This window comes from Bos indicus x Bos taurus, chromosome 3 (assembly GCF_003369695.1).
Source record: "Bos indicus x Bos taurus breed Angus x Brahman F1 hybrid chromosome 3, Bos_hybrid_MaternalHap_v2.0, whole genome shotgun sequence".
NCBI classification, from domain to species: Eukaryota; Metazoa; Chordata; class Mammalia; order Artiodactyla; family Bovidae; genus Bos; species Bos indicus x Bos taurus.
Genome location: NC_040078.1, coordinates 80,915,776 through 81,204,133, shown reverse-complemented (window position 1 = coordinate 81,204,133; position 288,358 = coordinate 80,915,776). Strand labels below are relative to the sequence as shown.

General features: G+C 40.7%; 1 protein-coding gene across 1 annotated transcript; it reads left to right on the top strand.

Moving 5' to 3' along the window:
* Positions 1-52,274: 52,274 nt before the first annotated feature.
* On the top strand, positions 52,275-284,437 carry CACHD1 (cache domain containing 1). Its single transcript, XM_027537021.1, has 27 exons — positions 52,275-53,114; positions 145,077-145,139; positions 179,589-179,737; positions 204,931-205,037; positions 222,035-222,161; positions 224,886-225,030; positions 226,565-226,781; positions 232,837-232,986; positions 237,369-237,602; positions 241,867-242,016; positions 242,645-242,768; positions 243,569-243,686; positions 248,731-248,899; positions 254,858-255,000; positions 255,716-255,897; positions 256,790-256,900; positions 264,572-264,694; positions 265,834-265,933; positions 266,021-266,137; positions 268,371-268,531; positions 268,854-268,940; positions 269,750-269,866; positions 271,301-271,452; positions 272,758-272,919; positions 274,290-274,367; positions 274,977-275,078; positions 282,666-284,437. Exons 1-27 carry the CDS (start codon positions 52,875-52,877, stop codon positions 282,902-282,904), a joined length of 3,867 nt encoding a protein of 1,288 aa, XP_027392822.1. The 5' UTR covers positions 52,275-52,874; the 3' UTR covers positions 282,905-284,437.
* Positions 284,438-288,358: the final 3,921 nt, after the last annotated feature.

The following is a 288,358-nucleotide window of genomic DNA, read 5'->3' as shown; positions in this document are numbered from 1 at the left end:
TCTTTTCATGCCCAGGAGACTTATTAACTAAAGCCCTAAGTTGACTTTTTTCAGAGAAAGGTGGTCGGGGATAGCTCCCTGTTAATGACAGAAGAGTTGGTGAAAGGCACAAAATAATAAGACAGACAGATTCTGGTTTTGGGGTGGATGCTCGAGCAGATTCAGGGGATCCCTTGAGGCCTGATCCGCCTTTGCCTGTCAGGTCTCTTCCACATGACCTTTGTCATGGGTGGGATCTCCCGTGGTGGCTCCCAGCATGATATAGCTCCATTTTTTCACATGGATATCCAGTTTCTAAACGTTTATTGAGAAAAGTGTCCTTTCTTCATTGTGTGTTCTTTACTCATTTGTTGTAAATTAATTATTCATATATCTGTGGGAATATTTCTGGGCTCTTATTCTGTTTCTTTAATCTATGTGCCTGTTTTGTGCCAGTACCATACTGTTTTGCTTACTATTGCTTTGTAGTATGGTTGGAAATTAGGAAGTGTGATCTTTCTGGCGTTGTTCTTTTTCCTCAGGGTTGTTTTGATTGTTCAGGATCTTTTGTAATCCCATATAAAATTTCAGAATTATTTCTTTCATTTCTAAGAAATAGGGGTTGCATTAAATCCATCAATAGCTTTGGATAATAAATATATTTTAGCAAGATTAATTCTTCTAAACCATGAACATTTATTAGTGTCTTCTTTAATTTCCTTCATAATTTCTTACAGTTTTCATTGTTCAGTTCAGTCACTCAGTCATGTCCGACTCTTTGCGACCCCATGAATTGCAGCATGCCAGGCCTCCCTGTCCATCACCAACTCCCGGAGTTCACTCAGACTCATGTCCATCGAGTGAGTGATGCCATCCAGCCATCTCCCCCCAATCCCTCCCAGCATCAGAGACTTTTCCAATGAGTCAACTCTTCACATGAGGTGGCCAGAGTACTGGAGTTTCAGCCTTAGCATCATTCCTTCCAAAGAACACTCAGGACTGATCTCCTTCAGAATGGACTGGTTGGATCTCCTTGCAGTCCAAGGGACTCTCAAGAGTCTTCTCCAACACCACAGTTCAAAAGCATCAATTCTTCAGCGCTCAGCTTTCTTCACAGTCCAACTCTCACATCCGTACATGACCACTGGAAAAACCATAGCCTTGATTAGATGGACCTTTGTTGGCAAAGTAATGTCTCTGCTTTTCAATATGCTATCTAGGTTGGTCATAACTTTCCTTCCAAGGAGTAAGCGTCTTTTAATTTCATGGCTGCAATCACCATCTGCAGCGATTTTGGAGCCCAAAAAATAAAGTCTGACACTGTTTCCACTGTTTCCCCATCTGTTTCCCAGTATACAGGTCTTTAAATTCCTTGGTCAAATTTATGCCTCGATATTATATTCTTTTTGATGCAGTTATAGGGGAGTTTCATTATTTTATCTTTCAGCTCACTGACCCATTCTTCTACCTCATCCAGTCTGTTGCTGAATTCCTCTAGTGTATTTTTCAGTTGAGTTATAACGTCTGTTTGGTATATTCTTATATTTTCTATCTCTTCTTTGAAGTTCTCACTATTTTCATCCATTCTTCTCCTGAGTTCTGTGAACATGTTTATGACAATTACTTTTTAAAAAATTTTTATTGGAGTATAGTCACTTTACAGTGTTGTGTTAGTTTCTACTGTATAGCCAAGTGAATCAGTTATGCACACATATATATTTATTTCCTCTTTTTTGGATTTCCTTCCCATGTAGGTCACCACAGAGAACTGAGTGGAGTTCCCTGTGCTATATGTTAGGTTTTTATTAGTTATCTATTTTATACATAATATAAATCATGTGCATATGTTAATCCCAATTTCTCAATTCATATGATAATTGCTTTAGACTCTTTATTAAGTTGATTTTTACCTCCACTTTGTTAGTTCTTTTTTGAGGTATTGTCTTGTTCTTTTGATTGAAATGTATTCTCTGTGTCCTCATTTTACCTAAACCTCTGTGTTTATTTCTATGTATTGAGTAAATCACCATCTCTTCCAGTCTTAAAGGAGTGACCTTATTTAGGAAATGTTCTGTGGGGCTCAAAAGTGCAATTATTATGTCTGGCCACTAGAGCCAGGCATTTCCGATGTCCCTTGCTTGGGCTGGATTCACCCTTCATCTGTGGTGACCACAGCTGATACTGCAGTACCCTGGTAGACAGGCCTGGCCCCTGGACTGACTGTGGGACCTCGTCACAGCAGGCGTTGTGCAGTAGTGGGTGGGGCTATTCTGTGAACCAGCTGAAGGTCCTGGATGTGTCTGTGCCATACTGGTGAGTGGTATTGGTTCCAAGCCAAGCTTCAAGGCATGTCAGTTCAGTTCAGTTCAGTCTCTCAGTCCTCTCTGACTCTGCGACCCTGTGAACTGCAGCGTGCCAGGCCTCCCTGTCCATCACCCTGTCCATCACTCCCAGAGTTTACTCAAACTCATGTCCATTGAGTCGGTAATGCCATCCAACCATCTCATCCTCTGTTGTCCCCTTCTCCTCCTGCCTTCAATCTTTCCTAGCATCAGGGTCTTTTCAAATGAGTCAGTTCTTCACATCAGGTGGCCAAAGTATTAGAGTTTCAGCGTCAGCATCAGTCCTTCCAATGAATATTCAGGGCAGATATCTTTTAGGATGGACTGGTTGGATCTCCTTGCAGTCCAAGGAACTCTCAAGAGTCTTCTCCAATAGCACAGTTCAACAGCATCAGTTCTTTGGCACTCAGCTTTCTTTATAGTCCAACTCTCACATTCATACATGATTACTGGAAAAACCATTGCTTTGACTAGACAGACCTTTGTTGGCAAAGTAATGTCTCTGGTTTTTAATATGCTGTCTAGGTTGGTCATAACTTTTCTTCCAAGGAGCAAGCATCTTTTGATTTCATGGCTTCAGTCACCATATGCAGTGATTTTGGAGGTCCCCAAAATAAAGTCTGTCACTGTTTCCATTGTTTCCCCATCTATTTGCCATGAAGTGATGGCACCAGATGCCATGATCTTAGTTTTCTGAATGTTGAGCTTTAAACCAACTTTTTCACTCTCCTCTTTCACTTTTATCAAGAGACTCTTTAGTTCTTCACTTTCTGCCATTGGTGGTGTCATCTGCATATCTAAGGTTATTGATATTTCTCCTGGCAATCTTGATTCCAACTTGTGCTTCATCCAGCCCAGCATTTCTCATGATGTATTCTGCATATAAGTTGAATAAGCAGGGTGACAATGTACAACCTTGATGTATTCCTTTCCCAGTTTAGAACTAGTCTGTTATTTCATGTCCAGTTCTAACTGTTGCTTCTTGATCTGTATACAGATTTCTCAGGAGGCAGGTCAGGTGGTCTGGCATTTCCATCTCTTTCAGAATTTTCCACAGTTTGTTGTGATCCACACAATCAAAGGCTTTGACATAGTCAATAAAGCAGAAGTAGATGTTTTTCTGGAACACTCTTGCTTTTTTGGTGATCCAGCAGATGTTGGCAATTTGATCTCTGGTTCCTCTGCCTTTTCTAAATCCAGTTTGAACATCTGGAAGTTCACAGTTCATGTACTGTTGAAGCCTGGCTTGGAGAATTTTGAGCATTACTTTGCTAGCGTGTGAGATGAGTGCAGTTGTGTGGTAGTTTGAGTATTCTTTGGCATTGCCTTTCTTTGGGATTGCAATGAAAACTGACCTCAGTGACTACTGCGGTGCACTGGTAGCTGCCCTATTGCTCCAGACTGCGACACTTGGTCAAGGATCAGGGTTGGGTAGGGCTCTCTGGAGGGCAGGCCTACAGGCACTAATAGTGTATCGGTCACCAGGGGGCATCCCACTTGGTTTCTGCCTCTCTGGCAGGTGCTTCAAGGTTAGTAAGTGGGTGCCCTTCACCTAGGTTTCATGCATCTTTTAATCTGGTGTTTTTACACTGGTTTCAGGTCAAATGAATCTGCACAAGACCTTTAAGAAGGGGTTTTTCATTTCCTGCGGTTCTATAGCTTCACTGGATGTATTCCCCACTGGTTTTCAAAGTCAAGTGTTTTGGGATTCATCTTTTCTGTACAGGATTTAGGGCTTGAGATGCCTGATGTGGAGCTCAAATCTGTCACTCATTAGGGAAAAGATCCATACCTTTGTGATCCTCCTATATGTGGATCTCTGTGGCTGGAATGTGCCTTTTCCCTTGGAAGATTGTAGCTCCATCTCTGTCTCTCTGGATGCTGTCCTTCTACCCTTTGCTGTGGAGACTCTGTTCATCCATTTTTGGGAATTATTTCATAAGTAGTTATAGATTTATTGCATCTGTGGGAGGAGGGAAAATTGAACTTCCTATTCTACCATCTTATACTCTCTATCTCAGTGGTTTTTAAAATAATTAAACTTAGTTTCAGTTTAATTTATTTTAATACATAACATGTAGTAGGAATATCAGTTTTTTTTTTTTTCAGAGTATTCAATTTCTATAACACCCTTAGCTTCCTATTGGGCTTCCCTCATGGCTCAGATGGTAAAGAATCCACCTGCAATGCAGGAGACCTGAGTTTCTTTATATATTAAGTTTTTATATATACCTATGTTGGCTTCCGGGCTTTAAATCTATTCAATTGATTTTATATCTATTTTGAATCAGTACTCTACTGCTTTTACTTATTTCACCTTAATTGTTAGTGAGCAGTTTTCACAAACAGCTTTATTTTTCAGCAACTGCTTAGTTATTCTTGTCACTTCCCTTTTCCAGAACTTTTCTAGAATTATTTGGATAAGTTCTTTAAGAGTACAGTTTTTGTTAAAATTTTATAAAATCCACAAGATCATTTGGTTAAAAAAAACATTGCTGAAATGCTTTATCTGTCAAGGAGAGAAATCTAAGTAAATGAGTAAGATTTTCCAAAATCCGAAACATTTGCTATGACATTTTCTCCCTCTTCAAATTCTCTATTAAGCACTTATTTCTAAACTTCATTTGCAAACAGTCTCCAAAATGGACATGACTGGCAGGCAGAGTTCACTGTCGTATAACTGAGGAAACAAGAAATCTGTGCTGCTTCAGTCCCATGGGCCAGTTCTCACTATCTCTACAGACTTGTGTTAGTAAACATTAAATGCAATCATTCTTCCCTTAGTCAGAGAGGATAAGGTTTTCTCTTTGGCCAGCTTATGTTTATAAGTTGGAATAAGAAGATTTTATCATGAGGATTCAGCCTTTTAAATACAGTTTGAAAGAGGAATAAATCTTAAAGCCATTAACTCATAAACAAATACCAGACATAAGTAACACACTGAAATAACATAAAAAACAAGTGAAATTAGTGTGGTTTCAAAACCCAGGACCTAAGTAAGAAAATAAGTGAAAGATTGTGGAGAAACTAAAACATGTAATCAACTTTTAGCCCAGTGACAAAGAACTAACTTTTTCTTTTAACATGGCACTATCCTTTCCAACTTCCCAGGGGAAGCACATTGCTTTGGTTTACCTCTCTGATACAGAGTAGGACCTCCAATATCTTCCACTTGCTTCTTCCTCCCATGATTGCTATCATTTCATGGGACAGGGATCCAATGAAGGGGTGAAATGCCAGATATATTCATTTGAGACCAAGGACTAAGTTAAAGCTGGAATTAAGATTGCCAGGAGAAATACAAGCAACACCAGATATGCAGATGATACCACTCTAATAGCAGAAAGCAAAGCGGAACTAAAGAGCCTCTTGTTGAGGGTGAAAGAGGAGAGTGAAAAAGTTGATTTAAAACTCAGTATTTAAAAAAAATAAGATCATGGCATCTGGTCCCATCACTTCATTGCAAATAGAAGGGGAAAAGGTAGAAGCAGTGACAGGTTTCCTCTTCTTGAGCTCTAAAATCACTGCATTTGAAATTAGAAGACAGTGCTTCTTAGAAGGAAAGCTGTGACAAACCTAGTCAGCATATTAAAAAGCAAAGACATCACTTTGCCAACAAAGGTTCATATAGTCAAAGCTATGGTTTTTCCAGTAGTCATGTATGGATGTGAGAGTTGGACTATCAAGAAAGCTGAGTGCCGAAGAATTAATACTTTCTTATAGTGGTGTTGGAGAAGACGCTTGAAAGTCCCTTGGACAGCAAGGAGATCAAACCAGTCAATCCTAAAGGAAATCAACCCTGAACATTCATTGGAAGGACTGATTTTGAAGCTGAAGCTCCAATACTTTGGCCACTTGATGTAAAGAGCTGACTCATTGGAAAAGACCTTGATGCTGGGAAAAACTGAAGGCAGAAGAAGAGGGCAAGAGAGGGTGAGATGGTTAGATGGCATCATCGATTCGGTGGACATGAACTTGGGCAAATTCTGGGAGATGGTGAGGGACAGGGAGGCCTGGCATGCTGCAGCCCATGGAGTCACAAAGAGTCAGACAGGACTTGGCAGCTGAACAACAACAATACTAAGGAAATGGCCATAGAAATGAATTCAGGTTCCATTGGACCTTCTATGAGGTGAATTCAGATTGGAATTCAGCTTCAGACCATCTGTTCCCATAACAGTGGTATGATTTATAGGCAGCCATGAACAGGGTAGGTTTGAAGCCCAAATCTGATAGTGCTCCATCCTACCATCCAAGATACTCAATTTGGATATTTCTTTCCTGAGTTAATAGTCACAAAGACTGCAAGTCCTTTTGGGGGAAAGAGATGCACAGTAGGCACATGCTATGTTATAGTAGGATCCTTACCTATTTCTTCTTACTTTAGTCTGATTCTCTTTGTTCAAGGGTTCTGGGTCTCAAAGATCACTGAGGTGTAAATGGATAAGAGGACATGACCCTATAGCACAATGGCTCATATAAAGCCTCTGTTTACCAGATCTAATATATTTGGGGTTATACAAATCAAGACTTTGGTGGGTCACCTGGTAAAATTGTTTATGTGAACCTATGATTAATTAAAGAGCTTCTTGATGAGGGTGAAGGAGGAGAGTGAAAGAGCCGGCTTAAAATTAAATATTAAAAACACTAAGATCACGGCATCTGGCTCATTACTTCATGACAAATAGAGGGGGGAAAAGTGGAAGGAGTGACAGATTTCCTCTTCTTGGGTTCTAAAATGACTGCAGATGGTGACTGCAGCCATGAAATCAGAAGACGTTTGCTTCTTGGTAGGAAAGCTATGACAAACTTTGATAGCGTGTTGAAAAGCAGAGACATTACTGCCGACAAAAGTCCATATAGTCAAGGCTACGGTCTTCCCAGTGGTCACGTATGGTTGTGAGAGATGGACTGTAAAGAAGGCAGAGCACCAAACAATTGATGCCTTTGAACTGTGGTGTTGGAGAAGACTTCTGAGAGTTCCTTAGCTGGGTGACTGAACAACAACAGCAATGATTAATTAACCTTATCTGAGCTGTTCTTTTAACAGTTTCTCTAAAAGGGACTACTGAGCCCACATCACTCTCTATTTTAATGACCATGTTTCCTTTGCCATATGAGCTTGGGTAATCTGGGTTCTATTTTCTCTCATAGTCAGAACTCTTTTAGTTGCAACACACTGACACAAAGTTTGAAAAAGCATAAGCAAAACAGTGTACTGATGTACTTCATGTTCTCAAGAAACTGAGAAAGGCTGAAAGCAACTAGAAGTTGTGTCTTAATGTTTCTATGAACCAGTCAAGCAACTCTGCTTGTCTCCAACTGTTACATACATTCTCTCCCATGGCAGACTCATGGTGAGGAACATGCCTCACTCATGGTTGTCAATGCCTCTAGATTCACTTCTTAACATCTTGGGGATGTAACAGTATTACCTTTCTCACCACAATTTGGAAAAAGTCCTAGGAAAGGGCTCTGAATGTTTCAGCTCGAAACACTGAAGCTGAGAAGAATTGAGAACCAAGCTGCCTGGTTTTGGACCCTAAAACAACCATTCACTTACTAGTTGTAACACGTTGGGGGAAGACACTTAATCTCTCTATACGGAAGTACATTTATCTTCAGAAGAGTAGCTATCTCCTAGGGTTATTGTGAAGATTAAATGAGTTAATTTGTGTAAAGCACCTAGGACAGTGCCCAGTGTCCAAGCATGAGTTGTGTGCCCACCCCATTGGCCAGGGAGAACGTCTGTTGCCAGAGTGCCCCGGTAGAACACTTGTGACTGCTGAGGCAGTCTGGACACAGAAAGCCTGTCTTCCTTCACCCATTTGTAAGTGTCTGCACAGCTGCCTAACCATCAGGACAGAGCCTTAGCTTTCAGGTGGGAAAAGAAAGGGCAGAAAAGATGTAGCTATTTGTTGCTATTCAGTCCAGTCGTGTCCAACTGTTTATGACCCCAGGGACTGCAGCACACCAGGTTTCCCTGTCCTTCTATGTAGCCATAGTTCCTAAGCAAAAGGAAAAAAAGTTCATGTATCCCATACAATCTTGGAAGCAGGAAGAAATGGAGGGAAATGGCTAGACTTGCCACTAAGGACCAGGCTCTGCCACAATGTGCCAGGAACAGTATGAGAGCGAAAGATTAACATATAGATACAGCAAGCTGGAGGAGAAATACATGGTGTGTACAGCAAAGATAGGCCTCCTATAACATAAATGACATATAACATTTATGCTGTGCTGTGCTTAGTTGCTCAGTCATGTCTGACTCTTTATGACCCTATGGACCACAGCCCACCAGGCTCCTCTGTCCATGGGATTCTCCAGGCATGAATTCTGGAATGGGTTGCCATGTTCTTCTTCAGGGATCAAACCCACATCTCTTACCTCTCCTGCATTGGCAGAGGAGTTCTTTACCACTAGCGCAGCCTGGGAAGACATATATATATGCACACACATACATACATACATACATACATGAATGACATATAAAATAAAATGGGGCTGGAAGCAAGTGCTGGAAGTATTAATATGACTGCAGGTATACACAGTAGCCTCATCGAATGATCAACATGGCTCATTGCCTGTCCTGAAATCTAATGGAGTAGCAACTCTTCCACCATTGGAGAGGATTTTATAGGTGGGTGGATAAAGGCTGAGGACATTTTTTTGCACAAATGTTTAAAATACATGTATGTTCAAATCCATCTTTTCTCTGATCACATGCATCAATCTCTCTTCAACATTTGGGATTAATGTATAGCTTCCTTTTCTTCTAGTAATTTTTAAATAATTATTACTTTTAAAATTTAAATTTCAACATTTTAGAGCACTTGTAGGTTTACAGAAAAATTTGGCAGAAGGTACATAGCTTTCCCATATGCCCCCACTTCTACACCCACAACTTCCTCTTAATCAGTGTCCCCTACAAGAGTGGTACAGTTGTTACAGTTAATAAACCTACCTCAACTCATGATTATCAGGTAAAATCTATAGTTTGTGTTAGGATTCACTCTTGATATTGCATGTTCTCTGAGTTTGCATGAATTTACAATGACATGTACCCATCATTATAAAATTTTACAGGGTAGTTTCACTGCCCTAAAAAATCCTCTTCCTATCCATGAACAGGGACTTTCTCTACATCTACTTAGTTCTTTCTTGATATCTCTCATCAGAGTTTTGTAGTTTTCCTCACATTTGTCTTGTACATATTTTGTTAATTTTTTATCTATTTCATTTTTCCTAATGTAAATGCTATTGTGTTTTTTTCAAATTCCACTTGTTCATTGCTGATATATAGGAAAGTAATTTTTTTATATATATAATAGCATTATGTCCTATAACTTTGTTTCATTTGCTTATTAGTTCCAGAAGTTTTTTTGATCAATTCTTTTGGGTTTTCTACTTAGATGATCCTATTATTTGCAGGAAAAAACAGTTCTATTTCTTCCTTTGCAACCAGCATGTCTCTTCTTGTCTTGTGGCACTAGCCAGCATTTCCAGTGTGATTCTGAAAAGTAGTGGTGAGAAGGAACATCCTTTTCTTGTTTCTGATCTTAGTGGGAAAGCTTTATCTTACCAATAAGTATGATGTTAACTGGGTTTTTGTAGCTATTGTTTATCAAGTTGATGAAATTATTCTCTATTCCTAGTTTACTGAGAGTTTTTATCATGAATGATGTTGAATTTTTTCAAAAACTTTTTCTGTATCTATTGCTATGATCAGACTTCCCAAGTGGTGCAGTAGTAAAGAATCTGCCTGGCAACACAGGAGATGCAAGAGACATGGGTTTGACCCCTGCATTTGAACCCTGCATCAGGAAGATCCCCTGGAGTAAGAAATGGCAACCCACATCAGTATTCGTGCCTGGAAAATTCCATGGACAGAGACGCCTGGCAGGCTACAGCCCATGGGGTCACAAAGAGTCAGACATGACTGAGTACAAGCACATTTGATATGATCATGTGGTTCTTTTTCTTTAGTCTGTTAATATGATGGATTACTTTATTTGGTTGAATGTTAGATCAGCTCTGTATACCCGGCATAACTTTCACTTGGTCATGGTATATAATTCTTATTATATATTGTTGGAGTTGATTTGCTAATATTTTGGTGAGAATTTCTGCATCTATATTCATGATGGAAAGTGAAAGTGAAAGTCTCTCAGTTGTATTCGGCTCTTTGTGACCCCATGAAATATATAGTCCATGGAATTCTCCAGGTCAGAATACTGTGGTGGGTAGCTTTTCCCTTCTCCAGGGGATCTTCCCAACCCAGTAGTCGAACCTGGGTCTACTGCATTACAGGCAGATTCTTTACCAGCTGAAATACAAGGGAAGCCCAAGAATACTGGTGTGGGTAGTCTATCCCTTCTCCAGGGGATTTTCCCGATCCAGGAATCAAACCGGGTACTCCTGCATTGCAGGCAGATTCTTTACCAACTGAAGTATGAGGGAAGCCCATAGCTCAGGATATCTTCCCCTGGTTGCTCAGTTGGTAAAGAATCTGCCTGCAGTTCAGGAGACCCAGGTTCGATCCCTGGGTTGGGAAGATTCCCTGGAGAAGGAAATGGCAAACTATTCCGGTGTCCTTGCCTGGAAAATCCCATGGACAGAGGAGCCTGATGGGTTGCACCGCATGGGGTCACAAAGAGTCGGGCAGTACTGAGTGACTAACACTTTCACTTTCAAATTCATGATGGATGTTGGTTTATAGTTTTTTTGTAATGTTTTTGTCTGGTTTTAATACTACGGTAATGCTGGCCTCACAGAAGGAATTAGTAAGTATTTCCTCTGCTTTTATCTTCTGAAAAAGATTTTATAGAATTGGTTTAATTTCTTCTGTAAAAATTTTGGTAGAATTCACCTGTGAACCCATCTGGGCCTCTAAATTATGTTTTAGATGTCATTCAACTACTAAATATTTATTGAGCACCTACTATGAACCAACCTACTTCTTTAGTTTTCCTAGAAATTTTTTGTGATATTGAGTGTGAAATATGGATGAGTGAGTTAATTTTCAATACTGTATTATTACTGAATATCCCAACATAATATATCTAATTATTATCTCCTAATTATTATACTTTAAAAAATTTGGAATGTATTAATTCATTTACTTCATTCATTTTTAAGATTCTTCCCTTACATTCTTCCCACTTCTCAAAACAATTTGAAGTAATTTCATAAGACATAAACACACAGGACTGTGCCACATTCTTAAAATAGTTTAATTTGTTTCTGGAATCTATTCCATTCCATTAAATTTTTTCTGCCTTTAAATTAAATTCATTGATTCATTGTCATTTCATAACAGAAGACAGTGACGTTTAGTGAGAAAAACAGGTTCTGGAGGCAAAATGCCAGGATGGAAGTCCCAATATCCCTTTAACTGGGAGCTCTCCAACCTTCAGACTTCTCAACTGTGACATGCAGCATCTCAAGCCTGTTTTGGAAGGAGCCCATATATAACTAAATCCAAAAAGTAAATAGTCTTTAAAGTACATATAACTCTAGTCCATCTCTAATCAATCTAACAGTGTTATTGTGATGAATAAATGAGAAATGTATGTGAAAATACATTACAAGCTCTAAAACAACAAAAATTATTTTATCATTATACTGACATGTGGGTTTAAATTTAATTGATTTTATCACCACTTATATAAATACTAATATATATTGCTGACTTTTCATTTTTCCAATGGCATTTTCACACTCAGTTAATCTTGCAACATAAAGTACCCCATGGGAAGTTGTGAAGTGGTATTCCATTAAATACATATTACCATAGAAAGAAATCTTAAAAATATAGCATTTTCCCAAGGTCCCAAATAAGAGCATAGCTTATATATCTATTTATTATTTCTTCATTTACTTCTCCCAGAATGTTTTCATTTCATTTAGATTAATTTACCTTAGATAAAATAATATTTAGTTATTATTTTGAAAGAAATTTATTTTTCATTCTCTTTTCCAGTCAGGTCACCAGCATATAGTAATGTAATTTATTTGTGAGCAAACATAAACTTTGACAGGGTCCTCCATGAAGCAGAGCCTTAAATAAGAATAAAATGCTTAAGTGTGGGGAGGCATAAGAACAGAAATTGAAGAAGAAAAGGGTCAATGAAGCAAGGAAAGAGATAATGCAATCCAATGAGCCCCACTTCACAACTGGCCACCGTGGGTGGTTCTTTCAAGAAAGGCGAGGAGAAACCATACCTCTGGATGGTCTCCAAGGGGATAAAGAGAGAAAGTTACTCGCACAGATCTCTTCAGTCTCCCTTTCCCTATTTGTCAAGAATTACTCCACAGGAAAATAGTTCTCCTGCACTTCTACTTTTTTTTAAAAACATTTACCTATTTATTTGGGTGTGCCAGGTCTAAGTTGTGGCATGAAGGATCTTTAGTTGCAACATGTGAACTCTTAGTTGTAACATGTGAGATCTAGTTCCCTGACCAGGGATCAAACTTCCTGCACTGGGAGTGCGTTCTCTTAGCCTCTGGACCACTAGGGAAGTCCCCCTCTTGCACTTCTGAGTTGTATCATCCAGCCCTGAGATAGGAGCCCAGGAAGTTAAAATGCACACTACAGAGCATTACTTCCGAGTCTGGAAGTGGTGACTAGAGGCACTAACACATTGTATGGATGTGAGCGCAGGTAGGCCAGTGCTACCACTTAATTCTGGTAAGCTTAGGGAGTTCAGTAAGGGTGGCTCAGTCTAGGAAGCCATTCAGGGAATCTGAAGAGGTATACAAGATTTGATCTGACACAGATGTGTAGTTCATACTCTAAAGTATGATGAGATGATTTGTGAATTATTTCTAATGTATCATAATTTTGTTTGATGTCCAAGGACTTTTAAAATATGTCATCCATAGATGTCAATGCTTCTGTGTTTTCTTTTGCTTCTTAAATAATTATTATCAGTATCTCATAGTAGGTTGATGGGGACTAAGAATAGAATTTGTTCTTGTAACCATTCCAGAGGAAATGACTCTGTCAGGTCTCCACTCACTATAAATGTTGACCTCAGTTTTAAATACATATCATGTAAACATCTATGTTTTGAATATTTTTATATCATATATCTTATTAAATATAATAAGAAGCTCAATGGCATAGACTTTCTAAATCAGTTTCCTTTTCTTGGTGCCATTTAGCTGATTTAAATTTCAGTTTGTTCATCTGGATAATAATGCCTACCCTGTAAGTTTTTTGTAAGTTTTAAACAAAATATTATATGTGTAATACCTGATATGTGTGCATGCTAAGTTGCTTCAGTTGTATCCAACTCTTTGCAACCCTCTGGACTGTAACCCGCCAGGCTCCTCTGTCCATGGAATTCTCCAGGCAAGAATACTAGAGTAGGCTGCCATTTCCTTCTCCAGAGGATCTTCCTGACCCAGGGATTGAAGCTGCATCTCCTGTGTCTCCTGCATTGGCAAGCAGGTTCCTTACCCCTAGGGCCACCTAGTATAAAGAACCGTAATAAATTATAGTTATAATCATTACTCTTAACTTGACCATAATTAATCCCCCCTCACTTGAGCCCTTTTTAAGCTTGGGAATGTGTATGCATGGAGAAGATATCTCTAGTATTGCTTCAAAACAACCAATCAGTATTCTGCTCCCTCTGATGTGACTCTGTTTACCCTTAGAACAGGTGTTCAAAATCTGAAATCATTTCTTGCTCATTGTAGCCCATTGACTTTATAAGCTGCCTGAAATTTTGTGTGAATTTTTAAACCTGTTAAATTTGTATGTGCAGTATTTTCTGGAAATATATTTCCTTGGGAGAAGGATTCATAGCTTCCAAAGATTCTTAAAGGTATCTCCATCCAAAAAATATTAAGAATTTCTGCCTTAGGTTCAACAACTCATCACTTTTCTAACCCACCACTTCCCCAACTCTGAACTTTACAATACGAGCTATTTGCCCCGGAAATGAAATCAAATCAGATTTTTTGGTAGCATCTGTATGCCAATTTGACATTTCGTAAAGAGTCGGACATGACTGAGAGACGGAAATGAACTGTTGGCCGATATTCCCTTCCATTTGCCATTCTGTCTTTCCCTGACATCTCAAAACTCTTTTACTTTCATCCTCCATCTACTTTTTTTTTTTTTTTTTTTACTATCCTTCTGTCTCTGTATCTGGTCTTGTTTTCTCCAGATAGCCTCTGAAAGTGACTAACATTAAAATCTTTTTACTCCAACTACTTTTTCCCCTGACCATCTCTCCCTTCAGCAAGTTCATCTGCGTTTACAGCTCCTAATCTCACCTCTTTGAAGATGACTTCTGAACCTGCCCTGCAGAAATAGTCTCTCTTCCAGCTCTAATCCCCTCTAACAGTTGCCTGTTAAACCCTTTCATGTGACTTTTCTGCTGACACTTTACCTGAACAAGTCCCGGACCAGACTCTTCAATAATCCACAACCCAGTTCTTTCTTCCGTCTTCCTTGACTCTATTAACAGCATCACTTTTCCCTCTGACACTTAGGATTACAACTTTAGAGGCACCTTTTTGTCTTCACTCTAATTCCTCCATTATATCAGTCAATCGCCAAATTCTATAAAGTCTAATTCCACACTCTCTCTTGAATTCGTTCCCTCATTCCAAGAGGAGACACATTTATTCTCATCTTTACCATTTGAATAGCAGACACTCTAGTTCTGACACACATTTTGGTCTTACTTTGACCATTATATGAGTTTCTGTGCTGGCGCCACCCCCATCTAGCCTTTCCCTCACCAGTCTATCCCGTTGCACCTCCTAAAGCATAACTGTTTTTTTCATTTTCCTACTGGAAACCTATCAATGGCAGTTTATTACCTTTCTAAATTACACAAAAACTCATCACCTTGTCCATCACATTAGACTGAGTCACATAGCTACTACATACCTTTTCAGCTTGGGCTCTACACTCTATTCTGGCTTTGACATTTCTTAAATAAATATGTGGAAGACACTTTGTGCTGTTTATGAGCTTTAGCCTCAAGTGGCCTTGACTACTCCATTCTTTGTGCTTGAAAACCAAAGGTTCTCTTGAGAATAAACTCAAGCTAGCCTTCTGGAGCGGCCATGTGGAGGAGAACCATAATTCCCCACCTTATCCACAACTGACTAGACGTGTAATTGATGCCATCGTGGACCATCAAGCTCCAGCTCATCCACCAGTGACTATAAGTTACAGGAGTGAGTCCAGGCAAGACTGGCCAAAGAACACCACCCCATCTCCCATCCTACCAAGTTGAACCCAATCCAGAATGCCAACCCACAGAACTGGGAGCTAATTGAAACCACTGTGTTTTGGGGTGGTGTGTTAAGCAGAAAAATTAACTGATATCTCACAGGGTTGCTAGGAGTGTTGAATGAGACTCTTTACATGAAATGATGTCTCATGTAATAAAAGACAATTATTACTGTATTATTAGCCCATTCCACATAATCCATGAGCCAGTCTAACTTGACCATTTATTGTTACCTAAATTCATCCTATTTCTTGTCTCTGTGCTTTGCTTATGAATTTTAAGTGTGGAGGAATGTACAGGCATACTTCACAGACACTGTGGATTTGGTTCCAGATCACCACAACACAGCAAATATCAAAATAAAGTGAGTTACATGAGTTTTTCGGTTTCCCAGAGCATATAAAAAATTATGTTTTCACTATACTGTAGTCTCTTCAGTTCAGTTCAGTCACTCAGTCGTGTCCAACTCTTTGCGACCCCATGAATTGCAGCACGCCAGGCCTCCCTGTCCATCACCAACTCCCAGAGTTCACCCAGACTCACGTCCATCAAGTAAGCGATGCCATCCAGCCATCTCATCCTCTGTCATCCCCTTCTCCTCCTGCCCCCAATCCCTCCCAGCATCAGAGTCTTTTCCAATGAGTCAACTCTTTGCATGAGGTGGCCAAAGTACTGAAGTTTCAGCTTTAGCATCATTCCTTTCAAAGAAATCCCAGGGCTGATGTCCTTCAGAATGGACTGGTTGGATCTCCTTGCAGTCCAAGGGACTCTCAAGAGTCTTCTCCAACACCACAGTTCAAAAGCATCAATTCTTCGGCGCTCAGCCTTCTTCACAGTCCAACTCTCACATCCATACATGACCACAGGAAAAACCATAGCCTTGACTAGACGAACCTTTGTTGGCAAAGTAATGTCTCTGCTTTTGAATATGCTATCTAGGTTGGTCATAACTTTCCTTCCAAGGAGTAAGTGTCTTTTAATTTCATGGCTGCAATCACCATCTGCAGTGATTTGGAGCCCAAAAAGATAAAGTCTGACACTGTTTCCACTGTTTCCCCATCTATTTCCCATGAAGTGATAGGACCGGATGCCATGATCTTCATTTTCTGAATATTGAGCTTTAAGCCAATTTTTTCACTCTCCACTTTCACTTTCATCAAGAGGCTTTTTAGTTCCTCTTCACTTTCTGCCATAAGGGTGGTGTCATCTGCATATCTGAGGTTATTGATATTTCTCCCGGCAATCTTGATTCCAGCTTGTGTTTCTTCCAGTCCAGCCTTTCTCATGATAGGTGTGCAACATATGTATGTTTTAAAAAAGTAATATACATACCTAAATTTTAAAATAGTTTATTGCTAAAACAAAAAAGAAGCACACTAACAGATACACAGAACAAACTAGTGATTACCAGTAGGGAGAGGGAAGGGGAAAGTTAGGGGTGGGGGGAAGGGCTATTATGGGATTGTATGAAATCATGTGTGTGAAACGTCACAAAATTTTAAAGCACTCTAGAATTTAAAGACTTGTTCATTCAATTAAAACTCAATTAAAAAGATAAAAATACCTTATTGCTAAAAAATTCTAACCATCATTTGAGCCTTCAGCAAGTCATAGTATTGATATCACCATAATGATGATAATAATGAAAAAGTTAAAAAAATATTGCAAGACAATACATTGTAAGCAGTTATACTGTAATAAGCACCAAGAATTGATACTTTTGAACTGTGGTGTTGGAGAAGACTCTTGAGAGTCCCTTGGACTGCAAGGAGATCCAACCAGTCCATCCTAAAGGAAATCAGTCCAGAATATTCATTGGAAGCACTGATGCTGAAGCTGAAACTCCAATACTTTGGCCACCTGATGTGAAAAACTGACTCATTTGAAAAGACCCTGATGCTGGGAAAGATTGAAGGAGGGAGGAGAAGGGGACGACACACAGGATGAGATGGTTGGATGGCATCACTGACTCAATGCACATGAGTTTGAGTAGGCTCTGGGAGTTGGTGATGGACAGGGAAGCCTGGTGTGCAGCAGTCCATGGGGTCACAAAGAGTAGGACATGACAGAGCAATTGAACTGAATTGAACTGAAAAATTAATTTTAAAAATATTATAAGAATTACCAAAATGTGACACAGAGACATGAATTGAAGAAATGCTCTTGGAAAGAATGGTGCCAATAGACTTGTTTAACTCAGAGTTGCCACAGATCTTAAATTTATAAAGAACACATTTATCTGCAGAGTGCGATAAAGTGAAACTTGCCTGTATTCTCCCTTCTCTAATGTATTTCATTCTGATCATGATTCAGGCCTCATCTCAAATGCCTCCTACTTCATGAATACTTTCTTTAATTTCTAACTAGATAAGAGAAGTAGAAAGAATGGGACTTTGAAGCCAAACAGACCTAGATTTAAATTCTACACTACTACTTAATCTGGGATGTGATCTTGATTACTTTTTTTTTAACTTTTTTGAAACCTATCTTCCACCCTTATAAAAAGAGTTGTTATGAGGGTTAAATGATGATATAAAACATTCAGCATTTTCAATCTAACCTATAATGTCCATCCCATAAATGTTAGCTCCTTTCTCCTCTTCCTTCTCCAAACCCCTACAGCTCTGTCTACCACACCTCCTAGTACATAGCATGTTCTGCATTTGGTTATAATTTTGAGTACTTACTTTATACTCTACTTAGGTTAAAAGTATTTTATTTATCTTGGAGTACCGTAGATGGTAATTTGCACATGGTAAACACTCAATAAATATTTATTGCATTGAAAATTTGTAACTGCCAAATTGTACAAAAAATATGAGTGGAGGAAGAGCTCATTTTCACTGGGTGGTCAGGGTTGAATTTGTAGAGGACTTGGATTCAAATAAGTTTTTAAAAACATAAAGCATTTAGAGAGATGGGAAAGGGAATTTCAGGAAGCCATGAGTAAAAACCTACAGTCAGAACATGCATGACTATTCAGGAGATAGTGGCTGCAGCAGAGGACTGATAGCAAGATAGAAATATTTTTCATTCCATTATAAAAACTGAAGTAAAGAACTCAAGAGTCTACCCATGGGATATTGATCCTGTTACTGAGCCTAAGCTCACTAGCTCTGCTCACCACACAACAGGCGAATGAATCCAAGAGAAGAGGTGTTGAGGCAAGGAATACAGCTTTATTTGGAAAGCTGGCTGACCAATAAGATAATCGTCTTGTCGGGGTCTGGATGCTGTGCTTAGTCACTCAGTCATGCCTGACTCTCCGAGACCCCAGGAATGTAGCCTGCCAGGCTCCTCTGTCGGAGAAGGCAATGGCACCCCACTCCAGTACTGTTGCCTGGAAAATCCCATGGACGGAGGAGCCTGGTGGGCTGCCATCTCTAGGGTCGCACAGAGTCAGACACGACTGAAGCGACTTAGCAGTAGCAGCAGCAGGCTCCTCTGTCCATGGGGATTCTCCAGGCAAGAATACTGGAGTGGGTAGCCTATCCCTTCTCCAGGGGATCTTCCCAACCCAGGAATCAAACCAGGGTTCTCCTGCATTGCAGGCAGATTCTTTACCATCTGAGCTACCAGGGAAACCCGGGGTCTGGCTGCCAGGTTCTTTTATAGATCCAGAAAGTGTTCGTTGCTCAGTTGTGTCCAACTCTTTGAGACCCCATGAACTGTGGCCCTCCAGGCTCCTCTGTCCATGGGATTTTCCAGGCAAGAATACTGGAGTGGGTTGCCATTTCCTTCTCCAGGGTATCTTCCTGACCCAGGGATTAAACTCGGGTCTCCTGCATTGCAGGCAGATTTTTTTACCATCTGAGCCACCAGGGAAGCCCTAGAATCAGAGAGAGAAGCAATGAGGAGCTAAAGTCAAAAGACAGAATAGAGAGGGAGAGGCAATAAGGAAGTAAAGTAAAAAGAATCTTCAGTCTTGCAAAACATCTCTGGGAAGGGCCAACCTTTGGAAGGGATGTGTTAATCTCTTCTTTTTTTCTGTAGCCATTCACAGGTGGGCAGGGTCAGATTATCTCTCTATGAGCTGAGAAGTTCAGTTCAGTTCAGTTAAACTGAACAATGGCACTGTAATCTAACAGGCAGGCAGAAGGGCAAGGTCCTGTGAGGCAGGCCATTATGTATGACTATAATAACAGTAACAAAAAGTAAGTCAGAGAAACAGTTCCAACATGGAGTCAGAATTGGTTCTTCTCTACAACAATCCTAGGATGACTGGGAAGTTGGGATGAGGAGACCTAAAGGCAGCGGACTGTTAACAGTTCAAATAGGTGAATGCCATCCACCTGCTATCACTATCTTTCAAGGTTTATTTTCTTCTAATTATTTTTCTTTTTAACTTTCTCAAACTGACAATCAAATACATCTGAGGGAAGTGGGTCTCTAAGTCAGCCTTTTCACTTTTCTAGAGGAAAAGTAGATACCCCTATTTAAGTTAAACTCATACCCCACTGGGTCAGTCCTGGCCTGAAGTAAGAATAAGTAATGCACATTGAAGCCGATCAGATCAGATCAGATCAGTTGCTCAGTCATGTCTGATTCTTTGTGACCCCATGAATCGCAGCACGCCAGGCCTCCCTGTCCATCACCAACTCCCGGAGTTCACTCAGACTCACGGCCATCGAGTCAGTGATGCCATCCATCCATCTCATCCTTTGTCGTCCCCTTCTCCTCCTGCCCCCAATCCCTCCCAGCATCAGAATCTTTTCCAATGAGTCAACTCTTTGCATGAGGTGGCCAAAGTACTGGAGTTTCAGCTTTAGCATCATTCCTTCTAAAGAAATCCCAGGGCTAATCTCCTTCAGAATGGACTGGTTGGATCTCCTTTCAGTCCAAGGGACTCTCAAGAGTCTTCTCCAACACCACAATTCAAAAGCATCAATTCTTCAGCGCTCAGCCTTCTTCACAGTCCAACTCTCACATCCATACATGACCACAGGGAAAAACATAGCCTTGACTAGATGAACCTTTGTTGGCAAAGTAATGTCTCTGCTTTTGAATATGCTATCTAGGTTGGTCATAACTTTCCTTCCAAGGAGTAAGCGTCTTTTAATTTCATGGCTGCAGTCACCATCTGCAGTGATTTTGGAGCCCCCCAAAATAAAGTCTGACACTGTTTCCACTGTTTCCCCATCTATTTTCCATGAAGTGATGGGACCAGATGCCATGATCTTCATTTTCTGAATGTTGAGCTTTAAGCCAATTTTTTCACTCTCCACTTTCACTTTCATCAAGAGGCTTTTGAGTTCCTCTTCACTTTCTGCCATAAGGGTGGTGTCATCTGCATATCTGAGGTTATTGATATTTCTCCCGGCAATCTTGATTCTAGCTTGTGTTTCTTCCAGTCCAGCGTTTCTCATGATGTACTCTGCATATAAGTTAACTAAACAGGGTGACAATATGCAGCCTTGACATACTCCTTTTCCTATTTGGAACCAGTCTGTTGTTCCATGTCCAGTTCTAACTGTTGCTTCCTGACCTGCATACAAATTTCTCAAGAGGCAGATCAGGTGGTCTGGTATTCCCATCTCTTTCAGAAGTTTCCACAGTTTATTGTGATCCACAGAGTCAAAGTCTTTGGCATAGTCAATAAAGCAGAACTAGATGTTTTTCTGGAACTCTCTTGCTTTTTCTGTGGTCCAGCGGATGTTGGCAATTTGATCTCTGGTTCCTCTGCCTTTTCTAAAACCAGCTTGAACATCAGGAAGTTCACAGTTCACATATTGCTGAAGCCTGGCTTGGAGAATTTTGAGCATTACTTTACTAGCGTGTGAGATGAGTGCAATTGTGCAGTAGTTTGAACATTCTTTGGCATTGCCTTTCTTTGGGATTGGAATGAAAACTGACATTTTCCAGTCTTGTGGCCACTGCTGAGTTTTCCAAATGTGCTGGCATATTGAGTGCAGCACTTTCACAGCATCATCTTTTAGGATTTGAAACAGCTCAACTGGAATTCCATCACCTCCACTAGCTTTGTTCGTAGTGATGCTTTCTAAGGCCCACTTGACTTCACATTCCAGGATGTCTGGCTCTAGGTAAGTGATCACACCATCGTGATTATCTGGGTCGTGAAGATCTTTTTTGTACAGTTCTGTGTATTCTTGAAACCAATAGATATGTAAATTCCTTATAGGGGCCTGGTTTAGGGTAAGTGAAGCCAGGAAAGAAGCTGGGAAGGGAGGAGGGATTCAAGAACAAAACCTGTGTGAGGCAGGTTATAGGAGGAAGACAATTAAGTCCAGGATCATTACTGTCAGGGGTAGAGGAGCTGGACTGAAGGGAGTGATGAAGACAGGAGAACAAGAAAGAGTGATGAGCGTGGAGAAGCCTGAATGTGTGCCGGCTGCTAGTGTATGATTGCAGGTACATGTACAGAAGCAACGTAGCAGATATCTACAACTCAAAGAAAGGTCAGGCCCTAAAGCATGTGCCAAAATGCTGAGAACAGGGTCTGCTACTCAGATCCAGGACAGAAAATTTAAATCTATTTGCTATTTTTGCTTACATTTTCTTTCTCCCGAAAATTAGAATTTGCTACCTCAGTTGAGTTCTCCATTTGACCTGATGGCACCCCACTCCAGTACTCTTGCTTAGAAAATCCCATGGATGGAGGAGCCTGTTAGGCTGCAATCCATGGGGTCACTAACAGTCGGACACAACTGAGCGACTTCACTTTCACTTTTTACTTTCATGCATTGGAGAAGGAAATGGCAGCCACTCCAGTATTCTTGCCTGGAGAATCCCAGGGATGGGGGAGCCTGGTGGGATGCTGTATATGGGGTCGCACAGACTCGGACACGACTGAAAGTGACTTGGACTTAGCATAGAGTATTGTGATAACCTTAGAGCTAGGGTAAATCAGAAGGTTGAACTGATTCAATCAATTGGTTGAACTGCTGGTGAATGCAAAACTACTACTCAGAGCATTTTATGTTATTTCTGTTGTTATAAGTCAGTTTTGCCATTGAAAACACATTTTTTTTTTCAGATTTCTGAAAAGCTTGGTGTGCGCCACAGTTCTCTCAGTAGCAGACTGTGCCGAAAACACTCCTTTGATGCTGTCTCTCTAGTCCCAAGGCACTCCTAGGAAATACAGAAATCTATTTTTAATACCACATTTGTTGACAACTGTGCGTATCCATCAGAAATAAATGAATCCAGGAGGAAACTTGTGAAGGCAGGAGGCTAAGAGCACAGGGAAACAATACAGGCAGAGATTATGCTTATGAGAACATTTGCTTCCTTCTTGGCTGGATGTGACTGGAATATTTCTTTAGTGGATGCTAGAATAATGACAGTTTCTTCGACAACATTGTGTTCTAGGGTATAAGGACAAGGAGAAAATAAATACAGCTAAAACATTCACTAAAAAACACCCTAAAATCTCATAAATAAAAATTAGTGGAAAAAAGAAAAAAGGCTGGATTCTAAACCAGACACTGGAATCACTGAAGTAGGTGGAGGAGAAGAGGCTCTTTGCGGAATACTAAGTAGTCCTGCCTCCCACAGTACATCATTAGCCACATCTCTAGGGCCAGGGGAATGCATCTCTAGATTTGTCTGCTGCTTTCTGCCCCTCAGCCAGAACTGTGGTTGTTTAGTGCCTTGGCCAGCTGGCTTGCCCAAATCAGTTGTCCTGCTCTGATCACCCTGGCCAAAACTTCCTTGGTATTCAAGACCGAACTTCAGTGTCACTTCTCTGACTGCGCCAGCCAGAGTGATCTCTGCAGGTTAGAAATCCCTTTAGTATAGGATGCACATAGAAATCACTGGGAGTCATGTTATGGTCTGTTCACCACAGATGATGTTCACAGACATAATGATTAGCAATCAAATACAGCCGCAGAGACTACAGACGGTATGATTCCCTTTATGTGAAGTTCAAAAGCAGGCAAAACTAAGTTATGTGATAGAAGTCAGAATTGCTACTACTGGGAAGGAGTAGAAACTGGGAAAGAACACAAGGGCATTGGGAATGTTTTAGACGTTGAATTGAATGGTGGCTGCCTGAGTGTTAGTATTTGTAAAAATTAATTGAGATTTTCCCATTTTGATTTTCACATACAGTTACGATTTTCACACTGTGTATGAAGGTTCCTCAAAAAATTAAAAAATAGAACTACCGAATGATGCAGCAATTCTGCTTCTGGGAATGTATCCAAAGGAAACTAAAAAGATTATGTCAAAGAGACATCTGTACCCTCATGTTTAGAATGGCATTATTTATAATTTCCAAGACATGAAAACAACCTGAGTGTTCAATGACAGATGAATAGAAAAAGTTGTGGTATGTGTACACAGTGGAATATTATTCAGCCACAATAAAGGAGGAAATCCTCCATTTGTGACAACATGGCTGGACCTTGAGGGCATTATGATAAATAAAATAAATCAGACTGAGAAAGACAAATACCGTATGATCTCACTTATATGTGGAATCTAAAACAAAACAAAACAGAACCACATAAAAAAAGAGGTCACATTTACATTTACCAGAAGGAAATTGAATGAAGGTGGTCAAAAGGTACAGACTTCCAGTTATAAAATAAGTAAGTACTAGGGATGTAGTGTATAACATGATAATTATAGCTAATTCTGCTGTATGATTTATATGAAATTTATTTGGAGAGTAAATCCTAAGGGTCCTAATCTCAAAGAAAAATTATTTTTTCTTTTTCTTTAGTATCCAAACAAGCTGATGGATGATAGATGTTAACTAATGTGTAATCATTTCACAATACATATAAGGTCAAATCCTTATGCTGCATATCTTAAATCTGTATAATGATGTGTGTCAATTATATTTCAATAAAAGAAGGAGTGGGGAGATTAGGGCAATATGGATACGTTGCTGTTGTTGCTCAGTCGTTAAGTTGTATCCAACTCTTTGTGACCCTATGGGCTGCAGAACCCCTCCTCTGTCTTCTATTATCTCCTGGAATTCACTCAAATTCGTGTCTATTGAGTTGGTGATGTTATCTAAACATCTTATCCTCTACCGCCCACTTCTCTTTTTCCCTTCAGTTTTTTCCAGCATCGGGATCTTTTCCAATGAGTCAGCTCTTCACGTCAGGTGGCCAAAGTATTACAGCTTCAGCTTCAGTGTCAGTACTTTCAATGAATATTCAAGGTTGATTTCCTTTAGATTGACTGGTTGATCTCCTTGCTGTCCAAGGGACTTTCAAGAGTTTTCTCTAGTACCATAATTTGAAAGCATCAATTCTTTGACATTCAGCCTTCTTTATGGTCCATCTCTCACATCTGTATATAACTACCTGGAAAAACCATGGCTTTGACTATGCAGACCTTTATTGGCAAGTGACATCTCTGATTTTTAATATCCTGTCCAGGTTTGTCATAGGTTTCCTTCCAAGGAGCAAGCATCTTTTAATTTCATGACTGCAGTCACCATCTGCAGTGATTTTGGAACCCAAGAAATAAAATCTGTCATGGCTTCTACTTTTCCCGTTATATTTGCCATAAAGTGGTCGGACTGGATGCCATGATCTTAGTTTTTTGAAAGTTGAGTTTTAAGCCAGCTTTTTCACTCTCCTTTTCACCCTTATCAAGAGGCTCTTTCATTCATCTTCATTCCAGTCTGCCATTAGACTGGTATCAACTGCATATCTGAGATTGTTGATATTTTTCCTAGCAATCTTGATTCCAGCTTGTGATTCATTCAGCCCGGCATTTCACATGAGGTACTCTGCATAGAAGTTAAATAAACAGGATGACAATATACAACCTTGACATACTCCTTTCCCAATTTTGAACCAGACCATTGTTCTATGTCTCGTCCTAACTGTTGCTTCTTGACCCACATACAGGTTTCTCAGGAGACAGGTAAGGTGGTCTGACATTCCCATCTCTTTAAGAATTTTCCACAGTTTGTTGTAATTCACACAGTCAAAGGCTTTAGCATAGTCAATGAAACAAAAGTAGATGTTTGTCTGGAATTCCCTTGTTTTCTCTATGATCCAATGAATGTTGGCAATTTGATCTCTTGTTCCTCTGCCTTTTCTAAATCCAGCTTATATATCTGGAAGTTCTTGATTCATATACTACTAAAGCCTATCTTGAAGGATTTTGAGTATAACCTTACAAGCATGTGAAATGAGCCCAGTTGTAATATAGTTTAGGAATTCCCAGGTGGCACCAGTGGTAAAGAACCCAACTGCCAATGCAGAAGACATAAAAGACACAGGTTCAGACCCTAGGTCGGGAGAATCCACTGAAGAAGGGCATGGCAACCCACTCCAGTATTCTTGCCTGGAGAATCCCATGGACAGAGGGTCTATAGGGTCGCAAAGAGTTGGACATGACTGAAGCAATTTAGCATACAAGTACAGTAGTTTGAACCTTTTTTGGCATTGCTCTTTGGGATTGGAATGAACACTGACCTTTTCCAGTTCTGTGACCACTGCTAAGTTTTCCAAATTTGCTGGCATATTGAATGCAGCACTTTAACAGCAATTTAACTTCAAATCTTTTAGGATTTGAAATAGCTCAACTGGAATTCCATCACCTCCACTAGCTTTGTTTGCAGTAATGCTTCCTAAGGCCCACTTGACTTCACCCTCCAGGATGTCTGGCTCTAGGTGAGTGACCATACCATAGTGATTATCTGGGTCATTAGACTTTTTTCCTATAGTTCTATGTATTCTTATGACTTCTTCTTAATTTCTTGTACTTTATGTATGCTACTTATCAAATTCTTAAAACTTTTTTAAACAAATGTCTTATTAACAGTATAGCAACGTCTTTAAGAGCATGACTTTGGAGGCAGATAAATTTTGGTTTGAATAATTCTACCATTTACTAGTGAAGAGAACTTGTAGCCATTGTTTTATATCTCTAAGTCTTGGTTTCTTTATGTGTGAGAAGAGAAAATAGTAATGCTCACAAGGTAATTGTAAGGATTAAATGACTTAGTTGAGAAAAATTTTTTTATTATGTGTATTATTTATATAATCTTTGTATAATATCTTATTGGGCAAAATGAAGTAAACTAAAATGATATCTATTATTAGCAGGTTATTGCCTCTACTATATTAATAAATTATTAATGAACTATTATTAAATGAACTATTAATGAACTATTATTAAATTTGTTTTGTTTATAATTGTTAATGAAGTATTAATTGTATTAATGAGTTTTTTTTTGGTATATGACAGTAAAAGAATTTGAGAGAGAATAATGTCTTAGATTATATACATGGGTGCAAGTGCATAGAAGAAGGTTCCCCTGTGCAGTGAGATGGCAAGCATTATCATTTGATCATAGCATTTTGTCAAAATTCTTCCAAAAAGCACTCCAGGCAGCTAATACCAATCAACTGGGATTGGTAATGGAGACGAACCTCTTAGTCAATTCTGATGATAATCACCTAAAAGCCAGAACAAGGCAGCGTGCAATTGAATGCTTAATAAGTCTTGTCTGATGATGCTCTTATGATGTGTACTCTATAGGCCATGTGTGTACTCTATACAGCCTTTGTTAAAGAAGAAGTTCAAGGAGACAGGATTTACTGGTTATTAAAAAGCAGTAGATTTTCATTAAAAGTAAGCTGTCAGGTAGATAGTAACACCAGAATCATGGGCAACTAGAGTCTTGGATATAAGACAGAGATGCTATTGTTGAGGAAAGCTGGAGCTGCTGCTGCTGCTGCTGCTAAGTCGCTTCAGTCGTGTCCAACTCTGTGCAACCCTATAGACAACAGCCCACCAGGCTCCCCTATCCCTGGGATCCTCCAGGCAAGAATACTGGAGTGGGTTGCCATTTCCTTCTCCAATTCATGAAAGTGAAAACTGAAATGATGTCGCTCAGTCGTGTCCGACTCCTAGCCACCCCATGGACTGCAGCCTACTTACCATGAAAAAGGAGCAAGTAGAAGTAGAACCTGAAAATCAATGGACAAAACAAACTACAGGCCTAGAGCAGGGTGAAGTGAAGACATGCCTGTAGTGGAGGTCAATTTAAGGTTAGAGTCAAACATGTAGTTAAGCTACAATGAGGGCATATAAAAGAAGTAGACTTAGGTAGTCATTGACAGGTGGGGACCAGAAAAACATGCGTTTGGGAGGGCTGGCTAAGGCAGACATACTAAGTTTGTGATGCCTCTTGAACACACAAGCAGAAATGCCAAGTAGACTGGGATATTCAAGACTAAACAGAGCTGGAGAAATGAATTTAGAACTCATCAACACAGTATCAAAGGGCATAGAGCTAAGATCCCATCAGATCAGATCAGATCAGATCAGTTGCTCAGTCGTGTCTGATTCTTTGCGACCCCATGAATCGCAGCACGCCAGGCCTCCCTGTCCATCACCAACTCCCGGAGTTCACTCAGACTCACAGCCATCGAGTCAGTGATGCCATCCAGCCATCTCATCCTCTGTCGTCCCCTTCTCCTCCTGCCCCCAATCCCTCCCAGCATCAGAGTCTTTTCCAATGAGTCAACTCTTCACATGAGGTGGCCAAAGTACTGGAGTTTCAGCTTTAGCATCATTCCTTCCAAAGAAATCCCAGGGCTGAAGTCCTTCAGAATGGACTGGTTGGATCTCTTTGCAGTCCAAGGGACTCTCAAGAGTCTTCTCCAACACCACAGTTCAAAAGCATCAATTCTTCGGCGCTCAGCCTTCTTCACAGTCCAACTCTCACATCCATACATGACCACAGGAAAAACCATAGCCTTGACTAGACAAACCTTTGTTGGCAAAGTAATGTCTCTGCTTTTGAATATGCTATCTAGGTTGGTCATAACTTTCCTTCCAAGGAGTAAGTGTCTTTTAATTTCATGGCTGCAGTCACTATCTGCAGTGATTTTGGAGCCCAAAAAAATAAAGTCTGACACTGTTTCCACTGTTTCCCCATCTATTTCCTATGAAGTGGTGGGACTGGGTGCCATGATCTTTGTTTTCTGAATGTTGAGCTTTAAGCCAACTTTTTCACTCTCCACTTTCACTTTCATCAAGAGGCTTTTGAGTTCCTCTTCACTTTCTGCCATAAGGGTGGTGTCATCTGCATATCTGAGGTTATTGATATTTCTCCCGGCAATCTTGATTCCAGCTTGTGTTTCTTCCAGTCCAGTGTTTCTCATGATGTACTCTGCATATAAGTTAAATAAACAAGGTGACAATATACAGCCTTGACAAACTCCTTTTCCTATTTGGAACCAGCCTGTTGTTCCATGTCCAGTTCTAATTGTTGCTTCCTGACCTGCATCCCATAGAATGTAAAAATAAGGAGAAGCCAAGGACTGAAATGTGAGGCCCTTCTACATTTCTTTTCATAGGAAGAGAATAAGAGAAGACACTAAATTTTACAAATGTAAACAGCAGATGACACAAAACAAAGTGAAGAAAATGCTTTCAGAAACCATTTTGAGTGGTGTTGAGAGGTCGGAAAGATAAGGACTCGATGTTCACCCCTGGATTTTGCAAGAGAAGGTCACTGACAACCTTGACAAGAGCCATTATCAGTGGAGTAGTAACTACAAAGGCTTGATTAGAATGGGTTATAGAGAGATTCAGAGTTGTTAAAATTAGATGAGATGAAATGTTAGAAGAGTTCTATGAACTATAAAGTGGCATACATACAAGAATTTTGTTACAATTAACCATTGTGGTAAAAAGTACTTAACCTTAATTTTTAAGTCTTGTGGGTATAGATAACTGAATGGGTGGTAGATAAAAATAGACAGGTGATGACAGGCAGATAGAGGCAATTCTTAAGAACACACTAAGGCTGCATAAACAATTTGTTTTTTTCCCTCTGGTCCAAGTCTCTGTGCCTTATTAGGAAGTAGCTGAGTGTGGTTGAGAAGTGCAATAAGCACAAGTACGGCAGATCTTTGGAATGGAATTGATGCATCAGTAAATGCAGAATTTGTACACTTGTAAGTTAAAGCATAAACTTAAGCAATAATCACTATCTTCTGACATTTAATTTTGGTTAATTAGAAAGCCATGGAATCTTCCATCAGCTGTGGATAGTCAATTTGATAATCCATCTAGCAATTACTTGGGCAAATTGAATAATAGATTCCTACTTATTCATTCAAATTATTTATTAAAATATTGTTTCAGGTCTACTACTACTATTACTAAAAATATTGTTTCCTCTGAGCCAATTGCTATTAGTAAATATAGACCAGTCAAATATTTTATAGTATAAAATTCAGAATATGTGAGAAACTTGTAACTTTATTTTTTCCAATGAATTTAAAGTTCCTAAATAGGCTCCAGTCCATTGGGTAAAAGGAAAAATATGCTTAAGTGCCTCTGTCAACAATATCTTTTTTAGTTCAATCTGTTTCTTTAGTTTAAACTTGCTCTCTTTAGGGTAATGACTCCCTCCTTTTCCCTTTCTCTCAAGGTTATGTTACAGGTAAGAACTGACTCCATGTTGGATATGTTTGTTTTACTTTAACCTTTGCTTCCCATTGCTTTTTTTCCCACTAAAACATACTGTTTATACATAATGGCCTGCCTTTAGGAACCCTGCCCCTCTGCCTGAATATTAGACCAAAGCACCTTTGTTCAGGCCTCTGTCCACCTGTGGATGGCTACAGAAAGGTAGAAATTAATGCATCCCTTCCCCAAGGCTAGCCATTTCAGGAGATATTTGTAAGATTAGTGGCCTTTTTGTTTCCTCACCCCCGCTTCTGTGTTCTGTAAAAGAACCTGGCATCCAGACCCTGATAAGATGACTAGTTTGAGACATTAGTCTGCCATCTTCTCCATATGTTGTTTTTCTGAATAAAGTTGTATTTCTTGCCTCAACATATCATCTCCAATTCATTGACTTGTCATGGGGCAAGCAGAGTAGGCTTGGACTGGTAACAGTTAGTCTTAGAGGATTACTTGCCTATTCTCCTGGTGATAAAAGGGCCCTTGGACCCATCCTGTCTTCTGGGTCCTTGTCAACCTCTGATGCAGTGCAGCTGTTCTGTCTCATTCCTAGCATCTGGCTAGCACCCACTGCTATGCTTTTCAGCCAAAGAAACCTATGATCTATTTAGTGATGGCTTTACTGCTGGTACCCTCATATGTTCATGTCTCTCTCGTACTGGTGGCTTTCTTTTTTTTTGGCCACACAAACTGGCATGTGGGATCCTAGTTTCCTGAGCAGGGAATCACTCCTGCACCTCCTGCAGTGGAAGCATGGATTCTAAATCAGTGGACTGTTGGGGAAGTCCTCTGGTGCCATCTTGCTGCCAACCCTATCAGGTGGCCCATTTTCAGTGCCCTCTTTGGACTTTCCTCCCCAACTTGCAGGCATTAGGACTTTTATGCAAGTAGAAACTTGGGCCCTCTGATTCCTAGTGGCAGGTTCGTACCACAGCCAACAGGGAACTGATGGGCGTGGTTCATGCTCCTACTGTCTTCCACAGCCTTCTCTAGGTAGACAGCAAACCTAGGAATCTTCTTGCCAACCTGGGCTCCTTGAGAAAGAGGGGGAGATCTGTCTTCTACTGTGCTATGCCCCTCTGCCATCTCTGAATCACAGTGTAGTGGCCCTGTGATTACTGTATGGCTACCTGGATCAAACATACCTGCTTGTTTTCAAGTTTCTCCTCGACCATCACCCACTGGAGTTTCAGGCCAGAGAAGACAGCCTGGCACATGTCTTCCCTCCCTGCCTTAGTCTTCTCTCCTTTCCTCTGAGGCCCTACTTCTTGGTGTTAAAAAGAATGAAGAAACAGACATAGAGAATAGACTTATGGACATGGGGAGAGGGGATGAAAGGGTGAGATGTATGGAAAGAGTAATGTGGAAACTTACATTACCATTTGTAAAACAGATAGCCAACAGAAATTTGCTATATGGCTCAGGAAACTCAAACAGGGGCTCTGTATCAACCTAGAGGGGTGGGTTGGGGAGGGAGAGGGGAGGGAGGTTCAAAAGGGAGGGAATATATGTATACCTATGACTAATTTATGTTGAGGTTCGACAGAAAACAACAAAATTCTGTAATTATCCGTCATTTAAAGATTTCCTTTACATCATTTTCTCCTCCTCCCCAAGGTGATTTATATGTTCCCTTTTCTGAGGCCAGAATGGCCAAAGAAAACTGGAAAACGAAGTAGGGAAACCCATTGGGAGATTTTTTTTAGAAAAGAATATAGTTGTTCCAAAGAACCTAGCATATGAAAGATTACTTGTCCTCAGGGACTCTACATGCTCATTGGAGAGGTAAGACAATATGTAAAACATGAAGCAATACAAAAGCTACCCCTTCCTGCCAATGTTATAATCCATCCAGAGGTGGGTTCACCTGGTAGATCTGAGGTGGAAGGCAATTTAGGAAGTCCTCATCCCCAAATACTGATATAATGGGTGACCTGGAGAACATTGGGTGGGGATTTAGTAGGTTAGCAGAGGTTCTCAGAGAATTTGGGACAGCAATTATTCCTTTTTTCTCCCAGAGTCATACTGCCCTGAGCAAGAGGAATTTTGGACAGATTGCCATTTTGCAAACTGATAAAGGTGAACTAATTCCAGCCTAGTGGAAAATATCCTTTATTATTCACATCTTACTTCCAGCTGAAACATAACAAAGCAGGGCACATTAATAGTTTTCCAGAAAGGAACTTGAGCCTGCAAGATCCTTTTAGGCTTTCCCCTATGAGGGAATGTCCTTGTATAAAGCTATGTGTCTATGGATTATGTTTCAATCATTTTTCCCTGGGTATTTGTTAGTGTGGTGAATACAGTCACAGATACACTCCTGGCATTTAGATTTTCTTACTTTAATAACACATTAATTCTTCTGTACATTTTATTCTTTTGTTCAGTAAGTTATAGCAATATAATGTCAAAAAGGAAAATAAAAAACTAAAGATATATATATCATATGCATCTAACATTATATATAATATACATATATTAATATTTATGTATATGTATACATATCTGTGGAGAAGGAAATGGCAACCCACTCCAGTGTTCTTGCCTGGAGAATCCCAGGGATAGAGGAGCCTGGTGGGCTGCCATCTCTGGGGTCACACAGAGTCGGACACGACTGAAGTGATGCAGCAGCAGCAGCAGCATACCTATTTGTGTATTTGTTGTTGTTGTTTGATCGCTAAGTTGTGTCCAACTCTTTTGTGACCCCATGGACTGTACAGCCTGCCAGGCTCCTCTGTCCATGGTATTTCTTAGGCAAGAATACTGAAGTGGGTTGCCATTTCCTTTGCCAGGGGATCTTTCCAATCCAGGGATCAAACACATGCCTCCTGCATTGGCAGGCAGATATTTTTTACCACTGAACCACAGGGAAGCCCATATTTGTGTATATTTATATGCAAATGCATAGTATATATAATGTCTATATAAAATATAGGTATGTAGTTAAAGTTATCTGTATGTATATGTGTGCTCTGCTGTGCTGTGTTTAGTCGCTCAGTTGTGTCCAACTTTTTGCGACCCTATGGACTGTAGCCCACCAGGCTCCTCTGTCCATGGGGATTCTTAAGGCAAGAATACTGAAGTGGGTTGCCATGCCCTTCTCCAGGGGATCTTCCCAACCCAGGGATTGAACCCAGGTCTTCCACATTGTAGGCAGATTCTTTACCATCTGAGCCACCAGAGAAGCCCATGTATTTGTAAAGTACATATAACAATAAATATATATGTATATATTATGTATGCATGCGTGCTAAGTCACTTCAGTTATATCTGACTGTTTGCAACTGCATGGACTATAGTCCTACAGGCTCTTCTGTCCATGGGATTCTCCAGACAAGAATACTGGAGTGGGTTGCCATGCCCTCCCCAGAGATTTCCTGACCAAGGGATCAAACCTGTGTCTCCATCACAGGTGGATTCTTTACAGTTGAGCCACTGGAAATACACATATACATGCATATCTACATAGTCTTGGGTAAATATAAATATACTGAGGTTCGCTTTGGTGTGTAAGCTCCATACCCACATTTGATGCAAATGAAATGGTTTGTTTTTGATTCTTTGCATATGTTGCTTCCTTCCATTTGTTTCCTCCGATTCCCTTCGCATCCCAAGCTCCTACCTATTCTTCAAGAACCAGTTCAAGATCCACACCTCCACTGTGATGCAATTGTGCTGGATTTCACCAAAGAATGTCTTCTCTGTGTGCTTTCATTATTTTATATACTAGTCTCTCCTCCTGGACAATGAGCTCTTTTAGTGCAGGAGCTGAGTCACATTCATGTTTGCTCAGCCCCAGACCCTAGCCCTTGGGCACATACTAAGCACTCAATAAACATTTTATGAATGAGCAAATGCAGCCCTGGAAGAATAATTAAGACTTTGATGTAAAGAGACAGAAAGCACTCCCTCACCCAGGGTGGGAAGGGACTGGAAACTTTTTTAAAGGCAGAAGTTAAAGGACATTAGCCTGCTTTGGGGAGGTACTTGGAGGATGGAGACCACCTACTTGGGTAACATGTCATACCAATAGCTTTTGTGTCTAGACCTTTGCACAGTAACACGGTTTAAAAAAAAAAAAAAAAGATTACTTTTTGAAAAAAAAAAATCCTAAAAAATAAGGTCATGCTCTCTGAAAGTTAGGCTGCTGGTAGTCACTTTGGAGTTGGATACCCCTCCACTCACCATGTGACCAGGGAAGGTCATAATGTTTCTGGGTCTCAGTTTCATCAATTGTAAGGGAAGGGAGGGCAGCAGAGAATAGTGCCTATCATACAGGATGAGGAGGAAATGAGAAATTTTACATAAAGCACTTTCTATGATATTTTAGTGTGAGGCAGGGGCTCTTTTTCTTTTAGAAGATTGATTTATTTTTATTTTTGACTGTGCTGGGTCTTGGTTGTTGTGCATGGGCTTTCTCTAGTTGGGGTGTGCAGGTTTCTTACTGCCGTGGCTTCTCTTATTACAGAGCACTGGCTCTAGGCATGTGGCATCAGTAGTTGAGGCACATGGGCCCAGCAGTTGTGGCTCATGGGCTCTAGAGCCCAGGCTCAGTAGTTGCGGCACACAGGATTAGTTGGTCATGTGGGATCTTCCTGGACCAGGGATTGAACCAGCATTTCCTGTATTGCGGGCAGATTCTTAACCACTGGACCACTAGGGAAACAGATCGAATATTTTAAGTATTTAGCATGGAGGAAATTTAATGTGGGGACTTAATTAAATGGAGAATCAAAGAACTGAGAGCCAGAAAGGGAAGGTGAGGAGACCCAGAGGTCAGCCACAGCAGGAAGCTACGAGCACCCCTATGCAGCAGAGATCAAGGGAGAGGCTAACGTTACGAGACCAAGAGCTAAAATCGCCCAACAGAAGACGAAACCGTGTCCATTGGGGACTGGAGCCATGGAGGAGACACAGCTGCTGTTGATGAAGTTGCCACTAAAGCAGATGAGAAATACCTTGGCTTTCTTTTCCTCTGTCCTCCTGTCTTGCACCAGCCCTCCCCACTGACTGAATACAAGGCTCAGCCCCTTTATAATAAAAGCAAAGCAGGAAAGCAGAGAGAAATGGATCAGGAAGCAAGCACATAATAAGTTTGCACAACTAATTAGGGTTCGTTTAGGCCATGAGGGACAGAAAATTCAAAATAACAGTGGCTTAAATTAGATAAGAACTTGTGTCTCTCTCATGTAAAAGCCCAGGTAGGTAATGTAGAGCTATTATGTTTTATAACAACAGAGACCCAGATGGCTTCCATCTTGAATCTCCTTTGTGTGTGGCCTTGATCTCATGGTCCAAAGTGGAGGCATTTGTTTCAGAATCAAGACAGTAGTGTGGACAAATTAAAAAGAGAAAGAAGTACATATAATGTTTCTGGTAGAGCAATGTTTTTGAATTGTGAGTCATGACCCACTAGTGTGTCATAAAATCAATATAATGGATAACTTTTTAAAATGAAATAGAATCAAATAGATAAAATCTAAGCGTTTACCACACAGTAAAGCTGAGTATTTCTACATAAAACTTCTGTTTTGGAAATATATGTGTGACTGTAATATACATGACATAATATAAAATGCATTTCTTATGTAGGATGCTTCCCAAAAGTTCAAAGCAACTATTATAAAGGAAGTTTCTGGACATGCTCCACTTCTGTGTCATCCAACTGGCCAGAATGACATCTTCCCCTGGTTATAGAGAACTTTAAGAAGGGCTGGAAAAGGTACTCATTTTTATAGGCAGCCATTTGTCTGGCTAAACTAGGAATTTTATTATAAAATAAAGGGAGCAACAAGGACAACAAGAGTCCCTACTATATACAGAATCATGGTTATTATTTTTTTTACCATTGAACTGTTATCTTTGACTGAAAAAGACATCTCATTCAGAGGGTGATTCTTGGTAGTCTAACAGCAATGACAAGGTTGGTGCCAGAATCCACACAGTCTGGGTGTGAATCTTGCTTTCTCATTTAATTTCCTCATCTATAAAATGAGAAAAACAACAGTGTCTCTCTCATCGAGTTTTTGGAAGGACTGAATGAGGATGAGAGCCCATTGTTTAGCAGAGCAGAGTACCTACAAAGAGCTTAGGGATATTGGGTGTGAACATCACCACTGGAGTCCAGAGGCAGAGTGTGTGGCCAGGCACCTGTGTGATGGGACCCACCCATTGTCCATTCTGAGGCTGAAGCAGTTGCTAAATTCATAGGAAATGACCTTTGATTCATAGCAACAGATGAATTTGGGCCAGGAATGGGGTATCAACCAGCAGTGAGGTACACTGGAGAACATAACTATATGGAACTATCTTGAGACTTGACCTTGGACTCTTCACTGACCGGCAGCAGATTGTTACCTATAAAAAAGGACTCCAGTTTTCTTATGTGGAATCTTCCAGGAAGGGCTTCAAGACCTGGTTAGGAAAGCCCTTCATCAAGATCTTGTTTTTCCGCAGCTATGCACCTTTGTCCTCCTTACTCCAAGCCATGTTCTGGCAGACAGCTATCATTTGGCTGTCTCAGAAGAAAATTGAAGTGTAAACAAAAAAAAAAAAGGGTTTAAATAGAATTGGAGTAATAAGCACAGTGCCTGGCCCCTAGTAGGCCTAGATTATCTATTGTATGCACGAATGAGTGAATGACCAAAATAGATAAGGTGAGAGCTAACTAGCTTGTTGACTATGACACAAACTTAATTTTTTTTTCTCCTGTTGTTGATATAGCATGGAAAAGACAAGGTCATATAAACAAGAAATGACATTTAGGTTGAATGCATTTTCAGAAGCAAAATAATTGTCATACTCTTTTATTAAAAATACCCAACATTTTCTTTCACCTTCCATATATTATGGTTACTCTTTTAACACTAATTAAACACCCACCATGTGCTAAGTGGTAAACAGAACATGTGAGGAATAGTGTTCCTGCTCTCATAGTGACGGGCAGAGAAACTTGGCAGAAAACTCAGTGGAAAGGATGAAGGGGAATTTGATGTTTAATAGTAAGCTTATTGGCATAGTACTTTCAGAGAAAGTTGGAAACCTCTTTATGTGTTGTGGGGGAAAGATAAGTCTTCATCTACTGGCTGAAGGAGAAAGTAGATGATTTTCCCAGGTTCCTACTTCAGCTCTGAAGAATATCACATACCCAAACCAAAGGCCTCTCTAGATGGACTAATGTCCCCTCTGGCCAGCTAATGCCTTTACATTACTGCCTGGTCCTTGTAAACCTCTGAATGTGTTACTTCTACAAATACCAAATAGTCTCCCAATCAGTAAGAAAGCTAAACAGGAAGTGGTAGATTCAAGTGTTCATTAACTGAATGCCCTGACCAGTAATGCTAAAGAAGCTGAAGTTGAAGGGTTCTATAAAGACCTGCAAGACTTTCTAGAACTAACACCCAAAAAAGATGTCCTTTTCATTATAGGGGACTGGAATGCAAAAGTAGGAAGTCAAGAAACACCTGGAGTAACAGGCAAATTTGGCCTTGGAGTACAGAATGAAGCAGGGCAAAGGCTAATAACGTTTTGCCAAGAGAATGCACTGGTCATAGCAAACACCCTCTTCCAACAACACAAGAGAAGACTCTACACATGGACATCATCAGATGGTCAATACCGAAATCAGATTGATTATATTCTTTGCAACCAAAGATGGAAAAGCCACAGTCAGCAAAAGCAAGACTGGGCGCTGACTGTGGCTCAGATCATGAACTTCTTATTGCCAAAATCAGACTTAAATTGAAGAAAGTAGGGAAAACCAGTAGACCATTCAGATATGACTTAAATCCCTTACAGTTATACAGTGGAAGTGAGAAATAAATTTAAGGGAGTAGATCTGATAAAGTGCCTGACGAACTATGGACAGAGGTTCATGACATTGTACAGGATACAGAGACCAAGACCATCCCCAAGAAAAAGAAATGCAAAAGGCAAAATGGCTGAGGAGGCCTTACAAATAGCTGTGAAAAGAAGAGAAGCAAAAAGCAAAGGAGAAAAGGAAAGATATACCCATTTGAATGCAGAGTTCCAAAGAACAGCAAGGAGAGATAAGAAAGACTTCCTCAGTGATCGTGCAAAGAAATAGAGGAAAACAATAGAATGGGAAAGACTAGAGATCTCTTCAAGAAAATTAGAGATACCAAGGAAACATTTCATGCAAAGATGGGCTCAATAAAGGACAGAAATGGGATGAACCTAACAGAAGCAGAAGATATTAAGGTGGCAGAAATACACAGAAGAACTATACAAAAAAGATCTTCATGGTCCAGATAATCACAATGGTACGCTCACTCAACTAGAGCCAGACATCCTGGAATGCAAAGTCAAGTGGGCCTTAGGAAGCATCACTATGAACAAAGCTAGTGGAGGTGATGGAATTCCAGGTGAGCTATTTCAAATCCTAAAAGATAATGCTATGAAAGTGCTGCACTCAATATGCCAGCAAATTTGGAAAAGTCAGCAGTGGCCACAGGACTGGAAAAGGTCAGTTTTCATTCCAATCCCAAAGAAAGGCAATACCAAAGAATGCTCAAACTACCACACAATTGCACTCATCTCACACACTAGTAAAGGAATGCTCAAAATTCTCCAAGCCAGGCTTCAACAGTACATGAACTGTGAACTTCCAGATGTTCAAGCTGGTTTTAGAAAAGGCAGAGGAACCAGAGATCAAATTGCCAATATCCATTGGATTATCAAAGAAGCAAGAGAGTTTCAGAAAAAACATCTATTTCTGCTTTATTGACTATGCCAAAGACTTTGACTGTGTGGATCACAAAAGTGTGGAAAATTCTTCAAGAGATGGGAATACCAGACCACCTGACCTGCCTCTTGGGAAACCTGTATGCAGGTCAAGAAGCAACAGTTAGAACTGGACATGGAACAACAGACTGGTTCCAAATAGGGAAAGCAATACTTTGAGGCTGTATATTGTCACCCTGCTTATTTAATTTATATGCAGAGTACATCATGAGAAACCTTGGGCTGGATGAAGCACAAGCTGGAATCAAAATTGCCAGGAGAAATATCAATAACCTCAGATATGCAGATGACACCACCCTTATGGCAGAAAGCAAAGAACTAAAGAGCCTCCTGATGAAAGTGAAAGAGGAGAGTGAAAAAGTTCGCTTAAAGCTCAACATTCAGAAAACGAAGATCATGGCATCTGGTCCCATCACTTCATGGGAAATAGATGGGGGAACAGTGGAAACAGTGACAGACTTTATTTTGGGGGGCTCCAAAATCATTGCAGATGGTGATTGCAGTCATGAAATTAAAAGACGCTTACTCCTTGGAAGAAAAGTTATGACCAACCTAGATAGCACATTAAAAACCAGAGATATTACTTTGCCAACAAAGGTCCATCTAGTCAAGGCTATGGTTTTTCCAGTGGTCATGTATGAATGTGAGAGTTGGACTATAAAGAAAGCTGAGTGCTGAGGAATTGGTGCTTTTGAATTGTGGTGTTGGAGAAGACTCTTGAGAGTCCCTTGGACTACAAGGAGATCCAACCAGTCCATCCTAAAGGAGATCAGTGCTGAATATTCATTGGAAGGACTGATGTTGAAGTGAAACTTCAATACTTTGGCCACCTGGTGGGAAGAGTTGACTCATTTGAAAAGACCCTGATGCTGGGAGGGATTGAGGGCAGGAGAAGGGGACAACAGAGGATGGATGGTTGGATGGCATCACTGACTCGATGGATGTGAGTCTGAGTGAACTCCGGGAGTTGGTGATGGACAGGGAGGCCTGGCGTGCTGCAGTCCATTGGGTCACAAAGAGTTGGACACTACACAGTGACTGAACTGAACTGAACTGACTGACTGTCATCTGCTACTGAGAAGTAAGGTGTTAAATTGGTGTTCTCCTAAAGGAAGTGACTGTTCTGTGATAAAAACAAGAGGTAACAGTTGCAATGCAGAGTGATAAAGGTGGTGCCTGTAACAGGCTGAGGGAGCATGGAGAAGAGGCACCACCTCTCCATGGGAGGTGGCGGGGGGGAGGGGTCAGGAAAGATTTTCCTAGAGGGAGATGATTCTACATGAATGTCCAAAAATAAGAATGCGTTAGCCAGGTGGAAAGGTGAGGGAAGACTTTCCAAGCAGATGAATCAAAAGAGCAAAGACAGGGAAGGAATGAGATAGAGCAATGAGGAACTGTAATCAGAGATTCAGGTGGCTTGTTTGGGGGTACTTTTAAACATTTTTTTTCCTTCTTAAAATTTTTATTTATGGCTGCGGTGGGTCTTTGTTGCCATGTGTGGTCTTTCTCTTGTTGCAGCAAGCAAGAGCTACTCTATTTGCAGTGGGTGGGCTTCTCATTGCAGTGGCTTCTCTTATTGCAGAGCACAGGCTCTAACACACAGGCTCTAGGGTGCAGGCTTGGGACTTGTGCATGGGCTTAGCTGCTCCATAGCATGTGGGATTGAACCCACATCCCCTGCATTGGCAGGTAGATTCTTAACAAGTGGCTGGTTGGCAGGTGATGTAGATGTGTGCTGGGAGGAGCGGGGTGTGGGGAGTAGAGAGATGTGTTTAGGTCCACAGCCTGCAGGTCCTTGTGTCCTAAGAATTTCCATTTCATTTTGAAGCTTATATGTGATCCTTGATAAATAAATGTTGGAGACTGATTTAGCCAGATTTTTTTTTTTTTAAATGGGACTTCAAAGACAACTCTTTCATTTCAATCTTTATGCCTTCAGGTTGCACTTGTGTGATGCTCTTCCCTGACGTTAGGCAGGAAGCAAGTTTGCCCAATCTGTGCTATGAGTTGAGGGCAAGAACACTCAACATTAAGATGCCTAGTGCCAGAGAGTGAGTAATCCAAATGGGTCCAGTGTGGCTCATCAAACTCAGGGGTGCTAAAGGTGGAAATCTGGGTTTAAGAGTGAACTTCCCTGGTGACCCAGTGGTTAAGAATCTTCCTTCCAATGCATGGGACACGGGTTCGATCGCTGGTCAGGGAACTAAGATCCTGTGTCCTGCAGGGCAACTAAACCTGTGTGCTACAACTGCTGAGCCAGCGTACCACAACCAGAGAAGCCTGTGCACTGCAGCAAAGACCAAAGGCAGCCAAAAATTTTAAACAAAAAGTGAACTTATTGGGCCAGGGAAATCTAGAGAGATGAATGGCAGGTGAAATATGAGGTGAAATAAGCCTTGTTTTAGAGGCTTTTTGGCAGGTATTTAGTATAACATTAGCAAGGTTTGCTTGGGCATTTTAGAGTTGGTGGGTCGGGTGGGGGTGGGGATAAAAATAGAAAATACAAATAAGTATATTCCTTTTTTTTTCCTTTTCTTGACCCCTCGAGCCACAGGGTGAGATTGTAATGCTAAGGAAACATAGCTGCTTCAGTAGGAATTGCAGAATTCTCTAGCATCATGGAATCATCAGAACAAAAGAGCACTGATTGAATTTGTCCGTCTTTTGTAAAATTCCTCACTTCCAGTTACTTGTTTTCACAGTTACTAGATCAGGATCTGTCCTTGCTCCCAAGTGTACGCAGTCTGCCTGCTACAACGTTGTTCCCTAGCATATGGCCAAGTCCCTCGTGTAAGTAAATGATAAAGATTTTTAAAATCTGAATCGTGTTTGCTCCATTTACCACTAATACTCAACTTTAACTCAGTTCAAGTCTGCTGGATGACATTGATAAAATATAAAATATATGCCACTTATATTTCTGATGCTTTGGGATGTTTTGTGGTTAGGATCCTATGTTTTGGCTTTTATACAGACACGTGTTCATGACCTCAGTTTTCTGAGCAGTAGTTTTCTCCATTGGAAAATAGATTTTATAACAATACCTGCTTGTTGTTATAGAGCGAGAGAGCACTGTAATTAAGAGTGGATTTAAATAATGACACCATCACATGTTACTTGTGAAAACTTGGGCAAAGAACTCAGTCTTACTGAAGCCTCAGTTTCCTATTCTGTGCAAGGAGATGATTGTACCTACTAAAAAGGGTCTTTGCAAGGATAAAGTAAAGTAATCTCTAATCCATTTAAAACATTTAGCATGCTGTCTGGAACCTAGTGAGACCTAAATAAATAGCTATTATGATTGTGACTCATAGAATTTTAGGGATTAAAGGAGATAATTCCATATAAAACATAGCATCATTCCTAGTACCAAGTAAGCATTCAGACAGTGTTGGCTATCCATATTATTTCCATATATAGTCAACTTTTCACTATGCAAACCAATGTTTGTGTAATTCATTTACTCTGTTCCCTCTCCTATCGCAGCCTTGATTTCTCATTGCTATTTTACTTTGTATATTTCTAGTCTTGCCTCCCTAGCCAGAGTAAAAACTCAGAGCAAGCAGTACAATTTCTGGCACATAGTAGATGCTGACCCTGTAGTTATTTTGGTTTATTGATAATTCTATTACTCTTAAATAGTTTTTAGATAAACATATGGTAAGACAAAAAGGACTGTACCACTTACTATGTCCAGTCAAGGGATCACCAAGCCCACAGACAGAAAGTATCATCTGATTTCAGAATAACTGGCTGAGAGGATGAGATGGTTAGCTAACATCACTGACTCAATGGACATGAATTTCAGCAAACTCTGGGAGAGAGAGAGAGAAGGACAGGGATGCCTGGCATACTGTATAGTCCGTGGGGTCACAAAGAGTCACAAGACTTATCAACTGAACAACAAGCTGAGAGTCAATTCTGGCTCTTTGCTTTCCAAGACTCCCTAAGTTATGCCTAATTTATTACTATTATGTTTATTAAAAAATCATGAAGGATCTTGCTAAAGTTCCATTTTATATTTTGTCTTTTTTTTTTTAAGCTGAAATCCTACGTCATACTTTCCCTTAGAAATTTCAACATCCTAATTAGAAATATTTAGATATTTTGAGCTGCTATTTAGTTCAGCTATTTAGTTGCTTATTTAGTCAATAAGCTCAGATATGCAGATGATACCACCCTTATGGCAGAAAGTGAAGAGGAACTAAAGAGCTTCTTGATGAGATGAAAGAGGAGAGTAAAAGAGCTGGCTTAAAATTCAACATTCAAAAAGCTAAGATCATGGCATCCAGTCCCATCACTTCATGGCAAATAGACGGGGAAAAAGTGGAAACAGTGTCAGACTTTATTTTTGGGGGTTCCAAAATCACTGCAGATGGTGTCTGCAGCCCTGAAATTAAAAGATGCTTGCTCCTTGGAAGAAAAACTATGACAAACCTAGACAGCATATTAAAAAGCAGAGACATTACTTTGCCAACAAAGATCTGTATAGTCAAAGCTATGGTTTTTCCAGTAGTCATGTGTGGATGTGAGAGTTGGACCGTAAAGAACTCTGAGCTCCGAAGAATTGATGCTTTTTAACTGTGCTGTTGGAGAAGACTCTTGGGAGTCCCTTGGACTCCAAGGAGATCAAACCAGTCAATCCTAAAGGAAATCAGTCCTGAATATTGGAAGGACTAATGCTGAAGCTGAAGCTCTAATATTTTGGCTACCTGATATGAAGAGCCGACTCATTAGAAAAGACCCTGATGTTGGGAAAGATTGAAGGCAGGAGGAGAAGGGGACAAAAGAGGATGAAATGGTTGGATAGCATCACCAACTCAATGGACATGAGTTTGAGCAAGTTCCAGGAGATGGTGAAGGACAAGGGAAGGGAAGCCTGGTGTGCTGCAGTCCATGGGGTCGCAAAGAGTCACACATGACTGAGTGACTGAATAACAACAAATTTAGTTCAGTCAATGTGTTTGAGTCAAGAGTCCTTGTCTTAAATCAATCCCCCAAAGAATTATACCTGTGTGCTAAGTCACTTTAGTTGAGTCTGACTCTTTGTTACCCTGTGGACTGTAGCTCAAGAGGCTCCTCTGTCTACGGGATTCTCCAGGCAAGAATACTGGAGTGGGTTGCCACGCCCTCCTCCAGAGTATTGTTCTGACCCATGGATCTAACCCATGTCTCTTAAGTCTCCTGCATTGGCAGGTGGGTTCTTTACCACTAGCGCTACCTGGGAAGCCCAAAGAACTGTATATAGTCTGATCTTTCTAAAATGTCATTCCTCCACTTAAAATTCTCTGTGACCCCCCATCCCTCATGGAAGAAGCTCCAAGTCTCTTGGCCAAGGACCAAGGCTTGTGTCCTCACCAATGACCTTGGCCACTGCTCCTTCCCACTTAATGCCATAGAAATCTGAAACTTACAGATCCTTTCTTCACATTGTTTTGGTCTTTCTACACTTATAATGCTTTTCTTTACCAGGGATACTTTCTTTATGCCTGAGTGACCCCTTTTCTCCTTGGTGACACTTGTCAGATGCCTTCTCCTCTAGAAAATTTCTCTGACCTCCCTCCTGGCTTAGATTAACTGTCCCTCTCATTGTACCTGATGTAAAACCTCCTTCTTTAGAGCATTCCATATTATATCCATTCATTCAACAACAATTTCTCAAACACTCTGTGTCAGGTACTATTTTAGACACTGAGAATATATTGACAAAACGCATAAAAATAATTTACTCAATGAAGTTTCCAATAAACAAAATAAGTAAATATATATGATGCTAAATGGTATAAGTACAATATAGAGAGATAGGTTATAGAGAATTTCCAGAGAGGGGTTTATAGGGGTTATAATCTTAAATGGAATGGTGACAGAAGGCCCCTTCCACCTCATATTCAAGTCCAGACTAGAGAAAAAGTAATGTGGGGAGATAACTCTCTGTGAAGTTCCTGTACTTTTGCCTGCCTGTGGGCAAGGTACTATCTGTCCTGTTTTTCTACACAAAAATTTCAAGGATGTTTAGTGAACATCCTTGATAGGTAGAGATAGTGTCTTTTCTTCAGAGCCTAGGGAAAAGTTGCTTTCTGTCAAGTATATTAAAGATATCTTCCTTTGGGACAAAGGGCAGTTTTATTTGCAATTTATTATAATAAAGTTTGGGTTATAAGGCTTGGGGTTCCTCCTCTTCATGGTACTTGATGTGTGCAGGTGTTACAGGCCCTCTTCATGTCACAGGAGAGAATTAGGGGTTGGAGAACTAGCTCAGGCTACTGCTATTGCTGTGAGTAACAAAGTCCTTTTTCTCTAACCCCAGAGGCGTGTGTCTTCTGCCAGCAGAGGTGAGGCTATGGCTGATTTGTTGGCTTGCAAGTAGTGGAAAGTCTCATACTTCACAGTTCTTGACAGTGAGATACAGATATCTGGAAGAAGAGCATTCAAGACACAGGGACCAGCAAGTGCAAAGGCCCTGAGGCACCTGCTGTGTGTGGTATTACCTCTTAAATTCTCCAACTTTCCCAATAATGATAAAGTTTTTGAGGACAACCAATCTCATTCATCTGTGTAGCCCTTGCACCCAGTAAAATCGCTGATGCCTAGCAAATGCTCAATAGATGCTAGCTGAAATTGATGGGATAAAAATTGTTGCTTTAGAAATAAGGATGTTTCTTAGGCCGAAATCTATGGATTTCAATTATTTTTATTTCCTGTCTTTTTTTCACTCAGAGAGGCATATAACAGAGCAGCAAGAGAGTTTGGAATCATACAAACCTGGATTTCCAGCCCAGCTTTACTGCTTACTGGCCTATAACCCTGGGTCAATTGTTTCGCTTTCAAGCCTCAGTTTTCCTGTGTATGAAATCATACTCACCTTCTCTGTTTTGAAGATTAAATGACAGAACATAAGAAACACACTAAGAGTTCAAGAAATGTTATGTTGTATGCCATAGACAGTATCCTACCTTTGGGAGGGTCTCGGTTACTTATATCTATTACTGTTATTCTTTCATGGCTAGCTCCCAGTTTGAAGGGGAATGGGAAATCTGATGACTTTTAAAATCAACAAGAGGAGTATGGAAACCAGGGAGGCTCTGTGTCCCAGGATCCATGCTCTTAATTCTTACAGAAGTTAATGTGTGAGTGCTAATTTCTGCCCTTGAAGTTACTGATTCTATTCTCCCGGGCTCCCTAAGTTCACAGATTCCATATATTTTGGAGCCAGTTATTTTGAATGGGAAGCCTGCCAGAAGCATTAGGCTGAGGATTTGTTGTTAACTTGGCCTCATTTCCACCTCAGAGCATGCAAAGGGGAATTGTGGTGGCTTGGAATCTCCATACCACATTTTTTGGAAATCCAACCAAGAATTCCTCAAAACCGTTTGACCTGGAGGTTTTCTGTGGTGAGAAGCTTGGCTCATGAGTACCAAGAGGTGGTCTCTCACTAAAGTGGCTTTGTACCTTCCAAAACAGGGACAAGAAGTCAATTTGATGAGGAATCTCAGTCCATTCTTCTTTAGCAGTCAAGGAATAATATTGTAGTGCTACTCTTTGCACAGTTAATGATTCATGGATTTTCCTAATTTTTAAAGATTCTTTGGTACAGCATTTCTTGGGTTTCTACTCTGGGTCCAGAGTTAGAGTTGTGCTTGACAGTGTGGCATTGAATAAGGCAGTCACAGTCCCTGATGGATGATTCTGCTGGAGAAGCCTGTAGGCCGCACTTTGACAAACATGAAGATGGAGAAAACAGACCTATAAATGGAAAATGACAAGCCTGCACATTAAGGAGCTTATGAAGAGGAAGCAAATAATGAACAGGCATCCAGTCAGGTCACAAGCAAGGAGTACAGGGCAATTTAGGGGGAAGCTTAAACTATCAGAGAGCTTTCATGGTGGTCTCTGGTCTTCTGGACAGTTGTGGCTCACTTACCATTCTTTTCCTTGTTTTGTAGTTCAAATAGCCCTACAGTCCATATTGTCCTTACTGTAAGAATGGATGGTTGAACTTGATCCTTAGAATTACATCAAGACAAGGAGGGGGAAAAGAGTCTTATTAATAGAACATGTAGATTTGAACTGCAATGAGAAAGGTCTGAAACTAAGTTGGTTCTGAGTCTTAGGGATGGTCTCTCTCAGGCCACAGGTTCTGTGTTCTCCATTCTTTTTTCTCTGCTCAGCTTTCTTAGCTCCTTCATAACGTTTGTGCCCTCATAGCTTCAGCTTGCAGACATCCCCATTTTTATTGAGTGCTTCTACATAGCAGGTGCTTTACATGACTTTTCTCAAAAACTTTGGTTATTACTGTTTACAAAGTACAGATGAAGAAACAGAAGCTTAAGAGAAGAGATGACACAGCTAATAATTACTGTCCTTGGGGTCTGAACCCAGGTTTTCTGATTCTAAACTCCATGCTTTTAGCTGCCATGCTATATGGCCATACACGCATGCATGCCCACATACACATATATGGCTATATATAAAGTTTTTATGTATGTGTAAAAATGTTTATGTATAATTTTATACATATATATGTATGTATTTATAGTGATAGATTTCCTGTAATGTGTCTTATGGGATTCATGTCCCCTTTGACTTCTCATATCTTTAATTTCAACTACAACTTCTAACTGCTTTTTCCTCTTATTTTCCCTAAACTTTTTGACAATGAAAATTTGCTTGACTGAGTTCATCTTTTTGCCATGCCTTGGGTGCTACAGATTGGCTACTTAATGTTAGAAGCCCAGCCAATTCTAATCAGCTTCTCCCCACCCCCACTCCCTGGAAAAGTCAGCTGGTGCTGAGAGGAGTTGACGGTAGGGCATGAGTGCCTGCTCAGTCACTTCAGTCATATCCCACTCTGCAACCCCATGGACATAGCCTGCCAGGCTCCTCTGTCCATGGGATTTCCCAGGCAAGAGTACTGGAGTGGGTTGCCTTGCCTTCCTCAGGGATTGAACCTGTGTCTCCTGTGTCACAGACAGATTCTTTACCCCTGACCCACCTGGGAAGCCCTAATGGTAGAGCAATTATACTTAAATGCAGTGGAGGCATTAAGGATTAGGATTGAGTTGTCCAAAAAGTTCGTTCAGATTTTCCCATACCATCTTATGAAAAATTCAAACCTTTGGGGCAACTCAATAGTCTATCATCAGACAACAAGCTTTAATTGGCCCATCATATACCAGGGTATATGTGTGTAAACATTCTCCCTGACACCAGGCTCCCTAACACCAGAGCCTGGCATTGAAGGCCCAGGTTTGCAAACATTAGTTGGGCAAATGACTATTTTTCTGAGATATTTACTTGTTGGTGACACAGGAAAAGTCACATGGCCCTTCCTGGGTACTGAGACTCTAGTGAGTGTAGATACTGAACTAAATGCTAGATTTAGTGATAAGTGAGTTAGCATCCTGGGGAGCAGCAGTTCATAAGACTTACGGAGTTGGGGTGTTTGTAAAATGTACATTCCAGGACCTAGCTCACCTCCAGAGATTCTACTTCACAGGTTTTGCAGTTTATTAAGAATGTCCTAAGGCTACAGGTGTTTGGTGGACCTAATGAGAACCAGGAAGGGGGAGAAAACATGACTTTCCAATTGATAATAAATGCTACGAGAAGAAATGAGAATTAGAGGGAATCAAAGGAAGAGCAATCAGTTCTGTGGAGTTTGGTGTCAGAGAAGGCTTCACAGAAGTGACAGCTCAGCTCAGTAGGGGTTTGTCAGGTGAGGAGAAGGGGAGAGTTTCAATACCCCCAGCAAGGTGTTTTCTGGGGTGGTGAGGATTTAGGGGGCAGAGTAGATTCCAGAAGTCCGGAAAGGCACATAAACCAGAGCACAGAGAGACTAGTGTTAAGTTTATTTCTCTGTGATGGGGCATCAGAAATGTCTAGGTTAGCAAGAGACAAGTTCAGATTTGACTTTTAGAAAAGTGATTTTGGTTTCAGCATGGAGAATAGAAAGATGGGAGTGAGGTGGTCTCCATGGAGACCTGAGAGGAGACTGTGGTCATAATTATAGATAAGCTGTGATGTGCAGCTGAAGTCAACCAATGGGATACAGATAGAGAGCAGGGGATGGATGAGAGAGAGATGTGGGGAGTAAGGTACCTAGTTTGGGGCATGGGTGACATCCACCCTGATTTGCAGTATGGTATAGATTTAGGTGGAGAATAGCAGAAAACAGGAATGAGTTTTAGTTCAAATGTCTCCAGTAGAATGTGTTCATTATAAGTCACTTCAGGCGTGTCCAACTCTTTGTGACCCCATGGACTGTAGCCCGCCAGGCTCCTCTGTCCATGGGATTCTCCAGGCAAGAATACTGGAGTGGGTTGCCATGACCTCCTCCAGGGGATCTTCCCAACCCAGGGACTGAACCTGTGTCTCTTATGTCTCCTGCATTGGCTGGTGGATTCTTTACCACTGGTGGCCACCTATATCTAGTAGAGAAGCCAGTAAACAGAATTTTGGAAATCCCACTTAGAAGGGAGATAGAACTTTGTTTAGAAATTTGCAATACTCTGCTGTCTTGGTAATAATTGTAGGCATGGGTGTAACATGAGAGTTCTCAAAAAAAATCTTAAGTTAGAAAAGGAACATAGCATTAGAATCCCAAGAAATAGAACCCAAGAAATAACAACATATAAAAGCTGAGTAAAGATGGAGAAGCCATTTTGAAAAAATTTCAGAAAGAGGATGATTTGTGGCAATTTTGATGACAGTACCTTGAAGAATCTAGACAAAAAATTAATGCTGCTGCTGCTAAGTCACTTCAGTCGTGTCCGACTCTGTGCGACCCCATAGACAGCAGCCCACCAGGCTCCCCTGTCCCTGGGATTCTCCAGGCAAGAACAATGGAGTGGGTTGCCATTTCCTTCTCCAATGCATGAAAGTGAAAAGTGAAAGTGAAGTCGCTCAGTTGTGTCGGACTCTTAGCGACCCCATGGACTGCAGCCTACCAGGCTCCTCCGTCCATGGGATTTTCCAGGCAAGAGTACTGGAGTGGGGTGCCATTGCCTTCTCTGAAAATTAATGCTAGCTGTCATTTATCATTTTTGTTTTCTTTTTTTTCATCTTCCACTTACCACAGGGATGAATATGTTTTGTATCACTGATTATCATATGTCATGGTGTAACAATAAAAAAACCAGTTATAGGATCTTCTTGATCAGTTCAGTTCAGTCGCTCAGTCGTGTCCAACTCTTTGCAACCCCATGAATCACAGCACGCCAGGCCTCCTTGTCCATCACCATCTCCTGGAGTTCACTCAGACTCACGGCCATCGAGTCAGTGATGCCATCCAGCCATCTCATCCTCTGTCGTCCCCTTCTCCTCCTGCCCCCAATCCCTCCCAGCATCAGAGTCTTTTCCAATGAGTCAACTCTTCGCATGAGGTGGCCAAAGTACTGGAGTTTCAGCTTTAGCATCATTCCTTCCAAAGAAATCCCAGGGCTGATCTCCTTCAGAATGGACTGGTTGGATCTCCTTGCAGTCCAAGGGACTCTCAAGAGTCTTCTCCAACACCACAGTTCAAAAGCATCAATTCTTCGGCGCTCAGCCTTCTTCACAGTCCAACTCTCGCATCCATACATGACCACTGGAAAAACCATAGCCTTGACTAGATGGACCTTTGTTGGCAAAGTAATGTCTCTGCTTTTGAATATGCTATCTAGGTTGGTCATAACTTTCCTTCCAAGGAGTAAGCGTCTTTTAATTTCATGGCTGCAGTCACCATCTGCAGTGATTTTGGAGCCCAAAAAGATAAAGTCTGACACTGTTTCCACTGTTTCCCCATCTATTTCCCATGAAGTGATGGGACCAGATGCTGTGATCTTCGTTTTCTGAATGTTGAGCTTTAAGCCAATTTTTTCACTCTCCACTTTCACTTTCATCAAGAGGCTTTTGAGTTCCTCTTCACTTTCTGCCATAAGGGTGGTGTCATCTGCATATCTGAGGTTATTGATATTTCTCCTGGCAATCTTGATTCCAGCTTGTGCTTCTTCCAGCCCAGCGTTTCTCTGCATAGAGAAAGCCCAGCGTTTCTATACTCTGCATAGAAGTTAAATAAGCAGGGTGACAATATTGATACCAAGTGTCAATTCAATTCTGGAGATGGAAGACAATAGATAGATTTGTTTTAATCCCATCATTAATTCAAGAATCATTTTTACTTACTTTGTGTACTTACTTTGTACTTTGTGCTTGGTACTGAGCTAAGTGTGAATGATGGAGAAGTGGATTGGCCCCTGCCTTCAAGAAGCTTACCTTACTTCCAGGAAGCGTTATGTAAAACAAGCATTGTACATAATAAGTGACATTGTTCCAAGAAGCCTGTGTGCCTCTCAAGGGCAGATAGAATGGAGAGTGTCACAAATGAAAATATAGAGTATAGCAGAGAAGCACTGATGGGGGAACTCAGAACCGAAAAAGAATCTTGAGGTAATATGGGCCAGGGAAAGCTTGCGTTTTTAATACAATACCGTGAACAAGTAAAACAGAAGGTTTTGCTGTAAAGTGAAGAGAGCACCAAATCCAGGTTCTGGTCCTGCTAAGGCCTCTGCTAGACAGCCTTCACCTTCTCAGGCATGACTCTGGACTCTAGGAACCTACAAGCAGGAACCTGGCTTGGAAGAATGGTGGCCTTACCACCCCCCCCCACCCCCCCCACCCCCCGCTCCCACCCCCACCCCACCCTCATCTATATGTTTCAGGTGCTTCCAACAGGTGATTTCTCAGACAGCCTAAGCCAGGAGTCAGGAGTAGGCAGGAAGGAAGGAAATTCCCTTCCCCCGCTGCAGAGAATAGATGTCTGGAGTGAATTCCAGCTCAGTAATTTTTGGGGTTTTGTTTTGTTTTTTGCTTTTGATGAGATCAGATGGTTCATTTCCAAAAAGAGACAGAAAGAACTACGTCCTATTTAAGAGCAATAGTCTCCGACTGCTTAAAGTCTGGATTTGCCTCTTATCCCCTGGGTGACCTTCGGCAATTTATTCCACCTCTCTAAGCCTCAGTCTTTGTTACCTAAAATTTGGGGATAAAGATACATACCTCACAGGGATGTGGTGAGGATTAAAGGATAATGTATACAAACCCCAGAGCACTGGGCCGGGCACATAGTAGTTGGTTAAAAACAAAAAGGAATCCGTTGATCTAACAAATGCTAGCTATTGTTACTGGTAACACCGAAGGGGAGCAGTGGACCCACAAATGGCAGTCCCGTCCTTCACAAATCTCTGCCAGGCAGAAAGCCAGCGTCCTAGAACTTAAAGGGACTTTCGATGGTGGGATCCCGGAGTCCCTTCGCGGGGGCAGAGGTGGTGAGAGCTGGGGTGGATAACTGTCCCCGGCAACCAGAAGGTTCCAGGGACCCCCACCCCGTGCAGGTCTGGTACCCGAGCCGAGAGCCTGTTCTCGGGCCCGCAGCGTCTCCAGGGGCCGGTTCTGAGGCGGGAGCCGGGCAGAGAGAGGAGGGGCGACCGGGGGAATGTCCCCGCCTCTCTCCCCGCTTCCATAAATCACCGCAGCCGCGGCGGCTGCCGGGCCGGGAAGTGCACGGAGCCGGAGCGCAGCGTGGTGGCACCAGACACCTCCCTTTCCCCCGCCGCTGGCTTTCTTTCTTTCTTTCAGCTTTTTTTTTTTTTTTAAACCTCTCCCTGCTCGCTCGGGTGGCTGCCCCAGCCTACCAAGCCCGATCGCCGCTCCTCCTCCCAGGCTGCAGCCGCCCGCCTTCGCCGCCGCCTCTCTCCGCTGGGACCCGCGGGAAGCGAAAGCTCCGCGGCTCGGCTTGTGAGCCCAGCGGCCACGCACCGGGTGCGGACGCCGCAGCTCTCGCAGCAGCCCGCCGCCTCGCGGGGGCAGCGCCGGCGCCGGGGTCCGGGACACTGCTGGGGCGGTTGCTTCCTCTCCTGCCGCGGCCGCCCGATCCCGCGATGGTGGCCGCCCGCGCTCCCGCGCCGTAACTGGGCGCCCCCCTAAGTTTAGGAGCTGCCGGGGCGCCTAGAAGCTGCTGCAGAAGGGCGAGAAAGTTTTGCGGGGTGCGCCGAGCGGGCCCTGGGCGCACCTCCCGGGGCTACCTCCCCGCTTCCCGGCTCCTGGAGCCCGTCGGCGGGGAGTCGGGGGAGGCGGCATGACCCGAGAGCCGGAGGAAGAGGAGGCGGCAGGGGCAGCCGCCCTGGCCCGCGGGGGTTGGGGCTCGCTTGGACGGATCCAGGCGCGGCGGCCGCCCCTCTGGCTGCTCTGCCTGGCCGTGGGCTGGCTGCTGGGGGCCGGGGCCGACGCCGAATTCTCTATCCTGGACGAGGCTCAAGTGCTGGCGAGCCAGATGCGGAGGCTGGCGGCGGAAGAGCTGGGGGTCGTCACTATGCAGGTAAGGGTCCCCCCCACCCCCACCCCCACCCCTTGTGCCCGGGAGCTTGCCAGGCACATCCCGCCTCGCTCCTTTGCTCAGAGCCGGGTCCCATCCCCAGTACAGGTCACTTTAACCGAGCACCGACCTCGCCCGCATGCACAGAGCACCCTTTGCCCCGGACACCTCTGGCCTCTGCGTGGATCCTCTAACTACACACCAACTCCTTCCAAGTTCTTGGGTCCCCTTCTCTTTCTCCTGTGCAGAAGCCCCTGCCCTTTGCACAGGACCCATTTCCCATGCCCCTCCCCGAGCACAGCTCTATTATCTCGGCGAGGATTCTCAGGTTCCTTTGCGCCTCCTTTCCTAATTTGCACCAATTTCCCCCGCAGTTTTTTTTTTTTTAAACCCCGCCGCCACCCCTACAAACTCCCCTTTTCCCTCTTTGTGTATCCATCCCAGGGCTGACGGTCCCGCCTGGCTCGGACGGTTTTCCGAGGCTTCCAGTCTGTACCCCCTTGATCAGCTCTTCGGGTCCCCCCGACAGAGGCGCACGAATGGGCGCCCGGAGGGCCGTCACCGCCGCTTGCGCAGCTGCTCCAGGGCCACCTGGGCCCGCTGAGAGCGTCCGGGGAGTGAACTCCGCTCTCCCTCTCCCAGCCCGGGTGCCTTGGGGGAGGGGCCGGCCTCATAGACTCTTGGTAGATCCCCGACTCGTGCTGTGTGGGGGACATTTTTTGTTGCTTTCCGCTGTTGGTTGCGCGCTGTCCGAATGTTTTTGTTTTGTTTTGTGTATGCCTTTTGGTATGGGGTGGAGGAAAAAGCAAGCATAGGGAATAAGGTTCCCATTTCTCTAAATTGTTTACCAGGTCCGTCCTCCCAGGGAGGGGGTGGTGGTGGTGGTGCTAAAGAAATATTGCCCGAGGCCAGTAAGGAATCGTGAAGATGTTACTAATAACCAACAGTACCAACAGTAGTAAAAAAAAAAAAAAAAATTGCTAAACAGCAACCACCTGGAGATTCTATCCCGTTATTTTAACCTCTTTGGCCGGAAAGGCCCACTCGATTAGGAGAGGTAGAACTGACATTCCGAATCTGAAATATTTGCTGTAACATTTTTCTGTAAAGTAACCTCCTTCTCTTCCGTATTCGAACAATAATGTGATGCATGTGGTTTACGAAAGAGCGAAGTTTCCAGGAACGTGTTCTCGGAAGAGGTTTCTGATTTCGATTCTACTGTGACCACCCTTCTACCTCCCATCGGGAGAGGTAGAAGTCACTTGGGATTCCGGTTTCTGATTTTTTTTTTTCTTTACCCTCCCGCCCTAACCACCACCAGTCTCCTCCAAGGATGATACAGTTTTCCTAAAGTCAATTCCACCGACCTTTACCGCTGTAGTGAAAGACTATTGGGTGGTTTGTTTTGTTTTAGGAGTGGATGGTTTGCCTGAAAGATAATTGTGTTTATGTGCAGACACCAGCCCTGAAGTGCAGTAGAGTCCGATTTTTCTTCATTTGCATAAGAGTAGGCAAACTTTTAAGATACAACATTGAACTTTTCTACGCAGATCTTTTCGGTTCAGATTGTTATAATTTTTTCCATATGCATGTTCTGATTTTTGATGATTGCTGACAGAGTTCTCAGGAGTCAAGTAACTTTTAGAGGAAATGAACTAAAATGTTAGGGAAAAACTAGGATTTCTTTTTCCACTGATGAATGTTTCAATTCAGAGGACAAACAATTGTGTTTTTGCATAGAGACCCTCTTTTAATAAAGAAATTTAATACATTACAGTTTTGGACAGTGATCTTAAGATTGGCAGCCATTTGTCACCTTCATCCCATCACTAGGGCTGGACAGGGGACCTTCGGGTCTCCCACCACCACCACCATATAAGTGAAGGACTAGCTTTTTCTAAGATGCTGACAGCAGTTTTACTGTTTCTCACCCAATCCTTGACAAAAGGTGAAATCGGATCCCAACACATTGTCTTTCAGGTAGGGATCCAAAACAAATGTAGTTTTAAAAGGCTTCCCTGTTGAAAGGGAGACACTTTAGAAGAAGAAGAAGAAAAAAAAGCTCTGATCAGTGGGGGGTTTGTGCCCAAATGGCCCTTTATCTCCTCCAACTGGCCTCTTTCTAACACCTTTGCAACCTCATTGTGGAAGCTGGCCTCCTGGGGACAGGGTTTTGTCTGGCAAAATGTGAAGTGGCTTCTCTCCCTTTTTAAAAGGAGCAGCACATACTGTATTTAAATTCTTCTTCTTGAGCTGTACATTGATCTGCCACTTGCCTCCTTCTGGGAAAATTGGGGGAAATCTCTTTTCAGTTTTGTTAGACTGCCAGCTTGTTTTTTTGGGGGGGTGGGGGACAGATGTTTGTAAAATAAAATCTAAAGCAGGTTACATTTATTGCCCTTAAAACAAGGTTGCAAGCCTCAAATTTTCCTCTGTAAACCTCTGGGATTTGTTCAGTGGGTCTGAAATTATGTGGGTTTAGCTGTCTAAAGAGCAGATAATATAATCACTCCTTGTGACATGTTGGATATTATAGCCAATCTGTTGCTCTAAGACAGGTAGCCTCATGTGAGTGTTAAGGTGAGTGGGGTCAAAGTTCCATCCAAAGATATGAAGGAGTTGGAGAGAGGTATTCTACCTTTGCAGGAAAAGAATGTCCTCTCTCAATTAAGGCATCGACTCTTTTCACTTGACCTTGGCATGTCAAGTACAGTGCAGACTTTTCACGGCGGCATCTTCTTTGACAAGAAACTTTGTGTAGGTTCATTTATGAATTAAAAACCCATTTCCAGACTTTTACGTCACTACTGCTGAAATTCTCCAAAGACCGTTTTTAATTTGGAGAAATTGCAAAGCCGCTTCCAAGGGGGAGGCCTGTTGTCACCTCTCACAAGACAGGCACAAGGAAGAATTTTACAAAAACAAAACCCAGAACTTCTTTCAGCACTGTAGTTTCCTGTGGCATAGTTTTTGTGCTGGCTGATAAAGAAAGTTTGAAAAGCAGCCTAGCTTAAAGATTTCCTTGGAAAGGTTTTTCTCATGGTAGCTGCCTGCTCATGGTTTTTTGTTGTGGTTCCTTTTTAGTAATGGACAAAGTTAAAAAAAAAAATTCTCTAAATGATTTGCACCAACTAATTTTGCCAGTGCCTTGGGAAAGTTGCCACTGAATACTGCCCCCCTGGCAGCAGGCCTCATACATCATGGGTAAAAGTCAAAAACCTAATCATCATCTCCTCAGGGGTCTGGTGGAGTGAAACCATGGACATTGAGATCTAGGGAGCAGAGAATGGCTGTGTTCAGGGAGCCTTGTTTCTGCTTTTTCATTCATGCAAAAAGTTTTTTTTTTTTTTTTATTGAATGAAGGAGCATCATGGAATGGAAAGTTTCCATATTGGAAACCTGGGTTCCAGCTCTGCCACTTTAGAAGTTAGGTGATCTTTGTCTGTAAAGGTGGCAGTGATGATTCTTCCTGGAGATCTGCTCTGTGGACTTAATGAAAATAGTCCATGTGAAAGCACCTGTTGATGTGGAGCTGGGACTGGGAACTGTTGACAGATGTGGTTGTTCTTCAGCAAAGAGATTTCCTTAGAAGCTGACTAGGCACAGAGCACTATGCTAGCTGAGTGTTTGGTGGATTTAAAAGGAGATATTCCAGCACAGCCCCTTAAGGAGTTTACAATTTGGAGGTGGAGGTAAGGTTGCACAGGTAAAACAGTTAAGCAACAATGCCTGCTTGTTAGAAGGCGTATCTGGCTCTGGGAGCCATTTCACCAGGCACTTATAAGGCCCATTTAACATTATATGACAATACAGGCTTCCTAACAGCAAGGACCTGGCACATAGCCAGGTTGCCCGCCTTGATGTTAATTCTAACTCAGCTCTGCTGAGCTGGGCATAGTCACTGTGAACTTGGCAGACACACCAGCAGGTTGGTCAGACAGCTGCTGTATGGGGCCTGGAAGGGGGATGGGTGGGGAGAATCCTTCCAATAGGGGCAGAACAAATGCCAGAAGTACAATCTGAGGAGCTTCACTTCAAATGGAAGGAAAGGAGGCAGCCAGGACAGAACTGATAAGCTCAGTATTGGTGAGGTGTTGACTGAAAATATAGAGCAGTGTTGTAAATAGTGGCTGCAGCTGAAAGTGAAAGGGGAGGCCGACTTTGTATGCCCTAGAAAAGCATTAAGTTCACTGTCCATATTTGCATACATTCAACAAACTTTGGGGGAGACTTCTATTCTATGAAGGACTTTGGGTTGGGCTTAAGCTAGGGACAGGGCTTCCCTGGTGGCTCAGAGGTTAAAGTGTCTGCCTGCAATGCAGAGACCCGGGTTCAATCCCTGGGTTGGGAAGATCCCCTGGAGAAGGAAATGGCAACCCACTCCAGTATTCTTGCCTGGAGAATCCCATGGACAGAGGAGCCTGGTGGGCTACAGTCCATGGGATCACAAAGAGTCAGACACCACTGAGTGACTTCACTTTGACTTTAAGCTGGGGATAGAAGGTAAATAAGATCTTGTCTGTGCCCTGAAGCTCTCAACTGATGATGCAGACAGATACAAAAGGAGGTGTTTAGTGAGGGTCGGAGAAGTAGTGGGCTAGTACCATGCTGCATCGAGGAACAGGGCATTATGGAAGTACAGCGGAGGGCTGCCAAGATTATCTGATGAGGTCATGAAGTTGACTACTCCTCCTGCAGCCTTTTAAGTGATCTGCCACACACAGAGGGCAGTCCTGAAAGCATCAGCAGCCTCAGACACTAAGGGGAACCAAATAAGCAGTTCTTCAGACATTTCTAAGGCCCCTTGGTGGTACTGGACAAGGGAGTTGCTATGTCTTAAATTCTTGATTAGTGGGGGTGACTGTAACTCTGTACCTCTGCATATGGCCCCATGTCTTATTTCTCTGGCCCTCACACCTAGAGCTTCTGTGGTTATTTCACATCAACACCCTGGTGGCCCTACTATAACTTCATGCTGATTTACAGTGATGTTTAGATAAGGTTGGCATTTGCCCCCTAGTCATGTCAATCATACCAAGAATGGTATGTTTTAGGATGATTTGAATATGTACTTAGGCAATTGAGAATATTTTAGGAATGGAAAAAAATGCAAATAATGTTATTTGATTCTATGCCCTGTGTGTAGTATAAGCCCTAATGGGAAAGCTGCAGCCTTGTTTTCTTCTGAGATTGCTCATTTGGAGTAGAACAAAATTGACCATTGGTGGATGAATTGAACTTGGTAAGAATGAGTGCAAAGAAACACATGTTGAATCACTTCTAAGGGACTCTCCCCAGTGTGCTTAGAATCAGTACTTCCTCCCCTTCCTCTCCACTAATACCTGTCTTAGCTGCTTAGCTTTTTCCTGCCAGTTGTACTTAAATCTGGAGGGGTGTGGGGGAGGGTAAGGGGATGGTTTCACACTTTATAACTTGGTGCTATTTCTGGTTGCTGCTTGAAGAGTTCCTTCCTTGAGCTTAAGTGGATGAGCCAACAGGAACCTTGGAGAACTCTGGAAGTTTGGTATTAAGTGCAATGGGATTTGTTTTGAATCTGCTTCAACCTGGAGTAAAAGTATATTGGAGGTCAAAATATAAAGGGCACCAGTTTTGACTCTACTAGTTATTAACTCTGTCACTTCCAGCATATTATTAAATTACCTTTGAGCTTCATTTGGTTAATGGGGGGGGACCTCTTTTAGCACACAGTCTAATGTAGGAACAATCAGTAAACAGAAATAAACATGGACAGCATGTTTAGTGCCAGGGCACAGAACCTGGAAGCCAACAAAAATTTTGCAGCTCCAGAGCCGGAATGAAACTGAAATCTAAGCTTTAGAACCTGCAGATTTCAGTGTAGTCAGTCCTCTGGCCCAGGGATTACCAAAGTGTGGTGCACCGACCTCATGGATGTGATGCAAAACCATCATTTAAGATTTATGAAGAAAGTATTAGACCTGCCAATTAGAGTCATTTTTATTTACTTTTTTTTTTTTTGGCTACACCACACAGCATGCGGGATCAAACCCATGCTCTCTGAAGTTGCTGCTGCTGCTGCTAAGTCGATTCAGTCATGTCTGACTCTGTGCGACCCCATAGACGGAAGCCCACCAGGCTCCCCTGTCCCTGGGATTCTCCAGGCAAGAACACTGGAATGGGTTGCCATTTCCTTCTCCAATGCATGGAAGTGAAAAGGCTCCCTGCAGTGGAGGCATGAAATCTTAACCACTGGATCAGCAGGGAATTCCCTTATTTACTTTTAAGCTTTTTTTAATACAAGGATTTGAAAAAATATATAGAAGTAAAGAGAAGAGCATAAAAATATTCCTGTATCTCTTACCCAGCTTAAACAAGCTATCTACTTGTGGTCAGGCTGGTTTCATCTCTGCCTCTACCTGCTCTTTCCCGCCCTCCTGATTATTTTGAAGGAAATTCCAGGTATCCCATGATTCTATCTGTAACATTTTTATTACATTCTTATTTAATTTCTATGTTAATGTTTTATAATAGGCATAATATATTGATATACTAGTATATAGAATTTGCAGTCCATCAATACAAATATTTTAGAGGGTATATACTTAAAATTTTTTAGGACATGCCTGAGCAAAATGATTGCCGTGTGGTGGTGGTGGTTTAGTTTCTCGGTCATGACATGGCCTACAGCCTGCCAGGCTTCTCTGTCCATGGAATTTCCCAGGTGAGGACACTGGAGTGGGTTGCTATTTCCTTCTCCAGGGGATCATCTTCACCCAGGGATTGAACCCTGGTTTCCTGCATTGCAGGTGGATTCTTTTCCCACTGAGCCATTGTGCATTCCCTGCTGCTGCTAAGTCGCTTCAGTCGTGTCCAACTCTGTGCGACCCCATAGACCGCAGCCCACCAGGCTCCTCCGTCCATGGGATTTTCCAGGCAAGAGTACTGGAGTGGGGTGTCATTGCCTTCTCCCGCGCATTCCCTAGCCCTTTACAAAATAGCTGGTACCTTTGTCCAGCAGCCTCCTTTGCCTTCCAGATGTAACACCTAAGATTCTTTTGGGAAGCTCCTCTAGGACCCCTTTTTTCTCCTGGGCACGTGCCATCTGGCCCTCATTTTCATGCCTGGCTTTCCCCACGAGGCTGTGAGTTTCTGTGTTTTCTTAGTGGCCAGCTTACAGTCTGAGCCGTGTCTTCTCACTCCTGCTTTCTCCCTATTTCAGAGATGGAAGGCAGGATGGAGAAAGGAACAAAGCAAAATAAACTGTAAGGAAAGGCAGGAGGCTGAAGAGAAAAGACTGACTGTGGACATAATTATCTTCTGATGAGTTTGTCAGCAGATGGTAGTGTAGAATCTGAGGCCAGGAGAGTGGAGGGGAAAGTATAGAATGTCCAGTGCTTTCCCTCCTAGAGCTCATGTTTTATCAGTGAAGCTAAACTAATTTGAATGGGCCAAGGCAGTGTAGAAAAAAATGCTGAAATATGGGATCAAGATCCATGCCCACCCCGGGGTTGCTAACTCTAACATTTCCAGGGTTCAGTTAGGCAGAGTGAGGCAAGCCAGGTATAGATCAGTAGGGCATGGTGTTGGTTGTTGGAAAGGGAGGGCACATGCCAGGGCTGCAAAGCAGGTGCTACCCAGCTCTGCCAGTTGCTGCCATGTGGCAGTGTGGGGCCAGTGTTGCCACTTGACTCTGGTTTTCAGGAGAAGCTGGGTCTCTGGGTTTTCAACAAAATCTCTCAATTCTTAAAATGTTGGCAACTAATTCAGATTAACAAAACAAAACACTGTGTGGGCCAAACCAAACATGCCAGCTGTCTGGATCAGGCCAGAGGCCACCAATTTGCAGTGTCTGGGTTAGAATTATTCAGTGAGCTCTAGGAGTAAAGTCAGTGATTGTGTGTAAAGATTCTGGGGAAGTAAGTTTCCGTATAATAGAAAAGGGACAGCTTTCTCAGAGAATAGAGTTTAAGTCGTGTTGTTGTAGGAGATGAGCTTCCTGTCATCATAATTACTTAAACAGTCATTAAATGTTTATTTGGTGCCAGGCACCATGTTCATTCTGAGATATCCATCAGTTAATTTCCAAGGCAATGAAATGGTATGAAAAAGGAGGTTCCAGATGCTTGGAGAAAGTATGTCAGGGATATTAACCTGCTTAGAAGTGGAGGAAGCTTCTGGAAGGTCTTCCAGGAAAAGAAGAATGAATAGGAATTGGTTAGTCAGAGGGTGGGGTTCCCAGAAGACTCTTTTGTGATGGCTCTTCAGAGAATGGAAAGATGGCCTTAAGGTTTGGAGCTAAGAGAGCTAGGGGGAAGAAAGGGCACAGGAAGAGTTCAGAGAAGCATACAGGTTGGGTAGTGGAATCCTTGGATCCTTCATGGCAGTGAGATATATGGCAGGTAACAACAAAATGCCCAGTTTACACTGGCTTGAGAGAGGAACAGGCTGCCCTAGGTGATTGGACAGTCTGGGGAGGAGTTTGAGCCAGGCTAGATTATGGCTCAGGTCATGTGGCCCCATTGCTCACATTCTCAAGTAGGTTTTCCCCTTTAGTTTCTATATGACTGGCCAAGCCTTCGTAGTGTTTGAGTTGCGAACTAGCTACTTTCTGTGCATGAGTCTTGTCTTTGGAGGGGATGTGCTCTGGGGGAGATGAACTAGAAACCTGGAGAAATGAGGAGCTTGCTGTCTAGAAAGCTCAACTGAAGTCATTTAGGTTTTAGCTAAATGCTTAGCAACCAGCAGCCCCAAGGCCTGCTCTGTACCTAGGCTCTCCTTCCCCCAGTCCAGTTTCTTGAGAGCCTACTTTGCAGTCTCCCTGCCTCTGACCTGCAAACGGGCTGGCTGGCCTCCCACTGTGGCCTGTGGCCTGCCCTGAGGGGCTGTACAAACCCAGGCTCAGCAGGCCTGCCCTGAGCCTGTCTTTGCTCCCTGATCCACTGATGAAGTGTATGAGAACTAGAAGGACCAGAGGGAAAGTCAGACCTCCCCTACCCCTCATTTTATAGGTGAGAAACAGAGGCCCAGTGGGCGGTGGCTCTCTAGAGGTCACGCCAGTAGTACATGATAGACCTTGAATTCAGGTCTTGACTTTTTAGGATTCTTACTTTTGGACATTTTTCACAGTACTTATCCCATGGGAGCTTCATTTCCCAAGAGATGTTTGCTTTAAAATGGAAAGGAAACTTGATTTAATCAAGAAGCTTTATTTTAATTTCTTCTTTTGAAAAGAAAAAATATTTTGGCTTAGTTCTTTGATGATTGAGAACTTATAACTGATAGTCTCATTTGACAGATGACTTTTTTTTTTTAAGCTTTTATTTAAATACTTAGAAGTCAGTGAGCCATTGAAGAAATACAAAATTCTGACTCCACAGTGATGTTAGCTATTTTTAAAACAGCAAATTTAAGTAATCAATAACTGGTTATAATTATGAACCTGTACAAACCAAAGTCTTTTTTTTTTTTTTTTTTAAATAAAAAGGTAAAGCATAAGAAGAAAACTTTAGGGAAGAACAACTTTTGTGATTTTATTTATTTTTTGTATTTATATAAAATCTTCAGAATGAAATTCTACCTGTAATTTTCAGAAAGAGTGCTATTTTAGAACTGAATTTCAGGACTGCGTCTCTCTCCCTAGTTATTAGAAGTATGAAGCTCTTTCTTTTTGTGAAAATTGTAATAGTACAATTACTTTCGAGGGTTTGTTTATTTGATTGGATAATGAAACAGAATAAATGTCATTTGAAAGCCTCTTTACCTTCCCCCTCTTCATTCTGAATTCAAAAGAAGTTTTCCCCTACTGCAGATTTACATAGTCCCATGATTTCTAAGTTAATTACCATTACAACAGTTCTGATACCCAAATACCAGTGTGGGTCAACTGAGAAGCAGCTTCGGGTCCACATTTCCCTGGAAATACTGTGCTTTGTTGTCATTGTCGTAGAGAAGCCAGTGGAGGAAATTCTTATCTGTTGTACATGATAACATCCTGATTCTGTTCCAACCATAACAATTATTTTAAAGACTAGGTCAAAGCCCAAGACTCCAGCACTTTTTCTTTTTTTCTGGATTCCCCTTGGATATTTTTTTTTTTCAATTTTATTTTTGCATCAAGTATTTTAAAAGATACTCCAAGGCCCTGGTGGAAGGACAGGGAAAATCAGCAAGCCAGTGAGAATGAATCTGAATTTTTAATTAGGCTTTGAGTTGTTTCTTCAAAGTGTGGAGACATCATTAGTGATGTAAGTCTTGTTGCATTAGCAGAGACTGACATTTCACTTCAAACGGGAGAGTGCAGCTGTCCTGTGCAGATAAAAGTTGCCAAGTGTGGAATAGCAAGGTGGATTGGTAGATAATTAGCTGTTCCACATTACTGCAGTGTGGAAGAAGCCTGCCAGTCATGGGCAGGAAGGAGAAATTATTAGCAGGAGAAAATCCAAGTGTGTCATAAAGCAATTTGGAATCACTTCAGCTGTGGCAGAGCTGATAAGGCATATGTTAAGGAAACAAGACAAACTGAGTCTCGTATATGATGGCCAACTTTTTTTTTTCTTTTTACAAATCTTAATTCAAAGAGGAATGGTCAGAAATTAATGATCCTTAAATACACTGAAGTACCGATTCATCAGTCTGCCCTGACTCCGCCTATAAAATAATTAACCAGCTTAAAATAGTCTTCATATTTCCATGTCACTCGAAAATAAAGTAGGGTTCTACATAGGGCAAAAACATGTATATCACAGGGAGGTCGCAAATCCCTAACAATTACTGTGCTGTGTGTAACCATGAAAATATACTTGAAGAAGAAATTTTGAAGTCTGTCACCTCTCTGATATGTGTAACAGTATTTATAAATGGCTTGAGAATATTTTTATGGCCTTATTGGTGAAACATATGTGTATTTAAATATTGTTAACAGTTTTGCTGTGATCTTCGCATTCATCTCTGGGAAGTGAGAAGGGTAGAAAGACCTGTTGGGTTTCTTATCAGACATTTGCTAGCTCAAATAAAATGTCAATGGGATTTTTTGTTGTTGTTGACTGTATTGCTCCCTGGGCCCCTTAGTGGGATCCTGGATTCCCTTGTCCTGATTCCATCCATGTTTATTGATCGGCTTTCTCCAAAGCCCATGCCTCTCCTGGCAGCTCAGGGACAGGCGGTGCCAAAGTGCTCAAGGTGGTGCGTTCTGCTTGGATGGTGTCCTCTCTGAATAAGAGATATTCTCGGCTGCTGTCACAGAGCCAGTTTTCTGCCTCTTGCTGCTTGATTCCTCCCACCCTGGGAACTGTCACTGAGTTTTTGCTGCTCTGGGTAGTTCTGGAGAAAGCCTGGAGAACTGAGGTTTTTAGCAATCTTGGATCCAGAGTAGTTTTCATTGACCCTATGTGTAATGGGGTTGTTTGCCCCTCCTGTTCTCTTGAAGGTGGGGATGGGGGACTAGTCTGTGTGCTGATTTGTAAACCATCTCATTTGTTATGGGTTGATATCCCAGTTAGTGTTAATTCAGATTTCCAAGGAGGCCTGGAAAATTTTACTTGCATCCATGTTGTAATCAGTTAAAAAATGTGGGCAAGAGCTGCAAACAGTAAAGCTTTGTACAGATGAGTTATTAGAGCGTGAGTTCTCACAAGAAAGAGCCCAGATTTATTCATCTGTGTAGTCCTGGTGTGTTAACACTGTCTCTGGCACATGGTGAGGACTCCAAAAATGTCTGGGCTACAGAAATTGGGTGGCCATCTTCAAACAGTGGGCTTCCCTGGTGGCCCAGAGGTTAAAGAGTCTGCCTGCAATGCGGAAGACCTGGGTTCAATCCCTGGGTCAGGAAAATCCCCTGGAGAAGGAAATGGCAACCCACTCCAGTATTCTTGCCTGGAGAATCCCATGGACAGAGGAGCCTGGTGGGCTACAGTCCACCGGGTCACAGAGTCAGACAGGACTGAGTGACTTCCCTTTCCCTTTCCCTTTCTTTAAACAGTAGATTTTGTAACTTTCTGATACTATTCTGAATTTAGCTTCTGCTACTATGTTTCCATTTCATTACCTACTCCAGACTTAAGTATAATGTCTTGAGCCTGCATTTGCTACTAAAGATGTAAAATGTTTCAGATGAGTGACAGTGTCTAGAAGTAAGCACCTTAATTATTGATTGAGTTCTGATGTTTTATTTCTTCCTGTTGGAGAAAGCTTAAGTATGTATATCCAGGCCATTTAGGAATATTAAAAAAAAATACCAAAATGTGTGTATACATGCAAATTATGTACTTAGAGCTCTGTTATCCTAGAGATTAGATTCATCAGCTAGTTCATTTAGTGAATATGTGTTGAGCACATACTGTATGTCAGGTACTATGCTTGCATTTGAGTTCATGGTTAAAAGAAGAGAGACAAGATCTCTACTCTTATTGTGCTTGGCTGGTGTCCTCTCTGAATAAGAGCCGCCCTCTGCACCTAACTAGGGGAAATACGTTAAAGAAGTAATCATATAAATATGAGTTATAAATTGTTTTAGTAATGTTATGAAAGAAACAAGGATTATTGGAAAGACAACAACGGAAATCCTTTTAATATATGTCAGATATGTCATTTCTCGGCTCAAAACTCTCTAAAGGCTCCCATCTGACTCCAGGGTAAAATTCAAAATTACAGTGGCTTTTACAGCCCGAGTGACCTGGTCTCTGATATCTTTGACTTTATTTCTTATCTCCCCTCCCACCATCGAGTTCCCACCCTCCCCCTCCTCAACCCCCACCCCCCAACGCGTAATGTTGCTCTAATGCTCCAAGCACGTCCTTGCCCCAGAGCGTTTGAACTTGCTGTTTCTTTTATCTGGGAATAAAAATTAAAAAAAAAAAAAATTCTTTACCTGCCCATCTTCTTTAAAACAGTATCCTCCTTTCCCTCTCCTCACTCTGCCTCCTTACCCCATTCATTTTGTTTTGTCATATTCCCTAACTTCCCACAGGTAAGCTTTGTATTGTTCACTGCTATTTTCTTATGGAATGGGCTTGGCCCTTACAATTAATTACTAACAAATATTTATCGAACAATGTGGGTGGGAGCAGGCAATGGCACCCCACTCCAGTGTTCTTGCCTGGAAAATCCCATGGGCGGAGGAGCCTGGTAGGCTGCAGTCCATGGGGTCGCTAAGAGTTGGACACGACTGAGCGACTTCACTTTCACGCATTGGAGAAGGAAATGGCAACCCACTCCAGTGTTCTTGCCTGGAGAATCCCAGGGATGGGGGAGCCTGGTGGGCTGTCGTCTATGGGGTCGCACAGAATCGGACATAACTGAATTGACTTAGCAGCAGCAGTGGGTGGGAGCAACAACCGAGAACTGGATGGCCTGGGAAGTAATCACAGAAGGTAATGCGGAGGGACCAGAGAGGTAGAGGAACCGATCAGAGGAGAGGTGGAGGTGGGGCTAGCAAAAGAAGGGGGAACCAATCAGAAAGGAGGAGGGTGAGGATGTTGGCTAGCATTGGAACAGCCCGTGCAGAGGTCTTGAGAGTCAACTTTGGCATACTTAAAGAACTGAAAGAAAACCAAGTGGCTGTCTTATTAGTATAAGAGGAGAAAAATGATGCATATGAGGGATTTGAATCTTATTCCTAATCGATGCAAGCATAAGTGTTTCCCCAAACTCTTTTGGTTATGCCTTTACTGGTATGGACCCGTTAGCAGGGTGAAGATGCTGAAAGACCCCGGGTGGATAGAGGTCTGGATGTTGGAAAATCGATGGTAGGCCGTTTGTTTCTCTCTTCCAACAGAGAGGAGAGAGAGAAGAGGAGTGGGGATAGGAGACTACAGATTCATTAAAAATTAAAATAGGAGAAAAATGTAAATGTGACTTCATCGTTCTACACCTATGAATTAAAAAAAAAAAAAACTCATGCTTTCCATGTTATTTCTTTTTCTTTAAAGGGGATAAACAAAACAGATTTCCAGAGCAAACTGTGATTACAACAATGAAGTCCTGCAGTAGTGATTCAGATGTTCTTTCCTTCCATTATGTTACAGTCATTTAGATAGATAGATTTACACACAATAAAATGTACTGTTTTCTCCCCCCTATAGCTAGCAATGATCACTTTTTAAAGTGACCTTGAAAGTTCAGAACCAAATCTTTGAAGTGCATCAGACTTTTTAAAATTTTAATTTTAAGATTGTAAAATGATCCTGATGCTGGGAAAGACTGAGGGCAGGAGGAGAAGGGAGGGACAGAGGATGAGATGGTTGGATGGCATCACCAACTCGGTGAACTCCATGGACATGAGTTTGAGCAAACTCTGGGAGATAGGGAAGGACAGGGAAACCTGGCGTGCTGCAGTCCATGGGGTTCCAAAGAGTCAGACATGACGTAGTGACTGAACAACAAACAGCAAAATGTATATAACATACATTTTTAAAATTTTAATTATTGTTAAGAGTGCAGTTGTGGCATTAATGGTTCAGAGTGGCTGCACCATTTTACATACTTACCAACAATTCACAATAATTCACATTCTTGCCAACACTTTTTTTTTTTTAAATAATAGCCACCCTAATGAGCGTGAAAATCTACTCTTTTTGGTGTAGAGGTCCACGGATGCACATCATGTAATTCTCACCACAATCTAAATATGGAAGTTTTTATCACCCTTCAAAATTCTCCAGTGCTATTTCTTTGTAGTTATTCCTTCCCCTCCCCAACTCCCTTACACTCCAACCTGCCATGCCTGAAAACCATCTCCATCTCTAATTTTGCTTCTTCCAGAGTGTCATATAAATGGAGGCATTATGATATACATTTTGAGTCTTGACTTTTTAAATTTAGCATAATGCATTTGAAATTCATCCACGTTATATATATATATATAGTTTATTCCTTTTTATTGCTGAGTATCGTCCCATTGTGCATATGTACCACAGTTTGTCCATTCAGCAACTGAAAAACATTTGGATTTTTTGAGGTCATAAATCTATAAATATTCCTACGGTAAACATTCTCATACAAGTTTTTGTTTGAACATAGTTTTCATACTTGTTGTTCAGTTGCTTAGTCATATCTGACTCTTTCAACCCCATGGACTGCAACACCAGTCTTCCCTGTCCTTCCACATCTCCTGGAGTTTGCTCAAACTCACGTCCATTGAATTGATGATGCCATCCAACCATCTCATCCTTTGTCACCCCCCTTTTCTCCTGCTCTCAATCTTTCTCAGCATTAGGGTCTTCTCCAATGAGTTGGCACTTCCTGTCAGGTAGCCAAAGTATTAAAGCTTCAGTTTCAGTATGAGTCCTCATACTTCAAGGGGTGGGACTAGCATGCTAAGTGTATGTTAAACTTTGTTGAAAACTGGCAGTTTGTTTTCCAAAGGGGCTATCTCATTATATAGTCCCACCAGCAATGGGTAAAAGTCCTGGGAGCACCACAGCCTCTTCAGAACTTGATTGGGTCAATCATTTTAATGTTACCCATTATAAAATGTGCTCAGTCATGTCTGACTCTTTGCGACTCCATGGACTAGGAATTCTCTAGGTCAGAATACTGGAGTGGGTAGCCTTTCCCTTCTCCAGGGTATCTTCCCAACCCAGGGATCTAACCCAGGTCTCCTGCATTGCAGGTGGATTCTTTACCAGCTGAGCCACAAGGGAAGCCCATTTTAATGTTATCCATTGTAAAATGTGTGAAGTGGTATCTCATTGTGATCTTAATGAATATTTCCCTAATGAATAATGGTGCAAAGCATTTTTTTCACTTGCCTATTTGCAATTAGCCTATCTTTTTTGGTGAAATGTGAAAACATCTACCCACTTTGAAATTGGGTTGTTTCCTTATTCCTTATTTTTAAAAAATGACTGATTTTTAAAATTTGTATATTTGTACATTGATCATTGCCATCTAGTTTTATAACATTTTCATTACTCCCCAAAGTTCCTATGTGCCTGTTATTGAGTTTTGAGAAGTAGGTACTTGAAAAAAAATTCAGATGTGCTTTTAATTTTCCTTATGAGTACCAAATTCTACCACTGTTGTTTTTTAAAGTGACATTGTTTTTTCATCTTTTTGCCTTTTCATACTGTTCATGGGGTTCTCAAGGCAAGAATACTGAAGTGGTTTGCCATTCCCTTCTCCATTGGACTGCATTTTGTCAAAACTCTCCACCATGACCCATTTGCCCTGGGTGGCCCTACACGGCATGGCTCATAGTTTCATTGAGTTAGAAAAGGCTGTGGTCCATGTGATCAGATTGGTTAGTTTTCTGTGATTGTGGTTTTCAGTCTGTCTGCCCTCTGATGAAGAAGGATAAGAGGCTTATGGAAGCTTCCTGATGGGAAAGACTGACTGAGGGGGAAATTGGGTCTTATGCATCTGGTCCCATCACTTCATGGCAAATAGATGAGGAAACAGTGGAAACAGTGACAGACTATTTTGGGGGGCTCCAAAGTCACTGCAGATGGTGACTGCACCCATGAAATTAAAAGATGGTTACTCCTTGGAAGAAAAGTTATGACCAACCTAGACAGCATATTAAAAACTAGAGACGTTACTTTGCCAACAAAGGTCTGTCTAGTCAAAGCTATGGTTTTTCCAGTAGTCATGTATGAATGTGAGTAGTCATGTATGAATGGTTTTTCCAGTAGTCATGTATGAATGTGAGAAAGCTATGGTTTTTCCAGTAGTCATGTATGAATGTGAGTCACAACTGAGCAACTGAACTGAACTGTGTTTTCATAAATTTGCTTTCATAGCTTAAAGAATAATGGTGCCCAGGATTAGAAAGAATCAAGTATGATCTACGATAGCTAAAAAATCTTTGAAAGAGAATTCTGGAGTTTGCAGTTCTTGTTTTCAGCTAAAAATAAAGCATTATATAAGAGTTTTGGTTACTGTGGCCTTTGTAGAATCTTAGAGTTAATCGGTTAATCTTAGTAACTATTGGTTGACCCCCTGTACTCCTGTACACCTCAGCACTGCTCTAGGCGTGGGGTATAGTGATGAACCAACTGAATCCCCCTTGCTTTTGAGAGGCTTGCCTTCTGGGAGAGAGAGAGATTTAGCTATGCAAAAAAATAAATCAAGATAACACTGGACCCTGATCAATTCTGGGAAGGAGTTAAATTAGGCTACTGTGCCATTTGAAAGAAGCCTGCTGAGGGAGCTAAGACTTGAATGTGTTTGGGGAGGAGGACCTGGAAGGAACTTGGGAAAGAAGTAGAGAGCACAGGGCCAGAGAGGAGAACGGGTCAGGGTGTTTGAAAGGAAAGCTGAAAGGAGGCACTGAAGGAGGGTGGCAGTGGAGGAAGAGGAGAGAGGATAGTTACAGTGGGAACCGAAGAGTCTAGATTTTATTCTGGCTGAAATTGGAAGCCATGGGCCGATTTGAGGCAGGGAGTGACGTGGTTGTGATTGATTTTCGCTTTAATAATATCCCTCTGGCTATTGGGTGCCTTGGTTGCTTGGGGGATGTGGGTGGGGAAAGGCAGAAATGGAAGCAAGGAGACAGAGTAATGAAGGTATTTATCCTTCATGGACAGGTAATGCCACTTTTACCTTTGTGATTTCATTTAAATATGATGAAATTGTGTTATTTAATGCTTTACATTCCACAAAGGCCCACTGGGCTAAGGCTATGATTTGAGAGAAAGTAGGACAGCTACTGCAGAATAACAATTCAAGAAAAGAAGAGTTTTCAATACAGAAAATGAGACAACAGTGGTAATCTCCTTCCTGTGTACAGATACTGCATGGAGTGATAGATCCTCAAAGGCGGTTGAGATCTTAGCTTACCAGCCATGTAACTTTTGATAAATTCTTTCCCCCTCTTCATAGCCTCAGCTGTTCACTTTATAAAGGAGGAAAATAATACCTGCCACAGCTCCAGGCTGTTGTAAGGGTGGCCGTGTCTGTCTGTCAGAGACACATCACCATCATCATCTGTGGTTCTGTTAGGATGTTTAGAATTGCAAGTAACAACCCATCCCAACAACTCAGGAAACTTCCTTAAAAGATAGTTTGTTGGCTTAACTGAGAGATTTCCGTGTAATGTAAGCTTCAGGCATAGTTTGATTAAAGCCAAGGCTTCTTTTCTCCACCCCCACCCCAACATCCCCCTGGCTCCATCACCCTAGAGGAGTTAGCTAACCCTCAGGCTGGCTTTGCCTGTAGTAAAATGAGTTTGGTGATCCCAGGTCTGTCTGGGGCACATCAGACTCCAGGAGAGTAAAGAGCCCCCTCCTCTTGTAGGATGCCTTGGGCTTATCCTGACTGGACCTTACTGTGGTGAGTGGAATGCAAGAGGATGGAATGACAATCATTTGTGCCCATTAGGACCTGTTCCAAGAATTAGGCGTGCAATTGATTCCACCCACTTCTGATGACTGTTACATATTGAGTGATTTGGACAGAAGGGAGATAATAAAAAAATGTACTATAGTTATCTCTGTTATTCCAGTGGCAGCAGAATATGGGAATCATTTTCATCATTTTGACTGGTGTCTTCATTCTGCTGGACTCCATTCACCCCCTCCTAAAAATTTAGTTATTTACTGATCACTTATATGAAACATAGGCATGGTATCATGTCAGTATAATGATCCAGGACTGCTTAACTATTTGATTAATATAAGAACTCAATCAATTAGTTTCAGAGATGATTTTAATAATATATATATTAGAATATAATTTTAGCTTTATGTGAGGTTTGGAATTACCCATGCTAGTCGAATTTACATTTTATGAACACTACTGAAACATCTTAATATACTTTACAGACAGAATTATGTTTCTAAGCACTAGCAACAGATACTTTATAATTTGTGTTTTGAAAATTTCAGGTTTTTTACCAATCTCCATTTGCCCTTCCCTAATTTCTTGTTTGGCTGTGTCCATTCCATAATGATATTTAGAAAAGTCATGAAGAGAATTGCTACTTTAGGGTGTGGTAATTAAATAGCCTGCATGTAGTTCATTTAGTTATTGAAATGAAATAATAGTTAATGTATTTCCAATCAACATAAATACAGCATTCATTGGATTTTAATAAATGATTTTTGAGAGGTTTATAGTTACGAGAACAATTATCACCTATTTTGGACAAAGTTATCAACAATCCATTGTTTAGAGAATCTCATTATGACATAGTAAAATGTTTTCAAGGAGGTGAAGTATGAAAAGGATGCTTTTTTTTTAGCTTACCCTCCAAAATTTGTCTTCTGTTTAAGCTGATTCAAGAGTTATAGGACTATGTAACACAGTGAACTTCTTGTTGAAGTTTCATTTAGCATGTTCATAAATTATTGAAGTAAAGATTTGTGGTGCCATTCCCAAAATATCTGACATTGAATCAAGAGCTGGAAAGGCTACTAACACAACCACCATTGTTCCTCCATCCATTCTTTCAATCCACCTAAAGTGTGCATACAATCTACTGAGCAGGATGGCTTATTTAGTAATTTTAGGTACTTTCCTTTTCATGAGAATTTCATTATTATATATTGGTTCTCTCAATATGAGGTATGAGATTAAGATCAAAATTGTATTGACATTACTATTTCTTCTCAGTTTTCTCATCACATTAGCATTCTGTAAATGCTTTTTTTCCCTCAAAACATTCACATCACTATATAACACCTTTGAAATGATTCTTGTAGCTAAACATTTCTCTTCAAGAAAATTAGAGATACCAAGGGAACATTTCATGCAAAGATGGGCTCAATAAAGGACAGAAATGGTATGGACCTAACAGAAGCAGAAGATATTTAGAAGAGGTGGCAAGAATACACAGGAGAACTATATAAAAAAGATCTTCACAACCCAGATAATCACAATGGTATGATCACTCACCTAGAGCCAGACATCCTGGAATGCAAAGTCAGGTGGGCCTTAGGAACCATCACTACCAACAAAGCTAGTGGAGGTGATGGAATTCCAGTTGAGCTGTTTCAAATCCTAAAAGATGATGCTGTGAAAGTGCTGCACTCAATATGCCAGCAAATTTGGAAAACTCAGCAGTGACCACAGGACTGGAAAAGGTCAGTTTTCATTCCAATCCCAAAGAAAGGCAATGCCAAAGAATACTCAAACTACCACACAATTGCACTCATCTCAAATGCTAGCAAAGTAATGCACAAAATTCTCCAAGCCAGGCTTCAACAGTATGTGGACTGTGAACTTCCAGATGTTCAAGCTGATCTTAGAAAAGGCAGAAGAACCAGAGATCAAATTGCCAACATCCGCTGGATCATTGAAAAAGCAAGAGAGTTCCAGAAGAAATATCTGCTCTGCTTTATTGACTATGCCAAAGCCTTTGACTGTGTGGATCACAGCAAACTGTGGAAAATTCTTTAAGAGATGGGAATACCAGACCACCTGACCTGCCTCTTGAGAAATCTGTATGTAGGTCAAGAAGCAACAGTTAGAACTGGATATGAAACAGACTGGTTCCAAATCGGGAAAGGAGTATGTCAAGACTATATTGTCACCCTGCTTATTTAACTTTTATGCAGAGTACATCATGAGAAACCTTGGGCTGGATGAAGCACAAACTGGAATCAAGATTGCCGAGAGAAATATCAATAACCTCAGATATGCAGATGATACCACCCTTATGGCAGAAAGCAAAGAAGAACTGAAGAACCTCTTGATGAAAGTGAAAGAGGAGAATGAAAAAGTTGGCTTAAAGCTCAACATTCAGAAAACTAAGATCATGGCATCTGGTCCCATCACTTCATGGGAAATAGATGGGGAAACAGTGGAAACAGTGACAGACTTTATTTTGGGGGGCTCCAAAGTCACTGCAGATGGTGACTGCAGCTGTGAAATTAAAAGACACTTGCTCCTTGGAAGAAAGTTATGACCAATCTAGATGGCATTAAAAAGCAGGACATTACTTTGCTAACAAAGGTCCATCTAGTCAAGGCTATGGTTTTTCCAGTGGTCATGTATGGATGTGAGAGTTGGACTACAAAGAAAGCTGAGTGCTGAAGAATTGATGCTTTTGAACTGTCGTGTTGGAGAAGACTCTTGAGGGTCCCTTAAACAGCAAGGAGCTCCAATGAGTACATCCTAAAGGAAATCAGTCCTGAATATTCATTGGAAAGACTGATGTTGAAGCTGAAAGTCCAATACTTTGGCCACCTGACACGAAGAACGGACTCATTTGAAAAGACCTGATGCTGGGAAAGTTTGAAGACAGGAGGAGAAGGGGACGACAGAGGATGAGATGGATGGATGGCATCACCAACTCAATGAACATGGGTTTGGGTGGACTCTGGGAGTTGGTGATGGACAGGGAGGCCTGGCATGCTGCAGTCCATGGGGTCGCAGAGTTGGACACGACTGAGCGAATGAACTGAGCTAAACATGTTAACCAGGAAAATTGAGTAAATGATAAGTAATCTTTCACTATAATTTTATTTGTCTATTTTTGGCTGTGCTGGGTCTTCGTTCTGCGTGGGCCCTTCTCTAGTTGTGGTGAGCTGGGGTTACCCTCTAGTTGCATTGTGCGATCTTCTCAAAGTCACCTGCCATGGAACAACTGAGCCCCTGGGCCACAACTATTGAGCCTCCTCTCTGGAGCCTGGAAGCTGCAACTGCTGAGCCCTTGTGCCACAACTACTGAAGCCCTCGGGCCCGTGTTCTTCATTTCATTATATTTAATGTCTGCTACTAGCTTAGTATTCTCAAAGATGCTGAAGAAAGAGGGATCAACAAAATACAGTCCTGCTTTCCTGAGGCATACATTCTCCTGGGGTGATTAGTAAGCAGGCTGGGAACAGCAGGGGGCTGAGGGTCAGTTGGGGAAAATTATGTGGTGCAGTGGTCAAGACTTTTGCCTGATGGGTGTAGATGTGTCACGTGCCCTGGAGGAATTGTCTGAGGGATTAACTCTTTTCAGACTAGACTCTCCCAAGCCCCATTTCTCCCGGCCTTTTTAGAAGACTCACTAGTGGCCTGTAAACAATTACTATGCTTTGCTCTTCCTCTGTGTATTTCCTATAAACCCATCACTTGGATTTTTCTTTCTTCTTCTTTTTTTTTTTTTTTCCAACTGAGCTGCCTGGGGTTTGCCCCATTCTCCAAGCACTGTCTTGATAGGAAAGGGAATACTTGCCTTCTTGTAGGCTTTGTGGATGGGCTTCAAACTAAAAGCCATTTTTAAGTAGCAGAGGTGCCCCTAAATGTGACAAGAGATGTGAATAGTTCCAGCGGTCCTCAGTTTACAAACAGTCTGGCTTCCAAAGCTCGTTTTGAAGTCTGTTGTTTAGAATAGCATTCACCCAGAGGGATTATAAAACAGGCCTCATTCCCAACTAGGCCAGTTCACAAAAGCCTGTTTGGATTTTCATCCAAGCTTTCTCACTGCCCTTCTGAACCTCAAGTTCCTCACTGTAAAAATTGGGGGTACATTTAGTAATTGTTGTAGGATTATAAGTGAATATCTGGCACAATGCCTGGTGCCAGAGGTCCCACAAAGTTTTAGCTCTTCTTTATGAAAGAAAATGTTGCTGTGTCTTCAAAATTTCTTGTTTCATCTCTCACTTCTAGACTTTTTGAGCAGCAGTGATGGTTGTGGGTGTGTGTATGGGGATGAGAAATGAGTAGGATGACTCTTCTGTGTTATTAAGGGCAGGGAAGAAGAAAGCATAATATGATTTGTTGTTGTTTAGTCACTAAGTTGTGTCTGACTCTTTTGCAACCCCTTGGACTGTAGCCTGCTAGGCTCCTCTGTCTATGGGATTTCCCAGGCAAGAATACTGGGGTGTCTTGTCATTTCCTTCTCCAGGGAATCTTCCTGACCCAGAGATCGAACCAGCGTCTCCTGCATTGACCAACGGATTCTTTACCGCTAAGTCACCAGGAAAATGCTAGAGTATGATTAGTCACTATTTATTGGATGTTTATTATGCATCATGTACTGAGTGAAGCACAGATTGTTTTGACTATTATTAGTTAACTCAAACATAGCCCAGTGAACCAACATTTGTTGCCAAAATTTCTGTTCCTAATAGCTCTGGCCAAAGCGGGGTGGTTCTTCAGGTACAAATGGCTAAACTCAGCCTCTGCCCACTTTTTTTTTTTCCCTCCATTTAGCACCTGTCTATAGATCAAGAATAACTATCTGGGGACATTTTTGTCTGTCACTAAACCGTTTCAGCAAAAAGAAAGTTGCATTTCAAATCCCCAAAGGGCAGAACAGCGTTCTCTCTCTCTGGTACGACAGGCCTGGCTGGGCTTGGTTTCCTCTTGAAATGTCTCCCTGTGATGTTATAACTTAAAAGATGGAGGGCTGTTTGATCCAAGCCCAGGATTTGTTGGCTACAGGGTTTTTGTTAATAGAAAACACTCTTGCACCTCTAGGGGGGAGAAATTAAAGCACATACTTCTTCCTCTTTGACCTTCGAACCCTTGCCATTTACATCAAACACTCGCAGGGAGAGAAGGCTAAATTAATAATCTGTGATAGCTCCCTCTCTAACAAGCCACGCTTTAAACTTGGCATTTTCTCCCCAAGCTGATGAGTTTCCATCTTCTCAGAAGATGTGTGTGCCTGTCAGACATCCGAGGGGCAGAACACACGTTACTGGGAAGTACGGTGCTTTGCTAACACCGTGTTCTCCATTCAGTGAGTTTCAAAAAAATTCTGTCTTTCAAGAACAATTACAAAGTAGTTGTACAAAGACTGAGTGACTTGGCTTCTGAGCCTCAATTATTTTTTCTGTAAAATGGGGAGTAGTAGCTACCTCAAAGGGTTGTGGTGAAGATCAAAGAAAAGCATGTACATAATAGTGCTTTTGTCCTGTGCTTTTTAGATTTAATCTCTTATTCTCAGGGAGTGTCCAAAAATGGTAATGAGAAGATAGGTACAGAGTCATATTTCCTCTTTTATTTATTCGCTGGTGGCTCAGACAGTAAAGCATCTGCTTGCAATGCAGGAGACCCAGGTTCGATCTCTGGGTTGGGAAGATCCCCTAGAGAAGGAAATGGCAACCCACTCCAGTACTCTTGACTAGAAACTCCCATGGATGGAGGAGCCTGGTCGGATACAGTCCATTGGGTTGAAAGGAGTCAGACACGACTGAGTGACTTCACTTTCTTTCTTTTATACTTGATTTACAGTATTTCAGGTATGTAGCAAAGTGATTCAGTTACACACACACACACACACACACACATATATATTCTTATAGATATATATTCTTTTTCAGATTCTCTGCCATTATACGTTCTATGTATCTATTTTATATATAGTGTTATGTATCTTCAGTTTAGTTCAGTCGCTCAGTCGTGTCCAACTCTTTGCGACCCCATGAACCGCAGCACGCCAGGCCTCCCTGTCCATCACCAACTCCCGGAATCCACCCAAACCCATATGTCCATCGAGTCGGTGATGCCATCCAACCATCTCATCTTCTGTCATCCCCTTCACCTCCTGCCCTCAATCTTTCCCAGCATCAGGGTCTTTTCAAATGAGTCAGCTCTTCGCATGAGGTGGCCAAAGTACTGGAGTTTCAGCGTCAACATAAGTCCTTCCAATGAACACCCAGGACTGATCTCCTTTAAGATGGACTGGTTGAATCTCCTTGCAGTTTAAGGGACTCTCAAGAGTCTTCTCCAACACCACAATTCAAAAGCATCTATTCTTCGGCGCTCAGCTTTCTTTATATTCCAACTCTCACATCCATACATGACTGCTGGAAAAACCACAGCCTTGACTGATGGACCTTTGTTGGCAAAGTAATGTCTCTGATTTTTAATATGCTGTCTAGGTTGGTCATAACTTTCCTTCCAAGGAGTAAGCATCTTTTAATTTCATGGCTGCAATCACCATCTGCAGTGATTTTGGAGCCCAGAAAAATAAAGTCAGCCACTGTTTCCCCATCTATTTGCCATGAAATGTTGGGACCAGATGCCATGATCTTAGTTTTCTGAATGTTGAGCTTTAAGCCAGCTTTTTTACCCTCCTCTTTCACTTTCATCAAGAGGCTTTTTAGTTCTTCTTCACTTTCTGCCATAAGGGTGGTGTCATCTGCATATCTGAAGTTACTGATATTTCTCCCGGCAATCTTGATTCCAGCTTGTGCTTCCAGCCCAGTGTTTCTCATGATGTACTCTGCATATAAGTTAAATAAACAGGGTGACAATATACAGCCTTGACAGACTCCTTTTACTATTTGGAACCAGTCTGTTGTTCCATGTCCAGTTCTAACTGTTGCTTCCTGACCTGTATACAGGTTTCTCAAGAGGCAGGTCAGGTGGTCTGGTATGGCCATCTCTTTCAGAATTTTCCACAGTTTATTGTGATCCACACAGTCAAAGGTTATATATCTGTTACATACACACGGTTATGTATCTGTTGACTAATTCCCAATTTATCCCTCTACCCAATATTTTTTCTTTTAAAATGTAGGATCAAAAGTTCCTGCCCATTTGTTTTCAGTAAACCTTCAACCTATGAGGTCCTCATGTAAAATTAAAAGATGAAATCTAGACAACTTTGTGTAAGGAACTTTAAAAAAGCAAATAATCAAACCCATCTTACAGTCCATATGTGATATGACTAGAATGTTAATACCTTAAATTTATTACTCTGCTTTACAGCTTGGGCAGGAAGTGCTTTGAAATGGCCCAAACTCTAAATGTGCAGTCCATGAATATCAGAGTCCCCTATAAGAACCCAAAGCAGTGGGAAATGAGGTACTTTTCTTCAAAGACTGCCTCCTCTTTTTTAAAAACATTATTAATAAAAATGAACATTGAGACACTAGCTTTGTTGTGTCAAAATCATACACTGTCTTTGATTTCCTTAAAAGATGTTTCCTTAGTTTTCTTGCTTCACTAATAGTGGTTTGAAACTCAAACTTACATTTTTCTCCATGGGTTTAAAAAGAATGGGACTGTTTGTGAAAAGTTCAGAATAAAAAATGAATTTTTTTTTCATTTGGGTATCATTCTTCATTGGTAGAAAGAGGAGGGTTGAAGATATTCTATAGCTGGAATATAAATAGCCTATATTGGGGGGATGTTTTATCTTTAGTAAAAGTTGCTGGAAATCTTTGTTGCTCAAGGGGTAAGGGCATTTTATAACTTGAGGAGGAGACCTCCAGTGCAGGTTTGATTCCTGGGTTGGGAAGATCCACTGGAGAAGGTAATTGCAACCCACTCCAGTATTCTTTCTTGCCTGGGAAATCCCATGGCCAGAGGAGCCTTGTGGGCTACAGTCCATGGAGTCACAAAGAGTCCGACATGACTTAGTGACCAAACAACAACAAAATAGGGAAGGACAGCCTTTTTTCCTGATAGCATGGAGTTTGGTTCTCCTATTATTTTCTTAGAACAGACTTTATACCAGCAACTCTGGCCTCCATCCTCCTCCCCTTTCCTAGCCTTTATCTGTGGGTCCATACAAGGCATTTGGACAACACTAAGTGGATCCCAGGGCTCCTTAGGAGAATATGCCTGCCAAGCAGGAGATGTGGGTTTGATCCCTGGATCGAAAGATCCCTGGAGAAGGGAATGACAACCCACTCCAGTATTCTTGCCTGGAAAATCCCATGGACAGAGGAGCCTGGTGGGCTGTAGTCCATGGGGTCACAGAAAGTCAGACATGACGGAGTGACTAAACAACCAGTGGATTGTGGTTCCAAGTCCCTCCAGGCTCGTCTCACGAGAATGAGTTTTCCTGCTCATGCCCAGAGGTAACGTCCTCTGTCTGAAATCCTCTGTCACACACGCATAGTAGGTTTTTTTTTTAATTAATTGTTTTTTTTATTGAAGGATAATTGCTTATAGAATTTTGTTGTTTTCTGTCAAACCTCAACATGAAATCAGCCCTAAGTACACATATATCCCCTCCTTTTTAGGCTTCTTTTTATGGAGAACTCACTTTTTCTCTAGAGTTAACAGGATTGTAGAAGATAGCACTGGGCGGGCACTTCCTGGGTGTGCAGTGCAGGTGTCTTCTGGAACGAATACCATTTTGAGCACATGTTTTGTTAGCCATGTGGAAGGCTGGTGAGTCAAGGAAGGTGTTGGGTGGTGAGAACACTGGGTTTGTCTTTGAGGACTCAGCCTGGCATTGCCTTCTCTAGAAAGTGGTCTGCTTTTCTACAATTAAATTTGGGTTGAGTACGGCCCCATTGTGCCCTCTTTGAACTTTGTGCTTGCCCTTGTGTCCTGCATATGGGTATACACTGCTTGCTCTCCCTGAATGCTTAATATCCTGCATGGTGTCCAGAACAAGAGCCGGCCTTCAGTTAGAAATGAATGAAGGAATGAATTTGGAAGTAAGACCCAGGGCTCCACTTTAATCTCTCTGGTTCTGTTTCCTCATCTATAACACTGGAGTAAATAATACTTCACAGAGCTGTTATATCAAGTGAGCTGTCTCTAAAATCCCTTTGTGAATTATTAAACAATTTGCATATCAGAAATACTGATGTATATGTAGGGAAAGACTGTTTTATCTTTTTATATATCTAGGTAAATAAAAGGACATTCTATTTATTACTATGGGTAGATTTGTTTTGTGTGTAACAATTTCATTCTCCAAGAAAGAAGTAATTCTGAAGAAATAATGAGGTGAAAAGTATAATCATTCATTAAGCCAGTGATGGCCCATGAATGGTTTGAAAGTGGTTAGTCACTCAGTCATGTCTGACTCTGCGATCCCATGGACTGTAGCCTGCCAGGCTCCTCTGTCCATGAAATTCTCCAGGCAAGAATGCTGGAGTGGGTAGCCATTTCCTTCTCCAGGGGATCTTCCCAACCCAGGGATCGAACCTGGGTTTACCACATTGCAGGCAAATTTTTTTATACTTACTTATAATGTTATGTATTCTGAGAAAATGTATCATGTGTATTTTGGTTTTTAGTTTTCCTGTTTTTGTTGTTAAATAAGATTCCAAAAGTATGGTGCAAACACTCAGTAGAAAGTTGCAATTTAGAAATGTACATTCACATTTTCACATTTAAGATTTCAATCCATTCACTTAAAAAAAAATGGAAATAGAACAAATTGTTCAATTGCTTGTCTCAATTTAACAGTCTTGGAAAAGACTGGAAGGTACTCTACAGTGTTCAGTGAATGTAAAAATAGACCTGTGTTGCTTAATGTAGATCTATATGAGAAGTTTCATTACTAGTTATATTTATACTTCCAAAGATTTGAGGGGCAATTTGAAAAGTGTATTACTGTATGTTGCTGCTGCTGCTAAGTCACTTCAGTCGTGTCCGACTCTGTGTGACCCCATAGACGGCAGCCCACCAGGCTCCCCTGTCCCTGGGATTCTCCAGGCAAGAACACTGGAGTGGGTTGCCATTTCCTTCTCCAATGCATGAAAGTGAAAAGTGAAGTGAAGTTGCTCAGTCGTGTCTGACTCTAGCGACCCCATGGACTGTAGCCTACCAGGCTTCTCCATCCATGGGATTTTCCAGGCAAAAGTACTGGAGTGGGGTGCCATTGCCTTCTCCGGTATTACTGTATAGATAATTGTTATACCTTTCTTATGACTTACTCATAGGAAGGAATACTCTGTGTTGTGGCCCATGGTGTGGCAACACAAGAAGGCAGGTATAGGAAAGGAATTGTGTGGATACCAACTAGCTCAACCCTGGAGTTACAGCAGCCTTGTTAGGTGGTTTTGTCTCCACCTTCTTTCCCCCTGGGAATTACCAAGGAGGAGAAGATCCCCTGACATTAATTTTAAGCCTTGTCTTCTCCCTGCCACAAACACCTTTTCTCCTCCCTGCAGTGGGTTTTAAACCCATTTTCTGTGGGGAGGAGCTCATTTCATGAGCTCATGGTCCTCATAATCTGCTTACAGAAATGTATGCATATTAAGAGGACGTATTTAATAGACTCTGCTGCCTCTGTGAAAGAATGCTTTGTGGAAGAGAGAATCCTTTGTGTATTTCTCTATCTCTCAGTGGATGCTGGAGCATTTCCCAAGTCTCCCTGACTCGAAATGGTAGGACTAGGAAGGAATTGCTCCAGAATAATGGAAAGGAGGGTTGGGGCGGCTGGGGGAGGAAGGAGGTTGAGTCTTGGAATGCAGAGAGACCTTTGTTTTGGCACTTCAGAGCTGAGAATTTTAACATTTCTCTTCTTCTTACCCCCAGCTGGAGATTTTGCATTTTCAATGAGGGCCCCAGTCTACTGAGCTCTAGTGAAAGTGGATCACTTTAAGCCTGCTACAATGGCAGCTTCTTATCCTCTTAGTTAATGCTTTAGATAACTTTTCTTTTAGACCAGGTAGGGGTTTGTGAATTGGTGCTTTAGTTCTGGCTTTGCCTGGGAAGACACGTGAACTTCTCTCATCTTTTCCAACTATCTTTCTTTCATTGAGGGGCATTTTTATATCCGTATTTGTGGACAAGTCAGACTACACCAGTGAGATATCATGAGCAGTTGTCTCAGAGAGGATTTATGTATGAAGGATAGCAACTCTCGAGTTCCCAACAACAACATCCTAAAGCTTTGTCAGACAAATGATTTACACTTTCTTTATTGTTCACATTTATTCTGTAAGCTTAACTCTAGAATTTCACCAAGTGGAGGCTTCTTTTAGTCACTCTGTGTTTTCTACTAGTAAAGCCACAAGGATTGTGCCTGATATTTTTGCTTTCTTAGCAACTTATGGATCTGTATCTTCCAAGGATGACATTTTATTGGTAAGTGTGATTTACAGTAGAGCATGTTTTAAGGGCACCTTTGTTGTGCAGGTATTATGCTAAGATTAGAGTTCTATTTCAAATGCAATTACTTCAGAAAGAGTAAATTGACTTGTCCAAGTTTTGAAAGTCATACAGTGAAAAAGGTTAGATTCAAATCCATCTCAGCTGGTGCTTGAGACTTAGGTTTATTGCAGTTAATTGATTCAGCATTTAATGAATGCCTTAGTATTTGCTATCTGCATAAATCTTGTTTCTAGAGAATATGGGAAAATATGGGAGTAGGTTGCCAGAGAGACTGGCTTTACTGTCTCTCAGTCAGTAGGAAATGTTGAACAGACCCAGTGGTTGAAGACACATCTGTTTAGTTCATTCCTGTGTCTCAAGTAGACACGTATAGGAGATGCCTGCCCGCACTACTGGAGACAGTAGGATGATATAAAATTAATTGAAAACTGGAAATGAATGCAAATGTAAAGTGTTACTATCATGATTAGGGAAAAGAGAGAAGGAAGGAGAACCTGAGAACACAATGCTAAATACTATCTTGTATACTATATCTAAGACTGGATAGGAATTTGTCTATCCTATATTCTGGAGGTCCTTGCTAATGTGTTAGGAAAAGCTCTCCTATGTCATCTTAAACTTATTTCTTCTCGGTCTTGTTTGTTGTCATTATACACAGACTCTTCGTATACTTGAAAGTCTATTAAGTTCTCTTTGATCTTCCAAGTGGTTACTGTACAAAAGTGTGTGTCCCGTGCCCTTGATCTCTGGGCCTGGACTTAGGTTGGTAGCAGTTGTTGACTGGAAGAGAGGTAAAAAGATACACTTGGACAGAAAGAGAGGCAAGAGTTTCCATTTATTTGACTCACCAATTGAGAGAATTTGCTTTTATTGACCTGTTTTTGAACCTAAGTTGCTTTAAGTTTTAGAGCTGCTAATACTTATGTCCTCAGATTTCTTCATCTCAGCCTACTTTTTCTAGAAGCTTATGTCTGGGTCTCCTTTTCTTTCTCCACCATCTCCTTTCCTTCCTAGGTTTGTCTTCCATAAGGAAATAGAACAAAAGTTGGAATACCTAAATTAAAAAAAAAAACATGCATAGACTTCTCTCCCTCTTTGTTGGCTGAGACCTTGGTAGCTGTATTTTAGTTTTACTATAATATATTTGAATAGCTTTGAGTGTACTGCCAAAGGCAAGAGGGCACTTAATACCTTTGCATTTATAATGATTTGTTTGCCAACCTGGCTGATGTCCCAGACAGTACATCCTAGAACTTGGGTGGTTGTGAAAGTGACTTGTACTTGTTTGAACTGCTTTAGACCTATCCTTTGAAATATGTGAGCTATTTCACGCCTGCTAATAGGCTCAAGCTTCTATAAATGATGTCAGGAATTTGCAAATTCCCTCACCTTATTCTTATTAAAAATATTTTGATTGTTTTAGCTGAATATAATTATTATCATCATTATTAAATGTAGCCAACCTGGAATAGCAAAGAATAGGTATGGTAGGGAGTTAAGGTTAATCTAGCAATTTGGGGGTAGGAAACCATATTCTATATCTGGAAGGACCTTGTTATTTAGTCACTAAGTTGTATCTGACTCTTATGCCCATGGGATTTCACAGGCGAAAGTTTGGAATGAGTTGTCATTTCTTTCTCCAGGGGATCTTCCCAACCCAGGGACTGAACCCATGTCTCCTGCATTGGTACATGAATTCTTTACCACCCAGCCACTGGGGAAGCCCTGTGGGACCTTGAGCTAATTGCTTTACCTCTCTGTGCTTTGATTTCTTCCTGTAATTTACTAGATATCTTCCCAGGTCTAATTGTCTAATATTATGTGGTAACTCAAAATTTCGCAACCTTTTGTAGCTAGAAGCATTACATTTTAGGTGCTTGTTGTACTTGAAAATTATAACTTGCAAAAGTCCCTGACTTTGGGTGAAAATAGTATAAATCCTTGTTCCTACCTTAATAAAAATCTTAATCATGGAGGTGGTATACGGGAATTGAGATTGAGTCTATTAGATGAAGTAAGTTAGACTCTGCCAGCTGAGCCTGACTGGGAAAGCTTTATTTAAGGGTCAATTTACAGGTCAATGAAATCATTTGACATGGACTGCCTTCCTATGGTATATTTGTGCATGGAAGCCCACTTTCCTCAATACTTAGATTTTCCTTAGAAGTTACCTCAAAGGGGGGAAAAAAAAAAAGCTTTGCCTAAGTGATTTCCTGTCCTTAAGGTTTCCATGGAGAGAGCATTTTCAAGATTAAAGGACTCTAGCTGTCATTTTTAACCTGAGGGGTCTTAAGATTTATGTTTCAAAGCCAGGTGGAAATTTAGTTTTAGTTGTGTCCCCCACACCTAGATCACGGGTGTGTTTGGGAAAAACTTTCTTATTTTTTTCTTCTAAAATGCTGAGTCTCAGAGTAATCAGCCTATTGGCTATTGATTAATTATTAGCTTTGCAATAAATCGAGAGAAAGAATAATCTGATTTTACAGTTCTTGTATGCTGAAAATAAAGAGTGAGCGTTGTTCTTTCTGTTGGCTGTCATGCTGCAGGGCTTTGGCCAGCAGTCATCTTTTGGTGGATCATTCATGGGGCCAACAATATTTAGCCTCTACTATGTGCTCCATTGGAGAAGGCAATGGCACCCCACTCCAGTACTCTTGCCTGGAAAATCCCATGGACGGAGGAGCCTGGTGGGCTGCAGTCCATGGGGTTGCACAGTCAGACACGACTGAAGCAACTTAGCAGCAGCAGCAGCAGCATGTGCTTCATAATGCCCTGGAAGTCTTTGGGTAGACATAGGAAAGGACACAGGCCCTGCATCTGCTTACTGTGCTAGTGGACTGGGAAAAAGTCTAAAAGTTCTTTCTAGTTGTAAATTTTCACTTCCATAATTCCAGCCAGAAGCAGTTGGCAAGGACAATAGGGAAGGGCAGGGAAGGAAACCCTTAGCCAGGAAAAACAAGGAGGCTTCAGAGTCTGGTGAAATTAACGTGATGGTTATGAGAACTGAGGCTATTTGGAATCATATAGTTCTGGAGAAAAAACACCTGGAAAAGAGCCTGGAGTCAGCGACATTAAACTTTGATTCATTCTCCTGATAACCTGAAGAGCCTTCTACTTCTAGTAAATGGGTCAGCCCTTGGGGATAAAATAATCAAAATAACAACAGGATGTACAGGGACATCAAAAAAGGGGCAGGAGGAATTTCAAGGGGCCAAAAGTGAGCATAGACTAGATTTTAAACCCTTCAATAGACCTTCAGGCATTCTGATTTTCTGTAGAAAACTTTCCCTAATTCTTCTAACCCTGGGGAAGTAGACCCTTAAACAAGGCATGCTCAGGGAGCTAGCTAAAACACAATTACAACAGCAGTTATGTATAATATGGAGAAGGCTATCAGAGAAAGCAGACGTCTTCCACTAGCATCGAGACATTGACTAGTGCAAGCTTTCAACTGATGTAAGTACAGGACCACAGACATTGCCTGGCACACCACGGTGGTTCATACACAGAAACTACTCATTTCTTCTCTTCATTTTCTCACCCTTTGAAATGGGAACACTTGGTTTTAATAGAGGGAACACTTGGTTTTAATAGACATTCAGTTTAAATATGTATCTGATTATATTATAATAATAATACTGTATATTATTTTCAGTATTCCTGAGATTCCAAAAGTTACCAAATCTTTATTTTTGTGTGGGAAGGTGCCTTTGAAGTTAATTTCTTCCATTTAAAGAAGGGGAATCTGAAGCTTGGAGAAATGTGGCTTCTTGCTCACATTTGCTCAGGTAATTAATTGATCATGGGGTCTGGATTAAAAGCCCAAGCTCCTGACTTTTGATCCAGTGGCACATTAGCCACACTATACCCGTTCTTACTAGGTGAAATGTGAAAGAGGATGGATTCCCAGGCCTCATCTTCTTGGTTCTTCAGTTTTGCCTGCATAGTTAATTACTTGATTTCAAATATTTTCTTGATTTTCTGATCCCTTATCTCAACTGTCAGGACTGGGAGCTCTACAGCTCAGTTAACTACTGTGTTATATACTCTTGAATAAGGTGTCGAGTAGCGTGTTCTTTCTTAAGAAAGAACAATAATGGTTTATGTGAATGTGCATTGAATATTCTGGCTTCTTTGCAACTTAATAGATGTAGGAGTACCTTAAAAAGCATGAATTATTTCAGTCTCATTTTACCCAGGCTTCATAGGTTTATTAAACAGAACTGACTCCCCAGTCCCTTTGAGTCACACGTTCCTGGCAGTAGGGCTGACCAGCTCAGGACTGGACAGCATCCTAATTAGCTGACCCCAGCATCCTGTATTGGGCATCTCCAGGTGCCTTCATGTCTCTTGAAGTCATTACAAGCTACCAGACAGTGTTTTATCAGTTGCTTTTGTGTAACTGTTGGTCAGTTTTCCCTGGACTGGGTGATGTTGATGATATCAATAAAACTTGCACAGTCCTTTGTTATGGGCTGATTCTTGTCAATTTTCTTCACCATTGACTTAAAGACACCTAAGCATCCATAAAATTGCATTCTAACAACCTGAATGACACTCTTAGTTAGTTGGAGTTGTGTGAAAACAGTTGGTGTGAGCACAAAACAAATGAAGAAACTCAGTGGCAGAAGAGAAGCCACAGCGGACTATGCCCCACATGGTGCTGCACTTGAGACAGCCGGGCAGCACGCCACCTGAGAGCTTGTGGTATGGCTCTGTTAGTTAGGAGAGGGTAACACTTGCAAGTTTTATTTTGGGGCTGTACAGAGTTTAGGGAGCCCATGAACTTGATGAGAAAAAAAAGTATAACACAAACCTATCATGGAAATTTAGCATTTCTTTTTCATTGTGATGTAAACAACAAGTCCTAATAGTATAGCAGCACCTGGGACTTTGTTACCAAAACAAATCAAAGATATCCCATAACCTGTTGTAAATACCACAGATAACTTGAAATAGCATGATCCTCACTACTCTGAAATTATAGTAGTTGGTAAATTACATCTGCTACAATTCATCTTGCTGATGAATGTGTTGTTACTGATAGAAGTATGCATTGCTGTAGCTCAGTTAAAAAGCTCTTTAGTTTTATTTACAATCCTATGGTTTTATTTTATGTATTTAAACACAGGATTCTGAGAAGAGGTTCACAGTTCACTGTCCCAGGGCTCCGTGACACACAAAAAAGCTAAAATAGGTTTTGGAAATGAACAAATCCCTTCATCTAGATGATACTTACTTTCTGTTGAGTTAATGGTGTCTGGGGTTCATGTGGTTTTCCTCTATCTTGAGACCTTAGTATCTCAACTTGTGACTTCCAGGTTTGCCTCAGTGGGGCAAGACAGGCATAGAGAACTCACCTTCATTGTTGTAGGCTTTGGCTGGGTGATGACACAGTTCACTTCTTTTTTTTTTTTTTAAACACATACCAGTCGTCTTTTGGAGGATATTAATTCTCACTTAGGATGTTCAAGGATTCAGTAATGATCTTGTTCCTCAAGGAGCATGCCAGTGCAGTGAAGGTCATGGTCAGGAATCCCAAGTAGTTCTCTCCACTCCTGTTCTCTTTGGTGGTACTTGCATAACCATTCACATTTGAGTTCCTTGTGAGAAAGACAGCTGATAAAATATGTAAACTGCCAGCACCTTAGAACCCCCACCCCCTAAGATACTCCCTTTCTTCATATTGACATACTTCTAATACTGGTATTTGAAATGTTCCAACTGTGGTAGAATCCTGCATCAGTATCCAGTTTAGCAGCTCCCCTGTTTTGACTTGAGTTGAAAAATCCATGAGTTTCTTCTCTTTCATTGGTATGAATGACATCATCTTTACAGTCCTGGGTGTACACCTGCTGTCACAAGTCACTTCTGGTCACAAGCTATTGGCCATAATTGGTCACATGACCCCACCTAACTGCTGAGCAGCTGTGTATGTGAGAGAGAACTTGGTCTGTTCAATAAGCAGTATACATCTGTTTCTCAATAGTATGCTTTTCATTGGCCAAAAGGATTCAACATTATGTCGTCACTATTGAAAGTGCCGTAGGCATCTGCATTCTAAATAGTATCCTTGATTGGGCATGCAAGCAAACTAAACAAAACCCAGAACTGAAATTTCATAAAATCCAATATAGATGTTCATACACTAATTGCAAGAATTAACTTATTCCTATGTAGTGAGAGTTAATTAGATTTCTGTAATTGAGCTGTTTACAAATTAAGATTATCTATTTCTTCCCCCTCCATTATGATAAATAAGACAGTGTGCAATGAGCCTACTACCACTGCATTTTCGAAAGGAAAGAAATTAAAAGAAAATAGTAAGTTAAGACCAGAATATAAAAATGGTCTATCTCAACACACTGACTGTATTTCTTGTCTTTCTTATGGTTCACAACCTCTCCTACCAGCTCCATCTTTATTTTATGTATTGTTTCTCCTGGGATAAAACCAACTTCACTCATCATGACCAGAAGCCTTTAAGTCTGGTTGGTAGCTGTATTCTTGGATTTATTTTAGTCTAGGCTCACTACCTCTTTGAACTGACTTATGCCTTTTTGTGTTGATGCCTTCAGCAGTTTACTTTATTTTGACCTGTTTTTCTGTAAGAAAATCACATCTGAATGGCTTCTAGAAATTACTTATACTTCTGGCAAAAATTATCTTTGGTGAAATTATTTCTGTTTCTGGTGTTTTGGGCACACAGGGACCAAAGCATACTAAATATAATATTATATAAAGACTTTAAAAGATTGCCTACAAGTACTGTTCTCTTAAATCATGGACTTTCTCCTTGCAAATTGTGGAAGGATGAATATTATGCTTCCCTCAAAGTTTGAAAAAGAAATAGCAGTGACTTCTAGTTAGAAATTATCAGTTTCATCTTATTTTTAATAAAATAGAGCCAGTCTCTTAGGGGCATAAATGTAGATTTTGAAAGAGGAACTGGACAGCATGGTAAAGCAACTAGGAGAGAAGCTGTGGACAAGCTTGGCTTAGATGCCTTTATGCTGGTACAGTGACTTCACAAATCAAAGGTCTACACCTCCGTTATCATTGCGAAGAGATATCCTTTTTTTTTTTTTTTTCTTCACTATAGACATTGTCCAAATAGCAAGTTGGATATAAGTAACATGAGGCTTTGCTTACTTTAATAATATTTAAAGTTAATTTGTTTTTGGATGTTTCCCCACTTATTTTTCTTTTCTACATCTAAGAAAAAGAAGCAGCACAAATACTTCCTCATCTGGAATAGAGAAGATGTATAACAACCCAGGACAGAGAGCATTGCAAGTGGGCTCCTTTCCCACAATGGAGCTGCGAACTTATCCTGTAATGTACACTTCATAGCTGTCTTATTTGAGCAAATCCTCCTGAGCCCTAAAATTGATTTGTTGTATTGCTTCCATGTTTTTTGCTCATAATTATTTAGACAGAGCTGAAACATACTAAACACAGGTTGAGTTCCCCATTGTCCTATCTGGCACTCTGTTTCCATCCATAGTGTTCACTCGTGTACATTAGATCACTCAGGGGCTCATTATTACTGAATTCCAGCCAGGACTTCATTTCCTAAACACATGTGCTTGCCTGGTATTGCTTGTAGGCCTTAAGCTCCACTTTTCCCGTGTGTGTGTGTGTGTGGTGGAGAATAGGTACAGCAAGAAATCTTTTTAGATTATATTACAGTTTTTGTTTCTATTACACATTCCCTTATGTTGAGGGGATTTTAACCTAAAGAGAATTCCAGCTCTATAGAATTGGGGGCAAAGCACAGTATGTGAGGAGAGGTGAAGATGTGTTGGAAGTGAAAAAAAGAACAAGTTTACTACAATTAAAACCACTTAACCTACAGTTAGTTTTCCCAAACCCAAGTGAGAGCCTTAAAATTGGCCACTGAATTATGGAAACTGAACTGAAAAAGGCTGGTTCATTGCATCTATCAAAGTACTTTTCCCATTTTGGGTGCACTCATCTCCCTGTATTCCTTGGTGTTGGTGGGAAAACTTGGTCAAAAACAATAATTACTTTTTTATTTAGTTGCATGCTTTTCTAAAGCAACAGCAAGTATTCATTAATTTCCATCTGATAGAGCTGAACTTTTTTTGTGGCTAAACAATTGAAACAGGAAATGACCCGAGATACAGTTTCCATGACACCCTGTCACTTGGATCCAGTTTTCCAGAAGATGAAAGACCAAAGCCGGCTTTTGATAGTGAGTAACTAATTGGACTGGCTGATAGTGGGAGTTTTTTAATGTGAAAAATAAAGGAGAAAAAACTGGAACAGCTGTGTTTTGGTACAGTTGTCTAATCCCTAGATAAAACACGCCAAGGACATTGAAATTGAATAGTGCCTTTAGTTAAGGGGAAAAAAATCTAAAATCTGTCAAAGCACTGGTTTACTTTAGAGGAAATACAGAATATATTTGTGTGGAAAAGCATAAAATAGCAATAAAAAAAGAGAAGTTTTACAGAGCCAAGATACTCAGTGGTGTCTTTCAGAAATCATCTTTGTTAATGCAAAGTATGATCTCATATTTTTAAGATGTTTTCAGACTACCTGCTAGATTACTTTTTCACTCCACATTTTCTAAACATGCTTTCATGTGGAGTTGTAGTTAGAACCAATGAGTATTGTTGGGAGGACCAAAAATATCTGTAACTTCAGTTTCAGTTCAGTCACTCAGTCGTGTCTGACCCCATGGACTTCTGTACGCCAGGCTTCCCTGTCCATCACCAACTTCACCAACATGAGTTACTCAAACTCATGTCCATCACGTCAGTGATGCCATCCAACCATCTCATCTTCTGTCGTCCCCTTCTCCTCCCCCCTTCAATATTTCCCAGCATTAGTGTCTTTTCAAATGAGTCAGTTCTTCACATCAGGTGGCCAAAGTATCAGAGTTTCAGGTCCTTCCAATGATTTCCTTTAGGATTGACTGATTGGATCTCGCAGTCCAAGGGACTCTCAAGAGTCTTCTCCAACACCACAGTTCAAAAGCATCAATTCTTCGGAATTATTAACTTAGGTTAAACAAATTGAGACATTCAGTCTGAAATGTTTTTATTGGCCAGTCCTATCACACATAAAATTAGGCTTCAATGGTATTTTGCAAATGAAGATCTCTAGAAAATGAAATGTGAATAATCTAGGGGTTTGTTATACTAATAGGCAAAATTTCCTATATGCTATTGGGAAGAGCACTAACTTCTGGCCTTGCTATTGATTCTCACCAAGTGACCTGAACCTCTTTCCCTTTCTCTTGTAAATGAAGGAATCCTTGTAGCTCTGTCATGCTGTGTAGGCCAAGCTCTGACTCCTCCCAAGATAGACGAGCATAACATATGAAAAAGCTTAAAACTAAAAGGTGGAGAAAACATCTATTTTACTTAAAAGAGACTGCATCTTATCACAGGAATGGTCTGTGCTGTCCTTAGTCGCTCAGTCGTGTCCAACTCTTTGCAACCCCATGGACTGTAACCTGCCAGGCTCCTCTATCCATGGGATTCTCCAGGCAAGAATATTGGAGTGGGTTGCCATGCCCCCCTCCAGGGCATCTTCCCAACCAAGGGATTGAACCCAGGTCTCCTGCATTACAGACGGATCCTTTACTGTCTGAGAGCAGGTGCGCGCGCACACACACCCACACGCACAGGAATGGTATACATTAAAATTCTTTTCTTATATTTGAATCTTAAGAAAGGTGATCTTTGAGTGAATGAAGCTTCTAGTAATCCTATCTTTGTCAGTTTATAGCCCTTGGATTTATCCGTTGGGCTTAATTCTTTCATTTTGTATAGAGGTGCCTCTCCTTGGTTTCATTTTGCTTTCCTTAAACAGAAGGGTAAAAACATGTCAACGCTGAAATCCTACTGTATTTAAGGAGGCCGGATGTGGTAATAGGAAACTCTCACCACCACCCACCCCCTTTTATAATCCGTAGCCCAGTGCCCATCCCACAGAAGACACCCATTAGACCTCTGGATGGATTGTGAAGACAGAGTGAGATGAGGTTCACCAGGAGCACACGATGGCTCTTTAGTAAATGGTAGTTCAGTTCAGTCGCTCAGTCGTTTAGTAAATGGTAGTAGTTCTTATTTATGTTCTAATTTCTATGACTTGATTTTGAATGAGGCCATTGGTCTCAGAGAGCAACTCTTGACATTAAGATTGCTAACTTTTTTTCCAGAAAAAAATATAAGTTTTTGTTCATCCAGAAGAGTGTTTCTATTCTGCTTGTAGGTCAGATATTTTTCTGGACCTGCATCTTAACTTGCGGTGAAGCTGAAGCTCACTTTTTGTTGCCATTCAATTTTAAGCTCGCATGGGTCCATGGGAGAATAGCTCTCTGTCTTCTCAGGGTCATCTTTCCGAGTGCGGGGGAGGGGACAAATTACAGGGCAGCAGGGGCCTCTGGTGGGCCCGAGGGTGGGGTAGGGGTGGACGCGGAGTGGTACCCGCCGCAAGCAGCACAGCCAGGAAGGAGGCATCCTTCTGACACCCTTTCCCAGACCTCCCAGAAAGCGTCTCCTGTCCTCTCTTCCCGAAGGCTGGAGGCTGCCTCTTTTTTCTCCTGGGCTGGTGGTAAAATCCAACTCGAGAAATAAAAGCTGTCGTACTGTTGCTCATCCCTCAATCATGAAACGTTCGCGGGGTCTCGAGGAGAGGGAGAGCACTGGCTCAAAGGCCTCTGGGGGAGAGGTGGGGCAAGAGAAAGGGGGAACTGGAGTAGGAACCTGCTGACAGCCCAGGAGGTAGAGAATGTGGAAACTCAGGTTGAATTAGGAAGATGAGCCAGAAATAGACAAGAATGAGCTTTCAAGCAGCTGGAACTGAGCTTGGGAAATAGCAGAGAGAAAATAACTTCATTTTGATATGTCAAAAATGTGACATTAAAAGGAAAGAGCATATCTTTAAGAGTCAGAAAACTTGAGTTCTTGCTCTAACATATGACTGGTCAAGTCATTTAAAGTTAGGCCCTCCATTTTTTTACAGTGGGAAGATGATATATTCCATCTTCTTCCGAACACATTTTTGTAGGAATTATATAAGAGTACATGTAGCAGCATTCTTGCAGTAAGTATAAAGCACAACACAAATACTGGTGTTGAGGTGGACAAGAAAGCTTCCTGCAGAAGAGTGAGTGCTGGATTTAGACTTAGAGAACTTAAGAGCATGCGGTCTTTTTTTTTGTGACCTCAGATTCTCTAAGCCTCAGTTTCCTCAGTGTAAAATGCAAATACACGCAAAAGACCCAAAAGGCAAAGACTATACTAGAAAATTTGTTTCAGGGATTGGCGTGAAAGGTTTGATACTCTCTCACATGACTGTGTTCCTCCCGAGTTCACTGTTGTTGCTTCTCTCGCTGATCAAATTGTGAGCTAGATAAGACAGAGGTGTGACTCACAGGGAGAACGGTACTCCGTGTTCTGATCTGATGCTTCCAGGTCTGACTCTGGTTTACTTCCTCAGACCTAAAAAATGAACAAAAACTCTGATCCAAGACAAACTTCTCCAACCTGGATCAGTTACCTCCCTGGTTCTTCTTTTTATCCTTGAAAAAGGCACTGAGCTCCCAGCCACTTGCCTTTCAGTTTAGTGTCTCCCACTATCTCCCCTCTTAGGATTCTTGTCGTTCCATTATTGGCTGCTATGTTTCCCATCTTTGCTGCCCAGAAGATAAGAACAAAGGGAAAAGATCTTTTCTTTTTCCTTTTATAGCTTTTAATGTTAATTATAAGAGAGAAAGCAATACAGCATCACAGAAAGACTACTCTGAGACTTAGGACTCAACATTTAATGAAGTTCATGCTCTTTTTCTCTGTTGCCTCATTCCTGCCTTACATGTGTGGATGGAAAATGCTCTCTGCTTTTATTCCTGAGGGTTGAGGCACATCACCTCTTTGAACTGTCATTAGCAAAGGCCTTATAACTTCCTCCATTATGGGGCCTTTCATGCCTCTGGTACCCGCCTCTTGTTGCAAGTGTGGAGTTTTCATTTTGTAGAGATCTTCAGCCTGGGTAATAACAAGTTTACGTGGCCTCAGCTCTGTCCAGGAGAGTCTAATTGCAAAGCAAATCCTAGGCCATAATAAGGAATTGTTGAAAGAACACCCTTTTTAATCCTTTCTTTGGCATCACCCACTTACTATTAAAAAGCTAGATTTGAATTAACTAAAGATGAACAGCTTTAGTTCATTTATCTTTCTTGGTTTAAAAAAATGGGTAGGAAGGAAAAGGGTCTTAAAGTAAAACATTGAAGTTATTCAGTTATTTTATAAGGCTTTATTTTTCTTTGACCATGAAATTAGCCCAAGGGTGCTTTTTAAAGTAGAGAAGTTTTGTTAAATCTCTCAAGAGTAGAAGAAAGACAATCCAATATTGTATATAAACTAACAGGTAGATTTTTTTTTTTTTTGATTGGAGGATAATTGCTTTACAATGTTGTGTTAGTTTGTGCTGTATGACAACATGAATCGGATATTAATATAAGTACACATATTATCCCCTCAGGAAAACATCTTTATACACCTATTTTCATATTAGTTACTAGCACTTAATATTTGCATCCTTTTTCAGTTTAATTAGTACTAGGAAAGATTCAGACATATAGAAACAAAGAATCTTAAAGACTCTTGGATATAATCTGTTTTGCACAACTGCTATCAAGATGTTTAAATTGAGGATTATCAAGAAATCACAGGCTTCAGAAAAATGCATGTTTTAAAAAGATTGCCAAAGAACTGACACTGTGGATAGTACATGTTCCACATACACATATAAAGTCATGTTCATGACAGGATAGTGAAGAGGGATTAGAACATTCATTAAAAAAAAAAAACAGTACTTAGGGCAAGCTATGCTTGTGCTTGCTAAAGCTGTTTTTTAAGCAAATTGATTTATTTTTGGCAGTGCTGGCTCTTCTTTGCTGCACGTGGGCTTTCATTAGTTGCAGTGAGCAGGGTCTACTCTGAGCTGCAGTGCACAGGCTTCTTATCACGGTGGCTTCTCTGTTGTGGAGCATGGGCTCTAGGTGCCTGGGCTTCAGTACTTGCAGCAGATAGACTCTGGAGTGTGGGCTCAGTAATTGTGGCATAGGGCTTAGTTGCTCTGGGGCATGTGGGATCTTTCCAAACCAGGGATCAAACCCGTGTCCCCTGCATTGGCTGCTAAGTCACTTCAGTCATGTCCAACTCTGTGTGACCCCATAGACGGCAGCCCACCAGGCTCCCCCATCCCTGGGATTCTCCAGGCAAGAACGCTGGAGTGGGTTGCCATTTCCTTCTCCAATGCATGAAAGTGAAAAGTGAAAGTGAAGTCGCTCAGTCGTATCAGACTCCGTAGCAACCCCATGGACTGCAGCCTACCAGGCTCCTCCGTCCATGGGATTTTCCAGGCAGGAGTACTGGAGTGGGGTGCCATTGCCTTCTGGATTCTTATCCACTGTGCCATTTTACTAGGAGTCTTGGATAGATTCTTAGGCTGGCACTTGACCAGCTGCTTGAACTTGAATAAATCAATACCTTCTCTTACCTAAAAAGGAATGAAGGAGGTATGGTAGAATTGCTCTCATGGGCTTGTGATGGAGATTCAGTGAATCTTTGCATGTTGCTGTTTTGGCTGCCCTGCAGCTTAGACACCCTTTCGATGAAGGGCAGATTGCACTTTCTTTATCCCTGCCCCATAAATGGCTAGGGTGATCAGACAGTCCATGTGTTAAGAGGATGGAAAAGAGATTCCAGGGACAGAACAGCCAGGTGTTCATGGTGGCCTTCTAGGGAAGCTGTTTTAGTGATTTGATCTCTTTGGGGATGTTCTCAGCTATCTAACCTTGCTGAAGTTCCTGTCTCTTGTGTTTTTAATGTCTTTCTGACAAATTCCTTTTCCCTGGTTAAGATCATTCTACCTTGGTTTTCTTTTTTACTTGGTGGTGGTCATCATCCAATATTGTGCAGTTTTTAAATTATAAAAACCAGAAATTGGCAGAGACCCACAGGGTTTAAGATTCAGATAAATTCAGGTAATGTCAAGTGCCCTTCTTTCTGTAACATTGGCGTATAATTTAAATGAGATACTGCATATTGGAGTGCTGTGGGACTGTGGAAGTTCAGTGCATTCATAGCTTGTTTTATCTGGAGGTTCTGGTGAGGGGAATAATCTGCAGGATAAATATGACTGTGGGTACTCTTTGGGATTTAGAATATCAAAGAATGGGCACAGGATTTGGAAGTGATTCTGAATCTTTCATTGGAAGTCCATATCGAGCCAGAGAATGCAGGACATTTTTCTTCTGCCTATAACTATGAGGTAGGTGAAACACACAAGTATCTTATGACTGCTCTTATTTTTAGTGTACCTGAGATCTCTACAAGCTCTACAGAACACTAGAGTAGAGAGTGAGAGTGTGATAGTGTAGCAGGAAGACTTGAGAGAACATTGCAAATAAAGAAGACTAATGATATTTACTGAGCTCCTATAAATCAGGCACTTTATGTTAATCTTTCTTTTTTCTCATTTGCTATTATTTTAGTTTAGAGATGAGGAAATCCTCATTGAGAGGAAATCTTGGTAAATGGCCCAGTATCAATTAGCAATTTAAAGGAAGATTGACATTTATTTTTCAGGGCTTTTATGTTTCAAAGTCCAGACTTTTTCTAGGCTATTCATGCTAGGATAAATGGAAAATAAAAAAGGAAGTGGAAGAGAGAAAGACTTGGGAAGAAAACAGAGGATTACTTAAGAAAATAAATAACTTTTAGGTTTCAGAGATAGATTATTGAAAAGTAATCATGGGTAAGGAATCATAAAATTGTAAGATTGGAATGGTCTCTTTATTTAAAGGAATAAAGCTTGTCACCCTCTTGAGCTGATCACTCCTCCATGCAAGCAGTCACCCAGCCCCTTCTTGGGTAGTGGTGGGGAGCTACTTACTTCATTAGATGGTCTGTTCTATCTGTGGACAGCTCTGGCCATCAGAAAATTATTCTCTGTGAACTGCAGGGCTTCTTTTGTCTTCAAATTTGCCAGTAATAACCTTTATTATTATTATTATTTTTTTTTTTAGCAATTCCAGATAGTAATAAGCACTTTGAATTGATAAAGCTGTGTGCCAAGAACCAGATATCTAGAATTAAATTGCCGTGATTTGAATCCCAGCTCCTCTGCTTTCTAGCTGAGGCCCTGGAAAAGTCACATACTCTCTCTAAGCCCTCATCTGCACATGGGGGCCACGTCATACTGTTGTGAGGATCAAATGAGCTAAAGCATGTGGCACAGTCACTGGCATATACTGAGGCTTTTCTGTAAGAGTTGATAAGGTTACTGATTGTCAGTACTCTCCATAACTCTATGAGGTAGAAATTATTATTCCCATTTCCCAGATCTCAGAAACAGATGGAACTCCTTAGAGAGACACAGAAAAATCAAGTGGAAGTCCTGAGGTTCAAGGGCAAATGACTCAACTTTTGCTCTTCTTAGCATTCCTACTACTCCCCAGCTCTGAACAGAGAGAGAGTACCACAGGCCAACTGGAATAACAGAAAAAAGAAAAAGGGGGGGGGGGGGGAAACACACCCTGCAGATGTGACAGTCCTGGGCTAAATTCAACACTTCCACACCTCAAATTGCTACACTTATTTTTTTCTCCTAAAGGGGAATTTTCTTCTGAAACTTAGCCATTTGCGTTTGTATTCATCAGTCCCTGTGTTAGGTGTCACTTCGTGTATTTGTTTTGATTAGCTAATAATAGTCTCTTTGGGGGAGTAGAACTTTGTTTTTTAGTATATGTCTGTAGTAAACTTGATCTGAGATATGGTTAAGTTTTATTTTTCAACAAGTATCTCCCAGACTCTATCAGCCACACTATATATTGATATTTTACAGAAGCTTGAATACACTTTATCAGCTAACTGTTTCAGAGAGCTGGCCTGTGAACATTCTTACGCAGGTTCGTGCCAAGCAGCACACACATTCCCATCCTCACTGTGTTCTGTTTTTCTGTTATCAGTTGTTGTTACCAAATTCTGAGCTTGGCGCCAGAATTCAAACCTTGATTCTGCAGCAGGTTGGTTTTCCCTGAGTAAAGCACTCGAGACTATGTCTTCGAATGTGTTGTTATGGGTCTTACCACAGTTTTGCTAAGGCAGGTTTTCTCAGCCTTGACACTAATGACATTAGGTGTTGGTGATGGTAGAGGGTCTGCCCTATGCATTTAAAAATATTTAGCATCTCTGACCACTACCCACAAGATATAAGCAGCTCCCTCTCCCTTTACCCACCATCCCAGTTATGATAACCAAAAATGTCAAATGTACCCTGGGAGGGGGCAAAATTGACCCCTAGTTGAGAAACACTGTTCTAAGGTATGACACTGTGTGTAAGACCCTGTTAGGTGCTGAAGAGCTATGAGATCACCGCCAGAGTTTTTGTTAAGTATCTATTCAAGGTGAAGCACTGTGCCAATGAGAAAAGAGACTTTTTATGATAACCAAGTATAATTTACTAGCCCTGCTTCTGAGCAACCACGTAGAGGGGGTGATGCCAGGCAGCGTTTGATGCATCTGCAGGCTTCAGTTACTGTATCAAAGGCAAGGGGGCACTTGCCACTTGAGTTATACTGTAACTGCTTCCTTTCTGGTCTTTTGATGAGTTGTCAGTCAGAAAATGGAAATGAATATCATAGACCTTAAATGAGTGTGGCAAACCTGAGGTTGTATAACCCATATGTAAAAGAGACTTGTCCACTGAAGCCAATTGTTGCTTGTCCATTGAAGCCAGTTGATAGTTTTCATCACTCAGTCATGTCCCACTCGTTGTGACGTCATGCATGGACTGCAGACTGCCAGGCTCCCTTGTCCATGGGATTCTCTAGGCAAGAGTACTGGAGTGGGCTGCCATTTCCTTCTCCAGGGGATCTTCCTGACCCAGGGATCAAACCCAGGTCCTGCATTGCAAGAAGATTCTTTACTATCTGAGCCACCAGGGAAGCCCTGGTATTGGTAACAAAAATGTTACTCTAGTTTTGATTAATTGATTTATCTTCCAGTTTTTTAAAAGAAGTTGAAAGTCCAGATTTTTGTTAAATATGAAATTTCCGGAATTTTAAACATTGACTCAAAACACCCATAGCATTGTGCTGATCAAACAAAAGACTGATGCAGATCAAGTTAGATTTCCAGTTTGCGGCCTCATTTAAGGTAGGTCATCTTTTGAGGGCTGGGGCAGGGGGGCTTTTCCCATCCTTTCTCTTATTTAAAAAAAAAAAAAAAAAACTTGGAGGAAAAGTTAAACTCTAAGTTCCTTCTTACTATATACTATTCATTTCCACCTAACTTTTACTTTCTCCATTTGAAACTTAGCTATCCAGAAAGTTTAGATCTAAAGTTTGACCTAGCTTAAGTAAAATAACATTTTTGGAAAATGTGAGCATCCTTCACTTAAAAATTCTCCAGGGTCTGCTGCTAAAAGTGAAATCTGGAATTGTTGCCAATAAATGCCTTTTGTAGCCTTGGAAATTCAAAGTGATTTATCACTTGATGGTAATAACTGGAGACCTCTATATACAAGAAAGAAGTTAAGGGTAAAGAGGCCAAAAATAACAAGTATAACCATATGGCTTTTTTCAAGAGGTGTCCATATGGCTATCTAGCTAAGAATGAACTCTTGCCAACTTGACTGTGAGTTTTCTTTTCTTACTTTCTTTCTTTCATAACTTTACATAAAAGTGTTTCAACTTTAACATTGTAAGGAAGGAATTTCTTCTTTTACTCTAGGTTTTGAAAAACTGAATTATGGGTGGGGAAGGAATGTATTCTTAGACAACAGAGCTAGATTCATGGTTGACCATAGGATTATTGATGTTTACCTCCACAGCAAAGCTATGTGATAACCCCTATTTATATTCTTTTAAGTCTCCAGAGGTGGCTTAGCTTTTATGACGGTGTCGGAGTCCCTTGTCTGACAGTCTAGCTCAGCGTGCCATCTTGATCTCAAGGACAAAGTGTCAAATACTTCATCAATGCCTTGAGAAAATCAAGGTACATACTGGTTCTTACAGTTTCTACTTGTAAAGTAAATGGCATAATTTGGCCTGATTTACTCTTACAGAGTCCTTAAATTATGCTGAGGAGAGCATGAAGTTGACTAAATTCATGGGCTCTTGATCTCATGTGTTGTTTGGTCATAATGGAGATATTTTCCTCATGTTTTAAGTTTTCCAGATCTCTCTTTTGGCACGTTCATATGCATGTGATTTTTTGGGGTCACATTACAGCATTGTATTTAGGAGGAACACACACACTCACCCTGCATACAAGGGTAAAAATTAGGGCTCTACATTAATTCTATTGGTATGAATTCTTCGACTTCTTTTTTCTTGTTTTTATAATGAATCCTTAACTTTCATTAATAAAAACTGTTTAACAATTTAACGTCTATTCACCTTAACTGAACAGTGTACCTCTAATAAATAATTTCTTTAGCGTATACTTTGGAAAACAGAATGAGGGACCTGTGGAAGTTTCACTTTCAGATTATAATGCAGAGAGGAAAAAATATAGACCCTACGACTTTGTGAGAGAGGCTGAATTTAAATTACTCTGAGAGATCTCCTCAAACCAGATGCATTTGCAGTCTGATTGGTTTGACATTTGTGTAGGACCTTTGGAATATAAGCTTAGGCAATTAAAAATGAAAATGAGTTTCTGTCTTTGCAAGTTCACAATATCTCAAAGCATTTTTTTCCCCTCCTTAAATCATTTTGACTATTAGTATTTGTGGTGGTGTGGCTTCCTCATATGAGGAATGCTATTATGCAACAGCTGTAGTTGTGTTGCCTGAATGCATGCCAATTCTGTTCAGATTGAGCTGCAGGGACTGCTTGTTAGTTCCCTGGCTGCCTGGGCGAGAGGGTAATGTAAAATTAATGTATGAAGAAAGGCCTGTTATCTGACACTATGGGGGATGCAGGTGGTCTGGAGTGGTGTACAGAAATTAAATGAACATGCTAATCTGTCTATGTTTATGGAAAAGTGGCTGGAATTCATGGGTCCAACTCTGGGGTTCACTGATTTTAACTTAAAAATTGGGAGGACATTGGAATGTCACCCCTTCCCTTGCCTAGCTCTACTTCCTAAATTAAGAGCATGTATAAACCCTGAGATTTTTGAGATCCTTAAGTTTTTGGAATTCAGAGTGTGATTCATAGAGAGCATGATATGAGTTTAATGGAATTCTCACATACAGACTACCAAAATCTGAGAAAATTGTTATTTATTCAAGATTTTTTTCTTCATAACTAGCATGTATGGCAACCCACTCCAGTACTCTTGCCTGGAAAATCCCATGGACGGAGGAGCCTGGTAGGACACAACTGAGTGACTTCACTTTCACTTTTCACTTCATGCATTGGAGAAGGAAATGGCAACCCACTCCAGTGTTCTTGCCTGGAGAATCCCAGAGACGGGGGAGCCTGGTGGGCTGCCGTCTATGGGGTTGCACAGAGTCGGACACAACTAAAGCGACTTAGCAGCAGCAGCATGTAAATTAGACTGATACTGAACATTTTCAGATTAATTCTAGGCTAAGGATGATATCACATGGGTCCTTTGTTCAATAGTATATTCCCAATTCTTGATTTATCTGTCTTTTTCATATTCTGTTTTTTTTTCCTGGTGATTTGACAATCAATTATCAGTTGTTTGTCCATTCTAATTTTAGTCAAGGCAGTTTATTTGAGCATTAGGTAGCCTATGATGTACATATAAGTCTGTGGGATCATTTCTCACGTGGTTCTGGTTTGCTGATTGGCCTCATCTCTAGACTGGGCACCTGGCTGCATAACAGCCCATCTTATCACATTTGTAACCTCAGCATCCAGCATGGTGCCTGGCACATGCTGGGTGCTTAATAAATGTTTTTTCTTTCATGAACAAGCTAAGGTTCTGTAAGTGGGGTGGTCAACATTTGAAAGAAGGAAGGAGCAAATAATGAGCCAGATTTTGGTGGGAGGGGTAACTTTTATGAACAGTATCTCATTTAATCCTTAAACCAATCTTGCAGGAGAGGCCTCATTATCCTGTTTCATCAATTATTATCCCAGTTCATCTCAGAACTGGTTGGGAGAATGAATCTGGATTTGAGCCAGTCTGGATTTGATTGCAAAGGTGTTCATCCACTTGGCTATTATCTTTTTAATTGATTTTATTGAAGTATAGTTGATTTACAATGTTGTGTTAAATCCTGCTGCACAGCAAAGTGATTCAGCTATACATATACATTCTCTTGCATATTCTTTTCCATCATGGTTTATCGCAGGGTATTGAATATAGTTCCCTGTACTATACGGTAGGACCTTGTTGCTTATCCATTCTATATATAATGGCTTGCTTCTGCTAACCCCAAACTCCAGATCCCTCCCTGTCCCCCCGCCTCTCTCCCTTGGCAACCACAAGCCTGTTCTCTCTGTCTGTGAATCTGTTTCTGCTTCATAGATAAGTTCATTTGTGTCGTATCATTTAGATGACACATCCTCTTGATGACTGTTCTTACCTCGGTATTACAGGAGGATAACCTCTGATATAGAAACGTTTCTAGGGAATCTTTTTTGAAGAGACGTTTCTCTCAGAATTTACTAGAGCATTTTTTGTATCCCAGATCCTTCCCCTAATAAACGCTTGTGGAGTTCCACCAAAAACAAAAACACTGACACTTGTCTAGCAGAACTGAAATGGAAAATATAGCATTAGAGTTAACTTGAGTTAACTGGTTCAGATCAGATCAGTTGCTCAGTCATGTCCGACTCTTTGCGACCCCATGAATCGCAGCACGCAAGGCCTCCCTGTCCATCACCAACTCCCGGAGTTCACTCAGACTCACGGCCATCGAGTCAGTGATGCCATCCAGCCATCTCATCCTCTGTCGTCCCCTTCTCCTCCTGCCCCCAATCCCTCCCAGCATCAGGGTCTTTTCCAATGAGTCAGCTCTTCGCATGAGGTGGCCAAAGTACTGGAGTTTCAGCCTTAGCATCATTCCTTCCAAAGAAATCCCAGGGCTGATCTCCTTCAGAATGGACTGGTTGGATCTCCTTGCAGTCCTAGGGACTCTCAAGAGTCTTCTCCAACACCATAGTTCAAAAGCATCAATTCTTTGGCGCTCAGCCTTCTTCACAGTCCAACTCTCACATCCATACATTACCACAGGAAAAACCATAGCCTTGACTAGACAAACCTTTGTTGGCAAAGTAATGTCTCTGGTTTCGCAATATGCTATCTAGGTTGGTCATAACTTTCCTTCCAAGGAGTAAGCGTCTTTTAATTTCGTGGCTGCAGTCACCAGCTGCAGTGATTTTGGAGCCCAGAGAAATAAAGTCTGACACTGTTTCCACTGTTTCCGCATCTATTTCCTATGAAGTGGTGGGACCGAATGCCATGATCTTCATTTTCTGAACGTTGAGCTTTAAGCCAACTTTTTCACTCTCCACTTTCACTTTCATCAGGAGGCTTTTGAGTTCCTCTTCACTTTCTGCCTTAAGGGTGGTGTCATATGCATATCTGAGGTTATTGATATTTCTCCCGGCAATCTTGATTCCAGTTTGTGTTTCTTCCAGTCCAGCGTTTCTCATGATGTACTCTGCATAGAAGTTAAATAAGCAGGGTGACAATATACAGCCTTGACGTACTCCTTTTCCTATTTGGAACCAGTCTGTTGTTCCATGTCCAGTTCTAACTGTTGCTTCCTGACCTGCATACAAATTTCTCAAGAGGCAGATCAGGTGGTCTGGTATTCCCATCTCTTTCAGAAGTTTCCACAGTTTCTTGTGATCCACACAGTCAAAGGCTTTGGCATAGTCAATAAAGCAGACATGGATGTTTTTCTGGAACTCTCTTGCTTTTTCCATGATCCAGCGGATGTTGGCAATTTGATCTCTGGTTCCTCTGCCTTTTCTAAAACCAGCTTGAACATCAGGAAGTTCATGGTTCACATATTGCTGAAGCCTGGCTTGGAGAATTTTGAACATTACTTTAGTAGTGTGTGAGATGAGTGCAATTGTGCGGTAGTTTGAGCATTCTTTGGCATTGCCTTTCTTTGGGATTGGAATGAAAACTGACGTTTTCCAGTCCTGTGGCCACTGCTGAGTTTTCCAAATTTGCTGGCATATTGAGTGCAGCACTTTCACAGCATCATCTTCCAGGATTTGGAATAGCTCAACTGGAATTCCATCACCTCCACTAGCTTTGTTCGTAGTGATGCTTTCTAATGCCCACTTGACTTCACATTCCAGGATGTCTGGCTCTAGGTGAGTGATCATACCATTGTGATTATCTGGGTCGTGAAGATCTTTTTTGTACAGTTCTTCTGTGTATTCTTGCCTTCTCTTCTTAACTGGAGTTAATTAGAGTTAACAGGAGAAAGTCTTCGGTTTCCATTCTGGCTTCTCTACTTAGTAGTCGTGTGGCACTGGGCAAGTCATTCAGGCCTCAGTTTTGTCATACATAAGTTGGGGATATTATTAGTACTTGTCTCATAGGCTTGTGGGGAACATAGGAGATTATGTGCCATAATGCCTGAGACATTTCTCAACAGATGCTACCTGCTATTGTTTATTAGCACATAGGGACATTTTATTCATTCAGCAAATATTTGAGTGCATACTATGCAATGGGCACCCTTGTCTCCTACCAATCCATCAGTTATTAAAACAAAAATCCATTTTGGCATGGCATTTCCATCCCAGCTATCTCACAGGGAAGACCTAGACAACAGATGTAATGAATGTTGAGAAGTAAATTGTATATTGTGTTGGAGAGCGGCTAATGCTATTAAACCAACAGGAAGTAAAGAGGTTAAGGAAGATCAAGAGAGTGTGTAGGGGCTTTGAGGGTGCCATGAAATAGGGTATTCGCCATGGGCTTCATGAGAAAATTACACTTGAACATATGGCTTGTATTCTTGTCTGAGAAATTCCATGGACAGAGAAGCCTGGTGGGCTACAGTTCACGGGGTCACAAAGAGTCAGACATGACTGAACATGCACACACACACACATATGACTTAAGGATGTGACGGAGTTTGCCACGTGGATCTTGGGGAAGAGCCTGGCAGAGGGCTGAAGGTGGGAGCAAGCCAGAAGGAGGCCAGGATGGCAGGAGGACAGGAAGAGGGGTCCCTAGAGTTTGGGGGTTCTCAAGCAGAGACATGACATGCTCCATCATCATCACCACGCAGCTTCTCTCTGGGAGGAGGGACCTGTGTACTCCTTGCCCCTCTTTCTCCTGTTAGCTTAACCTTTTACACTTTAAATGGGTGGGGGGAAAAGTGTATTCCATTACCCCAGGGTAGCTGCCCTGCCTACTCTGTCATTGATTGAACTTGGCAGTCCTGTGGCTGTAATGGTTGTATTCCTTGGGAAAAAAAGGAAATGATTAGATCTTAAGAGGGAAGGAAAGCAGAATCCTGTGGTAGCTCAGCTTGTGATCCTCTTTGAACATGACTTGATGTCTTCCAGGCTTCCCGCACTGATCTGAGAAACCTTTGTAGAGGATCCTGGGAGGTGTTGGTTGGTTTAATGTTTTTTAAATGTTTGTATCTCCTTACAGGGAGGAGGATCCATTATGGAGTAGGAGGAAAGCTTAAGTATAGTAATTGGTCAGCTCATGATCTATGCTTAACTTCGTTTGTCTGAGATAACAGCAGCAGTTGTACTTTCAACACACACAAGGATGGAAAATGTTGCTGTGCTGTGTCTTCAATGAGAATCAGTGACTTAAACCTGGCTCTCAGTGTCCCAAGATCATCTTCCACTCTTTCATTTGTGTCCTCTTATGCTCCACCAAGTTCATATGTAATCTACTTTTTGTTTAATGCATGCCCAGGAGTATGGTGATATTAGGGAATGGTAGATGAGATGAAAGTGGGCTATGATGCAAAATTTAACACAGGATCTCATGGGATTGGAGTCAGAAGAGCTAGGTTTCATGCCTGGCTTGTCAAGTAGTTAAGTTGCTGGGACATCTCTGAGTCTGAAGTTCCTTGTCTCTGAAGTGGATTGACTCACATGTGTCTTTTCTAACTAAAGGAATAGGAACAAGATGACATATACAGATGTCACCAAGTTACTAGAATTGCGACTGCAAATGTTGGGAACCATGTCTCCAGTGAAGTTATTGTTTGGGAACAGAGAGGGTGGGGTGATTATTGTTTCACCCTTTGTAGAGTGTATCATGTCAAGCGTGGGTGTTTCTCCACTGCCTCCCTGGAGTTGAAGTTTGGGGCTTTCTTACAGCCTAGTGCACTCCAGCACCCCAGACATAAGGGTCTTGACTAGACCAATAGCCTGCACCTTCCAACACAGAGCCTCACAAGGCTGTCCTCTGCCCAGTGGGCCTACTAATATTTTACCCCTTACAGCACCCCATCTTGTATCCACTGTGGTAATTATTTGAGCATCTTGGAGGTAAGCCTCTTTAATTGAGTTAAAGCTGTAGAACTGAGGGGTTTCTCATTAGCAGGAACTTTTAAAAATCCCATTAACCCCTTGCTACCCACGTGATAATATAAGGAAGGAATTTGCTCAAAAGTCTCAGACTCAAGTAGCTTCTTGACCTGATTGATAAACTTTTTCCCTTCAGCAATGGAAATGTGGGAAAATTCCAGATGCTGAATAATCTGGGGCCAACAGGTTGAGGCAATGGAACTTTTTGTTTGAGGCACAGCCAGAAATTGCTAAGAGAGTCACATCAAATACCCTAAGGAGGTCTGATTTCAGAAATGGAAACATGTGAAACACCTTAGAAAAATTATTCATCTGCTCCAGGCCTCGGTTTCCTTATCTCTAAAATGACAGGATTGACTAACTTGGTAATAGGGAACTCACTCACTATTATTTATAATACTTTTAAAATACCTACCAAGCTATTTAAGTCTGAGTTGACTTGCTTTTCCTTCCAACAAAAGGTTCTCAGTGACCACCCATTAACTGTCAGTTAGATCCTTTGAACAGCTTGAGTTACCCAGAGTTAGTATAATACTAAGTTGGTACAATTCCAGGGCAAAACAAAAAATTGATGTTTTAGCTCATCTCATGACATGTAAATGGTGACTCCACGGCAACCCCCCCCCCAACCCCGCCCCAAACAGCTCTCGATCATTGCCACCTGTTGTAAACTGACCTAAGCCCGTTTGGTTATGTATAACTTCTAAGGTTTTCGGGGGCGGGGGTAGATTTTGATAGCAGCCAAATTATTTGAGGTAAGTGAGGTTTAGCTGCTTCCCAAGTGGCCTAGTGGTAAAGAATCCACCTTCCAATGCAGGAGATGCAGGAGACACAGGTTTGATCCCTGAGTCAGGAATAGGAAATGGCAACGCACTCCAGTATTCTTTCCTGGAAAATTCCATGGACAAAGGAACTTGGTGGGCTACAATCCATGAAGCCACAAAGAGTTGGACACAACTGAGTGACTAAGCATGAACATACGAGGCTTGTTGCTTCCACACAATCTTGCCACCTGGTTGTAACTAGAGCAAGTTTAAGACATGATTCTGCTGCACATAGAGATGTTGATTAACAGTCAGACATCAGCCAGCAGGCACAAAATACTTCCTGCAAAATCACTCTGTATGCTTGATAAAGGTCCAATTCTCTTTTTTTTAGTTGCTCTGATTGTCACCTTGCTTGAAAACTGCACTCCTAGACCTGACAACATTCCAGAGGAGCATTCTTTTATCCTTAATAATCAATAGTAAGCAACTGGCAGACTTCCAACCATGGCTGGACTTTGGGCTGCTTAGGGAACAAGCCTAGCAAAGCTGCATTCTTGTTCACATGAGGGTAGGGGTTGCTTTAAAATATTTTGGTCAGTCCTTACAACTTAAATACACCCTTCATTTCATCGGTGAGGACCCATTTCTAATGTTTATAGTGCCTGTTCATAAGCCACTCATTTCATCCCTCCCACCCCAGTACACCCCTGACATTCTCTTTGCTACTTGGCAAAGGATCTGGTGCTGACTAACATGGATAACAGAAGAATTTGCAGTGCTTTGTCTTGGCGTATTCGCTTTGTGATTAGAACACGAGTTACCTACCCCTGGAGAGGGCCTTCCTGAGCATAATGCCAACTGCATTTGAGTTGTAGTTGAACCTAATTAACTCATGTGTCATATTGAATTATTGCTAAGTTAATTAGGCATCTTAACACTGTCTTTAGAACCCCATGGTGGAAACCACTGTTGCTAATGGCACTCTATAGGAGTTAGACTTTAAAATGATTTGTCAAGATTCTTATGTTCAAAAAGCCTTCCTTAACTTCCACATACTCAGAATCATCTCTTATCAGGAGGTGGAAAATCATACTAGCTATCACTTATTGGAGAAGGAAATGGCAACCCACTCCAGTATTTTTGCCTAGAGAATCCTGTGGATAGAGGAGCCTGGTGGGCTGCTGTCCATGGGGTCACACAGAGTCGGACACAACTGAGGTGACTTAGCATGCATGCATGCATTGGAGAAGGAAATGGCAACCCACTCCAGTATTCTTGCCTGGAGAATCCCAGGGACAGAGGAGCTTGATGGGCTACTGTCTATGGGGTTGCTCAGAGTTGGACACAACTGAAGCGACTTAGCAGCAGCAGCACTGAGTACTTACTATGTGACTTTATGTACTTTATGTGTATTGTCTCTACTTATCAAACTCAATAGTGGCCATAGGACTGGAAAAGGTCAGTTTTCGTTCCAATCCCAAAGAAGGGCAATGCCAAAGAATGTTCAAGCTACTGCACTGCTGCTGCTAAGTCACTTCAGTCGTGTCCGACTCTATGTGACCCCATAGACAGCAGCCCACCAGGCTCCCCCCATCCCTGGGATTCTCCAGGCAAGAACACTGGAGTGGGTTGCCATTTCCTTCTCCAGTGCGTGAAAGTGAAAAGTGAAAGTGAAGTCGCTCAGTCGTGTCCGACCCTCAGCAACCCCATGGATTGCAGCCTTCCAGGCTCCTCCGTCCATGGGATTTTCCAGGCAAGAGTACTGGAGTGGGGTGCCATTGCCTTCTCCGAAGCTACTGCACAATTGTGCTTATTTCACATGCTAGCAAGGTAATGCTAAAAAACCCATCAAGTCAGGCTTCAACAGTACATGAACAGAGAACTTCCAGATATACAAGCTGGATTTAGAAAAGGCAGATGACCCAGAGATCAAATTGCCAACATTCTTTGGATCATAGAAAAAGTAAGGGAATTCCAAAACAAAAATCTACTTCTGCGTCATTGACTACACTAAAGCCTTTAACTGTGAGGATTATGACAAACTGTGAAAAATTCTTAAAGAGATGGGAATACCAGACCATCTTACTTGTCTCCTGAGAAACCTGTATGTAGGTCACGAATCCACAGTTAGAACTGGACATGGAACAACAGACTGGTTCAAAATTGGAAAAGAAGTATACCAAGGCTATATATTGTCATCCTGCTTACTTAACTTCTATGCAGAGTACATTACAGGAGATGCCAGGCTAAATGAATTGCAAACTGAAATTAAGATTGCTGTGAGAAATATCAACAACCTCAGATATGCAGATGATACCACTCTAATGGCAGATAGTGAAGAGGAACTAAAGAGCCTTGATAAGGGTGAAAGAGGACAGTGGAAAAAGCTGGCTTAAAACTCAACATTCAAAAAACTAAGATCATGGCATTTGGTCCCATGCTTCCCTGGTGGCTCAGATGGTCTGTCTGCAATGCGGGAGACCTGGGTTTGATCCCTGGGTTTGGAAGATCCCCTGAAGAAGGAAATGGCAGCCCACTCCAGTATTCTTGCCTGGAAAATCCCATGGATGGCAGAGCCTGGTAGGCTACCGTCCATGGGGTTGCAAAGAGTTGGACACGACTGAGCGACTTCACTTTCACTTATTCACTTCATGGCAAATAGATGGGGGAAAAGAGGAAAGAGTGACAGATTTTATTACTTGGGCTCCAAAATCATTGCAGATGGTGATTGCAGCCATGAATTAAAAGAAAGGCTATGACAAACCTAGACAGCATATCAAAAAAAGCAGAGACATCACTTTGCTGACAAAGGTTCATACTGTCAGAGTTATGAATTTTCAAGTAGTCACGTATGGATATGAGAGTTGGACCATAAAGAAGGCTGAGCACCAAAGAATTGGTGCTTCCTAACTGTGGCTCTGGAGAAGACTCTTGAGAGTCCCTTGGACAGCAAGAGATGAAACCAGTCAATCCTAAAGGAACTCAACCTTGAATATTCATTGAAAGGACTGATGTTGAAGCTGAAACGCCAATACTTCGGGAATCTGATGCAAAGAACTGACTCATTAGAAAAGACCCTGATTTTGGAAAAGATTGAGGGCAAGAGGAGAAGGGGATGGCTGGATGCCATCACCGACTCGATGGACATGAGTTTGAGCAAACTTTGGCAGATAGTGAAGGACAGGAAAGCCTAGTGTGCTGCAGTCCACAGAGTCTCAGAGTCAGACACGACTTACTGACCTAACAATCCTCTCATCTTCTCTATGAAAGAGAGACTCAGCTCCATTTCATAGACAGAAAGCTGAAGTGAAGAAAGAGATGCAGTGGGACTGTTATCTAAACCTTGGGCTGTCCTATAACCCCTATATTAGTTTCTTACTGCTGCATAACAAATTACCCCCAAACTTGTGGCTAAAAACACCAGTTTATTATATTTCAGTTTCTTTAGGGTAGACTTTGAAGTGTGGTATGGCTGCATTCTTTGCTTAGGGTCTCACTGAACTGAAATCAAATCAGCTGGCGAGGGAGGGTAATTATCAGCATGAGTACTTGGTGAACAAGGTACTGGCTAGGTATGATTCCTGGTTTATGAGCTCTGAATGGCAGCTTTGTATCTCTAGTGGTCACACAGCGCCTGTAACACAATCTTTGCGTGGTAAACATTATTGAATCAAGGATTGTTGAAGAATGTATGATTACTTCTTCCTCATTCAAAGCACTCTACTACCTTTTTGAAAAAAAAATCTCTTAAAATGATAATGTCTTTCAGTTACCCAGCACATGACAAAATACAAAGTGCTTTCGTAGGAACCGTTTTGCCTGATTTTATTTTTTAAATTTATTTTTAATTGTAGAATAATTGCTTACAATCCTCTATTGGCTTCTGCTGTACAACACTGTGAATTAGTCACAAGGGAGGGACATATTATTTTATTTTTGAGGTACAAGTACAGTCAACTGCACAAATTTTAAACATACAGCTTGATGAGATTTTACATGTGTATATCCTTGTTTAAGCCATCAACCAAAGTCAAAATAACAGATAGGACATTTCAACACCCCTGGAAGTTCTTTTGTGCTGCTTCCCAATCAATTCCTCTTCCCAAACTACCACTGTTTACAAAAAGTTAAGAAGGAGACACGGAGGAAAGAGAGCTTGTGACTGACTGTGCAGCCAGGAGAACTCAGATTTCTAATTCCTACTTGTATTCTCTTGCTTCCAGAAGACACTGTACCCTTGGACAGGAGGCCTTCCTAATAGACTATTTTTTAAAGGCAGCACTAGGTTCAAGAATGCCTGTTGCACAAGATTCTGAAGCATCCTTTGGTGCATTATATCACGAGTCATTTTTGTTCCCAAATCAGTCTAAGCAAACATATAGAGTATATATTGAATACCATGACATACATCTCTCTCTCTCTCTCTCTTTTTTGGCCTTGCCATATAGCATGTGGGATGTTGTTTCCTCGAGCAGGGATTGAACCTGTAACCTCTGCATTGATAGCTCGGAGTCTTAACCACTAAACTGCCAGGGAAGTCCCAATATACATCTCTCTCAGCAGAGATCTTGATGAAAGTGGGGAAAGCCTTGTCACTTCCCCCCTGCAGAGTAAACGTTTTAGTTATATCTGGTGGTATAGAATATAAAGAATACAGTGTTTTATGCTCCAGACACTTCTTTTTTCCAGAGGTAGTAATTGAAAAGCCTTGATGTTGCCCTTTGGCTGTCTCCTTAGAACTCACACAAAGCAGTGGTATCTCCAAGAGCCATCTGCACTTCCCTTGTCCTTCTTCTGTAGGGAAGTGGTGTGTGCTTGATGATGGCCAGGAAAAGCTGGTTAGAAGAGTGGAATTAAGGCCTGAAACTCGGTAGTTCAGGCTGTTTTTTAAATATATCTGTATTTTAAACTATCATTTACTGCATTTAACTTTTTTACACTTGTTTTTATCTGAAGATAATTGCTGTACAATATTGTGTTGGCTTTTGCCATACAACAATGTGACTCAGCCATAAGTATACACATGTCCCCTCCCTCTGGATGCTCCTTCCCACACCCCACCTGCCCTATTCCTCTCTGTTGTCACAGAGTACCATGGTGAGCTCCCTGTGTTATACAGCAATTTTCCATTAGCTATCTATTGGTAATATGGTAATGTATAATGTCCTCTTGGACAGCAAGGAGATCCAACCAGTCCATCCTGAAGGAAATCAGTCCTGAATATTCATTGGAAGGACTGATGCTGAAGGCAAAACTTCAATACTTTGGCCACCTGATGCGAAGAACTAACTCACTGGAAAAGACCCTGATGCTAGGAAAGATTGAAGGCAGGAGAAGGGGATGACAGAGGATGAGATGGTTGGATGGCAAGCTCCAGAAGTTGGTAATGGACAGGGAAACCTGGTGTGCTGAAGTTCATGGAGTCATAAAGAGTCAGACGCAACTGAGCGACTGAACTGAATATATAATGAAAGAGTGCTACTTTTGCAATTCATCCCACCCTCTCCTTCCCTTGCTGTGTGCACAAGTCTCTTCTTTATGTCTGTGTCTCTATTCCTGCCCTGCAAATAGATACATCAGTACCATTTGGGGAGAAAATAATTGCAAATGAAACAACTGACAAAAGATTAATCTCCAAAATGTATTAGCAGCTCATGAAACCCAATACCAGAAAAACAAACAACTTAATCAAAAAAATGGGTTGGAGGATCTAAATAGACATTTCTCTAGAGAAGACCTGCAGATGGCCAGCAAACACATGAAAAGGTGCTCAACATGACTCATTATTCAGTTCAGTTCAGTCGCTCAGCTGTGTCTGACTCTTTGCCACCCCATGAATCGCAGCAGAGAAATGTAAATCAAAACTACCATGAGGTACCACCTTACACCAATCATAATGTCCGTCATCACAAAAATCTGCAATTAATTTATTTTTAATGGCTTTATTAAAATAAAATTCCCATACCAGATAGTTCACCCATTTAATTCCATTTGTGTATATTCACAAATGTTGGCAACCCTCATCACAATTTTAGAACTTTTCCATCACCACAAAGGGAAAGCCCATACCATTTAACTATCACCTTCCCACTCTCTCTCTCCTCCAGTCCTAGGCAAACAAAAATCTTTCTGTATCTATAGATTTTCCAATTCTGAATATTTCATATGAATGGGATTATACATCATCTTTGTAACTAAATTCTTTTACTTACCCTAATATTCTCAAGATTTACCCATGTTGTCATATGTATCAGTATCCTTGTATGATTGCATAACATGCCATTGTAACATGTTTTGATTGTGTGGATCACAACTGTGGAAAATTCTTAAAGAGATGGGGTTAGCAGACCACCTTACCTATCTCCTGAGGAACCTGTGTGAGGGTCAGGAAGCAATAGTTAGAACTTTACATGGAACAACTGAATGATTCAAAATTGAGAAAGGAGTATATCAAGGCTGTACATTCTCGCCCTGCTCACTTATATACAGAGTACATTATGCGAAATGCTGGGCTGTTTATGAATCACAAGCTGGAATAAAGATTGCCAGGAGTAATATCAACAACCTCAGATATGCAAATGATACTGCTATAATGGCAGAAAGTGAAGAGGAACTAAAGAGCCTTCTGATAAAGGTGAATGAGGAGAGTGAAAAAGCTGGCTTAAAATTCAACATTCAAAAAACAAAGATCATAGCATCCATTCCTATCACTTCATGGCAAATAGAAGGAGTGAAAAGTGGAAACAGTGGCAGACTTTATTTTTTTGGGCTCCAAAATCACTGCAGATGATGACTGCAACCATGAAATTAAAAGACTCTTGCTCCTTGGAAGGAAAGTTGTGAGAAACCTAGATAGCATATTAAAAAGCAAACACATCATTTTACTGACAAAGGTCCATGTAGTCAAGGCTATGGTTTTTCTAGTCGTCATGCACAGATGTGAGAGTTGGACCATAAAGAAGTCTGAGCGCTGAAGAATTGACACTTTCAAATTGTGGTGCTGGAGAAGACTCTTGAGAGTCTCTTGGACTGCAAGATCAAACCAGTCAATCCTAAGGGAGATCAACCCTGAATATTCATTGGAAGGACTGATGCTGAAGCTGAAGCTCCAATAATTTGGCCACATGATGCGAAGAGCTGACTCTTTGGAAAAGACCCTGATGCTGGAAATGCTGGAAAAGATTAAAGGGGAAAGGAGAAGCGGGGCGGGGGGGTGGGGTGGGGTGCGCCAGGTAGAGGATGAGATGGTTAGATAATATCACCAACTCAATAGACATGAATTTGAGCAAACTCCAGGAGCTAGTGGAAGACAAGGAAGCCTGGCGTGCTGCAGTCCATGAGGTTGCAAAAAGTCACACACGACTTTGTAACTGAACGACAAAAGCATGCCATTGTAGAGATATACTACATTTTGTTTATCCATTCTTCAGTTGATGGGCATTTGAGTTGCTGCCACTTTTATGGATACTGTGAATAACACTGCCATAAGGACTTGTGTACAGATTTTTCTGTGGATATGTGTTTTATTTCTCTTTCCTATCAATTTTTATTGAAGTATGGTTGATTTACAATGTTGTGTTAATTTCTGCTGTACAGAAAAGTGACTCATATGTATATACACACACACACGCATTCTTTTCTAATATTTTCTATTATGGCTTATCATAAGATATTGAATATAGTTCTCTGTGCTATACAGTTAGGACCTTGCTGTTTATCCATTCTATATGTAATAGTTTGCATCTGCTAACCCCAGTCTCCCACTCCATTCCTCCTCCCAAACCCTCCCTCTTGGCAAGCACCAGTCTGTTCTCTATGTCTGTGATTCTGTTTCTATTTCATAGATAGGTTTTTTGTGTCACATTTTAGATTCTACGTGTAAGTGATATCCTATGATATTTGTCTTTCTGACTTCACCTAGTTTGGTGAATCTCTAGTTGCATCCGTATTGCTGCAAATGGCATTATTTCCTTCTTTCTTTGGCTGAGTAGTATTCCATTGTGTGTATATACCACATCTTGATCCATTCCTCTGTCGATGGACATTTAGGTTGTTTCTGTCTTGATTATTGTGAATAGTTCATTCACAATATGTTTCATTTTTCTTGTATATTTACTTATGAGTGGAATTTCTGGGTCATTTGGTAATTCTGTTTAAATCACTTGACTCTTTTCCACAGTGGCTGCACCATTTTACTTTCTGGCCAGCGGTGTAGACAGGTTCTGATTTCTCCACATCCTAATCAACACTTCTTGTTAATGACTTTTAGTCTAGCCATCCTAATAGACACGACGTGATATCTCATTGCGATTTTTAATTTGCATTTCCCTGATGACTAATGATGTTGAATATCTTTTCATGTGCTTATTAATTATTTGTATATCTTCCTTGGAGTAATGTCGATTCAGATCCTCTGCCTATTTGATAATTATTTTTCTTACTGAGTTGTAAGAATCCTTTACGCATTCAAGATAGAGTCCATTATCATGTACATGATTTGCACATTTTTTTCTCCCATTCTGTCAGTTATCTTTTCAATTTCTTGATGATGTCCTTTGATTAATTTTGATGAAGTTCTGTATATCTGGATTTTTCTTTTGTTCCTCATGTTTTTAGTGTCTCATCTAAGAATCTTTTGCTAAATCCAAGATTATGAAGATTTGCTTCTGTGTTTTCTTCTAGAAGTTTTATAGTTTTTGATCTTACACTTAGGTTTTTTTTAGTCATTTTTAAATGTGTATTGGGTACGAAACAGGGGTTCAATTTCATTCTTTTACATGTGGCTATACAATTGGAAAGACCCTTCATTTCTCGGAAAGACCCTTCTTTCACTATTGAGGGGTCTTGGTACCCTTTTCTAAAATCAATTGGTCATAGATGTATGGATTGGTGCAGGTTCTTAAAAATGCTTCTATTAGATGCTATTGATGTGGGAAGGTAGGTGAACAATATGTGGGAATCATACTGTTTGTAACATTTAAACCTGAAAGTTTTTCAAAAGAAAACTTGTTTTTCAATTGAAGTATAGTTCACTTGCAATACTATATTAGTTTCAGATGTACAACAAAATAAAACATTTTTTAAAATGTTCTTGTGACATAGATAAAATTCAGGAGATTTAGGCTCATTTAGTAGTTTCCTTGTAATTATGAAAATACCAGTGAGAAAAATAGCTTTCTGTATTTTATTCCGGCATGGACTCTTTTCCAAGTGAAAGAGCATTGCATCTTGATTTCGAGAGAGAGAGAGGACCCTTAGGAGAGTTTGGAATGTTCTGAGTCCAACTGCTGCTCCTGCTGCTAAGTCGCTTCAGTCGTGTCCGACTCTGTGTGACCTTTAAATGCTGGCACAGTTTTAAAACAAAAGCATAGATTACCACATTGTCCTGCTCCTCTCTGCTGCTCCCTTTCTTCCCAGTAGAGCTTTCCAGCCTGTAAAGTATAGCATTTGAATTTGAACCTGCTTGGATATTTGATGATATTCAAGAATTATTATTATACTAATAGTATTGTGTTTTGTGTTTTGTTTTGTTTTGTTTTTTACAAAATTAGTCTACCTTTTATTATGGAGGTATCTTTAATTTGCTTCAGAAATAAGTTGGGAATGTGGGCCTATGGATGAACGAGACTGACTGTGACTTGGTTGAAGCTGGGTAATGGGTTTGTGGAGGTTGGTTAAACTATTTCATCTTCTTTTACAGGTTTTCTGTAATAAAAATAGCTTTGGGGTAGGTTTGTTCCTTTTTAATACAACAGGGGAAGTGTTTGAGAGGCATTTCCATTCAGAGCTGCGTTTGCTTTACGTAGAAGTAGGACTTCTGACTTTGCATGCCCTGGCCTACACCAGTATGGAGGAGCACTTAGAAGCAATTACTGGAATGCACACTTCTCAGAAGCAAACTGCAGAGGCTTTCTGGATCCTTCTGAGGTCTGTTAGAGCCCTAATAGAATTCATCTGTTGCTTACAGTGCCCTCTTTGCTCTCTATGTTATAGATGTTAATCTACAGTGCTCTTTGTTTCATAGTTATATAAGTTTATTTTTTAATGCTTTTCTAAACCTATGATACTGTAAATCTTTACTCTTTTTAAAATGAAAGTTTATATATGAAATACACATTTGTATGTGTATATATAGATTTGATAGTTTAAAAAAATCAGAAATACTCTATAGAAAATGTGGCTGTTTCAGGGGCTGAACTCTATTCTTCTCCAGGCATCATTTTCGCTGATTGTAGAAGAGACTTTCACATGCTTAATTCTTTGTTGGAGTCTGTAATGGCTAGAAATCTCATATACTCAGTATGTGAATCTTTCTCCAAGAACGAGGTTCTTGCATAGAATTGTTACAACTCTGTGTTCAGATGACTAAAGCTCTCAGAACAAAGTCAAATTGAAAAATCTGTGCAAAAAAAGGATACCATCTGGAAATTATCCTATGCTTTATTCTTGGTTTTGCTAGTATAATGAAACGCGAGCATTCCAACTTCTCATAATTGTTGAACTTTGTGATGTAAATGGTGCCAGGCTCTGAAAAGGCTTGTAAAGGTTTTGCTGACTTTTTTGTTTTGTTTTCACATATTTTCATTGAAACTATCTGGGCTGCTTTAGCTGAAAGGAAGAGCAGCTTTGAATAACTCTAGATTGTTTTACTATTTGAATAAGGACAAGTATAAAAATGAATATCGACCTCTGTGTGAATAATTTGTAGGTAGGAAGATTTCTACCTTCTTCCAGAATTGAGCTCCCTATAGTATTTCATCATATTTAGCTTCATGTTCAAGATCATATAGCACCATATGTTGTGTTTTTAACCTTTGACTATGACACTGCCCATATTGTTGGCCTATTTCCTTGTTCACGGGATGGGCCTAGGAATAATATACTGTTTTAACTATATGTAAAAAGTATACTGTCTACATACCTATTTAGTTGAGAGAAGTGACAGCGAGTTTTTTTACTGTGCTGTGTCCAACTCTTTGCAACCTCATGGACCGTAGCCCACCAGGCTCCTCTGTCCATGGGATTCTCCAGGCAAGAATACTGGAGTGGGTTGCCATTTCCTCCTCCAGGGGATCTTCCTGACCCAGGGATCGAACCAGCACCTCCTGCGTCAGCAGGCAGATTCTTTACCACTGAACCAGAGTTCTGGAAAAGTTCTAGAGATGGCTTTTTGTATTGTAAGAACAGTTAAATGACAGAATTAAGGGGGAAATTATCCTTGAAATATTTCTAATCGTGTATTTAAATTACAAAAATAACATGTTCATTGCAGGAAGAATTCTGGAACCAAAGACACTGGTGGTGGTCCCAGTAGTGGTGGTCATTGTAGCTTTGTTTATTATGCTTATTATGTTCCTAATTGCTTATTGCTTTGCATGTACTGCTTCTTGTTGTTGTTTTAATACAGCACCCCCATGAATGAGAGACGTTATTCTTACTTTTTAGATGAGGATATTGAGTCAGAATGGCCAAGTAACTAGCCCAGGTTGCATCTCTAGTGAGTAGAGAGGCAGGATTTGAACTTTATAGCAAAGAAGAGCTTGCTTCACTGTATGTGTATGTCTGGTACACCCGTAACACCACCATCAGTGCACAATCTCAGAGAATGCCTCTCTACACACTCATTTCTCTTTGTGAATAATGTGTTGCCATATTATAAAATTGTAGTATTCTTTTGCATTCTGCTTCATAATTCTTCTAAAATTCCTGTGAATCTAGGCAATAAAAGTTCTGTATTAGGTCTCCTATCAAGCACTGCATTGAGAAATTAGTATTCATGATCAGAGATATAGGGAATAAAAATATGATCCTCCAATGGTTTAAAATGTCAGAGATAGTGAAAAATCTCTCAATGATTAATATAGTCAAAGAATGTTAAGTAGATATTTACTCTAAATTGGAAAACTAATAACTTTTCTGGACATTCTTTTCCTCCCCTTTATGATAAGTGTGTCAGATTAGAAGCTCTGAAAAGCCTTGTCCAGTTTTGACATGTTGGTTCTCAGTGCACCTTGCTTACTATGCTCTCCTGGCTTCTTTTCTATCATACTATATTACTGATGACCAAATACAGTAGGCCTAAAGTGCTTAAATCTTTAGAATTATTGCTCTTCTTGAGTTTCAGATGTAGGTCAGACATTAAGGAGGCTGGCTGGCATTTCAGTATTTTCCTAAATATAAAGGTCATTTCCACCTAATTGATCCCATATGTGCAGTGTGCTTTAACTGATTGGATCTCTCTCTGGACACTCTGGGTTTTCTTTAGGTAATGGCAACACTGCATTCTTCAGACTGCCTGTGAGATTACATGGAAAAACCTGCATGCAGAAGCAAAACAGATGAGGAGGCGAGCCCTTCTAAGTAGACAGATCGCTGACCACTAGTAATTTTATTACCATCTAATGATATATTTTTTTAAACAACTTTTATTTCATCCTCATTGTGTACTATTTCAGTTTGGGCTTCTGAATTTCATTACAATTGGTTTATTTATTTTTTGTTTGCGTGGCTTTCGGAATCTTAGTTCCCCAACTAGGGATTGAACCCAGGCCCTCTGTAGTGGGAACATGGACCTCTAACCACTGGACCACCAGGAAATTCCCCACTTAACATGTTTAAAATAATTAAAAGACTTTTCTATAACAACTCGATTTTCATGTAGTTATAAAAATCTTAGGAATGTAAGCAATAATGTTTTTGTTCTTGTTTTGGGTGTGTGTGTTTTGGGATTGTTATTGCTTTTGAACAAACAGATGATCCAAGAACTGGAAAGAATGGCATCTGCGTTCAGTGCTACTAATAGGGCCAAACAAAGACCTGCTTAGCATTGCTTTATTCAACGTATGGACTGTGAAGCTTCCTGGAATTTAGGTTCAGAAGACAGGAGTTTGACTTCAACTCAGTTTAGGCAAGCCACAAAGCTCAGAACCCATGCATATGGGCCTATACGCATAAGATGGGTGGGCCGGCAGTGGTCCACCCCTCGTAGAGATTCTTGCCGTCTTCTTATTTTTAAGGCTCTACGTGGTATGGGTTTCTGAGTCATATTTACAGCACATGTGTTTTCAAGATTTCAAGTTGTTGGGTGGTTTCTCCTCTCAGCAGCCCCTTTCTTACTCTTATTCATCCATCTTTCAGTGGTTAAAAAGAAAAAAGACTAGAAATGATTCATGTCTACCCCTGTCTATGGGGACCGTGAGGACCTCATGACTGGTTTTTTTTTTTTTTTTTTTTCAAGTGGTTTGAGAATGAGACAATTGAAAGCAGTTATTGGGTTGGTCAAAAGGTTCATTGGTCGGGGCTGGAGCCTGTGGGGGCGGGGGGCAGTGGTGGTATTGTATATGCGAAAGAACTTTTTGGTCATTCCATAATAACGTTAACAATATTATCCCCAAAAGAAAAAGTTTCAGCCTGCTATGACTTGTTTTGGAATTTCCAAAGTCCTGAGAGGGCTGGCATTTTTGTAACAGGGTTTCTTTTGGACTCAAGTTTCTAGAGATGGGGGGTAGGAGGAGGGCACTAGGGAAAGAAGCAATTAAAGTAGTTTCAAAATTGATGAAGTGAAGCAATTTCCCATTCTTGTGAATGCAGAAAGCTCTCCAGATTTATTTATTTTTTCCCTGTAAGTCAGAAACCTGTTCTTTTCCTTCCTGGTGTCTGGAGCCCAGCTATTTGAGAGCCCTAGCTCCTGCGGAGCCCATTTCTTTATGCCCCCTTCCTTCCTGACCGCCTCTGGTTTGGGTTTACATCACTGGTGGTAGAATACAAGCCTCGATGTATCACCACGATTCTTTCACAAAACCTCCAGGGAAAGGACGGCCATGTGCGTCATTTAGCCAGAGAATCATGAGTGGATTTGTTAGTGGAACTTTGCTGCTGCTGCTGCTGCTGCTGCTAAGTCGCTTCAGTCATGTCCAACTCTGTGCCACCGCATAGATGGCAGCCCACCAGGCTCCCTGATCCCTGGGATTCTCCAGGCAAGAACACTGGAGTGGGTTGCCATTTCCTTCTCCAGTGCATGAAAGTGAGAAGTGAAAGGGAAGTCTCTCAGTAGTGTCCGACCCTTAGCAACCCCATGAACTGCAGCCTACCAGGCTCCTCCCTCCGTGGGATTCTCCAGGCAAGAGTACTGGAGTGGGGTGCCATTGCCTTCTCCAGGAACTTTTCTAGGCACTGGTAAACCTTTGGTGTGGAGATCCTACCTGATTGTTCTTGCTGGGTAGGAGGAAAAAATAACACAGGGAGTGAGAGATGGTTTTGCTTTTTTAAGGATATCTTTGGCAAAATTGCTCAGAAAAACAACTTGATTGTTATTAAATGGTATAAAATGGGTGAGTGGAGGACAGTGGAGTGGGATGGCAGGGCAGGGGAAAGGTGTACATCTGCTTACATCCAGGGAATGGGATGCTGTCCCCCTGTCTGCCTTCCTATCCCTACAAATCAAGGACATCCCAAAGTTGGATTCCTTAAGTGCAGCCCATGTGACATCCGGAAAGCAATCCTTGCTGGTATTTCTCTTTTTTTTTTCTTTCTTTCCTTTTCTGGCAAGAGATCCTCCCCCTCTCCTAAAAGTTTGATAACTTCTTATTAAAAGGATGTATTGGGTGAAGGTCCAAGGAAACTGAAAAGATTGGTAAATGAAATCACTATAGATTCTTGCTTTTCTAATTGCAATGCAGAACACAAATAAAACCTGTTCTTCAGCTGGGCAGTAATTCTCATGTCTAAAGTGTTCTGTTTACCTTTTATTATCTGAACACTGTGAAGCCACTGGATTCCTCTTGAGCCATCATGGCATATCTGCAATGCTCCTTCCTGCCTTTCTTGGGGAAGCCTCGTGATCGTGTGTTTTGTGTGGTAACAGTGTAAACACATTTTCACACAGTTGCTGTTGTGAAATCATTTGGTGCAGAGGCATTTGTCTGGTTTTTAAGATCTGGAGGAACTGAATTTTGTCCTGATGAAGTCCAGTTTGATAGAGTCTCTGAGTTTTATAGATTTTCTATTCTTGTCTTTCTATTCTTCCTTTATACTTTTATTCTTCTTGTCATTATTTAAAACCAATTTGCCTTCTTTCTGTTTGAAAGTATTATATTAGGATATATTTGAAAGTATAATATTAGGATACGTATACCAACGCATATAAAGACTGATTTCCTGTCGTTGGGGGCCAGCAAGCACTGACTACCCCGTGGTCTTTTGACCTTATAATTACTGACTCATTACAGAAATCAAAATGGGTTTGCTAAGACCCCTTCTTAATGAGGGTCTGATGATGAGCTCTGTTTCTTCATTGTCATCTTATATTGCTAATTGGCCCAGGACTGTTGGAACCTCAGTGTCTCTGAGCCTGCTAGTGTTGACTTATCACGTCCGTTCCATATGTTAATGTGTGTTGCAGAATGAATTCTGGAAAGGAGAGGGGTACGAGTTTCTGAAAGATTATCTCCATTTATAATGTGTGCTGCGCTACTTCAGAATTGTACCTTACTTAATAAGCCAGGTATTTAAACTCCAATCTCTTACATGATTTAATTATGTAATAGGTGTTATTATCTGAATGACCTAATGTGAGTTAAGTTTGAAGACTGCTTTTTTCCCCCCTTCTCCTGTTTCTGAAGGGAAGTCCAGCTAATTTACTGCAAATGAAATAAATATTTTGGAGGAATAGGTTGACATTTAGCATTCTGGTTTGAAATCCCTCTGACTGTTAAATATTTAATGTGCTGCAAAGCATCCTTAAAAATTAAATATGAATGAGTTTTAGAGAAACTTGCAGTGGTATAAAAAATTGAGAATTCCCCCCCACTCATTTCAAGTGTGAGTGTCTGCCTAGGGAATCTTAATTATTTTTAATGAAGATGACATTATATATTTGATCAGCTTGGGGATGTCCTAAATCATGAAGTTAATATAAATAGAATCCTTCTGAATAATATCACAGCAGAGATTCACTTTGAAATAATTATTGGTTCTGTCTCTTAGAGGTTAATCACTCTACCCCCTTTTTATTTTTTGTTTAAAGTTAATAAAGTCAGATGACCAGAGGAGAATTTCTTTGTTGGGAGAAAAAAAGTTTTTTTTCCTTAGGTTTATTGCTTTGCTAAAACTAATGCTTTACTTTTGTAGACTCATGAGATTTAGAGTATGTACTATAAACATTTTTGTGGAATCTCTGAAAAAAACCATGATTATTACTATTATTGGTATTGAAGAATAACTTTCTTGACATTGATATTTGTAATCATATTTTTTTCTTTTTAAAAATGTTATAATAATTGTTGGCCTTCCCCTAATTTAATGATAAGGGAATTAAATAGGAGACTCTTGGATTTATTTTACAGTGCTGACATCTGACATTAAAAAAAGATCATACCCATATTTTCTCACCATATTTTCCTGCCTTTCATTGGCTAATATTCTATTCTAGTTGCATGCTGTCCTAAGTATCAGTTATGCATGTGGGAAAAGGGGATTAAATTCATGAGTCTATAGTCTTGGTGCTTACTTATAAAAGAGTGTAAGTTACATGTGTTTCCGAAAGGTGTTTTAATTACATTCCATGCATTTTTCTTGAGAAACGCCCCCCCTTTAAAAAAAATATTGCCTAAGGTTTGTACCTTAACTGTTAGAAAAGGATGGGATCCCTTTTCAGGAACTATGCTTTTAATTTTTTCAAACTTTGCGGCAATTGTAGAGAATATTATTTCTCTCTGTCTCTGTCTCTCTTTTGTTTCTTTCATTTTGTCTAGGTAAAACTACCACACTAAGGATGAAACCTATCATTGCTCATCCTGTAATTAATCACCCAGCTTTCAAATGTCTTTGGCATTTTTGATGGATCTCTCTATACTCCACAGCCAATCAGCAGATGAGAGCTCAAAAATGTCCTTTGTATCCATTTTCCTTCTTTCAGTTCTAGAACCATCACCTTTCTCTAGCTCTCAATCTCTCTTTCCTCCCTCCCCATTTTGGTATATTACAATAGCAACAACAAAAGTTATCATTTCTTGACGACTTACCATATGCTGGCTATTGTGTTAGAGAGATAAATGACTTTCCTCATTAATACATATTAACACAAATAGTAAAATTTAGTGGATAATAAAAGTCCTATGAAGTAGGAGATTGGAGGCAGGGGGCGGGGGAGTGTGCAGAAGGGAAACTTTGGGGTTAGTTAAAGTGCCCTGGGCTACTCAGCTAATAATTGGCAGAGCTGAGATTTGAATCTACAACAGCCTTTGACCCAAATGTGCATGTTCAACAGTATGTTATGATCTAATTTGCTAATAATAGGTCATACTATTACTGCCAAATTATTCTGCTTCAGGTCCAAATCTGATCCATTCATTCCCCTGCTCTGTAACATTACTTCAAAGTCTCCTCATTACTTCCAAACTTTGACAGGCTTACTTTTACATTCTCGATGATTTTGCCCACATCTGCTTCTCATCTTTGTTATTGTTTATGATTGATGAGGATTGACTGGCTAGAATAGAACAAAAAGGAAGAAAGATGCATTTCAAACTAACATTGGTACAATTCTATGGTTAGGATCTTTTGGTGTCTCCTGAAGTGACCCAGTGCCTGGCCGGATCTGATAGTACAGAACTCTTTGTTGCAAACTTAAAATTGTCTTCAGCATTTTGCCCTGCAGTTTAATTGGAAGAACACTGGGTGCTTCAGTGCTGATTCCTGGTGTGGAAAAATTGAGCATTCCCTGGGGCCATTTGACTTTTCCTAATGTTACCTCCACAATGAAGCGCAACATTCCTCCCTAGAGATTTAAGGCCAGCAACTTTTAAATGATAGGTGAAAACTTAGCTTTAAGAAATGACATTTGCCATGAAAATCAAAGTCATTGGCAAGATCTTAGAAATCTCTATACATCTGGGGGGAAAATTAATTAGAGAAGATCAAGTTTAAAAATAGGTAAGATCTAAAGTAAGATAGCCCTTTAGCCTTATTTACCTAGTCAATGTAAAGAGCAATGCACATTTTTTTCCCCACCATTATTAATGGGTCAACTCTTTTCTTGAACAATTAATTGGAATGAATAAAGCTCATTCCATCTTTTTTTTTAGGAAAGAAGAATTAAGTAAAACAAATACTTCTTCCCTTTTTCTCATTCTTAAAAAATTTTAGGAAACCTTATTGACAACTAATTGTGTATCACATTCAGCTAGTTTTATAATGCAGAGCAAGTCTGGTCATTGCATGGAATGTTTCTCCTTTGGCTTCATTCCTTAAACTTGAAATTAATGTTTTGTGGAAAAAATGAAAAGCACCCTTATTTGGTGCCTGCCCCAGACCCTTTTGAAAGGAAACACAGCAGAGGTCTGAATATCAGACAATTACAGGATTACAGACAGTTACAGGGATTCCCGGAGAAGGCAGTGGCACCCCACTCCAGTACTCTTGCCTGGAAAATCCCATGGACGGAGGAGCCTGGTAGGCTGTAGTCCATGGGGTCGCTAAGAGTTGGACACGACTGAGCGACTTCATTTTCACTTTTCACTTTCATGCATTGGAGAAGGAAATGACAACCCACACCAGTGTTCTTGCCTGGAGAATCCCAGGGACAGGGGAGCCTGGTGGGCTGCCGTCTATGGGGTCACAGAGAGTCAGACACGACTGAAGCGACTTAGCAGCAGCAGCAGCAGCAACAGGGATTCCAGTGCACTGGAATGAAGTTCCAGTCTAATGAAGTTCTGTCATAAGGGAAGTGTTCATCTGTCTGCATTTTGTGTGTGGGTCCTCTGTTATTTATTAGGATTGGAGACAGAGAAGGGAGGAGTCCAGGCAAACATGTAATGTGTCAGGAACTGAATCCTAGCAAATGCCTTGATGTCTAGCAAATACCTCTGCCTTCTCCTGTCCCTTTGCTTTTCCTTAGTGACTTAAGGTGGAGGAGAATGTGTATACAGGCTATTACAATGCACTTAGGCAGGAGTGTATGGGCATGAGAGAGATGGAGAGAACCAGAAAAATTACAAAGAAGACTGCCTTAGAGAACTTATTTTGGGGAGGTAAACAAAGTCGACAAGAACATGAACTCGGACAGCACTCTACTCTGTAGGGATGTGTTTGGAATGATTCTCAGCTGGTTAATTTGCTTATTACCAGGTTTCTCTTTGTTTTTCAAACATAGAAAAGTGTCTGCTATACTGGCACAGGCTGAGCATCCTTATACACTGATGGGCTTGGGTTGGTGATGGTGATACTGCTATGATGAGAGAATCTTCCCCATTACAATTTTGCTTAATGCCAGACTCATAATGCTGCCTAAATACTGACAGCTTCTGTGGGGGCATAGTAGAAATAGCATTATACCAGATAGTCAACAACAGCATGCCTTCTATGTGCTGGGAATTCAAAGATGAATGAGAATCAGTTCTTGTCTTCTAGAAGCTCACAAGGTATCAGGGTAGAGAGTAGCTATGTTAACAAATAATTGCAGTGCATTCTGTTAAGTGTTAGAATAGTGGGATGTCCTACTGCATAGAGATTAGGAAAGACTTTCCATGGAGATGAAAAATTAAGGGAGCCTTACTGTGGAATCTGGGGCTTCTCAGGTGGCTCAGTGGTAAACAATCCTCTTGCCAAACAGGAGACGCAGGTTTGATCCCTGGGTTGGGAGGATCCCCTGGAGAAGAAAATGGCAACCCATTCCATTACTCTTGCCTGGGAAATTCCACAGACAGAGGAGCTTGGCGGCCTACAGTCTATGGGGTTGCAAAGAGTCACACATGACTTAGCAACTAAACAACAACTATATGGAATTTATTGAGAAAATTAGTGGCGAAGTACATTTTAGGTGAGAAAAGTGACCCCCTTTGAATAATTTCGTGTGTTATGAATTCCAAGTGGGATATGTTTCTGTCATAGTATGTTTACAATTTTTGTCCCTCTCATGAATTCATTAACTGAGTGAATTCATCACTGGGGACAGTGAGGGAAAAACAGAGTCCCTGTGCTTGTAACGTATATACTAACAGGAATATGAGATGTGACAAAAGCTACTGGGGTCACTGTTTCGTATAAAATAGCATTTGAGCAGAACCCTAGTGGCAGGAGGGAGCAAGTCCATCCAAAGATACTGTGTTTCAGAAAGAGGAAGCAGAAAATGCACAGGCCCCCGTGGTTGGAAATTGCTCTGCAGGTCTAAGTAGCAAGCTGCATGCCAGTGTGTCTGAAGCAGTGGGGAGAGGGCAGGAGAGACGTTAAAAGGGTGCATGGGATGTAGTTAGGGCTTTTGAACCAAGGTGAAGACTTGGGCTTTTCCTCTCAATTGGTTGGAAAACCGTTGGAGAGTTTGGACCTGTAAGTCAAGAGTGTAAGTGCCAAGAGGCTTGGCCTTAGAGTCAGACACATCTGAGTTCATATCTCGCTCTGCCACTTGAACTAGCTCTGTCCGCTTCCTCATCTATAAAATTGAGGCTTATTCTTCTTTCCATGAAAAGTCTCAGTGAGGAGGAAGAGTAACATGGTGGGGGTAGTATTAATAGTAGAAGAGGTAGATAGCAGTAAGATAATTTGTTTCTATTTGTTTTAAGAGGCAGGGTGTGAATGAGAGATGAATGTGCCTGGGTGTGAGAGGGGGCATTCTAAACAAAGTTCCACAATCAGGCCTTGCAGACACTGGGCTGTGGTTTCTGTAGAGAAGGAATAATGCAAATACCCAGATGGCTTGGATCAGCCATGAGTAATAACAGCAGCTGGGCCTTCCAGATCCTGAGAGCTCTCCAACTCACCTCCAGTTTTGAAGCAGTGTGTTAATAAATGAAGAAATGCCAAACAGTAACCAGCACTATTATATTTAAATATTTCTACTTAACAAATTCACTCTTGTGCAATGTAATTGTGCCATTTCTGAGCTAATTTCAGTTTTTATTTTTAAAGCATAAATTTAGAGAATACTGTGTATGCATGGTATGTTCTGTTAGTGTGATACAAGTTCAAGGTTGTATGATCAATACCTTTTTCTTTTCATTCTGTCACTCAATCTCTGTGACTGTGTATAAACTCTCATTAGGAGAAAAGATTAAATGTATAATTTGGGGGCTTTTGATGAATATAAATCCCAGGCCAAAACACCAACCAGCCAACCAACCTTCCAGCTATCTCTCCTGCTCTGCATATTAGACTTTAATAGTCCCTGTTGAATGCTGAGAATGAGGTCCCTGGTAACTTGCTGTTGTGTTCGAATTAGGTGTGCCCTCCTCACACTGGCTACTACCTACAGCTTCTACAAATCTACACCTCCTTCTTCTCCTTTGCACTGTCAGCTCTTGAAGAATGGGCTGTCTTAGCATCGCATCATGCGATGCTAGCTTATAGCCTGTGCTCAGTAACAGAAAACTGAGCTGGGCTACATTGGGAAGGTGAACCCTTCCAGAACATTTAGCTGGAGATGGTTGGACAAAGGAAGCTCACCAGCAGCTCTAGCAGTTTGAGAGACCAAGAGATCTTGATCCCAGGTTAGAACCACGGCCTCTAGGGAAGCCTGGAGTTGTGGGAAAAGTCGTCCCTCCCTGCGTGGATCCAATGTGTGGCTTTGGAGGATGCTGCCTGGTCATTAGTTAGTTCCTCGTTTTGTAAAACAGGGATTCTAACAACACACTCCCCTCAAGAGTGGTGGTGAGGCAGTTGCTGTTGTTGTTCAGTCGCTAAGTCATTTCCAACTCTTTGCAACCCCATGAACTGCAGCATGCCAGGCTTCCCTGTCCTTCACTATCTCCTGGAGTTTTCTCAAACTCATGTCCATTGTATCAATGATGCTCTCCAACCATCTCATCCTCTGTTACCCTCTTTTCTTCCTGTCCTCAATGTTTCCCAGCATCAGGGTCTTTTCCAATGAGTCAGCTGTTTGCATCAGGTGGCCAAAGTGTTGGAGCTTCAGCATCAGTCCTTCCAATGAACATTCAGGGTTGATTTCCCTTAGGATTGAATAGTTTGATCTCCTTGCAGTCCAAGGGACTCTCAAGAGTCTTCTCCAACACAATTCAAAGCATCAGTTCTTTGACACTCAGTCTTCTTTATGGTCTGGTTGTCACATCCATACATGACTACTGGAAAAAGCCATAGTTTTGACTATGCTGATCTTTGTTGGCAAAGTAATGTCTCTGCTTTTTAATATCTTGGAGAAGGCAATGGCACCCCACTCCAGTACTCTTGCCTGGAAAATCCCATGGGCGGAGGAGCCTGGTAGGCTGCAGTCCATGGGGTCACTAAGAGTTGGACACAACTGTGACTTCACTTTCACTTTTCACTTCCGTGCATTGGAGAAGGAAATGGCAACCCACTCCAGTGTTCTTGCCTGGAGAATCCCAGGGGCGGGGGAGCCTGGTGGGCTGCCGTCTATGGGGTCGCACAGAGTTGGACACGACTGAAGTGGTGACTTAGCAGCTTAGCAGCAGCATAAGGCAATAATATTGCAAACCAAGTGTTTCTTCCTTCTTTTCTTCCTCTTGCCTTCCCAGGACGCTCCACACAAAGCTTAGTCTATCTCTAGTTCTGAATTTGGTGCCTGCAAGTGGAGAGCAGCTATCAGTGCCTGAAGATTTGGAATATGCCCCTTTCTTTTCCTCTAAGTGGTCAGTGGTAATGGGAATTTCTATTTCCTTCTCCTTCCCTCTTTTTTATTTTTTAAGGAATTTTTTTTTAACCAGACTGTATTTTCTGTGGAAATGTGGATTTATTCAGAAATTCAATAGGGAATTTTATACAGAAATTTATAGGGAATTTATACAGAAATTCAATATTACTGATATTTCCAGGAGACTCATAGATGCGTTTTGATTTGAAAGTGTCATTAGTGTAGAATGTATCAAACAGTGATTAGTGGGCATCATCGGGACTACCTGGATGATTCTTGCACATACTGGCCTCCCCAGGGCTTATGGGTCCATTATTTATAGAGGTGGGGGCCCAGGAATCTGCATTTGTTTACAGGCAAATAGGATTTATCTTGTATCTCTAATGAATAATAACCATGACCTTAGTGATGAAAATCCAATTTTCATAGTTGAAAGCACCAACTCGGTGCTTTCCTTCACATTCCTCACATAGATAATAACTTAAGTCCTCACAGCTATGACCTTAACTAGGCATTAAAGTACAGTTTACATTACATGACTTTCCCTGGTGGCTCAGATGGTTAAGAATCTGCCAGCAATACAGGAGACCCCGGTTTGATCCCAGGGTCAGGAAGATCCCCTGGCTAAGGAAATGGAAACCTACTCTAGTATTCTCGCCTGGGATATCCCATGGACAGAGGAGACTGGTGGGCTACAGTCCATGGGGTCACTAAGAGTCGGACATGACTAAGCAACTAACACTTTACGTAATGTTACCCATGGAAAGCGTGTAAGTCAATAGCTTTTAGTATATTTCCAGAGTTGTACAGTTATCACCATAATCTATTTTTAAAACATTTCATCATCCCCCAAAGAAACTTTATTCTCATTAGCAGTCACTGCCCAAGGGTAGATATTATTACACCCGTTTTTAGAGGCAGGAAAATGGAGGCTCTGGACATTTAAGCAACCTACCTCCAACCCCCACAGTAAAGTAATGGAGCTGAGGACCATGGTCCGACTTCCTTGCTTCCAGAACCCATGATGTTTCCACTATACCATGACCCCCTTTCGGGCACTTAAGACAGATTAAACATTTGTTTGGGGACACGTGCACCCGTGGGTGAGTCATGTCAATGTATGGCAAAAGCCACCACAATATTGTAAAGAAATCATCCTCCAATTAAAATACATAGATTATTTTAAAAATATTTTTTGGTGGGGAGGATAATTTGAGGTTCTGGTTTTATCCTAGTTCAGTAGTTTTAGGTAATGTATTTTCCTTTCCCATGCTGGCTTTGTAGGGTAAACAAACAGGTTTTAGAGATAAATAACAAGGTCCTACTATATAGCACAGGGAACTATATTCAGTATCCTATGATAAATCATAATGGAAAAGAATGTAAAAGAATGCATGTATATGTATAACTGAGTCACTTCACTATACAGCAGAAATTAACACTGTAAATCACCTACACTTCAATAAAATAAATTTTTAAAAATGTTTTAATTTTAGTTCCTTATGCAGCATAGTCTGATTTTAAGAGTTACATTAGAAATCAGCATGAGTGGGGCCTTCACTAGTGGTCCGTGGTTAAGAACCTGCCTTCCAGTGGAGGGGATGCAGGTTCCATCCCTGGTTGGGGAACTAAGCTCCCACATGCCAAAGGCCAACTAAGCCTGGACCGCAACACGGGTCACTAAAGATCCCACATGCTGAAATGAAGATCCCGCGTGCTGCAACTAAGATACAATGCAGCCAAATAAATAAATACTTTTTTAAAAGTCAGCATTACTGAAAGCCAGGAGAAACCAGTGTTTGGTCCTGTCCCTGGGGTGACTCATACCTCTGTAAGACTTGCTTTCTTCTTCTGTCAACTAAGGGAGTTGTTCCAAATCTTTTATTGATTCATTAAGCATTATTAGCTATTTATGGTGATTATACTAGATGCTGGATATTCAGAGAAAATAATGGCAATTTTAATACCGGCTATACTTAATTGGGCAAAAAATATGTCAGACACTGTCCCAGCTGTCATTCCATTTAGTTCTAACTTTCAAACCTGGTAGATAGTGAAGATCATTCTCTTCTCTAGGAAGCTGGAGGTATGTCGCTTAAATTCCCATGAGGAAACTTAGTCTTAGAAGGTTTAAACAATTTGTGTTGGTCACCCGGCTGAGATGGCTGAGGTCTAAATGATTCCAAAGCCTGGACCTTAGTCCTCATACTGCTATCTCGGCAAGCAGAAGTTGTTCTTACCTTCACTACTCATGTTTCTAAACAAGTACTTGCAGCACAATGTGAAAGTAAATAATTCAGTGAAGGCTCTAAAGGAGGTTTAATTTTCTCACCTCTTTTTGGGTGGGTCCTGAGAAGGCTCAACCCAGATGAGCCTCTGGGTTCTGTTGGAGGCATAGCTGATAATGCCTTTCTCCCTCTCCTGTAGAAGCTCTTTGCTTACTATCTGCAGGTGGGTGTTTTAGGACTACTTCACTCCTGTAGTACCAGGCAGAACCCTGTTTGTTAAGCAGTACTAGGCTGGGAGGGACCAGCACCTCTGGGATATATTTGCCAACTTCAGTTTACTCCTGTGGCCTCCTTGGCCGTGTGTTTACAGAGCCGGACTCGAATAAACTAGACATACAGAGAGTCCTTCTGCAGGTGTTCCCCAGCAAGTACTGGGTTGGTCAAAAAGTTCATTCGAGTTTTTCCATATGATGGAATTCCGTTCCTTTCATTTTTTCAAACCCAAATGAACTTTTCTGGCCAATTCTATAACATCAGTAACCAAAAGGAAAGTCGCTTTCTCAAGGACACAACTTGCCCGTGGGTTGCTCAAGAAACTTGAAGAAGGCAGTTTGTTGAGCCTGGGAGCCAAGCTTGTCAAGGCACTGGGAGCTAATGGGAAAGCCATTTCCTGAAAATATGGAGTTTTTAATAAGTCTTGTCACTGTAGAAGGCTTCAGAGTGCTGATTTGGAAGAGTTCCTGAAGTTGGGAGGAGGACACAGGAAATCTCAAACGACTTTTTATTCCTGGGAATGGCTGTTCTTTTTGAAGGATTTTTAAAAGCTACTATTTACTGAGCGCTTATTGTATGTCAGGAATAAGTGCTACGTAAGCACTGAACCTCACAAAAGCCCTATGAATTCGCTATTATTGTCACTTCTCTTTTACAAATTAGGAAATGCTGTACATCTAACCTCTCCATAGCCACTCAGCTGGTAACAGGATTTTGTGTGCGTGTGTTTTTTTTAACTTTTCTTTTACATTCCTATTTTTTTAAACCCTAAAAGCTCGAAAAAACATTTGAGCCAGCATTTATTTATTCATTATAATTATACTGTGAATCTGAGCCCAGGGAACCATATTCATTGAGATGTGAGTTAATGATTATTGCTGAGAATCATGGCATGCTGGAGCCATTGCAGGCAGGCTTGTTACCATGGTATTCAATATGCGTGACAGGCACCCTGGCTGTGAGAGCCTGAAAGATGATACAGTGAGGAGGACCTGGGAGACATTCGTGTAATCATATTAGCATCACATTTATTCCAGAAAGGCTGACTGCTCGGCTTCATGTCTTAATGTCCACATTTAAACTCACCACTCTCAAGATTGGCTTTCTCTACTTAAATTTTCTTGTTAAAATATCTGTTCCTCTAATATTTTGCCTCTCCTCCTGCAACAAGTTTTAGAGATATGTTTATAACATTTTTCCTAATAATTTAAGTCAGATTTTACCAACAAATATAATTTTCTCGACACATCTATTTCATATAGCAGAAAGACCCAGCCTTAGAAGCTGCTCAAAAGTCTAGCCATTGATAGTTTAATAAGATTCTAGTACAACAATAGAGTAGAAATTTTAGGATCACCAAGTTTTATATAATCTAACTCAATTTTTCCCTTTATAGGTTAGGGAAAGTAGATATAGGGAGGCTTAAAGCCTTCATCAGGCATAGAGATGGTTTATACAGAGCTGGTTTATATGGAGTTGCAATTTGACATTGTTAGTTATTAGCATTTGTGACAAATTTAGATTTATAGTTTCTGTGCTTAATGATTATACTAAAAAAAAAGCACCTCTTTACATAAAAGGATGTACCAGAAAAATTCTCTCTATTTGGATATGGCATAAATGAACATTTCATTTGAAAACCATACAAACAGCCTCCCAGTAGCAAGCATATTTTGAAATGTCGAAAACTAGTCTTCAGCTCAGAATGCAACATTGCAGCTATGCTTTAAACTCGAACAGTTGCTTTTCATTAAGTTATTTTTAAATCATTTTTTTGAACAACTATTTCTCCATCTTATTCCATAATATTCCATAATATCTATGGAAGTGTTGTAGGGGTTGTAAAATTGAATAAAACAGTCCCTTGGAGGATTTTATAATTTTACAAAGGAGATAAGACTCATGGGAAATTTTATTTAAGGTCCTTCAAGTGTCATTTGAAGGATCAAAGGCAATCCAGTTCATTTGGCTCCTAAAGTTGTCACAGACCCTCGGGATAGTAACCGGCTTCTAAATGGACTCGATAGTTTTCGTTGTGAGAAGGCTTAGCAACAGTGGAGGGAAGTGGGTGCATGCTTCTGAGCATGTGGAATATAAACATTCTTAAAGCACCTATTTCATCATGTCACTCCCCAACTACAAATCCTTTCTAATGGTTCTTTATTTATTGGCAAAGAGACATTTATTCATTTACTCATTCAAAAAATATTTACTCAGTGCCTAGCATGTGTGTAAAATCCAACTCCTCTTCCTGGCTTGAAAGACCTCCAGAGTCTAGCCCCATCATTTCTCTTCCATTGAGTTCAGTTTTATTTCCAAAAGCTCCCCTTATGCAACTGACTTTGTGTCATAACTACAGACTTGCAGGGTCTCTAGATTGTAAGCTTTTCTACAATAGAAGCAATCTTCTTATCTTTGAACCCCCATTTTCCAAACATACAGACCTGTGCTGAGTAAGTCCATTTTAAGGATTTTCTTAAAGCCAAAGGATGTAGAACATAGGGTCCATGTGGGCAAGGAGTTTGTTACATTCATTTTTGTATCCTTAATATCCATAACAGTGCCTGGCCCAAAGTACATAGTAAGACCCTCTCTGTGAATGCTCTGAAATGTTCTCGCCTAAGCTCTTTTTTCTTTTTTCCTATTTAAATCTGACCTCAATTTCAAGCCCACGACCCATCTCTTCAGAGTCCTGCCTCCCATCTCCCCCACCTCCCCAACCCTCCATGAACTCTGACAGCACCTTGGGTCTGTGCCAGGCATGCTGAGTTCATACGGAGACTGCATTGCACTGTTCACTATTCCTTCTTACTTTTAATTTTTAATTTCTTCCTCCAACTAGAGAGCTCAGTCTAGAGCTATATTTTACATAGTTTCTGACTCTGTCAGAAAGGACATGATTGATTCACTGAGTTATTAACTAAGCATAGTCATTTAAGTCTAGAAAGGGTTTCAGGGTTTCCAGTTCCCTTTGTCCTTAATGGATGGATTCCTAAGGACCTGAGCATTTGTGCAGGCTTGTGCACAGATAGAACACTGAGTACCAAAGACTATTTTAAAGTGCCCTCCTCTAAGAATAAATGCATAGCCATTTAAATACCTCACCTTTCTTTTTTCCCCTTCAAGGTGAAATTTAAAAAGCCTTAATGGAGATCGAAGGTGTAGGGAGTGAGGAAGAGTTAGGAGAGTGGAAGTAGGGGAGTGGAAATCTGGCACCACCTGCAAAGCGAGTCAGCTTTCCGTTTCTGAGAGGTTCCACGTGCATTGTCATGAATATTACTTATAGTCAAGTTACACTGGCTAAAGGCTGAATCTTTCCAACATGTGGAACTGATTTGCTTGCTTTTTTCCCTCTTACTCCCTTTGAAAGCCACAACAACAACAACAACAAAAATTCAATAACCCTTCAGAAGCTTTATTGCATTTAGGAAAGTGTTTCCGTCTTGTTTTGCCCGTCTTTGTTCTCTGGGTTCGTATTTACCCACTGACTCTCCTGGTTTCAATGCTACAACAGGAAATCAAGTGATCAAGGCTAGAAACTTTGCTTGCTGAGATTATTGCTTTAGATTTCCCTGGCTAAATCAGACTGCAGCCTATTGCTTTTCCCCTGTAATTTTTTTACTTTTTTTATTTTTTTATTTTTAAACTTTACATAATTGTATTAGTTTTGCCAAATATCGAAATGAATCCGCCACAGGTATACATGTGTTCCAAAACTAGCAGCCCTTTGTAAAGGTGACAGTTGTCACCGATTTGTGACTCCGTGCCAAGCTTCCTTGCTATTCAGAGCTTCTGTTGGTATGAAGGGTGTTAACTGCCTTCAGATTAAGGAATTCATAATTTGAGTTCTTTTGCAAGCTTTAAGTAGCCAGGGGGCTATGTGTGTATGTACTTAGAGCCTGAAGAGGACAGGGAAGGAAAAACAGAGGTAATGGGGGAAGGCTCTATTAATAGCTTGTTGAGAGAAGGGGAAGTTTTTTATCTTAAAGAGAAAGGACACTTTCTTCCCTTTTTCGCTAGCTGATTGACAGGCCAAACTAACGGTCTGATGACTTAATACTTAAATTAATGGGTGCACACATGCTTATTTTGCTTACTATGTACAGTTCACTGTGGTAAGGACTCATGGCATGGACCAGTTATCAAAGAATTTACAACAAAGTCAGAACCTAGAAGTCCAAAAGAGTGGAATGAAATAAACTGTAAACAGTAGTTGGTTTTTACTGGATGGTCAGACAATAGATTATTTTTCTCCTCTTCTTCCTTTACATATTTTCAAGTTTTCTACAGTGTGTGTATTGTTTTAATTGTAGCATAGACTGTCTTTATTGCAGAGATTCAGAGAAGGGAGAAATTATCTTTGGGAAGTTGTTAAGAATGAGGTGAGATTTGAGTTGGTAAATATTTGTACAGGTATTTTTGCTCCCTTATACCTCTAACCATCATAGAATTAACTGTCATTAACAGAATATTGTTAAGAGGTTAACATAAACGGAATAGAAGAATGATAGAATAACTATCAAGATTGTTTGAATAACTATCATAATGGTATGTGAAATATATTCATAATGTTTTTAGTGTAGTCTATATAAATTTATCTTCACATGAATCAGGTTAACATACACGACGTTCCTAATGCTGGACAGATAGTAGCATTAGCTATTATCATTTTTTATATATAGCAACTGTAAAACAAAATAAGGAAGTCTGTTGGGCAGGACGTGTGTGTACAGGGTACCATTTGCACAGGGTCATCTATTGTATACTGATTAGTTTTGTTTTAAATTCCCAATCTAGGCGTCTTCCTCTACTATGATTTTCAGTACCTAAGCATTTCCTTTTGTCATGATCTGCAATAGCCCTGTTTCTTGCAAATCACCATGGTATTCAAGATCAGTTTTTTATAGTAAGAATGAAGCATGAGACCCTGGACTTATTTTTTCCTCTGTAAGCTCTCAAGGTGGTGATCTTGTACAAATGATTCTTTGTAGAGTTTAGTTGTAACTCCGAATGTATGTCTTTTTTTTTTCTAGTGTGTCAACTCTTTGAAAAATGTCTTTATCCATCATAAAGGAAATTCATGCTCCATTTTGAGATTGGGGGGATGGGGAGGAGGGAATATATATATGTTCTGGATTCATTATTCGCAGGCAAGCCCTGTTACTATTAGAGTCATTTTCTAGATTTTACCTAAGTTTTCTTTATTAAGATGATGATTATATAGAGGATGATACATAAACTTAGGAGTAAGGCAAATTTTGCACCCAGACTTGGCCACTTACTTACAGTGTTCTACATTTGGGCAAACTAAACTTCTCAGAACCTGTTTTCTCCCCTGTAAAATGATGACATAGTAACTACTATGAAGAGTTGTTGTATTAAGTGAAATGTGTTGCAAAGCCCCTGAATCCATTCTGTGCCCTTGTTAATATATATGATAACACTTACGTATAATGTGACCCCCACACATATAATTAGAACAGTATGTGTATATTTAAATGCTGATTTTAAAATATGAACAATAAGAAAAGTAATTGTAAACATTTTTATTAGCTGTGCAATATATTTTTGATTGGATGAAGAGTAATTAATTGGTTCCCCTGTTGTTAGTCACTTAGGTTATTATTTTTAGTGGTAAGCTTTTTAACACTCTTAATAAACTCTTTTCTGGAGTTACCTGTATCCAGAATGAACAAGTTTAGAGATTTTTTTCAGTGATGGAGTTTTCTGGCACCAGATTTGTGATCTCAGAATGAGAATGATGAGAGTGACCTTATAAAATGTCATTTTTCTGGACTGTCTATATGTTTTTCAGAGTGAGGTTAAATAGTTTGGTAAAAATCAGATGATTCCTATTCTGGGCAGAAGAAATCCTTTATAACCTAGTAGAAGTTTATTCATGGAGTATGCTTTAGGGGAGAATAAAGTTATGCATATGTTTTCTTCCCTGAAACACTTAAAAATTAAGTTGTCATTAATTCCCTGTCCAGTGGTTGTTGGAGTTTGTATTAATGATAGCACTTTCTCTTTTAAGGGTTAATGTTGGTTAACATCTCGAGATAACAGTGGTGACCTATATTTTCTTCCCCTTTGGCCTCAATTCCTAGAATGGTAGGAAGAGATCCAGAGAGGAATGAAGCTGTTAGTGAATTTGTCAGCCAAACTGGCTTGCGACAGAGAGCTGTAAATATCAAGAGAATACACTTTTGAATTAAAATTCAGTCCTGCATTTTCTTAGCAAAGACCAGGGAAGGAGACCAACAGAATCTCATTAGATTTGCAGAGGTATTTATTTCTCTGCTGTGGTTTTGTGCCCTACCATTCATTTAAACATCTAGTTAAAATTTGGCAGAGCTGTTGGCAGAGTGAAGGTGGGGCCAACTGTCTGGACTGACCATCTTATTGAACTCTCTTGTAATTGTTGCTATTCCAGTTAAGTAGAATTCTCTTACCCTCTGTTAAGCAGACTCAATTAAATGGAGAGATTTGGGAGGGAAAGATAGTGGGTAGGGAGGATGGGTCAATGGAGTGAGGACTTGGGGACAGGCAAGGACTAAAGTGGGAAAGTAGCCACCACCACCCCACCCCCCTGCCCATACACACCCACACCCACTGCCCCCTCCCCGGCCTCCCCCGCCCACACCAGGATGTCTTTGTTTTTTTCTTCCCTTGCAAGAGAGGTCTGGGGAAACTGTATTCAAGTGCTCTTTAATTTCCTCTTGGGGGGAGGAGGAGGAATGCAGTTCTTAGGAAATAAAAGAACAATATATACAGAGGCAATGTGATTAACTTGCATTATATAAGTTTAGATCATCCAAGTTGGATGAGATTCTAATAAAGACACCTTTTTTATTTTCTTGCTGAAAATTCAAGTTAGTACAGTACCATTGAATGAGAAGCTGAACAACTAAGTCATGTTGTATACCTAGGGTGTGAGAGAGTAATTAATATGTAGCCTCAGGGAAGGCTCAGGAGACCTTATCTTTGCATTGCTAAGTAACTCCTCAGTATTGGTACCGTCCAGTTTCATCTGGATTGCAGAGTGAGATGTAGATTCTTTTTTGAGTATAGCCCAGGTAATAGATTATTGTGCTTTTTAGAAATGTAGAAATAATTTTTTTAAATATACAAAAAAAAGTTTGTCTAGGGTGCATTTTAAAGAGACTGCCTAGAGTGTGCATATAAAGTAGACTTATTGCAGTATAGCATATACACAACACAGTGTACAGTCACACATATATAGCTGGATGAGCCCTCACAAAAGCACACACATCCTTGTAACCAGCATCTCGATCAAAAGACAGAACACTTCAGCATCCCAGAAGCAGCCTTCACATCCTAATCAGTTGAAGGCAACCACTATCCTGGCTTCTAATCAGCTAGATTGGCTTTGCCTGGTTTTGAACTTGATAGAAACGGGATTTCATTCTTTGTGTCCTGGTGTCTAGCTTCTTTCGCTCAGTGTTACTTGTGAGAGTCATCATGTTGATGCATGTTGCAATTGTGCGTTCATTTCATCTCACCCAAATACTCCACCCTGTGAATTCACACAATTTGTCTATTCTGTTGCTGATTGGCATTCGTATAATTTCCAGGTTGGGGCTCTTATGAGTAGTGCTGTTATGAACATTCTTAAGTTTTTCTTTTGATAAACATGTACACATTTCTGCTAGGTATATACCAGGATAGGAACTGCTAGGACATAGGATGTGCAAATAATTTAGAAGATATTGTCAGTTTTCCAGGCTATGTGTTTTAATGAGAGAAAGGTCAGTTTTATCTTTAGATCAGGGTATTCAGTTGCCCTGAGCTGCATCTTCTTGTTGTTCTTTTAATTATGGAAATAAATATGACTGACAAAAAGGGGTTGGTGAACTATTATCCTTAAAATAACTTGTTTAAAAAAAAAAGACTCCTCACCCATTTTAATGATCTGTTCATTATACAACAAAGTGTATTTTTATTTCTAGTATTTGGCAAGAATGAGAAAGAATAGTGGGCAAGAACAAGCCTTTTACTTCCAGGGATTTGTGCATTGAGAAGATTGACTTCAAACCCCCTCCAGCTTGTGTTCGAATTAAGAGTTCAAATGTCTGGAATTCCCTTGGTCCTCCAGGGAACTGGAATAAGGGAAAGTGACAACTTGGAAATAGAATGTGGAATGCCCACTCCACCCATGTGTACCCTACCTCTGTTACTGAGAGTAAATCCTCAGAGAGGATGAACAGTCTGACCTTTTGGGATTGCTTCTTCATGTCATGCTTTAAGAAAACTTTTTTCCACTTTCACTTTTCAAATTCTCTAACAACCAAGAAATTCTTGCAGTCACCAAATGTCAGCTAGGTATACTGTTTGGAATTCCTAGCTCTCAAATTAGAAATAAAATCCACACAAAACTCTATATTCTATTCCTTTCACAATTTTAGGTAGCGACAGAAAGTAATAAAAGATAAAGTCTTTGGGACTCCTGTGTGTATGTGCTCACTTGTGTCTGACTTTTTCTGAACTATAGCCTGCAAGGATCTTCTGTCCATGGGATTTTCCAGGCAAGAGTACTGGAAGAGTTTGCCATTTCCTTCTCCAGGGGATCTTCCCAACCCAGGGATTGAACCCATATTTAATTACTCCTGACACTGGTTTTATATATAAAATGTTACACATATATAAAGTGTTACATATATATAAAATGTTACACCAGCACATTATATCTTGCTTAAAATGAAATGGATAGGAAAAAAAACAAATCCTCATTTTTTCCTGCATGCAGATTATCCTTAAGAAAAAGATAATGTGAATAAATTTATTAGCTGTGCTAGAAAAAATGCATGTTTTTAATTTAACCTAGGTTTAGACTTCAGTACTTGAAATTTTTTTTTTTAACCTGTAATACATTGAAGTTTTGAGCTTTAGTTTTTAATTTGTAAAATTGGTTTCAGATCGCTGCCCACCACATAGGGTTATTGTGGAGATGAAATGAGATCATTTATGTGAAATTGTAAACTATGAAAGTACTAAGCCTAATAAGCCTTTGAGAGCTGGACTTTGCAGGCCTTGCATTTTAGGAAAGATTATTACTGTCCATTAATCTAGAGCATAATGGAAATTCACTCTATATCTTGAAATCCTGTGCTTACTACTTTTAACCTTGCACCACACATTGTGTTTACTGTCTCGTTTCTTCTGACTTTTCACTAACACCCCACACCCCCGTGGGGAAAGGAGAGGGGCAAAAAAGTGTTTGCTTGGTGACATCTCCAAGCTAGTATTCTAGCAGGCCACCTTTCCTTTCACTTCTTGGGATGGTGAGAGGGTTGTGTAAAGTAAGTAGTTTGCAGGGGCACTGCTGCTCATGTCTATAACTTCTTTCTCTGAAAATTTTCTTTTACCCACCATATTTATTAGGTGTCAAGAATATAGAAATGCTTACAAGCCATATAAAGCTCTATGTAAAGTATTGGCTGTCATTATTAATAATTATTAGGATAATGAATGTGTAAAACAGGGACTGAACACAGCCTGGCAAACACTTCCAGGCTTATATTCCTTATTACTACTGAGGAACTCGCTTTTCTTTTAACAACAAAGAAGAGGGAAGGATCTGGGTTCCTTACTAGGTATGGCCATTGGTGGATGTTGGCTTGAGCAAAGTGGATCTGATTTGCTTCCCAGGACACGGGTTGCTCCAGCAGTTCCTCTTGTAGGAACATCTTCCAGGACAGGACAGATAATGTATCCCCTGAAATTTCACTGCCAGAAATGAAATAAGAAATTGACCACACTCTTTCAGATCTAGAGACACTACATGAATTGTGTTAATTCATGTTATGTTATTCACTTTAATAAAAGTGCACTCTTGGTACCAAGCAGGTTGTAAAAATCAAATTACACAAAAACTGTATATGGTCTGAGAGTTAGGTGACAATGACATTGACCCAGTCTCTAAAAGCGTTGTTGTCTAGCTAACTAAGGCATTCTCCAGAAAACTGGGGCTGGAGGTCTTTAGATTCATAATCCCTTCTCCGAAACCAGATCTGTTTTAGAATTCAGGATCCTGATGTACCATGATGTCAAACACCCTGAGTGAGATCTAAAGCAGAACCCTATAATCAGATGCATTAATACATCTGCATCATAAAGAATAAATCCCCACACTAAGTGGTTTCATAAAGACTATAAATACAAGTTAGGATTTACTGCCAATAAGTTCAGATCATGTCATATTTTGTTAGCAAATGTGTTACGCGCACCTTTTGATTTTCAGGGACTTTTGAATTTTGGAACTGTGCATAAGGGATTGTTGATCCGCATTATGTTTGGGTGTTAGCTCCTAATAGGAGTTCCTTTCCTATGTGTTAAGATACTATGTAACAACTGCTCATGAGACAGTAGGGTGAGTAGCACCATTTTTGGGGGGGTGGAGCTGGGTTCAAATTCCAGCCATGAAGAGTGACTTTGGGAAGGTTATGTAATTTCCCAGCGTTTTAGTTTTTTTGTCTTTGGGGCTGCAGGAATTATTACATAAGATATGCACATAAGGTACAATGTACATTGCATTAGGCACGCTTTAAAATGTGTCCATTTCCTCAGTTAAATAAGGAGCAAAGAGTTGGACACAACTGAGCAACTGAACTGAACTGAATGGTGCTTGTCACAGAGGTGTTTTATGAGTCCTAAATAGACGTAACCTGCTTTCCTATCAGCAGAGTCGTTTTTAGGGAAAAAAGACAATAAATATGAATGAATGAATGGCTCACTGAAAATTATGATATTCATAATTAGAATTTTCCAGACTGTAATTCCATCCCATTCCGTCTCAGGCCTTCCAAACTGCTTCCCTTCCCCCAGCAGCAACCCCCTATTCCACTCCTCCCCAAGCCCCAGCACCTTGATCTTCCTTCATTTGCACAGCACTTGATGACCTTGGCGCTTGTCTTCCTCACCACAACCACGCAGGTGTGTGAGGCCGTCTGGGAAGCTGTCCCAGACGCTGACAAACCCTCGGCAGTGGGATACAAAGGCAAAAGGGAAATTCTGGCTGACATCTCCAGATCTGACTGCTTGCTCATCTGGAGAGTTCCAGAGGTATCTTTAAAGTTTTAGGGTAAATGATGAGGCTGCTGTCCTTTTTTATTCCCCCCAGCCCCTAACGGATACATCTCTTGGGTTCTCTATTTTTTTTTTCCTTTTTCAGTTGGTTATAGTTCAGTCACTTGTGATTGGTCAGTAAACGTGGGGTTCGGTAGAGTCGTGTAAGTCTGCAAGATGTAAATGCCAGCAGTGGCTGCAGGAGTGGGTATCAGCGAGGCAGAGACCAGGGGAAGAATGTGTGTGCTTGTGTGCCACAGCTTGGACTGATGTCTTGGCGTGGTTGTCATATTTCCTGGCATGTAAGGATTGGATCCTCTCTTAAGGCCACATGTATTTGGCAAGCCCTGTTATACTACTTTTTCAAAGGGGTGCTTGGGTAATGAAGGTGGTAGATAATATTGGGTAGGTACCAGCTGGACAGGGACATGAGAGAATATGGAAAAAATCCTTTTTAAAGAGCTTTATTACATTAGATTGTAGTGTCTGTAAACAATTACTGCATTCAGGGAGTTGCAGGGCTTAAATGAGAAACACAGCTTTGTCAGATTATACCAGTCGGATAAAATGGCATGGGCTCCGGAAATCTATAATTAAATGTATTTTTGAAAATGAAAAATATAGCGTAACATCTGGTTTATTTCACTACAGAAGTGCCTGGGTATTGCTTCCATCAGTGTGATTGACTCTGGCTGATATTTGGATTTCTCTGTGTAAAGTAACTATTTTAATTAAATTTTTTCTGCTTGATTCTCTTTGTGCTGTAAACAGATTATTCACACACACACATTCATATAGAAAATGGTTTGCCTTATTTAGAAAATCTAATGTGTGTTCATTTTCTGTTCCTTGCAGCGGATATTCAACTCCTTTGTTTACACTGAGAAAATTTCGAATGGAGAAAGTGAAGTGCAGCAGGTAAGAGGTGATGGCACACTTGCATTCTCTGTCTTTGGATTGCTTTTGGCTTCATGACTCTTTCCAATCTCCATGTGAGGTTGTCTGTTGCTCTTTATATATGATTTCATACACATCTTAGGCAAATGATGACACCCTCTCACTTAGGTTCTTATAAGCAATTGGAATAATGGTTATAGGATGGTTTTCTGCTATACATTGAAAATACTATTTAGTCCCTTGTTATTTTTTTGGAAATTCCAAAACTCAGATTTTAAAATATTAGAAATGATTTCATCTGCTCTAGGAAAAGTACTCAGGCTGTGGAATCAGACAAACCCCAGGTCAAATTCTGGTTTTTCTACTTATTTCATGACTCTCAGGAAGAGATTTAGCCTTTTGAGCTACAGTTTCTTAATCTTGAAATAGGTGGAGATATATCTGCTTGATGGGGTTGTGAGAATTAAATGAAATAATGTCCAGTTGACTGAGAATAAGTGAAATACGTTAGGTGGATGGCCTGATGTAGAAGCAGCTCAGTGAATGTTGGATTCTTTTGTTCTTTTATTTTTCTCCCCTCTTGCTTTCTTCCATTGCTACTTTTCTCCCATCTTCTCAATGCTCCGTGGCGTCAAAAAGTTCTAAGGCCATATTCTATTCACTTTATTTATAGCTGGCTTCAAATGGACTGCTTCCTAAACTAAAACATAGTGTTGGTGAACTTGGTCATAAATAATTGATCTGTGCTTGAAAAAAAAGGGTGGTAAAGAGGATTCTGGGTTTTAATTTCAGCTAATCCACCAACCTCATTACACCATATGACTGCCAACTAGTAATTTGAAGCTAGATTAGAAACTTAAGTAAAACACAGGACCAAGCTGAAAACCAGAGTGTAACAGAGTGTTTCCATAGAATAAAAAAATAACTATAGGAAAATACAAAATAATTTAAACTCCCTGAGTTGCTGCCTGTATCTTACTCATGTTGACTCGATCGGAACTTCAAAAGTGCTATGCAGAAGGACTAAGTTTTCAAGTGTCATTAACGTTAAGTTATTTATAGGATACTTATTTATTTATAATAAATTACTGTGGTTTCATCTTGAAGTTCAGCATCTCCTGTTTATAGACATTTAAGACGTTTATTGGTTTCTGCAGGTTAAATTTAGACAACATGAGATATTAAACATGTACCCCTTTTCTTAGATTTAGATACTTTTAAAAACTAATGACCTGAAATTGTAGGGAATGTGGTTTGTTGTATCAAATCTTACCTTCATAATTCTGTCTTATTTTTATTCTGGCAAACCGGAAAGTGCTTTTGAAAGGGTTTTTCATGAAAAGGGTTGTTATAGGGGACGGTTTCTACACAAAGCATGTTTAAGGAGACTTATTGGGAGACTAAAAGCCATTTGATAATGTTTTAAAGAAACTGATCCAGGGATATCAGTTTTGTTGCCTTTCCTTACAGATATGGGTTCTTCTTTTAGATGTATTTTCTTGGCCGAGGGGAATGCCACAGGGCACTTGGGATCTTAATTCCTGGACCAAGGATGGAACCTGTGCCCCCAGAATTGGAAGTGTGGAGTCTGAACCACTGTACCACCAATGAAGTCCCTCTTTAGCTGTTTTTAAACATGAAAGTTGTTTCATTTTCTTGGAGTGATGTCTTTGCTTTTTAAAATCTAGCTGTGAACAAGTTTGGAAATCTATAATAATTTTCAAAAAATTATTAGCAGCTTATTTAGTGCACTTATGGAAGTATGGTGATTTCCATATATTATCACATTGGTTTTTCCCTATAACCCTGAAGGAATGATGCTATCATTATTTTAGATGAGGTAGACAAAACTCCAAAAGATAGAATAAGTTAGCCACAGTCTCATGAATACTAAGTAAGAGAACTGGTTTTCAAAATGTTTGACACTAAGTTATACCATCTATATTTTTATTTTAACAGAGTTTATGTTAAAATCTGTATTTTCTTACAAAACAGAAAGTGTTAGTTGCTCAGTTGTGTCTGGCTCTTGGTGATCCCATGGACCATAGCCATGGAATTCTCCAGGCAAGAATACTGGAGTGGGTCGCCATTGCCTTCTCCAGGGGATCTTCCCAACCCAGGGATCGAACCTGAGTCTCCTGCATTGCAGGCGGATTCTTTACTACCTGAGCCACCAGGGACATCTACAAAACAGAAGACTTTGCTAAACTATCTTTAGTTGAAGACAGATGAAGGAGAGTCATCACCTCGTCATTTCTGTCTCCTCCCTTTTATTGTCAAAACTTCTTTCTTAAATATTGACCAGGAATGTGCTTTTTAACTTTTCTGTAACTCCTCCAGTCTCTCTGGAAGAACCTGGACAAAATAGATCTTATGCCACTTTCACATCCAGTATTTGGAGATAATTATCATGTCATTACCATTTAGCCTAAAACTGAAAATACCCAGGTCCTGAATAATTTTTTCTTCCATGACAAGGTTTCCAGACACTTTCAGTGAGTATCTGCTCTGCCTTCAATATTATGATTCTCTTGTGGCTTGAATTAGACTAGAGTTATCCTCATTCTAAATTGAGAGAACAGAGAACTCCTGACATCTACTTGACTTGATTAATAACTGCCTAGGAACTCAGGGCCCTGTGATCCTGGACAGTAGCCAGGATGAAATCTTTAGGGAAATGCTTACCTCTGTGTTTCCTATTCTGTCCTCCATCACAGTGACTCACACTTTCATACATATTATCTCCTTGAAACTATAGAATAACTCTGTAAGGTACTGGGAGTTTAGCTAGAACTAACCAAGTTCAGGAAGGTCAAGGAGCCTAGTTGTTAAGTAATTGAGCTGACTTTTTAAAAATTGTGAAATATATCAGACATGTAGAGTATATAAAACATGTATGAGTAGAATACAGAAATACTGGATTAAAATGAACATCTCAACCTACAACCCATCTAAAGAAATAAGCATTACTGGTACTTTAGAAAGTGCCCATGTAACATCTCCTAGGTGACATCTCCCTTTCTTGCCCAAGGATAATTCTGTCCTGAGTTTTTGTTGGTCATACCTTTGCTTGTGTGTGTTTGAAATATATATATATATATGTCCCTAAATTCATTATTTGATTGTTTTTGTTCTTTATATACATCTCAAGTATATTATGTTCACGTATCTTGTTACTTTACTGAGCATTATATTCCTTAAAATCACCTCTATTGATATATGTAACTAAGGAACATTTAGTTTAGATTATAAGCATTCCATTAAATGCAGTTTATGTATCTGTTTTTCTTTTGATGATGTTTGGGTTGTGTCTAATGTTGATTTTTATTGTTGTTAGTCGAATCTCCTGGTGCAAAATTTAAGTGGAATAATTCTTTGAGTTGCAGGAACATTATTATCTCTGACTTCTGCCAATTAAATGCTTTTCCAAGTAGCCTGGGTCGGGGGAGAGACTGGCTCAGGTGGAGAATTCCTTCTCTAAAGTAGAACTGCTGGGTACCAGAGTATTCAATGTGATTGGATAATGCAAAACTGCTCTCACAGTGGTTACCATGGGTTACCTGTCTACAGACTGTACTGGACATGTACTGCTCTATACAATCTTCAATACTTGGTATTATTGAGTTTTAATCTTTTGCCAGTTTGGAATGTTGAGATTTTATCTAATGAGTTTAATTTGTTTTACTCTGATTACTAATGAGGTTAAAATGACTGTTTACCACATTTATGGTTCATTTTTTGTGTGTTTATTATTGTGTCGAATACCTGCTAATGTCCTTTGTCCATTTTTAAAATTGAGTTGTCTGTTTATTTTAGAAGTTTAAACATTCACACTGTTCTAGATCAGGTCTATCCAAAAGAGACTTCTGTGGTGGTGGAGATGCTTCATACTGGTACTAGTTAAGCAGCCACTAGCATGTGTGGCTGCTGAGCACTTGAAATGTAACAAAAGCTACTGAGTAATTAAATTTTAAATTTAAGTTAAATAGTCACATGTGGCCAGTGATTACCATATTAGATTTCCTTGAAGATTTATGTTTCATAAATATAAATGTTCTCCTAATGTGTGGCTTTTCTTTTCACTTTCTTTATGCTATCTTACATGGGATTATGATATTCAATTCTTACAATTAAGAATTGAAGTTTTAATGTTAATAGTCATTTTTAAAGTCAATTTTTCTTTTCTTTTTGGTCTCCAGTTATTGGGGTATTGTTAAATTCTACCCCAAAGACATAAAGACGTTCTCCTATCTTGTCTTCTAAAATATTTGTCTTTCTCCTTTAAGACTTTCAGCCACCTGGAATTGCTTTTGATGTTGAATGTGAAGCAGGTATTCAATTTTTTTCCCACTGCCCCATGTGTATTGCCAAGTGGTCTTATACTTTCTGTTGAGTAATTGTCCCTTTTTTTTTTTTCTATTTGTTTTCAGTCATTAGTCAAATGTCCATGTATGTGTGAGTTTGATTTGGTTTCCTTTGGTGTATTTATCTATAATTGTGCCAGTACCACATATCTAGATGGCTAACGTCATGTTTCTTAGAATTTTAGATCATTTGCTCTTACATGTGAATTTTAGAAACAGTATTGGTATTACCATAAATCTATAGAGCAGTTTGGAGAGAATATCTTACTAATATGATTTGGTAAGCACAGTGTCTCTTAACTGTTGCTGTTCAGTTCCATGCATATATTTTATGTCTAATTTTTTTAAGCTATCATATGAGTTTTAATGATTTATCTGTAGATTCCTCTAAGTTTTCTATGTAGATAATTTCTTTTCTGTGTCCTCCTACAATGATCTCCAAAAAAGTATTGTATATTTGATAATTGTATATTGTGGCCACATATAATATATATTATTTTTATTTAGGTGTATTCCTATTTTATCACTTCTTCTTTGATCTATTTAGTTATTTTAAAAGTATGTTCTAAAATTTCCAGATGTCTGTAGAATCTTTCTATCAGTAATTTTCTAGCCATCCCTCTGTATTCCCTTGTTGTACTGAGAGCATAGAGCTCTTTGGGTTATAGTTTTATGCACTGTCTCCTATCATAATTCTCCACTTGGCCAAGCCCTGAGGTTTTGTCTCTTATGTGTCCGATGCCCCAAGTGATCATCAAACTGGAAGTTCCAGGTCTCCAGACTATGTATAATTCTCAGGATAAAAGCAGGTTCTGGCTCTGGCTTAGTTCCCAGATTTCTGCTCTCCTTACCCTCTTAGGGCCACTGAGTCTTTGTTCAGGGACTTCGTGGTCCGAAGGTAGTTTCCACTTTTCTTTAAGACACTAACCTGGTGGCTCAAATGGTAAAGAATCTGCCATCTCCAGCACTGCAGGAGACCCAAGTTCAATCCCTGAGTTGGAAAGGTCCCCTGGAGAAAGGAATGGCTACCCACTCCAATATTCTTGTCTGGAGAAGCCCATGGACAGAGGAGCCTGGTGGGCTATAGTCCATGGGGTCACAGAGAGTCAGACACCACTGAGCAACTTAACGCTTTCAGTTTCAGCCTCTTAACAATTGTAACAGCTCTTAACAATTATAACAGTTCAGCTGTTTCTAGGATTGGTTTAGTGAGCCAAAAACAGATTAGTTATTTGAAGTAGATTATTGACCTATGTCCTCTTAATTATAGCTCACAATCTTTAGTTGGAAAGGAACCACTTTGCTATGCCTGCTTTCATATGTTTCATAGTATCTGGAATACTGACTTGCATTTTCTATCCATCGTTTCTCCTTTGGGGTAATGAAAACTGGAGCCCCGTGGGTTCTTGCTCTCTCTCTTTACTATCAAATCTTATTGAGAGTTGGATCTGACTTGTGCATACTATGTAATTTGGCAGTAAAGCCGACCTGTTAATATCTTTCTGGTTAGGGGAGCAAAATAATTAAAACTAATAAAAACCATTTTGTGATTCTTGACTCTTACCACAAAACTCTCTTTAGTATATAGACTTTTCTTTGCTTTTTCTCATTATTTCTTTTAAATTAACCTTTTGAGTGTGGTTCTAAATTGCCTAACAATGTGTTTTAAAATTTTAATTAGTTCATTATGTAGTTCATTTTGCTGCCAAAAAGCTATAGCAACAGCCTCAGGAAAATAAAAATCCCAGGCACACGTTCTCATGTGGGTCACCTCCCATTGACTTCATTTTTGAATATTTTAAAAAATGAAGTTGTGTGAACACCTTAAGGGCATTATATCAAACTGAACCTGTATCAAGAAAAATAAATTTTCCATCAAGTGCTCTGTAAGATAGCAAAATGTGCTCCATAAGACACAAAGCAGTGAAGAAAAAAACAAAAGGAGGAAAAGCTTCTTGGGCCACTTGATTGAATCACTTAAAAAAACTACTTTGGATATGTTTGAAGAGTTTGCTCTAACTTTTTCTCAAGTGCTCGAGTAATTATTTATGTTAACAATTTGTTTTTAATGATATGGCAAACATTTTCATAATTATTACAGTATTTCATAAACTATTGATTTTTGGCAGCAGCTGATTTTAGAAGACCTTGGGATTCTTTTAAAATGAGCAAATTGTCAGGAGAACTGCATACTTAAAGAGGAGATGTACCTGACTTTGTACCAAGGGAACAGTCTGCCTGTCTCTTCTATGGTATTAGTTCTTCAGGATCACATACATGTGTGCTCAATCACTTCAGTCATGCCCGACTCTTAGTGACCTCATGGACCATAGCCCACCAGGCTCCTCTGTCTGTGGGATTTTCCTGGCAAGAACACTGGAATGAGTTGCCGTGGCCTGCTCCAGGGGATCTTCCTGACCCAGGGATGGAACCCACGTCTTTTGCATTGCAGGCAGATGATTTACCACTAAACCACCAGGGAACCCCAGGATCATATGCATTAACATACAAGCATGCTGTTCTCTCTAAACACACATGCAAAAACCCCTTCTTTTGATTCCACCTCCCTCTCCAACTACTGTCCCCTTTCTTTCTTCCCCTTTGAGGCACAGCCCCAACACAAGAGATGTCTCTATTCCGTAGATCCAGCTCTCCCTTTCTCTCTACAACCTTTTCTGGTCCCACCAATCCCAAAACACCACTATCTTGGAGGTCACTGGTTACCCCCACTTTGCTAAATCCAGGGTCTTCACTGTATTAATAATGAACAGTTAATCCCTTCCTTCTTCTCTCATAAACTTTCCTTACTTGGCCCTGCAGGATACTCCACTTGCCTTCTTGCTGTTTCTTGGCACATTCCTGACTTAGGGCCTTTGCACTGGTTCTGTTCCAACATGTAATCCCCACTGGCCCTCGCTTCCTTCAAGTCCTTTCTCAAGAGTCTCCTTCCAAAAGAGCTGAGCACCGTATTTATACTGCAGCCCACACTGCTCCCCAAACTCCTGATTTTCTTTTAGTTTTTCTTTTATCACTTATCACTTTTTGATTTTTAGGGTCCTGGATTTATAAAACTAGTTTGGAAATTCCACCTCTGTTACTTTTCAAAGAGTGTAGGTTTGGTGTTAATCCTTCCTTTGATGTTAGGTAGAATTCATCAGAGCACCATCTGGACCTGAAGTTAGTTTTTGGTCATCCAGATTCCTTACTAGCTCTAGGTTTAGGGGTTTTCTAGGGTTGGACTTTTTTTTTCCCTTCTTCAGATTTTCTCTCATTTTGTGTCAGTTTTGGCGAGCTGAATTCCAGATTGACTTTTTTTTTTTTAATCTTTTTGCACTTTGGTAATGTCCCATGTGTACTGGACTCCATAGTTTCTGATGAGGACTCAGTGCAAGTTATTACTCTGTATGCATTGTCATCGCCCCATTTCCCACCCCATGGCTACTTTTAAGACTTTTCTCTAATCTTTAGTTTTCAGTAATTTGACTATGGCTGCCTAGACATAGCCATCTTTGTATTTATTCTGCTTGGTGTTTGTTGAGCAGTCTGAATCTGTAAATTTATATCTTTCATCAAACTTGGGGACTCTTTTGACCATTATATCTTCAAAGAGTTTCTCCATTATATGCTCTCCTTCTGGGTCTCCAATTATACATACATCAAATCTTTTAATATTTCACTGTAAGTTCCTGAGATGATACCTCCTTCTATTGTTATTTTAATTTTTCCCTCTCTGACCATCAGACTAGATAATTTTTAATTGATTTTTGAATTCATTCATATTATCTCCATTCTACTGTTGACCTCTCCAAATATATTTAAAATTTTTCAAATGTATTTAAATTTTGTTGGTATTTTTTCTTTTTTAAATTATGAAAGCATGATAACACATTTACAGGAGACTTGGAAAATACCAAGCAAAGTTACGTTTAGTTCCACTATGTATTATAATTTTTCTTATTAGACTAATTAAGATTTTTAGTTGGAGTTTCAATATCAAATTCTCAAAAATTAATAAAATGAATAGAAAAGTAGAAGGATATAGTACACCTGAAAAGCACTATGAACCAATTCAACATAATTAAGATTTATACAATAGTAGGATATAAATTTTATTCAAGTTCTCATAGACTGTAAGCCAAGAGACACTGGAACATATCCAAGGACATAAAACAAGGTACAAAAATTTCATGGTCTAAAGATTTTGAGATTATACAGAATCTATTCTCTTCTCACTGTGGAATTATGTTAGAGGTCAATGTCAAAAGATATTTTAAAATAACCTACATATTTTCAAGTGCATTGTGACATTTACCAAGAGAGATCTTTGACTTAGCTATTGAAAGCTTCAGTGAAGTTAGAAGACTGAAAAAACACTGAGGGTGGTTACAGAGAAGAAAGCAATTAAATGAGAAGTTAATATCAAAATGAGAAATTAATAGCAAAGATACTTTAAAAACCTCACATTTTTGGAAATTAAGTGTCCATTTTTAAACTGTGGGTGTATCTAAGAAGCCATAATAAGGAAAATGGGAAAATATTTGTTAACAGAATAAAAATGAAGAGAATTTATCAAAATTTGTTGCATACAGCTGATGCTACTCAGTGCAACTAAATACAATGTGAAATCCTGAGTAAGGTATGAAAACAAATAATGGACACTAACATAAATATTTGTGAAATTTGAATAAAATTTGTACTTTAGTTAATAATACTGTATCACATTGTTACTTTCCTGGTTTGTTTGCTTCATTTGTTTTGTTTCTTACAACATAGTATTTCTTTATATTCTCAGGATTGGATTAGAAGTTTCAAGCCTATTCAAAAAAAATTTTTTTAATTAGTAAGACAATAAGCTTTCTAGATTGTCAGCAGTAATACTATATGCCAGAATAAAACAAACTGTGTCAAAGTTTTAAGTGAATATACATTACAAATCTATTTTTCTATTCATACTTAGCCAAACAAATAGAATCAAAATGTCATAAATTTATTAGCTAGGCAAAATTTACATACTATATATATATATATATATATACACACACACATACAAAGATTTTCTACTACACTTGACGAAGGCTTGAGAAAGAGCAACAACAAAAAAAAGAGATGTGGAGATTGGAAAGCATAAAATAAATGAAATGGGAGCACTGAATATGAAATAGATAAAGTAAAGCAACTAGATAAAAGTAAAAAGATCATCATATAACCCTGTTCTTTTGAAACATGGCTGCTCATTAGAATCACATCCTGAGCTTTGGAGGAAAAAGAAATAATATCTGGGCATTTGTATTTTTTCAAAAAACTCCAAGTTGTGTGTGTGTGTGTGCATTTGGATTTTAAAAAGTGATTACAGGTTTTTCTATTAAATGGTAATTTCAGTGATACAGAATTCTGTTATTTTCTGACCAATGATAAAATGGTATTAAACAAATAATACATAGTCACAATAGTGAAAGATGTGTATCAGTTTTCACAGTCAGCAGCCAGAAAAAATAAAAAATAAAAGATGATTAAATTGCAAGTCATAATGGAAACATGATTAACCTAACAATAAATAATTGCATACAATTTGGTGGGGAGGTTAAGTAGAGTGACGTAGTAAGTAAAAACACATAAATGTGCATGTTCTCATCCCCCTCAAGCAGTCTGTGTCTTTTGGTTGGTGTATTTAATCCATTGACATTTAAGGTAATTATCAATATGTATGATCTTATTACCATTTTCTTAATTGTTTTGGGTCTATTTTTTGTAGGTCTTTTCCTTGTCTTGTGTTTCCTGCCGGGAGAGGTTCCTTTTGCATTTGTTGTAAAGCTGATTTGGTGCTACTGAATTCTCTTAACTTTTGCTTATCTGTAAAGTTTTTGATTTCTCTGTCAAATCTGAATGAGAGTCTTTATGGGTAGAGGATTCTTAGTTGTAGCTTATTCCTTTTAATCACTTTAAATATGTTTGTGCCATTCCCTTCTGGCTTGCAGAGTTTCTGTTGAAAAATCAGCTGATAACCTTATGGGAATTCCCTTGTGTTTTTTCCTTTTTCCCTTGTTACTTTCAATATTTTGTTTGTGTCCAATTTTTGTCAGTTTGATTACTATGTGTCTCAGTGTGTTTTCCTTGATTTTATTCTGCCTGGGATTCTGTACTTCCTGGACTTGATTGACTATTTCCTTTACTATGTGAGGGAACTTTTCAGCTATTATCTCTTCAAGTATTTTCTCAGGTGCTTTCTATCTCTCTTCTGCTTCTGGGACTCCTATAAAGTGCATGGTGGTGTGCTTAATGCTGTCCCAGAGGTCTCTTAGGCTGTCTTCTTTTTTTTTTTTTTCCATTCTCTTTTCTGTATTCTGTCTTGTAGCACTGATTTCCACTATTCGATCTTCCAGGTCACTTATCTGTTCTTCTGCTTCACATATTCTGCCACTGATTCCTTCTAGTGTATTGTTCTTCTGTTTGTCTGTTCTTTAATTCTTCTAGGTCTTTGGTAAGCACTTCTTGCATCTTCTCCATTCTTTTTCTGAGGTCTTGGATCATCTTCACTATCTTTATTCTGAATTCTTTTCCTGGAAGGTTGCCTATTTCCACTTCATTCAGGTGGTTTTCTAGGGTTTTATCTTGTCCCTTCATCTGGGTCATAACCCTCTTGCCTTTTCATTTTGATTAACTTTCTGTGATATAGCTTTCATTCTAGCTTGGCAGCAGGATTGTGGCTCTTCTTGCTTCTTCTGTCTGCCCTCTGGTGGATGAGGCCTAAGAGGCTTGTATAGGCTTCCTGATGGGAGGGACTGGTGGTGGGAAAAACTGGGTCTTGCTCTGGTGGGCAGGGCCACACACTCAGTAAAACTCTTCACTGTCTGCTGATTGGTTGGGCTGTGCTCCCTCCCTGTTAATTATTTTGCCTGAGGGAACCCAATCATTGCCTTGCAGAAGGCAATGGCACCCCACTCCAGTACTCTTACCTGAAAAAATCCCATGGATGGAGGAGCCTAGTAGGCTGCAGTCCATGGGGTTGCTAAGAGTTGGACATGACTGAGTGACTTCAATTTCACTTTTCACTTTCATGCATTGGAGAAGGAAATGGCAGTGCACTCCAGTGTTCTTGCCTGGAGAATCCCAGGGATGGGGGAGCCTGGTGGGCTGCTGTCTATGGGGTTACACAGAGTCGGACACGACTGAAGCGACTTAGCAGCAGCAACCCAATCTGGAGTCTACAGGCTCTCTGTTCAGTTCAGTCGCTCAGTTGTGTCCAACTCTTTGCAACCCAACGGACTACAACACACCAGGCTTCCCTGTCCATTACAACTGCTATACCTTGCTCAAACTCCAGTCTATCAAGTTGGTGATGTTATCCAACCATCTCTATGGTAGAGCCTATAGGCGCTATGGTAGGGCTAATAGCAACTTCCAAGAAGGCTTACACCAAGGGGCTCCTCCCAGGAAATACCCCAACCCACGCCTCCACAAAAGGCCCTCCAACACTAGCAGCTAGGTTTGGTTCCGTCTCTATGGGGTCACTGCTCCTTTCCCCTGGGTCTTAGTGTGAGCACGATTTTGTTTGTGCCCTCCAAGAGTGGAGTTTCTGTTTATCCCAGTCCTGTGGAAGTCCTGTAACCAAATCATGCTGGCCTTCAAAGTCAGAATCTCTGGGGATTCCCAGCCCCTGTGCTGGATCCCCAGGCTGGGTAGCTGGGGCTCAGAACCTTCACAACAGTGTGAGAACTTCTTTGGTATTATTGTTCTCCAGTTTGTTGGTTGCCCACTTGGCAACTTCTGCTTTGTGCTTCCCTGATAATTCAGTTGGTAAAGAATCCACCTGCAATGCAGGAGACCCCAGTTTGATTCCTAGGTCTGGAAGATCTGCTGGAGAAGGGATAGGCTATCCACTCCAGTGTTCTTGGGCTTCCCTTGTGGCTTGGATGGAAAAAATCCACCTGCAATGCAGGAGACCTGGGTTTGATCCCTGGGTTGGGAAAAGCCCCTGGAGAAGGGAAAGGCTACCCACTCCAGTATTCTGGCGTGGAGAATTCCATGGACTGTATATATAGTCCATGGGGTTGCAAAGCGTCGGACACGACTGAGCAACTTCACTTTCACTTTCTTTCCTTTGTGTTTGGACATGGGGTATTGTTTTTTGGTGAATTCCAGTATCCTCCTGTGGAAGGTTGTTCAACAGCTAATTGTGATTTTGAATTCTTCCTGGAGGAGATGCAGGTCCTTCTACTCAGCCGTATTTAAGCTCCAAAAAATTTTCAGGTATATTTTTCAGCTCTAAGATTTCCATTTGCTTCTTTTTAATAGAAGTTGTTTTCCTCTACTGTGGCTTTTCTCTTTTCACTCATTGCAAGAACAATTTTCCTTTGAATTCTTGAGCATAGTTATAATGCTGTGCTTAGTCACTGAGTTATGTCAGACTCTTTGTGACTCCATGTACTGTAGTCCGTCAGGCTCCTCTGTCCATGGGGATTCTCCAGGCAAAAATACTGGAGTGGGTTGCCATGCCCTCTCCAGGGGATCTTCTAGGGATTGAACCCAGGTCTCCCGCATTGCAGGCGGTTTCTTTACCAGCTAAGCCACAAGGAAAGCCAAAGACTACTGGAATGGGTAGCCTATCCTTTCTCCAGGGGATCCTTCCAACCCAGGAATCGAACCGGAGTCACATGCATTGCAGGTGAATTCTTTACCAGCTGAGCTACCAGGGAAGCCATTGTAGAATCCTGCCTGCTCATTCATCTTCAAATGTCTGAAGTTAATCTCTGTGTCTTCTTTTCTTGAGAATTGGTCAAACTTTGCTTCTCCTTTATATATCAAAAAATTGGGTTCTGCTCTAGAGATTGTGAAAAAAAAATCTGGATTCTATTGTATTCCAATGAGGAGTGTTGAATTTGTTTGTTTTATCTGGTAATTAACTTGGATAAAAACTGCTGATTTGTCTCTTTGATAACAGCTCAAATTTCAGCTCAAGTGTTTATATGTAGCTTACCTCATACATGTATAATGTAGAATCTAAGAATTTTTCTGCCCCCAAATATATTTCAAACACTTGAGCATTTAAAACACATTATAGTACAAATCTAGTTTTTATTAATATTGATTATTTTTATGAATTGTTATTTGACACTGATTCTGCCTGAATGATTTGAAGTTTAAGGTTTCATTCCACCAAATACATCAGTGGACATACGAAAGGAGAAGCATATTGATTTTATAAGAAATCAATACTTAGCAGGTGCTAATAATACTCTAAGTTATTCTTTCATCTGAGTATGAACTCAAGGCCCCAGCCATGAACAATTCAGATCAGTTCAAAGCAATAGATTAGGATCCATCTGAAAAGCAAGAAATAGATTTTGCACAAAATTATATCCTTTTTTCATATGAAAAGAAATATACTTAGTAGCAGAATGATTTGTATGTGGCCTAAAAGCATAAAAGACCTCTTCAAAGAGATTGTGAATAGAGAATCCATTATAATGAGTTGGTTTATGTGCCAAAGTGTAAATAATCAGTCCTAACTAACATGATGTTTAGAATTTTAAAGCTGGAAAGGACCTTGGAGATTATGGGTACATGACCAGAAAGGATAGATAACTTTTCTCCTTTTTTTGACAGTTCTCTTATCGTTTGGAAGAGAGAACAAGAGTTTCATCTTTTGATTTGAAAGACTTGAGCTCCAGGCAGGGCTCCGTTACTTACTATTTTGTTTGATTTTTGGCATTATATTTAACTTTTTCATTTATCTATAAAATAGGGATAATAGTCTTGCAAGATTGTTTAAAAGTTGTATGGTTCACTCAGAGTAGGCTTTCAGTATTTTTGAGTTCTGCTTTCAGAATATAAAAGGATGGTCGAGTATGAATTTAGGAGTACACCAGTGAGAAGACTGCTGTTCTTGGTCTACTTTTTAATCCTTTTAGGTAAGGTCCAGAAAAAAAGATCTATAAACTTTAGAAGGAGAATTTCTAAGAGGGGATGATCACAGAAAGACTGTGGAAGGGACCAGTGGAAGCTGTAAATAAAAGTCACACTAGATGAGAAATGTGAAACTGGATATGGGATGTACATTGGCTTTGCATTTGTATTCGTTCTGTATTCCTATTCCCAGAAACTGGCCACTCTAGAAAAGTTTGATTATGGTGTTGAACTGTACACTGGACCACAGGCAGAAAAGGGCCAGTGGGTAGACAAGAAAAGGGAGTGTGGAAGAGCTGAGCACTTGGGAGTCTTGTCTTTTGAATTCTGGCTCTCTGTGCCTAGTACTAGGTAGGCATTTAGTAAATATTTGCTGGGGGACAAAATGACTGGAGTTACTCTTGTACTGCAGTTGTTTTGGGGTTGCCTTGCCAAGTGTAATGTAGTGTAGTGGTACCCTGAAGGCTCTCATTTTGTTTGTAATTACCTACTGAAATATGTCCAAGGTTCAGACTTGTTCAGACTAGAGGAATTCTGGAAATGGAATGGATTCTTTCTTTCTTTGCCCCCTACCTTTCCCCTCATCTTTCCACAGGGGATTTGTTTAAGCTGACTCCTGGTTTAGTTCACCCCCTCACCCAAATCTATTCTTGGCTCTGTGTTTATTGTAAGTATAATATTTATTCAATGTTTGTTGAATGAGTGAACCAAAGGCACTAAATCTGAAGGAGGGCAAAAGAAAGGTTAAGGTGTATTGAAGCCACCCAGATGGGGAATTTATAGTGAGTCAGCCAAGGACCAGAGCAAATAGATGGCTATTCTCTGAAACCAGAGCCCCAGCAAGTTTAAGCTGGTTAGTGGTTAGGTTTCCTTCATTGGAAATCAATCTCGATCTCCTTCAGTTCTTACTGTTCTTGGGCTGACTCTCCAAAAGAGAAGTTATCTTTTATATTAAAAATCCTCTTCCTGGACTACCTATGAAATCATTGAATGCGTTAATAAGATGGCATGGTCATCTGTTATTTTCGAGAGATAGTATGGGAGGGGATTCAGTGGTTGACAGTTTATGTGGTTCTTTATTTCCTTAATATTTCCCTGCATATTTTCTTATTTTTGTCCTCTTAATGACATTGTCGGAGAAGGCAATGGCACCCCGCTCCAGTATTCTTGCCTGGAAAATCCATGGATGGAGAAGCCTGGTAGGCTGCAGTCCATGGGGTCGCTAAGAGTCGGACACAACTGAGTGAATTCACTTTCACTTTTCACTTTCATGCATTGGAGAAGGAAATGGCAACTCCAGTATTCTTGCCTGGAGAGTCCCAGGGACGGGGGAGCCTGGTGGGCTGCCATCTATGGGGTTGCACAGAGTCGGACACAACTGAAGCGACTGAGCAGCAGCAGCAGCAATGACATTGTACTAAGTGCAGGTATTGTTATCCCATTTTCCATGAGAAAACTGTATCTCATAGTCAGTTCAATTGCTCAGTCATGTCCAACTCTTTGCAACCCCATGGACTGCAGCACACCAGGCTTCCCTGTCCATCGCCAACTCCTCGAGCTTGCTCAAACTCATGTCCATCAAGTCAGTGATGCCATCCAACCATCTCATCCTCTGTCATTCCCTTCTCCTCCTGCCTTCAATCTTTCCCAGCATCAGGGTCTTTTCCAATGAGTCAGTTCTTCACATCAGGTGGCCAAAGTATGGGAGCTTCAGCTTCAGCATCAGTCTTTCCAATGAATATTCAGGACTGATTTCCTTTAGGATTGACTCGTTGGATCTCCTTGCAGTCCAAGCTTCTCTCAAGAGTATTCTCCAACACCACAGTTCAAAAGCATCAATTCTTTGGTGCTCAGCTTTCGTTATAGTCTGACTCTCACATCCATACATGCTGCTGCTGCTGCTAAGTTGCGTCCGACTCTTGTGCGACCCCATAGTCGGCAGCCTACCAGGCTCCTCTGTCCCTGGGATTCTCCAGGTAAGAATACTGAGTGGGTTGCCATTTCCTTCTCCAGTGCATGCATGCACACTAAGTCACTTCAGTCATGTCCGACTCTGTGCGACCCTATGGATAGCAGCCCACCAGGCTCCTCCATCCACAGGATACTCTGGGCAAGAATACTGGAGTGGGCCGCCATTTTGTTCTCCAACATCCATACATGACTACTTGAAAAACCATAGCTTTGACTATATGGATCTTTGTCAGTAAAGTAATGTCTCTGCTTTTTAATATGCTCTCTAGCAATAGCACCCCACTCCAGTACTCTTGCCTGGAAAATCCCATGGATGGAGGAGCCTGGTGGGCTGCAGTCCATGGGGTCGCAAAGAGTCGGCCACAACTGAGTGACTTCACTTTCACTTCTCACTTTTATGCACTGGAGAAGGAAATGGCAACCCACTCCAGTGTTCTTGCCTGGAGAATCCCAGGGATGGGGGAGCCTGGTGGGCTGCCGTCTATGGGGTCGCACAGAGTCGGACATGATTGAAGCAACTTAGCAGCAGCAGCAGCAGCAGCAGCTTTGTCATATCTTTCCTTCCAAGGAGTAAGCATCTTAGAGGTCATTGTAAATGGTTTAAGACCTCAGAGAACTAGTAAAGTAGCAGAGACAAAATTTTTAATCCCGTTTTTTTTCTTTGTTTATATTATCTTGGCTATGGTAATCATTATCATTTATTGAATATATATCATGAGTCAAGGGGATGTCAGAGGATGAGTTGGTTGGATGGTATCACTGACTCAATGGACTTGAGTTTGAACAAGCCTCAGGAGATGGTGAAGTACAGGGAAGCCTGGCATGCTGCAGTCCATGGAGTCGCAAAGAGTCAGACTCAGCTGAGCAACTGAACAACAACACTGTCCTTAAATCTTTTGTCATCGAGCCACGTGGCCCGTTCCCTAACATCGTTGCTGTTTTGGCTCAGTGTTACCGCTCATTGAGATCCTCCTTGACCACCCATTTATAAATGTTATTAAGTATACCCACCTTTACTTCTTACCTCTTTCTTGCTTTATTTATCTCCTTACAACTTATCCCCTAGGACTCATCTATGACTTTTTAAAATTGTGTTATCTTTTTTAATAGAATGTAAGCTCTGTGAGGACAGTCTTTGATGTACCCTCAGTACCTTGAAAAAGTATCTCAGTATAATAAGTGGTATTTGCTACACAAATTCATAATCCTCATAAAAAGCTCTACAAGTTTCACTGACAAGGAAAATTATACCAAAGAAATATCTTGTGCAAGGGCATCCAACTGAAGGGCTAAGAGAACCCAATTTTGGTTGCAAGGGATTGAAATTCAGTGTTCTAGTATATATTTTTAAAGTTTTGTTTCCAAAGGTATGGAGAGGTACTGCAGAGGCTGTGACAGAATGTAAGGACCGGGTCCTGTCCTTTTCTTCTCCATTCATTCATACAGCAATTTACCTTACTTGTTTGATATATTGAAATTTAATATGAGATTTTCTGTGTTTTTTAATGGCCTATCACTTTATAAAAGATTTACAAACCATTATGCTACATCATGCTGCTTTCCAGGAAAAAATCCATTCAAGGTTGGATTTGTTTTCAAAGAAAGGCAAAAAATATTGTGATGAAAGAATACTCATCAAACTTTGGAAGAAGTAAGAAAATATTAAATACTGTAAGTATTTTTGCAGCAGAAAGAAAATTTGTGGTTATTTTACCTCTTCTAAAAAATAAAAATTTAGGGAGCCCAAACTCCTGAGTGTTGGGACCTTGTCAGAATAACTCATGCTGTAATGCTTTCAAGATATTGGGAATGAACGGAAAAACTATAGATCATGAGCTCTTCAAGGGGGAGATTCTGAGCATACCACTGCTAAGTGGTAGACGGTTGATGGATTCAGCAAACATTTGTTGAGGACTTACTATACACTTGGCATCATAGGAAGAGAAACAAAGAGCTTATCCCAAAGACATAGTTAAATTACAAGAGACATGTGTTCATATACTTGGTATATCTTGCTAATCTCTTGCAGGTGATGGCCCGAAGGAGGCATTTAAGAGAGACAGAAGGTAGTCTCAATGGACTGTGGATCCCATCTAGTGTGGCAGTATTTTGGGTTATGTTCAAATTATGTATGCTTTTCTAGAATTGTAATAAGTATGGCATGGGCACAAGAACTAGGTGTACCCGGGTTGTGTTGCATTTTGGAAAAAGTGATTTATTTGGCATGATGTTTCATGTTCATTTAATAAATGCTGATTGAGTTTTCTTATTAAAATTTTACCATAACCCTATGATACAAACACAGTTTCTCTCCCTCTTTTAGAGTTGAAGGAAATGAGACTCAAAGCTATTAAGTTATGATGCTCCAAATCAATAGTCCCCAATGTTAAAGACAATTTTTCCAGGAATTGTGGGTGAGGGGGAATTGGTCTCAGGATAATTCAAATGCATTTGTTGTGCACTTTATTTCTATTATTATTAAATCAGTCCCAAAGGTTGGGGACTTCTACCCCAAACCATTCTTGAATTAGATGATAGGACCAAGATTTTAACTTTAAAATCCATGTTCTTAATCACTGTGCTATGTTGCTTTTCATACTTCTTTAATTGCCAATCCTTTTATATGTTTTCAGTTTTTAAGAGGAAGGTGGTTTATTCTCTGCTGAGATTATTACACATTAACCAAAGTAAGATAAATAATATGTCTAAACATTGTAAGTACTCTGATGCAAACAGCCACTAAATGAAGAAAAAATGGAGTTTAAATAATCAGTTGACCCGGGCCAAACAATGGTAGAGGGTGCCTTCTGCCTTTTAGCTCTAATAATCACAAGGGGAAGTACATTCTATCACTAATGGATTATCCTGCAGGAACATAAACAAGATATAAAAATAAATGAAGTCCTTGATTTATTTAAAGAGCAGACACCTTTGTCTTTTCCACACTTAATCATTATTCCTTTATTATCAGTTGGTTCTAATTTTTGTTACTGTGGAGCTTCTATGGGGCTATTGACTTTTTTGTTTTGCTTTGTTGGGATTCAAGGGGGTGGTAAATAGTATGCCCTAAAGAAGAACTTTTTGGCTCAGCTGGTAAAGAATCTGCTTGCAATGCTGAAGACCTAGGTTCAATCCCTGGGTCAGGGAAGGTTCTTGGAGAGGGGAATGGCTACCTACTCCAGTATTCTTCCCTAGAGAATCCCACGGACAGAGGAGCCTGGTGGGCTAGAAGTCCATAAGGTCACAAAGAGTCCGACACGACTGAGCAACTAACACGCACACAAAGAAAAACTTTCAGCAAATTGAGTGAGTGAAAAAAGTACAGCAGTTTGGCTAGTCCGTAGGGTTTAAATATAACATAGAGAGCTTCCTTTGTGTTGCACATGAGTAGAAGTCGATAACTGTTTGGAATTCTTAGTGTAGAATCGTGGTTGGTACGGTTTTTGTTAGTGAAGTTTCCATGGAGAAAGTAACAAACCTTTAGCTGCCCCAGAACTCCCAGGTTCTCTCCCAGTGTGAAGCTTTAACAGTAATCAGGGATATTTGAGGACCTGCTCAGCCAGCTTCAGAGAGGGAGGAAGAAAACAAAACAAGGTAGCCCAGGAGAGAGAGAGGAGCAGGATAACTACTACCTCACTGTTTAAGAAATGGCAATTCGGAATTTGAAATATCTAACTATCTTGTTTATATTTTCATAAAAATATACATGCAACATATGCTCTGAATTCTTATATATATTTGGAAGTTAAAATATGTGTATGCACGCATGAAAGCTGTAATTCCTGTACTAAATATAGACCAGCTGACTTCAGGGGTACATATTGTACGTTAGCCAATGTATGCCTGGTGTTGAGATAAACTGAGATAATCCTACGCTTGCTCACTGCCCCCACCCCCACACTCGTCCTATATACTCACATATTTTGTTATAATGTACTATGTATCCATTGTTTGCATATAAATTGTACTCTGTGCATATATTTACAGCACACTGTTCATTTTTACATTTGTGTATTCACACCAATTATAGAAAAATGAAATTTTCTACATCTCCCACCACCATCACATACTTATACTTCAGGCTTGAAAATTATGGCTGCAGTTTTTTCGTGTTGTTTTGGCAACAACCCAGAGTAATCCATTTCCTCGTTCCTTTAATTCGCACACTGTGTGCTCCCCCTGTGTGTGTGTGTGTGTGTGTGCGCGCGTGTGTGTGATGGAACGCATGAAGGGGCTGGTACCGATTCTCCCCCAGCAAATACAGGGGAGGAGAGGCAGTTGCTGGCAGGCACAGCTGGAGAGAAGAGGCTGTACCAGGAGAGGGTCTGGTAAGGCCGTTGGGGCAGGGCAGGAAAAGACATGCAAGCCCCGCCAAAATGTGCATCTCTCCCTGCTCCAGCTGGAGCTTTCGCTCTTCACATAACTCTGCCATCCATATGTGAGTAAACGCCTTGTTTCAGTGACGCAGAAGAGGTTTGAGCCTGGCCTTTTGATTCAGTCAAAACTTCATTTAAATAGAAGGGAATAGGCTGAGTCTAAGTCCTCATTCTAAAAGCCAGGAAGACCTCATCATGAGAAATGAACATTCCACTAAAAATGGAAACAAGCCCATTTTAACACACATTTTTAGTATCACGAGTTTGGATAGTATCAGGAAATGCTGGTGAGGAGGTAACAGCCAAGATTTCTTCAAATCCTCCTATCTGCCCTCCCAACTCTATCTTTCCATCTAAAACTGCTACTCCTACTAAAAAAAAAAAAAAGCTCAGATCATCTGCACTAGTAGAATGCATAAACATATGTATATTTTAAAACCTAGCAAGCAACTTAAAAGCAGGGACCAATTTATCCCTAATATATCCCGTGGTGCAATAGGAAATACTTGTGGCAGTGATGCAAAGGAATTAATTGCTGCTAATATCAAGAACCTTCAATTGGCTCAACACTTTGAAAATCTGGTTCTATGAAATAACATGTGGTTTGATAAAATTGGAAGATCACCAAGATCTACAGCTTTATTTATAATATTAGAAGATTCTGGGCAGGTAGGGATCATGTTGAAATAGCTGCTCATGAGCATTCTCACTGGTTGTTACTTAAGCAGCCTTTAGTCCTTTTATATGCTGCAAAGAGCATGCTGGTTTTCTACAAAGTCATCAAGAAGTCACTGTCTTATCCACTGACACCCATGTCAGGCATCACCCTTCAGGACAGGTGTGAGTGTGAGTCCTACGGAAGCAAATAGCCAAGACAAAGCACACATAACCCTGCTTCTTGTGTTTGCAATCCTCCCTGTCATCAGATAGGCAATGAGAGGACCTTTCTCAATCCAACTGTGAGTTCGAGAATGATATCAGATGCAACTTGGCAGAGGAACACACAGAACAGCTCAGAGAAGGATATAATAAAATTGTTGTGGTTGAGGCAAATATCCTCATTCCTCTGGTGTGGAACCCACATGGGAAACATTACTTTGTGTTGTTGTTTCTAGCAAGTCTTAATAGTAACGTATTTCCTACTAGCAGCCAACATTTGCACCTCATCCAAGTGGTCCATGTGAGTGTTGTTTTTCCTAATTATAAAAAAGCAGAAAGCAAAAACTTGTATCTCTGTATTAGTACTTCGAGCTTTAGGCCTGGATCATAAAGGCAGGCTGATTGCCCACTACTCAAGTATCTTCACAATGAAGCCAAGAAATGGCTTTCTATCTACTGAGATAAGCATAAGTTGGCTTCATTGTGTGAATGAAGGACCAGGGGAGAGAGTGCATCTACTTCCTATGATAGTCAGGCCACATTGAAGACTCAGATGGTTATGGATATTCAAGGCCAGATTTCAACAACTGAGGAAATCAAATGTTTGTAAGATGCTTTCTCTGGTACTATTATGTTTCCTTAGTTTTAAAGGGAATACATGTAAAAATTTGTTGCTCCAAAAAATGGGATATGCTGTGCATTAGGCTCTGTCTTGCATTGACTTATATTTTTGTAACTAGGGAGTAGGAGACCTTAGACTTACTGTCATTGAGCCCTGCTGCTCTTAGTACTGTGTATCAATGAAGTCCTAAAATGGCACATTATTATATTCCACTTTTAAGAAAGGGGAAATGGAAACATCTAGTTTTTTGGTTTTTTGTTTTTCTTTCATTGTGTCTCAAGATTGCCTTCCCCAGAATTGGATTTAATGAGGCCTTGGCCAGGTTGAAGATACAAAAGTAAGTGTTTAGTGGCAGATTTTTGCTTCCTTGCCAGTCTCATCTTTCCACTTCATTGCTGAGCTAATTGACACTTGCTGGCAAGTGTTGACCCATCTGCTCTCAGAGGACCCATGAAGAACCCTAAAACGCTCTAGCCAGTTGGCCTCCCAGTGGAGGATAGGTCAGATTTTATCCTTCATTTATACAAAAAATCAAGTCGCTGCCAGGCGCTGCCCCAGGTTGCAAGGTTGGTTGTAGATATGAGAAATTATTTGCATTTGTTGTGGGAAAAGTAGTCTGGGATAGAGTGAAACTGCAGCTTTCCAGAGCCCTCCCAACTGGCCCCAGTTCCCCTAATGCATTCCCCCATGCCACCTTATTACTTAGAATGCTTCTAAGTATGTACATGCGTGCCCAGTTGTGCCCGCCTCTTTGTAGCCCCCTGGACTGTAGCCCACCAGGCTCCTCTGGCCATGGAATTTCCCAGGCAAGAGTACTGGAGTTCGTTGCCATTTCTTACTCCAGGGGATCTTCCCAACCCAGGGATCAAACCTGCATTGGTAGGCAGATTCTTTACCACTGCATCACCTGGGAAGCCCTCATACTTGGTGTTTATAAGTTACGCACAGGTATTTATACTGTAAATGAGAGCTTTATGTGGTAAGAGTAATAGGACTGGATCTCCTTTCCTTTTCTCTGTACCCCTCATGGGCCACCAGAGTAGTCCTAAAATCATGAACCCCAGGCTATTTCAACACCTTTCCTCCCTGATTCATAAACTAAGAAAGCTTATCTCAAAAGCTGTAACGTAAAAGGTTAGATTATCCTATATGCTGTGGCCAGTGTTCCTCCCTCATCCCCCAACTCTCAACCTCTTGATTTTTTCCAAGGTTAAGACTAGGTTAAACTGCTTTTTCCTTGTGAAGGAACTGACTGTAAACTTTCAAGGCCTGAGCACTTGCTTATTTTGGTTTAAAGGAACCTCAGCCCAGAGGCTCCTATTACAGAGTGAAGTGGGGAGAAGTGGGTTGAAGCCTGCCCTTCCTTTTGTTTCTTTTGTTATGATCTGGTTGTTAAGGGTAGAGAGGGGTGAAAAACAGGGCAAAAGCCCATTGAGCCACTGAGTTGATAACCTTGGCTTTCAGGAGGCTGGGCTGTGTGTTTCCATGACTCTCCTGGAATACCCAGTACAAACTGCTGCCCAAACCAAACCCCATTATAACCTTTTAAGCAAACCTATGTTTTGCTTAAAGAGAGAAGCTGCCGCTCTCAATCGTTTCCCAGAGCTCAGCCTCCTTCGGCTCTCTGGCATGTTAGCACTTGCCTCCTGTTTTTTCCATTGCGTGCCTCCCCAGCTCAGCCACAGGGGCCCCACCTCTCCCAGAATGGGGGTATGTGACCCTGGAGCCCAGACAGCCTTGCACATAAATCTTCCTGGTCCACCTGCAGTTCATCTGTCAGCGGCCGCCCCACTTCTCCACTGGATGTGCTATTCCCACACATCCGTCAGACAACCCTGAAGCCTCCGCGGGCCATTGGAAATTCAGATGGGCCCTGTCCCATCTCCGGGTCTTCATCTGTCTTGTCCTGTATCGTTGCCTGCCAGGCCCAGGCTCTTCCACACTTAAGACCTGAGCTCGGAGCAGATCAGCAGCCACACCACAAGTATGGCCAGTTGCCATCAGGGTACCTTATCTGAACTGGTGCTCTTTTCTCAGCAATAGGTACTCCAGAGCAGCTTATATCATCTTAGAGGCAGAGGAAGATAGGGAACTAGAGAGGCTCAGAGCTTCTGATTGGCTTAAACCAGATATGAACAATTTTTCCAAGTTATCTGCCCTTTTTTGAACTAGAAGCAGGTTTTAGCAATATGACAAGTAATGGTATATTGTAGGGAAGTGAATACAGTAATGAAGGCTTTTAAGTCTCTTCTCGATGCTAGGTATACATGAAAGAAAAATGCACAGCCCCGTGGTTCAAAAGCACAGGTTTGATCTAATTATTCTATTTATTAGCTGAATGACCTTGGGCAAGTTAATCTATCAAAACTATTTATAAAAATAGCATATAGTAAGTACCAAGAGTTGTTGTGAGCATTTAAAAAAAAAACAAGGCATCTCCCAAAATTGCAGTTTCAAAGTGCCTGGCACATAGCAAGCAATGGGTAAATGTTAATTATTGTTATGTTATTGGCTTCTTAGGAGAAATGGGATCTTTAAATGAGGAAAGATCAACAATGAGTGGCACAGACACTGAGTCCTAGACAATTCTGGGAAAGAAGGACCTGAGAAGTCTTCAGAGAGGCAAATGCAGGGCTGGGACTGGAAGAATGAGTAGAACTTAGATCATTTGATCTGGGCGAGCTCACATTTTCCTGCAAATTGGAGGAGCTTGTGGCAGAAAGAGAATGGAACTGGGGATTAGAAGCCCTGGTCTCTCTGTTTTCTACACTTACTCAGCATGAGCTTGGGTGCACCACTGAGCCTTGATTTCCTGATGGTAGAGAAGGGGCCAGGAATATCTGCTTTGCCTGGCTCCCAGCATTGTTGGATGAGTCACGAAAAAATGCTTTGAAAATGGTAAAGTGTGACATAAGAATAAAGTCATTATTAAATCCTTAAATTTAGAAAAAGAAGATCCCAGAAGAGTTCCTGCCTATGATTGTAACTATATAACCTACATGATACTGTGCTGTGGAAGAGGTGCTGATAGCCCTAGTAAGGTCATAGCCCAATGTTAGCACACCCATCCTGACTCTTCCTAGGCTCTTTGGGAGTCTCTATTCATAGTGTCTGAGTCCCTACATCAATTCCCACAGATAATCACAACAATGATAATAATAGTGAACAGTCACTACCATTTATTTGGCACATACGATCAGTTAGACACTCTGCTAAATATTTATAAACATCATCCCTCTTGGTTCTCAAACAATGTCATGAAGCAGCTATTGTTATTTCCAGTTTAGAGGTAATTAATCCCCTGGAGAAGGAAATAGCAACCCACGCCAGTATTCTCGCCTGGGAAATCCCATGGACAGAAGAACCTGGTGAGCTACAGTCTATGGAGTCGCCAAAAAGTCGGACACAACTTAGAGACTAAAACAACAACAAAGTTGAGGCTTAGAGAAATAATTTACTTTGGCTCCATTTACTTAGTAAGTGACAGCTTGATTTGACTCAGATTTCTTTGACTCCAAAGCTTAAGCTCTTTGTGCCATTTTACTGTTAATTTTTAAGGGGAAGAATGCTTCCCCACCCCCCAGATATGTGTCAGTTTTCCTGCGGAGAATTAAGCATGAGTTAAATGAATAAAATGGTTATGTTTAGGGAGTCCCTCTCCGTTACTTATGGCTCCACAGTGTTTCCTTATCACCACCACATGCTCTTCCTAGTCCAGAGACTGGGTATAACAAAGAGAATAATCCCTTGCAGTCATCCTGGGTTTATGTTAATGTAGTCATTCTTACATTTGAACGCCACAAGAAGTTCTTGAAACTGTGTTATCCTGTTGTACTCATGAGGACACCAAGGCTAATGGAAGTCGAGGAACTGACCCAGATTCCCAGCTAATAATTGGGAGAGCTGTCTAGAATATTACAACTGTTACTAATAAAAATAATAGCAAGGGTGTGGTGTTAAATAATCCTATAAACAATGTCCAACATGAAACAATAAGAAGGTTTCCTCCTTGAACCTTGGAATGCAATGGTGTGATGCTTGTGCTTGATGCTTAAAATTATGTCTATGTTACCGACATTTAAATAACCAAATCCTGAAACTTGCTGGAAAATGAAAAGGTTTATTTTCTTGAGTAATAAGGCTGAAATAGAAGGAAAGGGAGATAAGCTAGTAGATTCTTATCACGGCACAAAGGTTTCTGAATGTCAAATGTTAAACTCTTCTACATTCAGTAGGAATTTTGCTCTGAATCTTCAGTTCCCTGGGGTACCTTTCCTGTCTGTGCCTGTCAGCTTCATTGTTATGTATTTTAGATAAAGCTTTCCCCAACATTCAAAACTCCTTCCGGCCCTTCCTTTTAGGACAGAGACATAAATAAAGTGTGTACTATGCCTTTGCATTTTTGTTTTCTTTTACCTTGTTTTACCCATATGCCCACCCTACCTCCAATCTTCAGAAGTATAAAGCTAAGGTAAAAGGAGCTTTTAAAAAAAGGTGGGAGGAGAAGGGGGGCTCTGGGGAAGTATGCAAATGACAGAAATGTCTATGGGAAAATTAAGGGAAGTGAAATTCAGCAAGAAAGAAATTCATTGATGTTGTGATGAAACGTTGTCACTGGAGATGATGACAAATTAGAATCCGTTCCCATGGGGACTGGCCAGCTACCTACTCATCATTTGACCCATAGCTGGATGCTGGCTAGCTGAAGAATTGACCCAAAAGATGACAAGATGGTTTTAGCCCTGTCGTCTCATCAGCATTCAGGAACCCCTTAGGGGATGAAGGGGAGAGGATAAAGAAGGATAAAAGATGAAAGCTGAGCCATGGAAAGAAAAATGTTTTTAATTACACTGAGAAGGATTGTGGGTCCACCTGTAGCTTTTTGTTGAGAATGTCCTTTGTTTTCTTCTGTCTGCAGGGATCATGGCAGGATACAGACCCAGAATCTGTCTGGCCTCTTGGAAGTTTCTGCCTTGGTAGCGGGTCCTCTTGAATTTAACGGATACATTCAGGATTTAATCTCTCTGTGGGCTATCTTTACTCTAATAGATTCTGTTATGCTTGCCGAGCAACCTGGATTTGGTTGGCATGCTAAAAGAGATTGCTTTTAGAGAGGGAAAATCTACCCCATGGTGCAGCGTGAGGTTTCTACTGTGAGTCACCCTCACGGTCCTTGTCCAAAGGGCACCCTGGGGTCATCTCAGGCAGTGGGGTCAAAGGAGGCCAGATCACCCCCTGAGAGTCCAGAGACCCTCAAGCTCCACATGCCTCTTTTATTTTTTTTTCCACATACACAATAGGAATTACAATTTCATCTTACTACTCTGTGATGACAGATAAATTAACTCAGATCAAAACCCAGAGAAAAGTACTGAATTCTGAAGTTCATTTCCTTCAGAATAGGAATGTTACATTTATTCTCTTCTCCTTCCAGGTAATGATCAAACTGGAATACCCAGAACTAATCAGGACAATTTAAGTTAGTTCAGTAGAACTGATAGCACAGTAGTCAGGTAAGGACAGATAGGCATTGTTTTGGAGGGTACGTTACTTCAAATTCATATCCCTTTTTCTTATTGGTGGTAGAATTCAGCAATTCTAAACTTCAAAGTTTTGACTTTCATAGGAATTACGAAAAATTCCAAATGAAATGTAAATTATTAAAATCTAATTCTCGTGAGACTGTGTATGGCTTATGGTATTCTGCCAAGAATTTCATAGCATTGATTCAAATGGGTTTGAAAAGAAATCACGGGAGGTTGTTGGTCTAAGAATTCACAGAGTGAAGCAGTGTTGCACAGAGTGAAGCTTGGGTTCTGAGGCAGAATGTTACTGGTTTTGGATCCCAGCTTTACTACTTACTAGTTTTGTGACCTTGAGCAAGTTTTTTTTAACGATGGAGATGTGTAGTTTGTAGGGTTCCTAGAAGGATTAAATTGTCATATGCTTGTGAGGTGCTTATAACAGTGTCCTACACATGATTAATGTGGGCAGTTTTTAAAAAAAATAAAGCCAGATAGGGTGTCATAACATGGATTCTGAGGAGTTATTGACCAAGAGGAGTGAATCCCAGAGGAGAGAGCTTTCTTCTGAGACCTTTTGTTCATTGTCTTGTGTGTCTGGACTCTGTATGTAAGTAACTGCTTCCACTAATGAAGAATGCCATTTTAGGCCCGCCCTAACTCGAAGGCCAAAGGCAGAGACCACCCTCTGCTCCCCCATCCCCACCAGAGTCCATCTCCCATCACCCAGTAACCACCTCCCACCCCCACCCTAGGGCAATTCCACAGCCAACCCACTCTGTGCCTTGGTGATTATGTTAATGGGAGTTCTATTCCTCAGATTGTGTGATTTTAAAGTTTAAAATTTCAAGCCACTATTGCAGCTTTTCTTAAGTTTGTCTGTGGCACCGTAGCTGAGCAGGTGAATACATAGGTTTTATAGACAAGACAGTTCTGAGTTTTAAATGAGGGAATGAAGTCTTACATTTTGTGGTTCATTGATAAAAAATGTCAGTACTTACATTGCGGGGTCCTGTGCCTAGTATATGGTAAGTACCACTATATGACAGTTATCATAATTTTCTGAAGAATGTTGAAAACTCTTTGCAACAGATTTATAATTTACAGGCTACTGTCTTGATGATTTCAATGCAGTGTCTCTCTCTGAGCAGCTTTGTTTAGCATAGCTTCAACACATTTATCTTATGAAGGAATTCTGCCTATCCTGGGTGTTCTGGTTACTTGTTGCCATGTAAGAACTGCCCTGTGCCACCCCCCCACCCCCAAATATAGTGACATAGACAACTTTCTTCGTGCCTACGGATTCAATGGTTCAGGCATTGCAAAGCTGGCATCTCCGTTCCATAATGCCTAGGACTCCATCAGCGAAGGCCAGGGGCTAGAATTATCCTGAGACTTCTTGACTCATATCCGGAGCAGGCTGAGATGACTTGAAGACTTGCTTAGCTAGAGCTGCCAAGCAAATACTTCACTGTGGCCTCTCCGTGTGTCTTGGACTTCTTACAGCAGGGTGGTTGAGAGCATTCCAAGAGAGACCGGCAGAAGCTGTATGGCTCTTTATCACCTAGCCTTGCAAATTACATAGTGTCTCTTTTTCTGTGCTCTACTGGTAGAAGCCATCATAAGCCTACCCAGAGTCAAGCAGTGGGAGTAGAGGGACCCTCACTTCTCAATGGAGAGCAAATTTTTTATAAAATTACTCGAGTAACGGCTTAATGTTGGATGTGTTAGATCATCTGACTTCTATTAATACCTACAGCAAAGCAAGTCAGACAATCTGTATCCCATCTACTTAACTCTGCCATTGCATAATAAAAGCAGCCAGAAATGATAGGTGAACAAATAATTGGGTTTCAATGAAACTTTATCAATACTGAGCTTCAAATTTCATATAATTACTATCACAAAATTTTTTTTTAAATTTCATTTAAAAATGTAAGAGTCATTCTTCAGTTCAGTTCAGTCACTCAGTCGTGTCCAACTCTTTGCGACCCTGTGAACGCAGCACACCAGGCCTACCTGTCCATCACCAACTCCCGGAGTCCACACAAACCCATGTCCATAGAGTCGGTGATTCCATCCAACCATCTCATCCTCTGTCATCCCCTTCTCCTCCTGCCCCCAATCCCTCCCAGCATCAGGGTCTTTTCAAATGAGTCAGCTCTTCACATCAGGTGGCCAAAGTACTGGAGTTTCAGCTTTAACATCAGTCCTTCCAGTGAACACCCAGGACTGATCTCCTTTAGGATGGACTGGTTGGATCTCCTTGCAGTCCAAAGGACTCTCAAGAGTCTTCTCCAACACCACAGTTCAAAAGCATCAATTCTTCAGCCCTCAGCTTTCTTTATAGTCCAACTCTCACATCCATACATGACCACTAGAAAAACCATAGCCTTGACTAGATGGACCTTTGTTGCCAAGTAATGTCTCTGCTTTTTAATATGCTGTCTAGGTTGATCATAACTTTCCCTCCAAGGAGTAAGAGTCTTTTAATGCCATGGCTGCAGTCACCATCTGCAATGATTTTGGAGCCCAGAAAAATAAAGTCAGCCACTGTTTCCACTGTTTCCCCATCTATTTCCCATGAAGTGATGGGACTGGATGGCATGATCTTAGTTTTCTGAATGCTGAGCTTTAAGCCAACTTTTTCACTCTCCTCTTTCACTTTCATCAAGAGGCTCTTTAGTTCTTCACTTTCTGCCCTAAGGGTGGTGTCATCTTCATAACTGAGGTTATTGATATTTCTCCTGGCAATCTCAATTCCAGCTGTGCTTCATCCAGCCCAGCGTTTCTCCTGATGTACTCTGCATATACGTTAAAAAAGCAGGATGACAATACACAGCCTTGACGTACTCCTTTTCCTATTTGGAACCAGCCTGTTTTTCCATGACCAGTTCTAACTGTTACTTCCTTACCTGCATATAGGTTTCTCAGGAGGCAGGTCAGGTGGTCTGGTATTACTATCTCTTTCAGAATTTCCCACAGTTTATTGTGATCCACACAGTCAAAGGCTTTGGCATCATCAATAAAGCAGAAATAGATGTTTTTCTGGAATTCTCATGTTTTTTTATGATTCAGCAGATATTGGCAATTTGATCTCTTGTTCCTCTGCCTTTTCTAAATCCAGCTTGAGCATCTGGAAGTTCACGGTTCACATATTGCTAAAGCCTGGCTTGCAGAATTTTGAGCGTTACTTTACTAGTGTGTGAGATGAGTACAATTGTGCAGTAGTTTGAGCATTCTTTGGCATTGCCTTTCTTTGGGATTGGAATGAAAACGGAAAACTTTTCCAGTCCTGTGGCCACTGCTGAGTTCCCCACATTTGCTGGCATATTGAGTGCAACACTTTCACAGCATCATCTTTTAGGATTTGAAATAGCTCAACTGGAATTCCATCACCTCAACTAGCTTTGGGTGATACTTCCTAAGGCCCACTTGACTTCAGATTCCAGGATTTCTGGCTCTAGGTGAGTGATCACACCATCATGATTATCTGCTCTGTGAAGATCTTTTTTGTACAGTTTTTCTGTGTATTCTTGCCACCTCTTCTTAATATCTTCTTTTTTTGTTAGGTCCCTACCATTTCTGTCCTTTATTGAGCCCATCTTTACATGAAATATTCTCTTGGTATCTCTAGTTATCTTGAAGAGATCTCTAGTCTTTCCCATTCTATTGTTTTCCTCTATTTCTTTGCATTGATCACTGATCTTTCCTTGCTGTTCTTTGGAACTCTGCATTCAAATGGGTATATCTTTCCTTTTCTCCTTTGCTTTTTGCTTCCCTTCTTTTCACAGCTATTTGTAAGGCCTCCTCAGACAGCCATTTTGCTTTTTTGCATTTCTTTTTCTTGGGGATGCCTTTTACAAATAAGTAAAGAGCCAGATTAGAATATCATGATGAGCTAGATCTGACTTTTTTAAAGTTAGAATTCTCTAACTGTGTAGAAGAGACACTTGGGTAGTTCTCAAGTGTTTGTATGTTTGAATGTATGTAAGAGAAAGACAAATGTTTGCATTTTTTCCTTCATTTTTAAAGTGAATTTGTGACGATGTTATTTGGAATTTCAGTCCTTTCAAGCACACTTTATTCTGTTACAGAAAATTTGTTCCCAAGGGCAGTCATGAACTACACTTGTAGGTGGGAAATTCGTGATATTTATTTTTGAACTTAAAGATAAAAGACAGAATTTGTTCTTAATGGAGTTTCAGAAATACATGTTTATTTTTGAAGTAAGTATCCCATGTTTTTAAAGAGGTTGTGATCCTTAGACCAAAAGATAAGGTTGATGATTCTCTGGGATAATTTTTTTTTTTACCAAGTATTTTTTGTAAGTGCAAATTATTTAGTTTTAGATTTAATGAACATAAAATTGCATTTCAATAAATATAACAAGATATATTACATAGAAAAATGGCCATAAAATCTTTGTAAACTGTTTACTTAACATATGTGTATGAGTGATTAATATAGACAGTCATTATTCATAGTTTTTTCTTCAGTTATAACTAAGCAAAAAGTTACATGCAAAAAAAAGTGTTATACATTTTTTGCACATTTTGAATCAACACCATCCAAATCAATATTCATTAACTATTTTTATCTGCCATCAATGTTAGGCAGTGTAGTAGTTGATGAAAATACAGATGAACAAAAACATATGTAGTACCTGCCCTTACAGAGCATGCAGTCTAGTAGGGTAACCAGATGTCAAACAGATGATAGCATAAGGGGAGAGTGCAGAGCACTGTAAGAATATACATTAGGTTTTTAAGCTTGACCTGTTACTGGGCTTCCCTGGTGGCTCAGTGGTAAAGAATCGGCCTGCATGAAGGAGACCCAGGTTCAGCTGCAGGGTAACGAAGATCCCCTGGAAGAGGAAATGGCTCCAGTATTCTTGCCTGGGAAATCCATGGACAGAGGAACCTCTCAGGCTACAGTCCATGAGGTCACAGAGACTCTGACACAAATGAGCAACTAATACTGCTGCTGTCTCTCATCCTCAACTGTCCATTAAAAATGAGAGTCTAGAAAAAAAGGTTTGTTGGATTAGTGCAAACTGCTGTACAGCATATCTGCTAATAATGAATGGTGATATCTCTGTATTTAGGCTACATTTTGAAGAACTACAGGCATATTTGATGGCTTCTTCCATGTCACTTTGGGAAAGAAAAACCAAAGAATGAAATAGAAATGTGCAAATGTTGAAATTTTTTTACACTTTTTTTCCTCCTTAAGGTATCATTTTGAATGGATGGAAAACTAACCTAGAAGAACAGTTTGGGACCTATTGGCTGGATTACAAATTGGGCTAATTATCTTTGATTTTTCTCTACATTAGGTTTCTCAAATGGGGCATCATTGATTTCTGGGGCCACATAATTCCTGGTTACCAAGAGTTGTTCTGTGCATCACAGGACATGTAGGAGGATCCTGGCCTCTACCCACCATGCGCCAGTATCATTCTCCACCAAGTTATAACAACCAAAATGTCTCCAAACTTTGCCCAGTGCCCCCCGAGAGGCAAAATCACCAGTGGGACATTTAAACCACGTCTGTACATTTTATTACAAAGACCTCAACAAGAATAATGTATTTTTTTTTTTTTTTTTTTAAATAGTGAAAACTCTTAACTTTTACAGGTGGGCATGTTGGTTTTTGAGACACACAGTTCCTCCTTTGAAAATGCTGAAATGAATTTGAGCAACCTATTATCACATTAAACATTACACTCATACTCTCTTTCTGGTATCTGGACATTTTTCTAAACTTTATAGTGTGTACAACATTTAACAAGGTTGAGAACCTCAGTTATTTAATTGAAACTCTGGAAGTGCCAGAGTGTCACTGATACAAAATCAAAATTTAAAAGCAACTTGAAAGGAATAAATGAAGATATTCTGATTTGGCTCCATGTTCTCAGCTTGTAAGCTACCGGATTGTGTGCGATGCATGACCCAAAGGAGATGATTAGTTCTCCTCTAGTGTGCTGGTAATGAATAGCTCTACAAAACCAATTAGCTATAATTCTATCAGTCATTTCATTTGGGTAACATTTTGTTTAAGGGGAAGAAAAACAACACTTGTTTTCCTTGGAGATCTGTAATTAAGCTGTGATATTTGGTGGGGACAACCGAGGAAAAAGCAGTATGCTTAGCAATTTGCTTTTGCTTTTCCCATATGAAAGTGTATTATGATGTAGTGGTCTGTTAAGAAAGACATTTGCCCATGTTAAATGTATAACAGACCAAATACAAGTCTATTTCTAACTATATATATTTTATTTTATATGGATGTCTGCACTGTACAACTTCAGAGATTCTCCATTCACATGGAAGGCTGTGAATGGTGCCCCCTGGAGCTGTGTAACAGAAAAGACTACATATCATTTCCCTTACTGTATTTTCCTCCTTAAAAATCTGTGTGAATCCAGAATTATGAATAGTGGCATTTCTTTCTTCCAGTCACTATTTTGCTCTGTAACCCCTAACACCCACTGCCATGTCAACAATAATATCAATAGGCTGTTTTCTCCACCCAGGGCATTTTTATGGATCGGTATTGTTCTATCTGAATTTGAACACATGAGTAGTTCTTAATGTGTCTTTATCTATTATAAGATAGAAGTTATTATATTACCACAGATTAAGTATTCTTCTGTGACTTTTGGGTATTTGGCAATTTTTATTTAACTTTACATAATGAAATAAGCCATGAATATGTTTTTGTTTTACCAGAAGTATAGACAGCTTGTGACAAAAGTTAATGTATAGTTGAAAGTACAATGGGTTGATGTCCTGGTCTTTTGATTGATTTTGCTTACTCTCATCCCACAGCTAGCCAAAAAAATCCGAGAGAAGTTCAACCGTTACTTGGATGTGGTCAACCGGAATAAGCAAGTTGTAGAAGCATCCTACACAGCTCACCTGACCTCTCCCCTAACTGCGATTCAAGACTGCTGTACCATCCCACCTTCCATGATGGAGTAAGGCTTGGAATTTTTTGTTGTTTAAGCCAGGAATTGAACTGCCTTCCATTCATATTTAAAATACCTATTTGTTTATTGCAAAATGTATTCCTATCTTAAATAAGCCCTTTACTTTTATATAGACAAGTAATTTTTAAAGAAGTGTGACTATATGCAGGAAATTCCTGGATCTTCCCTGCTCACCTTTTTGTCAAGCTGGAGACTAGGTTCAGAAATGCCAAATATTGTTTGAGTCCAGAGTTGACTAAGTCTTGAAAATTGCAAACATTTTTTCATTTGTTAACTAATGGGTCATGAATAAGATAGTCTCATTGACTGAGCTGATTTGCCTAATTTAAGGGTCTGCCTTTCATCCTTGACACATTAGTAGCAAAAATTCCCTCATCAGTCCTGGGTGTTCATTGGAAGGACTGATGTTGAAGCTGAAACTCCAATACTTCGGCCACCTGATGTGAAGAGCTGACTCATTTGAAAAGACCCTGATGCTGGGAAAGATTGAGGGCAGGCGAAGAAGGGGACGAGAGAGGATGAGATGGTTGGATGGCATCACTGACTCAATGAACATGGATTTGTGTGGACTCCGGGAGTTGGTGATGGACAGGCAGGCCTGGCGTGCAGCGGTTCATGGGGTCGCAGAGAGTTGGACATGACTGAGTGACTGAAGTGAACTGAACATCCTTTATAGTGTCCTTAAAACTACCAAGGTAGATATGGCTTCAGATAATATTGAAACAGAATGGTTGAGGATATTTTTATTGACATAGTGATATTTGTATCTGGTTGAGGATATTTTATTTATTGGCGTATGTGTGTGTTTGTTGCTCAATTGTGTCTGACTCTTTACAACCCCATAGACTGTAGCCTGCCAGCCTCCTCTCTCCATGGAATTCTCCAGGCATGAACACTGGAGTGGGTAGTCATTCCCTTCTCCAGGGGATCTTCCCAACCCAAGGATCAAACCGGGGTCTCCCACATTTCAGGCAGTTCTTTACCATCTGAGCCACCAGGGAAGCTGTTCATTGGCATAGTGATATTTATATCTGGAGGGGTATAGGGTTATATGATGCTGGAAATTGTAGAGGGAAGAACAGTTATTTCCAGGTACAAAGATTTTGACTTGGTCTCTAATTAGCTGAGTAGCCATAATCTAGTTACTTAACGTTCTATTTTTATATGCAGTTTTCTATCAGTGGATAATAATCTTCATGATACCAAGTTAGAATTGGCTATTTAGAATGACTAAAAGAAGTTAACATACTCTAAAATTATGAGTGTAAAAGTTACCATATCTAGTGTGTATCACTCTTCTTTTTGCATAAGCGCTCTTAAAGCTATGCAAAGGATGAAAACAACACAATTCTTTGGTAGTTAAATGACCCTTTGCTTCCTACAAAGAAGTTTTTACTTATTATATTTTGTTAGTGGGCTATGTAGGTAACCGAGCATCCTCAGATCATTTTATTTCTCTGTATGATGTTAAGATGAGACTTTCTCTCTGGCTTACCTGTGTGCATAGTAGCTATTTACTAACCTAAACAGAAAGTATATACATTTTGGAATGAGACTGTCCAGATATGAATCTTAACTCCAGGAGTTGGTATTCAGGGGGTCTCAGATAGGTGACAGCTTTGACTGAGCCTTGCTTCATCCCTAGAATGGAAATAATAATGGATATTTCACAGGATATTATGAGCATTTTTTTGAAATCGTATAAGAAAGTACTTTGCAAATTGTAATGTTCTGAGCAAATATATACTTTCCTATCATAGTGAACATTTCATTTTTTGTTTATTAGGTTTAATCAAAGAAGAAGTTCTTTTTTTTTATAGTCGGGGCATTGGTAACTTAATGTTTTCAACAATTTGCCTCTAATCTAAAAATAAAATAAGAGTCCATTGGGCTTTAAACCAAAGAAAAAAAATCATTTCCTGACTGAGGAAAAAAGATAGGATAGTAAGGGAGAAGTCCTTACACCTTACAGCGTAGCTTAAAACACTGGTTCTCAACTAAGATGATTTCCACTCCCCTTCATCCCCAGGGAGATTTGGCAGTATCTGGAAACATGTTCAGTTGTCACAGTTGGAAGGTGGAAACAGTTGCTCCTAGTGAGGAGAGGCCAGGGATGCTGTAAACTTCCTGCAATACACAGGACAGTCCTCCAAAGAATTGTCTGACTCTCAATGTCAGTAGTGCAGAAGTTGCCTCAAAAATAGGGGATCTTCATGAAATTTCTAAGTAGAACATGGCTCTAGGTGAAACAAAAAGCTTGAATTGACTGACGTCTACTTGTAAATCTACCCAATATGTCACCTTTCCATTTTTTTCCCACCTCATGAATTTCTTTTAATGTTTCAACAGGCAATATAACCATTTGTCTCACTCCATAGCTTCCTATCACCTCTTTTTCCCCCTCTCCTTCTTTACCTTTGCCCCTGGAAGAATTCATTGTTCCTCATCTTTGTTCCCATAGTGAGTTTCCGTCACCTCTATTACGGTGCAGAACTGAATGGACCACGTGTTGTTGGTAGGTACACCTCCCCTGCTGTTCTGGGCAGGGATTACAGCTCATCCATTTTCATCCCAGTGCCTCACAACTGGGTTTGATTACTATGTGCTGGAATCTGAAATGACTTGAATATGGGGATGAGTCAGGGGTGAGAAATTAAACTATTATTGGGTGGGACCAAATACTGAACATAATTAAATAGTGAGAGCAAACCGTGACACAGCAGAGAAGTGCTCTGGTTCCTCAAAGCAGAGAAGTGTACCAGATGGATGGCTTCACAAAGGATTCTGTGTGCACATTGGGGAACCCCTTTTCCATTCAGTGGTTAGGACTCCACACTTCCATTTCCAGGGCCACAGGTTTGATCCCTGGTAAGGAAACTAAGACCCCTGCAAGCTGCATGGCATGGGGAAAAGAGGTGTCCCTCTCGGACCTCGGGATTATCATACTAAGTGAAGTAAGTTAGAGAAAAATAAACACTACACAATAGCACTTACATGTGGAATCTAAAAAAATGGTACAAATGAATTTATTTACAAAACAAATACACTCACAGTCATAGAAGACAAATTTATGGTGACCAAAGAGGAAAGGGAGAAGGATAAACTGGGAGTATGAGATTAAGAGATACTGCTGCTGCTAAGTCGCTTCAGTCGTGTCCGACTCTGTGCGACCCCATAGACGGCAGCCCACCAGGCTCACCCGTCCCTGGGATTCTCCAGGCAAGAACACTGGAGTGGGTTGCCATTTCCTTCTCCAATGCATGAAAGTGAAATCGCTCAGTTGTGTCCAACTCTTAACGACCCCATGGACTGCAGCCCACCAGGCTCCTCCATCCATGGGATTTTCCAGGCAAGTAAGAGATACTACCATGTATAAAATAAACAATAAGAATTTACTGTATAACATAATACCTTGAAATAGCCTATAAAATGGAAAAGAACCCCCAAAAAAGATACATATCTGAATCACTTTGTACACTTGAAACTAACACAATATTGTGAACCAGCTATATTTCAATTTTCTTTTTTAAAAAATGTGCATCTTGTTTGATCTGGTCATTTGGAGGGATATTTCAAGAAATAAAGACATGTTAATAAAGATAAATTTGTTTTAAAAGTCATTGTAATGCCATTTGGAATAGAGAATATTGTAAATATTCTAAATTTCTAATAATAGCTAAGTTAAGGAAATTATATCCCATGCATAAAAGTGATAACATAAAATGTAACCATGCCATAGAAGAGAATTTTCTAAAAAAAAAAAAAAGAAGAGAATTTTCTGCCTTGTGAAAATGGCGCTACATGCTTACACACATGTATACTTTGAAGGTTTAGACAGATTTACATCAGAATGTTTTGGAGTAAAGACAGTGATTTACATTTTGAATATGCTGAGATAAGGGTTGAAGTCTGAAATGCAGGTCATCCAGACATTTGGCAATAACCAGTGATCTGCCTTTAAGTGAATATAATAAAATATAAAGTGTAGTTTCTGCCCTCCAGGAATCTGTCATTTAGTTCAGTTTGCCATCTAAGAGACTTGAATTACACTCCTAACATGCGGGGTAAGCAGGTTGGTACTCCTCTAAATGCTGGACTTGTGTTGAAAGCAGAAACACTGTGCAGCTGCACTGCAGTCTTCTCTCCTCACTAGGAGTGGTGACAGAGCCAGGAACTGCCATTTGGGGTGAATCTTGTACAACCAGAGCAGTTCTCATGATAAAGCTAAGCGATCAGAAGATAGACGGATGGCAAAAAACATGTTCCCTCTAGCGACATCTTAAACAAAGATCTGATCACAACTGTCTGTAGCTGAAAATGGCAAGTGACAACTACCCTTCTCGTAGACAGAGTCTTCTTGGCTTAGCAAAAGGCTCTCTTACCAGGGAATGTATGTAGGAATTTTTGCAGTGAACACTGAGCTGATGCTTTTCTAGCCATTGACTAAACACAAACACTTGTTAAAATTAAAAGGGCCTCTTACCTTTTTAATGAAGGTTCAAATATGGGAAGAGTTAATAGTAAGTTACTGCCGTAAACCAGGGTTGGAATCCTTAGCTGCCCCTTTTTTCAGTTTCTCATAAAATGCTTTAGTCTGCATTTTCTAACTGTTGTGTTATCCTATTGAGGACATTTTCAGTTCTCTCTTTCTTATATTTCAATCCTTCTGAAAAAGTCTACATTTTGAATCTCAGGGAGTTCATGTTGGAATTAAATGCAGAAAGGAAGAACTGCAAGTCTTGGAAAGCAATTTAAGAACATGACTAAAAACAGTTTATATTATCCTCTATGTCAAGATAATGCTTTTTCTCTTATGGAAATAACATAAAATTTATTTTTAAAATGAATACACCTAAATTTTAAAATGCATTAATTTAAATGAAAATATTAAGTGAATGTAACCAAAGCCTTAAAGATGATTGACATAAATAACTACTGAAGTTAATGAAAACTGGACTGAAGATTGTTGAGAAAAATCCTTCTAAATTGTAAGATTTTACCATTCTATAAAGCAAACTCTTTATACCCATGAACTGGTCACATGCATATATGATAATATTGCCATTACAGTAAACATAAGCAACTGGACTTGAAATAAGGGATCGCTGGTTTTACATCTGGATCTCAGCATTCAAAAAACTAATATCATGGCATCCGATCCCATCACTTCATGGCAAATAGATGGGGAAACAATGGAAGCAGGCAGATTTAATTTTCTTGGGCTCCAAATCACTGCAGATGGTGACTGCAGCCATGAAAGTAGAAGACACATACCCTTGAAAGAAAAGCTATGAGAAACCTAGACACTGTATTAGAAAGCAGACACATCACTTTGCTGACAAAGTCCATATAGTCAAAGCTATGGTTTTTTCCAGTAGTCATGTATGGATGTGAGAGTTGGACCATAAAGAAAGCTAAGCGCCAAAGAATTAATGTTTTCAAATTGTGATGCTGAAGAAGACTCCAACAGAGGATGAGATGTTTGGATGGGATCACTGACTCAATGGACGTGAGTTTGAGCAAACTCCAGGGAAGCCTGGCGTGATACAGTTCACGAGGTTGCAAAAAGTCAGACATGAACAACATTCTTAAATATATAGGCCCTGTAAACATTTTAAAAAATGTAGCACTGACCCAAGAGCACTTAAGGTACTTATTACTAACATTGTGTCTGTAGCCCATTGATCTTGCTTCTCCAACTTTATTAAAGACAAGTTAGTTACCTGGCCAATATTTTTATGATTGATTTTTTTATCCAATTACTAATTTTTATTTTTTAGGCCTAGAATTTTATTTTTACTGATGTATAATCCATATTTGATTTTTGTCACTAAAACTTGATAATGATTTTTCTTCTTTTTTTTCCTTTTGAACACACCACGGGGCACATGGGGTCTTAGTTCCCTGACAGGGATCAAGGCCATGCACCCTGCAGTGGGAATGCAGAGTCTTAACCACTAGACCACCAGGAAGTCTCATGATAATGCATATTTTTTTAAAAATAAGATAAAATGCCCAGCTCTGAAGAGAGAGAATATTCTTTTATACAATATTCTGCAGAATCCACCCTGAAGCTTATACTGTGATGACTACAGACAGAACCTGCAAAGCAGCAGAAAATTGATTTTTCAGGTGATTTTGATACTTTCATTCTCAGACCAGTCAACTTTTCTTACTCAGGAGTCCTTAAAATTAATTACTTTGTACAGAGTCCTGTATAGTGATTTGATATTCCATTAATATTTACTGAAGGAATGATCTGAAGAATTAATGTTTTCTTATGGGGGGGAGCAGGCTATGACTTAATCTACAGCAAACTCATTTTCAATGGTATCACGTTCAGTTCAGTTCAGTTCAGTTCAGTTGCTCAATCGTGTCCGACTATTTGCGACCCCATGAATTGCAGCACTCCAGGCTTCCCTGTCTATCACCAACTCCCAGAGTTCACCCAAACTCATGTCCATTGAGTCAGTGATGCCATCTCATCCTCTGTCATCCCATTCTCCTCCTGCCCTGGCAATAGTCAGCTCCAGTGAAGAGCAGCTCCCTTTGAAGACAGGGCCTGTATTCTCCCCTTCACCACAGACTCCACTACTCCCTATTGCTTCACACCCAACCCATTCCCCTAACAATCATTACCTACTGGACCCACATTAGCATGTGATTTTGCAACTCCCAATCTGAGAAGACTATATAATATTAATAAATTTTATAAGTGTCTTAAGCATACATGTTGTTTTGTCACATTTATATATAGTCACCTTTTGCATATACCAAAAATATCTATTTCTGAAACCTGCCACAGAAATGGGAATGTGCTCTGCACATCTGAAACTGTTGTTTAGTCACTAACCCTTGACTTTTTTTTATAAGCCAGTCAATAATCTTGTCTTCAACATCTCTTAATTCCATTTTTCTCCTCCTCCCTTCCTCAATTTCTTCTGTAGGTGTTCCTGTCTCGTGGTGTTCTTATTTTTTGTTTTCAATGTCTTTATTTAAGAAGACTGGAAGAGTGCAATGGATAAACCAGGGAGAAAATACTGGGAGATGAATTCAGATTTTTATTCTTTTTTGTGTCTCCAAGTAGAAGTCAGTTCTCTTATCCTCACTCAATTAATGTTGGCTAATTGAATAGTTATTGTGGGAATAGGCACTAAGGCATTTGTATGTTCACATTTTAAATTCCTGAAGTATTGTTGACATGGGAACTAGAATAAGTTAGAGAGTTATTTTTAATTTTGATGATTAACATGTTGACTCAGAATGTTCAGATTCCTGTATTACTCTCCTTAGGATCCTCTAGGGACTTCAGAGCATGAGATCACAGTTTATGATTGCCTTTTTTTTTTTTTTTTGAAGGATAATTGCTTTACATAATTTTGTTGTTTTCTGTCAAGTCTCAACATGAATCAGCTGTAGCTATACATATATCCCCTCCCTTTTAAAGTTCCCTCCCATCTCCATCCCCATTCCACTCCTCTAGGTTGATACAGGGCCGCTGTTTGAGTTTCCTTAGACATACAGCCAATTCCCATTGGCTATCGATTTTACATATGGTAATGTAAGTTTCCTTGTTACTCTTTCCATACATCTCACCCTCCCCTCCCCTCTCCCCATGTCCATACGTCTATTCTCTGTCTGTTTCTCCATTGCTGCCCTGTAAGTAAATTCTTCAATATCATTTTTCTAGATTCTGTATATAGGCATTAGAATAGGATATTTATCTTTCTGTTTCTGACTTACTTCACTCTGTATGATATGTTCTAGGTTCATCCACCTGATTAGAACTGACTCAAAGATGTTCCTTTTATGGCTGAGTAATATTCCATTGTGTATATGTACCACAACATCTTTATCCATTCATCTATTCATGGATATCCAGGTTGCTTCCATGTTCGAGCTATTGTAAATAGTGCTGCAGTGAACTATGGGATACATGTTTCTTTTTCAATTTTGGTTTCCTCAGGGTATATGCCTAGGAGTATGATTGCTGGATCATCTGGTGGTTTTATTTCTAGTTTTCTAAGGAATCTCCATACCATCTTCCATTTGCTTTTTTTTTTCCATTTGCTTTTTTTAAAACTGAACTGAAACATGAGTTTTGTTTCATGTTTAAAAGTAGGGTAAGCCTCTTTTTCGGAGAAGGCAATGGCACCCCACTCCAGTACTCTTACCTGGAAAATCCCATGGACAGAGGAGCGAGTTGGACACGACTGAGCGACTTCACTTTTACTTTTCACTTTCCTGCATTGGAGAAGGAAATGGCAACCCACTCCAGTGTTCTTGTCTGGAGAATCCCAGGGACGGGGAAGCCTGGGGCTGCCGTCTATGGGGTTACACAGTTGGACACGACTGAAGCGACTTAGCAGCAGCAGCAACAGCAAGCCTCTTTTTAAATATTTCATTTTTAAATCAATTCAGTCTCTACCGTGGTAGTAAAAAATATCTTAAGTGGTAAGGATATTTTTCCTTTCATTTTCAATTCAGCTGAGATATAGATTATATCATAGGAATATGGTCTTAAGACCAGATGGCCATCTGCTCTACCTGTTTGCTATATGATCTTAGAAAATTCACCTAACCTTTGTAGTCCTTAGTTTCCTCAACTGTAAGCTGAACAGTTTCCACTATACTCCAGATAGCCAATGCTCAAGATTCATTATGGACAACCTTTCCTGCTGCCCAAATTTGTAAATTCTAGATTGATTAGGTAATTTTCTTCACGCTTTTGAGAGCTATCTGGTGGGTGGGGGCGGGGGTGGTTGAGATGATATTATGCAACAGGACCTACAAAGGTTACATTACTTATTCATTAATTTAAAAAAGTAAACAGTTATGCAGCTCAGGAAGCAACAGTTAGAATTGGACATGGTTCTAAATAGGAAAAGGAGTACGTCAAGGCTGTATATTGTCACCCTGCTTATTTAACTTATATGCAGTGTACATCATGAGAAACTCTGGGCTGGATGAGGCACAAGCTAGAATCAAGATTGCCAGGAGAAATATCAGTAACCTTAGATATGCAGATGACACCACCCTTATGGCAGAAAGCAAAGAAGAACTAAAGAGCCTCTTGATGAAAGTGAAAGAGGGGAGTGAAAAAGTTGGCTTAAAAAGCTCAACATTCAGAAAACTAAGATTGTGGCATCCAGTCCCATCACTTCATGGCAAATAGATGGGGAAACAGTGGAAACAGTGACAGACTTTATTTGAGAGGACTCCAAAATCACTGCAGATGGTGACTGCTGCCTAGAAATTAAAAGATGCTTACTCCTTGGAAGGAAAGTTATGACCAACGTAGACAGCATATTAAAATGCAGAGACATTGCTTTGCCACCAAAGGTCTGTCTAGTTAAGGCTATGGTTTTTCCAATAGTCATGTATGGATGTGAGAGTTGGACTATAAAGAAAGATGAGTGCCAAAGAATTGATGCTTTTGAAGTGTGGTGTTGGAGAAGACTTTTGAAAGTCCCTTGGACTGCAAGGAGATCCAAACGTCCATCCTAAAGGAGATCAGTCCTGAGTGTTCATTGGAAGGACTGATGTTGAAGCTGATATGCCAATACTTTGGCCACCTGATGCGAAGAACTAACTCATTTGAAAATACCCTGATGCTGGGAAAGATTGAGGGCAGGAGAAGAAGGGACAACAGAGGATGAAATGGTTGGATGGCATCACCAACTCAATGGACATGAGTTTGGGTGAACTCCAGGAGTTGGTGATGGACAGGCAGGCCTGGCGTGCTGCAGTCCATGGGGTCATGAAGAGTCAGACACAACTGAGCAACTGAACTGAACTGAAACATTTATGAGATGGTTTATGAGAGAAGCATTTCAGCTGAGTCTTGGCGTAGGAAAAGGATGTTCACATATAGAGATATGGAGGGAGAGCTTTCCAGGAGAGGAAGGTCAATTTAAAGAAAGCCCCACAGAAGGAAATGGCCAGGAGCACTGATGAGGACCTTGTATTGGGAAAAGTGATGGAAAAGGCAGCTGAGAAGTTGAATTAATATTAGATCATAGAGTACCTCAGATACTAGAATGAATAACTGAACTTCTTTCAGGAGACTTTAAGCTTTATAAATGAAATGAAGGACAATTCATCTCTTGCTGCCATGTGTCTTTAATACATAGTAGACACTCAGCAGGACTTCCCAGGTGGCTCAGTGGTAAAGAACCCACCTGCCAGTGCAGGAGACACAAGAGACATATGTTCGATCCTGGAGTCAGGAAAATCCCCTGGAGGAGGAAATGGCAACCCACTCTAGTATTCTTTCTAAGAGAATCCCATAGCCAGAGGAGCCTGGCAGGCAACAGGCTATAGGGTCGCAAAGAGTCGGACGTGACTGAACATCTGAGTACTGTACTGTAGACACTAAGTAAATACTAGTTGTTTGAATGAGAGAATTTAACATTTTAGAAAATAAATGATGATCCTCTTTTAGGAGATTTTACTTGTTTGCCATGTAACAACTAGAAAACCTAGTCTGATTTCATTTACATATGCCATGAACAGAAGGGGCCTGAACTTGCCTGTTGGTGTTGGCTATGGCCTGCACACCACTATTGGGTGTTGGGAGAGGGAGGAATTGAAGGTAGCTATATTCAAGCTGGTTTTAGAAAAGGCGGAGGACCCAGAGATCAAATTGCCAACATCCGCTGGATCATGGAAAAAGCAAGAGAGTTCCAGAAAAACATCTATTTCTGCTTTATTGACTACGCCAAAGCCTTTGACTGTGTGGATCACAATAAACTGGGAAATTCTGAAAGAGATGGGAATATCAGACCACCTGATCTGCCTCTTGAGAAATCTGTATGCAGGTCAGAAAGCAACAGTTAGAACTGGACATGGAACAACAGACTGGTTCCAAATAGGAAAAGGAGTACGTCAAGGCTGTATATTGTCACCCTGCTTGTTTAACTTATATGCAGAGTACATCATGAGAAACGCTGGGCTGGAAGAAACACACAAGCTGGAATCAAGATTGCTGGGAGAAATATCAATAACCTCAGATATGCAGATGACACCACCCTTATGGCAGAAAGGGAAAAGGAACTAAAAAGCCTCTTGATGAAGGTGAAATTGGAGAGTGAAAAAGTTGGCTTAAAGCTCAACATTCAGAAAATGAAGATCATGACATCTGGTCCCGTTACTTCATGGCAGATAGATGGGAAACAGTGGAAACAGTGTCAGACTTTATTTTTCTGGGCTCCAAAATCACTGCAGATGGTGACTGCAGCCATTAAATTAAAAGACGCTTACTCCTTGGAAGGAAAGTTATGACCAACCTAGATAGCATATTCAAAAGCAGAGACATTACTTTTCCAACAAAGGTCCGTCTAGTCAAGGCTTTGGTTTTTCCAGTGGTCACGTATGGATGTGAGAGTTGGACTGTGAAGAAAGCTGAGCGCCGAAGAATTGATGCCTTTGAACTGTGGTGTTGGAGAAGACTCTTGAGAGTCCCTTGGACTGCAAGGAGATCCAACCAGTCCATTCTGAAGGAGATCAGCCCTGGGATTTCTTTGGAAGGACTGATGCTAAAGCTGAAACTCCAGTACTTTGGTCACCTCATGTGAAGAGTTGACTCATTGGAAAAGACTCTGATGCTGGAGGGTTTTGGGGGCAGGAGGAGAAGGGGACGACAGAGGATGAGATGGCTGGATGGCATCACTAACTCGATGGATGTGAGTCTGAGTGAGCTCCAGGAGTTGGTGATGGACAGGGAGGCCTGGCATGCTGTGATTCATGGGGTCGCCAAGAGTCAGACACGACTGAGTGACTGAACTGAACTGAACTGAACTGAAGATTGATTCTGGGTAATGGTGAAAGGGGCTGATACCAGGTTCTAAGTCATATTTCTATTCTGTGTGCCCTTTATCTTTTTTCTGTCAACTTTTTGCTCAGTACCTTGCTTGAACAGGTCCTCAATATATAACTGTGGAGAGAGTTCATGTGTGGTACGAAACCTGAGGTGGTCTTAGTTTGAGTATAGGTAGTGATGATGATGTCAGAATTACTGAGATACTTTAGGCAGAATTTCAAGTACTTTTATGCCCGTTCATGGTAGTCATCAATTTCACCTGAGGATTATTCCATTGTGCTAAGCTCTGATGGGAAACTTAAGTTGCTGTTGACTTAGTTATCTCAGTGATTAGTTAACTGAACTGATAATAATAATAATAGACATGAATAATTATTATAACAATACTGATGATTGCATGCGGAGTGAGTTTAAGCACACAAAATTTCCAAATATCTGTGTATATATCACTTTTAACTCAACTTGTCTGTGTCATGTTCAAAGCAGTTAAGGTGCCAGACATTGCCTTCACCACTAGGTAAAGATGAATAAAACAGTTTGTACCTTAGGAGCTTAGAGGATGCAGAGTAAACTCAGTAGGCTGTGTCAATTGTCATGGAAAACCCAAAGACTCTTTTGAAGAAAGAGTGATTATGAATAGAGGGCTCTGTAGTTTGCTTGAAGAGTGGTAGTTGAGGTCTTCAAGCGTGGAATTCCTGCAGACAGATCTAGAAGGAGGATGCTTGAGATCAGAAAACAGCAAAGCTTCATAAAGCATTGAATAACTTGAGATGGGGGATACTGCTGAAACAGCCAAGAAGGGATGTATGTATGTGGTGAGCTCAGAATCTTTGATCTACTGGACAGATTTACATCTGTAAACAGGTTCAAAGCAAAGAAAGGCTGTGATCAGGTCTGAGATTTGGGCAGATTAAATCATTGTCAGTTCAGTTCAGTCGCTCAGTCGTGTCCAACTCTTTGCGACCCCATGAATCGCAGCACGCCAGGCCTCCTTGTCTATCACCAACTCCCGGAGCTCACTCAGACTCACGTCCATTGAGTCAGTGATGCCATCCAGCCATCTCATCCTCTGTCGTCCCCTTCTCCTCCTGCCCCCAATGCCTCCCAGCATCAGAGTCTTTTCCAATGAGTCAACTCTTCACATGAGGTGGCCAAAGTACTGGAGTTTCAGCTTTAGCATCATTCCTTCCAGAGAAATTTTGGTGAAGAGACTAGTTGCTTGTCATGTTGGGCCATTCCAATAATCTAGGAGAAAAGTGGTAATTCCTGGAGGAAAGACTGTAGGAAAATAAAAGATGTCCTGGGTGGTGGTGTGTTATATAGAATATTTCCTGTAGACAGGAAGTACAGGGGCTTCCCTGGTGGTAAGTAAAGAATTCTCCTCCCAATGCAGGAGACACAGGTTCTATCCCTGGATCAGGAAGATCCCCTGAAGAAAGGAATAGCAACCCATTCCAGTATTCTTACCTGGAAAATTCCATGGAAGAGGAGCCTGGTAGGCTACAGTCCATGGGTCTCAGAAGGGTCGGACATGACTTAGCCACTAGATTTTATTGGAGATTTGGGTTGGAAGGAAGACTTTTAAAGATTATTCTAAATTTTAAATTGAACATCTCAGAGGGGAAGAATCTGTTAACTAACAAATGAAAATAAGAGCAGAAGGTATTTAGAAGGAAGATTTATTTAAAGATTTATTTAGTATGAACATGCTGATTTTAAAAGTCACACGTGGATCATCCTTGGGAGAGATTTGGCAAGAAGTTGAATGTAGCCTGTAGCATCACTCTATTTTCATCCCACAGATATTTTCACCCCCACAAGTATGTTATATGCATGACATTTCAGAAGAGAGGACCAATTGCAAATGTATAGTTTTAATGTGCTGATGCACAGTTGGATTTAATGTTTCTAGGCGTAACAGCTGACCCATGTGTGGGCAAATCCTATTTTTTTCCAGCCATATTTTAAGGTGTTTCACATGAAAGAATAATAAAAAATGTCTATGTACATCTTATTTTTTATTATTACTATTCACAGCACTGTGAGTTAGCCAGGAGCTCTTGCTGTAATGGTTTTGTTCTTTTATTCTTTGGGTAACACAACGTCCAATAAAGTGACAAGCATGGTTCTTGACACAAGTTTAATTTTATCAAAGGTTCTGTTCATTTCCCAGGAAGGTGTATTTGTATTTTTGCCCTCAAAGTACTGAATGACGAATCTGTCTTTCAAGTGTTCTCCCTGTCTTTTCTCACATTTTCATCTCCAGTCCACTTAAAAATCATTATTACCTGCAGGCTGGTAAAATGTTACAGATACAGCCTGTATGGATATTGTTACCAGAAGGACTTGAGTCTAGTTAAAAATTCAACAAGGATTTTGCAGAACGCGTTACATTTCAGAAGGTTGATTCAGTTACAATATTTAACTTATGTAAAAGAGTTACATATGTTTAAACTTCAGTGAAATACTTTCTTCTGTAAACATTATTTTACTTAAATTACATTCTTCCTATGATCTTCAGGACAGCCTGGTGGGGTACAATGCCCCTCCTCCTCCATTTTGCACATGAGGATGAAGGCTCAGAGAGGTCGTGTCAAGACTCAGGGCAGCTGGGTGTAGAACCTAGGTTTCCTGATTCCAAACCATTTTTTCTTTTAATGGTAAACTATTTTGACCAGTAGTAAAATTGAAATGGCTTATCTGCCAACTGAAATGCTGAACTATGTATTCCTTCTTAGAGTTTCATTTGAGGCTATTGTATGACCCTCTGAAGTTTCTAAATTGGCTGAATGTGAAGCTTCCACACTCTGTTTAGTATATTTCTCAGTCTTTTTTTTCTCTATTTTTTTAATTGCAAGATAGTTGCTTTACAGAATTTTGTTGTTTTCTTGCAAATATCAACAGGACTCAGCCACAGGTATACATATGTTCCCTCCCATCTCCCTCCATACCCCACACTTTAGGTTATTACAGAGCCTCTGTTTGAGTTCCTCGATATAGCAAATTCCAATTGTATTTCTGTTTTAAAACTATGTTGCTGCAGGAGTTTGTGTTATTTCCTTATGTGTATGTAGATACACATCTGTATCTTTAGGACTATTGATGAGCACACTCATAGCAGAAAACGCCTGTATTTGAGTCTGACAGGCCTGCTTTCTGAATTTTCCTTATGTAACCTTCACTGGAGGAAGGACAGGAGACCTGCCACACTGCTTAGAATACTGATTTTCATCAGTGGCCTTTTATGGATTTTAGGGAGAGTTGGTCTTGAAATTCTTCTCCTTTCTTTCCATTTATCTGTCTGTCTGCCTGTCTGTCTGATTTCTAAACGAAACTGCCTGGTACATTTTGCCCAGCTCTAAGAACTATACCCTGTTATCACAGAGGCATTCCCTTGAAGTCTTCATCTGTTTTTGTTGTGCAAAAATACCAAAATGTATCAGAGAAGGTCAAGATTTAAAAATCACTGTGCCGTAATCTTTCTTGGAGACTAGACTGGTCTGGTATGATGTGGACCCAGCTGTCTTCCAACTCACAGCTTTATTAGCTTTTGAATACTGAGTCAGTAATGCCTTTTGAGGACACATGAGCCATAAGTATTTCACATCTTATGTTTCATGTTCCTTCTGCAGAACAGAGATCTGGAGAAGCCTTGTCTTCCTCCAACATGAACGTGCCTGACAGATTTGAACCAGTTCATCTCCACAGTCATCTGCTAACTGAAGTTCTTAGTGCTTCTCTTTGATGTCTGTGTCATACCACTCACAGTTGTCTGCTATTTACTAAGTACCCAGTGCAAGTGTGGGAAGAAAACATACGCATTTACAAGCTCTTGACTCTAGTCCTGGCAAGTTTCAGCCTCTTCCGTTTTCTGCATTTTGTCATTCAGCATTTACTACAGTTGTACTCTTCACAGGCAAACTCTGGGCTAGGTTCTAGGGATAAACATGGGAAAGGATCTCTCTCTTTACAACGGAGAAAGTATATAAACAACTGTAACATGTGCGAAGCCCTCGTTAGAGGTCAAGTGGTAGGGTGGACGGGGGCTACGGAATGGCACAAAGGGAGCCTGTGGATTCCTCTGCCCAGCTGTCTGTTTTCTCTTTTATTTTCCAGATACCTTTCTTTCTTTCTTCTTCGTGCATTCCTGCCCAAACCTGGTAACAAGAAGGTTAAAGGATAAATGTTTAACGTGGTTGTGGATCCACTTCCAGTTCCCCTAGGTGTCACCTTTGCCATTTCCCAAGCTTGTGTGAGAAAGCAGTTTAAATGGAATTCTAGAAGCAAAACACAGATCACAGCAGGGCTTTCTGCCAGTGATCTGCTGTGGGGAGGCAGGGGTGTGGAATGGTGAAAGAGAAATGTGACTGGTTTGTATGATACTTAGATCCTCACACAGAGAGAGATGCTTGATTGCTCTAAGCCTTACCTTCCAAGGGCATTCGAAACCAGCCTTGTTTCCACTCTGTCTGGGTTGCTGAACCCTGAAGATTTAATCCTTATTACTGATAAGAACAGAAAGAATGTGACTTATCTCTTCAATCTCTGCAGAGATGGAAGGAAAAACCATTTCTCGGAACATGATTACACGTTATTTGACAGCTTTTCAGTTTGCCCATTAATTTAGGTGTTTGAATAAGTAAACTCCATTGGGGGGAGTTGAGTATCATTTACTTTATAAATGTGATAGTTCCTTTTTGAAGTGACCCCACTCTTACCCCTTCCTCCACCATTCAAACAGAGTTTAAATATTTGCCAGGGCAGATGTTTGATTTTTATCTTAGCTCTTTCTTTGTTTAACTTTATTCTCATGGGTGGTTAAGTGGAAGATAAGGGGGTTCTTGTTTAATTCTTTTCAACTGGTGTTGCTCAAATATTTGGAGAGCAGACACTTCCCAGAAAGAATGAGTGGGAACCTGGTTGAATGGAGGTGAAATGAAATGTCTCCCTGTCATATCTGAGTAAACCAGGCACTGTTGGGCTGTTGCTCGGATGTTTTTTATGTCCAGACCTCCTTTTTTGAGATTTTTTTTTTTTTATGGGAACCATTTTTTAAAGTCCTTATTGAATTTGTAACAGTCCTGTTTCTGTTTTATGTTTTGATTTTTTGGCCACGAGGCACGTGGGATCTTAGCTCCTCAAACCAGGTATCAAACCTGCACCCTCCCGTATTGAAAGGTGAAGTCTTAACCACTGATGTGCTTAGTCCCTCAGTAATGTCCAGCTCTTTGCAACTCCATAGACTATAGCCCACCAGGCTCCTCTGACAATGGGGATTCTTTGGGCAAGAATACTGGAGTGGGTTGCCATGTCCTCCTTTAGAGGATCTTCCCAACCCAGGGATAGAACCTGGGTCCCCCGCATTGCAGGTGGATTCTTTACCGACTGAGCCACCAGGGAAACCTCTTAACCACTGGACCTCCTTTCCAAGTCTCCTGTAGCTGCTGGGTTTTGCCATCTTTTCTTTCCCCCTGCCCCGCCCCGCCTCCCCCTACAAAAATGTGCGCTGCTCTTAAAATGGAACTTGGTAATCTGGTGACACCAAGCAGCAAGGGTCTGCCGTAGACTGGGAGATCCATCACAAGCCTCAGCGCATTTGTTCCACACCAGCTTCTGAGCCCATACCAGATTTTGCTTCCTCAAGAAATGGTGTGTAACTGTGGTGGTCTTTTACAAAAAAGAAACACCCTCGTGCCTGTCTCTAGCAGTGATTAAAAACAAGGAAACAAGTAAAAAAAATTCCCTACCCCATTAGCTGTCAGCATATTGGCTTTATTTATGGACTCAACTATCAGCATAAGCCTTGCTCTTCTGAGATATCCACAGGGATTTGCTTTTTAAATTATTACCTTTAAAACGTGCCCGTGAACAATACCACATTTCAGCAGCACCCTTGGAACGCACACTGTGGGTGTGGTTTTTCTGTGCTACATGATAAATTGGTCAGACTTTGCCTGGAAATGTTGAGGAAAACCCAGGGTTTTAAGTGATTTGCCTGGCAAATCACCTTCCATAGGAAATTTAAACAAAGACCAAGAAAGAGATTCCGGAAGTAAACCCCGACTGGTGTATGTCTCTCTCCCTTTTGTGTCTTTTCCTTTCTAAACTGGGACTCCACTGAAAAGTTGATTTACACTGTGAACCGAGGCTGAATGAAATCCAATTGGAACTCACTTGAACACTGTTTTGATGTAAGATTCAAAGCTTCTGCAAATTTATTTTATCTTCTACATTTGCTGATCTCCTGCTTGTAAATCCTGTTGAAGGAGAATAAAAATGACTGCAGCCTGATGGGAATTAAATGTCTGAAGTTCAAAGCAGTTTGCACATCAGAGCAAACGTCAATCAAATGAACATCTTGCAAGCCAGGCAGGGAGTGAATTTCTCCATGGGGAAGAGATCAAAGTGGGAGTCACAGTTCTGTTTTCTCCCTCGGGATGCAGTTTCGATCAGTTGTTCATGAAAGTAAATCCAGAAGGAAGTTTTTTCTTTTTTAACTTGAGGGGGTAGGAAAGATGGAGTTATTTCTCTTGAAACTAAATTTAAGGCCCTAGTTTTATCTTATGAAAATAAATACAGAAAGCAGTCATAATCCAATATCTCCCCTTTTTAGAGAGAAAGTCTAGAGGGGATTTATATAGGATTATTCTCTTATTGTTATGACTTTTTTAAAGGCCATATGCAAAGATAAGTTGCCTGTTTATTTTATATGAAAATCTATAATTTTATCAGTTCTTGACCTTATAAAAGCTGAAATTTTATAAATGTGACTGGCAGCTTATGTATTTCTCAATGAAAAATCTTTTAGGTAACCCTTAAGAGAACTGATATGTTTTTATAATGGTTTAGAAGCATGAACTTTGCATTTTTCACAGTCTCCCAATCAGGGTAAATAGTACATTTCTTCTTAGAAATCATTTTTTCTAAAAGGCACATGTGCATTAAATGTACTCTCGTTTTAGGCAAGGCAGCAGTTCCACTGAGGCCTGGAGATAACTCAGGTAACTGGGATGGCACTAAGCAAGTTTTACTGGGTTAACAAAAAGTTTGTTCAGAGTTTTCCATAAGAAGCTATGGGTATTTGGAGTTCAAAAGAGAAGCTAGCATTAGTGTGTGTGGCTGAGTAGAAGGGGAGAGATAATCACAGGTGTTTTGCTCGTGAAATTACTTCTTCCGACTGACTCACCAGCTTGGAACACACCATGCTCCTGTATCTCCAAGCCCCCTGTTGACACCTGCTCCCATCCCTGCCTGCACATCAGCAATGTCAGCAACCATAGAAACAGGGTGAGGTTTGTTTCTGTGTGTTTCATGTTAATTCAGTTGGGGAGTGGATGCTCCTCACGTGTGAGGAGACTCAAGAAAATTGAGAGGTTGTACAACCATTGCCACTTAGACGATTCCATGGAACATGCAGGAGAAGGGAGAGTGATTGTCTTGTCCTTGAATCCTTTAAGTATCAGAATGTTGGCAGTTGATAGAAATAAATTAATTTAAAACCACTAGTATTCACTATGTGTGGATTACCCAGGGAGCAAGAACTGAATTTTGTTTCATCCTTTCCTAGTAAACTTAGGTCTGTGAGCTAACTAGAGGAGAGGTCATATTGCCCTCTGGCTGAGGTTCTCCTGCAAAATGGTTATTTAATTCTCAAACAGCAGGGTGGATTTCTTCAGAAAAAGAATGTCTTCAGGTATTTGACATGGTTTTTGGGATCAGGTTTGATCTCTGGAAGGCTGTGTGTTTACATGTTACCAGCTGGGGCTTCTCTGAGCCCTGTTTCATGGTTTTATGTGTTGCTCACATTTGTGGCCATTGTCTGTAATGTTATTTAGCACCCACCTGAAACTCACTGTCCCATGGAAAATTTTCAGAATTTGGTGAAATTTCCTCTTTTTGGTCTCCTATTTTTATCTTATCTTTGGTGTACATAAGCCATTTGTTTAAGTCATCAGATGACCAGAATGCCTGGTTCTTTCTCCCAGAGGAGAATGTTAACACCAGGAAAAGGAGAGAAATTGCTATGAGCTGTGTCTCTTCTCTATGTGGAGAGTGGACATGCTGACTCTTCTGTCCATCTGGAACTTATAGCCACCTCTGCTGCCCTGAAACCTCTCAGATTTCAGAAACCTTTCAAATTCAGATTTGAATGGAAAGGGACCTTGAGGCTTTTCTGGAGTGCGGTAATAAAAAGTAACCCCAAAGTGGAACATTCCAAAGTTATGCCAGTGGTGAACATTTTAAAAATCGGTGTTATCTATAATTGATAGAGAATAGCTGTCTTTAATATTATATCTTCTCCATCTTCCTCATCTTTGTCCATAGAGTTCTTTCTCTGCAGCTATCCATTGTGAGCCTTATGCTTAGCAACTGTCATTTCCTATTAAGTAAAAAGCAAAGATTTCCGCTAAGCCCCACAAGCCTTTAGAGTAATCCTTTTCTTTGAAAGAATTGAATTGTACTTCAGCTGTTTTAGATAATGCTAATGACAATTTATTGATTTTATTGAGATACAGTGTAATGTATTCATTAAAAGGAGAGCTTTTAATATATGTTTTAATATATGTTTAAAAGCTCTCCTTTTAAAAGGAGAGCTTGAATATATGTTCATATCTTGATCCTGTTACTTCCCAGGATCTTGTGAAGCTTGGACTTCTTAATTAACATTTCTGTGCCTCAGTTTCTTGGTCTTTAAATGAAATAATAATAGTATTTTTCTCAGGTTTGTAATGATTAGATGAGTTAATCTGTGTAAAACACTTGGAATATTCTCGATACAATGTAACACGGGAGCTGTTAACTGTTACCATTACTAATACACCTAATATTCATTGTTATTATTTATTAAATGTTTACTATGTACAAGGCTCTTCAGAGCTATTTTCCGGTTACAAAATAGATACAATTTTTATCACCATCTTATAGATGAGAAAAATGTAGGCTGCAAACATGTAAGTTCTATGCAAGAGTTAGAGAGCAATAAGCATTTTAAACCCAAACTCCAGTTCAGGTCTGTGTACATCTGAGGGCATGCTCCTGAACATGACCGCAGCATGCTTTTGCCAGGTGGCAGTTCCTTTTGCATCACAGATGTTCTCTGAATATGATTGAATGAAATAGGCAGAGCTTTTCAGTGACTTAGCTTTTTGTCCTTCCACAGCAGTCAGCTACCAGTAAGAAAACTTACAGAGAACTATACATTCCCAGCAATGTACTGGACCTGAGAGAGAACTTTAAATCCTCAATAACCCACAATCCCATTGGCAGAACTAAGACTTCCCAGATATGCGACAGGTTATAGAGAGAATTGGGCATTCGAGGGCTGGGTGGTAGAATTTAGACAATAAGGCTTCCATAACAAAATATCTTGGCAGTTTTTCTTACTATACTTTTATTTAGTGTGTGGAGAAGGCAAAATAAGTAAGATAATTTGCTCATTGTTTATAATAAACCTTATGTTAGAATTTTTATTGATAAGTATTTTCTTGATATAAGTAGAATCTAAAACCAACCAGCCTATCTATCAGACATCAGCTCTATTGACATTATGCTAAGCTTGTTTATAAAACAATATTTAAAAATTATGGAAAATGGACACAAGAGGCAGGATGGCACTAGTCAGTTTAGAGGAGAAAAGGCTCCTCATAGACTGGGGCTGACAAGAAGACTTCCTGGGAGGAAAATCAGAAAAGGAAAATCAGAAAACTGGTTTTGTAGAATGGGCACTATGAACAATGAAAAGCATCACAGTTGAGACCCAACAGAAAAACATGTATTGATTAGAACTATGATCTGAGTAGAACTATAGGTTGGGACACAGTGGGGAAAGAAGGTTGGGCAGGCTATTGATGACAAGCACTATATTGTGAAACCTTTTTTTGACTGACAAATGTTTACTGAGCACCTACTCTCGTTAATGTGTCACTTGCAGTTTTATTGTTATCAAAATGTTTTCTTTCATGCTCTTAGAGATGATCTTTTCAGTACAGAAAGGAAAACAGCCCATAAAAATAGTTCCCTAGTCTCCCTGGTTCAGGAGTGAACTATCATTTCACAGTGGTCACAGAAATCTGTATGTGTGCTGCACTGGATTTTAACCCTCCCCAGAGTTGAGGCTGATGGCACAGGTCCTGGCCATAGAGACTCCATCCAGGGAAAGAGGGCTCTCTTCAGGCTTACACTTCTGGAAGAAGTTGTCAGTAGCTCTCTTGAGTTGCCCATCCCCTTTAACAAGTTCTTTATGTGTCACTTAAATAAAACAATACATGTGCCTCATCCTTGGACAGGGAGGTAGTGATGATCTAGTCAAGTCTTTTTTAGGTCCCTGATTTGCAATGTGTTCCTTGGTGTCACTTTCCTCAACTGGGAGATAGGTAGGTGTGAAAAAGGTTTGTAATTAGTATAGCACAGTCCAGTTATGAGTTTTAGGCATACCCAAGAATTCCTCTGCTGTCTTCAAACTGAAAGGTCCTCTGTCCTTGGTCTCTTTGAGGCATAGGGAGAAGTTCCTGGAAAGCCTTTGTACTGCCTTATTTCTAAAGGAATCTACATGATAGGATTGGAGGGCTTCTTACCCCTCAGGAGGCTGTCAAAGTCAGATTTCAGGGAGGACTTTACCCTAGACTCACTAAATCTGAATCTTCCAGGGTAGAGCCCAGGAATCTGCATTCCAACATGTTGCCAGGTGATTCTGATGGGGCTTAGACTTTAGATAATTAGGAACCATTTATCTGAGGGATGGTCCTCAGTTGTTAGACCTCTGGAGCCTTTTGCAAGAATCCAAAATAGGACTAAGCACATATGAGGAATGTTCATAGACGATCAGTTAATATGAGTGCTTGCTTTTGACAAGAACAATGCTTAGTGTTTTATGTACACACACACACACGTATACATATATGTATACACACATGGTGGTGAATAAAACCGACAAACATGTGATCTGCTCTCAAGGGGATTTTGTCTGTTCATATGGCCTGAACCATAAAAAGCCACCCATTAAAAACATTTATAAGTATTGTCCAATTAAAAAGACATATACAAATGGATCCATAAATTTAAAATTATGCACTTGCCCTGAGAGAAGATGGAAACACTTCACATAGACTAGGAAAGCATTCACAATCCAGTTTTTCAGGGGAAGTGATAAGTGAACAAAGACTTGAAGGATGATTAGACAATCAGGAGAACCTTCTAGACTTGCATTGTCCAACATGGTAGCCACTATTTGGTGACTGTTTACATTTAAATTAAGGTTAAGCAAAATTGAAAATTTAGTTTCTCAGTTACGGTAGCCACATTTCAAGTGCTCAGTAGTCACGTGTGGCTACCATATTGAACAGTGCAAAAATGACACATTTTCATCATCTCAGAAAATTCTGTAGGACTGCCCCAGTCTAGATCAGAGATGGTGAAACAAGTGTGGTACACCACCTATTTTTGAAAATTGAGTTTTCCTGGAATACAGCCAAATTTATTCCTCTAAAAATTCTCTTTGGCTGCGTTCACACTACAATGGCAGAAGTTGGTCATTGTGACAGAGACCTTGTAGGCCACAAAGCCTAAATATTACGTGTCTTTAATTTAAAAAGTATGTGAGGGAATAGATTTAATATGACCATCTAGTGCATGGAGAGCAAGTGAGTTCCTTGTCTAATGCTACTCTTGCTTCACAGATGTTAAATACTAAAACAAGAGAGGACAGTGAGACTATGTTGCTTTGCCAGCATACACTCTGGCAGCTGCTGATGTATTAATCTCTTCTTTTCTCTCCATCTGTGGCTTTTGAGGCAGCAATCTTCTCGTCTAGACAAACTGGAGCAGGTCCAAGGAAGAGTGACCACACTTGTAAAGCAACTGCATCCTTGGAGGCACAGTTGACAGTGTTGATATAATTCTATACTGGATGAGAGACTGGACTAAAGAGTCTCTTAAGATCTCTTAAAAGGTCTCCTCTTTTGGGATGATAGGTATCGAAACAAAACTGCTTTGGAACCCAGCATACCCTTTGAAAACCCAGCCCCATTGCTTATACAGCCAGTTCAATTTAATAATTCTTATAAAAAAGATCCATAAAATCAACATTCACGTGAATGATAAAGTGGATCTTGATTTTTAGGAGTGTTTCTTCAGCGTTGTAAGAACTTCTCTACCCGTGTTAATGAAATTTCATTAATGATATTTATAATCAGAGATACACATTTAACACTAGTTTTTAAAGACCTAATTTCAGATTGAGTTTATTTACAGGTAACTCTTAGAACCTTCATGAATCATCTCAGTATCTGAAATCCAAAATAGCTTATTTAGAAGTTCTAGAGTTTTCTCTTTTGGAGAAAAAGAGAAAATTATTGGATTATTGGATTTAATTTTAATCCAAGTAATAAATCCAAGGTCTTTCCTGATTTCTAATGGGAGTGCAAGGCTGAACCTAGAGTTAGAACAAAGCTAAATCTCTTTAATTTACCTGTAAATTAAAATTACTTGGATTTATTACTTCTGGATAAAATTCACTGGAAAATAGTCTTAGTGACTATATGAGTCAGTAGATTTTATTATTATTTTCTTGTAGATTGTTTGCCCTGGGAAATGAGTCATAATTATATTTGTGTTTATTGATCAGCTACTAGCCAGAGACTTAGCACTGTTCTAACTCTAGGTTCAGCCTTGCACTCCCATTAGAAATCAGGAAAGACCTTGGCCTCATCTATATTACAGCCTGAAACGTGCAAGCTGTGTATCATTTATCATGAGAGGAACTGTGGTACGTTGTTTACAGCCTTCTCACAGCTTTGGAAAATGTTTTTTCTTTTTTTTTTTTCAGATAAGAAACCTGGGGCTCAGACAGATTGTACAATTTATGCAAGTTCACACATGTAATGGTGACAGAGCAAGGATTCAAATCTAGATCTTTCCTACTCCACAGCCATTCCTTCTCCTTCACTACTGTCTGTTTTTATGCTTGGTCATTGGTTTTCAGACAGAATAATTTAAAGAATTTTTTCACATGTCACACCAGAGCTTAAGTCTGAATGTTTGTCATTCTGGTCTAAATTTTGTCAAATCTATTTTCTGTATGATTTCATTAACAGTACCTGGTCATTCACTGCAGGGAAAGTTGTCTTGAAGGATTTTTTTTTTTAATCTTCTTAGAATTTATTTTGATTTCTAAAACCTTTAGATGCAGATGTTGGGTTTGTCCACACTACTCTGAAGTGATTTTTAAAAATATTTAAATTGTAATTTTACTATTCATGAGCTGACCTATTCTGTACACAGTATTTGAACTATTAACTTTTGTTTGTTTTCTGAATTGAATAAGGACCAGATAAATATTGCTGATTCTCTTCTGTTGTTTCAGATTTGATGGGAACTTTAATACCAATGTATCTAGAACAATTAGTTGTGATCGACTATCTACTACTGTTAATAGCCGGGCCTTCAATCCAGGACGAGACTTAAATTCAGGTTAGTAATCTCTTGACTTCATAAAGGTGAACTGTTTTCCACCACATTTTTGAATAAATGTATTGCTTTACATTTAGTTTGAAAGAAAAAAAATATGTTCTTAAAGTTAGGTATTTCTTTCTGGCAAGCTGACCCTCGAAGGAGGGAAAGGAAGAAGAAAATAAAGCAGACATACATTGAGCATTCACTGTATTACATCTGTGTTTGTGAACTATGCCATGTGACTTGCTAGATTCTTAATCTATTATCTCATTTGTTAGCAGATTCACATTTAAAGGTTACCTTCGAGACCCAATTGTCTCTGCATTTAGAAAGTGTTGAATTTCATTTGTATTCCCTGTTCATAATTCTTAATTTGAGGGGGCAGTTGAAGAATGATGAAGTTACTTTCCTACTACAGAACAGTGCCATGATGCTGTACAGCCATCCCTCAGTATCTGCAGATACTTGGTTCCAGGGAGCCCCCATTCATACCAAAATCTGCAGACACACAAGTCCCTTACATATATGGTGAGGTATAAAGAATATAGTTGACATTTTAAATCTGTGTATTTCACATCCGTGGATATGGGCAACTGACTGTATGTTGAAATTTCTTATTGGTCTGGTCGGAACTCGGTCATATGCAATAGTAATTACTACTAAGGTTAGGACATGTGTGCACACGGTTACATATAGCTTCAAACTGGCACCCTGTCTCTGCTTTCTTGCCCTAGAGTTCCGATCTACATTTCTCACTCTGTCTTGTATACAGCTGTTGGGTGATGGGCCTCAGAACCTGAAGGCTTCACCTTTTAAAAACTGGAAGTGTTAAACAGCTAGGAATAAAAAATTACCATGTGACCAAACAATCCCACTACTGGGCATATACCCTGAAGAAATCATAATTGCAAAAGACATATGTACCCCAATGTTCATTTTGGCACTGTTTATAATACTAAGCCATGGAAGCAACCTAGATGTCCATCAACAGATGAATGGATGAAGAAGCTGTAGTACACATATACATCAGAATATTACTCAGCCATAAAAATGAATGCATTTGAGTCAGTTCTAATGAGGTAGATGAACCTAGAGCCTATTACATAGAGTGAAGTAATCAGAAAGGAAAAAACACATATCATATAGTAATGCATGTATGTGGAATCTAGAAAGATGATGCTGATGAGCCTATTTGCAGGGCAGCAATGGCGACCCAGACATTGAGAACAGACTTGTAGAAACAGCAGGGGAAGGAGAGGTTGGCTGAATGGAGAGAGTGGCATGGAAGCATATACATCACCATGTGTAAAATAGTGGGAATTTGCTGTATGACTCAGGAAACTCAAATGGGGCTTTGTGACAACCTAGAGGAGTGGGATGGGGTGGGAGGGAGGTTCAAGAGGGAGGGACATATGTATACCTGTGGCTGATTCATGTTGATGTATGGCAGAAACCAACATAATATTGTAAAGCAGTTATCCTTCAATTAAAAATAAATTAATTAAAAAATAAAAGCTAGAAATGCCTTTAGAAATTACCTACCAATCTCAGTCCTAGGATTTTACCAAGGAACATTCTGAGGCTCAGAATGGTCCTAAGACTTCCCTCATCACTGGAGAAATAAAAGATTTAATCCTTATACATGAAGAAGTGTATTTCCCAGATTCCAGGTCTCCAGGAAACATGTATAAGCCAAGAGAAAAGCCAGAGACCCAGAATATTTACTTTTAGAGCCCTACCCAGTATTGGTTCAGAGGAAGAATTCTAGTCTTTGGGCATTGTATACACAAACCAGGTAATCTATTAGGTCTGGAAAGAAAGAACTGTAAGCTTTATGTTGCTTAGGGATTAAAAAACTATAGCTGTTAGCTAAATGATGCAACCTAAATCTGCCAGGCACTTCTTGTCTAGACCAATATATAATGAATTCAGTCATTTAAAAAAAATTGGTCGAAGAATCTGGAGACCTTCTGGAGCAGGTGGGATTTACTACTAGAAAGAGAATTCAGTGAAAATACTTTTCATAAAAACATAATTGAAGTGAGTAGAGAAGGGCATGGAATGGGCAGAGACATTCTAATGGGAGATTCCAAGGGTGGCTCAGGGCAGAGAGCTGGAACCTGAGTCTTTCATTTCCCAGATTCAGTATTTGCTCTCTTTTCCTTTCCCAGTTGTGCCCAGTACAGAATGTTTAAGAATAAGAGAAGAGTTGGGAAGGACTTCCAAGATATTTGACTTTATCAACAAGAATGACAGAGTTGATGGGGAGGTGAGAAAGAGAAGGTTTCTGTGGGAGGAAAGGAGTCAACATCTCAGTTTTAGAAAAGTTATCCAAGGGAAAATGTCTCATAGACAGTGGTGTATACAAGTCTGGGGTCCAGAGAATGAGCCAGACTGGACATTTATCACTTAGATTCATTGTGTATCGTGAGTCAAAGTCACTCAGTCATGTCCGACTCTTTGCAACACCATGGATTGTAGCCCACCAGGCTCCTCTGTCCATGGAATTTTCCAGGCAAGAACACTGGAGTGTTTGCCATTCCCTTCTCTGGGGAATCTTCCTGACCCAGGGATCGAATCCAGTTCTCCTGCATTTCAGGCAGATTTGTTATCATCTGAGCCACCAGGGAAGCCCAAAGTGAAAGCCACTCAGTCGTGTCTGACTCTTTGCAACCCCATGGACTGTACAGTCCATGGAATTCTCCAGGCCAGAATACTGGAGTGGGTAACCTTTCCCTTCTCCAGGGCATCTTCCCAACCCATGAATCAAACCCAGGTCTCCTGCGCTGCAGACAGATTCTTTACCATCTGAGCCACAAAGGAAGCCCAAGAATACTGAAGTGGGTAGCCTATCCCTTCTCCAGTGGATCTTCCCAACCCAGGAATTGAACCAGGGTCTCTTGCATTGCAGGCAGATTCTTTACCAACTGAGCTATCAGGGAAACCCAGACAAGTCTGGAGTCCAGAGAATGGGCCAGACTGGACATTCATCACTTAAATTCATTGTGTATAGGTAATACTTAAATCATGAGACTCAGTAGGATCATACAACAAGTGGCCATGGGGAAAAAATAATGACAAGAGGTCCAAAGACTGAGTCTTGGGACACTTTACAACTTAGAGTTCACTCTAAGAGGAAGCAGTAAAGGAATCTAAGATAGCAATCAGTCTGGTAGGAGGACCAAGAGAGCCTTAAGCCAAAGGACAAAAGTGTTTCAAGACAGGGGGAGAGGTCAACTGTGCTAAATAGGCCCTTAGTAAGATGAAGGCTCTTGAGAAAATGAAATTAAGCAACATAAACACCAATTAACTGGTGAATTTGACAAAGGTTGTTTGCTGGAATCGTAGAGTAAAAGAAAGGTTGATCTTCATCAGCTCAGGCTCTTAAGAATGGAGCAGGAGATGCTAAGCACATGAACTCCAAAGGTTTGCTGAATGGAAAGCTGGAGGGCCACATGGAGTATAGATGATATTTTTAAATTGAGAGAAATTATGGCAAGGTCATGTGCCAAAGGGAATGATTCAGTAGATAAAAGAGAGACATGAAAAGAGATAGTTGCTACAGCCTTACCCTTGATTAGGCAAGAGATGGTGGGATTCCAAGTAGAAGATGGAAATGCACAGAGCATTCATTCTTAATGGGAAGGAGGAAGAAGGAGGAAGTGTGTGGAATGCCCATAATGACCAATGTGATGTCAGGAACTTGGGAGCATGACCTGCAATAGTGATTGTGTTTTCTCAGAGAATTAGGAAGCAAGAGACCCTCAGCTGAGAGTGAGGCTAGGAGACAGGGAGAGCGTGTTGGAGGAGGCACTGAAAACCTATTAGTTACACTAAGATTTCCTTCTGTGATAGAGGTTTTAGAGTAGAACTCAGCTGCACATGATTGGGGATCCTGACCAAATGCTGTTTTATTACAGTCTTTATTTGTCAAGGGAAAGATGGGGAGAATGAGGATGTTCAGGGAAGAGGTAGATTGTTAGAGATCAGATATTGAATTTGGCTGTTTCCAAGATCACGTCCTAAAGATTGGTATAACACCCTAACTGACAAGAGTTGTTCTCAGCACAGTTGATGCAGCTAGATTTACAAGCCGTTTTTGGCAGTATTCAGGTATTTGAGAACGGACTTGCTCGTATTTGAAGTTTTGTGACATTGCACCGGGCAGTGGCTACAGCCAAAGTCCACATTCTTGAACAGTCATTTGTAATATGAGAGGAGTGGGAGATGGGGGAGGGTGACCTCACAGCTCCCCCTTCCCCTCCTCTCTGGCTCATGCCCCTTTTCAGAGCAGAATTAATGTGCTTTCTAGGCTATCACATGTCTGATATTTACATCTGTAAAATGTCCAGCCTCAGGCTCTTTCAGTCTGTATATAATCCATCAATGGGTTCCTAATTGATAACACAGTTTCAGATTGCCTCTCAGACTAGCTGGAAACAGACTCACATAAATTGTAAACCATTCTTAGCTTCATTTATCCAAAACTAGGTCATGTGTCCATCCATCCAACACACGTGTATTCTTTGTCTTAAAATGACCCCACCACATCTCTACTTTCTAAATTGACTCCTGTCCCTGATTCCATACAAATAGCTGACGTTCAATAGTGCATGTGTTACATGATGGTATGGGTCATGTTTTGCTCAGGGTCTTTCCTGCTTTTATCCCTAGTTTCTCACTTTCTCTCTCTGTCTCTCTTAAATTCCTGCTGAGCTATTTTCTTGTGCATAGCCTGATCCCTAAAGAGAGTTTATTTGAAGAGTCCAAGGAAAGTTGCCTCTTGCTCTCTTGAGTTACGCAATTGAGATGAGAGTGGAAGTGAGAGTTACTCTTTCTCACCGAAAGAAAGGGTGTCTGGACTTTCTTTATTGTGTTTGATTTAAAGAGCATTTGAAGTTGGAAACTTCGATCTTGGTCACGTTGCCATCTTCACTGAGAAACAGGATTCATGGGGTGAAAGAGGCGCTTATAAGTCATGTTACAGCAGTAAATGCTGCAGGAGGTCCAGATGGGCACTGGAGGCTGTGGACCAAACTGCTAATTTCAGTGGTTTCATCACTTCCTTCTTTGAATGAAAAGCACTGGCTATGTGCTGTAGGTTTTTTGTTTTTCTTTAAAATGACTTGAAAATCATCTGTTAAAATGCTAATTCCAATGCAATGTGAAGCTATGTTCTACCTAAAAAAAAAAGAATAAAATCAATCAAGCTAGGACTTTCTAGGATTTTGTATGCCTAATTAATCCAGCTTTGTGATTGAGATAGTATCATAAAAGATGTGGTAATTATTTAAAAAACTATTCAATCACTTAGAAATCTAGACTCTTGAGGTTATGATTCCATTTACATTCATGTATGGTGATGGGTGTACATATGTATATACATAAAACTAAGTACACAAACAAAGGGAACCTTTCTTCCCTTTGATTCCTCTTCAAGTTCTATTCTTCTACTGTGAGCTACTTTGGAGTCTCGTCTTCTAGGTTTCTTACAACAATCCTATTACACTGATTTCAGAAGATTTTACTAGCCACATAGATTCTCATGTGTATATATACACTTTCCATAATACCTGTGATCATAATGAATACAGCCTGGGTTTTTTTGTTGTTTTTTACTTAGCAAATATATTCTGTATATTCTTATATGTCTATGAAAACAAATATACTTCTCCAAAGTCTCTATTGTTGTAGCAATGTATAATTGTGTAACAATGTTAAATCAACCAATCTACTCCAGTTCAACATTGAGATTGTCCTGGTTTTTCACTATATCCTTGCTCCCTTGTGTGTATGTACGTTGTCGCTTCAGTCGCTTTTGACTCTTTGCGCCCCTATGTACTGTCATCCACCAGGCTCCTCTGTCCCTGGGATTCTCCAGGCAAGAATACTGGAGTGGGTTGCCGTGCCGTCCTCCAGGGGATCTTCCCAACCCAAGCGTTGAAGCCAGGCGTCCCACGTTGCAGGCAGATGCTTTCCCACTGAGCCACATTGCTCAGGGAAGTCCTCATTGCTCCTTGGGATCTCAAGTGACCCCTCCACGGTTTCCCATGACTGCTATACAGCAGTTGGCATGAAAGCTTCCTTTTAGGAAACTTTACCCTCCTTAGTTTCTATAAAATTGTTCTGTGCCATTTATCCCCAGACGCCTCTGTCCAGTCCTTATCATCCCTCTTCTTGGGCTCTTTTTTCCTATGGTGGATGTCCCCGCATGTCCTCTCTTCACCACCTTCCTCCCCTCACTGTTATCTCCCTGAATGTTCTCCATTTATACAGAACTCCTGCTCCCACCACATGCTACTCAATTCTAAATCTCTGTCTCCAGCTGTGGCCTGTTTCTGAGTTTATTTATTGAGGAACCAACTTCAGGACACATATTTCTCTATGATAATCCGGTAGCTACCTCAAAAATTAAACCATCAAACAAGCAAGAACACTTTCCTCTAAACTTACTCCCCAATCTGGAATATATTGTTGGTACCCTCTCCTGGTTACACTGGGAATTCTTCCTCACCTTTTTCTACCTGAGACTTCAGGCTTTAACAGCTTTGACCAAATGAGAGCATAAGTGAATGAAGTCACCTGAGTAGGGCATTTACCTGTGTGTCCCTCTTCCTGCTCATCACACCCACTTGTAATGTAGATCTCATCATCCTTTTCATTAAAGGGAAACTTGGCTTAAATTCCATAGTTCAAAGATGTGTTTTGAATCCCCTTTGTTTTCTCCACTTCAGTACCATAGATTTAAATCTTCATTGCCTTTCTAGAAGACAAATTAATGTAGAAATCTGCCCCAAAGTTTCCCTTCTCTTATTCTTCCTCATTTTCAATGTATTCTGCACATGGTAGATATGCTAAAGTACTCACTCTATAACTCCATTTCTCAAAAATCTCTGATTGCTTCCCTCAACCTTCCAAATAACAATGGAGGCCTTTCAATTTCATCTTCTGCTCTCTCACTTCCTTGTGACCTCTGAGCTGTATCCTCAAGGAATCCCTTTCCTTTCTCCAAATCCCTAGTTTCTATCACTTCTCTATACTTCACTCTTATTAGGTAAGAATTCCTTGTCTTTTGTAGCAAGTTGGGTTTACTAGGAAGCAGACTCTGAGATGGAGGTTGGCAATCTGTGGGGAAAGGGAGAGACAGGATTGAGCAGTAGGAGAAGATGGGCTGGGGTACAGCCTCAGTGGAGTCCTCAGCCACCCCAAGGGAACTTAGAGGTGGGGGTGGCCCTTCAGAGTTGTGTCAGCCCAGTCACAACTCTTTATTACTTTACTCTATGATCCATTCTTACTATAGAATTTTAACTTTTATGTTGGACATCTGTTTGATGCTCTTCTCCTTTTCATTTATTTTTTGTATGCCAAGTGTTCAATCCAGGCCCTGGCCCATAGAAGGTACATAGGAAAGTGAAAGTCGCTCAGTCGTGTCAGACTCTTTGGGACGCAATGGACTATACATTCCAGGGAATTCTCCAGGCCAGAATACTGGAGTGGGTAGCCTTTCTCTTCTGCAGGAGATCTTCCCAACCCAGGGATCAAACTCAGGTCGCCCACATTGCAGGCAGATTCTTTACCAGCTAAGCCACAAGGGAAGCCCAGAAGGTACATAGTAAATGCTTATTGAATAAATAGAACTAGGATTTTTTTTGTACTTTGTTGTCTCATCTTTATAATGGAATAACCAAGGCTTTTGAAACAACCTTAGTGAAGAATAGAATGTATATGTGATATGCTATAAATCAGAACTGGTTGTCCTAGCTTAGGAAATCAGCACGTATAAATGTCTCAGGTATATGGAGACTATTGAAACAGACTACCCAGATGAATAGTATTATTTTCATGAAACTAACTGCGGTGATTTCAAACATACAATGCACACAGGAAAATCAATCTGTTACTCTTTGGTACCTCATAAACCATCTTATACTTTTGCCTTATTCTTACCATGGATACCAAGGGAAAATATTTGTCAGTATTATATAAATGAGAAACAGGCCTAGAGAAGTTAACTGATCTACGTAAAGTCAAACAAAAAAATGTTGGTATTAACGTGACTAAACGTCCGTGTCCTGACTCCTAGTCTGATGCCTCCTTATGACAGATGGTTTAAAATGAAGAGATGTCTCCTCAACACTATATTCTACCTACTGACACATCAAACTCTTGACCAAACCCACAATCTTCTCTCTTTTCCCACCCAAACCACCTCCGTGGGCCATGTTCCATATATCAGTTAGCAGCAGCTTCCTTTTGCTCGTTACCAAGGATTGAGACCAGAACCAATCCTGACTCTCTTTCTCCCTCATAATAAGTTTCTCTCCTGTGACAACTTTACAGTAGTTACTGTGGCAGACACCAGGGTAGTTAAGACAGAATTCCTCCCCTCACAGAGCTCACAACCTTGTCTTATGTATATTGAAGGCACTTGGGATGAGAAAAATCAACAGATATAGTATGACACCGTGCTGAATGCTCTCAAGCTGAGTACCAAACACATTTCTCATTTCCAAATCTATAAAAAGTGCATCCAGCACAGGTCGCTGTGTAAGAGGGAATAAGTAACGGAAAAGGAAGGTAGCACTAAGTCAGATTTTAATGGACCTTGTATGTCAGTGTGAGAAGTTTGGTTTGGTTTTCATTTCTTAGCTTGAAGTCAAGCAGTTGAAGACTTTAAGCAGAGCAGGCAAGAGAGCTTTGTGGAGAACAGATGGAAGGGTGGTTAGCCTGAGAGAAGAGAAACTGGGGGGCAGCCAAGATCATCCAAAAGTGGGAGGGGCCATGGAGAGAGGAAATTGGCTAGATGAGGGATGAATGGGGGAACAAGAAATTAAGAATCCATGGGGACCACTCTTCCAAGTTGATTGGCATAGAAAAGGTAAAAGGTCATTGATAACTCAGGAGGGGATCAGATATAGGGAAGGTTCTGCTGATAATACCTTTTTAATAGAAACAGTGATAGACTTTATTTTCATGGGCTCCAAAACTGCTGCAGACAGTGCGTGTAGCCATGAAATTAAAAAACTCTTACTCCTTGGAAGAAAATGTATGATAAACCAAGACAGCGTATTAAATAGCAGAAACAGAAACATCACTTTGCTGACAAAGGCCCATCTAGTCAAAGCTATGGTTTTTCCAGTAGTCATGTATGAATGTAAGAGTTGGACTATAAAGAGAACTGTGGGGCTGGAGAAGACTCTTGAGAGTCCCTTGGACAGAAAGAAGATCAAACCAGTCAATCCTAAAGGAAATCAACCCTGAATATTCATTGGAAGGACTGATGCTTGCTGAAGCTCCCAATACTTTTGCCACCTCATGCAAAGAGCTTGCTTTCTGGAAAAGACCCTGATGCGGAAAAAGAGGAGAAGGGGGCAACAGAGAATGAGGTGTTTGACTGGCATCACCAACTCGATGGACATGAGTTTGAGCAAACTCTGGGAGATAGTGAAGACCAGAGAAGCCTGGCTTGCTGCAGTCCATGGGGCCACAAAGAGCTGGACACAACTGAACAACAACAAATTTATTTGGCTCCACCTGGTCTTAGTTGCGGCATGTGGGATCTAGTCCCCTGACCAGGGATCAAATCTGGGACCCCTGCATTGGAACCATGGAGTTTAGCCACTGAACCATCAGGGAAATCATGATAATACTTTTAGAGCGGCTTGAAAATATTTATATGTTGAAGATGACGGAGTCTAGGAAGCAACTGAAGTTAAGGAAACAGATAAGACAATGGCGTTTCCCATCCTGGTTGAGTGTCCCAAACCTGGCTGATCATCAGGGGCACCTTAAGTGCTTTGTCAGAAATACCTATTAGTTGGCCCCTCAACCCAGACCTAGTGAATCAGAATGTTGGCTTGGTAAAGCTTGGGAATCTGAGGCTTCAGGAGCTGATTGTAATGATCAGCCTGACTTGAGAACTCCATCTCCGTTAATTTTCTCTTATTCCTTCCATGAGTGTTTGGAGATGACCTTGACCTTTGAGTCCACTGGAAATGGTCTACTGGAAACGAAGGTAGACAGAGCAGTGTATCCTGTGCTGATTTTGGATTGGCTCAGAAATTTGTTCTAGATTATCTAAGCCCATGACCAGGCTGTCTCAACTGAATCAAGGATAAAATGGACTGGTTATTTTACATTATGTAATTAACAGAGTGGACAGGATGAACTGTGAGCTTGGAACAGAGTCAGAGACTTGTGGATGTCCTCTCCTTAGTATTAAACTGAAGTAAACAGTGAGATAGCTGGGTCAGCTGTCATTAATCTAACTGTGGCAATGGGCTTTAGCTGACATGATCAGTGTGCTGGGAGAATGAGAGGACTACATGGATCCCATTCCAGGCTCAAGGCTTACGTCACTCCTCACTTTGAGCCAAAATATTCTTAGCTCTAAAATGGGAATAACAGTATCTCTTTGGTGAAACTCCATAAGTTTGGCTTTTGCTGGCTATTATATACTTGAAAAAATTAACCTCAATATGCCTTGGTTTCCTGAATAATAAAATCTACCTCATAGGGTTGTTGTAAGAATTAACTAAGATAACATAGCTAAAAGTGCCCGTGCATGCTCAATGCTGAATCGTGTCCAACTCTCTATGACCCCATGGACTGTAACTTGCCAGGCTCCTCTGTCCATGGAATTTTCCAGACAAGAATACTGGAGTGGGTTGTCATTTCCTACTGCAGGGAATCTTCCCAACCCAGGGGTTGTACCTGCATCTCTCTGCATTGGCAGGTGAATTCTTTACCACTAGAACCACCTGGGAAGCCTCAAAAGTGGCTGGTATGTGGTCACTTGATATGCTTACCCCCTCTGGAATAGGATAAACAGTGTCTGGGGGTCTGTGAAATACGGCCCCTCCTGAATACATGGTAAATTGATACTCAGGATGTAAGCAAGGAGTAGGAATTGGAAAGGTGCAATAGGGTATAATGCCAGAAATTTTGTTTGCGGTGCTCGGGATGTTAATTTATTTGATTCCCCTCCCAAAGGATTGCTATTGCATGGAGTACTACTGAGAGGTACTATGTAATTTCTGGTCTGCTGGGAAAGTATGTGTGTTTTTGTGTGTCTGCAACTCTGTGTATTTAGGACAGCTCTTGTGTTTTACGTTTGGCAAGCTGTGGGAGGTAGACAGCTCTGGGTGCTTTGTTGAGCAGTATTGGGCTGCACATCAGAAAGTCCAGAGTTCTTCCAAGTGGAAGCAAAAGTTTTCTATTACAGAGCATTTTCCTTTTGTCCATACCTCTGCTGAATAACCCTGTTAAGAAAACAGAAGACACCGCCCAACTACACACAGTTTGTAATCCATTTCTTTCTCATTGACATGGTGGACTAAGCGTTAAAGAAAACGCCCAGGTAAGGAGTCTGGGGACGTGGTTGGTTTTGTTTTTACTGGCAAGGCCAATGATGTCAGAACCGATCAGATGTAGAGGATGAAATTGGAAGGAAAATATTTGGGGACTGTGGACTCTGGGGCCCATATGTTAGAATTACCCACAGATAGTTCAGTACACTGTATGCAGGCGGATGTTGAGACCCAGTAGACGGGAAATAAAGAGTACCTGCAGAGAGAAGAGGCACAGTTTTTCAGCCATTTATCTGATGACAATTTCTCAAAGGAAAAATAAGCCAATGAGTATGGCAAAATTCTTCACGTTCGCTTATAATTGGCCTAGGACGTGTAAGAAAGAGTCAATGCTAAAGTGAATGGAGCCTTTATCCTTGGTCCTCTTACCATTTATCTCTGGGCTTCTAAAGGGTCTTTAGGAACACCTTTTTCAAATCTACTTTGCTGATGCAGATTGTGAAATCTTATGGGGACAGAAGTGAAGAGCCTTTGGCAAGGTCTTCATTGCCCAACAGATACTGACCCCTAGTGCTTCCCCAAAACTGGGCTTGTGCCAGGCTCTGGGGATGTGAATACTTGGCCCCTGCCCTTCTGGGACTGACAACTCCTCTGTGTAAGACGTATGGCACTAATAGTGACAAAAACAAATACATTAAACTTATTAAGCTTTGCTGTGAAGGAAAATACTGCGTGCTCTGAGGGAGAATAATAATGCAGGGTAGTCAGCAAAGGTCTCTCTGAGAAGGTGGTTATACCAGTGCAAAACGATGGGCATATGTACAACACTAAAAGAAATAGCTCTCAATATCCAATAGGTTGAAAGGGGAAAAGGTGAGGCTGGGGAGTAGGAAAGGACTGATGGGGTTTGGATTTAATACTAGGCATAGTTAAGTGGAAACCCTTTGAACAGTTTTAAGGAAGTCAATGGTGGGATTTGATTTCCATTTTAGAAAGATGCCTTTGGATGTTGGATAAAAAGTTGGGACTTAAAACCATGGCTTCTTATTCCCAGTCCTTCTGATTTATCAAGGTCTCCCTTTTAGTTCCTAAGAGCCAGCCTGAATTAAGTAGAAAGTGCAAAATAGCACTGGGCCTGTGTCCAAATGGCTTTCTCATGCCTGTGAGAAATTTGACAGTGAAACAAAAAGACATTTCAAGCTCACATCCCTAACCTGTTGAGCATCTGCAAAATAATTAACAGGTCTCAGCTCTATAGTTTTTCTGTCAAATAAAAACTCCCTTTATTATCTAAAATATGCCATTTATTGCTGGATGTCACGCACAGGCCTCAGCGCTGCAGTTCCTGTTGATTCTCCCCTCTAAGCTGTAGCTCGTGTCTGTGCCATTTTCCAGGTAAATCAGTCTGTGGGATTGATGGAGAAGCCTACGACATTAGACTCCCAGTGGGTGTCTGCCAGTTTTAGCAGCTCAGCACTTTGTTTTCTCTCAGAAGTTTAAGTGCTCACTTTAGACTTATATCTTACTTCAGTTTTAACATCACTGCTTTTTGGCAAGTGTCTCCTTAATTGTATTTACTTATACTGTATACTTATAAACTGATGCAGCTGATTATTCTGAGAACCGTCAACCTGTTTATACATTTATTCTGCCTCTCAAGAAGTACTCAGTATGCTTTTTATCTGTTGATTGCTAATTCATTTAGCAGTTATCTATTGACATGTAGAAGAACTGTAGTGTCCTGGAAAGAGCAAAGACTTGCAGACATCTAGGTTAAATCATGACTTAGGGCTTTGAGCAAGTTCGTTCTTCATCTGTAAAATAGTATAATAGCATAATAGTCATTATAAAACATCAAATGATATATAAAACTAGTTTGTATGATGCTAAATAAGTTTTCACTATTAAATCAGTTTTATTGAAGTATAATTGACATCTAATAAACTTCATCTGTTTAGCATACACAATTGATATGTTTTGATATATTTAGTCCTGTGAAGTCATCCCATATCATTCCATAAAACATACTTGCTTTTTGGAAGAAAAGCTATGACAAACCTAGACAGCATATTAAAAAGAAAAGACATTACTTTGCCAACAAATGTCCATATAGTCAAAGCTATGGTTTTTCCAGTAGTTATGTATGGATGTGACAGTTGGACCATAAAGGAGGGTGAAGGACCATAAAGGAGCACTGAAGAACTGATGCTTTTAAGTGGTGTTGGAGAAGACTCCTGAGAGTCTTCTCTCAGACTGCAAGGAGATCCAACCAGTCCATCCTAATGGAAATCAGTCCTGAATATTCACTGGAAGGACTGATGATGAAATTGAAGCTCCAATACTTTGGCCACCTGATGCGAAGAACTGACTCATTTGAAAAGACCCTGATGCTGGGAAAGATTGAAAGCAGGAGAAGGGAATGACAGAGGGTGAGATGGTTGGATGATGTCATTGACTCAATGGACATGAGTTTGAGCAAGCTCCAGGAGATGGTGAAGGACAGGGGAGTCTGGCTGCAGTCTATGGGGTCACAGAGTCGGATACAACTGAGCGACCGAACAACAAAAATGAAATCATCAGACAAGCAAGCCTCTTCTCTCTCCATTTACCTATTTTTGTACCAGTTGTGTTGGCAGTGGTGTGGGGAGAAGGGAGTGTTTATCATTTTTAAACATATGTAGAATTAACATTGGTCTCTGTTGATTTAGTCACAGTATTTATGTGTAACTGGATTTGGCATTAGAAGAAAGTAAGATTTTAAAATTTATTAAACAAAAGTATCAAAATGTTTAAGAAACATTAATAGTACTTCCATGCAGATCTTCCTAGCCTGTATGCTGCAGACATCACGTAGAGTGAATGCCTTGATGGGCAAAGAACTGGGAATCTGTGCTTCAGGGGTACAGAGAATCACCCTCAAGGATCTTTGAATCTAGGGATGGAGTATCGGAAAGTTAACTGTAAGGACAATAATTCTAACTAGAAGGTGTTGTTGTTTAATTGCTAAGTTGTGTCTGACATTTTTTGCAACCCACTGGACTGTAGCCTGCCAGGCTCCTTTTTCCGTGGGATTTCCCCAGCAAGAATACTGGCGTGGGTTGCCATTTCTTTCCTCCAGGCAATCTTCCCAACCCAGAGATCGAACCTGGGTCTCCTGCAGGAGGCTCGGCAGGAGGCTTCTTTATCACTGAGCCATCATGGAAGCCCCTTCACTGGAAGGTGGGAAGAGGTAAAATGCAGAAGGATGTCAGAGAGTGCGATGACTGTCTTGGGTTCAAGCTGCAGTGAGGAAAAACCATTCATTGCCTTCTTCACATGTGTGCGTCCGAGATTGGTGTGCAGAGCAACTCAGACAGATACAGACCCTGCCCATTGATAACTTCAAGCCTTGCACTGTGCATCGTGGGCTGACAGGTTGGGCGCCTGCCCAGCTTTCCTTCCTGGACGGCTTCCAGCATTTCTGAGGATCGAGTGAGTGTGCAGGACCCCAACTGAAGTTATCTAGTGATCAGAATGCCTAACTGACTCCTGTGAATGGGGAAGCCCCCTCTGGAGTCCCAGCATGGATAATAGGGCTGTCACCCACCTCTAGGTCAGGAGGGGCCTGCATGGGGTTGCACACAATGATAGATTGATTGCTTCAGGGCCCCACGTTCCTCATTGCCATAATAACCATCATCTTCTGCTGCTAGTGCTAAGTAACAGATGAGATTTAATCAGATACCAAAGGAATTCTCAGCAGGCGGGTTTGAGGAATCTTGCCCGAGACTTAGGCTCTAGTGCTGGAATGGAACCAGAATGATCTTCTGTGGTGAGACTAAATGCATCACACACTGTGTGAATTCGATTTATTTTTAAAACATTCTTGCGCTCATTGGCTCTCCTTTTAACAGTCTGACTGTAGGCTGTTTATTGTTACAGATGTTACTTTTACATGAGGTATCCCCGAGCTCTCCTTTACTTCTAAAGACAGCGTTTGCCTTTTCACTGCCAGTTGACAGGGCTGCGTGGAGAAGAGAACTAATGTGAGGTCAAGGTTAAGGCTCAGACTCCCAGGAGATGAGACAGAGAAAAACCCTCATCCCTATTTATGCATGCTCATATCAGCATTGGTCTCCAGAGAGACGGTGGTTGTCTGGGTCCAGTGATGACCTTAATAAGGTCTCCTGGCAGAGTGCAGAGAGGGGACAGGTGTCATGGTCATATACTGGCTGACTCCCTTCTTGTCTATTCTGAGACCTTACGCAAGTCAGCAAACCTCTCTCAGCCCACCTCCTCATCCATAGCTTGGGTTAATGGACTGTTTGCTCCTAGGATATGTGTGAGGCTACAGTGCACTATAGCTCCTTGATGTGTGTTGGGCAGGGCAACTGCTAAATATGTTCAAAGGCTTCCACATAGTGCATTTTACATGATGTAGTTGGAGGACCACTGTCCAAATCCAGCTTGCCACTGATGTTTGCAAATACGCTTTTAGGGAACACACCCACCCATTCAGTCTCTTACGGATTGTCTGTGGTTGTTTCACATCATAAGGTTGTGTTGGATAGTTGGAACAGGGACCATAGGGTGTGCAAAGCCACAGTTGCTGATCTCTTGGCCTTTTACGTAAGTTTGCTGACCCCTGAGCCAGACTACAGGATGGCTGTGTGGCATTCAGAGCTTTATCTATACATGTTTTGCCAGATAGACCTCATGCTTTCTTTTTTTGCTCCATTTGCCTCTATCTAATTCTTTTGATTCATTGCTTGTTACAGAAGGGCTGGTTTATGCTCATCCTGTATATCTTGCAGCATGTAAAGCAGTACCCTACACACAGTACTATGTGACACATGAATGAGGTATTGTGGAGCAGAGTGAAAGAGTGTAAGAGAAGAGAGAAAGATTTCATGGAGATTTGGGGAAGGATTGCACACAGTAAGGTGGCTGCCATTCCAGCTGCAGAACAGGCGCGGGGGATGCTGTACACTTATGAAGGGAGTCATTACCATGTGATGGGAAGAACATGGGAGCCAGGACACCCAGACTTGAATCCCAGGTCAGCCAGTTCCTGATGAGGCCTCAGACAAGTTGCTTAAGCTCCATAAGCCTATTTCTTCAACTCCAAAGTAGGGAATGATAAAACCCTCTTCATCCTGGAGTTGTTTTATGGATCAAATGAGATATTGTGAGGGAGTATCTATTGTAGTGTTGGCATACTGGAATCATTCCATAAGCTATTCCTGAATGATATGGTTTCTGGCTTTTTAGGTACCATCCATGCTGTTTCCCTCACTATGAAGCAAACAAGGTCAGCACACAGGTCTGGACTCTGGAGATTAGACTATTAGTATTACTGTCTTCCACAGTTAGAGAACATACCCCCAAGCCAGCAAATATACACTGACCCAACAGGGACTAGCCCAGTGAGGATGAGATTAATGCAAATGAGTCACTCATGCTGGAAAAATAATCCACGACATTAAGTGTCACTATACAATATTAAGAATAATTGCTTCACTTGACTGAAGCATTCGTTACATTTTCCATTCACGGGGTGTTTTTTTAAGGGACAGAAAGCAAATGTTTAGTAGAAAATTTACAGCCTTAAATCTAGTGGGATTTATTCATACTACAAACCATTTATGCAAAACAGATGCCTGAGGCACAGTGCCTCCGTGCACCTGTGGATTTGGTGGTTATATTTCTTTTTCCCCACTCCTCCAGTTCTTGCAGACAACCTGAAATCCAACCCTGGAATTAAGTGGCAGTATTTCAGTTCAGAAGAAGGAATTTTCACTGTTTTCCCAGCACACAAGTTCCGGTGTAAGGGCAGCTATGAGCATCGCAGTAGGTATGTTGACTTGTTTGCCAAAGTTTTAATTACTGCTTAAGAGTAATCTGAATAAAATATAGACTCCTCATTCATCCACACAGCTTTGCCTCCAAACTGTGGTTTTAGAAACTTATCCTGAAATGATTTCACTATTTAACATAGATGGGTGTGGAAATGCTCAGGAAGGCAAATGATGAAGCCCAGAGCATTTTCAGAAGTATCTAACAAGCCAAGTAAAACAAGGTATTTACTAAGAAATAAAAATAGTGAAGCACTTTAAACTGTTTTGCCCTTCAGACACCTTTGTTGAGAGACAAGTGGTAATACTTTCTCTAAAGACCAGCGCTAGAAGACTTCACAGCATATCTCAGAGTAGAGCCTGTGATTCAGTTTTCCTCTCTATGATAATGTGCTTGGCCATCCTTTTGACGTTTACATGTCTGCTACTAGAAGTCTGAAGGTTGTCCAGAAAACACTGGATTGAGGATCGTTAACTTGCCGTTTTTCTCAGGAAATAACTTGAGATGTTACCACTTAGCCAGAAGGGCGGTAATGGTGAGATAATTTGTATGACAAGACTCATCAGTTTACAGAACCCCTTAGGCAAAGATCCTTTCCTTCCGAATCCTCACAGTTTCTCTTTTGCACTGTTAGATGTTTGGTGCTAGAAGTTCCCGAACTAGTGCAAGATGCTTGGTTTACTTTTTTTTGAGTGTAAATTAACTGCCATCTTTATTTTTATTCTTTCCATCTTTATTTTAAATTATATCTATTCGCTAAACTTACTGTGATAATCACTTCGTGATGCATATAAGTCAAACCAGGGTGCTGCTGTATACCTTAAAGGTACACAGTGCTGTGTGTCAATTACATCTCAGTATTAGAAGCAAAAAGTAAATTATACCTAAAATTGTCCCCAGGGAAAATACTCCCTCTGTGCTTCTCCTAGAAGGACATTTGTATCATTTGTATGGTTTCTTCCGTTCCTTCCCTAGACAGCATGATGAAGAATTGAGCATCTTGGAGACTATACCAGAGTCCATGACCTTGGATTCTAGGCCGGCTCATCTCTCAGGAGAGGCCAAAGACACTTTGAACCATCCAATTCTCATTTACTTCTAAGAAGATAGGTTAGGTGGCATTCTGCTTTAGCACCTTGTCACAAATTAACATTCACCTTCACTCAGAAGTTTTCACAAATCTCTCCCCTTAAATAGGCATTAATCAGTCCTGAAGCCTCTGTTCCCTTGGCCAAGTAATCTGAGTTTCTCTCCTCATAGATTGCTGTACCCATCTCTTTACCTGTCCTCTGAGGTTTTTGCAGAGTGTGGAGTGGGTTTGCAGCGCATTCCAGAAAGGACCCAATCTCACTGTGAGGACCTCCTCCCCGATTGTACATAGAATGCTGCTATTTATGTCTCCCATTAAAGCAGTTTTTAACAATTTACTGTGACAGCATGCAGACATATTCTGCTTTTTGTTTATGTGAGTTGAATTGGAAAAGAGGAGGTATGTCATTTTTTAAAAAAAAAAGAATCTGCTCCCCTAGCTTGGAGGACCTAAAAGTTCAGTATTTGACATGGTTGTCAACGGTGGGATAGACAGATTTCCTTATTTTCTGCTGTTTTCTTCGTTTCTGCAGCCACCAATTTTGGATTCTCTTTATTCTATTTCCTTACTTGGCTGAATGGTATTCACTAGTGAAAATATAGTAGAACTCAGTATTAATGTAGGACTTTTGGCTTGAGAACAATTAGTGTAAACTTGGCCCGATTTTGAGTTTTTTGGTGCTTTGCCTGTATTTCTTAATTTGTGCCCAGGCTTTTGTGACTCAACTGGCATCTAACATTTCATGGAAAAATCTAGTGTTTTAAGGGTGTCCATAAAGGAGAGAATTCTCTTGAGGCTGATTTGCTCTCTTAAGCTCCCTCTAATTTGTTCCAGCTTTAAAACTGTGAATAGAGACCTCATTAAACCTCTTCTCACAAACCTGCCTGCACTGCACACTCACAGAAGGCTGCTTTGATGGGAGGTTTTTCTCCTTTGGAGTTCCCCTATCCACCCCCACCCGCTCTTCTTAGTGTTGGCAAACAAAAACCTGGCAAGAAGAGTGGCTATCACAGGCTTGGACAAATCTGATGGCACGGTTTTAGATCTCTGATAAGGGGCCTTTTGGTGGCTGACCTGTGTAAACGGCCACAGTACAGAAAGGAAAGGGCCCTCCTAGCAGTGGCTTTTGTCTGGAGAGAGAGAAACCAAATCTGCTATTCAGAGCTGCTCAGCATGCTCACAAATGATAGGCGTCCTCGGTTTTAGCCAAACCCCACTCAAACTCTGCAGAGGACCCAGCACTGAAAAACAGTGAACTGTTTTCTCCCTGCTAGTATGTCTCTGCTGCCTGTTGGGCCACTCAGTCCATTTCCTGGGAGGGTGGACTTGCACACAGGCTGAAAAAGCCAGTCTTCCAAAGGCTTTGCTTCTTAAAATCTTCTCCCAGTTGCTCTAGTCTTTGGAAGACAGAAGTCACCAGTCCCTGTTGTGCAGACACCTATGATAGTCTCGAGATGTTTTCAAAGTACCAGGATAGTTTTCTCATTCCATGCTGGTCTCTCCGCCCTTGTGCCAGCCCCCCTGAAACACAGAGGCCAGCACGCCTGCCCGTCTGTAGCACTCGCAGCTGTGTTAGGTCCAAGCCTTTCTCCTAAACCAGGAGTGACCCCTGAGAGCTTCTTGCCCTTCTAGACCTATCTACGTCTCTACCGTCCGGCCGCAGTCAAAGCAAGTAGTGGTGATCCTGGACCACGGGGCCTCGGTCACAGACACGCAGCTTCAGATCGCCAAGGATGCTGCTCAAGTCATCCTCAGCGCCATCGATGAACACGACAAGGTATCGATGACCCCAATGACTCCCTCTACCCTTCCCACTAGCATTGGGTCTTTCTTGAATACCCCTTTAAAAACACTTTATGTTTTATGGTATGTATTTTTCAGTCCACCTCTAGAAATGACTTTGAGAAAAACAGAGTGGTTTACTTTTTATTCTTGTATCTGAGGAAGTAGCTGCTGATACTAGTTCCAGATCTCTTTTTAAAACCACTCCCACCAAACTGGGCTTCCCTGATAGCTCAGTTGATAAACAATCCACCTGCAATGCAGGAGACCCCAGTTCGATTCCTGGGTTGGGAAGATCTGCTGGAGAAGGGATAGACTACCCACTCCCGTATTCTGGCCTGGAGAATTCCATGGACAGTATAGTCCATGGGGTCCCAGAGTCACTTTCAGTTCAGTTCCACCAAACTGAGTCTTGCACTTCCTTAATGGCTTCTGTTAAGACCGCTAATTAGCTCTAACTTTCACACTGCTATTTATACTAAGGAGGAACAAGGTGAAGGCTTGGACACTAGTTGGTGGCCAGACTTTGTCTCAAGATTGATAGGAGGGGAGGGATAAAAGGCGATGGCACCCCACTCCAGTACTCTTGCCTGGAAAATCCCATGGACGGAGGAGCCTGGTGGGCTGCAGTCCATGGGGTCGCTAGGAGTCGGACACGACTGAGCGACTTCACTTTGACTTTTCACTTTCATGCATTGGAGGAGGAAATGGCAACCCACTCCAGTGTTCTTGCCTGGAGAATACCATGGACAGAGGAGCCTGGTGGGCTGCTGTCTATGGGGTCGCACAGAGTCGGACACGACTGAAGCGACTTAGCAGCAGCAGCAGCAGAGGTTTATTAATCTTTAGGACACCTTTGGGATAGGTGTGTTCCCAGCTAATGATAATCTATCGCCTGTAGACATTTGACTTTTCCATCCCCTAAGGTTTTGCTCACTGATCTAATTGTTTAAAACACACACCCAGGACTTACCTGGCAGTCCAGTGGTTAAAACTTTGCCTTCCAGTGCAGGGGGTGCAGCTTCAATCTCGGGTTGGGGAGCCACGATTCCACATGCCTCAGGGCCCCCCAAAAAAACAAAACAGAAGCATTATTGTAAAAAATTATTGAATTACAATTTAGAAATCGTCCACATTAAAAAAAAAATTTAAACACACAGACACACGTACCTTTTACTGTTACCCTCACCCCACCTCCAGTTGGAAAATGATGATCATTAGTACTGGTCAAGATTTTTCTCTGTGTCAAATATTGTTTTTAATGTTCTAGATGAACACCATACTCCTGACTTCATCTTGGAACAAAAACAAAACTCTAGGGTCTGAGTCTCTGTCCCTTACCAATCTTTAACTGTTCTTCAAATACCATAGATTGATGCCTCTGGGCTTTTATTTAAACTCTTCCAAACTGTCCTGTAGGACAGTTGTGGGCTTGCGGGCTCTTGTGGGCTCTTCTGAAATGTAAAACGCTTTTCCTTGGCAGAATAACAAGTTTTTGTTTGCCTGTGCGTGTGTGTTTTCCCCTCCAGATTTCCGTGTTGACGGTGGCAGACACCGTCAGGACGTGCTCCCTTGACCAGTGCTATAAGACGTTCCTGTCTCCAGCCACCAGTGAGACAAAAAGGAAGATGTCCACCTTCGTCAGCAGCGTCAAGTCCTTGGACAGCCCCACCCAGCACGCGGTGGGATTTCAAAAGGCATTTCAGCTGATTCGAAGCACAAACAATAGCACCAAATTTCAAGCAAGTAAGTGCCTTTCTCTTATGGCGTGGAACTCATAAACTAGATAAATGATGGCGATGGAAATAGATTGTTAACTGATCGCACAACTATGTCCAGAGGGGTTTTTTCCTAAACTGACGGGATAACAATTTCTTGTGTTGTCATATTATCATCTAATAGTAGGAACTTACTAGATTTTCTCATCTTTTCCAATCAAAGGTACTCTGCATGATTTCTTTACTCCCTGAGCCTCTTCTTGCTGCCCTTTTATTAGGAACATATCCTTGTTTATTTCCCCGGAGAATATCCACGTCCTTTTTAATGCTAATTGTCCACCCCGCCTAGTCACTGACTTACAGTCTGCTTGTGCGCATGTGTGCAGAAACAGGGCAGCCTGAATTCTTGCCTTGATCCTTCCTTCCTCTAACCAACTGTCATTTAGATGAGCACAGCCCTTCAAATGTACAAAGGCACTCTAATTTAATTTTCATGTATGAAAGAAAATCTGGAATTAGGATGCAAGCTAAAGTAAAGGAAAGGACCTGTGGAGGATTCATTTTGATGTTTGGCAAAACTGATACAATTATGTAAAGTTTAAAAATAAAATAAAATTAAAAAAAAAAGTAAAGGAAAGGATATTTGAAATAAGACCCATGCTTTGAAACTACTGAAAGGAATCTATGTCATTTTCTCTTTTATATTTGATAATCTGTTTGTTGTTTTTTGTTTGTTTGTTTTTTAATGAATGTACCCTATTGAGATAAATTTAATGAATATATTTTCAAGTCCTTCAGTGTGTCTGCATTAAAACTAAGACAGCATTGATAAATGCCCAGCATAGTGCTGGCACATGATGGGCCCCTGAAAGAAGCTACAGTAATTATTACAGGTAATGATGGTAGATGGTGTCTCATTTTTATGTTTCTCTATATTGTTATCTCACAGCTTCCATGGGACAGGAGTCCATCCGTTGCTTCTCTGTTTAGGATTATACAAGGCTGCAGTCTAGGTATCAGCCAGGTCTGTGGTTGCATATGAGTTTCAGAGTCCTCTTCCAGACTCAACCACTGGCAGAGTTTATTTCCTTCCAATTGTAAAACTCATGTCTACTTGCTTCTTCAAGGTCAGGAGGAGAGCATCTTTCCTTCCAGCTGCGGATGTCAGGGAAGGCTTGGACCCTCTTTTAAAGGTTTTGTCTGATCTTATCAGGCTCACTCTTCTGCTTTAAATAAACTACTCTCCCTCATGATTAACTTATTAACACCTTAACTACATCTGCAGAATCCCTCCATCTTTGCCATATATGTAGCACGATCACAGGAATAATATCCCATCACCTTTGCCATATTCTGTTGGTCAGAAGCAAATTACTGGTCATACTCATACTCAAGAGGAGGGGGTCATAAAAGAGCGTGGGTCTTCAGGGTCATCTTAGAATTTTGCCTACCAACCTTGGCAAGCACCAGCTATCCATAACCAATATTACAGGATGCCTGAGTGCAACGTTGACCCTAGTTCAATGAAGCCAAAGGATAAGGTTGGCCTCTTGAGCAGTCAAGACAGATTGGCTAGTTGGCCAATGCCATTCATCTGTGGGTGCCCTTTACCAGCTGTCATCTGCCTGTCAGCATTCCTCATCAGACGTGCTCTTTTTACTTGATTGTTCAGTTCTCAAACCATCTTTAGAGATGAAATCCAATTTTGGTGATGCCACTGTTTAAGTAATAGAGAAAAATGTTAGACTGGCAGCAGCCAGGCAGTGAGGTGTCAAGGGAGCTCGAGGTAAGGTTTGGGGCTTGTTTGGGGAGCGCAGACAGCTAGAGAGAGTATCCTCGGTCAAGAAGGCAGCTGCTCTTCTGTTCAGCCTTGCAGGAGTGCCTGTCCAGTGTTGCCAGATCTTTTTCTGTTTTAAGAGAAGCCAGAAATCTGGATTTTTATGTGAAACCCCTTGATTTTCAAATGTTGTCATTTGTTCCAGCTTTAAAACTGTGAATAGAGACTTCATTAAACCTCTTCTTATAAACCTTCCTGCACTGTATGTTAGCAGAGAGCTGCTTTGGCAGGAAACATTTCTCCTTTGGGTTTTGGGGGATTTTCCTAATGTTGGTGAGCAAAAACATGGCAAGAAGAGTCACTGATTAGGACACATTTTGATGGTACTATTTTTTAAATGTGAAAAGGGTCTTTTTCTAGGCCAAGTAAGATGTTTCTAAAGTTTATCTCACAGGCTTCCATTTTACAGTGTGTACTGGTAGTTCAAAGAAAGAAAAACCCAGATTAGGTTGCATAATGAAACACGTAGGAATTAGTATTGCCTGGTTTATTAAGGAGAGATTGAGGTACTTTCAAGCAATGTTACATAGTAGTTAAGCATATGGATTTTGAATTTCAACCAATGTGTGCTCAAATTCCTCCTCTGAAATGTTTTGAAACTTGTGTAAATTACTTGATTTCTCCAGGTCTGGTTTCCTCCATCTGCAAACTGAGGGTGATAATAAGATCCAGGATCTCATCATAAATATTAAGTACATACTAGCTGTGATTATAATGATATTCAGTTTCCTTTAAGACTTATTGCTCTGGCTAAAGTAGTGCAGATACTCTAGACATCCCAATTTGACCCCTAGCCCAGACACTCAAGGACCATTAGTCACCTTGGCTATAGCATTGTAAGGGGTCTACAAACTCCTCTTATGAATTTATACTGTACATCATAACTTGTATTCACTCCACAGGCAAGTATTTATTATCTACTCTACTGTATACCTGGCACTTTTTGAAGACCATTTGGTAGGATTTTCTCAATGAGTAAGACCTACCTTATAAGGTTATTGGAAGGATTAGTCTGTGCATGAAAACCAAGTATCTGCCCCATGTTGATAGCCATATGAACAAGAGCCGCATGGCCAAGTCATGGTGGCTTTGTGCTAATCTGCTTTGTACTAATAAGAAAAACTAAAACTTTTATTCAGTGCTGGCTCTTTTTCAGTCCTGTGGTGGATCTGTAACAGATACCATCAACACATTTGGGTTTTTTTCCCTAGGTTTGTTTTGGGGATAACCGGTTGAGGGGTCATTTTGTAGCAGAAGGAATATGACAGTTAGGAGTTGGGATCTAATGGCACTGGCAAAGTCCAAATCTGGGTTGTTCTTCACACTTTGATATTGATCCCAAGGAATGCTGGTGGCTTTCATAGGGACTTCTCACAGGGAGAGGATTACGTTTTCTTCCAAGTACATGCTATATCTTTGCTCTGCCCCAATTGTCTATAATGACTCATCCCTAACATTACTAATCACAAGGCTTAATGTTCCCATGAGTGATTAGAGTGGGGATATCCTAGGAAGTAGAAAAATAAATCAGAGCAAATTTGGCAGATCTGATATTTAAAAATAGAAAAGTAACTCAGTTTTGCCTAAGAATGGGGCAAGAACAGAGTCAGGGGCTGGGCAGAGATAGAGAAAATGCTTGCAGAACATGTATCTTATTGTTGGGATGGAAAGAAAATAACACTCGGCAGCTAAAGGGGCTGCAGGCTGCAGGCCTCTGGCTTTCTAGTCACGGGCCTTTGCCTAAGACCAGCTGTCAGTGACAGTGTGTTTTATCCAGAATCATAAAGCCAAGTAAGAAAACCCAAGGGTTCACTTTAGGTCAGTCTTAAAAGTGTCCAGGAATTTCTCACATGTGTTGGTTTGTCTCATACTTTAGATCATACTTTATTTTATGATATATCTGTATCCTACCTACTAGGGTCAAATAGTATTTTTTTCCCAGTCTGAAACTTAAGTGAGCTGTTTTGCATTTAAAAAAAAAAAAAAAGTATAGGACTGTGTTTACAACATTGAAAAAAGACTGACATCTAAGTTAAGACCAGGATATTCCCTAATGATTTTACATCAGGTTTCATACCCTAATTTTAAATATGTAATTTAAATTTGCAGTTAATATTTATTAAGAATCGTTCAATCATCAAAACTAGCTTTGAAGCTTGCTTATATATTAAGTCTTAAGTTCAGCTCAGTCACTTAGTCATGTCCAACTCTTTGCAACCCCATGGATTGCAGCATGTCAGGCTTCCCTGTGCATCACAGACTCCTGGAGCCTACTCAAACTCATGTCCATTGCATTGGTGATGATGCCATCCAACCATCTCTTCCTCTGTCATCCCCTTCTCCTCCCACCTTCAATCTTTCCCAGCATCAGGGTCTTTTCCAATGAGTTGGTTCATTGCATCAGGTGGCCAAAGTATTGGAGCTTCGATTCAGCGTCAGTCCTTCCAATGAATATTCAGGACTGATTTCCTTTAGGAAGGACTGGTTGGATCTCCTTATGGTCCAAGGGACTCTTAAGAATCTTCTTCAACACCACATTTCAAAAGCATCAAGTTCTTATTATTCAATTCTACATAATAAAGAGTCTAAAATGGAAGTTTTCAAACGGAAGAAAATTCAGTCATTGTATTCTCATCATTGTTAGGATAATTTTTTTTAATAATCTGTTCTGGATGATAAATTACCCAACACGCAGTGGCTTAAGACAATAAACATTTAATTATCTCAGTGTTTATAGGTAAGGAATCTGGGCACAGCATGGTTGGGTGCCTCTGCCCAAAGGTATCCTATGAGGTTGTGGTCAAACTGGTGGCCAGAGAGGCTGTCATCTCAGAGTTCAACTTGGGAAAGATCTGCTGCTAAGTTCACTCACATGGTTGCTGGAGGATTCAATTCTGAGGGCCTCAGTTCCTTGCCTCTCATAGGCTAGCTCACAACATTCTCTCTGGCTTACCCAAGAGAGAGCACACAGGTGGAAGCCATGGTCTTTCTGTAACCTAATCCATCTCTTGACACCCCATGACCTCTGCTGCGTTCTGTCATTAAATCCAGTCTACCCTCAAAGACAGACCACACAGCCATGTGAATATCAGGAAGTGGGATCATTGAGGGACCAACCTGGAGGCTGCCTCCCCCAGTAGCTAGAAAGCAATCTCAGATGAATGACAACCATAAAAACCTAAAGAAACAAGCATATAGCCTATCAATCATTATTTCTCAATTAAAAGAACATCTGTGTAAGTAATCTTAAAAATAGATACTGAATCAGAGAATCTCAGGTTAAAAAGACAGTATAAAATCCAGCTGGCTTACTGCCCTCCTTCCGTTAAAGCTGTCATTCAGCCCTTGCATCTTTAGTGATAGGAAATGTACCGCTTTAATTTTTGAGGAAATCCTCCTGAAAGAAGTTTTCACTGTGAGCTACAATGAGTTCTCAGTCATTAGCCCTAGCTGGAGAGTCATTTTACTCTAGAGTCTAGGTGCTTCTTCATGCCAATACAAGGGTTTTCTTTTTTGTTTTGTGTTAAAGTTTTCTTTTATTTTCTATTCACCATCATACTTTTGCTTTCACTCTAAAATTAACCAATTAGCCCTCATAGCAACCCTATGAAGTAAATACGGTCATTATCCTCATTTTGTTTTAGATAAGGAAATTTTGGCGTAGAAAGCTTAGGTAATCTACCCAGATACTACAGGCAACTTGGCTCCTATGTCCATGTTGTTTTTTTTTTTTTCCACTGCTTTTCTACACTGATGAATTTCAAAACAGAAATGTTTTTTTGGAACTGCTTAGCATAGAGACAGATAACCTTGCAAATCTCAGTAGTCTCTGGAAGAACCATCATTTTAAAGCCTAGTTCCCCCAAAATGTATATTCCTGGTGAAGATCCTGGGTCACTGGGGAAAGAGTAAAGCAGGTTCTGAATGCTGTATTTCAGAAGGCAGGAGAGACATCCATTTGGGATGGCTGAATTACCATGACCGTGGATGCCTGGAGGAACTTGCCTTCTTTGATCTAGTAAACTCATTAGGAGCATCTCTTTACCTGACACTAGCTAAATGAGGCCTCGTGGCCCAGTACAGGCCAGCAGAAGCAGGGAGATGAAAGTTCAGCATCAGACAGGCAGGAGTAAGAAGAGTGGGCCCGGCAGGTCCTTGAGGCAGGAAAGTCCAATGGAAGAGAAACTTGAGTTGCTGCCTTTAGCCAGCCTCTGATGTAACTTTCAGTTTGTATGCGTTTGTTTAGATACAGACATGGTCATCATTTACCTGTCCGCTGGCATTACATCAAAGGACTCTTCAGAAGAAGATAAAAAGGCGACTCTCCGTGTCATCAATGAAGAAAATAGCTTTCTAAACAACTCTGTAATGATTCTCACCTACGCCCTCATGAACGGTAGGTAGTGTTTCGAGATCCTTTTCTTTCAGATAAAATGTTCTCTCTAAGTGCATGCTGCTTTCAAAAAATAAGAAAGAACCATCACAGGGTGCTTTGATGAGGGTATAAGGAACAGATTCCTTCCCAAACCCAGCTTTCTCCCCCTTATATGGATACTCAGGGCATGTGTCAGGATGTCGCTGTCTCTTCATCTCTTTGTCCAGTCAGCTCTTCATTTCTAAAACTTCTGCAGTTACATGGTCTTACACAGGCATCTGTGCAGCTCCATTTTTTTTTTTTTTTTTTTGGTTTCTCCATATATACTTGGATTTTGATACTGTATGAAGCTTATTAACTTGTCTCATTGATTTAAGATCAGGAATCCCAAGTACTAACCTAGATTATTCTGTAAAACCAGGACTGTGAATATTACATTTACCTGCAGAATCACCGACTGTGCCGCTTTCTCCCTATCCCCTTGCGTGTCGTGGCAATGAGATGTGTCTACTTGACAGAGTTCTTGTGAAGACTAACCCCGACGTAGAGTGAGCACCCAGGATGGTGCCAGGCACTTGCTAGGTGCTCATTAAAGTTGATTGTGTGGCTGTTACATCAGTCTGTGAGAAAGTTTACAAAACTGGCAAATCTGATAGAATACTCAATAGTTTCCCTTCAGCAATTTAACCATCCTCCAGTCTGACAACAGCCCAATTTTCTAGCTCCCTGCTGTGTCTTGTCCCCTCCACCCCCCCACCCCCATCTACAAATACACAGCTCTTCCTTTTCTTCTTTGGGCCCCTTTCTCTCAGTGTTCAAAGTGGCCCCATTCTCTTGTTCTTGAGAGAACACATCTTGATTTACAGTCCTCCTCACTTGTTGTCTCTTATCTCCCCTCTCCACTTCCAGATTTCTGTGCAGAACCAGCTGGCTTGAGGGGCACTGGTTCTTATATTTTAATGGGATAAGGATTACTTGTAGATTCATCTTTAAATGCAGACTCCCAGGCAGTGTCTATAGATTTGTGATCAGACCCTCCTAGATAAGTTCCAGGAATCTGTATTTAGGCCAGCATGATTGTTTTCCAGATATTTTGTGGACTGCTTGCACATGGAAAAGCACGGGGGCTGACGTCTAGAGGTTTTCCGTTTCGGTCTGCATTTGCTAGCCGTGTGGCTTATGGCTGGTTACTTAATCTCTTGGGGGCCTCACTTTGATCGGTCAAATGAAAAGAGTAAAATCTCCATAGGGTTGCTCTGATAATAAATATGCAAGATATGGTGTGCTTATGAAGCACGCACCTTATACAACATAGTGCGCTGAGGTCTTAGAGCTGTTTCATACAACATCTCTTGTCTTCAAGAAGCCCTTGACCCAGTGAGGAAGATAGACAAGGCAAATGAATTAAAGGCAATAGAACAGGTGTAAGGAAACATAAAAGGAAGTGATCATGCCTTTCCCATGCGTTTTGAAGGTCTGCTCAGGCAGCTACTGAGCAGTTTTCTTGCATCCCCCATCTCTTTGCTGGTCCTAGATCTTCCCATGGGAGTATCATATGCCCTTGCTGTGCCCCTGATAATTCCACTTTTTGAAACTTCTGGTTACTTCCCATAACCACTCTCATCTTTTCTCTTTCTTCCCATAAGCTAGCCTGACACACCTCTCTGAAAAGTATCTCTGAACAGTACTCAAGAGGGTTGACACATATCCTTAATTCTGTCAGTTCAAATAGGGAAGCAGAATCACAGTGGAAATTGTGGTATATCAAATTAATTATCAGAATAAGAACATGAACTATTGATGAGAATGTAAATTGGTGTAGCCATTGTAGAAAACAGTATGGAAGTTTCTTTAAAAACTAAAAATAGAGCTACCATATGATCTAGCAATCCCACTCCTAAACTTCTATCAGAGAAAAACAAAAGCTCAAATTGAAAAAAAAAAAATACATGCACACCAGTGTTCATAGCAGTACTATTAATAATAGCAAAGACATGGGAACAACCTAATTGCCCATCAACAGATGATTGGTTTAAGATGTGCTAAATGTATGCAATGGAATATTACTCAGCCACGAAAAAGAATGAGCCATTGTCATTTATAGCAACATGATGAACCTGGACAATTAAGTCTGAAGTAAGTCAGTAAAGAAAGACAAATATATCGCTTATATGTGGAATCTTAAAAAAATTAAAATAATACAAGTGAATCTATATATGAAACAGATTCACAGACATAGGAAACAAACCTACAGTTACCAAAGGGAAAAGATGTCAGGGAGGAATATATTAGGAGTATGGGATTAACAAATCCTAGTATACATAAAATAGATAAGCAACAAAGATTTACTGCATAATGCAGGGAACCATATTCAATATCTCGTAATAACCTATATTGAAAAGTAATCTGAAAAATATAAATGTATATAACTGAATCACTTTGCCGTACACCTGAAAACAACACAATACCTCAATTTAAAATAAGAGAATAAGAATGTACACAATTATGGGGGGAAACTGGAAGAGTAAAGATGCAAAGAGGAATTGACAACTCAAAGGTTATTAACCAGCTCTGATCTGGGTGAACAAGTTGAAGCCTGCAAGGATATCTGGAGACTAGGACCACTGCAGACTGTGTAGGAAGTCATCTGGTGTGGAAGTCTGTTGTACAAGTCTGAGAAGTTGTTGTCTTTGTGGCTGCTCTCTCTGTGAATTCTCAGTGAAGCATCTGGAGTGAGCCTGCCCTTGGTTGGGTTGCCTTTGGTGAGTAAGTCAGCAGTTGGGAAAGGGAACTGAACACAAATCAGAAGAGTGGAATGAACTGGAACTCTCAGGTCCCTCTGTGTCTGTCTCTTAACATCTCTCGCTTCACCTCTCAAGTTACAGCACTTCATTTTTGGCCACGTTTAACCTGGAAGCATAGAAGAAAGGGGATTCTGGGAAATGTAGTTTCCAGCACAACCACATTGTTGATAGAATAATCCAGTCTGCCACCCTACTTACTCTGCTGCCACCCCTGCATAATGCTTCATAATGGAGTGACATAAAATAACCCAATCCTTGGTATCTTGTGCTGTGCTCTTTGTCTGGTAGATTTTCCTGTTTGTTACTTTTCTTGTACATTTTGAAAGAGTCATGCAGTACATGACAAAGAAAGGAAATGTTTTTATCGCCTCAAATTGTCTCCTTTTATCATTCACTCCTGTAAGCTTCTCAAGGGTGTAAGATCATAGATCAATCACATCTTATGTGTTGTCTTTTACTCTGAAGTATACCACTCACCTCCCATTTCAATTCTGTGTCAAGCAAAGGCAACGATAATCTGATTCTGATTCTCCTTTAGCATTGTCTGAGTGGAGCAAAATCCAAATTATTTATATACAATGTGTTAAGAAAGAAATTATACCCATTAGATCCTGCCATGATTTTAGAAATGGACTTCCAAAGCTAGAAGTATATATATTTCCTATTTAAAAATGATAAAGTCACTGAAGGTAGGTGAACCATGAACTTTTAGATTTTTTAATGACTAAACAGTTCAAGAACATGAGGCAAAAATCTTTTTAAAACTCATTGGTAGAATTTCAGTAGTGACTGAAATAACTTGAATTTGTTTACAATGGTACCCATATGGGATCAGTTACTAATCCTTTTGACTGTGTTCCAACAATAGCAAACCAAAACTTTAAAAAAGGTTTATTAAATTTATTTTTGTGCTATAGATTACAGATGTAGAACAATACATCCCAGTATGCCTGAATCTTTTACAAAGATTTTAAAACTCTCTAAACATAAAAAATATATATTAAATAAATCAAATCCAGTATTATCCCTACAATATAAAGCATGAAAACATTTGTAATTAAAGTGAGTTTAAAGAAATGGGGTTTGGAGACATCACTAAATACAATCCATAATTCTTTCATTTAGTTGCATGAGACTTTGGCAAGTGTTTAATAGGCAAAGAGGTAAGAAATGAAATGGCAAACCTCAATCCTTTAAAACTCTTACAACTTCATCTACTAATTTAAATTAAATGCAGGCTTGTTAATCATTACTTTTGCTTTCAAATATTAAATGCAGAAAACTAATTTACATTTTATAATTAAACTTTCAAGGAAGAAATCCTTGCTGAATGGGGCTCCTCTGTTTAGTCATATGTTTTTCATCATTGCCTTTTGAAGAATTCCTTTGGCCTCATTACTATTTGAGGAAAGATCATGCCTTCAGCTTTGTTCCTCTGCAGGAACTGGTATCTATGTCCTGAGTCCAGATTGTCTCTGCAAAGATCCCTTTGGCACTGCAAGACCTCATTGAGACCCTTATTAGATCTAAATGACAAGGCTATCCTATGGATATACACCAGTTTGTTTTACATTGTCTTCCCTTGGCTTTCTATTTCAGATGGGGTGACTGGCTTGAAAGAGCTGGCTTTTCTAAGAGATCTGGCCGAACAGAACTCAGGGAAGTATGGTGTGCTGGACCGGATAGCCTTGCCTGTGATTAAGGGCAGCATGATGGTGCTGAACCAGCTGAGTAACCTGGAGACCACAGTTGGCAGGTTCTATACCAACCTTCCCAACCGGATGATTGACGAAGCTGTCTTTAGCCTCCCCTTCTCTGATGAGATGGGAGATGGTGAGTTCGGAGAAAACTTCCTACTGAAGGAAAGCGAAAAGAAGTGGACATGAGTCAAACAGCAACTTTTAAATGTTGTTCAGTATTTGCCATGTGAGCTTTAGGGGAAGTGTGGGTGTCCCTTTCTCTGGTCAAAGGATTGTGTAGCCTCCCCGCCACTGGCCCAGTGAGTACTATGTTCTAGAGCAGAAATCCGCAGCCTTATTTCTTCCTCATTGCTCTAGCCTCAGTCAACATACTGGATCTTGGGATGGGAGGTGGGACGGAGGTATAAGAGGAAGGGAACTTATGTATACTTACGGCTGATTCATGTTGTTGTGTGGCAGAAACCAATACAATATTGCAAAGCAATTATCCTCCAATTAAAAATAAACAATTAAAAAAAAACGTAATGGGTACATCTAGAAGCTTTGTGAGGATTCCCCCCAATCTAAAAGTGAATTTGGCACTAAACAGTAACTTTGCACAGCAACTGGTAAATAAGGCAGAAGTGCTTGGGATTCAGCATCAAAGGCAAGGCAACACAGTGTAGTCAAATAGATACAGGCCTGACGTGGAGAGGATTTCAAATCCTACCTACCACTTGTTATTTTTAGTAACGTATTTAATCTTGTTAACTCACATTTGGTTATCTGCAAAAACACGACATCTTTCACATAATAAGTCTTTGGGTTATTAACTTTATAAGATTTCAGTTCAGTTCAGTTGCTCAGTCGCCCATGAACCGCACGCAGCACGCTAGGCCTCCCTGTCCATCACCAACTCCCAGAGTCCACCCAAACCCATGTCCATCGAGTCGGTGATGCCATCCAACCATCTCATCCTCTGTCGTCCCCTTCTCCTCCTGCCCTCAATCTTTCCCAGCATCAGGGTCTTTTCAAATGAGTCAGCTCTTTGCATCAGGTGGACAAAGTATTGGAGTTTCAGCTTCAGCATCAGTCCTTCCAATGAACACCCAGGACTAATCTCCTTTAGGATGGACTGGTTGGATCTCCTTGCAATTACTAGGCAATTAGTATTGCCTAACAGCATCACCATATGAGATCTTGTTTTTAAGTTCCATTTGCTAGGAATTTTTACAATATTCAGAGAAAACTCACATATAAAAATGAATAAATCTTATAGAGGCTATGATTTATAGAAGTTCAGTAGATATGTTCTTTCTATAGGGAAGAAGCATGGTAGCTACTGCCACACCTCAATTTATTTTTCCTTCCTAGTTCTGGCAGGGCCAACAGATGTGTATAGAATTAAAACTCATGCCTTTACATAAGGTTATTTCTTTTTATAGGGAAATGTCAGGTCTTAAACGTGAATGACAATTTATGCATTTTACCAATGTGGCTGAATGCCAGTCAAGTATTTTGTCAGGCAGGGATGGACACATATCTCACCCTCAAGAAGTATTTTAATCAGATAAGAGAAAAATAGATCAATGGAACATGACAATTCTGTGTGAAAGGAATTGAGACAGGTGTAGAGACTGAGTCCTGATCAAGCAGAGCGGATTATGTAGTCAAGTTCAGTTACCGTTAGTGGTATCAGGTAGAGTGGGACCCTTCCCAAAATATTCCATCCAGAAGCTACCATGTATGCTTTAAATTAAATTATATGCAAAGCTGATGCTTTCCAAAGTTTAGTCCTTAAGGCCTGTTTTATGACTCCCAAGCAGTGGGTTTCAATTACTATTTATTGATCTGCTGCATTCCCCTACTAGAGTATATCATATTTATCTTTGTATTTTCAGTCCCTGGAATTACTGGGTGATACTTCCTCTAACTCCATGACAAGGGGACCCTGAGTCTAAAGAAACTCATGTTTAGATGGCTCTAATTCAAAATCTCCACAGATTCAAATGTCAGTTACTAGACATATTTCTTTTAAAATACAAGTCTATGTACTTGTAGGGAGGGTGTATGGGTATTTCATTAAGTGTAGCAAGAGCTTAGCAGTCTTTATTTGCCACAATGGGATAAAGAGTCTTCTGTCCAAATTGATAATTGAAAAGTAAGACTGCCTTTCTTTTATCAAGCTTGCTCTCAGTATGTCCAGAGGAGAACAGAAATTTGAAGTGAGCATGTGGTCCCCGAGTATTTCTGTTACTGCTCTGTGAAAAAAGACTTTCTTCTTAGACTAAAGCCCAGAGGAATGTGGCATGCAGACTGTGACCTCTGTTTCCTGGCCCTCATAGCGATGGTCCCATCATTTATAACCCCTTTGCCCAGGGATACCTGAGCAAAAATCTCCAAAATGTATTTTTAAAAGCCTCTTAGATAACTATTATTTTTAAATGTTTTAAAACCAATAGATAGCATTCTGAAAATTGACTACTTAAAGAATGCTTTTGAATTTATAATAAATACCCATTGCATAGCTTTTCTTTTTTCTTGTCTTACTGAGATATAATTAACATACAACAGAGCATTTGTTTTAGGTATACAAAATGATGATTTGATATTTGTATATATTGCAAAATACTGCAATAAGTTTACTGTATACCAACCACCTCACGTAGTTATAATTTACTTCTTGTGTTAAGAACTTTTAAGATCTACCCAAAGCAACTTTCAAATGTGCAATACTAATAACTATAACTATAGTCCCTATGGCTGTACATTATATACCCAGAACTTCCTTGTGTTACAGAAGTGTATCCACTTCTTCCTTCCAAGTGATACATTTAATTGGTCTTTGCAGTCACAACAACTCAATAATATTTTGAGTGGACATCAGACACTATTCTCTCTGTAGAAGTCTTCAAGGTGATTTAAATCCCTTTCCTAGGTGTTGATAAAAGAATGGCTTTCTGCCGTGCTAGTAGGCGTGAAACATGTCATCAAGCGTTGTAAGACATAAGAGCAAGATGGAGAGAAACTATCCATCTTTTTGTTCTAAATTTTATTTAGAACCATGTGTTGTTGTTCAGTCGCTAAGTTGTGTCCAACTCTTTGCAACCTCATTAGAACCATGGGATTGTAGAATTGTCAGGGTCCTAGAGATCACTTTGTCTCAGCTCCGCATAGAATGCACAAGGAGATGGATTCAGAGAGGTGGCACGTCTCAGCCAACTCAGTAGTAGAAATGAGAAGAGAGCCCAGTTGTTCTGCTGCTCCGGGCAATGCATTGACCACTGTTCATGCATTCTACTTCTGTAGGTCTTCCTCCCCTTGGCTTTTCTCTTTCCCTATGTATCCTATTGTATGGCCTGTGAGCTAAGAATGGTTTTTATGTTTTTAAAGATTCATTAGAAAAAAAAGAAAAAATATGCACCAGAGGTTAAATAGCTCACAAAACCTAAAATATCTACTACCTGACCATTTATGTAAACGTTTGCAAGCTCTTGGCCCAAGTGACTAGAAATACATTCCCTTAGAACTTTAATGTCTCCTTTAGCTGCTCAGAGTTCTAAGTGGCCAGATCATAAGATTCTGTACCTTTCTATGTTTTATTTTTCTCATTATCTTTCTGGTTTTTTATAGGATTCATTAATAAAATAGAATACCTTATAAGCTTTCCTTTATCCATAATCTCTTTCATTTAACATCCCCTAGAAATGAGTACGGTGAGCTTCCTTGGTGGCTCAGCAGTAAAGAATCCACCTGCAATGCAGGAGACATGGGAGACAGGTTCAATCCCTGGGTTGGGAAGGTCCCCTGGAGAAGGAAATGGCAATCCAGTCCAGTATTCTTGCCCAGAAGCTTCTATGGATAGAGGAGCTTGGTGGGCTACAGTTCATGGAATCACAACTGAGCCCAGCACAGCACAGAGATTGGTAAGGTTGTTACTGCTATGTCCTTTAAATGGACATGAAGGTCAAGTTTCAAAGTTATGTCCAGTATCATATGTATGATATGATAGGGCACAGTTGGGCTAGAGCCCAGAATGTTAGATTCTTTGTCCAGTGGTCTTGCAAAGTCAGTTGAATCATCCCCACTTTGGAAGTAGAATGATAAATATGTTGCTGATGTTTCATATGGATCTGGAGTGTCGTATCCTTTTAGGTGAAAAAATAGTGGAAAAGGTACAAATTACCTCCATTTAAGGTAATGAAGATGTCTGAATTCCTGAAGAGTCTATTTCCCTCACACTCATAACTCCTTTATGCTGTCAGCAAAGGCAGTGCTTGGTTACTGTGGCAGACAGGAAACTTCAGAGCAAACTAAGATGCTGTTTGCCGCATTCACAGTGCCTGGAGCACAGCACCAGCCTTTGTTCAATGCCTTCTTTGACATGTTTTGATTTTTTATTTTGTTTCAACCCGCAGGTTTGATAATGACTGTAAGTAAACCCTGTTATTTTGGAAACCTCCTTCTGGGAATCGTAGGTGTGGACGTGAACCTGGCTTACATCCTTGAAGACGTGACGTATTACCAAGACTCCTTGGCTTCCTATACTTTCCTCATAGATGACAAAGGTAATCTACTAAAACTTACATAGCAAAGAATGGTTTCTTTACCATCCTGAAGAAAAGTCATCTGCAGAGATTCTGATACTAACAAAGTAGGAAAATGCTGGTATTTGTAGAAAAAGTGTGACTAGGACTACTTATTTGTCGTAGAGGACCATAACGATGGCAGAATGCATCTGAAGATCGTGCATTTGTTTCTATCTTGTGTTGAGGGGTAGGTGATAGTTACTTATAACCGTCAGGAAATTAGACTTGAGGATTGAATGAAACATAGAAGTGATCCTTTGGATCTTTCTTTGGTCTATATTGTTTTCTTAATACTTACTGACATTAAGGTTTATGTGATAGATTTTATGAAATGAAAACCAAATGGTCAGTACCTCCCAAATATTCTTGATTAGGGAGATGTTCAAGAATTTAAGACATCTTGCTACACTTCCAAAGTTTTATGCAAGAAAACATAAAACAAGTTCAGGTTTTATTGGACTGCTGAGTTACAGACTGAGCAGCTGAGTGTTGAGCAGCCCTCCCAGAATCCCCCACATTTCAAATCTACGATGAGCACTTTTATTAGAATCAGTTCTTCCTACAACATGTTTCCCATAGTGTGTGTGTGTTTTTTTTCTTATTACAGGGTATACCCTTATGCATCCATCTCTTACCAGGCCATATTTACTCTCAGAACCCCCCCTTCACACTGACATCATTCATTATGAAAATATCCCCAAATTTGAGTTGGTTCGGCAAAATATCCTAAGGTAAGGAAAAGGTGAGGGTCATAATATCTTGTTTTTCCCTCTGAGAATAGGATCCACTGAGGTCAAATATGAGTGTTTAGAATAAGAAATAAAGCAAGTATATAAATTATTTTAATGTTATCAAGAGTATGGTTTTTGATATAAGAATAGTAGCCAAAATTTTGTTTACTTTGTAAAGTAGGTAAGATCTCGTAGAACTGTTATTTGGGGGGAATGTCTTGTAAATCAAATTCTTATGTTCACATTGCCTTTAGTTGTAAAATCAGATATATCTCATCTCATTTTTAAAGATACTCCAGTTATACCAAGTTGGAAATTGTTGGCAAAATAAGAGGTTAAGTTGAGGACCAGCTCTAGAGCATGCCAAAAAATAGCTTGGCAAAGCACTGTCCATTCCAAGTTGACAGCACAATCATATACAACATTTTCTCTTGAAATAAGGAACAGATTGGATTTTTTCCAACCATGATACATTATTTTGGCAGATGGTAACCTATAGAGAAACGGGTCTTTGTGCTCATTGGTTGTAAATTAATGACTGAGTGATTTGAGACAAGTTAGTCTCTGGAAAGAATTAGAATCAGGGGACAGGAGTAGAGAGGAAGGAATGTTTTCAGTACGGAGCTGACATAACGCTTTTACAAAATCAAAAATCTCATATTATCTCTTTCAAAAGTGATGAGCTTCATTGCTTTTCAAAATCAGGAGGTGGTCAGTGACTCACAGCGTCTTCCCTGCCTTTAATTAAGTGCTTCATTTTATCTTTTGCCTGAAGTATTTCATTCTGTTTGCCAATGCAGCCTCCCTCTGGGCAGCCAGATTATCGCAGTCCCTGTGAACTCATCTCTGTCCTGGCACATAAACAAGCTGAGGGAAACTGGAAAGGAGGCCTACAATGTTAGCTATGCCTGGAAGATGGTGAGTGCGAGGAAGCCTCCTTTGCTTCAGGGAGGTGCAGGATGCAACATTCTTCCTCATGCAGAAATTCTAGGGAACTTCAGCCTGGTAATGTTACTAATCTGTTTTAAAATGATTGAAAAAAGAAGAGATTCCATAGAAATTTTATATTTTTTTCCTTTTTTGTTTATAAAACCATTAATTACTCATGAATAAATCAAACCATATTTAAAAAAAAATAGATAGTGAACTCTGCCCTTTCCCCTCCCGAGTTTGACCTCCCATTTCCCAGAAGTAACCACTTTGATCAATTTCAGGAAACTTATTCTTCACACACAGGCATGTATCTCTATATGTGAAAACACATTCAATGGCTCTGTACTACATTACATAGATCAACCAAATTTCTTCTGAGTCGCACGAATACACATTTAGATTGTATCCAGTTGGAGCAAGGAGATCAAGCCAGTCCATCCTAAAGGAAATCAACCCTGAATATTCATTGGAAGGACTGATGCTGAAGTTCCAATACTTTGGACACCTGATGCGAAGAGCCAACCCATTGGAAAAGACCCTGTTGCTGGGAAAGATTGAAAGCAAAAGAAGACGAGAGCAGTAGAGGATGAGATGGCTAGATAGCATCACTGACTCAATGGACATGAGTTTGAACAAACTCTAGGAGATAGTGAAGGGCAGGGAAGCCCGGTGTGCTACAGTCCATGGGGTCGCAAAGAGTCAGACATGACTGAGCAACTGAACAACAGCAACAGTTTGTTTTTATCATTTTCAACTTAGATTGTGGAAACTGGGCACTGAAAAGGAGATACAGAAGCATGAATGTCCTCCATTGATGCCAAGGAAAAGACAGATTTAGATTAGGTTGTGTACTGCTCCCATGTCACAAGCAGATTGCTAGCCATACCTGTGCTACCCACATTCTTTCACTAGCCTCATTCAGACCCTTAAGCTTCAGCGGACTTCCCTTGTGGTATAGTGGTTAGGAATCCACCTTGCAATGCAGGGAACACGGATTCGATTCGTGGTTGGGAAACTTAGTTCCCACGTGCCACAGGGAAGATCCTGCATGCTGCAGGGTTAATTTTTCACATCAGAAAGAGTGAGCCAGACTCCAGAATTTTGAATTGAAAAATACTTTTATATTTAAAATTAGAGATTGCTTATCTTACAGTATATCCCATTTGAAATAAATATTTTTTTAAAAAGAACACTGAGCCTCAAAGAATCATAGAGAAACAGAATCTGACACACACCACACATCTTACTTAATATTTTTGTCCTTTACTCCCCCTCCCAAGCATAGCATAACAGTGCTATTATGGGGCCCTAAGTACTCTAATTGACCAAAAGAAGAGTAGACTTTGATCTTTTTTTCTATCATTCAGTAATAATCATTAAACTTAAAATACAGTCATACTCGAGATTCCCTTGGAAGGCCATTTCTGATGTTATTAATATGTGTTGTCGATCCTAAATGGATCTGTTTATTCATCCCTTTAAGACCTGCTATTGAAGATTGACTGTCACCTAAGAAGGACAAAGAAGAATGATACTTGCTGCCCTCACAGAGCTTCCAGCTTAGCAGTGGATGCACAGTTCAACACCTCCGTGCTGTGTCTACACAGGAATGATAGGAATCGGGAGAAGCCAATGTGCCTCTAGACATGACTCTCTTATGATCTTCTTATTTGCTTTTTATAGAATCATAAGGCAACAGCAATTTCTAAAACGGAAATGAAACGAAACAAAATAATAAGACCATTGGAGAAGGTTATGTTTATCAGCCTAATTCTACTGATATTTTGCTGATAAATACAGATCTGAAAAAAGTGAATGTCTGTTTCAAAACTCTCTGAGACAGCTCATTTTCAGGAATTTTTTTTCTGTTTAGAATGATTATACCATCTGCCCTTTATAAACATACAATTTTTAAATAAGGACTAATTGCTTAATTTTTCACATCAGAAAGAGTGAGCCAGACACCAGAATTCTGAATTGAAAAATACTTTTATATTTAAAATTGGAGATTGCTTATCTTACACTATATCCTAATTGAAAGCAATTCAGGTACATCCTGGTAAAAAAATCTGTATTAATATTTGTAGGCATTAAAAGAGATAGAAGGAAATAGAGGCATTTTAAGACCTTCTTTGTATAGTAAATAAACCTAGTATTAACATTTTGGGAAGTATAATCTTTATAAAAACTGTCTTTCTTCCGTGGTATTGGCACATTTTGACGACTCTTCTTAGCCGAATGAATATAATCATGTAATCACTTCAGGTAGAAGTGTTAACTTTCTCAGAGTTTTGAAATTGTCAGTTCAGTTCAGTCGCTCAGTTGTGTCCAACTCTTTATGATCCCATGGATTGCAGCACACCAGGCTTCCCTGTCCATCACCAACTCCTGGAGCTTGCTCAAATTCATGTCCATCGAGTCAGTGATGCCATCCAACCATCTCATCCTCTGTCATCCCCTTCTCCTCTTGTCTTCAATCTTTCCCAGCATCAGGATCTTTTCCAATGAATCAGTTCTTCACATCAGGTAGCCAGAGTATCAGAGCTTCAGCTTCAGCATCAGTCCTTCCAATGAATTCAGTGTTGATTTCCTTTAGAATTTACTGGTTTGATCTCCTTGCTGTCCAAGGGATTCTGAAGAGTCTTCTCCAACATCAGTTATCAAGAATGTCACTGTTAAGTGAACATTTAAAGTGGTAATAAATAATGAGATTGAAGTTAAAAGGCTTGCCTGATTACCCAGAAATAAGAACAAGAATTTGTAAGCTCTTTCTAGTTACATCAGCAGAAAGGGGGGAGTAAGTACTCTTGTCCTCCGGAGTGAAATGGATTCCTCTACTAAATATAATTTAAGTAGATTTAGTTGATGTTGATAATAATTGGTTAAACTTCTTGGCATCCATAGATATAGCAGATATTGACGGATTATTTCACTGAATTAATTTAAATGTAACATGAGAGATTATGTTAGCAGCATTAAGAGATTACTACTTTGTCACTATGCAACGCAAGTCTGTCTTTGAGCATTGAGGAGGCTGCATGCTGTGTCAGAAGGAAATACTGACTAATATCAGAAGGTATTGCAACATTCCAGTGTTGTACAGGCATGGTTCACTTCAAAACATGAATCCCATGGATAATCAGTGAAAAAAACCACTCCCCACTCATGGAGGCCTCTTCTAGATATGTTATACTAATTCCTTAATGCAAGCAACTACTTTTTCAGCTAAGAACACAATAGCAAGGAGACCTATTTTGAAATCTGTTTTCCTTTCCAGCTAGAAATTATGAAGTGTTGCCTTTAGATGCTTAGGGTAGTTTTTTTTTTTTCTCTTATATAATTGACCCTTGAAGAGAAAGATAGAATTTTTATCTTACAGAATTGACTTTTTTTCTCTTATAGAATTCTTATAAGAGAATAAGAATTATCCTATAGAATTTCCTTCAGAGGAGGCAATGGCAACTCACTCCAGTACTCTTGCCTGGCAAATCCCATGGACGGAGGAGCCTGGTAGGCTGCAGTCCACGGGGTCGCGAAGAGTTGGACACGACTGAGCGACTTCACTTTTACTTTTCACTTTCATGCACTGGAGAAGGAAATGGCAACCCACTCCAGTGTTCTTGCCTGGAGAATCTCAGGGACAGAGGAGCCTGGTGGGCTGCCGTCTATGGGGTCGCACAGAGTCGGACACGACTGAAGCGACTTAGCAGCAGCATAGAACTTCCTGCAGCACAGGAAGCAAACTCAAAAGATGCTGAGACAGGAAGAGGGCAAATAGTAAATACCACTTCAGAATACTCTGTCACTTTCTAACTTGTTGGGTTGAGGAAGAGGATTAAATTTGCTAATGTAATTGAATATCCTTGGCAGCAGTACTTAAAAGCAATTTCAGGAAGATGCAAATTCCCCTGTGTTTAAAAAGATTTCTGCAGCTATCCTCAGAAACCACATATTACACTTAACTCTAACTTGCCTTGTTTAAAAAATTTCTCCTTGATTGTTAACTTATCTTTTGAGTTGCTTTGATTCTGGCCATCTTTTAGTTCTGAATTTGCTGGTTATCACTCTTTTCATTTAAGTACAAACCACCTTTAAAATATATTCTGTTCAGCTCTTAATGAACTTAGAGAAGTTTGACTTGTATTTTTTTTTTTTTTTGAATTTTTTTTTTTTAATTTTATTTTTATTTTATTTTATTTTTAAACTTTACATAATTGTATTAGTTTTGCCAAATATCGAAATGACTTGTATTTTTAAGTCAAGGAGCTAGAACTACATAGCTTGACTTGGCTTTTGATTCATGTAGACATTCTTCCCACCAAATTTTATTCAAGCATCCATTTCTAGGAGCAGAATGAATCTGAAAGTACTCCTGTCTCTACATAGGAGCTTAAATTAGGCCAAATTACAACACACTTGCCTTTCCTGGTCTGAAAGGACAAGTCAAGCCAGCTTTGCTAGGAAGTGATAGGGTTTGCACTTTTCATAAGTCTGAGATCCTGGTCACCTCTAACCAAGAGAAAAGAAAGTGTTCATTGGGAATTGAATGAGTAAACCAGATTCTGTACAGGCTGTGTTATATAGATTCATAATTGGCATTTAAAATACTCAATTCTCGGAACACTCATTGCAAAACCAACTGTATATTTTACAACGCATTTCCAACCCAAACAGAAATAAGTGTTGTATTCTTATGCCGTGTTCCAGCTTGTATCCATTAGCTTAAATAAGCAAAAGAGGACTAGGGTTACTGTTTTAGAGAGACTATTTTCTAATCCCTTCATCAACTCCATGATTTTCTGTTACATGCATTAAGTTCCCTCGATCAGAAAGAAAAATAAAAAATAGAAAATGTGATTTTTTTGCCAGAACCATTTTCTATTACCCCATCTTCCTGTCTTTCCTTCACTCATCACGTATTTTTCTGTGTGGGTTAGAAGCAGAGAGAGCAGAAAGTAATGTTGACCAACTTACTATCTCTCCAGGAACTTTCATTTCTGTATTAACATTTTCTTTGTCAATTTTCCAGGTCCAAGATACTTCCTTCATTCTCTGTATTGTGGTAATACAACCAGAAATACCTGTCAAACAACTGAAGAACCTCAACACTGTCCCCAGCAGCAAGTTGCTGTACCACCGGTTGGACCTCCTGGGCCAGCCTAGTGCTTGCCTCCACTTCAAACAGCTGGCCACTCTAGGTAAACCCTGCGCTTTTCAGTTTGCTTTGCGGTCTTCCTGATAGCAGCTCCCCATGAGCATCGATTTGGACTAAGATGCCGAATGCCTTCCCAGGTGGCTAGGTGGTAAAGAATCCATCTGCCAATGCAGAAGATGCAGTTTCAATCCCTGGGTCAGGAAGATCCCCTGGAGGAGGAAATGGCAACCCACTCCAGTATTTTTCCTGGAAAAATTCCATGGACAGAGGATCCTGGTGGACTACAGTCCGTGGGATCTCAAAGAGTTAGACGTGACTGAGCACACTGAATACCTGCAGTGCCCGTGTGGGGAGACAAATGTAAAAACAATGTGAGGCCTTGCCTTGTCTCTGGTTCTCCATGAGTCACTGAGATGAGGATTTGTGGGTTGGTGACTTATTCAGGATGAACTCTCAGAAGAAACAAGTACAGAAGTGAAGTTAACAGGAGAAGGAAGAAAGGAGAAAGCAAGCCAGAATTTGATTTTAAGTGACGTTCCAGCCTCACCCTGGTCCTGAGGGGGGCTTTGGAGTGTAAATTACACTGCAAAGCTTGCCCTGACTCAGGAAAGGGAGCTGGACTTTCATATTCCTTAGTCACTTTCAGGTTTCTGCTAATGCAGGACAAAGAGGTTTTAGCAGCTCAAAGAATGTCCATCAAACAGAGTGGTAGATACGGCCCACTAGAGGCAGGCACGCAGATGATGAAGATGCAGGCGTACAGCGTAGGAGGTGGGAAAATGGTCAAGAGTCCAAGGGTAGCGCACCTACATATCTACAGTGTATATCTGTACCTATCACAGATCCCTGTCTTCAAAAGCGCTTAGGAAATAGGCAACTAATTCAAAGAAACTAAAAGGGAATTTGCATTTGTCTGTGTCCAGTATTTTACAGCCATCGTCTGAGTTGGCCTATTACAGATGAGGATTTTGGGGCTTATCCAAATATTGAGTTGGCCAAAAAGTTCGTCTGGGTATTTCCATATCATCCTGTGGGAAAAGCTGAATGAACTTTTTGGCCCACCCGATCATAACTTTCCCATAGTAACACAGAAAGAAGCGAGGCTCAGATGTGGTTCATGCTTCTCCCATGCCTGATATACCCCTTTTATTGCATGCTGCCATGTGCCAGATGCATACTAGGCGCCTGTGGGGTATGTTATATGTCACAGTATACTCAACAGTATTATCAAACAAAAATTTTCTTTTTCACCTTTGAAAATACTTAGAAGTCACCATCCATTCTCCAGTTTCAAAATGAGAACACTTGTGTCCAGGTTTCTCTTTTGCAGTCCACCCTACAGAGTTTCTGCCTGGACATGAGATCAACAGAGCAGGCCATCCTAAGTAGTTTTATCTATGACACACTCATCAGTGTGGACAAGTTAGATGGCCAGAGATGTCTACTTGGATTTACATTTCCTTGTTTGTTGTAATTTAGGTTTGAGGGAAAGAGGGTTGCCTTCTGTTTCTATACAAAAGAGTGAGTGAGTGATTGAGTGAAAGTCACTCAGTCGTGTCCAACTCTTTGTGACTCCGTGGATTATACAGTCCATGGACTTCTCCAGGCCAGAATCCTGGAGCGGGTAGCCTTTCTCTTCTCCAGGGGATCTTCCCAACTTATGGGTCGAACCCGGATTTTCCCACATTGGAGGCAGATTCTTTACCAACTGAGCCACCAGGGAAGCCCAAGAATGCTAGAGTGGATAGCCTATCCCTTCTCCAGGGGATCTTCCCAACCCAGGAATCGAACCGGGGTCTCCTGCATTGCCGGTGGATTTTTTACCATCTGAGCTACCAGGGAAGCCCCATACAAAAGAGTATGTCCTTTAATTTATATTTTTAAGAACTACTTAAAGAAAAGCTCAGATCTGCGTAATTCCCTTAGTCACTATGGGAAACACTGCTGCTGGGGAAAATGAGGTAATAAAAAGAAACTTTGTATTTATTATTTATTTAACCTTTAAAAAAAAATTTTATTGAAATATAGTTGATTTACAAGGCCAGTCTTTTTAAATTTGGGACAGCAAAGTGCAGCAGTTTTTCTTAATGGAAAAAAAAAGCCCAAGCCTAGATTTTTTATTTCCTTCAGATAATCCCTCATAGCTATACCATCCAATATGGTAGCTAGTAGCCACAGGTGACTATTGAGCACTTAAAATGTGGCTGAACCAAGTTGAGATTTATTGTAAGTACAAAATACATACTTAATTTTTTGTATTGATTACATGTTAAAGTGATAATGTTTGGATATATTGGAGTCTATAAAATACACTAGTAAAATTAACCTGTTTGGTCCTCCTTTTCTTTGTGTGGCTACTAGAAATGTTTATGTCACAATGGGGGATTACATTGTATTTCAGTTGGACGGTCCTGCTCAGTTGGACATTTTCACTCCCAGAAAATGTAGAGCTTTATCAATGCCCATACATTACTTAGGACTAGTGAGCTGCTCTGGGGGCACACGGACAAACCTTATGCCAGTGTCCGACTTCCACTGGGTACTCTTTCCACTGTACACCCCAACTTCATTTTGGCCATAGAACTCCCCCAGGACAATGTGTAGAGACATCACTGAGGATAGTTTAGTGCTGCTGCTGCTGCTAAGTCACTTCAGTCTTGTCTGACTGTGTGTGACCCCATAGACGGCAGCCCACGAGGCTCCCCCATCCCTGGGATTCTCCAGGCAAGAACACTGGAGTGAGTTGCCATTTCCTTCTCCAATGCATGAAAGTGAAGTCGCTCAGTCGTGTCCGACTCTTAGCGCCACCGTGGACTGCAGCCTACTAGGCTCCTCTGTCCCTGGGAGTCTCCAGGCAAGAGCACTGGAGTGGGTTGCCATTGCCTTCTCCAATGAAACAGTTGGTAATGAAAGTGAAGCAGGATAATTCAAATATTTTTTAAAAGAAGTGGAAAATAAGGGAAACAATGGCAAATAAGTGATTTTTACCTAATTTCATTGATGATGGGGATTTTGAGGCAAGGTATTAATTTAGGTTGGAGCTCCCTTCTAGAGATCTGAAGGATGGGGTGTTGTCTTTCTTGGTATACAAAGAGGGACAGAGGAATTTTGAAAGATTACATCATCCTGTGCAGTTGCGTACACAGGTATATATGTAAGAGCTATGTGTCTAGCTCCTAGATGTAAGACTCTGGGCCCTGTATCTTGGTTTTTCCTCTCCTTCTATCCACATCGCTACAAGGAAGATCCCCTCCCCGAGTTGTCTCTCCTCCCCTTCTGGTCCAACTCTTATCCCTGAGATGTTTTTTATATCATTGTGTTGTCTAATATTGTTGTTTTCCTTTTTTTTCCCCTTGATTCTTATCTCTGCAATTGGGTCCTAGATTCTTTGAGTTTCGGGACAGTCTCTCTGGCACACCCTGCACAGAAGGCCCCCGAGCATATACACATGAACTCATTGCTAGGCAACCGAACCTTTTTTTAGCCACTGGCTTTCTTTTCCTTGATATGGATACAATAATTACTCCCAAGCTATACCATGATGATATGAGAGTTAAAGGAGACGCAGCAATACTGGAAGCATTGTGTTCTGGTAAAGGAAGACTGCAGTTCTGACCCATCCTGCTCAGTTCAACCAAAAATCCTGGATGGAACCTTTTTTAAATTTTTTGAAAATTGTCAGAGAACTAACCTAATTGGTAATGGACCAAAGTCCAGGAGCTTATAAGAACCCAGAGAAGAAAGCTGTCATCTAAAACTGGTTTTACTGTACTCATATTTATCAACCCAGAAGAGGGACTTCCCTGGAGGTCCAGTGATTAAAACTCTGTGCTTCCAATGCAAGGGGCTCCTGTTCAATCCCTGGTCAAGGAACTAAGATCTTAAATCCGTGTGGTGTAGCCAAAATGCAATAATAATAATAATCAATCCAGAAGAAACAACTGTGAAATTGTGCTTTAGGTAGCTTCTTTGGGCTAGGGAGAGCGACAAAAATCAAATCCAAGGTCCTCAAAATGTGGAGACTTACAAGTGAAACTGCTCCCTTCTGCCCTCCACCTTCCCCCACACACATACCTGCTTTTAGTAGAAGTCACAGAGGACTATATATTCAGGGTAAGAATGAATTGGAACTAAGTCAGCCCTTGACGTGAGATTCCTGTCTTCTGAGTTGTCTAAGGAATCTCGAGTGTTAGCTCATCATAGACTAGTTGGATACCGTAGTCTCCCAGTGTAGCACTTGGGTCATTATCCTGTCTCATTGGAAGAGTTTCCACCTCCCCATCCTGCCTCATCTTGGGATTGGCACAGCAATCCTTTGTGGAGGAAGATATTCCCATCCTGTTGAACCTTAGCATTTGCTACAAAAATTGTTTGTAAGCCCAGCATCCAGTGACAGAAAACCAGGCCACAAGGAAATGAGACACTGTGAGTGAGAACTGACAAAGGAATAGAAAAGCACCCACATATTTAAACGAGATAAGACATGTGATAGTGCTTTCTAATACTTTTAAAAATATACAGTTGAGTAAAATTTCAAAAACAAAGATGTAGTGTTTTTATTTCATAATGTAATTCATTGCAAGGATTTCTGTCCTAATAATACTGGGTTTTTCCTCTTAAGTAAGACCAACAATTAACTACTTCATTTTCATAGACTTTGTTTATGCTATGTTTAGAGAATATGCTACGTGAGAATAATTTTTTTAGTTGAGTCTTGTATTGACTCCACTTTTATTCCATTTTTTCTTATTCCTTGATAATCATACTAATATGAACAATAAGAGTCAAAACTTACAGAGACACATGACTTGTGCAAGGACTGTTCTAAATGCTTTACATTTATTAAATCATTTTCTTTGTGTATATTAACATATGATTTTCACCTTAACTCTGTAGGATCGGCACTGCTATTTCCCCCACATTGCAGATGATAAAAACATCACATGTATTCTAACTTGTCAAACAGTCACACAGGCTTCCCAGGAAGTACAGTGGTAAAGAATCCACCTTCCATTGCAGGAGATGCAAGAGACATGGGTTCAATCCCTGCATCAGAAAGATCCCTTGGAGTAGGAAATGGCAACCCACTCCAGTATTCTTGCCTGGAAAATTCCATGGACAGAGGAGCCTGGTAGGCTATATAGTCCATGGGATTGCAAAGAGTTGGACTGAGTGACTGAGCATGCCACACATCACACAACCAGGAAATGGTGGAGCCCAGGTCCAACCCAGTCTGACTTTATGTCATGTGCTACCTCCTTGGTCCCAATAAGTGTAAGATGTTCTATGTGGATCTAAGGTATGTTGGGGCTTACCTCGTAGCTCAGCTGCTGAAGAATTCACCTGCAATGTGGGAGACCTGGGTTCAATCCCTGGGCTGGTAAGATCCCCACTCCAGTATTCTGGCCTGGAGAATTCCATGGACTGTGTAGTCCATGGGGTTGCAGAGAGTCAGTATGTTGAACAGTTACATTCTCAACTCTTGTGTCTCTTCAGGTTTCAGTTCAGTTTAGTCGCTCAGTCGTGTCCGACTTTTTGCGACCCCATGAATCGCAGCACACCAGGCCTCCCTGTCCATCACCAACTCCCGGAGTTCACCCAAACTCATGTCCATCGAGTCAGTGATGCCATCCAACCATCTCATCCTCTGTCATCCCCTTCTCCTCTGGCCCCCAATCCCTCCCAGCATCAGAGTCTTTTCCAGTGAGTCAACTCTTCTCATGAGGTGGCCAAAGTACTGGAGTTTCAGCTTTAGCATCAGATCTTCCAGTAAACACCCAGGACTGATCTCCTTTAGAATCCAGGACTGTAAGCTCCCTGCAGGGAGAGAATCTGACTTTTGTCCTTCACAGCTCCTTCTAGCGTGGAGTTCTTTGCTTTCCTTAGGAGTGACTCTAAGCCCCTACAGCTGACAGATGGGCAGAGCCTTAGCCAGGCTTTTGTTTGAGCCTGAGGTGCAGGCCCCATGTTCTCAGGCCTGCTTTGTTTGCTTCTCTTTCAGAAAGTCCAACCGTTATGCTGTCTGCTGGCAGCTTTTCCTCCCCCTACGAGCACCTCAGCCAGCCAGAGACAAAGCGCATGGTGGAGCACTACACAGCCTATCTCAGCGACAACACCCGCCTCATTGCCAACCCGGGGCTCAAAGTGAGTGCTGTCCTGGGGCCCGCATTTCTGCTATTCCCCTCCACAAGCCCGGAAGGGGTTGCTGCAGTGAACCTTTGAAGTGGGAAGCCAGCCTCTGGATCTGTGCCTCTCAGCTGGAGAGCCAGAAAGACAGAGTGTGAGGCCCAGGGGAGGCTGGCCGGCGAGGACCCTTCTGATGGATTAAGAAGCCCTGTGGGCCAGATGCAGAATATCTTTCAGGCTTTAGATGCAGTAGAGGCTTTCTAGGTAGGCGGGGTAGGAGTTAGAGACCAGAGAAACTTTCCCAGCCCCATTTTTCCCAGGGGGATGAAGTAAAGTGCCCCTACTGTCGGTTGAGATAAATATGATGAAGTTTAAGGAGCAGAGGTTTAGGGGATGTGTATGTGTGTGTGTGTGTGTGTGTGTGTGTGTGTGTGTTTACGCGCGCCTGTGTGTGTATTTAATTATTTAATGCTGCACTATATGTTCTTTCCTCATAAATGCAAGAAAGCCTAAGTAGGATGAACAACTGAGTAAGTCACACGTCCACTGGCTATATTTCAGGAAGCTTTTGTTTTCACCAAGTTTGGCTGTATCCATCTGCTGTGGAAAGATTTTTAAGAAGTAATTGGGCTTGGCTTCTCTGCAAGAGAGCTTTGGGAAGCTCTGCCAGCAGGCCATTCTCTTTTCATGTGAGTCTTAAAGGATCCCCGCTATGTCTTCCTTTGTTTCCTAGTTCTCTGTCAGAAATGAAGTAATGGCTACCAGCCACGTCACAGATGAATGGATGACACAAATGGAAATGAGTAGCCTGAACACTTACATTGTCCGCCGTTACATAGCAACACCCAATGGCGTCCTCAGAATTTATCCTGGCTCCCTCATGGACAAAGCATTTGATCCCACTAGGAGACAATGGTGAGTTTTAGGGGCTTCCATTATCAAAGGTTCTCCCCCAGTCCTGGAGAGACATGATAAGTACACACAGTAAAGCAACTTCTGGCAGTCATATTTAAAGAAGATACTTTTCATGGCAGTGGAAATATGTTTTTGTATTGTTTTTTAAACATAGTGTGAACAGCAGCTTTGTGGGCTTCCTCTGTCTACAATGCTTTTATCTCTTTACTGAGCTGTTGAGACTGAAATGCTTTATACTTGGCCTTTTCAGTTCCTAGTGGTTTGATTCCCACCTTATATGCAGTGTGTCCACAATGAATATACTTACTGTCATTGCATATGATCATGGTGTCAAATTACAGCTCATATATGACCTACGAAAAATGACATAAAAACTGAAAAATACTTTTTTACTTCAAGGATTTATTTTTACTCTGATTTGCAAATGCAAAAGCTGGTCAGGTAGTATAGCAAGGGGCAACCTGGGCATAAAAACAGGGTTTCTCTTCTTGAGCTGCTTAGCAGCTGGGTTACTCGGGAGTTGGCTCATCTTTTTTACTGCCTGTTCTCCCGCCCTTCCCAATCCAGGGCTCATTTGTATGTGCCCAGTTGTGTTTGCCCCTACCTGATTTATTCATCTTTGGTTTTGCCTCAAAAACATCTATATTTTTAAAAGCTTATTAAAATCTCACATATATACTCAGTTCAGTATCTTTTCAAAAGAGAATTCCATATTTTTATTGACCCCTTGTTGTTGATACTGTAGTCAGATATAAAGGGTGGGAATCCTTTTGAACTTAAATGTAACATAAGCACAGTTTACAATATTTTTTTAGGTTGCAAGCTCACTTTTCTTTGAAATGTGCAAACTTGTTCGTACACTAAAGTAAGGACTTTCTTTGGTCTCCATCAGGTATCTCCATGCAGTAGCTAATCCAGGTTTGATTTCCTTAACTGGCCCTTACTTAGACGTTGGAGGAGCTGGCTATGTCGTGACTATCAGTCATACAATTCATTCATCCAGGTAATATTTCTTTATTTTTAATTTTCTTTTTAATTGGAGGATAATTCCTTTCCCAATGTTGTATTGGTTCCTGCTGGACAGCAACGTGAATCAGCTATATACATACATTTCCCCCTCCCTCTCGAGCCTCCCTCCCGTCTCACATCTCCGAGTCATAACAGAGCACTGAGCCGAGCTCCCTGTGTTACACAGTAGCTTCCCGCTAGCTGTCTATTTTCCATCTGGTACTGTGTATATGTCAGCGGTGCTCTCTCAATTCATCCACCCTCTCCTTCCCCCACCAGGTAATAGTTCAACTAATATTTACTCATTTCTTGAAAACATTAAGGATATTTTGAAAATCTGAATAGACTAGTAGATAGCAAGGAGTAGTAGCAAAGGTATGACATTAGATATGGGCAAGCTGGGATTTGAATATCTTCTCTGTGTTGTCTTGGTTTTCCTAAACTTCCTGATGTCTGTAAAATTGGGATAATGCTTACCTTACAAGGCCATCATGTGATTGAGTCAATAAAAGGCACTTAACCCTGTTAGTAGCCATGAGGGTGCTTATGAAGAAGAAAAACAGAGATGTTAGATTCAGTAAAGCAGTTCCTGAAAATGCCAGTCTTAAACCAATCAAAGAAATTGACAGTTATTATTATCAGAGAGTGTTTTCCCGAACAAAGAGTACTGCTAGTGAAGGAAAAAATGTATCAAGACAAAATTCTTCCTTCTTGTATTTGAGTTTCTTTAGAATTATATATGGCACCCTACTCCAGTAATCTTGCCTGGAAAATCCCATGGACAGAGGAGCCTGGTAGGTTACAGTCCATGGGGTCGCAAAGAGTCGGACTCGACTGATCGACTTCACTTTCACTTTTCACTTTCATGCATTGGAAAAGGAAATGGCAACCCACTCCAGTGTTCTTGCCTGAAGAATCCCAGGGACAGGAGTCTGGTGGGCTGCTGTCTATGGGGTCACACAGGGTTGGATACGACTGAAGTGACTTAGCAGCAGCAGCGGTAGAATTATATAGGAATTTGTTGTTGTTATGATGGTTCTGTTGCTGTTCTTACTTTGTCATTGCACTCTCTTGAGAAATGAATGGCATTTTGAAAACTGATTTTTCCAAGAATGCTATAAAATGTCAGTATCACTGTAAATATATTTAGGGTGCTTTATATTTCAGGTTTTTGAGGTTTCAGTATTTAAGCTACAAATGTCAGTGAAATGTTAGATAAGGAGGAAAGTCAAACACATTGTTTTAATCCCTTCATTGTACAAATCACTGTTTTTTTCCTTAGCAACCAATACAGACTATATCTTGACTGGTATCTGTAATGATGCCTTAAAATTTATGGGAGACAGATTTTCTTGCTAACTTTATGCTTTTCACTGGTGCTCATTATATATCAAATGATTGACATCAGTAGAATTATTCTAATGCTAGTTCATTGGGAACAAGAATTGGGAAGCAGTGCTGTGTGGAATTTCAATAGCGTGACCTGTGTCTCCATGGTAAGCAGGGCCCTGTTGCCAGCCAGATATTGATTTCTTTTCAGGGCATGGTATCTATTTAGCTTCATCACATATGAACAAGCGAACATTCTCTTAGAACAAATCTTTTCAATGTTTTTAGTAACAGACCATCTATAAGACATATACCTACTGTTGTCTGAATAGTGAGACTTATCTTTTCTCTCATATATTCTAGTCAATTGAGAAAAAGTAAACAAAGGTGTTTTCTTTGAGGGGACAGCAGTCACCTTGATCTTTGATGACAAGGACATGGGCTGGAATCGGGCTCTTAAAGGTGATGCTTGGAGCAGGGAGAGGATGCCTACCTGTGTGTCTTACTTATTCCTTGACTTAATCCTTGATCTGGCTTCTCCCACCTGCCACTCATTATCAAGAACCATTAACTTTTCCTCCTACACAGTATTGTTTTGCTGTAGGGGAGGCAGGGGGATCACAGAGAGGTGCAGATTTTTATGCTCGTATACTTGTTTTTGTCAGAATTTGAGTGGGTGGAAGAATTTCTCATTTATTTATAAATATTTATCATGTCATCGCAAATGAAGCATGATGGAAATAGGATGGACTTTCAAGTTGCAAAATATCTTGGGTTCAGTTCCCTTATTTGGTTATTGTTTATGACTCAGACAGTAAAAGAATCTGCCTGCAATGCAGGAACCCCAGGTTTGATCCCTGAGTCAGGAAAATCCACTGGAGAAAGGAATGGCTATCCACTCCAGTATTCTTGCCTGGAGAATTCCATGGACAGAGAGCCTGGTTGGCTACAGTCTATGAGGTCCCAAAGAATCAGACACAACTGAGCAACTAACACTGATAGTGTATTTAGACTACACAAGTTTAGCTATTTAAGTTTAACAAGAGTTAAAAAACCTGTCCATCACTCTCTCAATGAGAGTGTATTCCAGGAATAAGTATCTGCTCACGTCTTGGTCAATATGCAGTCCCATGGACTTGATTGTTTGAACATTTTCCTTAGGTGAGCATGTTTTTATTATTTAAAACCTTCTGTTTTGTTCACTGTATAACTTAGAATGCAAGTCAACTACTGCTTCTGGTTTTCAACCAAGGCAACTGCAGCTTTAATGGGTATGTTCATAGGTGGGCTCTGCAAAGGGACTTCTTCCAAATGAGTACCAGTGACTTTGATCTCACATGCCAACTTGAGAACCTGCCCTCTCCCGAAGATGGATTCTACTCTGTAAAAGCAGATTTGCCATTTACTGTCTGTATGACCATTAACAAGTTCCTTTTTTGCCTTGGTTTCCTCACTTATGAAAGAAGGATATTAGGACCTACCTCAAGTGATGATTTAAAGATTATTTTAAGTAATATACATGAGTCTCCAAGAACACTGCATGGCGCATGGTAAGGGCTCAGTTCAGTGTCCGACTCTTTGCTACCCCATGAATCACAGCACTGGTTGGACCTCCTTGTAGTCCAAGGGAAAGTCTGACACTGTTTCCACTGTTTCCCCATCTATTTCCCATGAAGTGATGGGACCGGATGCCATGATCTTCGTTTTCTGAATGTTGAGCTTTAAGCCAACTTTTTCACTCTCCTCTTTCACTTTCATCAAGAGGCTTTTTAGTTCCTCTTCACTTTCTGCCATAGGGTGGTGTCATCTGCATATCTGAGGTTATTGCTGTTTCTCCCGGCAATCTTGATTCCAGCTTGTGCTTCTTCCAGCCCAGCGTTTCTCATGATGTACTCTGCATATAAGTTAAGGGCTCAATAAATGTTAAATGTTTTTATTAGTATTATATTCCATGATTCTCTGAGCCTCGTGTGTGAAACAGAGGTAGCAATGCCTGGATTGAACTGAAGAAGTGAAAATTATAGATAATGTATGTAAAATGCTTGCCAGTGTCAAATCCTCAATAAATGGTAGTTACTTTTATTATTACGCTGTTCATGCTTTTAAGTTTCTGGCATTTTAATGGGTCAGAAGAGAGAACTTAAGCTAATGTTCAACTTGTCGTGAAGCATTCTAATTCTCCCTTGGTTTTCAAATGCAGTTGGGTTGCGCTCTTGAGGACAGGTTTTTCAGTGCTCACTTATCAATTACACAGCTATAGCAACTGTCCTCTGATTCTTTCATCAGCATTGTTAGTGGCCTGAGAATCTAGGTGTTCACTGTTTGGAGGAAGGTAGTGTGATAGAGATGACGAAGTGCAGTCAGTGATTAAGGAACTGGTCAGACAAGCCTTTGGCAGTGAAAATCTCACCGGAGCGCTGCAAAGCATGCAATGTTGTGCTGAGAAATGTAGGCTTGGTTTCATTTTCCTGTGGTAGTCTTTACGAGTTGCTATGGTAACCATGGACATTTTTCAAATGCAGGTGAAAATATGAATGCTAGACTTCCATGGGCAACGTATATGGTTTTACTTCAGTGTGTTTATCATATGTGGGAGCAGATGGCAGTCATGCAAGGGAATTTTAGAAACAAAATCAACTTGTCCCCAAAAACCTGAATTGTATTTTTTAACTAAGGTAGCTATTACTATAGAAAGAACCAGATTTTGTACTGGTTTCTAAGCCGTAAGTAAAAAGTGATCGATAACCATTCTAAACCTAATTTTTCATTTATAAAATAGGAATTATAATTCCTTTCCGATGTCTTCAAAGGAAATTAAATAAATGGTTTAAAATTGCTTGGAAACTTTTGAATGCCATGCAGATCTAAGGAGGCAGAAAATCTATTGGTTAGGAATATACAGCCTTTCCGGGTGGCACTAGTGGTAAAGAATCCACCTGCAGGAGACATATGAGATGCCAGTTCAGTCCCTGGGTCAGGAAGATCCTCTAGAGGAGGGCATGGCCACCCACTCCAATATTCTTGCCTGGAGAATCCCCATGGACAGAGAAGCCTGGTGGGCTACAGACCATAGGGTCTCAAGGACTTGGACGTGACTGAAACAGTTTAGCATACGGCACATACGCTTTGAAGTTAAAGGCACTGAGTTTGAATTCAGGCTTCCACTAGTTATTCACTATGTGACCTCAACCAAACACTGAATCTCCCCAAGCTTTGGTTTTCTGGAAGTCCTGCCTCACAAGCTTTCTGTGAGAAATCACTGAAGTGATGTATTCAGATGCCTACCAGAATGCCTATCAATTGTGAACATTCAGTAAATGGAAGCCATTACTGTCATCATAATGATGACTATTATGCAGACTCATCTGTCTTTCCTGAACAAGCCAGAGGGGTTTAGACTCCTTTTGACTAGTACTTCAGCAAAATATTATTTTCTACAGTGTACAAATCCTGTAAGGATTTTGTAACTGTAATTGAATTTTGAACTGTTCCCACGGTAGAATTTAAGTTACTTAAGTAATAATAGGGGCTCTTTCTGAGGCAGTAGCCTCTCAAAGACAATCCCACAACATGGTCTTCTCCCATCCCATGCCCAAAATAGCTCTGATAGGAAAGTTCTGATAGAAGTTTATTTATAGCTGTGACGGGTCTTCGTTGCTTTGCAGGGTTTTTTTTCTAGTTGTGGTGAGCAGAAACGACTATTTATTGCAGTGTACAAGCTTCTCATTGCTGTGGCTCCTCTTGTTCCAGACCATGGGCTCTAGGGTGCACAGGCTTCAGTGGTTCCGGCTCTCAGGCTCTAGAGCACAGGTTTCATTATTCTGTGGCATGGCGATCTTCCCAGACCAGGGATCCAACCTGTATCTCCTGCACTGTCAAGCAGATTCTTTACCACTGAGCCACCAGGAAAACCTCAGAAATCTCTTTTTTTTTAATATTTATTTATTTGTCTGCACTAGCTCTTTGTTGCAGCACATGAACTCGTAGCTGTGACATATGGATTCTAGTTCCCCTGAGCAGGGATCAAACCCGGGCCCCCTTCATTGGAAGCACAGAGTCCCAGCCATTGGACCATCAGGGAAGTTCCTGATGGAAATTTCATTGCAGATCTTGGTGCCTTTTTCTAGTTTTGTTTTGTTTGTTTCAACAGGAGTGAGGGGTCAGTGGTGAGGGTTGGGTTAATAAATTGGGATTAATGTTGACAGTAACCAGTTGTCTCTATGGCAAAGCTAATTTCACTATGAAGTTTTGATTTTCCAGAAGAGGATTTTACTTAGGGAAGTTTCTTCTGAGCTTCAGCATCATTTTTCTTTTGGTATTTTTCTTAACGAAGAAATTAGGCAGGCAAATAACGGTAATGATGGGCACTTAAAACATCGCATGTGGAATAAACTTCAAATTTTTAACCGGTATAGGAATATTGGAGTTCACTGGTTAAGTTAACCCAAGATCCTTCGACTACCCATGAACATAAACTAAGAAGAACCTCAGTTCCAATGAGATGCTTATGCTTCTGATATATTTAGCAATTTCTCGGAAAGAATAAAATGTTTACTCTCCGTGTAGGCCTGAGCTTAAAGCCATGTTTGGTTTTCTTTAAAGTAACTTTTCCTTATTAGGTATTTTCAGTATATTAAGCAGCTTGCTAAGCGCTATAAACACAGTCTCCCATTTAATCCCAGTAACAGCACTTTGACGTAGATACTATCATTAACCCCGTTTTCAGACATGAAAGCTGAGCCTTAGAAAGGTTAAGTAGCATCCCAGTAGCCAAATAGATGGAAACCAACAAGACCAGGGTTTGAGAGCTAAAAGGCTAGCAAGCATAAGTTGTCCTCCCCAACTTCTTCTATGTTTGCTCCTACTTTTGTGAGAAACATTTTTGAGTGGAGACAGTACTGGCCTATGAACCAGGAGAGTCTTGTTCTAGAATATGAGCTGGTTTTGAGTAGAGCCAACCCTATAGTGTTATAGGAAGAAAGCAAAACATTGGTTTTACTAAATTTTGTATGACCTAAACTAGTTAACCATTGAGATCTCTATTAAATGAGGTGTATAGATTAACTATAGATTTAGTTATTAACTATAGATTTTTTTCATTATCTATGAAATGAAGGAAATAATGACGTCACTCAAGCTTTTTGTCTAAAGGTTCCTTTTGAAGACTGTTGGTTGCCAAGGGGGAGGCATTTGGGGAGGGAAGGGAGTGGGAGGTTGGGGTTAGCAGATGCAAGCTTTTATATATAGAATGAATAAATAACAATGTCCTACTATAGTACAGAGAACTATATTTCATATCCTCTGATAAGCCATAAAATGGAACAGAATATTTTTAAATGTATATGTATAACAATCACTTTGCTAAACAGTTGAAATTAATATATTATAAATCAATTATATCTCAATTTTTTTAAAATTGAAGGAAAAAAAGGTTTCTTGTTGGAAGGAACCCTGAGAGCCACGTATTAAACCTCCCACCAGATACCTATCTCCCCCACCCCCTTATTCTTGACAAAGAATAATCCCACCATTGTCTGAACATCTATAGTTCAGTTCAGTCACTCAGTCGTGTCCGACTCTTTGCGACCCCATGGAATGCAGCACACCAGACTTCCCTGTCCCATCACCAGCTCCCAGAACTTGCTCAAACTCATATCCATTGAATCAGTGATGCCATCCAATCATCTCTTCCTCTGTCATCCCCTTCTCCTCCTGCCTTCCATCTCCCAGCATCAGTGTCTGTTCCAATGAATCAGTTCCTCTTATCAGGTGGCCAAAGTATTGGACTTTCAGCTTCAACAGAAGTCCTTCCAATGAATATTCGGGACTGATTTCCTTTAGGATTGACTGGTTGGATCTCCTTGCAGTCCAAGGGACTCTCAAGAGGCTTCTTCAACACCACAGCTCAAAAGCATCAATTCTTCAGCTCTCAGCTTTCTTTATAGTCCAACTTTCACATCCATACATGACTACTGGAAAAACCATAACTTTGACTAGATGACCTTTGCCTGCAAAGTAATATCTTTTCTTTTTAATATGCTGTCTAGGTTGGTCATAGCTTTTCTTCCAATAATTATGACTAGCCATATTCTACAACTGACCTGTGTTTTGGGCTAGTCTTATTCAGGAATTCTTACCTTTAATCTTAAATTTTTCTCGTATCAAATCTCCATGTTAAGCTAAGTTAGTCATTTAGTTAATTGTTTCTCCAAAGGTAGAAATTGTGGAGAACAGTGGGCATGTGTTTCTGAAACCATACAATGTCCTATGATTGAATATAATTTTTGCCTTTAAATAAGACACGCCTCTTATTCTTATTGATCTCTTTTACCTGAAGTACACAGCTGTCTTCCGGACATACTGTGGCTGTGATGGGCATTGATTTCACGCTTAGATACTTCTACAAGGTTCTGATGGACTTGTTACCAGTTTGTAACCAAGATGGTGGCAATAAAATAAGGTAAGCCCTTCAGAGACTGTGTATCCTAACTAGCTGCATAACACAAAGACAAGGATGTCTAGTGGAATGCCAGACACCTTGTCATAGCACTAGAAACTGAGTCCAATGCCTAGGTGTCCTATTAAGGAGGTTTTTGTTCTTTTAATTTCTAAAATGCACGTTGCTTATGACTTAAACAAACAGATTTAACTTCTAACAAGGGGAGTAACTGTGGCACAAAATTCTCCAAAACCTCTTATTTCTCTAATAGTCAGTAATTACAGGTTTCCCATATCTTGGGTGCTAGAAAGACCAGAGGGTACTCTTGGGTAGTACTTTTGATGTGAACTTAGTTATTAAACCAAAGCCTTTGTGAGATTTTCAGACACTTAGACTTTGTACATTTCGTTACTTTGTACATTTCCCCAGAAAGAGGCTCATGGAACCGAAAGTCTTTGCTGCCTGAATTTCAAAAGAGCATGTCTGATCAAAGCAAGGGCATTCCCTTGATTTAATACAGGCCGCTTTTTAAAATAGCTTTCTTATTTCCAACTCATGGCCCGTGCTTCATGTCCCTGCTAAATTTCACATTGGCCCTTAGTGGGGAAATGCAGGATTCACAGCAAATTGTTATGATGAATGGAGAGTAAAAGCAGACTATAGTCTTGATGAAATCAGTTCTAGCTTCACTTATTTAGCGTTTCCATCAAATATATTTTTGTATGTCCTCTGCGTGTTGTATTTTATATATGTTTATCATTGAAAGAAGAAATTGTATGGTTTACTTTTGTGCCTGTAAATACTCAAGTGCTTCTTTCACAGTCTCCCTCCCCAGGAAAAAAGGAGTCTCGCTTTACATGTTCTTGCAGAAGATCATTGAGCCCATCTTACATAGTCTGGGTGGTCACATTCTTATGAAGTATATAGGTGAACTCGGAGTCAGGTATAACTCTCTGACCTTAAACCTTATGCCAGGTGATCCAGCGCCTCGAGAATAATGCATCTGTCACCTGACTGCCAGCCTTCCTTCATTTTGTCCATGCACCTTTATTGAGGACCTGAGATAAATGCAGTTTGTGTTAGAACTAGCAAGATAAATGATCACCAAAAGCACAGAGCAACGGCTTCTATGAATGAGGGATGTCCTTGTCTTGATATAGGTGCTTCATCATGGAGGACAGGGGATATCTGGTGGCACATCCAACCCTCATCGACCCCAAAGGACATGCACCCGTGGAGCAGCAGCACATCACCCACAAGGTATTGGTCGCGAAGCTGGAGCCCAGTTCTCAAGTGGCCTGCGACTCACTAATGACATGGCATCTGTCTTCTGCTTGGCCTTGGTAGGAGCCCCTGGTAGCAAATGACATCCTGAACCACCCCAACTTTGTCAAGAAGAACCTATGCAACAGCTTCAGTGACCGAACAGTCCAGAGGTTTTATAAATTCAACACGAGCCTTGTGGTAAGGACTCCTCCACGTTCTCCTCTCCCATCTGGCTATAGAGTTGCAATGGAGTCATGGTTTATGTCTGAATGTTGGTTACACCCAGCTGTTTTCATTGCCTGGGAACTAGAGTGATAGGCCGTGACAGTCCAGTTCCCCAGCTTGATGGTTATGGGATTTAAAGCCCAGAGTGGATAAATGAATGTTTTAAAGTCTCACACTAGGTATTTTGCCTTGGTTTTGTTTGTTTAAAGACTCATCCAATCTAAGCCCTTTGAAATGTCTGCCGAAGTCTCTTCCCACACTCTTGTATAAATACATGTGGGATGAAACAGGGTGGATGACTAGAAACTAACCTAATTTGGCTTTAGGAATTTAGGGAGACTGAGTAATCTCCCGAAGACAGGAAGAGAGGGCCACATGGCACCACACTCATGTAGATCATCCAAAAATAATTGTTTTTAGCTTAGAATACTCTCTTATGATTTGAGATGCTACAGACTTACCTGGATATGGTTAGAGTCCTTAAGGATATACTTATTAATTTGTAAACAATCCTAGCTGAGAGAAAATGGGTCATGACAGAATCTACATTCAAAAAGTTATTCACAAGAAGTAACTGTATTCACAAATCATTACTTGTATCATTAAAAAAAGTAACTGTAAAGGGACTTCCCCGGTGGTTCAATGGTTAAGACTCCACCTTCTAAGGCAAAGGTTGCAGGTTCTATCCCTGGTCAGTGAATTAAGATCATACATGCTGCAGGGTACAGCCCAAAATTTTTTAAATTAATAATGATTATAAAGATGTATTGTGTTAAATGAAAATCCTAAACACAAGCTTAGAAAAAGTGATTGCAAAAACAACTGTCTGGGGAAATAGAGAGTTTTTTAAATGAATATATGAGTAGGTTAGTGTTTTCAAAGCAAGGGAAGTCATTATTACTCTGTTCCGCCCCCATACTTTGAGGAGCACTTTCTATAAAGGAGACATTGACAAACGTGTGATCAGAGGGAGGCTGTCAGGTAAGGCTTTCATATGAAAGTCTGCCTTAGTTAGCGTATCTGCTATCATTTGTACAATGACTTTCTGAGCCTTCAGGAGACAGCCAGGATACTCCAGTAGAAATTTTTCAAAATGCAAATTTTAGTGGAATATGAATTAGAATAAATTCTTAACAGCCCAAGTTATTCCAAAATGGAATTGGAGCATTCCTGGTTATTGGAGCTAACAGGCTGATAAGCCTATGTTATTGCTTATCTTGTAAAGGTGGGCATGTTCCAGGCAGTGGAGAATTTATCAAGACCTCTTGAAAACCCTTTCAGTGCCATGATTCTCAGGGTTAGGCTTATCCTCACTATGCACACCTCAGGGATGACTGATATGGAAACAAGACTCAGATGACACATGCAGAAAAAATGACCATATTCAACTTTACAATGCTGCTTTAGAATCTTTGGCTTTCAGATAATTGTAGACATTTCATGAAGTCGGCTATCACATTTTTTTGTGATAGAATGAAGAAAAAGATGCTCACTTTAGTTGGATTGTTTAAATATTCTGGAAGCAGAAAATTGGCCTCTTAAAGAGTCTTTGGTTTTTAAATAATTGTGTTATCCTAGAATAAGAGGTTTGTTATCCAAGGGACGGTGAGGGGGGTAAAGGGGGTGCATGTTTTTGGCTGGTTAGGTTTGCCTTTGAATAAGTTTTAGGCTATTCTGTACCTGGAAGTTGTCTTTATTGCTTCTTGCAGTTATTTTCATTTTATATCATTATGTGTTTCAAAAAAAGAAAAATTACAGAAAGAGCTATAAAAACATATCATGTAACCGTATGCTGTGCTGTGCTTAGTCACTCAGTCATGTCCAACTCTTTGTGACCCCATGGACTGTAGCCCGCCAGGCCTCTCTGTCCATGGGGATTCTCCAGGCAACAATACTCAAGTGGGTTGCCATGCCCTTCTCCAGGGGATCTTCCCAACCCAGGGATCGAACCCTGGTCTCCCACGTTGCAGACGTCTTTACCGTCTGAGCCATCATGGATAAAAGAATAATGTACACACACTGTTAAATGAGGTCTATCTCTGACTGATGGTAATTAAGAAAATTTTCTGTTTTCCAAATTTCTAGCAAGGACTGTATAACTACTGTTTTAATCAGAAGTTAAGTTTTGTTGTAAGCTGTTTTCGGGATGGTAGAGCTGAGTCTTTGTGTTGTTGTCTGTCACCTCTGACACGTCTGTTGTCTGCAGGGGGATTTGACGAACCTTGTGCATGGCAGTCACTGTTCTAAATACAGACTGGCGAGGATCCCAGGAACCAACGCATTTGTGGGCATTGTCAACGAGACATGCGACTCTCTTGCCTTCTGTGCCTGTAGCATGGTAGACCGGCTCTGTCTCAACTGTCACCGGTAAAAATGGGGTGGGACATACTCTCTGTTTGCCACCTATTGAATATCTTAACTGATGCCAGCTGTACAACATACATAAAGTGCTCAGGTGTGCCCTAAAGGAAAGGAAAGTCCTGGTTGCAAAAGCATTTAGAACTGTTGTTTGTAACATCCTTGTCCAAAGAACAGTGGATTGAGGTCAGTTGAATATTTAAACCTTTGGTGATAGCGTTTACTGCCTGCTTTAGCTAGCTCATGTTGTCTTTATTTCACCTCCCTCAGTGTGTGTGCAATATATAGTTGATCAACCCTCTGCATAGTAACTTTTCCTTTTGCTTTTCAGAATGGAACAAAATGAATGTGAATGTCCTTGTGAGTGCCCTCTAGAGGTCAATGAGTGTACTGGCAACCTCACCAATGCAGAGAACAGGTAAATAAAAAATCGTGTACACACACACACACACACACACACACACACATATTTGTGGGCTTTCCAAGTGGCACAGTGGTAAAGAACATGCCTGCTAATGCAGGAGACATGGGTTCGATCCCTGGGTCAGGAAGATCCCCTGGAGTAGGAAATAGAAACCCACTCTAATATTATTGCCTGGAAAATTTCATGGAGAGAGGAGACTGGCTGGCTAGAGTTCATGGGGTCTCAAAGAGTCAGACACAGCTGAGCAACCGAGTACATACATATATATGTGTTATATGTGCATATTTATGCTGGGAGATATATATAAGACTATATATGTATGTGTGCATATTTATACTGAGAGTCTTATAGATTTGTTTCAAGTTGGAACTATAAGAAGATGATTCATTTTAGTGATGGAACTGTTCAATGAGCTAGTTTTTAAACTCCATAGTATTTTAAAATGAAGCCCACTTTCAGGTTTGAATAAAAATTCTAAAAAAGTTTTATAAGTGTATGTACTACTTACAAAAAGTATGAGACTGTTACAAGTGTCTAACATGTCAGATGCTGTATGCCTGGTAAGTCACTTAGTTTTCTAGTTTACCCTTTGATAAACATGTAAGAACCTTTCACACACATAAGATAGCATTACTTTTCTCAGTGACAGATTGTAAGACCAGATTGGCCCCAGGTTTCATACAGGTAAATGACAAAGCCAGAGTTCAAACGCAGGTCTTTCTGGCACCGTCAGGGGCCAAGGGCATGATGAGTTTGGAATGCAGATGGTATCGGTCCTAACCTTCAGACTTGCCCCTTCATAGAAACCCAAGCTGTGAGGTACACCAGGAGCCAGTGACGTACACAGCTATTGACCCTGGCCTGCAGGATGCTCTTCACCAGTGTGTGAACAGCAGGTGCAGTCAGAGGACGGAGAGTGGGTAAGCATGCTCAGCGCTGATTCACGCCAGCATCGCAGCCGTGGGAGCAGAGCCTCGGAAAGAACAGAGAACAGCAGCCTCAATGGGACTTTCTGGATGATATTCATCATCCCCATGTTTGATGTTTTTAAAAGATGTGCCAGTTTTTCAGATCTAAAACTGACTTTTATCTGCCTTTTATCCACCAATTTTAGTGTTATCTGTTCTTATCTGCCTTTTATCCACCAATTTTAGCATTACTTGGTTTCTACTTGTTACAGATATTTGGCACATGTACCTATGTTAGTGGTCTTTCCTGGTGGCTCAGATGGTAAAGAATCTGCCTACAATGCAGGAGACCCAAGTTCAATCCCTGGTCGGAAAGATCCCCTAGAGAAGGGAATGGCTACCCACTCCAGTATTGTTGCTTGGAGAATTCCATGGGCAGAGGAGCCTGGCAGGGTCCATGGGGTCGCAAAGAGTCAGACACAACTGAGCAACTACCAGGCCCACGCTTGCTCATGAGCGCATACACACACATACCCCTATATTAGTAGCCTCATCTGTGGGTGGAAAAGTTTTCTAGAAATAAGAGGCATAAGAGAGGAAATGGCATGACAAAGCAAGGCCAAGGGAGCAGGAAATTATGGGTTCTAGAAACAGAACTCAGCTGTGTGTGTGATACATTGAAATGCTTCAATTCTTCTTAGAAAACGGGTATACTTTATGGCAGTTTTGAGAACTAAAAACTGCATGATCCCTGCTCCCTCTACCTCCTCCCTAGGGTGTTTGGGCTAGACAGCTGCAGGTTGCCATTTGATTCAACAAAATTAGTGGGTGAAAGGAGCAGCGAGTTCTACTTTTGGTATGTATTTTAATAGAGGAATGATAGGGTATCAGATATATTGACTGGGTGTGTTATGCAGTTACCCAAAGCCTATTAAGTTTGAGAAACACTGCATATATTCTCTTAGAGTGTCATAATGCACTCAACATATTAAAAGTTCTAAGAAATTGGCAGTAAAGAAATGTTTAACTGATCACTATTTCCCAAACTTGATTAATTAGGTTTTTTTTTTTCCTTCCTTCCTTTTTTTTTTTTAAATAACCATAAACCTGGAGGACGTTAGGCCAAAGTCTAACAAACCTTGGGGCCGTGTGGTCTTTTAAGATGATTTTAAGTGACCCCGCACTAATCCATGATGTGTGGACTTCATGGTTTGAGTAACAGAGGGCAATTCTATTTCTCTCAGCTCCAGGCTGTCGAGGGATGTTAGACAGCTCTCCCCTGGCGGACAATGGCCGTGCTCCTTCTATAAGGAAAGGCAACTCAGGCTTAGGGAGTTCTAGCTCTAGTGAGTCATGGACCCCTGAGAGCTGTCTGATGCCCAAGTCCATGTGCTCACTCCTGCCTGACACTGCTTTCTCGAACATTCAGCACTGTCTTTCTGGCAGGGACTGCTTCGGTGTGCTGGACTGTGAATGGTGCATGGTGGACAGCGATGGGAAGACCCACCTGGACAAATCCTACTGTGCACCCCAGAAAGAATGCTTTGGGGGGATCGTTGGAGCCAAAAGTCCCTATGTTGATGACATGGGATCAATAGGTAATGTTTTGGGGGAACCCAGAATAACTTGATTCTTGAAAACATATTTTTTGGCCTCTAAATTAGAACACAGATCTTAAAATAATTCCCTACCCTACTTCCCTGGTTCCTTTGCCAGTAGTTTTGAGTTGCAAAACCAAGGCAAATAATTACTTTCAAAGCTGGCTAGCTCTCCTGTGCAGAGTGAGCAGCCATCTTTCCTGCCAAGTTTTGCAAGCCTGAAATGCATTCCCATAAAGCTTGTTCTGAGAAATATCAGGTCTGATTTCTGAGCGGCTGAGCTGTGGGGTTTGTACGAATGTGAATCCCAGCTGTCTGGAGCGCGGGGCTGGTGATGGGCAGAGTGACCCGTGGACATTGCTTTCCTGCTGCGTCCTCCCTTCACGACTTTTGCAGACAGACATCTTAGGGCTCCGAATCAGTATTTAGGGCCTTGAGGTCAACAAAAGCCCACACTGTCCAGTGCAGCAGGCGACTTAGGTGGGGGACAGAGATATTGTTGGGAGGAACACCGCTGGGATCAGGCCCCCCAAAACCCCCAAATACTACCTGCATCCTACCCCTCAAATACTACCTGAGATTTTCTCCGTGCCTTTCTGCAATCAGCACAAGCATCTCAAGCGTGGTCCGCAGGTGAGTAGATATTTAAAACTTCAGTGAATGCCTGTTTTGACATCTCTCTGCGTGAGCCTTTCTGAGGAAGAAAAGCTTTTCCTTTGTGAGGAAGGGTTCTGAGCCCACGTATGACTATCGGACCAGGTTGGGATATGACAGGAGTAACCTTGCTCCTAGAAGTCACTTTATATTTCCCACCTGCAGTTTCCTGCCTGAAAAGTGCAAATAGTATTTTAAAGGGAGCCCATAAACTTTGAATGGGATCCTTTTTGGAGGTAACATAACAGATCCACTGAAATAAATGACACCAGGTCCAGTAAATATCTGCTGAGAGGCACACGTCACCCTCCCTCACCTCTGTACTAAGAGGAGCCCACCCCCCAGAGCTGGGCCCTTAGACTGCATGTCTAAGTGATTCTCATCCATTCGCTTACTTTACCAATCCTTGTCAACTGTATTCTTGCTCTGCCAAGCAACCAACATTTAATTTGAGAACCAGAAATTCAAGGAAGCCCTATTCCTCCATCCTGGTGCGACTTCTTCATGAAATTCAAGCCTTAAAGCAGCTGTTCTTACATATCTTCACTCAACCCCTTCCCGCTAGATTCTTTCCATCTCATCCCCATCCCCATCTGCTACTACACTTGGGAAATCTTTACAAGGGAAATCTATCTGTTTGTTTTAATCAAGGTGATGAGGTGGTCACATTGAACATGATCAAAAGTGCCCCCGTGGGCCCGGTGGCTGGAGGCATTATGGGCTGTATCATGGTTCTAGTCCTGGCTGTGTACGCATACCGCCATCAGATTCACCGCCGGAGTCATCAGCATATGTCTCCTCTTGCTGCCCAAGGTGAGCTTGAAATGAACCCCAAAGCTCCTCCAGGAAGCAGCAGTCTCCCCAGGGTTGTCCCCAGGCTAGAAGGACAGTGACTAGTTGTAAGCCTTTAAGCAACTCTAAAAATAGCCCTATATTTTCTGCTTCTGTGGAATAGATTCAGAAGTCCCCCAAAGCCTGCTTCTCTCCTTTAGCTCACAGCTCATTCTTTAAGGCCTGAGTCCTGCAAGCCCCATTTGATTCTCCAGAAAATCCCTCGATTCTGTCTCTCCTTACATGGCTCCTTAGCACACCTCAGCCTGACTCTGGAAGAAGTCAGAAGAAGGGAGTTGGGAGGCTCAGTGGGAAAGTTTGTTCTTCGCTAAGCTCAAATGTGCTGTTCTTTGCTGTTCCAAAAAAGATGGACAGACCAAAGATAGCCCAGGCCTCTACTGGCAAGAACATGAGTCTGTTCTATTGTTGCCATTATTATATGTGTGAATGAACACACATTCAAAATGATGATCACAGTTCTTAAAATAGAATAAGAACTGTCCAACCTGGATAAGAACTTGACAAGATGAGAAATTAGTAATTACGGCTTCCATATCAAGGGTTAAATGTGGTATCTGTGCTCATTTGCAAGGGGCAAAAAGCTTGCAAATGACTATCTCGAGCCTCCTAAAAGCCCTTCAGGGTGTGTTACCCCGAGTTTTGGAGATAAGGCTCACTCATCATTTTTCCTGGACTTGGTCAGGAGCCTGGTAGCAGTTGCGATCAGCTGATGTTGGGATAGTTCTCTGTGGTCCCAATCCTGTCAGGGGATCATGGGATCATGTTGTCTGACTTAATAACTGAGCTGACCACAAAGCTCTTTCCTCTTGGTAAGATTTAATTCGACTGAGGGTGACAGCCATCCAGTGTTACCTTAGGCTTGGCTTCTAGATTCTGTAGCACCATTTTATCAGCACAGCCAGCCATGGTTTTAGGCCCCTTCCCTCTGTTTCGGGTACTTGTTCAGTCACTAAGACGTGTATGACTCTTTGTGAGCCCACGGACCGCAGCGCACGAGGCTTCCCTGTCCTCCCCTCTCTCCCAGAGTTTGCTCAAACTCATGTCCATCGAGCTGGTGCAGGAGAGGATGAAAGACTTGTTAGCCTCAATCAACTTCTTTTCTCCTCTGTCTCCAGAAATCAATCTCAGGTGTCCCTCTGGATTATTCACCTCTTGTTCTCCCTCTTCGGATTCCTGCTCCCTCCTCCTTTAGAAAAAAAATGAGATAAGGCCTCAGTTCACTCTTGATGGAATGCTGTCACCCAGCCATCAGATGAGCCCTCTGCGGGTATTAACGTGGGTGATGTTGTTTGATTAAATAGTCCTGTGTCTCTCTTTTTAACGACGGGTAGAGATGTCGGTGCGCATGTCCAACCTGGAGAACGACAGAGATGAAAGGGACGACGACGGCCCTGAGGACAGAGGCATCAGTGAGTGGCCGCGCCGCCGCCGTCCCAGACATGCCAGCGGGAGGCTCTCTTGTGTTAAAATTTCAGATGCTTTGACACGACGGGATTCTTTTTATCCCCCATTTTTGTTAGGAGGAAGCATAGGTCTTTGCTTTGTTTTAGGAAATCTCCAAAGAATTCAGAGTGTTCTTTGTGCCATTAAGGACATTTGACCTGAAACCCCCTACTCTTCCCTTTCTCTCTCCTCATTACTTTCCAGTATAGCATTTTAGAAAGGGAGTCATCAGGTATGCATGTTTTAAATCCCTTAACTAGCGTATACAACCCAGGAGGACAAAAAGAACACTTCTTTATCAAAAGAGAGCTCCATTTGTGGTGAGATGCTTTGGCCTGCAACCGTATGGAAAGTGTATCTTCTTGATGCATGTTGAAGATATGTAATTAGGGACCTCCTCCTGCCCCAGTCCTAAAAGCAACTTCCCTAATCCTCAGAATTTTTAAAAAATTACTCATTCTAGCTCTCTAACAAATAACAACCCCTTTCATGTGAAAGAGCCTGCTTAGAGCAGATGTGCTTAATACAGTGAAGATACTGGCCCAAGTGTGACTAACTATCCTTGCCTTCCACAGTCAGCAATACTCGATTTATAGCCGCAGTCATCGAGCGTCATGCACACAGTCCAGAAAGGAGGCGTCGCTACTGGGGTCGCTCAGGAACAGAAAGTGATCATGGTAAGATCTGGCATCCTGCCCTTGAGGCCCTGAGGACCCCAATGTAGTCATGGGCTAGTGCTCACACCCGCCCTTTCCTCTTTCCTACTCTGTGCTCAAGTAAATTATTTTGACATAGCTTTCCAAAAAGACACATTCCAACATGACACCTTTACAAGAGCCCCCAAGAGATTTTGGCTTATGGCTCAGCATTCCCAGATACATCATCATACGTCAGATAACCTCTGGGCACACAGATAACCCCCTGGGTTTTCTCCATGAATAAGGGTTCAGATTATTTCAGTGGTGCCTGCTTACGACCGCACTTGGTTCTCAGTGAATCAGCACCTTCTTAGATCCTACTGCCTCTTTAGGCTTGTTGGCAAACAGCAGGATTGTTATGGGCTCTCTCAGCCACATACTCTCGGGACCTGGCGAGAGTCCACAACTGTCATCTGGCATCCCCCGGCCCTGGGAAGGCTTTACCAAGGAGACAACACTTACCCTGGGCCTTGAAGGACGATTAAAGAAAAGTGAGAGGTAAAAGCTATTAGAGGCAAAGGGGCTAGTGTGTACAAAGTCATGGAGCTGCCTGTAGTGCCTGTTGGATGCTCAGGAAGGATAGGCGCTGAGTTGTGAAAGAGACCCTGAGTGCTAAGTCCGCGGCGGTACCAGTGGCATGGCCACCGTGTGCCATCTCCCCTTCCCAGTGTCCCATGGCTTGTTGTCCTATTCTCCGTGACAACAGAGAGCAACAGCTGTGTCCTACTGTCTAGGTAGTTCTGTCACCATTCCACAAAAATGAAAGTGTAGATCCTTTCCTCTAATTGTCAGGTCTTTTTGTTTCCTTACACACCTGTTCAATTTTCCAGAAGTCTTTCTTTTCTTCCCAGAATCAGGTCTTTTTATAAATGCATAAATAATGCATCTGTGCTTTTTTTATTCTGCCTTCTCCACATCTACCCTGAAAACAAAGTCTTCAAGCAGTGTGCTTCCACACCTGTGCTAAAAAATGCAGAAGGGGATATTCGCTAGAGCAACCAATGCTGCCTTTTGCATGACAGCCAGGTCTTCTAAATCCCTTTGGAAAACTGGAGAAGCCAGAGCTCTGATTTGTAAACCAGGGACTCTTAATTTGGGCTCTGAATGACATTGTTCCCACTAACTAAATAGAACCTTCAGGTTTCTATGGAGAGTCAAAGCAGAACTTAAATTTCTCAGCTTCTTTGACTTTCTGCCTTTTTTCCAGAAAAACCTTTGAACCTGCATAAATTTCATTCTGCCAGGCAGTTCTGTGCTTCTCCTTTGAATAATAAAACAGGTTTGAGGCTACTAAAGTTCAACAGAAAGAATTTCTTATTCAGCAGAAATACTGAGTCCTTTCTGTCTCTCCTCTCCCTCTCTCTCATTCCCTCCCTGTGTCTCTATCGCCTTCCCTCCCTCCACCCTCCTTTTCTTTCCCCATCCCCCTCTTTCTCTCCACCCACCCCCATCCCCACGTCCCTTGCTGGTAGAAACCACTTAAGTACAAAATTGGAATTCTGAATGACATTTCCAGTGCTGCATTAGCCCTCCCATTGTCTTAGTAAAATGGCACGTGAAGCAACAGCCGAGATAAAAGGCACAGTGCGGTGTCAGTATCTAAAAGCCAAGGAATCTAGCTAAGGGCTTCCTTTCTTTCATTTTTCACAATAATTGGCTCCCATTATCCCCAAGGAATGAAAAATAGTTTCTCGTGCAGACAGAATACACCAAAAGGAGTGGAAGACACTGACATTCCAGATAATTCCAAATACACCACAAAATCAGTAGCAGTTAACCAAGTGCTGTCGTATCCCAGAACCTATATGGCAGGTCACTGAAAGTAGTGACATCAAGCTAACGTCCCCGTGGTGCCTAGAGGATAAGCCGTAGGTACACATTAAACTCAGAAATCCGATCCATTAATAGTGGTTTTGTGGCACGCGACACTCGTGCGGGTGTTCTCCTGTTTGGTGAATGTATCAGGCATCTGCTGTTTGCTTGGCAGGGAGGAGCGAGGTGGGAAAGGGGTGGTCTTCTTTCTGCCAGGTAGCCTGGTACAGAACAGCTTATATATGATAGGTCAAGCAGAACTCACTTGGAGTCCCACCTCTCCCTGTCTTTCCAAATGGTGAGACCTCAGTGAAACTACTTAGACCTCAGTTTCCTAATAATTAAAAGGGGATTAGAAACTACCCCCTGATAAGGTTGTCGTGAGGATGAAGTGAGATAACACATGGCCAGGCATGAGCTCAGAGCCCGACCTCCTCATCCCCACACCCGCTCTGCGCTCAAAGAATTGATAATTCAGCAAGAAACTACAAATGCATGCACGTATTCACAAGATTGAGAAAAGGCTGAATATGACAGTTCCCTTAAAGAAGTGGAACAAAGAAGAAGATGGAAACAGAGTTCACTTTTATCTGCAAGTGAATCCTGTGAGACCCAGGGCGGGGAGGTGAGGGGACATTGGTGCTCGCCCTTGAACTGGTCATGCCCTGGTTCTTTGGTACGCAGCGAGCTTATTTACACATGAGTCTTCGGGTCTGAGGCACAAAAGGAAACCTCAAAAGAATAAAATATATAAATATTGAACAGACAAGACTTTCCGGGTGTGGTTCAGAGTGGTGATATTCCTAGAATTAAAACTAAATGCTGTCAAGCTACACTTGGAGACTTCAGGCTTCTTTTTTAACTAGAAATCTTTCATGTAGCCAACAAAGTTTTGTATTTTAAAGGAGTATGATTTTAATTTTTATCTTAAGCACTCAAAATAAGAACGGTTTTGAAAAGTTGAAGCATTTTAGTCAATATTCTGACACCACTTAGCATGATTTTTTCCAGCACTCAACTATTAACTCTTATACTCTGCTTGGCATCACTGACTCGATGGACATGGGTCTGAGTGAACTCCAGGAGTTGGTGATGGACAGGGAGGCCTGGCGTGCTGCATTTCATGGGGCCGCGAAGAGTCGGACATGACTGAGCGACTGAACTGAACTGATACTCTGCTTTGCCCATTATTTCTCTTGAAAATATCACATTCTATCTAACCATCAACTGGCTTATTTTTTAAGTTAAAAACCAACAGTATGTATTTATTCCTTGTGAATCTGTGTTTTAGTTACCATCACATTAGAAGCATTACTCAAATGTATATTAAGCAATATTTTTTTCTTTATAAAAGGGAAATTTTCTCCTTGTGAAGTAAACGCCAAAAGACTTAAAATGCTGAACCTTGAAAATTTGGTCGAAAAGTACCTAGTACACAGCAAAGCTATTTTCTAGGGGTGCAGTTATTCTCCTGCAGTTACTCTCTGTGACCACAAGGTGGTGAGTGAGTCCCCAGAGGGACCTAACATCCCTTGACATCAAGAGAGCTGTCTTTAAGAACCAGGGGATAAATATATTAGCAGGAAACCAAAGAGCAAAAGCCTAATTTGGCTCTTTTATTCCTGAGTGATGCCTGGCCTCCTTCCTAAAGCCTGTTTTCCCTTGAAAAATCTTTGCAAGAATTTCTCTACATATACCTTTGGATAGTAAAGAAATCTTTCTTTGGAAGTTATTTGTATATATCCTCTGTGTTTTAAATAGTGCTGCCTCCTCCATGAGTCAGAGACCATGTCTGTCTTATGCATCACTGTTCCCAGCACTGCACAGAATTGCCTGGTGCTGAGTAAACACTCAATTAATTTGCTAAGTGAGAGCATGTGTTTGGCTTCCTCCTGCTTCTCCACAACTCCCTCCCTCCAGATTTCCATTAATTATTGAGATAAGAGAAAGCCTAAGTTACAGAGGGATTGAGCAATAGTGTCCCACTGAGCAAATAAAACAAGATTGCTCCAGAGTGAGTGGTTCCCTCTGAAAGGATCTCTGCTGGGGTTCTGATCAGAAAATGCTGATGACCCTGAATTGCCTGTACCGCTCACCAACCCCTTGGGTCTGTGACCAGCCAGGTTCAGAGCACCCAGACTCTTAAGTCAGAACACCAGGCAGGGCCTAGTGAGTCCTAGAATGCCTTTATTATTAGATGAGACTGGTAAATGTCACACCAGGCAAAACCAATTTATGTGAAAATTTATGTGATTTTTATTTTTTTAATTAAACACCTGCTTTATGTGAGGCCTAAGCCCTTGCACTTTTCTAATAGACAAGACAGTCCTATATTTTTTGTAATATGGTAAAATCTAAGCTAGGGATTGCAGAGAATACCGTTTGACATCACAGAAGGGCCACCAGAACTCCTGTGGGTTGGTATGACTGGGTGGGGTGGGTGGTGGTTGGGAAGGTTTCCCAGAAAAGACCTTCAGATGGAACATGAAGCACAGTGATGAGGGAAGTGGGGGAGGGCAAGGCAGGCGCAGAGGGACCGCTATGAATTTTACACCACAAATGTGGAAATCAACTATCATTACAATGGATGTCTGTAAATGAGCGAGACAGGAAGACATCCAGGAGGTATTTGGAGGCAGGATAAAGACAGCCTAGCACTAAAGGTTGGCCAAAAATAATCGGCACAGACACTGAGATTTTGCTGAAATGTATTTTCTAGTGCTTTGGTCTCTTACATGTAGAACATTTGTACCTGAGGCTTTAAAGCCTACACTGCATTCTAGACTTAGCACTACTGAGGCTGAGGAGTTCATTCTGGCTCCTGATCTTTTCATCTTGGGAAAAAGCATCTCCATTCCCCCAGCATCTGAACCTAATAACCTTGAGGATGTTAACTCTCGTGGGCGCCAGAAAGCCCATGTGGCCACCAGAGGCTGCCCCGCCCTGCCCTGCACTTGAGCAGCAGCTTGCTCCACTGAAGCACAGCAAATGTTTCGCTTCAGGGCCCTGCCGTCTCCTCGGGCCAGTGCTCAGCCCCCTGTACTCCAAGCCTTGGAGCCCTCCTTCCTTCCATCCAACCTCCTCATTGCCACAAGGGATCATCTTAAAGCACACGTTATGTCATTGCCATCCACCTTCCCCCCAGCTCTTTGAGCACCCTTTCTGATCTGGTCTCAGCCTGCCTGTCCAGATTCATCTCTCACTCCTTCTCTCACACACGAAGCTCTTCCCCATGCCTCAAATCCACAGAGCCTTTCTACCTGCTGCATCTTTGCACATGCTCATCTCCCTGCCTGTAATACTTTCCACTCCTTTCTTTATCTAGGGAACCCCTCTCTCCCATGAGGGCCCCCTTGAATGTCACTTCCTCCAGGATTCTAAGTTAAGTTCATCAGCTTTGGTGTTTCTTTGGGGTACCTCTGGTTTTGTACCTGTATTTCCCCTTCTTGACTGTGGGCTTCTCAGGAGTTGGAACCTCACCTTACCCCTTTTTCTGTGGAGCTCCTAGCCTGGCATCAGGCACCAAGGAGGCACTCAGTGATCATAGGCACACAGCAACATACTCGCCTTCTCCTGCCCTGACTTGTTTTTCTGGCTTGGTATCTCTACATATGTTATTCACAGATGCTAAAAATCAAGATGTGCAAAAAGAAAATTCATTTCCTTCCCTAAGACTCAGGATCTTGGAGTCTCCCTCTGTCATCATCCTGACAGTAAATTGCTGTCCCGTCACCCCCAAGTCCCCCACATCAAACTTCTGATGAACTTCTATTGTTTTTCCATTCCAGAGATGTCTGTCCAATCCCATACTTTTAATTCAACATCTCTCACCCAGGCTGTGGCAATAACCTCTTAACCGTCTCCCTCTCTCTCCTCTCTAGTTGCCTCCCTCTCTCTCCTTTCTAGTCAACCTCCAAATTTCCACCATAACTCTGCTTTTAGAATATAAAAATGACCATGCTATTTTTGTGGTCTGCTCAAAACCTTGTAAACTTAAGTCCCTCCTGTAGCTACTGGCTAGCACTCATCATGGCCACATTGTATAGGAATTGCCCTGTGTCCTCTTGGCCATGCCCTTCTGTTCCTGTGCTCCTATCCACTTTACCAAACTCCTACTCATCCATTACAGCCCAAGTAAAATATGAGTTCTTCTCTGAAACTTTCCCAGCCCCCCAGCCAGAATTAGCTATTCCTTGTTCAATGGGCTTCCCTGGTGGCTCAGTGGTTAAGAATCTGCCTGCAACGCAGGAGATGCAGATTCAATCCCTGGATCTGAAAGATCCCCTGGAGGAGAGAATGGCAACCCACTCCAGTATTCTTGCCTAGAGAATCCCATGAACAGAGGAGGTTGGTGGGCTACAGTCCATGGGGTCACAAAAGAGTCAGACATAACTGAGCACATGCTGGGTTTCAATTAAACCTCCATTAGAACACTTACCATGATCTTCAGTAGAGTAAGCCTAACTTTGTACATACCTGTCTCTTACTCGGTGGTGAAATCCTTAAGGAAAACAGACATCTCTTATTCATGCTTCATAGTCTTTCCTTTCAGCCTCCTGAGGGTCTTTGATAAATGAATAATTGGATTGAGCTATGCTTGTACTTGTTTTATTTCTCGAGCCCTAGTAAATGAATTCCTTGTACAGGGATCAGTTTTCATCTCCAGGTCTCCTACAGTGCCCAGCACAGTGTCTTATACAAGGTAGATTCCCAGTAAATATTTGTTGGTTGGACTGAAAGAAAGAATTCTGTCGTTTGAACATTTCATTGAGCACTGAGGATTGCCTTGCTCATTTTCACATGAAGCATAACATTTTCAACCACAAACTATTCCTGCTTGGCTGTATGCAAGCACGTCAATTTTGCAGCCACGGCTGTGACTAGCGCTACCCACGGGTGAGTGTTGATTGATGCTAACTGTAGATGCAGCGGAAATATTAACGAGCTGTCACTTCTCAAAATTCTTGAAGGCTTTTTTTTTTTTTTTTTGCAATATTTAAAAACATGCCAAGGTTCTTGGAACGGAATCCTTTGATCAGCAAGGGCAATTTCTTTTGAAACATGTATTACTTAGAATACCAAGAGAAATTAATCTTTAAATACAGTGAACCAGCTTACACAAAGAATAGCTGATTCCTTTGCTAGTTGCTGTGGGTGTCTGTGGAGTTAGTGTTTTGTTAGGGACTGAAACTCAGGCAAGTTCATTAACCTCTCTGATTGTCGTTTCCCTCACCTGTAAAATGGATTTTTAAATATATGTCTTGTTGGTGTGTAGAAATTACATGACACCAGGGCTGTCATTGTGGCAGCTGTCTTTGTTCTTACTGTGGTATCACATTCAGGCGTTTTGAAGCTGCTTTTTTTTTCCCTCTCTCTCTAAAATAAAAAATAGTCTTATCTCCGGGGAAAGTGTAGAAGGTTGTTTCCCCAAATGTCAATTGTGGGGATCTGTGGATCAGAAAAAATTGGGATGATTTTCAGTTTTGTTTTGTTGGTTTAGGGGATTTGGGGAAAGGGTTCTTGTTTGTATTATTTTAAATGATTACGTATTTATTGTGTAATTGCTTTAAGACAACAGCTAACGAAAGATCTCTTTAAAAGTAAGTCACTTCAAGGTCTGCTGGCAGCCTGCAAACATTGGCACTTACTAGTCCAAAGGTAGGAGCCCCTCCCAGTGCCCGCAGAGATCTGCGTGACAGCTCCTCCCTGCCGGTGGAAACTCTCAGCTGCCTATGTGTTGTGTTCATTTTCTAGGTTACAGCACCATGAGCCCACAGGAAGACAGTGAAAACCCTCCGTGCACCAATGACCCCTTGTCGGCCGGGGTGGACGTGGGAAACCACGACGAGGACTTGGAGCTGGACACCCCGCCCCAGACCGCCGCACTCCTGAGTCACAAGTTCCACCATTACCGCCTGCACCACCCGACGCTGCACCACAGCCACCACCTGCAGGCGGCCGTGACGGTACACACTGTCGACGCGGAATGCTAGCCCCCTCGCCTCCATCAGAAGGCGGGATCTGGCAGCTGCCGAGTGTGCTGGAGGGAAGAAGAGCCAGCATCAAATCCACTTGTGTCCGTGCTTTGTCCGGAGTCATTGAACTCATCTTCCTGCCTGTTAACATGTGTCCAAACAAGTGAAACAGCCGCAACACCACATTTGTGAAGATGCGAGGCTGGTTGTGAAATGGAGGGGAAAGAAGTCTGATTAATGAACCTGCCATAACACCAACGGAATGAACAGACGCAAACCTCTAAACAGAGCCGGAACCTATAAATGAAACATTGGGAACCTTGGTTAAGCTGAGCCAGAGGAATGTTCCGAGGAGCCAGAAACATTCTGCTCTCCTTAACTGGAAGAAAAGAGAGGTCTGCTCCCCTGGAGACTGAGAATGTGGCAGAGGCAGAGAGAAGTGTGTCTTTGAAGATTTCACCTGGTTTCTTAGCGGTACCTAGATGCCATACTTGCTGTACAGAACTCATACTAAGCTCTAAATGATGCATCTCAAATTTCTAAGTAAAGGATTATTTTTCTACTATTTATTGAACTTTCAAAACATTCTCAAACTTTGGGAGAAAGAAAAGGAAACACATGAGAAATTTTCAGCAATTATCCCTAGCTGTTTTGTGTGTATTAAAGTGGTTTTTTGATTAAGAAGTTCTAGTTCTTATTTAACGGATAACATCCCACTGCCTCACTCCACCCAAAAAAAAAAAAAAAAAAGGGAAAATGAAGAAATCTTTCTCTCTGACTTGTTTACATACATTTTCTTTAGAACATCATGTCATGGAAATACATCTTGATTTGCAAAGCAGTATTCTTTCTCTGTTTGACAGAGGTGGGGAGGGGCAGTCCAGGACGCTTTCAGAGAAATTTTATGTTTCTTTTTAACTCATTTCCACTTCCCATACAGTTCTTTCCTTAGGTTTCTACGAAACCTAATATTACAATGCCAGCCTTTCAGCTAAAGGAGGGTTGGATTTATTCTCCTTGTTTTAAAGACTATAAATCTTTAAATGTCCCATTTTGATTCTGAGAATATTGAACACATAAAAGAAGTTTTTCAAATTCAGAATTTTCGTTCTTAAACAAAGATTTCTTTTGAAATCATAGTTAAAAGCTGCTGCCAGTTACCCAAGAAGATGTCCACCTATCTTTGTGGATATCCACAACTGCTTTGTGATGTACACAGGGGTTCATCAAATCTGGCTGATATAACATGGGGCATTGTAATTTTAAAGTAGTGTTCTAATTACAGTGATGTATTTTAGATTCACATTTTGTGATCCAGATATGTTATAAAGACATTCTTGCACCGTGTGTGTGGTAAATCTCCGTTTATACGTAGTTGGAAAAAAATTTACTGAATAATGTTTTAATGATAGGGTGTTACAATATAATGTAAAAAAAAAAAAAATTGGTTCTTCAGCAGTACAGAAAGTAAACTATATGTGTGCTATCAGGAAACCTCTTCATACTGTGTATAAAATTGCAGGCTAGTGAAATAAACTGTATGAATGGACAGTTTTAGTGGCTATAGTGATTTCTTAATGGACTGCTGCTCATGCCTCAGGGCAAATTACATTCACTTTAACCTAGCAGATCAGTTGCCAAACTGAAAGGAGGCCTCCCTTCAATGCCACAGTCAACTTCAGAGCCTTCCTAACCATCTTGAATATGCAAAGAAATTTAAGACTCTAATGGGTTAAAATCAAAAGCAAATAAAATGTGTGGAACTTAGCTCCCCCTTTCTGGGCATCTAAATTTGTGTCATTAATAATAAATAAATGGCTCCTCTCACATTTCTGGGGAATGAATGACTGTCCTGTCTTCCCAGGATATTAAACCTCTCCATGGAACACTGGGGTCTTTTCTCAAGTTGAGAACCTTTGTGTTATGACCCCTTGATGGAGGGGGAACTTGGTTGTTTTCAAGAAAACAATCACAAAACTTAGAGCTTAAAAAATAAGATAGGGACAGCCTACTCAAAGACAATGAGAAAAATGTATTGTGTGAGTCTTTTGTGATAAGACTCTCCCCATCATGAACTTTTGGGGAAAGTAATTGCATGCTTATTCTTGAATAAGAACACAACTGAGATTTGCAGTTCCTGGGAGAGATGACACACAGGTTTGTGAGGTTTGGGCTTAAGTTTTGATCTTCTAAGTTACCTTTTCTCAAGTATTGCATATAATGTTTAAATATTTCTTGTTTGCATTTTCATTGTTATTTAAAAGGAAATATATGGTTTTGGAAACTTTTAATCAGGGCAATCAATATTGGCTCCTGTGCCCAGATTATATTGCTTATTTTTTGTCTGTTTTGCTTTGTTTTGTGTGTGTGTGTGTTTCTATTATACAGCAAAGTGAATCAGATACACACACACTCACGTTCTTGATTCTATTCCCATATAGGCCATTACAGGGTACTGAGTAGAGTTATACAGTAGGTTCATATTATTTTATATATAGAGTGTGTATGTATCAATCCCAGTCTCCCAACTTGTCCCTCGCCCTCACTTTCCCCCTTGGTAACCATAAGTCTGTCTTCTACTTCTGTGATTCTGTATCTATTTTGTAAATGGGTTCATTTGTACCATTTTTTCTTAGATTCCACATATAAACACTATCATACATTTGTCTTTCTGTCTTACTTCACTCAGTATGACAATCTCTAGATCCACCCATGTTGCTGTAAATGGTATTATTACCTTCTGTTTATGGCTGAGTAACCTTCCATTGTGTATATGTACCACATCTTTATCCGTTCCCCCATCAGTGGGTGTATTGCTTCCATGTCCTGGCTATTGTAAATAGTGCTGCAATGAACATTAAGGTATATTATCTTTTTGAATTATGGTTTTATCCGTAGATATGCCCAGGAGTGGGGTTGCTGGATCATATGGTAGCTCTATTTTTAGTTGGTTAAGGAACCTCCATACTGTTCTCCACAGTGGCGTACCAATTTCCATTCCCACCAACAGTGTAGGAGGGCTCCATTTTCTCCATACCCTCTCCAGGACTGATTGTTTGTAGATTTTTTGGTGGTAGCCGTTGTGACCTATATGAGGTGATAACCTCATTGTAGTTGTGGTTTAGTTTTTGTGTGTTGGGCTGTGCTGGGTCTTCATGGCTGCACACGGGCTTTCTCCAGTTGTGAGTGGGGGCTATGCTCCCAGTGTGGTGCACAGGCTTCTCGTGGTGGCTTGCTGCCGAGCAGACTCCAGGAGCACAGGCTTCACAGTCATTGCAGCACTCAGGCTCAGTGGTTGTGGCTCATGGATTTCGTTGCTGCATGGCATGTAGACCTTCCCAGACCAGGAATCAAACTTGCACTGGGAGGTAGATTCTTATCCACTGCATCACCAGGGAAGTCCTCGTTGTAGTTTTGATTTTAATTTCTCTAATAATGAGTGATGTCAAGCATTTTTTCATGTGCCTCTTGGCCATCTGTATGTTTTCTTTGGAGAAATGTGTATTTAGATCTTCCACCCATTTTTTGATTGCATTGTTTATCTTTTTGATATTGAGCTTCATTAGCTATTTGTATATTTTGGATATTAATCCCTTCTCAGCTGCTTCATTTGCAAATATTTTCTCCCATTCTGTGGGTTGTTATGTTGCTTGTTAAACAAGTCTCTCCTGATGTCTGGGAAATGGGGGGGGCAGGGAGGGGGTCCCATCAATCCCTCTCATTCACAAAGGCCTCTTACCATCTGTAGCCAAACTTGCTTGTCAGCATAGACAAGTACCAAGAGCTAAGGGTGTTCCAGGTTACCTTACACAGCTAGACAAGGAATTTCATATTTGTGGTCCCAACAAAACACTGTTCAGACTCATACTGGTTCTTGTGGCAGACAATTATCTGCTTTTTGGATACATTTACTTTGGGGAATGTGTGGCAGTTTTTCTCCCTCTACTTCTTGATGGAATTTGGATGTTCAACTAAACCCTATTAATATTTTCATTTGAAAGACTTTGTGCAGTGTACTCTGACAGGTTTATTTTGCCTGTTAGAGTGACTAGTATGTGGGAAGTCCTGGAAGATCACTTAAGCTCGTTTCTCTGTGGCGATGGCCTGCTGTAATGATTACACTTTTTAGAATACATTTATGCTAGAAAAATCAAACAGAACAGCCTGGGGTAATCTTTGTCCTCTGTAAACAGAGGAGTGGTAATCTTCTGCCTGAAATCAATGCTGTATTCAGAATTTTTTCTAATCTTTCAGTAAAATAGTTGAAAAACATTTCTCTGTGGCTATTACTTATAACTATATAAGATGATCTGTTTATAGCCAACATGTATGTGTGTATCAATATATGTAGATATATAGACACCTGAGATTATTCTGGTTTTCCTCTAACCTCTCTGTTTAGTCCTAAATTACAAATTAGGGCTTCTTCTTCCCTTAATTCAGTGTTTCTTAACCTTTTTTTGTGAATGACTGTGTTGATGGAAGCTCTTCAGCATTTGTGTATTTCTTTTTTAAAAATATTTATTTATTTATTTGGCTGTGTCAGGTCTTAATTGTGGCATACAGAATCTTCACTGTGGCATCCAGAATCTTTTTTTTTTTTTTTTTTTGGTTGCAGCCTGTGAAATTTTTAATTGTAACATACACTCTTCTTGGTGGCATGTGGGGTCTAGTTCCCTGACCAGGGATCAAACCCAGGCCCCTGCATTGGGAGCATGGAATCTTAGTCAGTGGACCACCAGGGAAGCCAAACATAACTTTTTAAAAATTCATTATTGCAACTCTCCTAAAAAGAAAATTTTATTTAATTAAAGTTCACCCTAACAAGAGAAATGAAATACCAGAGGGTAAGATCTGTCATAGCTTTAGAGGGCTGCAAGCCATTGTAATATCTGGTTCCTTTTACTCCACCAAGACTCCATTTTCACCCCTTTGTGGGCTATCTACCCTATTTGAGACTGTTCTGTCCTTTGCTTGAGAAGGTACAGCATTGAAGTCGGAGCAAGGAGGCCTGGGGCTCTGATCCAGGTTCAGAACCCCTTGAACGTCCTCATCTCCCTCTCATTTCACATCTGGTCAGTCTCCAAATCCAGAGTCTTTGAGCAAAAAATATCATTCACCTTCATCCATTCTTTTCCTTTTTTTGTGACTGGTTATATGTATATTATTATTGTATATATTATATATTATTATTATAGCTATCTGTATATCTCTGCTGAATCATTGGCCTCTAACCTGGCTCCCTAGACTCTCTTTACCACACGTCTGTACTGCCCTAGGAGCAGGAAGGGATTAAACAGAACAATCCCCTTTCCCAATGAACATAGAGCTGTCAGTGGGTAATGGGGCTAGCTCCCACTCTTCCTCTATTGTGAAGCAATGAATGTGACTGCAGGAAATGACCTAAATCAGTGGGTTGGATTTCCTACTAATCCAACTGCAATCATAAATTCATCCTACTTATTGAGTCAT

What these genes read in the sequence shown, in the direction of transcription:
- CACHD1 (XM_027537021.1), top strand. Translation starts at nt 52,875, where the DNA reads ATGACCCGAGAGCCGGAGGAAGAGGAGGCGGCAGGGGCAGCCGCCCTG. An exon ending in CCATCGATGAACACGACAAG is followed by an intron (nt 225,031 to 226,564) that starts GTATCGATGACC and finishes TTTCCCCTCCAG; the next exon opens with ATTTCCGTGTTGACGGTGGC. An exon ending in AATTCAACACGAGCCTTGTG is followed by an intron (nt 266,138 to 268,370) that starts GTAAGGACTCCT and finishes TGTTGTCTGCAG; the next exon opens with GGGGATTTGACGAACCTTGT.